This window comes from Peromyscus leucopus, chromosome 1 (genome assembly GCF_004664715.2).
Source record: "Peromyscus leucopus breed LL Stock chromosome 1, UCI_PerLeu_2.1, whole genome shotgun sequence".
Classification (NCBI taxonomy): Eukaryota; Metazoa; Chordata; class Mammalia; order Rodentia; family Cricetidae; genus Peromyscus; species Peromyscus leucopus.
The window spans coordinates 127,546,437-127,834,794 of NC_051063.1; the positions used below are offsets into that span (position 1 = coordinate 127,546,437).

Genomic DNA, 288,358 nt, shown 5'->3' on the forward strand with positions numbered 1-288,358 from the left:
AAGTCCACACTGCACACAAAATAGTTGCTATGTTTCTGCTACTGTGTGTGTCCATGGTATGATCTATAGAGAAACAGGGTTTCTCACCACTGGGGAAAATGACATTAGAAACAAATAGAAAATCCTGGCCCTCCTCGAGGCTATCCATCTTCCCCGACAAATTGCTGTCCTCCACCACTGGGCCACTGACCTTGCTGTCCAACAAATGGCCCTAAGACCAGGGGGGCCTATTGATGTTCTGATGACATACCCCAACCTAGTGCTGCCTGAGACTCCATGGTGGAGAAGAAATGGACTGTTCAAACCCAAAGGTTGATGGAGGACACCAGAGGGAAAGATCACTCTCCCAGAAACAACCAGCAGGAATCTGTAACTGACCTTCATCCAGCTACTTATCTGAGATTCACAAGACAGAGCTGCTCAGACCAAGGTTTGCCAACGCCTAGCTCAGGCTGTCTCAGCCAGATTCCAGTTTTGTGCCTAAGCAAATCCAGAGAGCCCTTACCCAAGAATGATTCTGGACGAGAGACCAACACCCTGGCGAACTCTGGGAAAACTGACTTCACAGAGATCTGACCTACCAAGGGAGGATAAAAATACTTGCTACTTTTTATAGAAACTAGCCATCTTTTCTGGGAGGGCAAATACGTTCTCTACCTGGACTGAAACTGCTCAAATAGTAGCCTTAAATTCCTCCAAGCACTGGTTCCCTGATTTGGCTTACTACTAGCCGATGGGATCTGACAGTGGCCTGGCTTTCAGAACCAAAACCTCTCTGTTAATAGCTAAAGCTTTAGAAATAAATTGAAAACTTCATTGTGCTTTAGAACTCAGAATCCTGGGAAAGTAGAAAAAATAAACGGGATGTTAAAAAATAAATAAAGATGATAACAAAATTCTCTTTCAAGCCCAGTGAAGGGTGGATAGACCTCCTTCCTCTGCTTTGCTTCAGGTCTGTGGCGTCCCAGACAGGGAAGGATTGACCTCCTGAGATTATATTTGGAAGGCCCCCACCCCTGCTTCCCAGGCTCAGAGACTAGCCTTTGGCAGATCCCTCTAACCTTTTTTCTCAAATCACAGCAGGCCTTCCGGTCCTCCAAAAAAGGATATTCCCTGGGCTATCCAAGAGACCCAGCTGACCTCTGAGTACCAGTTTCCCCTTGATGGAGTCCGCTGATACTCTCTGGTTCAAGCAGGTAGCCAAAGAGGCACTGGAACCAATTTGGAAATGACCCTACCGGGTGATCCTCCCCATTCCTATGGCTGTAAAGGTAGCTGGCATTACATGACAGATCCACCACACCCAGGTCAAGAAAGTGGAAGCCATGGATGATGATACCGAATGGACTGTCTCTGGACTATGGACCCATTAAAATTAAGGTTTCATTGGGCCCCTGACCCTTCCACTCCCTGCCCCTCTACCTCCTCCCAAGTCTTATACTTTGTTCTATGGGTATGAGTATAGGGTTATGGTCTGACCCCCACAGCCCTCAGGCCCACGGCCCTAGGAACTGAGAAAGACAGATACAGGAAAGGTATTAACTAGTTGACTACAGACCAGCAACTCATATTCATCTTGACCTTTGCTCACTGATGCCCACTTTAAGTATTTGGTTGTATTGAAAAAAAAAAAAAAAGATATGAAGGTTTATCTTTGGAGACAGAAATACAGAGTTTACTATTCCATGCATGCCCTGAGGCTGGGCCCCTAAGTTGCCAGGAACAAGGGAGTTTCCAATTCAAAAATTGCAGTTGTAAAACTGAGGCTTCCTGAAAAGTCCTTTGAAAAGATTCTGGCCTTTGGAAAACCTGGAGAATCACTCTATACCATAAGAAGGGATAAAGTTATTCATTCCCAGCCAGAAATCAGCCAGGATTGCTAGTTATGCTTAGATACTCAGCCCCCATACTACATAGGATAGGAACTAACCAGATTGTCAGCCAACTGAATGACAAAACTCACTGTGACTGGGGTGGTCCAAATTAACATTAGAAGACTTACAAGAGATGAAAACTTGTCTAATATCCTAAACCTTTAACCTAGGCACTTCCCCTTATTCTGATGCCTGCTATTCGGCCTTGTGGGTTAACTCATCTGGACAACAGCAACATAAGCAAGCCCCTGAGACTAGTTGGTAGGCGTGTACCAATGGTTTGACTAAGTGTGCCTCTTCTGATGCTCTCCAATCCAAGTAGACAGGTTGACCAGGACCTAGAGGTATTAAAAGTTTCTGTTTCTGGGTTAAAGCAACAGTTAGATTCCCTTGCAGAAATGATCCTACAGAGTTGGAGAGGCTTAGACTTACTGCTCATGAGATAAAGGGAACTATAAATGGCTTTGGAAGAAACCTGTTGTTTCTATGCTAATTAATCAGGAGTAATTAGAAAAAAAATCTTGTCATGGCTGGAAAAAACTCAAAAAGAGAAGAAACAAAGACAAAAACTGAATAATTAATACCAGTCTCTGTTCTGTTGGTCCCACTGGCTAGCTACTCTACTATCAGCACTGGCCTGGTCTTTAATTCTCATTCTGATTGGATAAACAGTAGGGCTCTGCATCTTAAACTAAAACAGGATGAGTCCATGATAAGGCCAGTGGGGAATGTAACAGGGCCCTAGACCTTGGTAGGCCCTCAGACCTTAGCACAATTGACTCCTTGATGAGAGTGCCCTTCAGGCCATAAAATTCAGCACATAGTATTTCCTACCAAAATGAAAAGAAACACCTAATCCACCAAAGTTCATAGCTCTGGGAAAGTCTCCAAAGGTACTAACCTTGCTTTTTGGCTTCTTTAGTTCTGGTTCTGGCTAACTGTTCTTGTTAACTGAAGTATGTCAAACCACAACAGTGTTTTTGTGCTTAAAAGCTCACCCCGAGAAAGGTCAGTTCTACACTGGGATCCCAAACACCCGGTGTAGTTTCGGACCAGCTAATAAAGATTTTCTATTGGCTTAAACCCATGTCTGACAGTCTTCTCTGGTGGACACACCACAATACCCCCACGTCTCCCTAGCATTGGCCCTGGGATGTACTTGCAGATGCAACCATCACCCTCTCCCTCCACAGTCCGAGCACTTTGTGTTCTTGTCATGGATAGAGACTGAAAAACAGGACAGCCTGCACTGGACTTCATGGTGTCTACACACTGAGCGCTCCCATCCTGCATGATGATTCTATCATGCTGCCTTCCCCGCTCTCCTGCACCAGAGACTATGCGTGTGCTGTTCCCACTCTTTAATACCCTTCCATCCCTCGCCCCCTATTTTATTGGGCCTGTCTTCATTCTAACCTTCCTCAGGCTCGGCCTGTGTGTCACTTTGGGTGATGAGTGCTTGTGATGCACACAGGACTGTGTGTAGGGATGACATCAGCCACTATGTGTGGACCATATTGGTGACTAATATTGATCTACCAGGGACTAGCATTTTTGTATGGCTGGAGATGCACCCCCATTTCTATCGGGAAGAACTAGTGATCATACCTGGAATGAACAACTAATTAGGACAAATCAAGGGATGATGTAAGTTCATAGAAATCATGCAGGAGAGGGGCGGGTAACTCTGAGGACAGTCTCTTGGTCTAAAGGCTCAGGGGTGATGTGAGGAGTAAGGAGGTCTGGTGCATTTCCTAGAGGGGAGCGTCCCATAGCGAGAGACAGTGCAATGGCTCAGAGGCAGAGACAGCAGGTCATGTGGGGACCTGTGCTTGGTGCATCACGTCACCCACAGAAAGAGGTGGGTGACGTGATGCACCAAACACAGGTACCAAACAAGAGGCCTTCAGGGTGAGGCAAGAATGCATAGCCCTTGAGGTGAACAAAGCTATGTGGATTTTCACTTTAACAGGATTCCATCGCTGCCCTGCTGAGAACAGGACAAGGCAGATGGAGAGCTGCCAAAGGAACGACTTTTCATCACTGTGACAAAAGACCCGAGGCAAACGATTCCAAGGGACCGAAGGTTTAGTCTGAGCCGTGGTTTGAGTCCACACCACTATTTGGCTCTGCTGCTATTGGCCAACAGTGACAGAGTACATCATGGGGCAAATGTGTGCTGAAGGAAGCCTGCCTGTTCACTTCACGGCAGCTGGGAGGCAAGGGAGAATGGGGCGAGGGAAGGTGCCAAGATCCCAATAACCACTTCAGACACACAGCTCCAATTTCCTGTCTGCTACCAGGCTCTGCCTCCTGCACGGTCCAGCACACCCCTGTAGCAGCTGATGATCTTAAACATGAGTCTGGGTAGAGGACATTCCACACTCAGACTGTACTTGAGGATGCTACTGTATCCTAGAGAAGGGGATGTCTGCTTGAATCAGGCAGGTCCTACAAGGATGAGTGTTAGATGCATGTGGAAGGTCAGGCTAAGGGCTTCTAGAGGATGTGGGTGTGGTGGGAGATTCTCTAGCTTTGCTGAGCAGTTTTGCATTTTGATCCAATCCCATTTATGTATTTTAGCTAATCCTGTTCTTGGGGTGGGAGTGAGTCATGTTCAAGTACGTATAGTTTCACAGATCCGCAGTCCAAGACCTGCCATTTATTCTCCAGTGGTATTTGTAGGAATTAAAAAAAAAAAAAGCAATGGTCTATTTTCAAAATGAAAATGCCTTAAGCCAGCTTAAGTCTAGCTACAGGTGAACAAAAAGACTGGTCCCCTGCTATTAGGTTAGTCTCCCCACCCCCACCCAAACGAAAGAGTAGAACAGAGAGTTACTAACAGCCAAGCTTGCCTATCGCCTGCAGATGTGACAAGGTCATGTACCCAATAAGCTTTCAAATAAATAGGATGGTCATGAATGGCCTGGCTTCACCACATTGTGTTGTTTTACCTACAGGCACAGTGGCTGTGCCTTAATTCACTGCTATTTCAGCCAACAATTGCGACTCCACAGTCACCAGCCTGCTTCTCTGGCAGAGACCCGGCTGCTCAGGCTGCAGCCTGGCAGGGATTCTGTTCCCACAGGCACTGACTCTGCCGGTGCCCCTAAAAGTAGTTGTAACTAAATCTCTATCATTCTACTTATAAATAAAACTCGAGACTCAAAGGCTGGGGTAAACCTTGCTAGCTCAGAGAGGTTGAGTAGCAACTAGCTAACCTTCTCTGACATCTCCCAAAGAGCCCTTCCTTCCACTCAGAAAAACAAAAAACCTGCACCACTCAAAAATCCCTCCGTACTACTTCTGGTGCATCTCTCTATCTCTTCCAGATGCCCTCTGATGCTCTATGATTACTTTCTGTCAACTACTTGCTAACTCAGCCTCCTGACCCAAGTTAATTTTATTCAATTAATGCAAATGCAAACTCGAGGTTCATAACGTGATTGAACATCCCCCAACACCTTTGATTTTCCTGTGCTTGCTATTATGAAGTGAGAGCCACAGTATTGACTCTCACATTTGATGCTTTTATCCATTCTTAGCTGCTCCTGTATAGGGCCCAAGACCACTCACAAGGAATGTTCTGATGGGGCCGTGGGAACCAGTGTGAGACTTAGTTGGAGAGAGGTCAGCAAAATTGGAAGAAGGTCTGTGGGTTGGGGGAGCACAGGCAGCCCTTTGGGAAGTGTAGTCAGATAAAGAATTAAGTGACGTCATTTTCGGGAAAATGAGTGGAACTGGAGATGGGTAGGCTAAGCAGAGTAAGTTGGACTAGAGACGTGCAAATGTTACGCTTTCTCACACACACACACACATACACACACACACACACACACACACACGGAATGGAGGTTTCTTTACATAAACACATACCACAGACACATACCACATGAAAGCCAGTCAGAGACAGAAAAGGAAAGGACAGAGAAGATGGGAGAGGATAATGGAGATGTTTGTGAGCAAAACTGTGTGGTGTGCTAAACTGAAAGGTTACTAACCGTTCCCTTTGCAGACTGAGCACACACTAATAAATACAATTCAAAATGGAAAAGGCAGTTGCAACGGTAAAGATCCTGTCTTCTTCCTTCTCTGTGGTCTGCCAGGGCTGCTTGGTGGGTGCCTCCCCATGAGCCTCTGACATCCCAACACTGTCACACACAGCAGGTGTCTCAAACACAGATGTTTCCTCTTTCAGTTCAGCAGACCAGGAACTGAGGTTGGAGTGCCTGCCATAAATTCACGGTCACATGGGTAGCTGTCCCTCTAGAGAGCCAGGAACTGTGTTTTACCTCTCACCTCTCCAGGTGGCGGAGGCCATTGACATGGGGCCTCCTGCCCTGTCACTCCTGCCTCTGCCTCTGAAGTCACATGAACTCTGCCTTGCATCTGCAACCAAGGGACACTTGGAACTGGAGGTGAGGAACAACGGTGCAATGCAGGATGGTCCCCATGGTGCAAGACCTTTCGTGGGATCACTTAGTGCTTGCCTGGCATGCACAGCACCCTGGGTTTTATCCTGAACACAGCAGAAACTGGGTGGGTGTGGTGTATCATGCCTGTCATCCTAGCATTTGGGAGGTGGAGGTAGGATGATCAGGACTTCAAGCTCATCCTTAGCTACAAAACTAGTTCAAGGTCAGCCAGAACTGCATGCAACCCTGTCCTAAAAAAAAACTCTGTAAACAAGTAAAAATAGCCTGCTTTGTTTCCTTTTTAAAGTGGTGGCTTCACAATAAAGGAACAATAATTGCATTTAAAAATTCATCCAGGGAGCCTGGCTACAGTGGTGCACGCCTTTAATACCAGCACTTTGGAGGCAGAGACAGGGGAATCTGAGTTCAAAGCCAGCCTGATCTACAGAGTGAGTTCCAAGACAGCCAAGGCTACACAGGGAAACCCTGTCTTGAAAACCAAAATAATAACAATTGTTTATTATTATATTATATTATTATTATTATATTATATTATTATTCGGGAATATAGACAGATATCTTTCCAAGTCCAGACATATACACAGTCAATACACACATGACAAAATGTTCAATATAACTAGTCATTTGAAATGCAAGTCAGAGCCTCAAACTGGAGACTGGGAATACAGCTCAGTCGGAAAAGTGCTGGTCCAGCATGCACAGAGCCCTCAGTTTGGTCCCCAGAAACACATCAAACCAGCATGGTGGCTGTGATGGTTTGAATGAGAATAGCCCCCATGCCTCATAGATTTGAATGTTTGGTTACCAGGGAGTGGTAGTATTTGAAAGGAGTAGGAGGTGTGGCCTTGTTGAAGGAAGTGTGTCACTGGCAGCAGGCTTTGAGGTTTTCAGAAGCCCAAGCCAGGCCCAGTGGCTCACTCTTCCTGCTGCCTGCAGATCCAGATGTAGAGATCTGGGCTCCTTCTCCATGTCTGCCTGCAAGCCACCATGCTTCCTGATGGACTAAAACTCTGATACTGTAAACAAGCCGAAATTAAATGCTTTCCTTCAAAGAGTTGCTGTGGTCATGGAGTCTCTTTACAGCAATATAATACTAACTAAGACAGTGGTCCATGCTTGTAATCCCAGCATGTGGAAGGTGGAGGCAGGAAGATCAGAAGCTCAAAGTAATGCATGACTACATAGTGAGTTCAAGGGCAGACTGAGGACCATCATGACAAGCATAAATATGTAAGTAAAAATCACCATTGTTATGTTGTTCCCAGGAAAGCAGATGGAATGGACATCATCATGTTAGGTGATGTAAGCCAGACTGAGAAGTACAAGTATGGAATGTTTTTCTGCTGTGTGCAAAATAGAAAAGGCACCGCTATGAAGTTTGTAACCCCTGAGAAAAGACCATAGACTCAATCCTACTATAATTAAAAGATTTATTAGTTACTGACAGCAGGATGACAGGGCAACAATCCCTGAGCCAAATTTGAGATTGCCATGAGAAGTGGGCTGAGGGAAGGATTTTTAAAGGCAAAAACAACAAACAAAAAGATCATCAAAATCTGTGCAAGCAATCAAAAACTGGTCTGTTCTGCCAAGTTAAACGGTTAGGGCAACTCAAAACAATCTTTGGGTGCCTTCATAAGCAGGTTACAGAAGCCAAAGAAGTATTTAGTCATATCATAACAAGAGATGGTCAAGGCTGTACGTTTTCGGGTGGGGGTCGCTGAGTCGGGGTTTCTGGGAACTTATCTCCCGGGGACTGGAGTCAGGAACAAAGGCTAGTGGGTACCAAGAAGGATGCCCAGCATAAAATGGGGTTTCTTTAGCCATCACAACACAAGGACTGAAAGTAGAAGAGACAACTAGGGATGTTGGGGGAAGGCACTGGTGGAGTGGGACTGAGATGTGAGAGAGAGCAGTAGAGGGGCAATGGTGGTCAAGTCGCACTCTGCACGTGCGCGAAAATGTCACCGTGGCCCTCAAAATGAACACATGCCAATAATAAAACCACAATCAAATACCACTTTATGCCTGTTTCAAGAATAACTATTAATGCTGGACGGTGGTGGTACATGCCTTTAATCCCAGCACTCGGGAGGCAGAGGCAGGCAGACCTCTGTGAGTTCGAGGCCAGCCTGGGCTACGGAGTGAGTTCCAGGAGAAGGCTCAAAGCTATACAGAGAAACCCTGTCTACAGAGGAGCTGGGACTCCGGGGAACTGCTGAGAATGCGACATGACGCAGGTGCTGCAGAAGGCTTCATAGCAGAACCAATGAGCATCTGATCCAGCAGCTCCACCTTCAACTGTGTGTCTTGAAGCCTGAGACCAGGTTCTTAAGGGAACTGCCATGATCTGTTACCACATCAGTGTTAATCACTGAAGCTCATAGCAAGGAGCAAACCGGGTCGCCACGACAGAGCAACATATGTCCGAGGCGCACACAATGGAACATTATTCATCACGTGCTATGACAAGACCTTGACTACACTGTTGAACAAAGCCAGCAGTCAAATGGGGCAGGAATGGCATGCGTTCATGCACGAGAGGTGATTGGCAGAGTCGAAGATAAGGGAGCTAGAAAGTAACTTTGGTTTCTTGTTAACATACTTTTAAATTTTAAAAATATGCAAAGGTCTAAGCCAGATGGGGTCCCCTGCACTGAGAAGGGAAGTGGACATAAGCCCCATCCCTAACCCAGAAGCTATCTCCAACTGATAACTGCTTGCAAAGGAAAAACTAGCTTTCTCCAACTGAATCTCACTGAGATACAAACACACTTAAAGTCGGGCAACGATGCCCAGCAGTAGATGGCCAACCCCAAACAAACTCAGTGGTATTTCTGGAGGGTTTTTTGTTTTGTTTTTGTGTGTATTTTTTGTTTGTTTTTGATTTGTTTTGTTTTTTAACCTTACAGGTCTTTCAGTTTTTGATTTTGTTTCTATGGGTTCTCTGTGTGAGAAACAATGTTTTGTCTCTGCATGTGTATGTGTTTCTTGTGCTTTTTCTTCAGCTCTATTTTTTCTGTTTGCTTAGTCCTATTCTGGTTAACTGGTATTTATTTTATCATGTTTTATTATTATTTTTTAGATGCCTGTTTGTTTTCTAATGAGAGAGAAAAAGAAAGAGTGTGGATTTGGGTGAGCAGGGCAGAGGAAAAAGAAAGAGTGTGGATCTGGGTGGAGTTGGGGGAGGAAAAACTGTAATCAGAATATACTGTATGAAAAAAATCTATTTCCAATTAAAAAATATTTTATATGTATAAATGTTTTGCCCGTATGTATGAATGTGTAGCACATGTGCACAATGCCTTCAGAAGCTAGAAGAGGGAGCTGAATCCTAGAACTGAAGATACAGATGTATGTGAGCCACCAAGTATGTTCTAGGATCGAAACCCAGATCCTCTGTAAGAGCAATACGTGTTCTTAAGTGCTGATCCATCTCTTAAGACCTTCAGATTTAAAAAAAGATTTATTTTATTTTAAATTATGTGTATATGTGTGCATGTATGTGTATGGGATGTATATGTGTGTGTATGTGTATGGGATGTATATGTGGGTATGTATATAGGATGTATATGTGAGTGTATGTGTATGGGATGGATATGTGTATATGTATATGGGATGGATATGTGTGCATATATGTGTATGGGAATGCACACATGTGAGCTCAGTGCCCATGTGCTACTACTACTCTAGAGATGGTGGGACCTGGGAGAATAGAAACGATAAATGAGGCAGACTAAAGTCTCATGCAATAGTCAATTTTATTCAGAGCTTCAGACAATTTATACTCTGAGGGTTAAGTAGAGTCACATAAGTAAAGTGTAAAATCACAAGGACAAGCCACACACAGCAGACAAGCCACACTCTGTAAAAACATGTTTTTCCATAGAGACATAAAATCAAATAACAATAGCCAGCTGTAATCAATAATCTGAAGTAAACTCACTCCTCTCTGCGACACCTGGGAGGGGCATGAAAAGCATAATCCAAGAACAATTCCATAGTCAAGACACTGAGTTCACAAGACTCTTGTTTTCTTGGCGTTTTCTCACAAGCGCTCATAAATCTCATCACATGACTTGTATTCTTAGACCTTATTTCAACATCCATTGAGTCCAGAAGAGGGCATTGAATCTCCTGAAGCTGGAGCTACAGGTGGTTGTGAGACACCCACCTTGGGTGCTGGGAACTGAACTCAGGTCCTCTGCAAGAGCAATAAGTGCTCTGAGTCATCTGAACCATCTCTCAAGCCCCAAGTCCTTGACTTTTTATTATTATTATTATTATTATTATTATTATTATTATTATTTGGTTTTTCAAGACAGGGTTTTTCTGTGTAGCTTTGGAGCCTGTCCTAGAACTCACTCTGTAGCCCAGGCTGGCCTCAAACTCACAGAGATCCACCTGCCTCTGCCTCCCAAGTGCTGGGATTAAAGGCATGTGGCACCACCGCCTGGCATTATTATCATTATTATTATTATTATTATTATTATTATTATTATTATTAATTTTACATCCCAACCCAAGCCTCCCCTCCCTCCTGCCCTCCCACTCCCTCCCCCATCTCCCTCTGTGTCCATACCCCCCACCTCTGCCAATCCACCCCTCCTCTGAATTCACTCAGAAAGGAGCAGGCCTCCCATGGGCATCAGCAAAGCATGGCTTATCAAGACCAAGCACCTCCCCGTGTGTTCATGCTGGGCAAGGCAATCCAGCATGAGGACTAGATTCCCAAGAGCCAGCCAAACCAGCCAAAGCACTGGGGACGGACCGCCCTGTTCCCATTGCCAGGAGTCCCACAAATAGACCAAGCTACACAACTGTCACATGTATGCAGAGGGCATGGGTCATGCAGGTTCCCTGGTTGTAGAAGCCGAATGCAAGGGAAAGTTCCAAGAGTCTACAAAGACGGCCCCAGCAAAGGCTCCTGGCAGCAGTGGATGCATTGCCTGAATTGGCCACCCCCTGTGATCAGAATGGCGACTACCCATCAGCAGAGAGCCTTCATCCAGTAACTGATGGAGGCAGATTCAGAGACCCATGGCCAAACACTGGGCAGAGCTTGGGAGTCCTGCTGAGGAGAGGGAGGAGGGCTTGTAGGAGGCAGGGGGGTTCAGGGACATTGGAGGAAAACCCACAGAAACAGCTAGCCCAGCTCATGGGAACTCACAGAGTCGGAGGTCCCTTTTTGAGACAAGTTCTCATTACATTACTTAGGCTGACCTTGGACTCACAATCCTCCTGCCTCAGCTTCCCAAGGGCCGGAATCTTAGGTATGTACCATCACACTTTGGAGACATCTCTCTATAAGCACAAAATTCCACCTTGGAGAGATGAAAGAAGTTATGGAGATGGCCGGTCATGAAGGCTATTTCATGTTGTACTGGCCGGTTGTGTGTGTCAACTTGACACACTACATAGACCAAGCTGGCCTTGAATTCACAGAGATCTGTCTGCCTCTGCCTCCTGAATGCTGGGATTAGAGGTGTGCATCACCATACCTGGCCCTTTAATCATAATTTTTAAAAAACTTTTTTTTCAATCAGACCCACCCTAGTTCATCTGTTTGGGAATTAGATGATGGGATGATCATCATATCCAAACATCACAGGGTCAACACCCAAACATCACAGGGTCAAGGCCGGAGAGACGGCTCAATGGTTAAGAGTGCTTGCTGTTCTAGAGAACTTGAGTTCAGTTCCCAGCACCCACATAGGGTGGCTCACAGCTGCCTCTAACTCCAGTTCCAGGGAATCTGATATCCTCCTCTGGCCTATGAGGACACACCCCAACACATATGACCTTCAATGACAGATACATGCATATACATAAATAAAAACCAAAAATCTTTAGGGGCAGGAAAAATGGCTCAGAGGTCTAGGTAGACACTTGCCACGTTAGCAGAAGTCCCAGGATTGGTTCCCAGCACCCACACAGCGGTACATAACCATCCATAAGTCTAGTTCCAGGGGGATCTGATGCCCTCTTCTGATTTCTGAGGGTACGGGGCACACATGTGGTACACAAACATACATGTAGGCAACATGCTCATAAACATAGAATTAAAGAAAATAAGCTAGGTGTGGTAGCACATCTAATCTAGGAATCCAAAACCTGAAACTGCTCAATGAGTTCTGGGTTTTAAAGCATTTTAGATTCTAATAAAGCATTTAGATTCTAAATAAATATTTAGATAAAGCATTTTAAACTTCTGGATTAAGGATATTCAAGCTGAGTAAGACAGATTGTTATCTGATTGTTCACATAACATCTGGAGGGAAATCATATAGGTGACAAAGACTTTACTGTGGGATAGTAATACTTCTCAACAAGTTGAGTGATGACTGGAGGATATGAAAGGATATGCATGCATTTATATATATATATCAGTGTGCATGTGTGTATATGACTATGTGGGTATACATTCATATTTGCTTTGGTCTTATATTTATTTGTGTGCATGGTCTATGTGTGTGCACTGGTGTGTATGTGGGAGAGGTGCTAACCTATGCATGTGGAGGCCAGAGGTAGACTTAAGATAGCTTCCTCTTTCACTTTGCACATTGTTTTTGAGGCAGAGTCTCTTATTGACTCTAGAGCTCCCCATTTGGGCTAGATTGGGAGGCCATGAAACCCTGGGTATCTGCTTGTTTCCACACCCCACACCCATAACCAAGTGCTAGAGTGGCAGGTACATGCTACCATGCTCAGCTTTTATATTCATATTTAATGTGAGTTCTGGGGAAGGTGCATGCCAGCATGCCCAGCTTTTATATGCATATTTAATGTGAGTTCTGAGGAAAGTGCATGCCACATGCCCAGCTTTTATATTCATATTTGATGTGAGTTCTGGGGATCTGAACTTGGGTCTTCTTGCTTTTGCAGCAGGCTCTTCCCTTACTCGTCCATCTCTCCTGACCTCAATCATGTATTTTCTGATGATGACAAGAAATAGAGAGTGAAATGGCAAGTAAAAAATATCACTATGGCCCTTTCAAATAATGAAGGATATTTGGGGAAAATACAGACAACTTTATGTGACTCCATTTTACTGTTAACGTCAAGAAAAAAATTATTGAAAAACTTTTTCCTTAAAAAAATTTCATATAAAATATTCTGATCATGATTTCCCCTCCCTCATCTCCTCCAGATCCTCTCCGCCTCCCGACCCATCCAATTCCATGCCTTCTTTCTCTTTCTCTTTAGAAAACAAGCAGGCAAATAAAACAAACGGCAATTTTTTAAAAAGAAAAAGTATGAGAAACACACACACACAAAAAAAATAAAAAAATAAAAACACAAAATTGGAATCATAATATACAAAGAAAAGACCATTAAAGTTAAAAATGCCCAAGCAAAGCAATACGAGACCAAAAAAGAAATCTCCAAAAATATCAGAGTTCATGTTGAGTTGGCTGTCTACTGTTGAGCATGGGTCCCACCCTTAAGTGTGTATTGTATACCCAATGAGAATCCATTGGAGAAAATTATTTTTTCCTTTATGAGTTTTCTTCAATTGGAGATAACGTCTTGATTAGGGTTGTGTCTCCTTTCCCCTCCCAGCACTAGGACTCCATCTGGCTTGGACCTGAGGGGCCCTGTACATGCTGCCACAGTCTCTGTGGGTTACATATGTGTGTCCGTCCCGCCTTGTTTCCTTGGTGTTATCCATCCCCTCTGGTTCTTACGATCTTTCTACTCTTCTGAAGAGATCCCTGGGGAGAGGGGTTTGATGACACACCTTTTTTTTTTTTTTTTTTTTTTTTTTTTTTTCGAGACAGGGTTTCTCTGCGTAGTTTTGCGCCTTTCCTGGGACTCATTTGGTAGTCCAGGCTGGCCTCGAACTCACAGAGATCCACCTGCCTCTGCCTCCCGAGTGCTGGGATTAAAGGCAGTGCGCCACCACCGCCTGGCTTGACTTTAATCCCAGCAGGTGGAGAGGCAGAGGTAGGTAGATCTCTGTGAGTGGTCTACAGAACAGGCTACACAGAGAAACCTTGTCTTAAAAAACAACAACAAAAACAAAAACCCAGCCTTATGCTCCTAGGATTTGTTGGAATGAAGGAATTCAAGGAAATCAAAATGTATTCTATTTAATATTATACATATGCATACCATGTCTATGAACTGAAAGAAATAACATAATCAAGGCACCAATTATCCAAAAACTGATCTATGAATTCACAGCAATTGTAGACAAAATTTCAATGAAAGATTTCAGACATGCTGATTCAGGCAGCTACAAATTGAGAAGTTAAATCTAATGCTTATGGAGCATAAAGTAGAAAAAAAACAAGTCAAGAGAATCTTGAGCGGCATGGAGAATTTGCAGCAAATCCATGGAAATGGAGCTGCTGACCCAACAGCAGCAGTCCACAGCCATTGCCTACACAGTTGGGAAATCTTTCCTCCAACAGCAGCAGGAGTCAACGGCTAGCTGTTAGCTGCCAGCATGGGACATTCCAGCCTGGCAGTCTCCACTCCAGGTCCCGAGAACAAAACACCAGAGGCGTTGGTTTCTGTTCCTATTGTCCACCATCCTGTCTACAGAGTCTTGGTCTCCCTCCACTGAGGCACTCCACCCCACTGTCTATCTGTCCCCACCCCGCTGTCTGTCCCCACCCCACTGTCTGTCTGTCCCCACCCCCTGTCTGTCTGTCCCCACCCCGCTGTCTGTCTGTCCCCACCCCGCTGTCTGTCTGTCCCCACCCCGCTGTCTGTCTGTCCCCACCCCGCTGTCTGTCCCCACCCGCTGTCTGTCTGTCCCCACCCCGCTGTCTGTCTGTCCCCACCCCGCTGTCTGTCTGTCCCCACCCCGCTGTCTGTCTGTCCCCACCCCGCTGTCTGTCTGTCCCCACCCCCGCTGTCTGTCTGTCCCCACCCCGCTGTCTCTGTCTGTCTGTCCCCACCCCACTGTCTGTCTGTCCCCACCCCATGTCTGTCTGTCCCCACCCGCTGTCTGTCCCCACCCCACTGTCTGTCTGTCCCCACCCCACTGTCTGTCTGTCCCCACCCCGCTGTCTGTCTGTCCCCACCCCGCTGTCTGTCCCCACCCCGCTGTCTGTCTGTCCCACCCCGCTGTCTGTCCCCACCCCGCTGTCTGTCCCACCCCGCTGTCTGTCTGTCCCCACCCCGCTGTCTGTCTGTCCCCACCCCTGTCTGTCTGTCCCCACCCCCTGTCTGTCCCCACCCCCGTCTGTCCACCCCACTGTCTGTCTGTCCCCACCCCACTGTCTGTCTGTCCCCACCCCACTGTCTCTGTCCCCACCCCGCTGTCTGTCTGTCCCCACCCCGCTGTCTGTCTGTCCCCACCCCAGTCTGTCCCCACCCCACTGTCTCCACCCCACTCTTTGTTGCCTCCCCCACCCACCTCCAACACCCACCATCTCAAGAAAAGCTCTTGGGTGTGGTCAAAAGGGACCATTTTTTTTTTTTTCACTGTGCAGAAAATGTCACCCAATGGGAAGGATGGTGGCAGGTGTGGGGGAGGGACAGCTGTAGTCACTTATGGGCCATGTTGGTCTTAGGGTTCCAGAGGTAGACCTTGGTGGTAGGTGGCTGATCTTCAAGGACCATGACAGTGCTGGTGTCTGAAGCTCCTCCTCCTGAGGCAGCCACTGTCCTGGCCTCATCCCTGCTTTTGGTGGGGCTTCCTCCAGGCCTTGCATCTCTTAGTTCCTCAGAGAAGAGCCCAGAGAGACAGACTTCTCCTTGCGGCCCTATAGCTTCAACTGGACATGCTGCTATTGCTGGGGGCTGAAGGGGATAGAGGGTGATATGGAGGCCAAAGAGAGCTACACCCTGGAGGTGAAAAGTGCTGGTAAAGCTGCCGGAGTCAGGTTTGAGAGTGAGGCTGCAGAATCTGGATGCAAGATGAAAAGACTAAACCTGGTCCAGAGCAGGAAATGGGTCGGGATCACGAAACTGCAGATTACGAAACTGCAGATTAGAGCCAGGACCAGACAGGTCAACAACAGGGCATTCAGGCAGTGAAGGCTACATCAACAGTGTGGGGCTTGGTCCTGGACGCACACAGCAGATAGGTTTGTATGAAGCCATACTATCACAGTAGTAGGCGTCTATCACTTTATGGGGTCCATGTGAGGGAGGTACAGGCTTTCCTCCATCTCGAGTGTCTGATAAGTCCTTGGGCCTGGTTTACATGATACAGTTGGAATATGTCCACTTGCCCTCACAGTTCTAATTCTCCCCCATTTTACTTACAGGGTGGCTCTCTTTCTATCCCCAGGGTAAGCTGGGTAAGTTAACAGTCTTTGCTTAATAGGGGTGCCTTCCAGTGGTGCTTTTTCTGGGCCTACCCAGCAGCAGAACAGGAGTAAAAAAAAGCCTCTTGTAAAACAGTCTCCTAGGGCAATGTACAGTCTGAGGAAAACTGTATTATACAATATGGAGTACCTTAGCCTGACCTCAGCAGCCTGAAAGTCCTTCCTCATCAGGAATTTATCTAATGAACAGAGAGCATAAGCAAGAACAGCTGCCATACACTGCTGGGGTGGCAGGTGCTGTGTAAATGCAAATGTTTATAAAGGTTCAAAGACCTCAGCTGGTGCTCTGGTGAGTTTACCTTCAGCTCACTAGTCCACTCCTATGCTCTGGAGTGCTTTCCATTTTTTATATTTTTTTAATTTCATTTTGTATGGGGTGGAAGTGCACATGTATGGAAATCATAAGACAGCTTATGGGACTCGGTTCTCTCCTTCTATCATAAGAGTCCAGAGGACAGGATCCAAGTGGCAGCAAGCAGCTTTATTCAGTGAGCCGTGTGTGGCCCACTTTCCCTTTCTTCTGAATCTGTTTGAGGGGTCTAGCCCAGCTACATGTACTGTACCCTTGACCAAGAACCCCAGTCCTCACTAGCGAGGGCCCACCTAACCCTAAGTTTTGGATGCACATGGAACAGTGAGGAGAAACAACCCTGGCCATCAAATGGGTGGCAGATGTCACATTCCCACTTTACCTTTTCAAAGAAACCAGAGGTTCTCAACATATGGGTCGCGAACCCCATCGGATTTTTACATTCCCAACTAGCAAAATCACAGTTACGAAGTAGCAACTAAGTAATTTTATGGTTGGGGGCCACCACAACATGAGGAGCTGAATTAATGGGTTGCAGCATTAGGAAGGCTGGGAACCACTGTAATAAACAGACTCTATTTCTGTTTTCAGCCTGTGACCCTGGTCTAATCACAACCGTGTATTTGGATGGCTGGCACTGAGAACCCAATTTGGATCATCTGGAGGAGAAACTGAAGCTCGGCGCATGAATATACAAGTCACGGCGCTCGACAACGATGGGAACCATACACCGAACTGGAAAACTGGTTTGCCCTCAAAATACATCAGAATTTAAAGCATTAATCAAGGCTATCCAAGAGACCCTTATTAAAATACAATGATTAATAACAAATAATGACAAAAGCTCTGAGGACACTCTAATTTCCCATCGTGCAAGCGGAAGGAGCACCTATGCTCACCACACAGGGACTAACTGCACCCAGCAACCCAGACCGCTGCAAGTCGGTGAGCACCTAGCCGCTACGCACCAGCCCTAGGCACGGCACCGCGGCTGCAGGAAGTCTCGCAGAAACAGTCTCCACTTCTCGGGTGCTCAGTGCCGCGCGAGCCGGAACTCTCGCGAGAACAGTCGCCCCTCCGCCAAGACTCCTGATAGGCAGCGGGTGGCTATGGCCCGGCCTAAGCCGTCCGGGAGCCGGATGGACAGACAGCTGGAGCGTGATGTGTGTGAGCTCGTGCGGCGGGTTACTGGCCTGCAGGACGAGGCGGATCCCAACTTCCAACTGGCCTTGGACTTCGCCTGGTCCAACTTCAGGTGTGGGATCGCGGCTGCGAGCTAAAGCCGGGCAACCGAGCGGCCGGGCAGGAAGGCGGGAGGGTCCCGGTCGGGGGTGCGGTCTCCTGGAAACCGCCCGCTGCTGCTGCTGTGCCTTGGTTTCCCCTAAGTGCCCTTGCAAGAAACATGCTGTTAAAACTGAGTTGTAAGTCCTTGAGCGTAGGCCTCATCTTAGCAGCGGCACATGCCAGCACTTCTGCCCCTAACGCAGTACTTTGCACATCAGAAGTGGTTTTTTGTTTGTTTTTGCAATTGCTGGGGAAATGAATTTTTAGAGCGAAATAGTCTCACCAACTCCCCTCTTCTTGTTCAGGCCACTTGCAGACTTCCCTGATTCTGTGTCCTCCTTTTGCATAATAAACAAACTCAGGTTCTACTACTGATCAACACATAGCATGCCTAGTAAATAGGTTTGTCAAAGTTTGTGATTAGCACAGACATGAATGAGTAGCTACCTAGTTTGTGAGGATACAGAACTCTCAGGTTCATGGAAAGCATGCCAAGAGTCCAAAATGACAAGTGCAATTCTAATTATAATCTATATATTAAAAAAAAAAGCAATGATTCAAATAAGTCATGTAACTCAAAAACTGATTGTGTCCTTAGTAATTTTTCTTGTAATATTTCTAGTGGCAGGAGGCAGGTGAAAATCGTTTTAGAGTTGGGAGAGACATAAGGTGTTGCATAGTATAGCAACAGTAGCAAAAGCATATCTATGACTTTGTCACCAGGAGAAACAGTGCTTTTCACATTGTATTACAGTCGCTCCAAGTTATTTCCAAATATTTGTTATTACATTGATCACAGTCTTTGGTCCCACGCTGAAGTTTAGGTTTTCTTGTTGTTTATGTGTATGAGTGATTGGGCTCCATATACATATGTGTGCCATGTGTGTGCTATGTATGTGTGCCATGTGTATGCTATGTATGTGTGCCATGCATGCCATGTGTGTGTGCCATGTGTGTGCTATGTATGTGTGCCGTGTGTGTGCTATGTATGTGTGCCATGTATGTGTGCTATATGTGTGCCATGTATGTGTGCCGTGTGTGCCATGTATGTGTGCCGTGTGTGCCATGTATGTGTGCCGTGTGTGCTGTGTATGTGTGCCGTGTGTGCTATGTATGTGTGCCATGTCTGTGTGCTATATGTGTGTGCTCTGTGTGTGTGCTATGTATGTGTGCCATGTATGTGCCTGGTGCCCGAGGAGACCAGAAGAAGGTAGCTGATCCCCTGGAACTGGAATAATAGACAGTTGTGGGTGCTGTGAATGGAACCCGGGTCTTGTGGAAGAATGGCAAGGGCTATTAACCTCTGAACCATCTCTCCAGACCCTTACTGAAGCTTTTTAAATAATTTAATAATTGTACTTGAATATGTTTGCTTGTTTTGTATTTCATGTTGTACATTTAGCAAAATTACTCAGAGGATGAGTATTAAGACTTCACTGGGTTGTGCAGTGGGAAGGAGCTTGGACCTGCCTAGGCTCAGTGTGCTGGGCTCTGCTGACTCCCCATGGGAGACCTCAATTTGGGGGATGTGGGGATGCGGGGTGGCTTGGGAAAGAGGGCTGGGGGTGGGGGAGCGAGGAGAGGGGAATCTGTGGATAGTATGTGGAGTGAGTAGAAAATTTCTTAATAAAGAAAAAATTCGAAGAAAAAAAAAACGACTTCACTGGGCTTCTCTCTTATATTAAAAAGACAAAGAAAAGCCAGGCATTATGATGCATGCCTGTAATTGCAGCACTTAGGTGGCACAGGCAGGACGATTGCTGTGAGTTGAAGGCTATCCTTAGCCTGGTAGTGAGTTCTGAGCCACATAGCAAGACCTATCAACAACCCTAGGAAAATACGTTATGTTGACTGTGGGAGCTGCAGGAGGGTTGTAAGGATATCAGCCACATACAAGGATATAGAGAGCTGTGGCTCAAGTATACTTAGCTATGTGACAGTACTGGCCTTAAAAACTGCATTTTATCTTCACTAGATTTCATCGTTTCTTGGATGTCAACAGTCACAAAATAGAAAAAACAATAGAAGGGTATGTATAGATTCTTTTTATCTATACATATTCATTACTGTGTTTTCATCAAGATCTTTTGCTATCTGTTGATTATTTTTTTTTTAATATTTTAGGATTTATGAAAAATTCACCATTCATTCTGATCTCAGCAAAGCGGCTAGTTGGAAGAGATTAACTAAGGAGTTTCTCAATGCACCATTTCCCAGCGCAGAGAAAGTAAAGGTAAGCCTACGGTTGTGAGCTCTTTACAGTGTAATTACTATCCATTTGTTATCTCCTGTGAACGTTCCCCTGGCGGGAACAGGACCTCCTTGAGAACAAGTTAACTGTTGTTGCCTGGGGTTTGCTATGACAGAAGCAGCGTGCTCTTGTTTGCTGCTGTGTCTCACTTGGAATTGACTATGGTTATAAAAATCAGCGGTTGGTATAAATTACAGCAGTGACTGGTTTACCTTAGACCATTCAAATAGCAACTGCTTTCTAGATCCCAAATGTCAGGGCCCCCAAGGCCACCCTGAGGGGCAATGATTGCTGCAAGAACTCCTAGAATGTAGAAGTCTCGTATTTTCATTCTTAATGTTTATTACCATTAACAAATACAGAGTACAGTCAGGAAAGAGGGTGGAGGGGAATAGAGCAGAAACTAGGCGCGTGTGGGATTGGCTGTACCCTTAAGTTTGTGAGTAAGTATGCTCTGTAAGGTTCACACAGGGACAGAACTAATGATGTACTTCCCACAATGTTAAGTGACTCTTGGGTGGTGAAATTGAGATTACGTCATTTCTTTGCTAGAATGAAGATTGTGTGCGCGAGCACATTTGTGCTCTCTGTTTTTGGTGGTGGCTGTGTTTAGTAGGTCTTTTGAGAATTTCATTCGGTGAGTTTTGACCATGTTCACCCCCACCCCAAACCCTCCCAGTTTTATCCCTCCTTCCCTACCCACCCAATTTTGTATCCTTTTTTATTCTAACCCATCAAGTCTGATTTGTGTTGCCTGTGTAGTCGTGGATGTGTGGCCTTCCACTGGAACGTGGTCCACCCACTAGTGGCTGCACCCTTAGAGAAAACAGCTCACCCTCCCAGAGCTGTCAGCTGCCAGTCGCTCTTTGGCGAGGGGTCCCCTCTCCTTGCTGAGATTTGGTCTGATTGGCACTTATACAGGGGTGGTGGATACTGTAAAATCCATTATGAGTTCATATGTGCTGCTGCTGCCCTGTTGTGGCCAGAGAACATTTTCTGCCTCAAAAACCACATGATCTAGTATACCATTCTTAGTCCTATGCCCAAAGGATTTATATCCTACTATGGAGGTTCCTGTTCAGCCATGTTCACTGTTGCTCTCACAATAGCCAGGAGATGAAAACAGCCTAGAAGTTCGTCAGCTGACAAGTGGCTGAGGCACATGTAGTGCATGTGTACCATGGAATATTATTCAGCTCTTAAGAAAAGTGGAATTAGGACTGGGAACAGTCATTCTTGGGGAGTTCACCAAGACCCAGCACGGGGAAGATGACATGCTTCCTCTCATTTGTGGGTGTTAGCTTTAGATCTTCACCTGTTGTGCTAGTGCACAGGAGGAGAGCACAGGGGGTTGCAGGTTCAAGGCCATCTATACACCAAGACCCTGCCTAAAACAGAACAAAACCACCCAGATCGATTACTCCATGTTCGATTTTGGTATATTGTGTCTTTAAAGAAATTGATCGTGGTAAGTAATTTTTGGACATAATGTTTTGAATTATGAACATAGTACTCCTTTATTTGGAGTATCTATGAGATCGGTACTCAGGACTCTTCTTTCATTTCTAACTTTTGTGTCTTTTTTTCTTGTAATTAGTATGATTAGACATTTATCTTTATTGCTAATCTTTTCAAAGAGCAATTTATTGATTTCTGTCTGTTCTGTTTCTTACTTTGGATTTAATTTCCTTTCTTATTAGTTTTCTTTGTGAAAGTTAATGATTTTGAGGCCCTTTTTTTTTTGGTTTTTCAAGACAGGGTTTCACTGTGTAGCTCTGGCTGTCCTGGAACTCGAATTGTAGACCAGGCTGGCCTCAAACTCACAGAGAATCGCCTGCCTCAGACTGCAGAGTGCTAGGATTAAAGGCATGCCCCACCACTGCCCGGCTTATTTTTCTAATTTAAGTTAGTATTTAGTAGTATAATTTCCATCTAAGCACTTGATTTTGTTACAACACACAAATTTCTTGAGTTATAGTTCATCTCATTTTATTGGTTTAAATTTCAAATTTTACCCATCTGTTTTTTAAAATTACATTGCTCCATTTCCAAATATTGTAGAATTGTCTCCCTGTCTTAGCGATAATTATGTCTAGTTTGTGTCTACTTCCAAGTGACTGTCACTTGCATGGGTAGTCTGAGTGCTTCAGAACACGATTCCCAGTCTTCATTCATCCTCAGTGCATCCCTGTCATTCTTGTCACTGAACATACTGCTGCTGTTACAGTTTTGAAGACAGGCTTATGACTGGATCAGCAGTGACTTTGGGAAATAGCAGAATGTCTGTTGCCTTTACTTTCCCTGTCTGGTGTTCTGTGTCCTATGCAAGTTCAAGCCCCTGGCCTGCATCACTTCCTTCTCTGTTCAGCACCATTCCCTGATGGGCTATCCTGCTCTCTCTGTCTTTTCCACATGCTGCATCTGGGACCCAGTACTGCGTACCTGTGGACCTGAGCTTAGGACTCCAGACTCTTTGGCAGGGCACTGGTCATCAGGTCCCTAGTGCCTGTGAGACTGACTGCATTTACTGAACTCCCAGATTCCTAAAGGAAAGCCCTTAATTGTTCACAGAAACCATATAGAAAAATAGGACATGATTCTAAACATGAACTTGCCTATTATTGACCAGACAAAGCATTCTAGGAACTGTCAACTAGAAGTTGGCTGCAAGCTGTCCGTGCAGACAAACCCTCTGGGGGGATGTTCAGAGCTTTAGCTACTTGGGTCTCCTTAGCTAACTGTTTCCTGCATGGCTAACATTGCAGTTTTGTCATCCGTGCTGTGAACAAGGAAAGACGCAGAAATTTGGGTCATAGAGAGGCTAACATACACCACCCTGACTTACCTTTAATCACACAAGGCAGAGGCAGGCAGATCTCTGTGAGTTCGAGGCCAGCCAGAGCTGTTACACAGAGAAACCCTGTTGTGGAAAACTGAAAAGAAATACAGAACCAGACTTCATATGACTTAGATTTCTTATATGTAAACATTTAAACCATGAAGAACGTTTAAAGTTAAGAATTGATGTTATGAGAACTCGTATAAGTCTTTCTTTACTTGGTCTATTTCAGAAGTACCCACCAACCAGTCTTCACTTTTTGTTTTAAAGACAGATGCACATTACTCCATACTCTCGCTCCTCCTGTGTCTGTCTGATTCTCCTTCCAACAGCAGCTATGTGGAAACACCAAGAGATAAAGAAGTGGGTATGTTATCAGATAAAAATTTATTAAGTGTCTCTTTTTTTTTTTTTAAGATTTATTTATTTATTATGTGTACAGTGTCGTCTGCATGTATGCTTGCAGGCCAGAAGAGGGCACCAGATCTCATTACAGATGGTTGTGAGCCACCATGTGGTTGCTGGGATTTGAACTCAGGACCTCTGGAAGAACAGCCAGTGCTCTTAACCACTGAACCATATCTCCAGCCCTTTTTTTTTTTTTTTAAAGACAGGGTTTCATGCACCCCAAGCTGGCTTCAAACTCACTGTGTAGGCCAGGATGACCTTGAATTTCCTTAAGTTCAAGGATTGCAGGTGTGTGCTGCTATGCCCAGCTAATGCAGTATTAAAGAGCCAGGCTGTGGCTTCCTGCATACTAGGCAAACTTCAGCTACCTCCCAGGCCCAAGTATCTCAGTGTTTTTTTAACTTAGTTCCTTGAAATCATGTGGATTTCTTTTCCTGTAGTTTTATGAGGCTTGGAATTTTGTTTTGTTTTGTTTTGTTTTTCTCCCAGATATTTATGATAAAGCTGATGAGGTTCCTTTGTTATATTTTAGAAAAGAAAGATGATTTTGACTGGGGGAAATACTTGATGGAAGGTGAAGAAATTGGCCTTGGTCCAAATATCGATACACCGGTAAGTGCCTGTGGTTTCGCCAAATAAGTACATGCCCACATGGCAGCAATAGTGTTAGTGTGTCCTTCTGCCACAGAACATGCTGTTTAGACAGGAATTCTCTTCACTAGGCCAGTGTGTCTGGCTTCTCAGGTAACGGGGCGTACTGCCAAACCTGAACACCGGAGTTAGAGGAAAAGAATCAACTCCTGTGAGTTGTCCTCTGACTGCACATGTGAGCCACGGGTAAGCCTGCTCACTCGTGTGTGTGTGTGTGTGTGTGTGTGTGTGTGTGAATACATGCTGTCTCTAAATAAAATGTAACAAAATAGTATTTTAAAGAAGTGAATTGTGGAAGATTTATTAAGATTCTGAGCCAAATCAATGTATGTCAATACAATTTACATATTAAATAATACTGTAGTAGAACTGTGTGGTGGTGTTTTAAGCAGAGGAAAAAGGCAAATTATTCAGGTTATAACACCCCTCCCATAGAATAAATTTTTTTAAATAGGTCAGTGCAATAAATGTACTCAGTGACTAATCGAGTCAAGGAAATTAAAAAATAAGACTTACTCTCATAGTTACTGTCTCAGAGAAATAATGCATGTTGGATTCTTTTGGAATTCAGAAATGTTTCTTGCTACTTTCATTAACAGAAAATTGGATTCACATATCCACCTCAGATTATTCTGTTCCCATTTTGGAAACTTTCAAAAGAGAAGGTTTCATTTGGCATTTGCTTCTCTATAGAAATGTTCTTTGTTTTTAAGCCTGAGTCACTCTAATTGTTACAGCCTCAAGAGTAAGGTCTTTTTTCTCCTTAAATCAGAACTGGTCTGAAGACAGTGATGATGAAGACGCACAGCAGCCCTTAAGCAGAGAGGATTCTGGGATACAGGTAGACAGGACCCCGCTAGAAGAACAAGACCACAACAGAACAGGGGGGCCTCAAGTCGGCTGGGAAGGTAGTATACATGGCTGAGTGCTGGTGTTTTCTCACAGGTCTCAAATGACAGGTTTAAGATTGATGGCATTGATGAGAGTATTGGTAAGCCCTGACATTCTTACCAAATCTTAAACTGTCTTAAGTGTGTGCCTAAGAAGCAACACTATAGCTTTATCCCTTATATCACATCAAATAAGAAAAGCAGCACTGTAAAACTTAAAATGTAGGGTTTTTTCTAATATTTTTATAATTATTTTATGTGGAGGCGGTGTGTTTGTATGTGTCACTGTTTATATTAGCTGTGTGCAATATGTGCCCACTGGTCTCTCAAGACAGCCTCTCACCACTGAGCATCTCCAGACAGTAGTTTTTTTAGTTCTATACTGTTATTTTTTTTTTTTTTTTTTTTTTTTTTTTTTTTTTTTGTAAAGAGGTATGGAGAGTTTTTTTTTTACTTGATTGCTTATCTTTTCATCAGTGAGCAACTATGAATTGGTAGAAATTTTAGGAAACTCTGGAAGATTATAAACTCTTTATCTACTTTTATTTCTGACTCCCAGTTTTATTTCCTCTTTCCTATCAGTGAGTTATAAACACTTGTTCCAATATATTTGCTATCTATATGTCTGTCATTATTTCTGCACTTTGAAACATTATGTTGGCTGGTGTGTTAAATTACATAACTAGAAATATGTGTAAATTGTTTCCTTATCTTTCCTTAGAACGCTCTCTCCTAAGACCTGCTCATATTGGTATGGGAATGTCTCTTCCTCTGTTCTTAAACTGTTACTGAAAGTGTAAAGTATTGAATTAGGTCTACTCTTCTGACTGGGAATTGTCTGCGTTGGCACTAATCTGACTCATGTACTTGTTGACTTTGTAGTGTATTTCTTGGTAATTGCCATCGTTTACTTGTTCCCCTGGAGTTTGGGTTGTTTCTAGACAGGGTCCCTTGGTAATAGGAGCCATCCTCCTCCCTCTGCCTCCTGAGTGCTGGATTATAGAAGAGTGCCATCATGCTCATTGGAGTTTCCTACCTGTTGCCCTCTCCCACAGTTCTTTGTTGATGTCAGTTCTTAGGCTTTAGACATTTTGCAAATAGCTTTTACTCTTCTGACTCAGAGAAAAAGGAATCTGTGTTCTTTATTATTATTATTATTATTATTATTATTATTTATTATTATTTCAATCAAACCTGTGAACTTGAGCCACTGAAGAAGTGGCTGAGCATTTAAAAGAGCTTGCAGCTCTTCCAGAGGACCTGAGTTCCAAGTACCCGGTGAGCTGCTCACAACCACCTGTAATTCAGCTCCACAGGATCCAGCACCCTCTTCTAGCTTCTCTAGGTATCGCACACACACACACATGCACATACACATTCACATATAGACACAAACATACACACCTATAAATAAAAATTTAAAACCTTAAAAAAATGTTTTCAGATGGTCAGTGTTTGGTCTTGAGATTTTTGCTTAAAACCAACTTTTCCCTGTATTTTTGTGTCTGTTTTATTATTGTTGCATTTGGGTTGGGTTTTTTTGGTTTTCTTTTATTTTTTGAGATTATAATATAATCACATAATTTCCCCCTTCCCTTTCCTCTCTCCAAACTCTCCCAAATTCCCCCTCCTTGTTCTCTTTTAAATTCATGGCTTTTGTTGTTGTTGTTACGTATATAAATATAACCTACTCAGTCTGTATAATGTGACTTGTACATCTGTTTTCAGGACTGACCATTTAGTGTTGATGACCAATTGGTTTGTTCTTGCTGGGGAAGACCACCCTCCCCAGCTCTCATCATTCCTTAATTGCTTATAGTTCTGTGTGTGCGGTTGAGGCCTCATGAGCTTTCTTGACTCTGCATTAGCATGTTTGTTGGTGTTGTCCTTGCTCAGGTCATGTTTAGGCAGACACGTTGGTGACACTTTATGAGTACATTTTCTGACATTCCTAAGAGACACAATCTCAAAGCAAACCCCATGTTTCTCTACGGTCTTCCTGCTTCCTCTTCTGCAATGATCTCTGAGCCTTAGGTACAGGAGTCTTGTAGATACGTCAGTTGGTATTGGACTCCACAAAGCTGCCCTTTGGTTGGCTACGGTTTTCTGTAGTGGTTTCCCTCTGTTGCAAAGAGAGGTTTCCTCGATGAGGTGAGGACCACACTCACCTGCCTCGACCCTGGAGAGGATCACATTTGAATCATTAGATGTCTCCAAGGTCTATATGACATGAAATTAAAGGATCCAGTCTGTTTTTCTACCATCTCATGAGACAGTTTTCCCAGCAGCATCATTGCTTGGTGATTTTTATCTTGATTGTCCATCAGGTTTTCTTTTGTACTTTATTACAGATCTTCTGTCTGTTATTTTAGTGTTCATCTACCCAGGGACAGACTTTCTGTTTTCGTGGCTTTGTGGTGTTCTGTCTTAATACATAGAATACATATCCCATCCTTTGCTGCTTTTCCAAATTGCCTTAGCTCTTTCTGAACCTATACTCTTTGTGGACATGTAGAGGCAGTGTGACAAATAAATCCAACAGGATTTTTTATTAGGGTTTTAGCTTAAATTTGTCAGTTTAACTTGAGGAGCTGACAGTACCTCCATTTTTTTCTAATTATATTATATTAGACTTCAGAAAATTTAACTATTTGTTTGGAAGTAAACAGAGAGCCTTGTGAATGCGAGGTAAATGCTCTACCATTGAGATATATCCTAGTCCTCTGAAGTTGTGTGGGGAGGTTTTGTTTGTTTGTTTATTGGTAATGTTCTTTTTTAAATTTTCAAGTATTCATCTAGTGTGTGCTACAGTTTTTATTGTCCTGAATCTTGAGCAGTTGATTTTGCTCTGTTCAGGTTGGGATAGGAGGACACTGATTTCTGCAGTTTGTCTATGTTGTGCATTCTTGGTGAATCTTCATCTTAAATACCATAGTCTGTTGATTTCTTTTTTTTTTTTTAATGTAAGTGATAAGTATTAATCTGCAGACATTCACAGTTTTATCCCCTCCTTCTAATTATTAAACCTTGTATCTTTGTGACAACTTGACTAAGTCTAGGTCAGCCTCTCATTTACAGGCCAGGCAGTGGCCAGGGGAGGGCCCTCATGGACAGGATTCATCCCAAGGGAGCTACTTTCAGTCATAAGGAGATGAAAGGACCGAGTACACTATGAATACTGATACACATTCCACTTCTAGCAGATGAGCCAGATAGCCGGAGTTGGCTGGAACAGCATGTAGTCCATCAGTACTGGACAACCAGGCGCTGCCGGATCCCACACAGTGTGCATTTGCACTCCAATTTAGCTGCTGTCTGGTAAGCTAAACTTTTCATTTAATATAATGATGCACTGGCTTTGATTTGTGATTTAAATCAAGTCCGGCCTTGAATTGTGAACTTGATAGTTTTAAACAATTGTAAACAAGCGTGCACATACATTGTGCTGAGGATTGGATCGATGGCCTTAAACACGACAGCACTGTTTCACTGAGCTAAGCCCTACCTCCCTATAGCAATTTCTAACTAATATCCAGTACCATGAAATTACTAACGGGACTGTTTTTATTTTCAGTGTAAGTGGACTGGTGTATACTAGCTTACATCTAATCTCCATTTTAGTGCACTTGCTATAAAAACACACAAATTTTGCCGGGCGATAGTGGCGCACGCCTTTAATCCAAGCACTCGGGAGGCAGAGCCAGGCGGATCTTTGTGAGTTCGATGGGCTACCAAGTAGTTCCAGGAAAGGCACAAAGCTACACAGAGAAACCCTGTCTCGAAAAAAAAAAAAAAAAAAAAAAAAAACACAAATTTTTAAAAAAGCATTGCATAGTTTTAAGTGCTTGATTGATAAACAATTGTAATTACTCTGAACATACTTCACTAAAAAGATTTCAGGGAATGTGGAAAATTAATATGGAGTACACGTAAGACATTTACTGTGTTTATTTGTTGATTGCTGAGTATAAAATTGCATATATTCATTAATGTTACTTTTGGTGTTTGCTCTTTAATAGGGACCAGCACCTGTACAGCAGTGATCCGCTGTATGTTCCAGATGACAGGGTGGTGGTTACTGAGACACAGGTTATTCGGGAAACCCTATGGTAAGATGCATTAGCCTGGGAGATTTTTATTATTGAGAAGTAAAATAATATTGTTTAATTTTTAAGAAACAACCAAGAATTTCCACTTGCAGGCTAGAAACAGGCCTTAAAGATGAAGTTCACTGTGAAGGATTGTGTGATTTTGATATATTCTTTCTTTTTTTTTTTTTTTAAGATTTATTTATTATGTGTACAGTGTTCTGTCTGCATATACACCTGCAGGTCAGAAAAGGGTACCAGATCTCTTTATGGATGGTTGTGAGCCACATGTGTTGCTGGAATTGAACTCAGGACTCTGAAGAACAGCCAGTGCTCTTAACCTCTGAGCCATCTCTCCAGCCCCGATATATTCTTTCTTATTATAAATCATTTGGGATTGAGTTAGACCATTTTTTTTGAATATCTGAATTCAAAACAAAGCTTGCTGCTGACTGCTTTCATTTGAAGTGTGTCTGTGAGGGTTGTCTGTGCTAGTACCCCAACACTGCAGGTCTAAAGCAGCCTATGATGAGCCCCTGGGCCCAGGTGATCCTACCATGAACTGTGCTACTAATATTCTGTCAGCATTCTGACAGTTATAGACATGCAGTGGTCTCTTTGTGTCTTCAGGATTGTAGCAGGGTGTGTGTGTGTGTGTGTGTGTGTGTGTGTGTGTGTGTGTGAGAGAGAGAGAGAGAGAGAGAGAGAGAGAGAGAGAGAGAGAGAGGGAGAGACAGTTGAACTCTGTTTGTTATTTGTTGAGACAGGGTTTCTCTGTGTTGTGGAACTCTGTAGACCAGTCTGGCCTCGAACTCACAGAAATCCTCCTGCCTCCACCTCCTGAGTGCTGAGATTAAAGGTGTACACTACCACTGCCCAACTAACTGTTGAACTTCTAGAATGATGCTGAAATATCTTGTCTTAACTTAATCCCATGAAGTTTGATAATCTTCCCATTTTCTTATCATCAGCCTATTTTGTTTCCCAGTTCTGGGTGTTCAAAATAAATTTCTCACCTGTACTTTAATGACTGTTTTAGTAAACTTCAAATATATTGATCTTTTTTTATTTCATTTTCAGGTTACTTTCAGGGGTAAAAAAGCTGTTTATATTTCAGTTGATAGATGGGAAGGTCACTGTGAGAAACAATATTATTGTAACTCATTTGACACAAGTAAGTATGTGTGTTTATTGTCACTTAAAAATTAAATTTAAAATTAAGCAGTAGTCTTTTAAATGTTGGTGATATAACTTTAGAACATTGTATAGTATCAGATTTATTGAATATAGTAAAAACTCTAAAAAGCAAAATTAAGTTGTACATCATTACAAAGCTTAGCCAGTTCTTAAGTATTATTTGTGACATTTAAGTTTCATTTTATTCTCTATTTTTCTTTTTTCTGTACTGAGAAAGCTTTATACTGTAATGATTTTTTCCAATACTTTATGTGTATTTTTAAAGGGTATAAGCTATAATTGACATTCACTGTATCTTTTGAATATGAACTAAAACTCATCATTATATTACTTTGTCATGTACCAGTTTAAAACAGTCATAGAAACAGTCTTTTACAATGAAGGAGAAATTAATTTGAACATTTGTGGAAGACAAACTATACATAATTACACTTCTGTTGTAGAGCTGTTTACGATCTGTGCTTGAACAAATAGCAGCATATGGCCAGGTTGTGTTTCGGCTCCAGGAGTTCATTGATGAAGTCATGGGGCACAGCTCTGAAAGCCTATCACCTGGAAATGGTTCTGTACCTAAGAAGCCACCTGAAGCCCCCTTTAGAACCTACCAGGCTTTCATGTGGGCCCTCTACAAGTATTTCATTAACTTCAAAGAGGAACTTACAGAGATTGAGAAGTGCATCATCAGTAGTGGTAGGTAACTTTTTTAATTCATAAGCTACCTAAGTTATTTTGAATAGTATTAAAATTATTCATTTTTGACAAAAGGTGTAAAATTTTTTTGTAAATAAGTAATTCTTATGGATATATCCATTTTAAAAGTGATTTTCAGGCTTGGGAGATAGCTCAGCAGATAAATGTGTTTGCTACCAAGCTTTATAACCTGACCTGAGTCCAATCTGTAGGACCTGCATGATAGAGGAGAAAACCAGTTCCTACATGCTATGCTCTACCTCCACGTTTGTCCTGTGGCACACACACGTCTACCTACTACCCCTACCACCACCCAAACCCGCATGCACACACACACAAATAAATGAGTGTAACAGAAAAGTTGAATAACTTTCAAGCTCCCTTAAATTTACATTTTTAAGCCATTTCTCTGTGAAAATTCAAGAACTACAGAACAACATCCAGTGAACACTTTATTGCTCCAGTTCCCTCCCACGACAGACAGCTTCTTGTACCTCCTTTAGAGGATGCTATGTATGCATGTGAGAGCCCCTTCATCTCCTTTACAAAAACTGTTGTTAATGCCATAGTCCGGTTCTCAACGGTGGACATTTGATTATTGCCACTCTGCTATTCCAGGATAGCTGCAATGATTCCCACTTACACATTGCAGTAGTTACACACATGCAGACTGGAATTCATAGACCAGAGAGTATATATATGATGACATAATGTGACTTTTGCTAGATTGTCCTGTATTCTCTACAATTATCTCTACAATTAAATATAGATAAATTTATGTTTTGTCAGCAGGATCTTGTTATATGTTACTAAATTTTTGTTCTTTACCAAATGAGAGGTATAAAATGGTCAACTAGTATGTGGTTTTTGTTTTTCCACCTTTAATTTTCTATTTGTGTGTGTGTGTGTGTGTGTGTGTGTGTGTGTGTGCGCGTGTGTGCGTGCGTGCATTTTTAAGCTAGGGACAGAGTTGCACAAAGAGCTCCTTCCTGTGTTCCCTTGTTTCTCTCAGTGGTGAATTTCCCATAATTATAGTGTAGAGTCAGCTCAGAAACTGACCTGTCACAGCAGCACATTAGCCAGGCTGCAGGCCCAGCCTTATGGGAGGCATAGTGTCTTTGTGATGGGCTGTTTTGCCACATGTGTAAGTACTGTACAACCACTTTCACGTTCACGGTAAGGAGCTGTGCCACTACCGTTCAGGAATGTGGTTGGTTGGGGAACTTGGCTGAGCCGCCCCTTTTCAGCTTCTGCCACTCACGGAACTGGTGGCTTGTGTAGGGGAGTTTGCTTTACACTGTGTAGCTTTAGCTTTAGTGTATGCTCTTTTAAGTGAAGTGGAGTACCTTTCTGTTACATTAAAGCCATTGTCTTTTCCTTTCTGGAATCTGTCAGTTCCCTTATATATGATTTTTGTCTGAATTTTCTTTTTCTCCTTGGCTTATGGGAGCTCCTTCCTTAAGGAAGATAGACGATTAAAGATAGAATATTAAAATTGATATTAAACCCACCACCTGCCATCTGGCTATGCGATTCCGCATGTCAAAGAAATAGCATTATTAGCATAAGTATTATGCTGGTTCTTCCCTGCTGTTCAGTTTGATTTGTTGGTACTCACAGATACCACAGATAACACTTGCAATAGTGGTGAACAAGTTGGCCCCTCGACTGGCTCAGCTCAAGGTCCTGCACAAAGTGTTCAGTACTGGAGTAGCAGAGGTCCCACCTGACACTCGGAATGTCGTCCGGGCATCTCACCTGCTTAACACCCTGTACAAGGCCATCCTTGAATATGACAACGTTGGAGAAGCCTCTGAGCAAACTGTATGTTGTATTTTTGCCTTATCTAAAGTGACGATGAAAGGGTAGTGGATAGCCTGTCACAATTCCTTGTTAAATGAGGTTTCAGTCATGGTATACCAGACGGTTCAAAGTTTCACGGTTATTTTCCAAATTCATGGCTGTCGTATTAGTTTTATTACCAAAAGAAGCAGAAGGGTGAAACAAGAAGTGAAAATACCTGCTTGGCTTATATAGATACTTATAATAAACCTTTTTACATAAAACACAGCCAGGAATGGTGGTGTACACCTTTAAGCCCAGCACTCAGGAGACAGGTGCAGGCAGATCTTTAGGTTGAAGGCCAGCCTGGTCTGCATAGCAAATTACAGGCCATCAAGAGCTACATAGCGAGACTCTTTCTAAAAAAAAGACAAGAAAGAGGTCACAAGTCTGTGACACGAAGTGTCTAAAGTAGTCATATAGTGTGAGGGACTTACAGGGGCTGGTGGGGGTTTTCAGTGTAAATGTATTTAACGTACTGACCTTATAGGGCTGGTGGGCTCAGTGTAAATGTATTTAACGTACTGACCTTACATAGTAACGTGGCTAAGATGGCGTTGCAGGCGGGAGGCTGAGCAAGAGGATTGAGTTTGAGGTGGTACTGGGCTGCATGGCCAGGCCCTGTCAAAAACTAGAAGCCGGGTGTGGTGCCACACACCTTTGACAGGTGGATCTCTGAGTTCGAGGCCAGCCTGGTCTACAAAGTGAGTTCTAGAACAGCCAGAGCTGTTAGACAGAGAAACCCTGTCTCAAAAGAATAAAAGTGTCGAGCCTCAGGCTCTCTCCATAGCCCTGTCAGTCCTGCAGTCCACACTGCAACTGAGGCTGTACCGTCACCTGTGGTCTCTCCTTGCTTCACGTGGTGCAGGCCTCTGCCACTCTCCATGACCTCTCCATGCCTTTAACCAGTACACATGAGAGACTCTGACACACTGCCAAGTCCGACTGTCACCATTCAACGCCACCTTGGCCCCTCTGGACCACAGCTTCTGTGTTCTCACCCTGAGGAAATGCTCCCTGAAGAGTTTGCCTCAAAGATGCTGGTCTCCGGTTAATTATAGCTGATTCTTCAGCACCAGCTGACCAGAAACCACACATTCTTAATTTGCATACATCATGTGAATGTTTTCAGTAGAGTCTTAGAGGGACTCTGCGACTTCCCACTGAATCTTCACAAGTCAAATCATCATCTGCATTCTCTCAGCATCTTTGTTTGTTTGTTTATTTGTTTGTTTCGAGACAGGGTTTCTTTATATAGCTGTGGGTGTCCTGGAACTCACACTGTAGACCAGGCAGCCTCGAACTCACAAAGATCCGCCTACCTCTCCCTCCCAAGTGCTGAGATTAAAGGTGTGTACCACTACCTCAGGCTTCTCTAGCATTCTTGTCTGCCAAGCTCCTACACATAACACTAAGCTCTAAGTACTCAGTGGCTTTTTCATTCCAAAGTTCCAAAGTCCTTTCACAGTCTTCCCCAAACAGCATAGTCAGGTCTCCCATACAAATAGCCTACTCTCTGGATCCAGTTTCTGTCCAAAATTGCTTTCTCTTGCTGTGATAAACACCCTGACAAAGGCCACTTGGGAAGGAAAGAGTGTATTTGGCTTATACATCCATGTTAAATATGGTGCGTTATCCAGGGCGGCCAGGGCAGAAACTCAAGGCAGGAGCAGCACAGGTAGGAGGCTTGGAGGAATGCTGCTCACTGGCTTGCTTCTCGTGGCTTGCTCAGCTTGTTTTTTTAATACAACACCAGGACCAGGGCCACCTGCCTAAGAATGGCACTGCCGTCAAGATCAAGATGTAGTTTATCAATCAAGATCAAGAAACTGCCCCACAGACTCGCCTACAGATCTGTCTAATGGAAGAGTTTCCTCAGTTGAGGTTCCCTCTTCCCAGATGACCCTAGCTTGTTTCAAGTTGACAAAAAAAATAAATCAGCACAGAGGGTTCTCCTATGAAAGAGCAACTTTATATTTATCCCATAGTTAAATGGACTTTTAAATAAGAATCTTAAAGTATATGTTTTGAGAATTTCAACTTCTCTGTTTCAAAAAGTATACAAATACAGTCACTTTAAAGTCATTTTGAAATGTTTAATCTTAGCCTAGTGCGAGGAGCTCTGAAGACTAACTAGGCAAGGTCTCACCCTTAGGTCTCCCTCCTGTTCTCTCTCTGGGTGGAAACAGTGCGGCCCTACCTCCAAACTGTAGATGAATGGATCGTGCATGGGCACCTGTGGGATGGTGCGAGGGAGTTCATCATACAGAGGTGAGGCTTTGCTTTGAGTCCAGGGGATGCTGGGTGATGGCATTTATTTGATCAAAACTGAATAAATACTTTGTTAGGTTCACAGGGAACTGAGAGGGTAGGTTGGTGATGGGCATTAATTACTGCTACCATAGCACCGGCATGTTCTACTGCATCTTTATAAAGGTGTCAGGTCCCAACCAATGGAAAGCATCTTTGAGTTTTATGGCAGTTCACATCTTTTCATAGCAGTTGATATTTTTGAATAGTTTTGAAATGTATACTGCTTCCTGTGAGATGAACTTAAATGATATCATGTTACAGACTATTTCCATTGTAAGTTATCAATAAGATATGACAATAATATAGGGTTTTAAGGTACATATTTGTTTGAGACATTTATCTCTTAAAATAAGCTATATATTGTCTTAACATAATAATTAATTAAATATTAAGTTTATTTACTTAAAGTAAATAAAGAAAAATCTTAATCCATTTATAACAATTTCCCTTTAGTCAATTTCTGAACTCATAAGCTACAATGAAAAATTACTTGTAATGTTTCTAAAAGGAACTAAATAGTCATACTCTGTTTAATTCCAATTAAGGAAAGTATTTCACTTAAATTTTAATTAAATTGAGAGTATTTATTTTTGTACATTAAACTGAATGAGGTTAGATGAAGACTACTCCATTTTGTCTGAAGATCATGATGTTACTGCTAGACTACCTAGACTAAGACAAAGTATGCTATTTTGTTAAAGGAACATAAATTAGCCTTAAAAGTCTTTGACTCTCCATAGGAACAAAAATGTTCCAGTAAATCACAGAGACTTCTGGTATGCAACCTACACTTTGTACAGCGTGTCGGAGAAGACAGAAAATGAAGACAAAATGAGTGACAATGCCAGTGCCAGTTCTGGCAGTGACCAGGGTCCCTCCAGCAGACAGCACACCATGGTGTCCTTCCTCAAGCCTGTCCTGAAGCAGATCATAATGGCCGGCAAGTCAATGCAGCTGCTGAAGAACCTGAACTGTGCAGAGGGCTCTGCGTGTCAGGCAGCAGCCAGAGGTAACCCCGTCCTTTCTGTGAATGTCAGCTTTGGCTTGGCTTAACTGTTTCATTCACCTTTGTCATTCCCAAACACAGTAGTGACCGAAGCTGTTCATGTCCGTGGAAATTATCGCCATGGTTTTTGGTTGGTTTATTTAGTTTTTTGAGACAGGGTCTCTCTGCATAGTCCTTGCTGTCCTAGGACTCACTCTACAGACCAGGCTAGTCTTGCACTCAAAGATCCTCTTGCCTCTGCTTCCCAAGTGCTGGGATTAAAGGTGTTTACTTTCACACTCAGTTATCACCCTGGTTCTTTAAGTAATATTTTTTCTTTTAAAATGTCATACATTTGTACAATATATTTTAATCATATTCACCTCTGACTCTTCCCTGTCCAACTCTTCCTAGGCTTCCCCCAACACATCTACCTCCCAGCTCTGTGTCCTGATAGTGTTATGTTTTTATAACCTACTAAATCCGATTAGCTCTGCTCATAGGCATATGGGTATGGGCGTCCTAACACTGGCCACCCCCCACCCAAAGAAGTTACTCTCCCTCAGTAGCCATTGGCCTACTGTAGCTCACTGACTTGGAGTGTGGCCTCAGGAGCCTCTCCCTCAGTTTTTCTGGCTTGGTTTTGTGCAGGTAACCACTGCTTCTGTGAGTTGATAGGTACAGTGGCCATGACCATGTCCATAAGGCAGCATTTCACATCATCCGCATCTTCTAGCTCTTACATTCTCTCTACCCACTCTTCTGGATGTTCTCTGAGCATGGGGCGGGAGGTGAGATTGATACAGATTCCCATCAGTGGCTGAGTACTCGTCACTTACTCTCATCACTTTGAATAGGTAAGAGTTCCAACTACAAGAAAAAGAATCTTATTTGAACAAGGTTGAGAGCAAGATACATCTATGGTGTTGTGGTTATTTTTTGTCAGCTTAACACAAGCTAGAGGCATTTGAGAAGTGGGGCTCTAAATTGAGAAAATGCGTTCATATGATTGCGTATAGATAAATCTGTGGAACTTTTATTATTATTATTAATGATTGATATGGGGGAGCACAGCCTATTGTGGATATGCCAACCCTAAGCAGATGATCCTGAGTTTTGGAACAAAGCAGACTGAGGAAGCCATGGGGAACAAGCCAGTAAGCAGCATTCCTCCATAGCTTCTGCTTCAGGTCCTACCTTGAGTTCCCTTCGTGATGGACTACAATTGTGAGCTAAATAAACCCTTTTGCTCCCAAGTTGCTTTTGGTCATGGTATTTAACACAGCAATAGACACCCTAACTGAGGCATATGAATATAACAAAAACATTTAGAAGGCAATTTGACAAAATGACTATTTATCAAAACAAACAGTAGGTTCTCCCATTGGGCCTGTAACCAACTGAGTGAGCCCTGAGTCTTTGACCAGTTTACAATACCAACCTGACTTACTTCCTTTGGAGCAGGCCTCAAATCCAACCCAAAATCAGTTGATTAACCACGTAAACTTTATGCCACTGTTGTATCACTGTGCATGTTTTTCCTGGCAGACTGGCTTTGCAGCATTCAGGGTCCAGTGATAGGTAAGACTGATGATAGCGTTTCTTCCCCAGCACCCTGCACAGTACCTTCTACTACCATAAAAGCTAGCCAGTGGGGAGAAAATTTTCCTTTCAGTTTGAGATTGGTTTCACTATGTCCACATGCAAAGTATGTGGTGTCTTCAGTAACAGGGTCTTGCCATCTAGTTGAGTAACCAAAAGCAATAGTATTCATTGGTGTCACCATGATTAAGTGAAATTATACTGTTCTTGATAGAAAAACCAACTCTCTGCTATTTCTTTTTATTTTTTGTTTTGTTTTTTGTTTGTTTGTTTTTCAAGACAGGATTTCTCTGTTTAGCTTTTGGAGCCTGTGCTGGAACTCACTTTGTAGACCAGGCTGGCTTCAAACTCACAGAGATTCACATGCTTCTGCCTTCTGAGTGCTGGGATTAAAGTCGTGGGCTGCCACCGCCACCACCTGCCCTCTGTATTCTTTTAAATATAATTTCCATTTGATTTTATTTGTCCCGTTCTGTCCTGTGACACCAGCTCTTTCCATGGACTTTGGCTGGAGGTCATGGGGCAGCACCAGCAAGTCTGAATCTTGATTGGAGTGTTTCAGTCCTTCAGGGCTTCATGAGACAGTTTCCTGACCACCTAGCTATGGGTGGCACAGCCCACACCGAAATCTAGCTTGACATGGAGTTTGGAAAGTACATGAGGGTCAGAGTCATTTTCGCTTTGGAACTGACCCTGGTGGCAGTGGCCTCTACTGTGTCCTTTATTTTATGTGTGTAAGTGTTCTGCTTGCTTATATGTCTGTCTGTGTACTCCGTACATGCCTGGTGCCCCAGAGGTCAGAAATGAGTGTCGGGTTCCCTGAAATTGTAAGATGCCATGAGGGTGTTAGGAATCAAGCCTGGGTCCTCTGTATGAACAACAAGTACTCTTAACCAATGAGCTATCTCTCCAGTGCCCCAATCTTCTTAATGGCCTTGTCCTTGTCCTCTGGCACGCACTGGCTGTGGTTCATGCAGTGAACTGGCCATGGTTCCTCTGCTTCTTTACTTTCTTAACTTTTCTCTTTTGGTCTAGGGTAGAGCCAGGATCTGACAGGATCCAGTGCCTCTGGCATGTTCAGGGTGGTACACTGTTTTGCTTTTGGATGGACCCTGGCAACTTTGAACTTGGTAATTCAGTTCAGGCAATGCTCAGACATTTTTAAGAAATCTTTGTAACTGTTTGGGAATATAATTTAAGTAAATTAAAGCTTTGTAAGCTGACTGAAAAGACTTGAGTGGGGTCCACATTGTTTGTTTGGGTTTTAAACTACCTTAATGCTCTCTTAATTATTTTGCCATATCTACCTTAGATTTTTGCTTTTTGGAGATTCCTTTTTAACTAACTAATAAACTATAATGAGTTTTTGCTGGACCAGTGCTGGTAGTGATTTCCGTGGAGTGACTGCAGTAAATCTTTCTGTAATCTTAAACAGTAAGTTAGTAACTGAAGTTTAACTCTTCTTCAAGTATTATTCTGTTCAGAGTAAAATTAGCTTATTTAGCATGATAGGTAATCAGAAATGCTGCAATTTAACTGAGAATAAAAAGTGATTTTTAACATTTATTTATATTTGTGTGTGGATCTGTATTTTGTACGTCATGTATGTATATGTCTGCCTATAGAGGCCAGAAGAAGGCATTGGATTTCTTAAAGCTGGAGTTACAGGCAGTTGTGAGCCACTTGAAGTAGGTGCTGGGAACCAAACTAGGGTCCTCTGCAGGAGCAGTATGCTTTCTTAGCTGCTGGGTCAACTCTCCATCTCCACCCCCAGTTTTATATGTCTGTCTGAGTAATGCCACCTGTAGTAAGGCTGATGATGGAGGACAGAGAGGGCGTCAGATCCTCTTCAGCTGCAGGTAACAGGCAGTGTGAGCTTTCTGATGTGGGTACTGGGATCCAGACTCGGGTCCTCTGGAAGAGCAGTGGGAGCACTTAACTGCACATACATCCCTCCAGCCTTGGAAACATACTGAGACTGCTTTTGAGAACAAAATTCATCCCATGTATTTGTATTTCAGATGCAGAAAGAAAAAGCTTATATACCCTCTTTCTGGAATCTATACAGTTGCGTCTTCAACATGGAGAAGATTCGACTCCACACATTCTTACTGAGCAGCAGGCAACCAAAGAGAACTTAATAAAGATGCAGTCCATTGCTGAAAGGCATCTTGAGCTAGATGATATTCATGACCCACTGCTGGCCATCAACTTTGCAAGGTGAAAACATATATACCATATTTTCAGTGACTGAGATATACTTTGAGTAATACAAAGTAAGTAATACTTTGTAATTGTTTCTGCCAGATAGGTCTTTCCCTCCTTAAACACAAAAACTTGTCCTTTCTAACAGAGGACAAGAAGATGTGTGTTCACCTATGTCAGATGATAATTTTGCCCCCTCATTTATGAAAGTATACAGATGTGACCCAGCTGACATCTCTGTACCCTACACCCCCTAGAATATTGTAGCTCACCTAGAATATGCTTCTGAAAATCTGGACAGGCTCTGCACTGTCTCCTTCTGTATTACACGTGTCTGGGGCTTAGAATGCTTTCAGGAACTTAACTCCAGTGGAATAAGACATCAATGCCCTTGTGATTTCCTACTGTCTGATAACCATTTACTGTATAACACTCACGGAAGGACTAATTCCAGCACTGACCCAATGGCAGCAATGTTCCAGAAAGGATGTTCTTGGGGGGAAGGTTTCTTTCTGTAGTGGTTGATAATCGGAAACTCAAGGTAAAATGGGACTCTAGGTTTTGGTTTATTAGAATTCTGTCAACAGCAGCTCTTAAAATGAAGACTCATTCACATTTTCATATTGAAGGTTGTATTTGGAGCAGAGTGACTTTCATGAGAAGTTTGCTGGTGGTGACATCTGTGTGGATAGATCATCAGAGTCTGTGACGTGCCAGACTTTTGAATTAACGCTGAGGTCTTGCCTCTATCCTCACATTGATAGACAGTACCTACATTGCTGTGGAAATCTCATGCAGACCTTAAAAAGAGATTTCAGGTAAAAAGGAGTAATTTAGCTCTGGAAAAAATCAATTGTTAATAACCAGTGGATTTTTTTCCCCTTCTTTTCTCCTTGTTTTCTCTTTTTTCTTTCTTTTTGGTTTTGTGAGTATCTATTTGTTTTTGGTACTGAAAGTCAAGTACTGGAGCCTTCTGTAGGATAATCTTTAAAGTCTGTATTTCAAGCAAACTTTAATTAAAGAATGGATATGTAGTTAACTATTTTCTTTTGAAAAAAATCAGTTAACCATTGAGATTTAAATATGTTGTAACTAACCTATTATATGAGAATCTGTGTCAAAAGACATACCAAAAGAAAAAAAGAAACCCTCAAAACATGTGCACAAAGTATGCTTTCAGAAGAAAAACATAAAATTACTTGCTAATAGATAACTAGTTCTGACTTATCTAGTTATCTGACAAGTTCTGAGTTATAATCTCCATAAAGTTCATAAAACTAAATGTCTTAGTTAGCTTTCTATTGCATGATGCAACAGTGACCCAAAGCAACTAAGGAGGAAAGGGTTTATGTGGCTTATACTTACAGTTCATCAGTGAGGGGGCTGGAGAGATGGCTCAGAGGTTAAGAACACTGGCTGCTCTTCCAGAGGTCCTGAATTCAATTCCCAGCAACCACATGGTGGCTCACAACCATCTATAATAGGATCTGATGCCCTCAGATGGACTGCATCTTTATTAAGTTCTCTTTGGTTGCCTGCTGTTCAGTAAGAATGTGTGGAGTCGAATCTTCTCCATGTTGAAGACGCAACTGTATAGATTCCAGAAAGAGGGTATATAAGCTTTTTCTTGTATACATATAGGGCACTCATACATAAAATAAAAATAAATAAAATTAACATCAACAACAACAAATAACAGTTCATCATTGAGGGAAGCCAAGGCAGAAACTTGAGTCAGGAGCTAAAGCAGACACCACAGACGAACACTTACTAATTGCTCCCCGTGGCTTAGCCTGCTTTTTTATATAACTCGGGACCACTAATCCAGACAGGTGGCATTGCTCACAGTGGGCTGGGCCCTCCTTATCAATTACGAATCAAGAAAATGCCCCCACAGACTTGCCTACAGGCCAATTTGATGGAGGGGTTTTCCTAATTGAGGTTTCCTATTCCAGGATGACCTGAGCTGTGTCAAGTTGATGAAAAACAAACCAGCATATTAGGTTAAATGCAGAGCATATAAGCAGATGTTTAATAAGATAGGATCTATGTTTTTCCCTTAATGCTCAGCAAAAAACTGAAATGAAATGTTCCAAATAGTAACTAAATACTTTGGATGATGGAATTTTAATTAATTATTTGTTTCATTTTTGTGATTTGCCAGAAGTTTTTTTAGAGGAATGACTTTCTAATTTTAGTGAATTTCTTAGGCATGCCTGTCTGACAAATGACTGTCAACACATAAACCTTGCATCATTGTTGAATTCTACAGTACAGACATAAAGTATGTTCTGTTCCATGTCTTCTCTCTTTTCAAGGTTGGTGGAGTACTTGCAAGCCATGAGGAATTTTTTCTTGATGGAAGGTGGAGACACCATGTATGATTTCTATACTTCAATTTTTGATAAAATAAGAGAAAAGGAAACCTGGCAGAATGTGTCTTTTCTTAATGTCCAGCTCCAAGAAGCAGTAGGACAACGCTATCCTGAAGATAGTTTACGGTAACAAATGGGGCACCTTTCACTTTAAGAAGTATAAAGTTAACCATATGCCAAGAAATCAGCTGAGTTTTTACGTACTGTTCTTAGTCACTTACGACCAAAATACCTAACAGAGGCCCCTTCAGGCAGCTTGATTGGCTCACAGATTGAGAGACTTGGGTATTTTGTGGCAAGGAGGATGCAGTTAAGTAGAGCAATTAATGTCTTGGCAAAGGGAATATAGTAATGCAGTAGAGACGTAGGATAGGAAACAGTGCCAGGGATAACATACTCCCTAGGACACCTCGGTGAACTACTTATTCCCACTAAGCCCACTTCCTAACTTTCCAGAACCTCCCGAAATAGCTCCACTTTCTGAAGATCAAGCATTCAAGTCATACATCTGTGGAGGATGTTACATACTCAGATCACATCACATACATTATTTTATCTTCACATTAACCCTACAACTTACTTTGCAAATTAGAAACTCAAAGCTGAACCAGGCAGTGATGGCATATGCCTTTAATCCCAGGACTCAGGAGCTAGATGCAGGCAGGTCTCTGAGTTCAATGCCAACCTGGTCTACCGCACAAGTTCCAGGATAGCCAGGGCTGCACAGAGAAACCCTGTCTCGGGAAAAAAAAAAAAAAAAGGAAAAGAAGGAAAGAAAATCAAAGCTGAGATATGATGGCATATTCCTGTGGTACCAGGTTCTTGAGGTCTGAAACAAGGAGATCATTTGAGCCTGGGAATTTGGGGCCAGCCTTTATCTCCAGACAGAACACAAAGAAAAGGCTAAGGGGATGGTTCAGTGGATAAAGGACTTGCCACACTAGCCTGAGGACCAGAGTCTGGACCCCAGCACCCACATAAAATAGCTATATGGGCATGATGGTCCAACTGTAATCCCAGCACTTGGGAGGTGTCAGGTGGTAGGGAGAGAATCTTGAGGGCAAGTAAGGTTCAGGTTCAGTGAGAACCCTGCCTCAGTGGAGTAAAAAGTGATTAACCTCTGACCTGTACACAGACACACACAAATACACAAAGACATTGCACACACGATACATATATGCACCTTCCACCCCCAAAAAAGAAGGGGAGGGGGTGAATTAAATTGGCAGCTGATATGGACTGCTAAGTGAGAGGCGAGCAGGTGGAGACCAACCGACTTGTTGGGGATGGTGGTTTCTATGGTGTTTCTGTTTGAAGTTCCTATGCATTGCTATTGCTAACTTTTATCAATCCTGCCTCCTTGAAGACATTCATAGCCTCTCTGGCAGGCCAAGTCCTCCTGAATGGCTTGGTCCTGCTCTCCTCCACCACAAGGAACTTGACCCTCAGAATGATAGCCATTATCATACTCAGGCCCCTCCTGTATGTCTCACACCAGACAGAAAAAGCTTTTCACTGTCAGGCTTCATCTTCTCAGCCTCCTGTCTTACACACTTACACACCATGTTCTCTCCTACTGCATTTCCCAGTGCAGGTACTTGCAGATGTTTGTGACTTCCCCAGGTGCTGTTCTTCCTCACTTCTAGGCCTTCTTCAGTGGTGTGCTCTCCCACTCATGGCTAAATAGTCAGTCTTGTCCACTGACTAGTGCACCTTGTGTTTGCTGTGCCATGAAAGCAGCTCTACTGACCGAAGTGGAGGCAGGACACTCAGGTTTCATCATCTGCATAGGAAGCTCTTAGTGACTGTTGATGTAACAAACTTAAAAATAGAGCCGGGTGGTGGTGGCGCACGCCTTTAATCCCAGCACTCGGGAGGCAGAGCCAGGCGGATCTCTGTGAGTTCAAGGCCAGCCTGGGCTACCAAGTGAGTTCTAAAAAAAAGGCGCAAAGCTACACAGAGAAACCCTGTCTCAAAAAACCCCCCAAAAAAAAAAACGAAAATAGTTCGATCAGGTCCATGTGCCATGAAGTAAGTTGGCTAGTTCATTTTATTCACACACTGCCCTTACCTCTTACTTTCCTGGAATCCTTTTTTTTAAATCTTACATAATGTGCATCCAGGTTATCATCTTCTAGTATCTCAGTAACTGTAGCGAGATCACTAACAGGACCTGTATGAGAAAAGGACACTTCCTTGAATAGTGCCTGGCACATGGATATTTCTCCTTTCCGTGTTCTTTCTTTCTTCAGAAAGTAATGTTCAGACCACCCAGAAGTGCATAGGTAGAGCAACACACAGCACCTGCAGCAAAAGCAAGCCCACTGGGCACAGTCTAGGACACTTACCAAGGAGCAGTTCTTCTAGTCCTTTCCTCAATACCTGCGCTTAAGGCTCAGTCCTTTTAGCCTGACTTTGACTAGAATTAAGCTCCTGGCCTATTCTCAAACTTTCTTTTTAATTCTAATTAACTTACTAACATTGTCAAGTATTTTTTATAACAAAACCTATTATTTTAAAACTTAATTGGATATTGGGGCACACACACCTATAATCCTGGCATGGCAAAGGTAGAGTCGTGGGGATCTCAAGTGTGAGGCCAGCCTACAATATATAGTCAGAGACTGTCTCAGAAACCAGACATGGTGGCAGATCATTTGGGAGCCTGAGGCACAGAGGTCACCTTGAGTTCAAGGTCATGTACATACCAGGACCTTGTCTCAAAAAACAAAATTGCAGGCTGTAGTAGCTCATTTCTGTAATTCTAACACTCAGGAGGCTGAGGCAGGAGGATTGCCATACATTTGAGGCAAACTTGGGCTTTACATTGAGACCTTGTCTCAAGAATTGGGGCAGAGATGAGGGGGACCAAATCAATACCATTCATTTCTAAAACCAAGTTCCAGATCTGAGGTATATGCTGGAAAATGTAAGTTCATCCACATATTTATATTGAATGGAATGTTGAAGTGGGGTTGGTGCTTGTGTGGTGCTCTTATTGTTGGGACCTCACTCACAGCCCCAAGTGTGATACCTCTGAGGGGTACTCCCTACGCATGAATCAATGAAAGATATTAGAACATTTTTATGTGCACGTAATAATATCACAAACTAAAACTGAAACTTCTTCATTTAGTTTATCTATATCTTTTGAAAATGTTGATACAACTAAGAAGAAATTACCTGTTCACATCTTAGATGGTCTTACCCTAAGCTACAAGGTAAGCACTAATCATTTTTTTATAAAAATTGTTTTTTATTAAAACTAGGATATGCATGTAAGATTATATTTTTGTTTTTGTAGGTCCCATGGCCTGTGGACATTGTCATAAGTGTAGAATGTCAAAAAATTTATAATCAGGTGTTCCTTCTCTTATTGCAAATAAAATGGGCAAAATACAGCCTAGATGTTCTACTGTTTGGTGGTAAGATTTGATTTCAATAAATTAACTCTAATTTGATTTTAGTCCTGGAAATATTTTTATAGGTTTTCCTTATTTTTTATATGTAAACAAATAGCAAACTGGCACAGGAGTGTGGCAGGCAGCAGTTTTACCAAGCCCCTACTACAAGACTGAAGTTTGGGGCTGGAGGGATAGCTCAGCAGTGAAGAGTGCCTGCTGCTCTTCCAACGGATCCATTTCAGACAGCTCACAACCACCTCTGGGCCAGGTCCAAGGTATCAGGCCCCATCTTCTGGCCTCTGCAATGTGCAGTGCATACACACACATACACATTCGACATTCCCTCACATGACATCCACTCCCACATACACAAAAATAATAACGTATCAGGAACTCATAGGGTTGATCTTAAATGTAATAATTTTATAAGGACTTGACATCCAAAAGGCTTAGTGAGGGTCTGGCAGAGATTGTACATCTCAACAGTGGTAACAAGTATTTATTTACCATTTATCTGTCCTCCATGTCTTCCCAGTGCTGGAATTAACAGATGTGTGCCATCATGTCTGGTTTATTCAGTACTGGGAAGCGAACCCAGGGCCTCAAGCATGCTAGGCAAGCACTCTACCAACTGAGCTACAGCTACATCCTCATGAAACTTGGCGGTTTACCTTCCCAAGGCACAAATAGACCCTTGTTAGGTTCCTAGTCTGCTGATGCCGCATCCCTTATCTCATGTAAGGGTATATACAGTGGCTTTCACTTAATTCCCTGTTTTCCTTTCAATCTTTGTAGAACTGGCTAATGCTGCTGAAAGATCCCAAGGAAAAGAAGACCTGCGCGAACAAGACACACTCTCCCAATTTGGACCACCCAAAGAATCATTAAGACAGCAGATTCATCGCATGTTTCTCTTAAGAGTGAAGCTCATGCACTTTGTGAATAGTTTACACAACTACATCATGACCAGGGTTGGTATTTCTCCATCTCCTCAGTTCTTTGTCTCATGGAGGTGGTAGTTCAGAGAGAACACTGATCATGTATTTGTAACTACAAAAGAGCCACAGAACACTTAGAGATCATGAAAAATGAAAGATATACATAATTTCATCATAAAATAACATGGCAGTGAGAGGTAATATGTTTTTAAATAAATATTTTTATTTTTTGAGAATTTTATACAACGTATTTTGATCATATTTACCTCAATCCCTCCCCTTGGCTCCTCCCAGATCTACTTCCCTACACACAATTTCATGTCCTGTTTGTTTATTTTTAATTAACCCATGTACTTCAGTTTGTGCTGTCCATATACTCCTGGGTGGAAGCTCCATGCATAGAAGTGTGATTGACCTAGTAGGAGCCATACTTCTGAAAAGAAACTGACGCTCCATCTCCTAAAAGCCATCAACTGTCATAGCTCCTCAGTTACAGGTGGGAGCTCCTGGACCCCCTCCCACTCTGTGCTGGAGTGTTGACTGCCTTGATCTTATGCGGGCACCCCCAGCTGCCGGGTGCTTCCTGGGCGCAGCAGTCCTGTGTGTCACAAGACACTGCTTGTGCTTTGTCCTCCCTGGTCGCCTGGCTCTTACAGTCTTTCCACTTCCTCTTGCACTAAGTGAGAGGGAGAAAAGGCAGGCAGGCAGGGGAGATAGCTCATTTGGTAAAGTGCTTGCCAAAAAAGCATTACTGACTGAGTTTGGATCCCCAATACCCACATAAAAATCTAGGAGTGGCCTGGCAGTGGTGGAACACACTTTTAACCCTAGCACTCAGGAGGCAGAGGCAGGCAGATCTTTGTGTTTGAGGCCAGCCTGGTCTACAGAGAGAGTCCCAGGACTATACAGAGAAATCCTGTCGGGGGGAAGGGGGGGGCCAGGTGTGGTCACACACATTAGGGAGGGAGGCAGAGACAGGAGAGTCTTGGCTTGCTAGCCATGCAATCTGGACAAATGAGTGCTAATTAAGCTTCTTGTCTTTCTCATTCAAGATTCTTCACAGTACAGGGCTGGAGTTTCAGCATCAAGTTGAGGAAGCCAAGGATTTAGATCAGTTGATTAAAATTCACTACAGGTATTTGTCAACCATCCATGACCGGTGTCTGCTGAGAGAAAAGGTGTGTAAGATTACATCTCAGGTATAGCAGTGGGGCCAAAGGGAATCTAGGCAAGTGGGGATGCCTTTCTGCTGTGGGGTTTTGAATTCCAAAGCTAGCGTCCTGTGCAGTCTTCTCTTAGGAAAGACGAGGTTAAATGGGGTTACACATGTGTGCCGCACTCCCACCAATTACATTTAAGAAGAACATACGTATGTAGAACTGAAAACTTTTAAGTCTACAGTTAGCCAGTGGAAGTGTACCAATTCATTATGAGTATGTAGAAGTGGATAGTTTTACAGCCATTGGGACTTCCGTCTCAGGTTCACTGATGAATCCAAATGGCATTCAGGAATGAAAGCTTGCCATCCTGGAGTGCAGGTTTACATCTGACTTGGGCTTGGTTCAGAGCCTTGCATCTTGCTTACACATAAAAGATGGTTATTATAATGATGTGCTTTTTCTGTGATGTAAATTAGGAGAAAATACTGGTGTCATTGTTCAAACATAGTTACAAAGCCCATGTTTTGTCTCCGACATTGATCTTCAGGTCAGCTTTGTGAAGGAAGCCATCATGAAAGTGTTGAACTTGGCGCTCATGTTTGCAGAAGGTTGGCAGGCAGGCCTTGGAGCGTGGCAGTAAGTATGTACTGTGTGACAACTCATACTGTGACCATTGCAGCTCCCTTCTAACAAGCATCGTTTGCAGAGTCTTCCCACTCCCAGTCTTGGTTCACATACCATTGTAACTAAGAATTTAAAATTTTAATTTGAAGGGTGGGAGTATAGTTCATTGTCTTAGCTACCATGCATAGGCCTGAAATTCAATCCTGTGTACTACCAATAATAGAATTTATTTAGTTACACTAGATAGCATCAGGAAAGTCACTTTACTTATAAGAGGCAAAACAGTAAAAAAGGGAAAAGGAAAGAAAAATCTGAGGTCTTTTAATTAAAATAAGTGAATATTCTCAGATTATAAAGCTTAATTTTTATTATAGATACCTTCAACACTTGGAGAAGTGTAAGGACAACAAAACAAACCTGTGTGACTCACCTCAGCACTTCCTGAGGATGACCAGCTCTGGGTCATGATCCCCCAACCCCTCACCTTTTAAAGTAAATTAGGGGCATCATGCTGGGTTACTGTCCAGTTCTCTGTGATTGTAAGCTCTAAAAGATAGTGTGTATTTTACTTACAGAGTGTTTTCACTTGTGTAATATAGAAAGGCAAATGACTTGAAGTCATTATACAGGAAAAGGCCCAGGAGCTCTTGCTTCCAGTCTATCAGGAGCATCTCCAGTTTGTTTTGTTTCTAGGCTAGGGATTGAACTCAGGACCTTTCATGTGCTGTGTCAGTGGTTTACCACTGAGCTACACTACTAGCCCAGCTATCATCTTAGGTTAATTTGAATATACATTCCAGTGCTTAGCCTCTGCCTCATGTGTGACTTATATGCAATAATAATTTACTTTGCTGAATAAAAGCTCATGGCTGGTGGATTGGAGGTTTTGTTTGTGTGCTTGTGCCTATATGAGGAATATTTGAGGATGCATGCACCTTTGCATGCACATCGAGGCCAGAAGAGTGTGTCTGGGTATCTTCCTCTATCATTCTCCACCAGTTCTTTGAGGCAGAGTCTCTCCCTGAATCCAGGACTCACATTTCCTTGGCCAGACTGAAAGCTAGTAAACCCAGCAACTGTCTTGTCTCCACCCTCTTCAAAACTATGGTTACAGGCATGCAAGGGGTTAATACATGGATGCGAGGATCCAAATTCTGGATCTCATGGCTGCACACACCCTTAACAGCTTGACTGGGTTTTGTTACAAAACCTACATTTAATCCATGTTCATAAAGAGGGGAAGAGTTCACCTCATTGCTTCTGTCATTCTAGAGGTGTTTGGAGGAAGAAATTAAGATAGTAAGGACACTCGTAGTTGTAGGTATGAAAACGTTAGTCTTGGGCTGGTGAGATGACTCCGCGGGTAAAGGCATTTGCCACACAAGCCTGACAGCCTGAATTCAACCCTCAAACGCACAAACAGGTAGAGAGAGAACTTGTTGCATAAAGTTGTCTCATGACATCATCACGCTTGCAGTGACACACATAGATACATCACTCACAGACATGTACAATAATAGTAAGCCCAAGCAGGGACTAGGAATGTAGCTTAGTGGTGAAGCACTTGCCTAGGATGGCCCATGCCCCGAGTTCTATTCTGAGCAATACGAAAGCCAAAGGAAACAGACGCCTTCCTGACTTGATATTGTCCTCTCGAAGGATACAAAACGACTTTTCTCTGTAACACTGAGCCAGATGGGAGAATCGCTACTCCATATGCTTTACTAAATTTCTACAACAAATGTCAGCAAAAAGTAGGAGTGGGGAGGGCTGAAGCGTTTCAGAGCCGGTGTGGGGACGTAAATCTTGGCCTGCTTGGAAAGTGGAGGCTGGAAGGTCGTGAGTTAAGGCTAGCCAGGGTGACATAGAGACTCCACACACCAGTATTTATGAAATGTTTGCATGTTTCAGTGTGGGGCTGGAGAGATGGCTCACTAGTTGGGGTCACTGGTTGCTCTTCCAGAGGACCCAGTTTCAGTTCCTAACAACCACATGGCAGTTTATAACCGTCTGTAACTCCAGTTTCAGGGGACCTGACACCCTCACACAGACATATATGCAGGCAAAACACCAATGCATATAATTTTTTAAGTGTTTCAATGTATCAGATTTGCTTCTAAGTAAGTACTGTAGTAAGGCTGAGGCGGGTTTGTTAGCTCTAGATAAATGACTGGCAAAGATGGGTGATAAGCTGTTACGTCTCTCTCTCTCTCACACACACACACACATACACACACACACATACACACACACACACACACACACACACACACACATATCTGCTCACCCCAGAAAGGGAACCCTTGACAGACCAATGTAATGAATGCACCGTAGTCCAGCTTGGTGAACCAGTGAGCACACCCTGGGGACATTAACAGGAGGATGAACGGTAGGTTACTTAGCAGAGCAAGGATGACAAAAAAAATGAGCTATGTCACAAAAGGCCCACCTGGATATGGGTGATGACTCACTCATCAAAACTTCATCGCAGGACTCTGCGGGGCCTGTAAGGCAGCTTGACAGAATCTCTGGGCAGAGTCGCCTCTCCCAGCAGTTATTTACCTTCTATAAACGTGGGAGGGCACATCAAGAAGCTTCCTAGTTTCCACTCTCCCAGTCATGTGACCTGTTATTTACTATTTATTTCATCAGTCTCCTAGCATGTCAATCCCTGTCTCCTGCGAGGTGGGGTGGGTGGGGTTGATTCCTGGAAATGAATCAGTTTAGAGGAAACCTCTGTACATTTATGTTACATACATATTATGCAGTGTTTTCCTGTGTGTGTTGCTTACTTCCTATTTAAAAAGACATAAAGTCATACCTACTGATGACTTGAAAGTAGAAGGTAAACTGTCAGAGGAACATAGTCACAGGAAAGTGGCCTTTTGTGACCCTGGGTAGTGAAAACTGTTTACAAAGGGTGGGGAGCTGGCTCGGCGGGTGTGCTTGTGTGCAAGCATAAGAACCTGAGTTCAGCCCCCAGCATCCCCATAAAAAGGGAGAGTATGGTTATGTGCTGATGGAAGGACAGAGACAGGCAGATCTAGGGCATGCTGGGCGGCCAGTCCAGGGAGAGGCCTCATCTCAAAAAACAAGATGGCATGTACGTTACTAATACCACTAAGTGGACTCAGTGGTTTAAAAATGAGCACATAAAGCTAGGAAAGCTAGGGTGGGAGAAATGGGAAGAGTTGGAGGGGAGGAAGTGACATGGGTTTGATCAAAACACATTATATGCATGCATGTAGGAAATTCTCAAATAGTTCTTTTTTAAAAAAAAAACATAGTCTGGGTAGTGGTGGTACATGTCTTTAGTCCCAGCAGTTGGGATGCAAAGGTTCCAGGACAGTGGGGGAACGAGACAGTGCTGTGCTGAGGAACAACACCAGCGGTTATCTTCGACTCCCACATACATGTGAACACATATGCCCATGTACCCACACACACAAATACAAACACACAGACCAAAAAGTTCTTGGAATAAATAATGATAATAGTTGCACAACTCTAAACATAATTACTGCCAGTGACTTTTACACTGAAAATAGTTAAAAGTGGTCAATCTTATGTGATATGTACTTCACCATTTTCTAAAAGCTCTCTTTTTGATAATTTCAAATTTTAGAGTTTTATATCTTTAGTGTATGCTTTATTTTATAAATAATGTTTGCTTGTAAAAGTAAATATATAGATCTAAACAAAGGAAAAGGGAATATCTCTAGTCATGGCTCTAGAATTAAGTACTAATTGGAAAATGGTTGATTTATATCTTAAATGAATTTTTTCTTAGCTTCTTTTTTGAGGCAGTGTCTCTTGTAGCCAAGGCTAGCGTCAGATTTGCTGTGTAGTTGAGAGTGATCTTGAACTTTTGAAGGTTTGTTTGTTTTGACTTTATGTCTACGGGTATTTGTGTGCACGTCTGAGCACCGTCTTCATGCAGTGCCTGTGGGGGGCCAGAAGAGAGTCAGGTCCTCTGAGCTGGAATTACATGTAGGTGCTGGGAACAGAGCATGAGTCCTCTGCAAGAACAGCTAGTGCTCTTAACCGCTGAGCCCTCTCTCCAGCCTGCTTCCGCCTCTCAAGAGCTTGGAACTACAGGGATGCACCACCACACCCAGTTTTATGTAGTACTCAGGTTGGAACCCAGGGCATCATCCATGTTAGGCAAGCACTACCAAACTGCACTGCACTGCACCACCAGCCCCTCAAGACTTTGCATCTTAAAGAAAGGCAGGATGTAGTTCCAGAAACTAGAGAGCTAAGGCATTGAGATTTTAAGTTCCTGTCAATCCTAGCCAATATAATGAGACACCCTGTCTATGAAAAATAATGCAAACTAATGTAAAATATGATGTTTCCTATTTTATAATCTTTAGCCTTAGGATTATAGAAATTACTTCAATGATAATATTATAGCCTGCCTACTACTAGTTCCTGTGCACTTAATATAAATTGAAATTTACCTTCTTTCTTAGAATGGAATCTATAGAGAAAATGGAATCTGATTTTAAAAACTGCCACATGTTTCTTGTAACCATTTTAAATAAAGCTGTCTGTAGAGGATCTTTTCCACATTGTGAGTACATCATCTTATGTTATCACTGCTTTCATAATTTTATTGTAACTAAATCTGTGTGTCAATATTTGTTACTAGTCACATGGAAAGTTTGAGTTTTTCCCACTTTCAAAACTGGAAAGTACTAGCCATGATTAGAATTGGTTTTGCTGAATTATGATGGAGTGGGTGATATCAGATGGCTGTCACTAAAACTGAAGGTCTTGTTTATTCATGTGCCTTTTATTCCAGTGAGTTCCTGAAATGGAAATGTAGGAGCTTGGAGAGTCAATTTCTCACTCTTGACTATCCTTTGAAACTATTCCTTTCTTAGAGATACAGACTTTTACAATTTCAGAACTTCCAAGACTAACTCTGATTACAAAGGAATGTGAATTTTACAGTTCAGAATATAGGGAGAAGGAGACAGGCGGTTTGTGAAGTGGAGGAATTTTAAGTCTGTGGAGACAGACTAAGTGGTGTCTGTGTCCACCATCACCCTCCCTTTTTTTAGTAAAGGCTGTACATACTGTTAATCTCTTCTCCGTTTATGCATACTCTTGACAGCACTACATTTACTAAACTCAGCCAGATGTGAACTGGGATCTGCCTGTTTAAGGGACAACATTGATACATTTGTCCATGTTTACATGGGCCAGGGTTATGAAAGCAAATGCCATCCATAGATTAGAATATATATAACACTGTATTACAAGCTAGCCCAGAATTTATGCCATATAGAACAAATGCTGTATTCAGTGAAATGCCTTTTTTATTTTCAAGATTAAAAGATCTGAAATAGAAATGTCATCAACTTTATCCATTTAATATTAACAAATGGTGGCTGTCCTCTTTTTATTATATGTTAAGAGTATTGATTTTTTTAATTAAAAATATAACAGATCTTTGGATACTTTGAAGTTTTGAATTCACTGCAGCCTTATTTAAACAAATTTAGAGCTAATTTTACCTTTCTTTTTCTTCCCACAGTGGAATCTCTAGCACTGTCGCTCATGGCTGGGATGGAGCAAAGTTAAAATCTCTGATGTAACAAGTACCTTAGACTTCATCATCATCCATGTACATTGTCATCATTTGCTGCTGAGAAATAAAAATCTTATTTTTACTTAATTTTATTTTAAACCGATCTAGACAAATGAATTGTAGGTATTTTCTCTGGAGATTGTTACCAAGTATGTAAAATTATGTATATAAGATTGTGTATCTAATTGTAAAATATATAAAAGTAGATTATTTGCTCATTTGTCTTTCTTCTAAAGATTGACTTTATTTTATGTAGATGAGTATTTTGCTTGCTTGTATATATGTGCACTATGTGCACACTCGGTGCCCAGAGGCAGTAAGAGGGCATCAGATAACCATGTAAGTTTGACATTTCCTCTTCCCTAAAACAGATAACCATGTAAGTTGGACATTTCCTCTTCCCTAAAACAGATAACCATGTAAGTTGGACATTTCCTCTCCCTAAAACATAACCATGTAAGTTTGACATTTCCTCTTCCCTAAAACAGATAACCATGTAAGTTTTACATTTCCTCTTCCTTAAAACAGATAACCATGTAAGTTTTACATTTCCTCTTCCCTAAAACAGATAACCATGTAAGTTTTACATTTCCTCTTCCCTAAAAGTTGTCTTAGATTTAACTATCCTTGAAGTATGTAAGTTTTTATGTGCATAGGAAATTCCAAAAGGAAAATAACAACTAATATCAGTGTATAATCCTAACTTTACTTATGGCCAGCTGTTATATACCAGTGTTTGACATTTATTAGCTAACCATATGTATAATATCTGAAATAAAATTACGTATATCATTCAGTTTTTCTACTTTTTTTTTTTTTTTTTTTTTTTTTTCGAGACATTTCTCTGTTACTTTGGCTTTCTACTCATTGATAGCCAGGTGGCTCGAACTCACAGAGATCGCTGGCTCTGCTCCGAGTGTGGATTAGGCGTGCGCCACAGTTTTTTTTTATGTTACTCAGTAAGCACTGTATAGGGACAGATGGATAATGTAGACAGATAAATTCAGTAAGGACATAGCAGAACTGAACTTTAGCCAGCTGGGTCAAACTGACAGCCCTCGTCCAATCATAATAGGATATATCTTCCTAAGCTTACATAATACATTCACCAAGGTAGAATGTATATCTTGTGCATGAAATATACCTAACCTTTTGTTTCGTTTTTTGGTTTGGTTTGGTTGGTTTTCTGAGACAGTTTCTTTGTTCCAGGAACTCACTGTTCTGTAACTCACTCTGTAGACCAGGCTAACCTCAAATTCAGAGATCCTTCTGTGTCTTTCTCCAGAGTGCTGGTTTGGGGGTTTTTTTGAATTTTTTGTTTAAGCTTCTTGAAACAGATTCTCACTCTTTAGCCAAGGCTTGCCTCAAACTCAGGATCCTCCTGCCTCAGTTTCCTAAGTGCTAAAATTACAAGCATACACAAACATACCTGACATACGCTTACTGTCCTAGTTAGGGTTAGCATAGCTGTGATGAAACACCATGACCAAAAGCAAATTAGGGAGGAAAGGGTTTATTCACCTTGCACTTACACATCTCTGTTCATCACTGAAGGAAGTCAGGACAGGAACTCAAGCTGGGCAGGAACCTGGAGGCAGGAACTGATGCAGAGGCCATGGGGGAGTGTGGCTTACTGGCTTATTCATCATGGCTTGCTTCAGCCTGGTTTCTTATAGAACCCAGGACCACCAGCCCAGGGATGGCACCACCCCCAATGGATTGGGTCCTCCCCCATCAATCACTAATTAAGGAAATACCCTACAATCTTGCCTACAGCTGCATCTTATGGAGGCATTTTCTCAACTGCGGTTTCCACTCAGATGACTAGCTTGTGTCAAGTTGATATAAAACTAGCCAACACACTTACTTTTTAGAAATAGAAATTACATAAAGTATATTCTCCAGTTACAGTGCAAATAAGATTAATAATAATAAACAAGGAGTCAGATTCTATAGACTGCTGAATCCAAGATCCCATAAAGAGACTCAGATCAGTCAGGATAATTCTGTGGCTCATCAGGAAGTAAAATCTGTTAGACTGAAGACCAGATGAAGTGCAGCTGATGGGCTCTTCAATAGGGAGACTAGCCGGGCGGGCCTGTGGCCACTGAGATGAGATTCTCAGAAAGGCGATATACAAGTCTCCTTGAGACTGAAGTGTCAAAGCACTCCAGGAACCGTGGGCTTTCAGGATTCTCCTGACTCAGCCCTCAGGCTCCAGCAGGAACTCCAGTCCAAGACTTGCTCTAGGTGCTGCACCTGTTACCCAAGTCATGGGGCCTGGTATCTTTGTCTCAACCAGATGGGGCCCAGCACCTCTGGGAGGGCAGCAGATGTTGAATTGACTGAATAAACCATTGTTTCAAGTTATAAAAAATACTTTAAAAGAAAAGAAAAAGTAAGCCAGATGGTGCTAGCGCATGCCTTTAATCCCAGCATTTGGGAGGCAGAAGCAGGCAGATGTCTGAGTTTGAGGCCAGCCTGGCCTACAGACTTGAGTTCTAGGACAGCCAAGGTTATACAGAGAAACTCCATACATGTTTCCTTTATGCTTTTCTGCATGTGAGACCATGTCATCAGCAAATATTTGTATGGGCTGGAGATGGCTCAGGCAGTAAGCATGAGAGGACCTGAGTTTGATCTCCAGCACCCACATAAAAAGGCAGACCTGGTGACATACACTGATGATTCCAGAACTGGGGCTCTCTGGACAGCCAGCTTAACATCATCTACAGGTTCAGGCTTCCAGTAAGAGATCCTGTCACCAAAAACCAGCGTAGCAGACCCACAAGATGGCTCAGTCAGTGAAGTGTTTGTCACATGAGCCTGGTGACCTAAGCTTGATTTCCAGAACCCATGTGAAGATAGAGAACTGATGCCACAAAGCTGTCTCTTGACCTTCCCACTCAGTTGTAGCATGTGTGTGCCCACACGTGCACACCACACACACTGTTGTTGTTGATGATGATGATGATGTTGTTGTTGCAAAAGTTGGAAGCTGAAAAGGTAGCTGAGCAGTTAAGAGCACTGGCTGCTCCTCCAGAGTACCTGTTAGATTCCCAGCACTCGCATGGCAGCTCACAACCCACTGTAGCTCCAGTTCCAGAGGGAGTTCAACCCTCTTCTGACTTCCACAGGCACCAGACACACAGTATTGCACAGATATACATGCAGGCAAAACACCCATACACACAAATAATAACAAAATATTATATTTTAAAAAGTGGTTGACTCCTTAGAAATAACACCCAAAGCTGACATATGCACACCTGTATACATACTCAGCCCTACATACACACACACACAGTATTCCTCCAATATGAATGAGTTACTTCATTTTCTTGACTAATTGTTCTAGCTAGAAACTGTAATATAGTCATAACTATAAAAAATGTCCCTGCATTTGTCCCAAGGGGAAAGTTTTCAGTCTTCCAACATTATGTTAGCTCTAGGTGTTGTTTTGTTTTTGGTATATATACCTTTTATTTGAGAAAGTTCCATTATAATTTCTATATTGTTGAGTATTTTTATCATAAAAGAGTTAAATTCTTAAGATGATTTTTCTGCATCTATTGATGACTCCAAGGTTGTTGGGTTTTGGGGTTTTTTTTTTTTTCCTCCATTGTTCTATATGGTCTATTGGTTTAATACATTGGTTTTTGTATGTTGAACAAACCTTTTGTGTTGTAAAATATTTTAAGCTGTGTTACTTTTGTTTATACTCTGCAACATTTGTTTAATGATGCAAAGATATGTTTGATTAAATAAAATTCACCTGCGGTCAGGAGGCTGCCTCAGCAACTAGCTGACAGGAAGTGGAAGGGAGGAGCCAGGTGGACAAAGGTTAGTGAGGGTGGAGGAGAAGCGTGAGGGTTTTTTGGAGGAGATGAGCAGGGAAAGGAGGTGAGCTACTTGCTAGTCTACCTCTCTGAGGAGCAGAATTCCACATTAACCTTTGAATCTTGAGTTCTTTAGAGGGACAGAGATTTAGTTAAGTTCCCTTGGTAGCTTTGAAAGAGTCGGTGCCTGAGGAAAACAGAAGTCCCTCAGGCTGTGGCTCCTGCCGGCTCTTGCAGCCTAACCACTGCTGCTAGCAGTGGAGTTGCAGTTGCTGATTCAGACAGTTGTGGCTTAAAAGACAGCAACAATTTAAAAAAGGATGACACTTTTGGTTGTAGGATAAACCTAACCAAACCATGATGTATACGCTGTTGGAATCAGTTTGCTAATGTTTTCTTGAAGATTTTTACATCTTTGAATATTTGGTAGAAATTCAGCAGTAAGGAGTACAGACCTTCAACTTTTCTTTGTGGTAAGTCTACTTCTGGGTTAAACTTAAATCCCAGGATGGTCCTGGGTCTGGACCTCTACAGTCAAGTACTCTGGTGTTCCATGAAATAATTCTGCCTTTGAACATTCCTGACTCTGTGGTAGATGAACCAGCCTCAGAGGATTCTAAGATAGCAAGCTGGAGGCTCAGCAGCTAAGAGCACTTGGAACTCTCCAGAGGACCCTAGTTTGGGCCCCTGCACCCACAAAAGACAGCTCACGGCCACCTGTAATTCCACATCCAGGTGAGCTGATAATTCTGACCTCCGTTTTTCTATATTAGTTTTGTTCTTGAGGATGAAGTTCAGTTGTACAGTGTTTACTTGGTGTGCCCAGGACCCTAGTTGCCATCCCCAGCAGTACGCAAAGGGAAAATACACAGCCTATAAAGGAATTTCCAAAACTTCAGCTTCCAAGGCTGAAAATTCAAGATCAGACAGCCCCAAATGTTTGGCCTCTGGTAAATAACAAAAGTATGCCAAGGAGAGAGTACATCTGAAAATAAGGTCAAAGACAATGAGTTGGGCACATTCTTGTAGAGCTCAAGGTTCCAGTGAGTGCCACCTTGAGGGCAGCTGCTCTGTGACCTAAGTACCTGCCACTAGGCCACCTATTCAACATCACCACATTGGGCATCAAGCTCCCAACACACAAATCCTTGGGGAATGCATTTCCAGACCATTGTAGACCCCTTAGTTATTGGGGTATTAAATTTATATGTAGCTATAAAAGCTATCAAAACATGAGACATCAGACAGTATTTCTTCAATCTAAAGGGCATTTTAAAATTTTTATTTAAATGTGAAAGACTGCTTTATTCCTAGAGTTGGGAACAAGACAAATGTCTATCTAATTCAACATTCCTATTCAGAATTACACTGGAAATTCTAAATGATGCATAACAAAAATACTCTGATTGGAAAATAAGTGAACTATTCATAAATTATATGGTTGTATATGTGTAATAGAATATGTCTTCCCAGTGAGAAGTCAATACACCACTTGGAAATTAATAAATGAAAAACTCCTTAATAGTGCATGGCAGGTTCTAGCTAATACACAAAAGGGAACTAGCCCTAAACAGCAATCAGTGTCAGCATTTTGAGCAATCAAACATGTTTCACAAAGACAGAAATTCTAAACTTTGGTTATTTGAACAAATGGGGGGTTTACAATGTGAAATATCTCCATAGCTGTTAACTAAGGTCATCCTGTCTGCCTGGCAGAATTACGCTCTTCCTCATAGGAGGACAAGAGTGCTCCTTTAAAGCAGGGTGGTGGTGGCACATACCTTTAACCCAGAGCTCCCGAGGCAGAGGCAGGCAGATCTCCAAGTTCAAGGCCAGCCTGGGCTATAGAACAAGTTCCAGTACAGTCAGAACTACACAGAGAAAGTCTTCCTTGAAAACAAAAGATCAGAAAACCAAAGAGGAAACAGAAATCAAGGAACAAAACATCCATCCAACTAAGACAAAGTCAGAAACCAGGACCTAGACCTATATTCATCCCAAACCCAGGTGCCTAGACACCAGCGTAAGAACAAAATCAACAATAGCCAGGGCACTATGTCACCACCAGAGCCTGGCTATTCTTCTACAACAATCCCTGAGTATTCCAACACAATGGAAGCACAAGAAAACGACCTTAAAACTAACTTTATAGAGATGATAGAGGACCTTAAGGAAAAAAATGAATAAATGCCTTAAAAAAATCCAGGATAACACAAACAAACAATTGGGAGAAATTAACAATCCCTTAAAGAAAGACAAGAAAAAAAACAGGTGAAGGAAATAAATAAAACTGTTCAAGGCCTGAAAATGGAAATAGAAGCAAAAAAGAAAACACAAACTGAGGGAATTGTGGAGATGGAAAAACTAGGTAAGTGAACAGTAACTACAGATTCAAGAATCACCAACAGAATACAGAGATGGAACAGATAATCTCAGGTGTAGAAGATATGATAGAAGAAATTGATACATTGGTCAAAGAAAATGTTAAATCTAAAAATTCCTGATACAAAACATCCAGGAAATCTGGGACATTAGGAAAAGATCAAACCTAAGAATAATAGGAATAGAGGGAGGAAAATCCAGCTCAAAGATTCAGAAAATACTTTTAACAAAATCATAGAAGAAAAATTTCTAGCCTTAAGAAGGACACACCTATAAATGTACAATTTGCTTACAGAACACTAGATTCCACCAAAAAAGAAAATCTGTCCCGTTGCCTTCTCCACCCCACCTTCACCCCCCCCACTGCCACATAATAAAAACACTAAACATACAGAACAAAGAAATAATATTAAAAGTTCCAAGGGGAAAAGGCCAAGTAACATATAAAGGCAGCCCTATTAAAAACACATCCAACTTTTCAATGGAGATCCTAAAAGCCAGGAATGCCTGGAAAAATGTCCCGCAGACTCTAAGGGACCACAGATGCCAAACCAGACTACTATACCCAGCAAAAGTTTCAATCACCATAGATGAAGAAAACAAGACATTCCGTGACAAAGTCAAATTTAAACAATATCCACAAATCTAGTCCTACAGAGGGTACTAGAAGGACAACTCAAACCCAAGGAGTTCACACCCGTGAAAACACAGCAAATAATCTCACACCAGCAAAACCAAAAGAAGAGAAACACACACACACCAACAACAGCAACAGCAACAAAATAACAGAAATTAACAATCATTGGTCATTAATATCTCTCAATATCAATGGATATCGACAACAGAAACAACAAAAAAGGGTAAAATCTCATGGCAACTGAACAGCTCTCTACTGAATTACCACTAGGTCAAGGAAAAAATAAAGAAATTAAAGACTTCCTGGAATTCAATGAAAATGAATGCACAACATACCCAAATGGATGGGACACTATGAAAGCAGTGCTAAGAGGAAAGTTCATAGCACTAAGTGCCTGCATAAAGAAAGTGGAGAAATCTCATACTAACAAGTTAACAGCACACCTGAAAACTCTAGAACAAAAAGAAGCAAACTCACTCAGGAAGAGCAGAAGATAGGAAATAATAAAACTGAAAGCTGAAATCAATAAGATAGAAACAAAGGGAACAATCAACGAATCAATGAAACAAAGAGTTTATTATTTGAGAAAAATCAACAAGACAGACAAATCCTTATCCAAACTAACTCAAAGAGAGAGAGAGAGAGAGCATCCAAATTAACAAAATCAGAAAGAAAAAGGAGGGCATAACAACAGACACCAAAGAAACCCAAAGAATCATTAGGTTTTATATTTAAAACCTGTACTCCACAAAATTGGAAAAATCTAAAAGAAATGAATATTTTTTTATAGATACCACTATCCAAAGTTAAACCAAGACCAGATAAACAATTTAAATAGACCTATAAACCCTAAGGAAATAGAAGCCGTTAAAATTCTCCCAACTACAAAAATCTCAGGACCAGATGGTTTCAGCACAAAATTCTACCAGACTTTCAAAGAAGAGCTAATACCATTACGCCTCAAATTATTTCACAAACAAAAACAGAAGGAACATTGCCAAATTCATTTTATGAGGCCACAGTCACCCTGATACCCAAACCACACAAAGATTCAACAAAGAGAATTACAGACCAATCTCTCTCATGAACATTGATGCAAAAATACTCAATAAGATATTTGCAAACTGAATCCAAGAACACATAAAAAAAAAAAAATTACCCACCATGATCAATTAGGCTTCATCCCAGAGATACAGGGATGGTTCAACATAAGATAACCTGTCAATGTAATCCACCATATACACAAACTGAAAAATAAACAACATGTGATCATCTCATTAGATGCTGAAAAAGCCTTTGACAAAAATCCAACTCTACTTCATGCTAAAAATCTTGGAGAGATCAGGCATACAAGGGACATACCTAAACATAATAAAAACAATTTATAGCAACCCTATATAGCTAATATCAAATTAAATGGAGATTTTTTTCCCACAAAAATCAGGAACAAGACAAGGCTGTCCACTCTCTCCATATCTATTCAATATTGTACTTGAAGTTTTAGTTAGAGCAAGGAGACAACTGAAGGAGATTAAGGGGATACAAATCAGAAAGGAAGAAGTCAAAATATTGCTACTTGCAGATGGCATAGTAGTATACATAAGCAACCCCAAAAATTCTACCAGGGAACTCCTACAACTGATAAATACTTTCAACAATGTGGTTGGATAAAATATTAGCTCAAAAATATTAATAGCCTTCCTACATACAAATGACAAACAGGCTAAGGAAGAAATCAGGGAAACAACACCCTTCACAATAGCCACAAATAATATAAAATATCTTGGGGTAACTAACCAAGCAAGTGAAAGACCTATATGACAATATCTTCAAGTCTTTGAAGAAGATATCAGAAAATAGAAAGATCTCTCATACTCATGGATCAGTAGGATTAACCTAGTAAAAACAGCCATCTTACCAAAAGCAATCTACAGATTCAATGTAATCCCCATTAAATTCCAACATAATTACTTATAGACATTGTAAGAATAATATCAACTCCATATGGAAAAACAAAAAAGTCAGGATAGCTGAAACAATTGTGTACAATAAAGAAATTTCTAGAGGTATCATAGTCGCTGATTACAAGATCTACTACCAAGCCATAGTAATAAAACCACATGATACTGGCATAAAAATAGACAGGTTGATCAATGGAATGGAATCAAAGACCCAAATGTAAATCCACATACCTCTGGACACCTGGTTTTTGATAAAGAAGCCAGAAATATACAATGGAAAAAAGAAAGCATCTTTAACAAATGGTGCTGGTTTAACTGGATGGCTCATGTAGAAGAATGCAAATAGACCCTTATCTAGCATTGTGCACAAAACTCAAGTCCAAGTAGATCAAAGACCTCAACATAAAACCAGATACACTGAAACTGATAGAAGAGAAAGTGGCAAATAGCCTTGCACGAATTGGCACAGGAGACAGCTTCCTGAACAGAACACCTATAGCACAGGCACTAAGATTGACAATTAATAAATGGGACCTTATGAGATTGAAAAGCTTCTGTAAGGCAAAGGACACCATCAGTAGGACAAAATGGCAGCCTACAAAATTGGACAAGATCTTCACCAACTCCACATCTGACAGAAGACTAAGATCCAAAATATATATAGAACTCAAGAAACTAGACATCAAAAATAAATAAATAAATAAAACACCACACAAGCCAATTAAAAAAATGGGATACCAATCTAAACAGAGAATTCTCAACAGAAGAATCTCAAATGGCTGAGAGACACTTAAAAAGAAATGGTCAACATCCTTAACCATCAGAGAAATGCAAAATCAGAATGACTCTGAGATTCCATCTTACACCTGTCAGAATGGCTAAGATCAAAAACACAAGTGATAGTTCATGTTGTTGAGGATGTGGAACAAGGGAACACTTCTCCACTGCTGGTGGGAGTGCAAACTTGTACAGTCATTCTGGAAATCAATTTGGCAGTTTCTCAGAAAAGTGGGAATCAATCTACTTCAAGACCCAGCTATACCACTCCTGTATACACCCAAAGGATGCTCCATCCTACCACAAGGACACTTGTTTAACTGTCTTCATAGCAGCTTTACTCATAAAAGCCAGAAACAGGTAACAACCTAGATGCCCCTCAAACAAAGACTGGATAAATAAATATCACATAATGGAATATTACTCAACTATTACAAAAACAAACATAATGCAGAATATGAAGTAAACTCACTCCTATCTGCTACACCTGGGAAGAACATAAAAAAAAAAAAAACAGTCCAAGAACAATTCCATGTTTTGAAGAAACTGAGATCACGAGACTCTTGTCTTGTTTTCATGGAGTGTTCTTACAAGCACTCAGAATTCTCTTCACATGACACCATCCCTGGACCATGTTCCAAAAGTCATGCTTTAGTTTTTTCAATTGCTTCATTAGCTTTTAAGATCTTTTTTAATATTTCAGTACCCACTCTATCATGTACACTATACTTTCCTTTCTATATGCACTCACACTCTTTCCCTCATTCCTGCCTCATTTCTCTCTCTCATCCCCATACCCTTCTCTTTTGCTTCTTCACCATAACCTTTCATAGCTGTAATAGTATTTAATATTATCCCAATCCCCCCTTCAATCTACTTTTCCCTCAATTTTTTTCTCCCACTGTATTAATAGCCCCATTGTTACTCAGCCCACTTCCCTTGTACTCCTAACCTTAATGACTACTGTTGTAGTACATACTCCTGATGGTTATTAAATTAAAGTGTTGACTTTTTATCAAGCATCAAAATATTTACATAGTGATCCTATGAAACAGTTGAGGTTCCTTCTGCAATTAATATTCTGTCTGCTCTGGGGTAGTGTAGGGAATTATACTCACTCACTGAACAGGTGCAATCAAGTTTTAGATACAGTGCTACTGCACAACAACTACAGACCAGTCACACTTGGACACTGCACATCCTTAAACTGAAAGAATGTAGCTGGTTAGAAAAATTCTAACTAAGGAACTCTGAGAAGACTTCCCAATATACAAATGTAGCAAACATGAAGAATCAAGGCAGTATGACCCATCTACAAAAAACTAAGTGAGTTGCATGAAATCAGACAGAAAATTCAAAAGTATAATTATAAAGAATGCTTAATGAAATTAAAAACAGTACAAACTCCAAAGTGACTTCAAAGATTAGAAAACTAAATAGCTGAATAAAACAAGAAAGACAGTGTGGAATATAAAAAAGAAACTTAATAAGGTCATAGAAATAATTAAAAAAACTGAAATTTTGGAAATAAAAACTTCATTAAGCCAAGTCCAAAAATCAGTGGAGCATCCAAGAAACACACCATTAAGGGCAGATATCACCTCCAGGTAAAGCATGGGAAGAGATATTCCAAGGAAATGGACCCAGAAGGCAAGCAGGTACAGTCATTTTAATATCTGACAAAACAGGCTTCAAAACAAGAGCAACAGAAGAGATAGGGAAGAACACCACACGCTCATTAAAGGAAAAATCCACCGAGAGGGTAGTTCAGTTCCAGTTACTTATGCACCAAACACAAGGGCATGCAAGCTCATAAAAGAAACACTATTATGTGCTGACCCTCACACAGTGACAGGCCATAGAGACAAAAACTGAACAGAGAAATGATGGAGTTAAATAACTTCACAAATGGACTCAGCATATATTTACACAATATTTCACTCAAACACAAATAAATATACCTTCTTCTCGGCAGCTCATGAAACATTTTCCAAAATTGATGACATATTTGAACACAAAACAGATATATGACAATTGAAATAATTCCCTACATCCTATCTGATCACCATGGATTAAAGCTGGGTTTCAATAACAACAGAAAGTATGTAGATTCACAGAAATGGAATAACTCAGAACTATAAATTGGGTCAAGACAGAAATTAAGAAGGTAAATAAAGCCGGGGGTGGTGGCACACACCTTTAGTTCCAGCACTTGGGAGGCAGAAGCAGGCAGATCTCTGTGAGTTCGAGGCCAGCCTGGTCTACAGAGTGAGTTCAAGGGCAGCCTAAAAACTTTTTTAGAATGAATAAAAATGAAAACTCAACATACCCAAACCTATGGCACACAATAAAGACAGTTCTAAGAGTGAGTTCATAGCACTAAGTGCCTACAATAAAAAACTGGAGTGATATCATATTAGTAACTCAGCAACACACCTGCAAGCTCTGGAACAACATGAGGTAATACCCAAAAGTAGTAGATGGCAAAAAAAAAAAATCAAACTCAGGGATGAAGTCAATGAAATAATGAAATAGAAATTTAAACAGCAATACAAAGAATCAGTGAAACAAAGAATTGGTTCTTTGAGAAAATCAACAAAATAGATAAACTTTTGGCCAAATCAATGAAAAGAGAGAGAGAAAATACAAATTAACAAAATTGGAGAAGAAAAGAGAGATGTTATCATAGAAACTGAGGAAATGCAGAGAATCATAAGGACATTAAAAGTCTGTAATCCACCAAACTGGAAAAGTTTGAAATGGATGGATTTCTTGTTATATGTAACATGCCAAAGTTAAATCAGGATCAAATAAGCAATTTAAACAGCCCCATAACCCCTAGTGATAAAGAAGCAGTAATAAAATGTCTCCCAACCAAAACAGACCTGGGACAGATGGAGTCAGCACAGAAGTCTACCAGACTTTCAAAGAAGAGTTAACACCAATACTCCTCAAATTATTCCACAAAATAGAAATTGAAGAAACATTTCCCAATTCTTTGTTTTTTGTTTTTGTTTTTGTTTTTTGTTTTTCGAGACAGGGTTTCTCTGTGTAGCTTTGCGCCTTTCCTGGGACTCACTTGGTAGCCCAGGCTGGCCTCGAACTCTCAGATATCCGCCTGCCTCTGCTCCGAGTGCTGGGATTAAAGGCGTGCGCCACCACCGCCCGGCCCCTTCCAATTCTTTTTATGAGAAAAAACCCTAACCACATGTTCAGCCGGCACACAGACATAAATACCCACTACAAAGAAGAGGCATTGGGGAAGCACAAGCCCAACTTCTTGGGGGCTGAGAGCTTTTAAAGGTTCTTGTTGATTGTTTTTCACTCTTTTGGCTCTTTGTTCTTTGGGGGCCCACCACCCAGCTCCCAAATAAATCACACACTAAGGCTTATTCTTACTTATAAATGCCCAGCCTTAACTTGGCTTGTTTCTAACCAGCTTTTCTTAACCTAAATTAGCCTGTCTACCTTTTGCCTCTGTGGTTTTACCTTTCTCTATTTCTGTGTATCTTTTATTTTCTTCTTCCATGTCTGGCTGTGAAGCCAGGTGGCTGGACACTTCTTTTCTTGCTCCTTGATCTCTCTTGCTTTTTTGATCCTTCTTTTCTCCTTTTTAGTCTCTCTGCCTGCCAGCCTCGCCAATCCTTTCTCCTGCCTTGCTATTGGCTATTCAGCTCTTTATTAGACCAATCAGTTGTTTTAGACAGGCACAGTAAGACAGCTTCACAGAGTTAAACAAATGCAACATAAAAGAATGCAACACATCTTTGCATCATAAAACAAATGTTCCAGGCTGGAGAGATAGATCAGAGGTTAAGAGCACTGACTGCTCTTCCAGAGGTCCTGAGTTCAATTCCCAGCAACCACATGGTGGCTCACAACCATCTGTAATGAGATCTGGTGCCCTCTTCTGGCCTGCTGAAAATAAAACAAATGTTCCACAGCATAAACAAATGTAACACACCTTAAAATAATATTCCATAACACTTCCTTCCCTAATTTAGGGTTGGTAAATTTGAAGAAAGACAAAATGGTTGATTGGCCCACAACTATTGTATAAGTATGTTCTGATCTGGCCTTGGACTTGTTGAGAGAATCCATCAGCAGCTGGCTCTACTGGTGGAAGAAAAAGCCAACAAAGCCTTTGTTTTAAGCTGCCAGGCTTTTGTCTTGGACCAGGAGGATGAGGAAGAGGGCAGCCATCCTGGAGTTTACCATCTTTTTTACCTAGCCATGGCCCCTCTTGCTAGCTGCCTCTCAGGGAATCTAACTCCTAATCTCTCAGGATTTCATCAGGACCTCTTCCTTCATTCTTCTCTCTCTGTCATACTCTCTTACCCTTCTCCAGTCTACCATAACACCATTATAGCAAGATTTTCTCCAGATGCCGTCCTCTCAACTTTAGACTCGCTGACCTACATAGCTATAAGAAATAAATCCCCATTCCATAGAATTTATCCATTCCTGCTATCCAGATGAAGCAGCACTGGATAGACGAATACATTATCCTGGATTAAGTGACTTAAGGGATGATATCACAAGGGTTCCTAAAGTCAGGGGGATAGAAAAAGAAAGTTCTGATGACAGAAACAGCATCAGGGAGAAACTGAGCCCTGGCTTAATGATCATGAGAAAGGAGGCAGGGGTTGGGGTAAGTGAGCTGCCTAGAGTAACCAGAAAAGGAAAAGTAGCATGTTTTCAGGATCGGTGCTCCTGACAGGCAAGCATTACCCTGGGAGACAGAATGTATAAAGGGATGATAGTTTGCTAGTTTTCCACAGCCGTTTTAACACATCATAATTTTAGTGGCTTAAAATAATTGTCTTTCAGCTGGGCAGTGGTGGGGCACACCTTTAGTACCAGCACCTGGGAGGCAGAAGCAGGCGAATCTCTGTGAGTTTGAGGCCAGCCTGGTCTACAGACTGAGTTCTAGGGCAACCAAAGCTACACAGAGAAACCTTGTCTCGGAAAACAACAACACAACAATAATAATAACAATAAAAAAGAACTCTAGAAGTTCTAAGCATTTATTTGTTTCTGTTGTTGAGTTTATCGTTTTTTAAATATCTCAAGCTTATCTTGTATGTATATACCCTAAACATTTTTTTTCTCAATGAATTGACTAATTTGCCTAGATCAAATGATGTTTCCCCCCTTCTGGTGGTATTCCTTGATTTGAAGTCTTCTTGGATACTGTGGATGAAAGAATAGCTCTCACAAAGAAATAAGTGGTTTACTCTGATGCTAAATGTGACTCTGGCCTAGGAACACAGGTTCTGACTTCTCCAAATACCACGTTCCAATGTGTTGACAGTCCCACTGAGTTTTACAACAGAACAAAGGAAATCATACATCAAGGCACTTTTCAAAATGCACTGGTGGAAACATCAGGTAGACGGGCTACAGAAACGTGGAGAAGCATTAGCCTCAGTTTGGGTCTGATGGCATTGTTAGTATCTTGCTTAGTGGAAACTAGGGGTCTATTTGTATATCCCAAAGGATTTACCTAGTGATGACAACGGTGGTAGGAGGGAAATAAATGGCTACTAAGGGAACTAAAGATGGCTCAAAATTCTGGACTTGTAAAGTCACTGAGGTTCTAATACGTATCTGCACATTATTGAGGTTCTAACCAGCCAGTCAGTCTTTGTAGTCACAGCTGCTTTCCAGGAATTTTCATATAAAACGTTACCATAGCCAGTCTGACTATCTGATGATTAATTTCTGCTTAATAGATCACTTTGCATCTTTTAAATTTCACCTACTTTGTGTCTTTATATTTTTAAGTTATAAGTTGTTTCTCTTAAACAACATATTCGGACATCTTTTTGATCTGTTAGTACTTTTAAATTATAGTATTTAACCCACTTTCACTTGATTACTAATATAGATGGATTTGAAGTCTAACAGCTTCCTTTGTTTCTACTCAGGCTCTGCACTTTTTGCTCATTTCCTGCCTTCTGGATTGATAATATTTTAGTCTTGTATTATTGTTTTCTTTGGCAATATGTCTTATTATAATAATTGCTATAGGACTTGAATTTTTTTCCAGATAGGGTCTCATATCTTTCAACTTTCTTTTAAAAAATTTCTTTAAAATCATTGTTGTATTATGTTCTGTGTATGGGTGTTTTGCCTGCATATATGTCTGTGTATGATGTTGCATTCCCAGTGCCTCCAAAGGTTGAAAGGTGGTGTTGGATCCCTTCAAATGGGAGTTACACACTATTGTGAGCCACCATGTGGATGCTTGGAGTTAAACCAGAGTCCTCTGACAGAGTAGCTAGTGCTCTTAACCACTGAGCCATCCCTTCAGCCCCTGGGTTCCAACTTTCTATGTAACTGAGGATGACCTTGAACTTCTGATCCTCCTACCTCCACTACCAAGTGATAGAATTACAGGCATGTGCCACCATAACTGGTTTATTTGCAATGTTTTTTAAATACTATTTATTTAATGTGCATTGGTGTTTTGCCTGTACATACATCTGTGTGAGGGTGCCAGACCTATAGAACTGAAGTTACAGACAGTTGTGAGCTGTCATGTGAGCACTGGGAATTGAACCTGGGTCCTCTGGAATAGCATTGCAGTGAATGCCTTTAACCCCTGATCCATCTCTCCAGTCCTACTTGCAATATTTTTAAATAATCAGTTTATGGTCTATTGACTCACCTACAGTATAAACAAACCAACTAACTAAACAAAATGCTTTGGAAAGTAAGCTTGAGGTTCAGCCCTGGGCAGGGAAAGCAGCAATCTGTGATTTGAAAATGTTTGTGCTCAGGAAGCAGCCTGACCGTGAAAGCCCTTATTTTTTAGGAGCACGAGGGACCTCTAGGAATTTCCAGTCTCTGAATATTATAGATCACAGTAATTCACTAGTCAGGATTCATTTGCCAGTACCTGTGTCTTGTCGAGATGACTACCAGTCAGTCCTTATGGTCTTCAAAACATGCCCTGTGCCCCACCTTCATTGTTCTTAAGAACTGGTGTGACCACTAAGTGCATCCCAGTGCCCAGCATTAAGCAGGTCACCAAGTTTGAACCCTAGGATTGTAAAATCAAAGCACCAGGAGCCACAAGAGACACATACATCAATGCATCTCATTTTTTTGTGTGTGTGGTAAAAAGCCCATTTTTATTACTACTAGACAGAAAGAAGATGTTGCTGTGGCCTAAAGAGAAATCCTCTCAGCTACAGAACACTTCTCCATGACTCCTAAATCTCAAAGCAAACATGGCCCTGCCCTAGGAGGGTTGCCGTAAAGCCCAAATTTGCTCAGTCTAACCATGGTCTAGGTCAGGTTCCCCTATGACATGTTAGGATCAGAGACTGGACTGAAAGGAACAATGATGAAGAGATTTCAGCAATAGACCTATACACACATAGTAACTGAGCAGAGATAAGGAGCTTGTCTTTGTAATGACAGGGATGCCTAGAAATGTTGATTAAGCCTAGGGGGGAAAAAAGAAATAACACTGGCTAGTTTTATGTCAATTTGATACAAGCTAGAGTTATCTGAGAGGAGAGAATCTCAGTTAAGAAAATGTTTCCATAAGACCCGGCTGTAGGCAAGCCTATAGTACCTTTTCTGAACTAGTGATTTACAGGGGAGGGCCCAGCCCACCATGGAGAGGTAGTGTCATCCCTGGGATGACGTTTCTGGGTGCTAGAAGAAAGCAGGTTGAGCAAGCCATGGAGAGCAAGCCAGTAAGCAGCACCCTTCTATGGCCTCTGCACCAGCTCCTGCCTCCAGGTTCCTGCCCTGCTTGAGTTTCTGTCCTGACCTCCTTCAATGTTGAACAGTGCTGTGGAAGTGTAAGCTGGATAAACCCTTTCCTCTCCAAGTTGCTTTGGTCATGGTGTTTCATCACAGCAATAGTAACTAACCCTAACTAAGACAGAAATACACGTAGGAAACTGTATAGAGCACAGTGGAGAAAATGATCTCCATACAGCAGTACTGGAGTAAGCTTTCAAGATGGCACTCTTGGCTCTGTGTGGCACTCCTCCAATCCAATTCCCCTTAGCCATGCAAGAATGATATCAGACTACTGAAAAAGACAGTTCAGTTCTCTGAGAAGTGGTTCCATCCATTAGTAAAGCAGCAGGCTGGCTCACTTTAGTTGAATAAGCCCATTTAGCATAGGAAACTTTGAGTTTGGAGATGCATTACCATCTGTAGGCTCAGGAAATCTTGCAGTTGGCTCTCCTGACATGGACCCTCTACCAACATCTGCTCAAATTATCTGGACTGAGTTTGAACCAGTTAACTCACTCTCTGGCTTTGAGAGTGATCCTTAGTAATACAAAGACTCAGTATAGAGGAAGCCAGCCATCAATTCCTCATCTGTCTTTTACATTTCCTGAGCACATAGAACATCCACTCGCTTGGAGGGTTAGGAACAACCCACCTAGTACAGGCAACCATGTTGGCCTTAGAATATACAGCTCTGCTTTTACCAATGATGGTTCACCACTAGCTCACCTCCAGAATCAAGAAGAAAGCACAACTGTGTGATTTGTTTTGAGTGGCCACAACCTCTGTTGCTTGGAATGTGCCAGAAAGATCTATGAAAAGAGAATGCCATTTTATCTAGTTTGCAGACAATTGTTATTCAGGCAGTCCAAAGTCAACACACACACACACACACTATATATATATATATAATATTATATGTATATATTCATAAAGGCATAGGTGTAATGGTATCTCCAGTAAACATTCTAATGAACTCTTGACTATTATTAGACTTTATAGTGTGTATGGGATATATATAAATATATAATATTATATCAGATATAGTACACATTATTTATTATATATTATATCAGAATGTATATATATATATATATATATATTTAAAATCTGGGATCAGAATAACTTACAGGCTGTGGTCCAGCTAATCCAACAATGGCTGCCTATAAACAGAAGTTCCAAGAGTCTAGTAGTTGTTCAGTCCTTGAACCTGGATGTCTCGACTAGTCTTCTGTATATGCTGGAATCTGGAATAAGTAAGCCCTAATGCCAGTGAAGAAATGGACTTTCTACCAAAAGCAAGAGCAAGCAGGCAAAAAGAGCTTCCTCATTCCAGGTCCTTTATACAGACTGCCAGCAGGTGTGGTCCAGACTAAAGGTGGCTCTTCCCACTTCAAAAGATCTGGATTAAAGTTTCATCTTCCCACCTCTAAGATGAGAAGAGGGTCTTCCCCCACGCACTCACCCTCCCTCGTCTGTCATGTGGTGGTATGGGGGAGGGAAAGATGCCCTCCCCTGCATCCCTTGCTACCTGTGGCAGATGAGAGAATAGGCCCCAGGATCGTGAGAGTGGGAGAACTAGCCCTGACCCTCACCAGGTGCAGCACACAGGAGAGCGGATCCTGCAGTCCACCAGGGCACCACCCTAGAGCTAACCCTGTCGTCAGGAGCACAGGTGAGCCAGCCCTGAGGGTGTAAGCACAGGAAATCTGACCCCCACAACACACACCTCATGTGCCCCCTACAGCAATTGGCAGAGACAGCCCTGCACCTGGCCTGGGCAATACAGTGGAGTTGGCCCCGGGGTGTGAGTGTGAGTGAGCGTGAGTGTGAGTGAGCTGAGCTGGCCCGAGGGCCTGAGAGGAGAACAGGCTGCATTGGAGGGGCTGGCAAGGTAGTGATGGAGAGCATGCGAGGCAGGGGGTGGGGGGTGACAATAGGGGATGTGGGCTGTGAGTTGGCCCAGCCCAACATCCACCTCATCTATGAACTGTTAGAGCATGAGAAGGTGACAGACCTACAGATCCAAAACTGCAGGATCTCCGTGACACAGGACAACGGTGGAGGGGGAAAACCCCTGTGAGAACCCGTTGCCTCAGACCAGACTGATGACTCATGGTAATGAGCACATGTGAATGCAGATGAAAGGACCAGATGGTGAAATGTGTGTGTGTGACTCACCGGGCCACACCACAGCTTCCACAACCAGATTCTTTTTCTTCCTTTTCTTCTTTCTTGTTCTGCTTTGTTTTGCTTTGGTCGGTTGGTTGGTTTGGTTTTTGGTTTTTCTTTTCAATTTTGTTTCGCTTTGAGAGGACAGGTTGCAAGGGTGGAGGGTGGATGTGGGGGCGGAGGTGTGTGTGTGAGATGGCCGCGATTGGGATGCATGATGTGAAAACCACAAAGAATCAATAAAAGTTAATAAAAATCTAAAAAAAGATAACAGATTTAAAAAAGTTTAAATCACATATCACACACACAAAAAGAGAGAAAGGAAGGAAGGAAGGAAGAAAGAAAGGAAGAAAGAAAGGTGTCATCTCACTTCAAATGATTTAAGAAAAAACTCCTCACAGATATGCCCAGCCATTTGGGTTTTAGTTAATTCCAGATATAATCAAGTTGACAACCAAGAGTAGTTACCACACCCCCATAGGCTTATTGGAGTGCTTGCTTCCCAGTTGGTACAACTGTTCGGGAAGGATTAGGAGGTGTGGCTTTGTTGGAAAGAGTTGTGTCACTGGGGATAAGCTTTTGAGTTTCAAAAATCCAAGCCAGGCTCTCTCTCTCTCTCTCTCTCTCTCCTCCCTCCTCTCCTCCCTCCCCCCCCCCCTCCCTCCCTCTCTCTCTCTCTCTCTCTCTCTCTCTCTCTCTCTCTCTCTCTCTGCTGTCTGTCTCTCTCTTGTATTGATAAGATATAAGCTTCTGCTCCAGTGCCATACCTACCTGCCTGCTGCCGTGCTCCCCACTGTGATGGGCACGGACCAACTCTTTGAAACTGAAATCAAGCCCCCCAATAAACTTTTTCTGTAAGTTGCCATGGTCACGGTGTCTCTTTACAGCAATAGAAAAACAGCTAAGATAGTAACACCAACTCTAAGTGCCTCTCAACTGATGCAACTTGGGTCTGGAACCCTGACTAGGGGTGGTGAGGGAGTGAAGGACAGACATCCAGATATATGTACAGAGAAGCTGGGGCCAGGTGGACTGTGCACGCTGATGGAACCATACCTACTACTTCAGTGTCTGGGAACCTTTGCCGGCACCAGGCACTCACGCGGTGCACAGACCTACATACAAGCAAGCAAAACATTCATACACATAAAATAAACTGAACGAATCTTTCTTTAAAAAATGTATATTTAGTGAAATTTCCCATTCTGCCTCTTCATAAACTGCCTAGTCCTGGAATTCTTTTCCTCATTCGGCCTGAGTTCCAACAAATCATGGAAAACTCTTGAGGCTGGTGAGCCTGGCAGAATGGACCTGGGTCTCCAGATCCTCTCCCAGGCAGCAGATCAACCCACCCGCTCGATGGGTGGAGCCCACCACGCACATCCCGGCTTCCTTTGCTGCGGTGACCTGAGCGCCGGGCAGCAGGCGGGGCTCCGACGCGGGAGTCTCGGGCACCGACAGGACCGAAAGGGCCGACCCGGAGGAGCCTGACCCAAGGCGGCCAGCGGGAGGAGGGAGGAGCGCCGGGAGGAAGAGGCCGAGCCGCGGAGCACCGCCCCGGAGGAAGGGGAGGAGGCCGGGTGTTTCCTGGTGCATTCCCGACCCGCCCAAGTGACTCACTGGGGTAGGAGAGCTCCGCCGGCCCGCCCTGGACAACCGAAGGCGGCGCACACCAGGTAAGGGCGCTCGCCGGGCCGCGGGGTCCCGCTTCCCTCGCAGCCCGGTGGGGCGAGCCTGCAGGAGGCCTCGGCGTAGCCTCCGGGACCTCTCGGTCTCCCGGGATTTCCTCCCGGGCTCTGGAGTCTCGGGGTCACTGCACGCCGGCTCCCGAGCTCAGGACTCCCGGCCCAGCTCGGCGGCTCCAGGGCGCTCTCCCCGGAGTCACATTCCAGAATCCCCGGACCACGGGCTCCCCAGCGCTGATGGCCCATTCCCTCGGCGGTGCGCACCCTGCACTCTCGTGGCCCAGCTCCTGAGTCCCGAACCGCCGAACCCCCGAACCCCCGCCCCGACTCACCCCTAGATCCTTGGATCCGGGAGGATCCCAGATCTCGCGCTTCCGGCACGCGGCTCAGCTCCAAAGAGGAAGAGACAACGTTAGTGTTTGGTATTTTACTGTTGAAAAGTAAGGAGCAGACGGATAGTGTGAATGTTGCACTCAAGTGGGAAAACAAACCCGAGTCCACCATGGTTCTGCCCTCAGAGGAAAGGAAGGAGATTGTAGTCCAGGGCAATCGTTCTCAGATTCTTGGAGAGGGAGGCATTTGGGGCTTTGTTAAGGAAACTGGCTTGTTCAGGAGCAGTGGTGCGCCGCCGCACATTCATACCGAATTTTATACTTTAAGCCTAATGCGTCTGCTTAATTTATAACATTTTGTGAGTATGAGAAAAGGAAGAGATTTGCCGTTGGGGTTGGGGTGCGGGGTGAGGCGGAGGGAAGCGTCAAGGCGATCCGTGTGCTACATGGGACAGTACAAGGTTGTCTGCGAAGATTGCTTAGATGATTCTTGTTGGAAGCAGCAGTGATACTCAGTACTGCTGCAGGTTCTGTGAGATCACTGCTTGCCAACTCGGGGATTTCGCTCCCAGACTCTGGCCAAGTTCATTGGTTGGAAGTTGAAGTACACCAAACTGGTGGTATGCGTGGATATCCGCATTCTCCTGGCCCCGAGGATGCTAGTGATTCTTAATAAAAAGCCTGGAGCTACCGGCACAGAAAGAATTGATCCAGTTTTTTAAATAAATGTAAGCCACTGCGGGCATGCATTGTAAGAATTCAGGAGGGATGTTGTGGGATTCTCTGTGACCCTCTTCCCCTAACAGTATCCTCAGTAACATTGGCAAAATGGTGCAGTTGAAAAGTCCCTCTAAGAAAATACATTCACTAGGGATTTGTGTATTTGCGGAAGGGTGTATTTAAGTTTTTTTTTTTTAAGCATTGTATGTGTGTATATGTGGTATGTGTGCTCTTGTATGTGGATGCACAGGTGTGTGAATGTGTTTGCATGAGCTCAAGACTGATTTGGAGTTTTCCTTTATTGTTTTTGACCTTACTCTTTGATACAAGGCCTCTCTGCTGAACCCCGAGTTCACTGACTGAACTAGTCCTGCTAGCCAGCTTGCTCTGGAGATCCCTTGTCTTCATCTTCTAAGCCCTGGGACTCCAGGGAGGTGGCCATGCCCATTGGCATTTACATGATTCTGGATTTCTGAACTCCTGTACACACATTTGTGTGGCAGGTGGTGGTTATCTACTGAGCATCTCCCTGGCGCCTAAGTGGATTTTTAACATTACGTGTAGTAAAATTCATGCTTTAGAGTGTCCACTGCCGCTGTAATTAAGATGTAAAACTAGTTTCTGTCACCTCAGAAATTTCCTTATTATGTTCCTTGTAGTTAGCCTTTTTCTACCATCAACTATTGGCAACCAGTGATCTTTTCATAGTACTGTTTTGCTTTCTCCAGAAAGCCCTCTGGCAGTCTTTGAGCCTGCATTTGAGATGTTACTACACTATCAGTAAAAAGTATGGGGGTGAGTGGGGAGGGGGGTTGCTACAATTAAGGCCGGCCATGCCATGGTCGTTTTTTGTTTGTTTTTTGTTTTTCGAGACAGTGTTTCCCTGTGTAGTTTTGGAGCCTATCCTGGAACTCAATCTGTGGACCAGGCTGGCCTCGAACTCACTGAAATTCGACTGGCTCTGCCTCCCGAGTGTTGGGATTAAAGGCGTGCACCACCGCTGCCTGGCTCCCACCGTGGTCTTTTATCCACTGAACATCATTAAGTGAAAATGTATGATAACATATGTAATATTGCGTTACAAAAAACCCTACCCAAATATGTCTGTAAGAAGTCAAGTCGGTGCTTTGAAAAGTAAGAGCCTTGGGAAGGTGAGATCGCTTAATGAGTAGAAACACTTGCTGCACAAAGTGTGACTGCCTGAGTTACAACCCACCGGGGAAGGAGAGGAGGAAATCCTGAAAGTTGCCTTTAGCCATAAGGACATGGTGATTCACCCCCAACACACAGATAATAAACAAGTACGTCTTTAAAAGGAAAAACTGTAGTTCTGGATACAGTCTGGAAGAAAGACTAAAATGCTGCACTCTCGACCCCCCACCCTTCTCTCCCTTTATTTTATCTTTTTAAAAAGCTTTGTTTATATATTTGACTTGTGTGTAGTGGTTGCCTGCATGAGTTTGTGTGCACCACATTCATGCAGGAGCCTGTGGAGGCCAAAAGAGGGCGTTGGATCTCTTGGAACAGGAGTTACAAGCTATTCGGAGCTGCACTGTGGGTGCTGGGAACTGAACCCAGCGCCTTTTGAAGAGCTCTTAACTGAGGAACCATTTCACTGACTTTCTTTAGTGTGGATGTGTTATAATGTCAGTCTTCTGTTAGTGGTGTTGTTTTTCAGAGTTATTTACTTTATATGCATGGGTATTTTGCCAATATGAATGTCTGTGCATCACGTGTGCGCCTGGTGCCAGAAGAGGGGATTGAGTCCCTGGGACAGGAGTTACCATGGGGATGACTGCCTTTTGAGACGGTTTCATTATGTGATACAGACAGCCTTGAACTCATGGTCCTTCGACATTAGCCTTTTGTGTGTAGGGAAGGGAAGGGGGGTTAGGCTGGGTCTCATGAAGCCTAGGTGGGGCTTGAACTGATTCTCCTGCCTCCACCTGCTGAGTGCTGAGATTGCAGGTGTGTGCACCACTGCTGAACTACCTCAGCCTCTCGAGGCTGAGATTACAGAAAATAGCCTGAAATAGTAAAGGTGAGAAAATTTACAAGCTCCACCTCAATAACATTTTCAAATAGGATCGAGCTATAGATGTGCTGAAAGTGGCATTCCATTATGACTTTTAGGCTCTTTTGTGTAAATGGGACTTTTTATAACACAGATTGTATTTCATCTGTTACACATTTTCACTTAATTATGCTCAGCTGGTTAACGGTCTTGGCAATCCTTAAATGTTGCTGTAGATGAAGAGTCCAACCATTCGTTATATTGATTGTATAATACAGTCATGTGTTGCTGAACTGTAGTGATCTGTTCTAATATGTATCTACGCAATGCAGTCACGACATCGGAGTGTGTGTAATTACATGAATGAAAGTAGGTGTGGATATTAATTATATGATGCAGTGCTAGGAGTGCCATGGTCAGTGACTTTTCTTTGGTGTGGATGTAGTACAGTGTATTTGATCAGTCTTCTGTTAGTGATGTTGTTTTTAAAAGTTATTTATTTTATATGTATGGGTATTTTGTCAACACCACATGTGCACCTAGTGCCTAAAGACAGAATTGGATCCCCTGGGACAGGAGTTACCATGATTATGAGCTACCATGTGGATGCTGGGAATTGAAACTGGGTCCTCTGGAAGAGTAGTCAATGCTCTTGATCACTGAGACATCTCTCCAGCTCCTGATACTGTGATTTTGTCGTTGTTTGTTTGTTTGTTTTTTCCAAACAGAGTTTTTCTGTGTAGCTTTGGATGTCCTGGAACTTACTCTGTAGACCAGGCTGGCCTCAAACTCATAGAGATCTGCCTGCCTCTGCCTTCCGAGTGCTGGGATTAAAAGTGTGTACCACCACCGGGTCTGACATTGTGTTTTAACGTTTATCTCCACTCCAGTTGACACTTGTGTCTATATTCTTGTGTACATGCTCACATTTATCATTCTGAAGGTGTCTTAGTCATTGTTGCATTGCTGTGAAGAGACACCATGACAAAGACAACTCTTAGGAAGCATGTAATTGGGGGCTTGCTTACAGTTTCGTAGGTTTAGTCCATTATTATCAAGACAGGAGCATGGCACTGGAGCGTAGCTGAGAGCTGCATCCTGATCCCCAGGCAGAGAGAGAGAGAAACTGGGTCTGGCATGGGCTTCTGAAATTTCAAAGCCCAACCCCAGTTATGCATTTCCTCCAAGGAGGCTACACCTCCTAATCCTTCTAATCCAGTGATTCTTAACCTCTGGGTCTCTACCCCTTTCGGGTTTGAATGACCCTTTTATAGGGGTTGCCTAAGACCATCAGAAATATCAGGTATTTACATTATGATTCATAACAGTAATAAAATTCCAGTTATGAAGTAGCAATGAAAATAATCCTATGGTTGGGGGTCACCACAACATGAGGAGCTGTGTTATAGGGTCTCAGTATTAGGAAGGTAGGAAGGTTGAGAACCACTGTTCTAATCCTCAAATGGTACCACTCCCAGATGACAGAGCATTCAAATAGATGAGGGGGGGGGCATTCTTTTATTTTTTTATTTTTTTATTTTATTTTATTTTATTTTATTTTACAATACCATTCAGTTCTACATATCAGCCACGGGTTCTCCTATTCTCCCCCCTCCCACCCCCTCTCCTTACTCCCAGCCCACCCCCCATTCCCACCTCCTCCAGGGCAAATCCTCCCCCGAGGACTGCGATCAACCTGGTAGACTCAGTCCAGGCAGGTCCAGTCCCCTCCTCCCAGACTGAGCTAAGCGTTCCTGCATAAGCTCCAGGTTTCAAACAGCCAACTCATGCAATGAGCACAGGACCTGGTCCCACTGCCTAGTTGCCTCCCAAACAGATCAAGCCAATCAACTGTCTCACCTCTTCAGAGGGCCTGATCCAGCTGTGGGGCGGGGGGGGGGGGGGTCATTCTTAATCAAACCACCACAGGAAGGAAATTATTTTGCTCACTTTCTTACTACTTCCTACGTTTGGGGCATTATTGCTTTTCCTGTAAAGGTGCAGATCATGAATAGTTACGGATCGTGTTTATATGCTGTAGCATCAGAGCAGCATGGACAGTGAGGGGGTGTGGCTGACTGCCAGTAAAATTATTTACATAAAAAGACAGCGCCCCGTAGTTTGCTGACTTCTCAGTAGTTCACATATTAAATATTCTCACAGTCCCCCAAAATAGATGCAGTTACTATTTACACTTCATGGATGAAGAGCTGACGGATGAAGTAGGTGTCCTGAGATTACAGGAAAAGCCAGGCTTTGAACTTAGCCATCAGATTCTTAAGCTTGCAAGTCTAAAAATTAGAAAGACGGCACAAAATATCGTCCTCTAGTGGTAGTCTCTCAGGCATCTGTGGAATCAGTGTCACAGCACGGTGCCTCCCTGACTTTCCAGCGGTCCTCTCTGTCCCTCCCATTGGGTGTCTAAGTCATGGTTTTTGATCTGGTTCACTTAGCAACTGCTAGAGAAGTGAATTAGGGGTCTGTTCTTCTAGAATATATATTCCTTAGTAAAAGAGGATTTATTGTATTTGCTTCCACATTAGGAGCCAGATAGTTCAGTAGTCACTGTCTGCATGCTATTTTTTTATCATGTTGTTTTACATCCTGAAACTTTGGTGAATTCTTTTTTTTTTTTTTAATTTATTTATTATGTATACAGTGTTCTGTCTGCATGTATGCCTGCAGACCAGAAGAGGTGCCAGGTCTTGTTACAGATGGTTGTGAGCCACCATGTGGTTGCTGGGAATTGAACTCAGGACCTCTGGAATAGCAGCCAGATGCTCTTAACCGCTGAGCCATCTCTCTAGCCCTTGAATTCTTTTAATAACTCTTAACAGTGTTTTTTTTATGCAACTAGGGATTTTCTCCTTGTCATCTGCATGTGTTGACAGTGTTGTTAGGTACCTGTGCTGTGGGATAATGCTTTTGTACACTGGTTTAATAAAATGCTGATTGGCCAGTAGCCAGGCAGGAAGTATAGGTGGGATAAGCAGACAAGGAGAATTCTGGGAAGAGGAAGGCTGAGTGAGGTGATGCCAGCCCGCCATTCAGGGAGCAGCATGTAATGGCACAGAGGTAAAGCCACGGAAAATATGGCGACATATAGATTAACAGAAATGGGCTAGTCAGTCGTAAGCCTGAGCTAATGGCCGAGCAGTTATAATTAATATTAAGCCTCTGTGTGATTATTTTATAAAAAGGACTGTGGGTGAGAGATTTGTCCTGACTGCCAGCCGGCCAGAGACACTGGAAAACTTAAGCTATATACCTGTATGTTAATAATTGTGGTGGCCTCAAACATGCCGTCATCCTCTTGCCTTGGCCTTCTGAATGATGGGATGACCAGCAAGTGCCACCATGTGTGGCTGTTCCTTTCAGTAATTATTTTATGTCTTCAAGTCCCTTTTTCTGTATATCAAGATAGTAGCCACCTCCATTTTTTTTGGGGGGGGTTTGCTTTGCTTGTTGTGTCTTTGCTATTTTTGTGACAGGGTCTCTGTAATGTAATCTTGGCAGACCTAGCACTTGCTGTGCCGACCAGGCTGGTCTTGAATTCTAGGGGTCCACCCACTTCTGCCTCCTGAGTCCTAGGGTTAAATGCTCATGCCACCATGCCTGTTTGGGGTGTCCTTTTCCATTCTTTTGTTTCATTTCCTTTGTGTCTTTACATTTAAAATGTTCTTCTCATGGACAGTAAATAGTTGGTGAGTGTGGATTTCGTTTTGTTTTTTAACCATTGTGTACATCTCTGCCTTTCAATTTGAGCATCTTGTCCATTTACATTTAATGCAAATTAGGTACATTCTATGATTCGTTTCAGCTGTTTTACTATTTGTTCTTTTGATCAGGAGAAATGGTTACAAGGAGCCTTGTAACACAGGTGTTGGCCTGGTTGCAGATTACCTAATATAAGGTTTCCAGAACACTTCAAACACAGCATTTGTATTTGTGAAATTTAAAAAAAAAAAATTTTTTTAAAGGCTTCTTTGTATGTGGTCCCAAAGAAACCAAAATGTGCTCTGCATCTGGGCGGGTGGCAGGGGTCAGTGGTAGTGAGCCTGGCAGAAACTCATTGTTCATCTCCCTAGTAGCTCCACAGCCAACTTTATTATGATTGCTTCTCCACGCCTGGCTGTGCAGGCAGAAATGGTGGATATTGAACTTGAGTTTCCAGTGTCTGTGATTTGTATTCACATCTCAGGTATTCTCCTGGCCAAACTTGTCAAACTCTGTACTTTGCATTTCCCAAGCTCATGGAGGGATTTTGTTCCACAGAGAAGAAAAACCGAGAGTCAGAAAGCAGTGAGTTCCATTTCTAAATGTGATTGCTTGTGAGACCTTATTCTGAGTAGGACACTTGGATATTCAGTACCAGAGTTAAGAGATGGAGGCATGCTTAATTGCCCTTGTAGCCATGTATAGGATTTTGGTGATATCAGAAGTTATTATCATTAAAAACTTACTAAGGGATTTAAATGACATCACAGTGAGGTTCCCAGTGTGCACCTGATATGATTATAATTGATTGGTAAAACTCCAGATTACAGAGATGTAGGGAGTTAGGATATCTGCACTGTGAATAAAGTTAATCGTCTTTTTTTGGGTGAGATTCTCAGAAAATATCCAGGACAGGAGTGACGTTCTATTGTGCTGGTTAGTGTGCCAACTTGACACACCTAGAATCACTTGAGAAGGGAGTCTCGGTGAGAGGTTGTCTGGGTCAAGCTGTGGACACGTCTGTGGAGGACTGTCGTGGTTGTTAATTGATATGGGAAGACTTAGCCTATTGTGGGTGGCACCATTCCCTAGGCAAGGGATCCTGCATAGTATAAAGACAGACAGCTGGCTGAGAGCAAGCAGGCAAGGGTCTGTGCATTTCTTCTGTCTCTGCTCTTGACCGTGGACATGATGCTTTCAGTTCTTGATTTGATTTCCCAGAAACAACAGTTGACTGTTGGCTGGAATTAGAAGCCAATGGGACCTTTCTTCCCTAAGTTTCTTTTTTGCCAGGTTATCTGTCCTAGCAACAGAAATGAATCTAGAACACCTGCCCAGGGTCATATACATTCAGGACTTAAGCCTGGCTCATTGCTATTTTAGCATTCTATCAATACAGGAAGTAGTGTTTCTATTTCAGTAACTTTCATAGCAAATGATGTTCATTGTGTGGGAAATCTTGAACTTTAGCTGGTGACTCTGGAGTGAGGGCTCCCTTCCTGTGTACCTGTGATTGAACCTCCCTTTCTGTCCAGGGCTTTACATGCTGCTCCTGCACCACTAAACTACACCTCAGCCTGGAGCTCTTCTATTTGAAAGCTTTTTTTATTTATTTATTTATTTTTTTTTGTTTGTTTGTTTGTTACCGGCAACAAATCATGAACTAGACTCTACAAAAGCAGGGAGCTGTAAAGTCATGTCTCCCCTTGGCTCACTGGGGGTCAACTACCTTCAGAGATTGTTGACTGTGAGCACATCTGTACACAGGAATCTCAGAGGCTGTCCTACACACCAGACTCAGAAGGATTCTGTCTTGTTTGCTTTGATCACAGGAGTAGAGGGTGTTTGAGCCAGGGTTCTCCAGAAAAATAGAACAAATAGGATATACACGGATATGTGTGTGGATGGGTGGGGGGCAGCCAGAAACAGTGAGATCTAGCTTCTGGAGTTGCTTCACATACCTGCAGAGACTAGCAAGTCCAAATTCTGCAGAGCAGGCCAATAGGGAAGAGTTGATACTGCAGTCTGAGACCAGAGACCATTTGGAAGCAAAATCCCCTCTTTTTTAGGGGGCAGGTGTCAGTGTTCTTTTCTCTTAAGACCTTTAAGTCATTGGATGAAACCTATGTAAATTAGGGTAGTCTGCTTTACTGACCTTAATATTTATCTTACTTAAAAGTATCATCATAGCTACGTCCAGACTAGAATTTGACTTTGTGAACTTCCTAGATAGTTGTTGCAGGGGTAATCCTCGGTATTTTAATAACGTGTGTTTTAGAGAACTGCCACCTCCTACAGAGATCGGGTCAGTGTTCCTTTTTTTGTGGGAGTATGCTGAGTCGCTGGTCTTCGGGAATCTAGCTGAGAAGAAAGGACACTAATAAGGTCCGTTCCCCAGAAACAGGAGCCATGCACACAAGCTGTGAGAAGTTGCAAACCCCCACTTCCCGTCCCACTTCTCTGGCTGTACCGTCCTCCCTGGTCACCCTCTCTTCCCCTTTCCTAGCTCTTGTGTTCTGTTGCTCTCAGCAGCCCCTCCTTCACTTTTTTGTTTTAGGGTTTCTCTGTAGAGCCCTGACTGTCCTGGAACTCACTCTGTAGACCAGGCTGGCCTCAGACTCACAGATCTGCCTGTCCCTGCCTCCTGAGTGACGGCATTAAAAGGTGCACCGCCACACCCGACTCCCCTTAACTTCTTTTGTCCTGTCTCATGGGCCCCTTTCTAGTCTTCTGGGTTCTCCCACACTTATTCTCATTTAAACACACGTACAACCTTTAGAAGCTAGGATATCTGTATGGGAGAGATCGTGTTGGGTTCGTGCTTCTGAGTCTGGGTTACCTAACTTACTATAAGGCTTTGCAATTGCTCACAGCAGCCTGGACGAGATCAAGCCAGTCAGCATTCTCACTTAGAGTGAGAGGGGTTCATAAGCCCCCACTCCTAACTGAGGAGCTATGGACAGGTGGTGGCTTCTAGGGGGAAAGTCATTTTGCTTTAAGGGCGTGGCTCCTGGTATGTGGCCCATGCTGCAGTAGATGGCCCCACACTCAGGAGTGTGGGGCAGCTCAAGTTGGAGTCAGTGGGTTGTTAAAACAAAGCAAAACAAGAAAGGAGGGGCAAGAAGGTGAGAGTGGAAATTGGGGAGAGGACTGGAGGTGAGTGTAATAAAAAACACATTGTATGAAATTCTCAAAGAACAAGAAAGGAATTTGCAGCTCCATTTTCCTGCAAATTTTACAATATTTATTTTTCTTTATGACTGAATAAAATGCCATTGGGTATCTCTACCACATTTTTATTATGTTTTACCTTGTAAATGGATGACATCTGGGTTAACTCCATGCCCTGGCTAGTGTGAAGAGTTGCAATAAACGTGGATGTGCAAGAATCTCTTGTAGGATATAGAGGTACTGGCTACTCCCACCAGCTGTAAGTAAGGGGTCTTTCCCCACATCCTCAGTGGCATTTGTTATCATATTTTCAAGTTTATCTTTAATTCTGGTGTGTGCACCTGAGTGTAGGTGCCTACAGAGGCCAGAAGAGTGTGCTGGATCCCCTGGAGCTAGAGTTATAGGTGGTTGTGGTTTGGCTGACACAGGTGTTGGGAACTGAACTGGGGTTTTGTGCAGGAGCTCAGTGCTCTTATCCAGAGTCATCTCGGGAACCCTCTTTTTTTTTTTCCTTGATGGTAGCCATTCTGACTGGAATGAGATGGCATTTCAAAGTAGCTTTAGTTTGCATTTTTCTGATGGCTAAAGATACTAAATTCTTTTAAAAATATTTGTTGATCATTTGTACTTTTTTGAGAACTGTCTTCATTTTATTCATCCATTTATTAACAGGCAGGATCTTTGTGTGGGTGTTTAATTTTAACAGTTGTGCTAGTTTTTGATCACTTGACCATCAAGCTTGAACATATGGAAAGAGGGAATCTTGGTTGAGGAATTGCCTCCATTCTTGGCCATGGGCATTTCTTTGATTGTTCACTCATGAGGAAGGCCCAGTCCACTGAGGGGCCATCTCTGGGCATTCCCGGCTATATAAGAAAACAGGCTGAGTAAGCCACAGAGAGCAAGCCAGTGAGCAGAATTACCTTTTGGTCTCTGCTTCAGTTCCTGTCTCCAGATTTCTGCCTTGCTTGAGTCCTGCCTTGACCTCTACCAGTGACTGATCAGTACCTGGAAGTGTGAGCTTATATAAACCTTCTCCTCCCCAAGTCGTTTTTAGTCATGGTGTTTATCACAGCAATAGAAAGCACCGATAAGACAACATATATATTCTAGATAATAATGACATGTAGCTATCAAAGACTTTCACCCACCCATTCTGTAGGTTGTCTGTTCATGCTTATTTCTTTTGTGCAAAATGCTTTTAATTTGTTATAAAACCACTTGTTAATTCTTACAGCTGTACTTTGATGCTGAAGCATTTTCCCTGATGTCTGTACGTAGTTCTGTTTTTATTTTGTTGTCTGTCCATCCTCCGTCCCCGCCCCAGACAGGGTTTCTCTGTCTGTTTACCCTGGCTGGCCTGGAACTTTGTAGACCAGGCTGGCTTTGAACTCACAGAGCTCCTCTTGCCTCTTCCTCTCAAGTGCTAGGATTAAAGGCATGTGCCACCATGCCTGGCTCACAATTCTAGTTTGAAATTAAGACCCTTGATTGAGTTTGAATTGCTTTTTGTACAGAGTGACGATAAGGACCTGATTTTCTTCTGCTGCAGGTGACTGTCCAGTTTTGCCAGCATCATTTATAGAAAAGCTGCCTAAAAAAATTCTCATCATCAATTTATTGAACTTTATGTAGACCCAAATGTTACTTTTAAGTTAATTCTCTGGGATTACTCATTGCCTTAACACTGTCTCACATAAGGGATTTTTTTTTTTTTTCTTCTGGTAGTGATATCAGCAGTTTGTTGAGCCCTGTATTATTAGAAACCACTTCCTTCCCAGGACTGGGGCTGGCACTCCTTGGTAAATTTAGAAATGAAAGAGGAAACTCGAGTGAAAGGCTGAAAAGTTTGGCATGGTAAAACTTTAAACCTTGCAGTAGCTCCTCACTTCAGTCTCCAGACACTCCCCCCTCCCCAAGGAAACGAAAGAAAAGTTAGGTTTCTAAAAAGTAAGTAAAAATGGAAAGGCAAATAGCTTGCCCTGGAAACAGGTTTGCACCAGTCCTGCCAAAGTTAGTGCTATTAGTCCGGTGAATGACTTCATGAGTGGGTGAAGAGGATTCAAAGCAGAGCAGCAGCCAGACCATGCCAGCCAGTCCTTAAAAAAGGGGGGCAAGCAAAAACTGGCTGCTGTATGGGAATGTGCTCCGTCATAGCGTACGAGAAATGCAAATTAAAGAGCAGTCATTGATAAAACTAAATAGAGGATTTTGGCTGCTTTTTCGACAAGGTGGTTTTAATTCCTTGTATAAATACCAAGTAGTGGAATTGATGAATCTTATGGTAGACCTATTTTTAATTTCTTGAGGAACTTCCATACTTTTCCATAGTGACTGTACCAGCTCACCACCATCTAAGGAGTCTCATGTCGATATCCTCACCAGCGTTTTTCTTTTTAATAGTGATCATTACCATTGGGAAGAGGGGATTCCCTCATTGTGGTTTCGATTTATATTTCTTTGGTGATTAGTAGTGTTATTAACTTCTTTTGAGAAATTGCCCATATGTCTTTTGTCTAAATGTCCTGTGTCCATTTAAATATGGGATTATTTGCTCTTCTGTTGTTAAATTGCTTGAGTATCTAATATTCTATATTAACCGCTTGTCAGGCACATAGTTTGCAGTGTTTTCTTTCATTAGATACTGTTCCTTTCACTAAAGCGTAGGTGTGACAGTGTTCTATGTCTATCTTGCCTGTTGGCCCATGTGAAAGTACACCTGGCCTGGATTCACCTTCCGCTTTAAAGGTAGTCATGTGACGTAAGAATCCTTCCTGTGCTGTGTCAAAAGAGACCTGAGAATACAGGACACAGCTGAGGTTTCCCCATGGGTGTTCTCTTTCTTAGGTGTTCTCCATGGGAATGGTGAGGATTTACATGAAATTTGTGAAGGAAGTGTTCTCTGCTTTTATCCTGATAGATGGCTAGATACCTGGATACAGTTATGGTGAAGGCCAGTAGGGAACCAGCTGGGTGATTAGGATTATGATTCACCTCAAAACCAACAACATCAAGACCCTCTTCCTCTGGGTCCCTTCCTTCCGGCTCATTGTTGAGGGTAGAGGTACACTGTGGCAGTTGTTGGTGTCTCTGGTGTCTCTGGTGACCCTTGTGAGCTTCCATTGACACCTAAGGATAAAGGCCTCTGTGCTCTGTGAGGTCTGTGGCATTCTCAGTGCCTATGAGATGAAGACACTGAGGCTGGTGGACATTTTCAACCCAAACAGTGTGAGGGCAAGGAACTTTGGTAGATATTTGGGAATAGGGTGTGGAATAGGTAGGGGTGCCAGGGCCTGTTACTGGACCACAGACAGGTTATTGATGACCTCAGGGAACCCTGGGTGGAAGCTGGCCCAGGACCATGGAGGGCTGAAGCTCCTTGTAGCCATGCCTACAGAAAAGAGGCTGGCTGAGGATGTGAAAGGCTGGACTGTCTAATAAGACTATGTGTGCCCTTTCTGGGTAAGAGGAAGGACAAGACAGAAAGGTCGTATACGGGTGGTGTCATTGCCCGAGGAAGATGAATTTTTTTCATTTGCTTTCGAGTACTGTGATAAACACCATAACCAAAAGCAACTGGGGGGGGGAGGGGTTTATTTGACTTTCATTTCCTATCACAGTCTGTCATTGGGGGCAATCAGTGCAAGAACTCACGGTAGGAATATGGAGGCAGGAACTGAAGCAAAGGCCAGAAAGGAATGCTATTTACAGCTTGCGCCCCATGGCTTGCTCAGGCTACTTTCTTTTATTTTAGTTTTGATACAGACATAGTCCTGGCTGTCCTGGAATTCACTCTGTAGTCTAGGCTAGCCTTGAACTCACAGAGATCCACTTGCTTTTTTATACCCAGGAGTGATACCACAATCAATGGGATGGACCCTTTAGCATCAGTCAGTAATTCAGAAAATGCCCAACAGATTTGCCTACAGGCTGTCGGAGGCATCGTCTCAATTAAGCTTCCTCTTTCCAGATGACTCTAGCTTGTGTCAAGTTGACAGAAAGTTAACCAGGACATGAGTCAAGTAGTGGTTGCTTGCTTTGTAGCAAGATCTGTATAGTTTTGCTTGCTGCTCTGGGGGAACTGTGAGGGTAGCGAGGGAGACGTGGGGACTGGGGAGTATTGATAGTAGGTAGGACGGAATCCTTAGCTGTGTACTCCAGGAGCTTGCATTGCAGGTACACAGCCGGTTGGTGGCAGGCAACAGGCAGTTGTTTTTTTTTTTTTTTTTTTTTGAGTAGCAGAAAACTGGAGAAGACATGCCTTGTAGCCGTAGTGATGAGCACTGGGGGTACTTTGTTATGCTCTCAGGGCGGCGCCTGGTGGTGAGTGTATGCCTGCTCTTCTGAGTTGAGCAGCTCCAACTGTAGCTGCGTCTGAGCATGCGCACTCAGGCTGACACAGGCTGTTTCCCGAGTCAAGGTTATGGAGATGGTCCATGGGTGAAAGGGAGCCCTGGGAACCCATGCTGGTGCTGGAGTTGCTCACTGGGTGGCTGTAGCAGGCTACTTGATGCCCCGAGGCTCAGCTTCTGCTTTTTGTAAATGGAGACTACGCCGCAGTCTATTCTGGACCCCGACAGCGCCCTGTCTGGTGTGACTGCCCTCCCAAACACCAGGGACTACCGCAGGAGGAACGGTTCTAGTGTTAGAATAAAATGAGTTGGATGTGTTTTCCTCTTTTCTCTCTTCAGTATGCTGTGTTCCGTGAAGGAGTGCCGCAGTCACTAGGAAACATCCTGTAGTTAGTAATTCATGCTCTCTGGATCCCACACTGAGGAGGAAGCCTGGACCCCCACAGGAAGACTTGCCAATCATCTAAGCATCTGCCAAATGGGTCAGCCCCTGGAGTTTTGCTGGTGTTTTCTTTCTGAGATCGACTGGGAGCATTGTGAACTGCAGGGACATAGCTTTAAAACCCTGGCCTGGTAGGACAAAAGCATACATACCACTGGGGGAGCCAGAGAAGACCCTGTTTGCTGCATGAGGGATTAACTCTGTCCTATGGAATACTGCTGTCCCCTCCCCTGCTTTGCCTTTTCGAGACAGGTTCTCGGTGTAGCCCTGGCTGTCCTAGAACTCACTCTGTAGACCAGGCTGGCCTTGAACTCATGGAGATCCACCTGCCTCTACCTCCTGAGCGCTGGGATTAAAGGTGTGAGCACCACTGCCTGGCTTTTTCCTTTTATTTTTTTCTTTTCTCTCTCTCTCTCTTTTCTTTTATAGCTTTTATTGACTCTTTGTGGATTTCACATCATACATTCTGATCCAGCTTTTTTCCCTGTCCCCTTGCGTCTGTCTGCCCTATGCCCTCTGCCCTCGTGACCTCCCCCAAGACAAAACCAAGTTTAAAAGAAAAACCCGAAATCAAACCAAATGACGGGGGAAAAAAAAGGATTTTGTCGTGGAAGCTCTAGTGCGTTGAGTCACACAGTTTACCCTTTAGTCCATTCATCTTTACTTGCAAGTGTCCATTGCCATGAATCTTTGGTCTGTCTCAAGGCCTCTGGTTTCTGCCACACCACCTATAGTAGGCTCTCACTGGGGCTCCTCCCAGACATCCCGGAGTTGTTCGGTGTTGTGGAGATCCTGCTGTTTTGAATCTGTAGGTTCATCCCCTTCACATGCATCCCAACAGTTCATAGATGGGGTGGATGTTGGGGTGAGCCAACTCGTAGCCCTGATTCTGGACCTGGGTGGTAGCTGGGCTGGTCAGCTCGGTAGCTTTCCCTCATCTTCATGACCCAGGCGAGCTCTCCAGCACTGCCTCGGCTAGCTCACCCAATGCAGCCTACAGCAAAGAGTGAGGCCAGTTCTCCTGCTCTGGGACCCTCAGCTCTGGGTTCCCCGCACTCATATTGTTTTGCCCGGGCAAGGTGCAAGGGCCTATCCTGATTGCTGTAGAGGCATAGGATTGGGGGAGGAGGTCAGCTCTCCTGCTTTCACACCCTCAGGGCTAGCTCACCTGGACCCTGACAACAGGTCAGCTCTAGTGTGCTGACCCGGTGGGATGCAAGGCCCACTTTCTTGTGTGCTGTAAGGGAGGACTAGTTCTCTCCCTCTCGTTATCCCGGGGCCAGCTTTCTCACCTACCACAAGTAGCTAGTTCGGAAGAGGGGGTATCTTTCTCTTTTCTTAACCAGTACTTTTTAAATGTAAATCCTTGGAATTAGTCCTAGCCTATAAAATAGACAAAGAGGGGCTCAGGAGATGGCTCAGTGGTTAAGAGTGCTTGCTGGGCAAGCCTGATGAGTTCCCTTGATCCATGTCAAAAGTCGGCTGTGGGGCAGGGTCGGGGGCTGTATGTAATCCAGTCATTCCTACTTGTGGATGGGCAACAAAATGGAGGTGGAGACAGGAAGATGAGCTGGAAACCTATGAGCCAGCCAATGCGGTGTTAGCAATGCGGAGCTAGAAATGGGAGACAGCCAATGCGGTGTTAGCCATGCAGAGATAGAAAAGGGAGACAGCCAATGCGGTGTTAGCAATGCGGAGATAGAAATGGGAGACAAGCCAATGCGGTGTTAGCAATGTGGAGATAGAAATGGGAGACAGCCAATGTGGTGTTAGCAATGCAGAGCTAGGAAGGAGAGATAGCCAATGCGGTTTTAGCAGTGTGGTGATAGAAATGGAAGACAGCTTCAACAAGTGGAGATGAGAGCTTACTCTGGAAAGTTGTTTTCTGATTTCCACATTTGTGTCTTTACCCCCCCCACACACTGAATTAATTAATTAATTAATTAATTAATTAGACAAAGGGAGATTTGTACTTGTTGCCATGGTGAGCATGCCTAAATTCCATGGAACATGGATTGGATAACACTTCTATGGGCAGAGAAAGCTACTGAAGAAGCAAGCTGGGGAGTGACATGGTCAGAATGATGCATTACAGAGTGGAAATAAAAGGAAAATTGGGGGTCTGGAGTGATGCAGACTGCTTAGTGACCAGGCTGTGCAGGGCAATGTCAAGAAGCCTAATGCAGGAGTGTCAGAGGGCAGAGACCACTGTGTCATGGGAGTGGCTGTGGTGACTGCCAGCTGAGGATGAGGGCCAACGTTGTGTGGTGTGGGGATGTGTACTCCAGAAGACTAAAATGTGCTGTGCACCCTCTGTTTCAAATTTTCACTGTCTCATTGTTGTAATATTTCAAGCCAAATTGATTTGTTGTTGTTGAAGCAGTTACCTCTGTGATAGAAGTGGCAGCCAGTGGCCCTTGCTTATTTTGACTTAGACGGATTTAACCATTTTAGCACACGGGAAAGGAACAATTCAGTAAGACATGTTGTAAAGGTGATTTCTTATGCCTGTGAACAGGCTATACACAAACACTGGAAGTTTCCGCTTTTCTGAGAAAGGCTATGATTTGCATGTAGAAGAGGAAGAAAATCAGCTGACACCTTGTGCATGTTAGCAGAAAGATGTCATCATTTATCTTTGCTTGTGTGCTCTAGTTAGGCAAGCAACCTAGTTCATTTGTTTTGTAAATTATCATAGGAAGTACTACGTTTCATCATGGCATTCAAACTTAATTTGTTTCTGTTGGTCTCCCTCTCCATTCCTTCCCCGACAACCTCTCCGCCTGGCTTCCAGTAGTTTCCTTTCTGCTTCCATGTCTCCTGTGTCCTGTTGGCTTCCCTACTTCCTCATCAACACCTCTTTCCTCTTCCTGGGGTCTCTTTCTAGTTTCATAGCCTGTCCCCATACTCAGGCCCACACCCATGCATAGCCTTTTTAAAAGATGTATTTTCACCTTATGTGTATGATTGTTTTGCTTGCACAAATGCAAGCACATCACACACGTACAGTGTCCTCAGTAGCCGGGGGACCTGACATTGATCTACAGTGCCTGTCTGGTCACCCTTTAAAAAGCGATCTCTTTGGCTGGTTTTCTGATGGGAGCCTGTGTCTCCTGGGGCTGCTGTGCGACAGGATATACCTAGTCTCACTGTTTTCTTTCTCCCCTCTTAGTCTCCTACCACTGCCCCAGCAAACAGGTTGAACCTCAGCCTGGCTGTTCTGGTTTTCACTCTTTTTGTGCAGGTTCAGCCCAGGAGTTTTGTTTTTGTTTTTGTTTTTTTTTTTTTCAATTTTTGAGATAATGTCTTGCTAAATTACCTGGGCTGGCTTTGAAATTACTCTGTAACCTAGACAGGGCTTGAACCTGGGATTTTCCTGCTGCAGGCTCTTCAGTAGCTTGGGCTACAGGCCTGTGTCACGAGGCTGGACCTCTGTAGTTTTTTGTTTTGTTTTGTTTTGTTTTGTTTTGTTTTGTTTTGTTTTGTTTTTGTAAGCCTGGAGTTGTCCAAGGACAGCTTGTCTGAACATGTGAGCATCTGTGTTCTCAGCTGTCTGTCTGCCCCAGGTTGCCCAGATACAGGGAAAATGATCAAGTCATAATCATTTGGTAAAAAAAGCAAAAAATGCCTTTAATTATTCACTGTTCTTTGTTTTACAATGAGGTTAACTGTTAAAGTTTGCAAAAGTAATTTCATTTTTCCCTTGGGTACTGACATTATGGATCACAGGGTGGCTCACAGGGCTGGTGAGTTTGAGAGCCGTAGAATGGTAAATGTTGGGCTTTGAGCATAGTGTGTAGCCTCAGGGTTGGATGGAACTTCCCAAAGCTGCATTTCATACATTGGTGCAAGCACTCTCGTGAGACAGCTTGTTTAGGGTGTGGGTGTGGCTTGTGTTTATCCACTAGGCCTGCCTTACTCACAGCCCTCCAGATCTACAGGAGGAGCCGGGGTGGAGGAGAACCGCAGGACTCTTCGTTTTGTGCTGCTGGCAACTCCTGTGGATTGGTCTGCTCTTCTAGCTTTGCCCTGCCTCTTTCCTGACCCACAGGCCTGGGCCAGTTCTGTCCACTAACTCTGGCCTTGACCCCACAAGTCCAGTTGCTCAGCCCTAAACAGACACACATTATCTAGCACAGATTGTGTGTGTGTCCGTGTGTGTGTGTGTCCGTGTGTGTGTGTGTGTATGTGTGTGTGTGTGTCTGTGTGTGTGACTGTGTTGCTCTATGCCCAGGGCTCTCCCTTGAGCTGTTGGCCTCTGAGCATCACTCTGCTTATCTTATCAGTATACTGGGATGACCCCACCGTGGGTGTGGCTATGAGAATGAGTTTTTGAGAACATGACTCTAAGGAGTGGTCCGTGGGGACAGGCAGAGGGAAGATGCTCAGCATCCACGACACCGCCAGCCTGTGAACACTCACGTCCCTTTCTGGGGGCACACTGAGAAACTCAGCCTCCTCTCTGCCCGTGATACCCTGCAGGGTGCCTGGTGCCTTCTGATGCTCACCTGTGGTCCCTTCATCAGTCAGTGAAGTGAAGTGGACACGTAGTGTACAGCTCCAGACTCAAAACTACTGTGGATCTCTCACAGAATGCTGATAGCTTGCTCTATGCAGGCAACCATCTTGCCTCCCAGAGCAAGGATCTCCTGAGCCATGAATACTTTAGTGATTAACTTGGAAAATCACTGAGAAGATACTTAGAACACTTTATAACATTTATGAAGTGATGACTTATTAAAACATAGGTCCAATATTATATTTAAATTCATTTCTGTAACTTAGGAAGTGTAGGATTTAGAAACACATGTGAGCATGGAACTGCTGCCTATAGGATGCAGTCAAAGCAGCAAAGCATCCTTAATACCTCTTAATCACGTAAACCACCAAAGGGCGTGCTGTTGGTGGGTCAGTCAGTTCAGGGCCCGAGGAGGCAAGAGCACCTATAGCTTGGACAGGTGGAGTGCCAGACTTCACATGTCATGCCCGAGCAGGTGGTTGCTTCCTATAGCAGCACGCCTTTTCTGGATCGAGCACGTGTTGTTTTCCTAACTAGCAAAATGCTATTGCATGTTCTTTTTACCTGACAGCCGAACTGGACCTGCCTGGGTGATTCTGTGTGTGTTTGTGAGGACTGTCATACAGAATACCAGAGATCAGTGGGAACTTACCTTCTCGCTGTTCTGGAGGCTGGAGGTCAGAGGTCAAGGCAGCCGGAAGGATTGTTTTGATTCAGGCCTTTAACGCTGGCTTGCAGGTGGCCGGCCACCTTCATGCACCGTCCTAACATGGACTTTCCGATTCTCTCTGTTCACACATGATGTGCTGCCTTGCCCAGACCCAAGGGGTAGACATTTATGTGTCTGCTTCTGTCATTAAACTGTCAGCTGCTTATTGGTAGAACCACCAGGAATAAGAGTTGTTCCAAATATGTGTAATTTTACTGTGGGACGTTCATATTGTGGCATCCGTGCTGGCTAGTTTTATGTCACGCATCTACGTCTAGAGGCATCTGAACTGCTGGGATATACTCTTATATACTGATGCATACGGCAAGATAGCGGACAAAAAAAAAAAACAAAAAAGAAACACCACCAAAGAACTGTAAAGAAGCACAGCACTGCAAAAATATAAAAAAAAAAAAAAACAGAGCAAACTACGATACAATAAGAAAGCGTCTGAGAAAAAGTGGAGGACCAAGATCTGAACTGAGAAACTGCAGAAACTGCCTCTGTAAGATGAAACTGTAAGCAAGCCTGTGGGGGCATTTTCTTCTTGGCCTGTTGGATTGTGGCCAAAGGGAATCTTGGCCTGTAAACAATTTCCAGATTTAAGCCAGTTTATAGACTCTCTAGAAAGAAGGGATGGCCAGGATCCTCTGAGAAAGGACCTTGATAAAATACTTAAAGATAGCCATGGTGACCCTAAACACTCAGAAGCAGGACAGGACCTATGATAGAAAAATAACAGCTTTACAAAGTTTTATTAGCCTTTCTCCAGTCCTTCCCCAGAGGGACCTATGACCTTTTGCAAGGATAACTGTACACTCGGGAAAGGGAACAGTCAAACTTTCCAGGGTCTATTAGATACTGGTTCAGAATTGATGCTGATTCCAAGAGATCCCAAGAGACATTGGGGCCCTCCAGTGAAAGTCAGAGCTTCTGGAAGCCAGGTGATTAATGGAGTTTTGGCCGAAGTCCAACTCACGGTAGATCCAGTAGGTCTCTGCACGCATCCTATGGTTATTCCCAGCCCCAGGATGTATAATTGGGATAGATATACTTGGAAATTGGCAGAATTATCACATTGGCTCCCTGGCCTGTGGAGTGAGGGCTATATGGTTGAAAAGGCTAAATGGAAGTCTTTAAGTTGCCTCTGCCAAGGAAAATGGTGAATCCAAAACAGCATCGCATCCCTGGAGAAACTGCAGAAATGAGTGCCAGCATCAGGACTTTTGGGAAGATGCAGGTGTGGTGGTTCCCATCACATCTCCTTTAACTCTCCTGTCTGGCCTGTGCGGAAGACAGATGGATCAAGGAGAATGACAGTTGACTATTGAAAACTCAATTAGGTAGTGACTCATTGTAGCTGCTGTGCCAGATGTGGTGTCCTTACATGAGCAGACTAACATATCTCCTGGTACATGGTATGCAGCTGTTGATCTAGCAAATGCCGTTTTCTCAGTACCTGTCCATAAGGACCACCAGAAGCAATTTGCTTTCAGTTAGCAAGGCCAGCAGTATACCTTCACAGTTTTACCTCTAGGATATATTCACTCTCCTCCCCTGTGTCATAACTTAGTAAGAGGGAATCTTGGTCATTGTAGCTAGAGTTTTTCTCTCCGGTCCAGCCAAACCCTGGCAGTCCCGTAGCCCACTTATAAAATAAACATACAGATGCTTATATTATTTAAACTGCTCGGCCATTAGCTCAGGCCTACCATTATCTAGCTCTTACTCTTAGACTCAGCCCATTTCTGTTAATCTATATGTTACCACGTGCTCCGTGGCTTTATCTGCTGCCTTTACATCATGCTCCCTGGACGGCAGGCTGGTGTCTCCTTCTCCCCGCCTTTCTGTTCTCCCCATTCTCCTGTCTGCTAGTCCTGCCTATACTTCCTGCCTGGCTACTGGCCAATCAGTGTTTTATTTGTCAATCAATCATCCACAGCAGGTCATCTTTCTCTTTCACAAGATATCACATTGGTGCACTATATTAAAGACATTATGCTGATTGGACCAAGTGAACAGGAGGTAACAACCACTTTGAACTTATTGGTAGCACATATGTATGTCAGAGGATGGGAAATAAATCCAACCAAAATTCAAGGACCTTCTGCCTCAGTGGAATTCTTAGGAGTCCAGTGGTGTGGGGCATGCAGAGATTTTCCTTCTAAGGTGAAGGAAAAGTTATTGCACCTGGCTCCTCCCACCACCAAGAAAGAAGCACAAAGTTTAGACAGAACATTTCTCATTTGGATGCGTTACTCTGGCTCATATATAGCATGGGACTACTAAAGCTGCTAGCTTTGAGTGGGGCCTGGAACAGGAGAAGGCTCTTCAACAGTCCCGGCTGCTGTGCAGGCTGCTCTGCCACTTGGACCATGTGATCCAGCAGACCCGATGGTACTTGAGGTGTCAGTGGCAGAGAGGGATGCTGTTTGGAGCCTGTAGCAGGCCCCTATAGGTGAGTCACAGAAGAGGCCTTTGGGATTTTGGAGCAAGGCTGTAGTTGGAATTTTCTTTGGGCCTCCAACCAGCTCCCAAATAAAGACAGGAAGACTTATTATTAATTATGAATGCTCGGCTTTAGCTTTGTCCCACTTTAATTTAACCTGTTTCTATTCATCTGTGTTTTGCCTCGGGGCTTTTACCTTTCTTTCATTCTCTATGTCCTACTTCCTTGCTTCCTCTGTGTCTGTCTGTCTGGCCCTTGGCGTCTGTCTGTCATCTCCTTTTCTTTCTTCTTCAGCCTATACCTCCTCCTATTTACTCTCCCTAAATTCCTCCTCCTACTTACTCTCCCTGCCTGAAGTCCCACCTATGTCTGTCTCCTCCCTTGTTATTGGCCATTCAGCTTTTTATTAGACCATTCGGGTGCCTTAGGCAGGCAAGGTGAAAGAGCAACACATCTTTACATAATTAAGCAAATGCAGCACATCTTTACATAGTTAAACAAGTATTCTGCAACATAAACAAATGCAACACATCTTTACATAGTTAAACATTCTGCAACACAAGGTTGTACCGTCATCTGCAGACAATTATTCTCCCTTTGAGAGACACCTCTTGGCCTGCTATTGGGCTTTAGTGGAAACTGAACATTTGACAGTGGGTTACCAAGTTACCATGCAACCTGAACTGGGTGTTACCTGACCCATGACATCATTGCACAACAGCAATCCATTATCAAATGGAAGTGATATATGTGTGTGTGTGTGTGTGTGTGTGTGTGTGTGTGTGTGTGTACACACTCAGGCTTGAACAGATCTTGATGTGAAGAAGTTTTGTTGAAGAATATTTGTACACTGAAAATGTGTTCTTGCCAAGATGCCTTCTGATTGGTTTAATTAAGAGCTGAATGACCAATAGCTAGACAAGATGTATAGGTAGGATTTTTAGGGAGAGAAAGGAGGAGGAATCTAGATGTGCAGGAGAAGTGAGGAGACATGAAGAGGAAACAGAAAGTGTAAGATGGAAGAGAGGTAACGCCATGTGATAGAACATAGACTAATATAAATGGATTAATTTAAGTTATAAGAGCTAGCTAGGAACAAGCCTAAGCTATAGGCTGAGCTTTCATAATTAAAGTCTCTGTGTCATTATTTGGGAGCTGGTTGGGATAGAAAAAGACTCATTACAAAGTTTCCCGATGCCTGTGGCTTCTACTCTTGTTACAATGCCATCTGCTGCCAAGAATGCACCTGTAGGCTCATGGGGTGTTCCCTATGATCAGTTGACTGAGGAAAAGAAGACTAGAACCTCGTTTACTGATGATTCTGCTTGTTAAGGAGGCACCACCCAGAAGTGGACAGCTGCAGCATTCTAGTCCCTTTCAGGGACAACCCCGAAAGATACTGACAAAGAGAAATCTTCACGGTGGGCAGAACTTCAGGCAGTACACATGATTATACATTTTTAGGGGAAGGAGAGATGGCCAGATACACAATTGTTCCCTAGTTCATGGGCTGTAACCAGTGGATTTTCTGGATGGTCAGAGAGTTGGAAAATTGGTGAGAAAGTCATCTGGGTAAGAAGTATGTGGATAGATCTTTCCATATGGGGGGGAAGGATGTGAAGATACTTGTGTCCCATGTAAATGCTCATCAAAAGGTGACTTCAGCTGAGGAGTAGTTCAGTAATCATGTAGATAGGATGACCCGTTTGGGGTCATCCTCTTTCCCCATCCATCCCTGTCATTGCCCAATGGGCTTATGCACAAAGTGGCCATGGTGGCAGAGATGGGGGTCTTGCCTGGGCTCGACAACATGACTGCCACTTACCAAGCCTGACCTGGCTGGCTACAGATGCTACTGAGTGCCCAATCTGCCAACAGCAGAGACCATCACTGAGCCCCAGATATGGCATCATTCCCTGGGGTGACCAGCCAGCAACCTGATAGTAGGTTGGCTACATTGGACCACTTACTCCATAGAAAGGACAATGCTTTGTCTTTACCGGACTAGATATTCTGGTTATGGATTTGCCTTTTCTGCGCATAATGCTTCTGCCAAAACTACCACCCATGAATTTACAGAGTGCTTTATCCACCATCATGGTATTCCACACAGTATGGCTTCTGATCAAGGAACTCACTTCACAACCAGAGACGTGTGACAGTGGGGCCCACAATCATGTAATGTGCTGGTCTTACCATGTCCCCCACCATTCTGAAGCCGCAGGCGTGACAGAAGGATGGAATGGCCTTTTGAAGACATAGTTACAGCACCAATTAGATGGCAACAGTCTGGAGAGCTGGAGTGGAGTTCTCGAGAAGTGTTACATGCTTTGAATCTGCGTCCAGTGCAGTTTTTCCCATAGCCAGGATCCATATGTCCAGGAATCAAGGATTAGAAAAGGGAATAGTTCCACTCACTATCATCCCTAGTGACCCAGTAGGAAAATTTTTGCTTCCTGTTTTGTGATCTCAACTTCTGCTGGCCTAGACATTTTGGTTCCAGAAGAGGGAGCACTGCCTGGAGCCACAATATTCCTTTGAACTGGAATGGTCTTCTGCCGTCCTTAGGCCAATGGGCTAAGAAAGAATAACAGTGTTAGGAGGAATGATTGATCCATAGCACCAAGGGGAAATTGAATTGCCTCTCCACCATGGCAATAAGAAGGATTCTGTCTGGAGTGAAGGAGATCATCTCTTGGTGCTGCCGTGTCCTGTGATTAATCAAAGGTAAACTACAAATTCCTAATCCAGACAGGATGACAATGGGCACAGACCCTTCAGGAATGAAGGTGTGGGTCACTCCTCCAGGAAAAGAGCCTAGACCTGCTACGATGCATGCAAAGAGGAGGAAATACAGAATGGGTAGTAGAGGAAGGTAGTTACAAATACCAGCTAAGACCACGTGACCAGTTACAGACCCAAGGATTATAATTGACATGTGTGTTGGTTTTGTTAAGGATGTGTTTGTACAGTTATTTGTGTTTCCTTTTCTTGATTTCTTTATCATGTAATGTACCATCAATTGAAAGACTATCAGTGGCTAACATATTTAAGTTTGAGATACCAAAAAAATATCCCTCAAGGGACATCGCTATCTATTCTAAATTTCTAAAATGTTTGTCATTGTACAAGGGATAGTTATATCATGTTAGGTATGATTATGACCTGGTTATTGTTTTCATTTGGAAATTAAGCCTGACATAAGGAAATATGATTGTTTGTCAGGTTGACAAGGGGTGGACTTGTGATGGCTGCTCTTCTTTGTCAACTTGACTACATCTGGAATTAACTAAAACCCAAGCAGCTGGGCACACCGATGAGGGGTTGTTCTTAATTAAATCATTTGAAGTGGGAAGACCCACTTCTAATCCAGATCTTTGAGGTGGGAAGATCCGCCTTTAATCTGGACCGCACCTTCTGCTGTATAAAGGACGTGGAAGAAGGAAGCTGGCTCTCTCGGAAGGACACAGAGACCCTGTGTAAGAGTTAGAGGAGAATAAACAGGACTAGCAAGGTGGAGCTCTCAGCAGCTGCTGGGAGGAGGGAGACTGAGAGCCAGAGAGGAAGCTATGCTTTTGGAATTAAAGTTCAAGAAAGCAGACAAACTCAGCGATGGAGACCGGAGATTGTGTACATGGTGGGGGCGGGGAGGGGGGCGGGCAGGGGCAGGGAGGATGGGTCATTCAGAGAGCGTGAGAATACCCAGAGTGCTCATGCAGACTGGCTTAAAATTTTGGCCAGTGTTCACAGAGGGGAAATTTCGAGACCAGAGAAAGTTCTGCTTCAGGCAGGCTTAGCAGTCAGGGTCTGTAAGCATTAAAGATTGGGCTTCTGGGGCTAATTGTATATGCCATAGACAGGATTTTCTTTAAAAATTATGTAAGAGTAGATTTTTTAAAAAAGAAAAAAAAATCGATGAAATATTCATGCTTTGCCAGGAGGAGACAGCTTTTCCTTGATGGGCCTCCGCCTTTTTGAACGGCACTTTCAGTTTTGAGGAAGGGTGCCTGTGATGCTCTTACACACTATTTCCAATTCTAAGGAGGTGGAGTTGTGATATTTACTCCTTCCTTGAAGTCAGTGTGTTGCCAGGGCGACAGGCTGCCTCCCAGGCTGCTGCTAGCAGACCTGCTGTCAATCTCCAGTTTGGAGTTGTTCATTTTCTTGGTTCTCTTCCCAATTCTGTCCATTTTTGCTGTGGAGTTTGAAGTGTTTGGACTCGATGCAGACAGAGTTAGGATTGTTCTGGCTTTGGGGTATTGCTCCTTCCTTTATAATGTAGGGTCACTGTCTAGCCACAGTAATGTCCTTTTCTGCAGGCTCCGGCCCAGAGCCACCCCAGCTGCCATTTGACTAGTTCTTACCGGTTTTCTTCTTCCTGTTCTCCTTTCACCCAGGAGATCCATCTAATTATCTTTGTCGTTTTTTTTTTTAAGAGTGTTTATAGTTAATGTAATTATTGATATGTTTAGATTTAGACCTAAATCTGATTTATTGTTGTTGCTGTGATTATTCTTATGATGATGATGCCAGGGTCTCACTTTGTAGCCCTCACTGGCTTGCTGCTTACTATGTAGACCAGGCTGACCTCAAACTCACAGAGACCCAGAGATCCACCTCCCTGTTACTCTGGAATGCTGGAATTAAAGGTGTGCACACAGCCTCTCTTAATTCTTCTTTGTTTCTTTACTCTCATTGTTGGCTGTGTGTTGTTGTTGGTTAGTTCATTTTGTTGCCCAGCATTTAGGTCAGGGCTTTGAGCGTACTAAGCGCTCTGGGTCACGGAGCTACACCGTCGGCCCTGTTTCTGCTGCCTTTTAGAATTTGAAGTTTGTAGTATTCCATTTTAATTTATCCCAAATTGTGTCTATTTAATAGTTATTTCCTCTCTCTCCCATCCCCACATTCTGTTTTGGGGTGGTGATGCTGGGTGTTAAACCCAGGACTTTGCATTGAAGGAAAACAGTCTTCCACCAACCTAAATCTTGAGTTACGTTGTTCACACTGTTCAGCCTTCTTTTAGTGGATGCTGTAGAAACTACCAAGTACATGCCTATTAGCTTGTTGTAGTCTGTTAGGACCGGTATTTCTCTACCCTGTCACAGAATGTGGAAATCTTACCACCGTATAGGCTTGCTTTCCCCCTGTTAATTAGGGTTTCCTTTGTGACTTCTTAATCTCAATAGAATAATTGAAAAACAGACTCAGAAGAACGATCTAACCATTTTCTTAGAGTTCACAAAAAAGCAACAGGGCAGACAAGTTGTAAATCTTGGCAGTTGGCAGGGAGAAGAGAGATGGAAAAAAATTCTTTTTGTGTTAGGGTCAGCAATGGATGTATATAAACAGCTGTTAAAGAAAACTTGCTTAGGATTTTGGCTGGTGTTCAAAGAAGAGATAGGAGAAAAGGAAATGTCACAACTCAGAAAGATGAGCAGCCGTAGCAGAGACGATCTGCAAGCAACTACCCTGAACGGGGGCGGGGAGCTTCTGGTTATGTAAGTACCTTAACCCATGAAGGGGATGATTATTCTTCCCGTGGCCTTATCATGTCTTTAGGTGAATCAGCAAATCTGGCCAGGTGATTGACATGTCCAATTGGATTAACATTTTTTAAGGGTTTGGGGGTGCTAGAGAGATAGCTCAGCAGTTAAAAGCACTGGCTCCTCTTCCACAGGACCCAGGTTCAATTCATAGCACCCACATGGCAGCTCACACTTGTCTGTAACTCCTGTTCTAGGGCTCTTACACACTCACACAGATATACATGGAGGCAAAACACCAATGAACATAAAAATAAAAAAACATCAGGGTCTCTCTACATAGTGCTCGCTATACTAGAACTCACTGTGGAGGTGAGGCTGACTTGGAAGTCACAGAGATCTGTGTGCCTCTGCCTCCTGAATGCTGGGATTAAAGGCATGTGCTACCATATGCTACCATGCCCAGCCATTAGAGTAACTCTTTTTTTTTTTTTAATTTTTCTTTTCTTTTTTTTTTTTTAAGTTTTATTATTTATTTATTATGTGTTCTGTTTGCATGTATTCCTGCAGGCCAGAAGAGGGCGCCAGATCTCATTACAGATGGTTGGGAGCCACCATGTGGTTGCTGGGGAATTGAACTCAGGACCTCTGCAAGTACAGCCAGTGCTCTTAACCGCTGAGCCATCTCTCCAGCCCCTAGAGTAACTCTTAAGGGATGAGTCTGACCCAGCAGTGGAGCAAGGGAAGGCTATTTAGTAGGCCTGAGTGCCTGAGATCAGTTGTAATTAAGCACTAGAGTTACAACAGCTCAACCTCTGCACATCATGGGAGGTCTCATCAGTCAGTCAGCCTTTGTAGACACAGCTTCTTTCCAGGAACTCTCATTCACAGGACATTGACCACAGAATTTGACTATCCTTTTTAGCCCATACAGCCTCATTGACTTTGGTTTCCAAGCATGGTTATTGAACAGCCAGAAGCTTAGTTTCCCCAGTATTGACAAATGAATCAAGAGATGGGGTCCAAAGCTTATCATGAGGGTCCATCTTTAGCTGTGTCAAGCCTGTGTGTTTAACTCTCTGACACTCTCTTAAGTTATAGTTATTTTATATAGCTTATATAATTGCATATAAATATTATTTGTGGTTACATTAATTGCATACTTACATGGGCTACACCTTAGTGATAAAGTATGACCTTAGCCTATGCAGACCCTAGGTTTGATCATTAACACCAATATAAATAAGTCAATGCTATGTATTTATATAATTGCCGTTTATATAGACCCTATATTATAGTAGACTGGGTGCTGGCTGTCAGTCCCTATAGTAACAGAAGAGATTGGCAGGCAGTGAATGAATTATCTTTCAGACAAAATTAGTAATCATAACACTGAGTACACTGGGCAATGGCAGCTGGCTGTGTTATAGCCAGAGTGTTGCCTATGGTGAAGGTCAGTGGGCTGGGAGGCTCTTCACCTGGGAGTAACACTTAATATGGTTATGCTGAGTTTCTTGGTGTGCTATTTCCTGTCATGTGATTTGTCCAGTGTGAAGGAATATATAGTCTAGTTTAGGCTGTGTACAGTCCTGAGGGATCAGGGTTGGCCACTGTGCATACAGTTCCCAGTTGTGCAGTCCCTGGTATACAGATGGGCTGTTCACATAAGAGCGGTCCTGGTTTGTCTAAGTTCAGTTCAGATCTAAGGCCTGGGTCACAGAGTATGGGCTGAAACTCTGGGGGGTCAGGTTATAGCAGTCTAAGGCTAGCCATTTGGGGTTCTGGGCTTTGCTCCATTTTGGCCTTCCCTCCACAAATGTCAGGTAATTTTGTAATTTTGTCTTTCAACCACCAAACATTTAATTTTTGTTTATTTATCTGTCTGTCTATCTATCTTGGTTTTTCAAGGCAGGGTTTCTCTGTGTAGCCCTGGCTGTCCTGGAAGTAACTCACTCTGTAGACCAGGCTGTCCTCAAACTCAGAGGGAGATCCACCTGTCTCTGCCTCCCTCCCTCCAAGTGCTGGGATTAAAAGCATGTACCACTACCTGACTTTTAATTTTTATTTTAAAAATTTATTGTTACTTTTAAGTGTATGAGTGTTTTGCTTATGTGTATGTCTACACACCCCTTGCGTGCCTGGAGCCTGTGGAGGCCAGAAGAGGGCATTGAATCCTCTGGAACTGGTGTCATAAATGGTTGTGAGGTGCCATACCCTTGGTGAGAGTCGAACCCTGGTCCTTTGGAAGAACAACTAATGCACTTAACTGCGGAGCCATCTCTTTAGCGCCACTAAACGAGTTTAAAAGAGTTGTAGAGAAATAACACTCCTGGTCACTCATTCCTTGCATTTATTTCATTCTCCGTGAGCCAACTTGTCATCTGTATCCTCTCTCTTCAGTCTGAGGAACTTCCGGTCACCTCTTGTATTCTTTAGTTCTCCTTCATTGAGTCACGGAATGATGGTTCTGACTGTAATGGAGGATTCGGATAGATACTGTTTATCTTTCCGACTTGAAAATCGTGCTGCTGGGTTGAAGGGTAAGGTGTAGAGAGAATAGAGTGTCTCCTTAGCAGTCGTGAGTCCCTGGGCTTGAAGTGCAGCAGCAAAGTGTCCTGTTCTCTCTGGCTGCCCGGGTGCTGTGTTGCAGAATTTTCAGGTTTTTAACATTGTGTCTTTCAGTTCTGAAGTTTCCATTGTGTTCTTTTTACTTTGGTTTGTTTGCTTGTTGTTCACCTTGAACTTTTTCATTTGGTTTGAGAGTGTTAAAATTATTGGATCTTTTCACGTTTGATGGTTTGAAGTCAGGTGGGAGTTCTGACTTGTTGGCCATATATATATATTACATCAACTTTCCCCTTTCCTCCCTCCAGCTCTCTCAAGTACCCCTTAACTCTTTCCATGTCCCCCATTACTCTCAAATTGATAACTTCTTTTTCTTGATTATCACTGTTACATATATATATATGTATATTTATGCATAAATATATGACTCTGACCTGATGAGTCTGTTTTTCTTTTCTGTGAGTCTGTGGTTTCAGGGCTGACCACTTGGTGCTTGATAACCAGTTAGAAGGCTTACCCCTAGGAGAGGCTAATTCTATCTCTCTTGGCAGTTCTTTATCTAGGGGTGGGGCCTGGAAAAGGGCACGAGGACCACATGCTCATGGACAGCACTGGGGAAACCAGGAGTGTTACACCCGAAGGCTTTTCTCTTCAACGGAAGGGATTTACACCTCTTCTCCACACAGGAGGCTGGAGTGGATGTTGTTAATAGCCTGGTGATCTTGGCTGTTCTGTAGAACCAGGCTTCACCTGAATCCTCCAGACTCCCGAGCATGGTTTCCTAGTCAGTGGAGCTCCTTCTTATGAAAGTGGTCCCATGTACTTTGCAGAGGAGTTTCACTGTAGCTGTACCTTAAGCTTTGTTGTATTCATTGCCAAAAGGAAACTGTTTTTCAAAGTTGTACTGTGCTTAAATATGTCAAAAATAAACTATTCGGGTCAGAGGCTAGGAGTCTTGTTGAACCCGATTTCCTCCTTAGCTCTTGTGTAGGCTGTAGCATTTGTGGGGACGCTGACAGGGACCCCCTTGAGATTTTACCCCCTTTTGCCTTAGCATGTTCATGGATATTGCCATTGTTCAAGTCTTGTGTATGCAGCCGTTTCAACAAGAGACTATTTTACAGCAGGCATCCTGTATTTTGACTCTCAGGATTTGAAGTCTTTCCTGAGCCATAGATCCAGGAGCTGTGATGTATCCATTGGGGCTGGCTCCCCATGATCTGTTGACCTCTGCTTTGTGTCTAGTTGTGGTTTCCTGTCCTGGTCTCCATTGGCTGTGAAGAGAGGCTTTTTTTGATGAGAGGTGATACCTACATTTGTCTTTGGATATAAGGATAAGATTTAGACATAGGAATTATGCTGGACTAGCAAAGGGACAGAAGTAGATTTTCTTCTAAGATCCATGACTTCAGTAGCCCCAGGAAGTTGACTAGGAGTTCTTTATGTGCCGAATAACTTGAATGGAAGCTGGACATTTTGGATATTGTGGTGTGAGACTTTGAGTCTTACTCTAGCCATCGGAGGATGTTGCTGGTTTCACTTTATTAGGCTCACAGCCCGTCATTTCCAGGTCATGGCTCCATGTCAGTCCCACTTCTCAGTTTGTGCTGTGGCATTTGACCTGTCCTCCGCTGTGTGTTACACATGACTATAGAAGACCTGACTTTGGTCTTCTAAGTGAGCAGAGTCTTAGCTCGATACTTGAGCTCTTTGAGGTTAAGTCTGGAATTTCAAGAGCAGCTTTGTGGACTCTGTTCTTCACCACAATAACTTGGGACTTACCGGGTCTCTGGAACTTCCTTTTTCAGTTTTTTATCTTGGGATGTAACTCTGACTCTTGAGAGGACATAGGGCAGCATGCTAACTTTAACTTCGACGCTGCCATTTTGTTCAGAGGCTTCTATTTAGTACTTCCTTTGCTTCCTTTGCTGTTACTTCCTTCTTAGACACAGCCTGTCCTGTGGCTCCATCTGGGGACAGAGCCCCAGGTCTTCATATCTCCTCTCTAGCAGAGTGGACTATCTTTCTACCCCACCACCCATCCTGCTGGGGTCAGAACACATTCAGTGGGAGTCATGGTGCGTGCACTGCCTCTGCCTTTTGTAGCTGGCATAGAAGAGTTATATGCCTGCGTTTCTCTGCCTGTCTGTACTAGCTTTGCTGTCTATACTTTTCTCTCCAACAGCCACCTCCTGAGTTCACCGTGCACACACCAGCCACTTCTCCAGTAGCAGTCCCTGTGATCCAGCCTGTCTGTGTGGCTACCCTGCTGGTGGCCCAGGGCAGTACTACTTGTCCTTACATATTTGGAATAACCCTGCAGGAGATGCTGCCCTCTTCCAGCCCTGTGAAGGGTTGGCACCGTTAGGGCTCTGTGGGGCCCTAAGCACCCCCAACTAGGACTGGAGCGCCAATGTAGAAAGGGTACAGGAAGTGATGGCAAATGTAAATAGAAACCTGTGTTTTCTGCCCATGGATACTCTGGAGGTCAGGAGAGCCTTCCCAAAAAGCCTGGAGGGAGGAAAGGCCTCTCAGGGACTGGCTGTCCCCATGCCTTCAAGCTCTGGTCATCTCCAGTGCCCTTGAAAGAAGGAGAAGGGAACTGGAAGCCATGTAACCCACGTCAGAAGGCCTGCTGTATATGCCGGACAGCATCTTTCCTCACAGGTGACTTTGTACTTTGTTGTGTTGCAGGATGGCTGCCCAGGTGACACTAGAGGATGCACTGTCCAATGTGGACCTCCTGGAGGAGCTGCCTCTGCCTGACCAGCAGCCCTGCATTGAGCCTCCGCCGTCCTCCCTGCTCTACCAGGTAGGTCTTTGAGCAGATGTGACACAGCCTGCTGCTCTGACCTCAGCGTGATGTTCTTGTCTTGTTTCCCTCTTCTTCAGCCAAACTTCAACACCAACTTTGAAGACAGAAATGCGTTTGTCACAGGCATTGCAAGATACATTGAACAAGCAACTGTCCACTCCAGCATGGTAATGTTGTCTATGCCTCTCTGTTTCTCTCTAGCGGGTGTCACATTTGAACAGCAGACAAACCACTTGCTTCGTGATAGACTAGGTAGAGAAAAAGAGACGGAAATGCCTCACAGTGTTAAGAGCGTCTTTGCTTTTATTATAAAAGCAGTGCATACTCTTTTAAAACATTTGATCTCTCTGGCCCAGGGAAAGTCTTTGCCAGCATTGCAAGGGCGCCCTTGGTTGGTGGTCTTTCCTTCACCATGCCTGTACTTACATAGGTCAGGTGTACACTCACAGGGGACTTGGGTCTTCTAAATGAACTCTGTAGTTGTAATTATGTATGTTAATGATTTTGTGCACATTTTCATATGAAGTGTTCCAGAGAAAGTACCTTGAATGTCTGTATAACCCGTTTTGTAAATGTCCACAGTTAACTATTTTTGTACATTTACTCAGTTTCCCCTTCTGTGTAGTAAAGAATGCTGTGATGAACATCTTTCTAAGCATTGGTAGGAGTGAAGTTATAAGGTGAAAGGCTGTGTGTGTTTGTTTTTTTGAGACAGGGTTTCCCTGTGTAGCCCTGGCTGCCCTGGAACTCGCTCTGCAGACCAGGCTGGGAAAGGCAGTACCTTTAATGCATCTTAAAACATTACCAGGTTTCCAGTCACATTTTAAAGACCACCCATGGGTTTTTACCCCTTTTTACAAAAGCAAATGATAAGGAAGGAATGGAATAGAACACCAAAACAGTTTTAAAAATGATGGTCCCCCTCTTCCCGTGGATACCGTCCCTGAATTTTTAGTGCTGTGTGAAGCATTCTGCCTTTTCCTCCTATATATCCTGGGCTAGCAGCTCGGCTTCTGGATCCTGTCTAAACCAGGAAGCTTGGTGTAACCCGGGAAAGAAACTGTGAGGATGCTGTTCTGTCCTCTTGCCCAGCCTTCATGCCCCTAGCTTCAGGTCTGCGTTTCAGGTAGTTATGGAGGGTTGGGTGGGGCCAAGATGCACCTCTGTGGTGGCTCTCCTCAGAAGAGACTTGTGTTGTCACCCAGAGTCCTTTGCAGCCTACTGAAGCTGTAGGGAGAGTTGGGGCTGTTGTTGTGCTCGTCTGTAGTGTACAGTGTCTCTTGTCAGGCTACAGTCTCTGAAGCGGTAGGTAGGGTGGTTTGTGGTACTGTCAGCGGTTTGCATCTCACTTTGTGTTTGTCCCCTACTTACACACGATTGGTCCTGCGGATTTTGCAGAACGAGATGCTGGAGGAAGGCCAAGAGTACGCTGTCATGCTGTATACCTGGAGGAGCTGCTCCCGTGCCATCCCTCAGGTGCCTTGTCCCTTCCTGCCATTCCCGTCCCCAGCCCTACCAGGCCGACCACACCCTCGTGTACCCCTTACGCAGTGATGAGCGTGCCTGTTTCGTTCAGCCTGATGAAAACCTCAGCTTGGCGTTTGTTTCTTTATGCGTAGGTGAAATGCAATGAGCAGCCTAACAGAGTTGAAATTTATGAGAAAACTGTGGAAGTCCTTGAGCCTGAGGTCACAAAACTGATGAATTTCATGTACTTTCAGGTAAGACATTAAAATAATTGGAGGGGTTTGATACTAGAGAGTAGGGACAGGAGATGACGGAGGACTGAAGCTTCACCGTTCTGAGTAAACAGTTCTTTTAGCGTGAATTTTATTCTGCACAAAAGCTTGTTTTCATCAGTTCCAAGTGCACTGTAGGTCTCATTGTTTAATCATTTTCTTGCCTTTCTGGTACTTCCTACCCTGAGCTTGACCTCTTTTGACCCTTCAATTAGGAAAAAAAAAAAAGGCTACATGGAAGAGACTTGCTAGCTCTTTAAGTGGTTGTTTGGAAATGTCTAAACAATTTTTTAACCGTATCTTTCCTTGAGTTTTAGTTTAATCTTAAAACTTACCAAAAAGAAAATCCCCTCAGCTTTTCCCCTGACAGCGTCAGTATTATAGATGCTTTATTGAAGCATTTTGCTCGGGCCTGTAGTTGGTTTCTGTTGCTATAACAACATACCCCTGGGAACCAACTTAAAGGAGAAGGGGTTTTATTTAGCCTGCAGTTCAGGAGTTCAATCCATCGTAGCAGGGAACTGGAGACAGTAGGAGCTTTGTAACACTTAATCATGCCACTGCCATAATTATGACACAGAGATAAGAATGCATACTGTGTCCAGCTGCTTTCTCCACTTCTACAGCCCAGGATCCCAGCCAGGGAATGGCATTGCCCACAGGGGTGTGTGTGGGCCTTTCTACCTCAGTTAGTATCATCAAGGTAATCCCCCACAGGCATTTGTGAAAACCTGTCTTTTAGGTGATTCTAGATTCTGTCACGTGGATGATCAGCAGTACCTGTCGCAGTAGTTTTCCTGGAATAATCAACAAAATTCTTTTACTTTAGTAAGAGCCATAGTTGCTAAACGGTGAAATAAATAATAGTTTTTACAGAGCAGAGGCATGGAAATTGCTCAGACAAGGGTCTCTATGTGAGGTGGAAGGTGATCCTAGAGCCTCAGTGAGAAACAGTGGATGAGGGACCATCCTTGAAGCTTGAACGAAGATCTGATAAGCTGCTGACGAGGGCCCTTCTGCCTTCCCATTTCTGTGCTCAGAGAAATGCCATCGAGCGTTTCTGTGGGGAAGTGAGACGCTTGTGTCATGCTGAGAGGAGAAAGGATTTCGTGTCTGAAGCCTACTTGATCACATTGGGCAAATTTATCAACATGTTTGCCGTGTTGGATGAGCTGAAGAACATGAAGTGCAGTGTGAAGAATGACCACTCAGCATATAAGAGGTGAGCTCGAACCTGCAGCATGCAGTAGGTCTGCCTAGAGAGGTCCTGTCTCAGCCTTGCGAGTAGCAGGTGCATATCTCCTGTGTGCTAAAATCATTGCTTCTGCTGATAGCAGCTGCTCATCAGTCTTGGGACTGTGAGTACTGCCTACTGAGAATAAGGTGCACGGGGTTGCTGACATTTTAAGGGTCTCTGGTTTTACACATCTTGGGGCTTTCTGGTGAGCCTCAAATGGTTATGGTGAAATCTGTGTGTTTAGTAACCTTGAGACGATAAATACACACATCCATCTCTGTTCACTGTGCATAGGTGGTTGGCCCAGGGAACATCTTCCTCTAGGGAAAGTGGGTTTTTCATCCAAGATGCTGAGCTACAGTCTTCAAGATTGTCATCACACTTGCCTGTCATTTGTGTGTTGAACGACCCTGGCACTTCATTGCAGACATAAGCTTGTACAAACTTGGCCCATGTACTATTGGGAGGTACCTTAGGGTCATATCAAGCATTTCAGGTCCTCTAGACAGCTCTTTCCTATAGTAACTTTCCTTTTCTGAGGGCAGAGGACCAGCCTAGAAAGAGGCCATCAGGGATGTATTAATCAGGCTTTGTTGTTGCTATGATGACATACCTCAATTCTAGATTTAGGGTAGGTCTTTTGACCTTACATGATCCAGGTTTAGACTGGGTCTTTGCACGGCAAATGATCAACAAGAAAATCCTTCGTAAGCATACCCAGCTGCTTGGGTTTTACTTGATTCCAGGTGTAGTCAAGTTGACAATAAGATTAGCAAGCACACACCCTTTATTCTCATAGTCCTTCTGTCTGTCTCTCTCTCATTGACACTCATTTCTTTTGTGCCCAGATGGTAGCTTTTCTATTCAGATTCTAAGTAAAATGCAAAAATAATCCACACACTTGACTGAAATTGAAAACAGTGTCCTTAATCCCTTCCTTTTGTGGTTGCCATGTCTTCTACCCTAGCATCTGTTGGAATCAAGAAGGTAAACACATTGAAAAGATAGTGTTACTGTATCAGTGATATGATTTTACTGTATACAAGTTTTCAAATTTTTTTTTAAGTTTTGTTTTGTTTTTCGAGACAGGGTTTCTCTGTGTTTAGCTCTGGCTGTGCTGGAACTCCCTTTGTAGACCAGGCTAGCCTCAGACTCAGAGATCTGCCTGGCTCTGTCTCCCAAGTGCTGGGATTAAAGGTGTGCACCACCACTGCCCGGCTCAAAATATTTTATTAATTTTTAAATTGTTTATATTCTAATTAGGGAGTTCTGCAGATATCACATGTTGCTCATAGTGCACCCACCATTTCCATTCTGGTCGACAGGGAGGGAAGAATTTAAAGCTGTACTCTTTTTTTTTTTTTTTTTAAGCAATAAACGTTCAAGTTCCTGACAGTCTTGCATTGTATCTTATGGCCTACCTCTTGGTTACATGGCCACAGCCTGAAACATTGTCGTTTCAAGCTGTTCATGAGGAAGAAAGGAAGTGAATTTAGTGTGGATATGATGCTTCCTTGTAGAAACTTGAATGTTTAAGAATCTGGGTTGCATAGATAGATCCAATGGCAGTTTCTATTACGTGTAAAGGTTCCTCACTCCACTCCGCATAGACTCAACGTGTGCCTTCAAGGACTTTACTGTATAAGGCCTTTTGTTTGCCTCCCCTTGTGCAGCTGAATAGGTGGCAGATCTAGGACTCTGGGAGGTTACGGTGCTAATAGTGGACCGAGGCAGCATAAATGGGAGAGGCACTCCTTGGAAATTGTGGTGGCCCGAGAGGGTTTTTGGAAAGATCCTTAACAGTGCATTTCAGGGCTTTGGGAGTCAGGATATGCAGAGGCTCTTCTCTGACAGGGAGACTAGGGGGCCTTTGACCCATAAATAAAAGTGGACATTTACCTGTGTATAGGAGAGACCAGAGTATAGACCCATAAATAAAAGTGGGCATTTACCTGTGTATAGGAGAGACCAGAGTATAGACCCATAAATAAAAGTGGACATTTACCTGTGTATAGGAGAGACCAGAGTATAGACACCTGTTGATGAAGTCAATGGCAGTAGAACACAGACGCTCTTTGGAGCTGTATAAGCTGCATCTAAGTTGTCAAACGGTTTCCCTAGAGCAGTGATTCTCAACCTTCTTCATGCTGATGACCCTAAATACAGTTCCTCATGCTGTGGTGACCCCCAACCATGAAGTTATTTTCATTGCTACTTCATAACTGCAATTTTGCTACTGTTATGCATTGTAATGTAAATATCTGATATACAGGATATCTGATATGCCACCCCTGTGAAAGGGTTTTTTGACCCCTAAAGGGGTCACGACCCACAGATTGAAAACCACCGCCCTTAAAGTCAAGGTCAGAGATGCTGCAAGAGGCTGAAACCATAACCAGCATCTACAATACACATTTGTGTAAATAACTTCAGGTAGAGGAGAGGAATCCTGATTCTCTCCCCACCCCGCTCCCCCACCAAGACTCCCTGTCCTTTAAATCAATTTGTAGATATGTTTTAGAATTGACTTTTCTTTCTAGGGCTGCTCAGTTTTTACGTAAGATGGCAGATCCACAGTCCATCCAGGAGTCACAGAATTTGTCCATGTTCCTGGCCAACCACAACAAGATCACACAAGTAAGGCCCGTGTTCTCCGCACACCATTGACGGCCTGTGTTGCTGGTGAGGCTGGAGCGGGCAGTATCTTATATCTTCCTCTTGTGTTTCAGTCTCTGCAGCAGCAGCTTGAGGTCATTTCTGGCTATGAAGAACTGTTGGCAGACATCGTGAATCTGTGTGTTGATTACTATGAAAACAGAATGTACTTGACGCCCAGTGAAAAACACATGCTACTCAAAGTATGTGTGTGTGTGTGTGTGTGTGTGTGTGTGTGTGTGTGTGTGTGTGTGTGTGTGTAAGGGATGACAACCTTTCTCAGGGATAACGCACAGCAGCACAAAAGGCTGTACTTAGTCTAGTCCTTTGCCAGCCTTTTCTTATTCTCAAGCTGTCCTGTGTGTGGATCGTGTCTCTTGACTGTGCACACAGCCTTTTCTCTTTGCTCTGTTCGCCACCTCTGCACAGTTGGTCTGAGGCACTGTCTGCTGAGTATGCCTGCTGTCCCAGCTTGTGACACATCCTTGTAAGAGAGTACCACAAGGTGATGGGAACGTCCATGACAGTAGAAATGTCATGACTATGACTGTGCTGACACAGGAGCCCTTGGTCATGTTCCCAGGGTACACTGGGGATGTGCACATGACTGTTGCCAGATTGAATTTGTGTTTTACGTAATCAAAGTGAAGTTTAGTGGTTATGCATGGTTGTATATTGGATAGTGCAGTGCTACTCAGGTTACGCTAGTCAATGCTCCTTTGTCTCTTAGTAAGTTAGCCTGGAAATCAAATTATCCTTTGTAACTGATTTCTGTGAAGAAGAAGAAGAAAAAATGCATCCAAAGCACCAGACTGGGAATAGCAGGTATTCAATCACAACAAAACCTTAAAAAAATATACAGCTTAACATACACGTATTCTTGATTGTACATTTGCCCACCCTTGTTCATGATGCTCTAGGGACTGCTTCAAGCACCTGGATTTAGTGTGCATGAAGTTGTTCTCCAAGAATGGACCTGATGACATTATTGAGGAGCCGTCTCCTGATTCTCTTGTGCAGTTGCCCACAGTTAGTGCTGCGCTGTACTCTGCTCAGCAGGCGTTGGCACTTGAGTGTCTAGGGAGAAAGCTGGCGTAGCCACGGAGATGACATATTCAAGGAAAGGGTTTTATTCAAAGGATAGCTCTTTATTTCATAGCACCATTAAAAGGGAGAGTGATTTGTGATTGCAAGTTCACCAGCTTGTCAGTGTGCACCTGTGTAAATTCAGAGTCCAAGTGTAATGTTGCACCATTTTGTGGCTTTTCAGGTCATGGGATTTGGTCTGTACCTGATGGATGGGAGTGTCAGTAACATCTACAAACTAGATGCCAAGAAAAGAATCAATTTATCCAAAATAGACAAATACTTTAAGGTGAGTTTTGATGTGTGTGTGTGTGTGTGTGTGTGTTTATATACGTTTGTATATGAAAACATATATACATGTGAATTTATACATATAAAAAAGTTGTTTGGCGAAGATTTTTGCTTAGATCTGGGCATTGATAATAAATGTATTTATTGATATACTCATTGAATTTCTGCCAAATGAACCTTAAGTGATTGTGATACATACCAGGATGTAAGAAGATAAGAGAGAGTTCTGAGACTGAAAAGGTGACTGCTTTCTCTCTTCTGCTCCTTGCCTTGGTTTTTGCCTGCATTGAAGAGTGTAGAAATGGCATCATATAATTTCTTCTCTTTCGCATCTGGCTGCATGAACCCAACCTTCTGTTTGTAAAAAGTGTCTCTCTGGAATCCAGGGGGAAGGGAGAGAAAGGCTTGCTTATTTTTATCTTATTTTGTGTTAGAACCATTTTAGTAGAATGAAATGTATCTTTCAGATCCAGGAATACAAAGGTTTACGCCTGTATGTTGTTCAGTAACACCTAGAAACACGAAGAACAATGGTCTAGCTCAGCTTCAACGTGCTCCTGTGCCTTTGCCCAGTGTCTCCTTACTGCCAGGCGTCGTAGTAACTGAATACAGATACATTAGTCCCTTTGCTTCTCCTCTCATTCTTGTCTAGAGGCCTTTTAGTAGGAAATTTCAGTGCAACTCAGTAGTCAGTTGCTCTGAATTTTCCATATAATTATTACCGGTTTAATTACAGAAGAGCTGGTACAGAGACGGAGTTCGAGGTTACACACAGTAACAGGAGGTCATGGTTTTGAAGTCTAGCACTAATAAAAAACTGTAGATGTGTAATGTATATTAGGCACACACAGATTTTCTTTTAAGCTATGCATTAACTTTAAAAGTTAATTTCCTTTTTAAGTTTTTATACAAGTATGTGGTGTATAAAAGGGACAGGGACTCCATTTTCTCACCATGAACCTTATTTTTTAAATAAAGTAGTGCATCTAGGACAATCAGTTACATGATTCATACATCTCTGAATAGTTTTTTCAGTGACAGCTGCCACTTAATTATGCAATATAAATAAGCTTGAGATATTGTCCATTCCTAAGATTCAACCAGAATTGGTTAAGACATTGGATCATTACTTGATTTTTTTTTTTTAAGTGGTGTGTGGTTGTATCTGGTTTAGAGAGTTTTGATTAATCACTTTGCAAACCAGAAAAGGCATAAAACAATAGCATCTTTTTTTTATGATTAGCAAATTTTTTAAATTTTATTTTATAATTAATTTAATTTTACATATCAGCCACGGATTCCCCTGTCCTCCCTCCTCCTACCCCCCAGCCTTCCCCCCAATCTACCCCCCATTCCCACCTCCTCCAAGACAAGGTCGACCCTGGGGAGTCAGCTCAGTCTGTTAGATTCAGTTGAGACAGGTCCAGTCCCCTCCTCCCTACACCAAGGCTGAGCAAAATGTCTCAGCATAGACCCTAGGTTCCAAAAAGCCAGCTCATGCACCAAGGACAGGCCCGGTCCCACTGTCTGGGGGCCTCCTAAATAATTCAAGCTAATCAACTGAAGCAGGTTGCTCTGGACACTTCTAGTTGGCTCTCTGGCCCCTCTGAGACCCTAGATACTTCCTTCTGAGGTTTGTGGAGCTTTGAGGAATCTGAGAGTCACCTCATCTTTTTTTTTTTTTTTTTTTTTTTTAGTCAATGCCTGGCTAAAACTAGATGTCTTGCCTGGCATGTTAAACCTGGATTTTCCACAAGAATGTCTGGTCTTTCTAATCCAGGCAATCAATATTGACAGTAGGCTTCCAGGAGGCAGTTTGGTACTTATAGTGCAAGCAGCATTGGTTAAGACCCAAGCTTGAAATTCCATATGCCTGGGTGGAGAGAGAATCTGAGGACTGACTGAGCTGCTTAGTAACTGCATTGGTACCCACCCCTGGTCTAGGAGGATACTGATGCAGAGGGCTCAATAAGATCCACGATGCAGGGCTGGGGAGATGGCTTAGCAAGTTAAAAAGCATCTTCTATATAAGCTCTGTGACCTGGGTTTGGTCCCCAAAACCCACATAAAAAGCCAGATGTGGTGGTGTGCATCTGTAATCCCACCACTCCTATATCTAGATGGGAAAGTGGAGATAGAATTACCTAGAAGCCCACAAGCCAGTTAACCTGGAGTATGCAGAACAGCGCTGTGGTTATTCGAATGAGAAAGATTCCTCAAAGCCTCAGTTATTGGCTTTTTATCATAGCAACAGAGAAGTAACTAAGACAAGGAGAAACAGAAAGAGGTCAGGATGCAACAAGGTAGAGGGAGAGAACTGACACCTGAGGGTTCTCCTTTGGCTTCTACATGATTGCTGTGGAGTAGGCAGCGCTCGCTCTCTCTCCAGTAATAATAATAATAATAATAATAATAATAATAATAATGTTATTTATAAGTTATTAATATAAGTAATTATATTACTTATATTAATCAATTATTATTAATAATAATGTTATTATTTAAATAATAATTGATTAATATAAGTAATATAATTAAATAATAAATCAAGTTATTATTGTTATAAAAATCCACAGTCCATGTCCCCACAAGCAGGAAGTTGAGTCAGTAGCTATTCGACTGGCATGAAGCTTGGATAGAGGTCATGGGGTAAGACCTTTGCATTTAGGGGAGTAGGTAGACAAGGGATCTGAAAAGAGCATTAAACATGAAATAGTATTAACAAAAAGGAACGCACAAATCAGTTTGTGGTTCTTCCCTAGGTCTCTGTCCTGTATTCTGGCTTTCTTCCTTGATGCAGGGACATACCTTCTGTTTTAGTTAGGGTTTCTGTTGCTGTGAAGGGACACCAAGACCACAGCAACTCTTTTTTTTTTTTTAATGATTTATTTATTTGTGTTTTATATGCATTGGTGTTTTGCCTGTGGGTAGATCTGTGTGAAGACATCAGAGCCCCTGGAACTGGAGTTACAGACATTGTGAGCTGCCATGTGGGTGCTGGGAATTAAACCTGGGTCCTCTGGAAGAGCAGCCAGTGCTCTTAACCTCTGAGCCACCTCTCTAGCCCCCACAGCAACTGTTACAAAGGAAAACATTCAATTAGGGATGGCTCACAGTTCAGAGTTTTAGTCCATTGTTGTCATGGTGGGAAGCGTGGCGGTGTGCAGGCAGACATGAGCCACGAGGCCTAGCTTAAGCTGCAAAGCCTACCCCCCAGTGACACAGTTCTGCAACAAGGCCACACCTATTCCAACAAGGCCACATCTCCAATAATGCCACTCCCTATGAATCTATGGGGCCATTTTCATTCAGACCACCACACTGACTTTCGAGCTACAGCTTTCTGCCAGGTGTGCTTACCCAGAAGAGGATCTCTTCCAGTTTTCTTCTTAAAGATAATCTTAGCCAGCATTCGCTTTTCAAGATAAGAGTTTAGAATTGGTATTCTGGTTTACAAACAAAAGCATCTTCCTACTGACATATTGATCTGGGTTCCATCAGTGCAGCTCTGGGCTGGAAGTGTAGCTTGGTAGTGGAGTGCTCGCTTGACACACACGTGATCCTGGATTTTGATCCCTAGCAACAATGACAAAGAATTAAACTTAATGAAAACTGTCAGGTCCAAAGGAAACTCCATTTCCCCAAACCCCAAAAGGCAGAAGGGACAGTTGGCTGTCTGTGGTGCCTGTCAGCAGACCAGCCTGTATCACAGGTACCTGTTACTCATGTCCAAGTCCAGGCTATAGCATCCTAGCTCCTCTCACCTCCCCACACTAAACTCCCTCTGGCTCTTGGGCTTCTCTTCCCCCTCATTCTGCTTGTAATACCCCTGTTTTTGATATGTTCAAGCTCACTCTCTCTTTTATTCTCCCTCTCTTCCTCCCTCTCTCTGTTCCTCTCTGCTCTGCTCCTGCATCACACTGTGTTTTCTCTATTCTCTATCTCCTGCTATTCTCCCTCTGTCTCACAGATAGCCCCTCTCGGCCCAGTCTGCTGGCCATGTTCAGTCTGCTTCTTTCTCTCTCAGCGCTGACTCTTCCAGATGCCTCTGACTGTTCTCTCTCTTGTGTCTACAGTGAAAAGCTTCCCCTTAACCATACCATGGAACAATCATATCAGTTCATACAAAAAGAATTAAAAAAAAAACAAAACTTTTGGGCCTTCTACTACATGAACATGATCTGTTGTTCCATCTACTGAGAGTCTTCTCTAGAATTTTAAGGATAGGATTTTTGCTTTGAGGTCTTAACACATCTTTTGTTCATGAGTATCTGGATCTATTCTAAACTGTTTTCTTATGAATTCTCATCTTCTAAGTGTTTGTTATTAGTATATAGAAATGCAGCTGTGGTTGTAGCAACAAGGGAGGTTAAGTCTTTAAACATACTTCTCTGTGTTGTTTCTAGATTGTATTTTGTTTCTTTTCCAAGAAGATATTTACATACTGAGTGATTTACAGCTGTGTTTAACCCACGCTAATAGTTAGCATTAGTCATTTTCCTTGTGGTTATTCATTTGGTGACTGGATATGCAATGTAATATTCTCTCTTTTCATTGTGTGAATGCAGCAGCTGCAGGTGGTTCCACTATTTGGAGACATGCAAATAGAACTGGCAAGATACATCAAGACCAGCGCTCACTACGAGGAGAACAAGTCCCGGTAGGAAGAGCATCAGCTGCCTGCTAGAGCTTCTTGCCAGCCCTCTGGGCACCTCCATAGTGTACATTTCCTCATCTACAGTAATACTTTGACATTCTCACACGGGTGGAAACCAGTGTCCCAGATGTGGCTGTTCGTGTTTAAATTCATTGATGAAAGCACTACACATTTTCGTTTCCTTAGTAAAGCAAACCACATTTTGAATGTTCAGTGGCCAGTGACTAGCATGTTGGACAGCATAGCCTTAAAGTGTTTTTATAATTCTAAAGATTTCTGCCACACAGTGTTGGTTGAGAATATAGAAATATGAAAATAGTTTTCCTCAACCCATTGGTGTGGTGAAACATGCCTGTCAGCCAACCCTGGAGAGGATCAGGGATATGCATGTATATTAGCAGAGGTGTCTGTCAGCCAACCCTGGAGAGGATCAGGGATATGCATGTATGTTAACAGAGGTGTTTGTCAGCCAACCCTGGAGAGGAGCAGGGATATGTATGTATATTAGCAGAGGTGTCTGTCAGCCAACCCTGGAGAGGAGCAGGGATATGCATGTATATTAGCAGAGTTTACAAAATTGTCACCTGAGGGCTAAACCAATCTAGGCCTATTTTTGTAAGGTCCCTAGAGCTGAAACTGGTCTTAAATGCTGTTTAATGGAAACAGTTTTTTTTTTTAAAAAAGATGACTGTAACAGCTATGGCAGAGGCACTGTGGCCTACAGATCCTGAAGAACTCTGTCTTTATGCAGAGTAATTTCAACTGTGAAGGTTCTGTAGCTTATCATTACAACCTACTATATGCATACAGTCATCCTTATTATACATTCTACATAGCCCATTGATTTGTTGAGTGCTCATACCCATAACCAACCTGCATTTACCACTCAGCTGTGAGGTAGACATTACATTTCTCCCTTAGGGGGTCAGCAGACCTCTCCTAGTAAAAGCTATGTAGTACATCCTTCAGGTCTTCTAGGCCTCAGATGGTGTCTGTCACATATTCCTTATTTTGTTTTTTTTTAAAACAATTCCTTTAAAAAGAATGTAAAATTCATTGAATGTTCCTAGCACCACAAATAGTGTCTTCCCATGCTGCAGTTAATACTGTACCTGGGCACTGTGCTGGTGCCTCGAGTCATCCAGGGCTTTCTCTCCATGCCCAGGTGGACCTGCACATCCTCAAGCAGCAGCCCGCAGTATAACATCTGTGAGCAGATGATCCAGATCCGTGAAGACCACATGCGTTTCATCTCTGAGCTGGCACGCTACAGCAACAGTGAGGTACCCAGCTGCTGCACCATCCAGGCCGCACCCAGAGCCATGCAGGCACTCGAGTGTTGCTCTTATTCATTTGCACTCCAATATTAACATTAATTGCTTTTTAAAATGTCAGATTTTTTTTCAAACTCATTTCTTTAAATTGACCAAAACCTGAATAGGGGAAGATCCTCAAACCCAAACCTAAACACTTAAACAAACAGAACCCTCATAATTGATGCATCAGTGCAGCTTAGCCTTGTCTGTATCTGCTAAGCCGTATAACATAGAACCTTGCATCAGGAAATTACTGATAGGGCCGGGCTGGTAGAACACTTGCCTAGTGTGTATGTGATTGGTGAGTGTCAGCCCCTGTGAAAAGGGGGATGGGGTGAGAGGGAGGGAGGGGAAAAGGGGCAGAGGCAGATGAGGGTGAAAAAGGAAAAAGAAACCATGGTAGGGATTCCAAAAGAAAAACTAAGGAGAGGGTGAAGCAGTAGAAACTGGATGGAGAGGGAGACTGTTCAGGGAAAGGAGAGGTTTTCTGATCTGCAGGCCTTGTCATGTCTAGAAGGGAAGTCAGTCCCAAGGCCTAAGGTAACTGGAGCCTCCAGGTCAGTACAGGGAATCCTCTGCGGGTCTGGATTGGGTTCACTTTCTCTGTCAGTTAAAGAATTAAAAGTCGGAGAAAAATCAAGCACAGCAGGCAGCATCAGGGGAAATCTCAGACATAATCAGTCAATGGAAAACACTTATTAAAGATAACACACACACACACACACACACACACACACACACACACACACACACCACAGCAAGGCACATGGAAAGATTCCCTGCAAAGCAGAGGAGGGACTCTGGAGTTGGTTTCACTTCAAGGGGTACAGATTTTAAGGGTTCTTGGTGTGCTAGATTGGGGGGAATCTTTTCCTCTATTTAGGGTTAGTCAGTTTAAACAAAGGAAGAGAAGCTGATAGACCCACAACTTTGGATAAATGTGTTCTGGTCTAGCCTTGGACTTGTTGACCTGGTCTGCCTGTAGGGGGCGCTCCTGGAGGAGAAAGCCTGTCAGACCCTTGTCTCCCTGCTGTCTTGGTCTCAAGTTAGGAAGGTGGGGACAAAGCAGGGTTTGTCACCTTTGTTATCTGTCTGTGGTACCTTTATCGGCCTCTCCAGGGGTCTGTTTAACTCCTAGTCCCTTAGCAGGGGCTGTCTGGGAATCATGGGCCTAGAGAGTTGAGTTAGGAAGAAGAGGTTTATGGAGATAACTCCACTTACAGTACAATTCAGTTATTGACATTCCACAACTGAAAGATACTCATGCATCTGATGAGCTGTGCAGCCCTCACGCAGTCCATTTTACCATTCTTATTATCCCAGGGGAATTCCATGCCCATCAGTAGTTCTCCCCTTTCTCCGACAATCTAATTTGTGTCTCTGGATTTGCATATTTGGAGCGTTTCATGTAAGTGAACCGTACAACATATAATGGTCTCTTACAGCTACCTTCTTTTTCACATACTGTTGCCAGTGGTTTTCTCTAGTGTAGTGTACATCAATTCTTTATTCTGTAACAAAATAATATTCTGTCAGATGGGCATGCCACGCTTTGTTTTATCACTAGTTGATGTTTGGGTTATAAGAATGCTCTAGAAAAGTGTATGTATGAGTTTTTGTGTAAGAAAACAGTTTTTCATTCCTTTCAGAGAAGAGACTTAGAGTGGAATTGTGAGTAATGACATTTGCTCCAAAGACCAACACTTAGGAACTGACAGATCGTGCCATTTTACATTACTGTCAGTAGTGTATATAATGGTTCTGATTTCTCTGCATGCTCATTACCTCTGATTAATGTCTGTTTGGGGGATTATTTCGAAGGTTTTTGGGTCTCACACATAGCCCAGGGTAGCCATTGAACCCTCAGCCTTTTGAGTGTTGGGATTACTGCATGCACCACCACACCTAGCTTTTTATTTTTGATCCTGACTGTTGTAGTGAATCTGAAGTGATTTCTGGTTGTGGTTTTGCCATGAGTGTGCTGTCAGGGGCATAGATGAACATGTTTGTGTCTTTCTTCAATATTAAAATTTATTGACTAATGATACATTCACAGATTGTTAATTTTATTGAAAGCGTTTTGCTGTGAAGTTGCAATGTCTTGATAGCTGAGGCAAAGGGAGATTCTTCTATTCTGATCTTAATTTGCTTATATTAACTCCCAGATCACACGTTACAAATCATGTGGTCACTATATCTCTATATATGTGTGTGCATAGGTTACAGAATGGCTACAAAGGGTCAAAGAGGCTGCAGCAGAGGTCAAGTAATTTTTTTTTTTCAAAACAGGATTTTTCTCTGTAGTTTTGGTGCCTTTCCTGGATCTCGCTCTGTAGACCAGGCTGGCCTTGAACTCACTGAGATCCACCTGGCTCTGCCTCTGGAGTGCTGGGATTAAAGGTGTGCGCCACAGCCGCCCAGTGAGTTCAAGTAATTTTAAGAAAGGAAGCCTAGGCTGATAGAAATGCAAAGGGCTCTCCTTTTGGGGTCAGAGGCTGAACCCTGTGTGAGGTCTGCTACAGGCACTTATGCTGCTGGGTCACAGGTTTGAGCTAAGCCCCAGGGTTGAGTCAAGCTGTAAAGGCAAGGTTCAGGACCAAGGAGGATGTAGCAGCAGAGGACAGGAAGGTCCAGATTCATGAAGAGGTTGCAGTTCATTCAGATGGCCAGATAAATGTATCAGTGGATGAATAGGCTGTGTCAACCATGGGGACCATGCTGAGCTGAAGCCCTGGGAAATTTGGGCTTTCTTGACACACAGACTGGGTGGTCAGGTGATGGTCTAGGTGGCTTGTTTCTATGGTGTCGTTTTGTATCCATGTTCATCTCTTTATGGGATCTAAGTGAGGGAATTAAACTCTTAACTTGGTCTGGTGTGGTCAGATACGTTCTCAGACCTGCTTTTCCTGTATGATTTTGATCTACCCACCTATTAAAATGATTTTCATTGACTTTGGTAAGTTTATGGGATGGCATCCTTTTTACTCTTAGGGATCAGTTATTTATCCGTGTGTTCCTTGTAGGCAGGGCTGTACAGACTTCTCTGCCTTCCAAGAGCCTGACTCAGCCTGTTACTGTGTTTGCACTCAGAGTAGCGTCAAATGCTGCTTGTAAAATGAAGTTCATGAGGGTAAGGCCCAGCCTGAGAAACCAGTTTCTAACAGTGTGAAGTAACTTAGACCAGAGTGCAGCCTCGTCTCAGCGGGCTTGCATGGCAGCTGTCCTCTGACTAATGCTGTGGAGCATCTTTTCGTGGATTGATTGGCAGTTGGACATGTCTTTTGCACATTCAGGGGACTGAGCTTATAGCTCAGCACTGGAGTGTTTGTCAGCCTGTGTGAGGTCCATCCCCGACACTATGCAATCAAAACAAGACAAATAACAACCAAAAAAACCCAAACAAGAACAAGACTTGAAAGTGGTGCAGACTTGTAACCCCGGTGCTGAAGAAGTAGATGAAGACTGGCAGTGACTTCAAGTCAGTCTGAGCTGTGGAGCAGACCCTGCTCGTTTTGCGTTTTTTTTGCATATGTGACTTTGAAATCGATCCCTCAAGTAGCATCTATTTCTGGATGCTACGTGAGCTTGTCCAGGGGAGAGGAACAAATGTCTATTCACCCCAGTTAGTGCACTAATGGCAGACCAAAGAAACCACTCTATCCAAGTCCAGTTCGTGACCTAATGAGTTTAACTGGGGTTACTTGCAGGAACGTGGATGGTTTACCGATAGTTACATACCACCGAACCTGCAACCATTAACTGCTTACACACCTGAGGGGAGAAGCAGGGCCTCCGGCGACCTCTTCACACAGCCCTCTTGAATGTTAATAGGTCCCCTGCGAGAGCTCTAGAGTCCAGGAGGGCTAGGGTGACGTCATACCCAGGGAGCTGTGTTCCACAGCAGTGAGTAAGGAGGGTTTTCTGTTCATGCCTTTGCCTGTGTGCCCTAGGTGGTCACCGGGTCTGGCCGGCAGGAGGCCCAGAAGACAGACGCTGAGTACCGGAAGCTCTTCGACCTGGCTCTGCAGGGCCTCCAGCTTCTGTCCCAGTGGAGCGCACACGTGATGGAAGTGGTAGGCACAGCGTTCCTCCCCCCCCCCCCCCCCTCCCCCGTATTTGGGAATTTGAGTCACTAAATGTGCAGCCACCCCTGATTGGTGAGAAGTGCTGTTCCTCCAGAACTCGTCCGTGTCACATAAAGGGCCTCATTTTTGCGGATATAAATCTGAAGTGTGGCGTTACGATCGTCATCAGGTTTATTTTTCTACACCTGTTTCTTTATTTGAGGCAGGGAGGAGAGCGTGCTAGGGCACACGGTGGGGGTTAGAGGACAACTTGCAGTGGCCAGACTCTTTACCAGTGGTCAAATTCGGGTCATCAGGCTGGACGGCAAGTGTCTTCACCCTCCCACCAGCCCTCATTCTTCCGTTTTGACTGCCGTTTTACTCTTCGGAGTTGTAGCCGTTAGTGTCTTTAAGGTTTAGTAGAAAGTTTCTGGTAGCATATACAGATTTAAATAACTGTAAATTGCATATATTTTTCCGCATTAAAAGTTTATTTTAGTCAGATAAAAAAGTACCTATTTGGAAGCCTACATGGTCATTTGAAAGGCAGATTTTCATTTTAAACACAAATAAGTTGCCTAAAGTTTTGCTTATCAGCATATAACATTTTGGATATTTTGCTTGAGTTCATTCTAAAGCCTGGCTTGTATGACTTGAGTGCTGTTTTTTGGAGATAATTGTGTGTGTGTGTGTGTGTGTGTGTGTGTGTGTGTGACAGAGAGACAGAGACAGAGACTTTGAGAAGGCAGTATATGTTTAAGGTCACCTCTCGGTGGCCTTAGCCATGGTCTTGTGAGTCCAAAATCAAGTATTTTGCTTTCAGTGTGGAATGTCTTTCCTCTTTTTGACTGCATCAGTATTCCTGGAAACTTGTCCATCCGACTGACAAGTACTCCAATAAGGACTGCCCCGACAATGCTGAGGAGTATGAACGTGCCACGCGATACAACTACACCACTGAGGAGAAGTTTGCCCTGGTGGAGGTGAGAATACCTGCTCCCTGTTCCTATCACTGCCTTTCAAAGGCAATGGGAAAACATGAAGAAACTGATGCTTCTGCTTGTATGGTAGGCAGCCTAGTGCCTCTGAGAGAGAGAGAGAGAGAGACAGAGAGACTGTTAGTTGCTTAGGTATGTGTTGCCAGCCCATCTGTGAGTGCCTGTGAGTAGAGAACAGTTTCTTGGAAGTGGAAAGACAGGTGATAAATTGGGATTTGGTTTCTGCCCCCTGAGAGGAGAGTCATATGGCAGGCTCTGGTTGTTTCCTACTCATAATGGCTACTAATTCTTGACCCTCACTTGTCTGTTACTCAACAATCTTGAGCTTCCTTCCTTCCTTCCTTTTTCCTTCTTCCTCCTTCCTTCCTTTTCCTTCCTTCCTTCCTTCTTCCTTCCTTCCTTCCTTCCTTCTTTTTAAGTTCTTTTTTTTCCTGGGCCTTTTAAATGGACAAAATTTCTTGATTCTAGTTTTATGATTGGTGTGTGTGTGCGTGCATGCCTACGTGTGTACGTGCGTGCGTGCATGTGTGCAGGTTTTATGTTTGCCACATTCTGGGATCGAGCTCAGGTCATCATTTAGAAGCTTACTAGCGTATACATTTAAAATAAGCCTTTTGTATCTCACAGTGAAAGACATTGCAATTTCCTGTCAGGATATATGTAAATCTCAAGATGATTTTAGAGTAATGTACCCCCCCCTCTCTAGTATGTCATATATCTATCTCTCCATTTGTTTTGATTTTTTTAATGTCTATCATATATCTCTGGAAATTCTAGATAATTTTTTTGTTTCATTTCTAGGTGTTGGCTCTTATTAGCTGGTGCAGTTTTAATGTTTCCAAACAACTATTTAAATTGTAAATTTTAAGTATTTTTCTTTCTGTCTACTGACATGTCTGAGCTCATTAATTGCAATAAAGTATTCATAGATTTTTTTTTTTTTTTGCAAAGGGGAGTTTTCTACTTACACCAGCCACAGAATCCACAGATGGTGTGTCAGCTTAGTTTCTAGCCTTCTCTTTGTTTTTGTTCTTATTGGCTGTTGGTATACATTCTTTGGAGAAATATCTTTATTCAGATTCTTTACCTATTTTTAAAATTTATTTATTGAGTTGCAAGAGTTTTTTATATATTCTAGATACTGATTCCCTTTTTAGGTATTACTGTTAAAACTACCCTTACTTTTTTTTATTTTTATTTCTGCGTACATGTCTGTATGAGTGAATGCCAAGTGTTTGTAGGGGGTTGTCTGTGTATCCTGAAGAAGTCTTTGGATCCCTTGACGCTGCAGTTACAGGTGGTTGTGAGCCACTCGACATGGGCGCTGGAAATGCAGCGTACTCTGCAAGGACCTCCATGTGCTTTTTACCTACTGAGCCGTCTCTCCAGCCACAGTCCTTAATATACGAGGGTGTGATCATACCAAGCCTGTTGATCTAGCTCTTACTGTAAAGGACCCCGACTTTTTTCTTTTGCATGAGAATATCCAGCTGTCCCAGTGTTTAATGAAAGGGTAATCTTTCCCCATTGGACAGTTTTGGCACCTTGTTGACTGCTGAAGATCAATTACTTGTCAGGATTTAAGATATTATGTTCCATTAATAGAGCTGCAGGGTAGAGGGCATATTCTTTTGTGTTTGAATGAAATGTTCTGTACATATCTGTGAAGTCCATTTAGTTTATAATGCCTGTTAGTTCAGCATTTCTCTGTTTAGTTTTTGCCTGGATGACCTGTCCCTAGATGAGAGTCGGGTATTGAAGTCTCCCACTATCAGTATGTGAGAGTCAATGTGTGATTTAAGCCGTAATAGTGTTCCTTTTACAAACTTGGGTGCTCTTGTGTTTGAAGCATTGAAATGTCATCTTGGTGGATCTTTCATCTGATGATTATATAGTGTCCTTCTCTCTTTTGATCAGTTTTTATTTGAAGTCTATTTTGTTAGATATTAAAATAACTACACCAGCTTGCTTCTTAAGTTTATTTGCTTAGAATATCTTTTTCCAACCTTTCCCTCTGAGGTAATGTCTGTCTTTGATATTGAGGTATGTTTCTCATATGCAGCAGAAGGATGGATCCTGTTTTCCCATCTATTCTGTTAGTTTATGTCTCATTATGGAATAGAGTACACAGATATCAAGAGTTATCAATGACCAATAATAGTTATTTCTTGTCGTTTTGTTGTTGGTGATGGTGGTGTGGTGTGCATGCACAGGTGTGCATGTGTGTGCTTCCCTTCTTTTGATTTTGCTGGTGTGAGATTATTTCCTGTGTTTTCATGTGTGTAGTTAACTTCCTTCCTTAGGTTGGAGTTTTCATTCTAGCACCTTCTGTAGGGCTGGATCTGTAGATTGTTTAAATTTGTATATTGTTTAAATTTGACTTTGTCATGGAATATCTTGTTTTCTCTATCTATGGTGATTGAAAGTTTTGCTGGGTATAGTAGTCTGGGCTGACATCTGTGGTCTCTTAGTGTCTGCAAAATGTCTGTCCAGGACCATTTGGCTTTTAGAGTCTCCATTGAGAAGTTGGGTGTTATTCTAATAGGTCCGCCTTCATATGTTACTTGATCTTTTTCATTCTTTGTTCTGTATGTTTAGTGTTTTGATTATTATGGGGGGGCACTTTTTTTTTCTGGTCTAATCTATTCGGTGTTCTGTAAGCTTCTTGTACCTTTATAGGCACCTCCTTCTTTAGGTTAAGAAAATTTTCTTCAATGATTTTGTTGAAAACATTTTTGGGCCTTTGAGCTGATATTTGTCTCCTCCTTCTATTCCTATTATTCTTGGGTTTGGTCTTAGTGTTCCAGATCTCCTGGATGTTTTGTGCCAGGAGTTTTTTAGATTTAACATTTTCATTGACCATTATATATATTTCCACTATCATATCTTCAATGCCTAAGATTCTGTTCTCTCTTCTATCTCTTGTATTTTGATAGTGATGCTTGCCTCTGTAGGACCTGTTTGCATTCCTGAATTTTTAATTTTCAGAATTCTCTTAGTTTGTGTTTTCTTTATTGCTTCTATTTCCATTTTCAGGTCTTTGAAGGAAACAGTTTTGTTTCCTTCAACTGTTTGTGTTTTCTTGGCTTTCTTTAAGGGATTTATTTATTTCCTCTTTAAGGACCTCTATCATCTTAATATAGTTGGTTTTAAGGTCTTTTTCTTATGCAACAGCTATGTTGGGATATTCATGCCTGCTGTGGTAGGATAGCTGGGCTCTGTTGGAGACACATTACCTTGACTGTTGTTGATTGTGTTTTTACTCTGGTGTCTCTGTATCTGGGCTTGGGATGATTAAAGTCTAGGTGCTGATTTCTGGATTTGTGTTTGTTGGGTGGGTGGTTTGTTCCTTGGTTTCTGTTTCCTCTCTGGCATTTTGGAAATTGTGGTGGTTGTGTATTGCCTGTTTTTCTGGCCTGTTCAGCTGATGTGTTCACAGGGAATGCCTGCTGGGGTTGAAAGCTGGGTAACTGGGATAAGTTGGGGAAATTGGGAAAGTTGGGCATGGGGTCAGAGAGGAAAGGGAGACCACAGCAGGTTTCCAGCTACAGAGCTGGGGATGAGACTGGGGGAGTGGATATCAGGAGCAGTAGGAGAGGTATGGGTCTGCCTTCAGTCTACTTGTTGCCCTGGGAGGAGTTACCCTCAGGGTTAGCAAGGGGTACCTTTGGGGTCTAGGACAAAGCAGCAGGTCAGGTGAGGGAGGTTAGGGAGGGAGGGAAGGCTGCAGCTGGGGTTCTGTGGCAGCTCTAGGGACAGACTGGGGGATTGGGTCTGGGGGGACAGAGCGGAGCAGGTCTGCAGGCAGCCTACCTGGTTTTTTGACAACTGTGGCCTATGATTTTCTCCTTCTGGTACTTGGAGAGCTAGTCCTTAGGAGGAGGTTTGAGCTCAGACTTGATTGTTCCAAGCCCTGTGTCCAAGTATGTAATGTCTTCAACAAGTATGTAATGCTTCAAATTAGGGAAGCAACCAAGAGCAATAGCAGTAGTCTATATTGGTTTTTTGTTTTGTTTTGTTTTGTTTTTTGAGGGGAGGGGTCTTGGAATCCCCTGGCCAACAACTCAAAAAGAGGTTTCTTGTGTATGACTCTTGCAGGGAGCATTATCCCCAAATTACATTACTTCATTTAAATGTGTGTTTGTGTGCGTGCGTGCGTGCGTGCGTGTGCGTGTGCGTGTGCGTGTGTGTGTGTGTGTGTGTGTGTGTGTGTGTTAGATGCATATACACCGTACAGTGTTCTGTTACATTTCACGTAAACAAAGTGACATGATTTTTCACACATCCTTACTGTTATTCATCTGTGCTTTTCACCTGTCCCTCTGCAGTGTTGTCCTTTCCCCGACCAAGTTACAGCACCTTCCACTCCCCACACCTCCCCTCTTCTCTCATTTCCTCTTCATAGGACCTGCTTTCCTCTCCCTGCGGCTCCTCCCTCTGCCTCTTGCTCCCTTTCACTGTCTTGGTTTCTGTGGTTGCTGCAGTTTCCTGATCCTACCTATGGTAATGTCTACCTTTTTATTCTCAATCTGATCATGTATATTTTATTGCTTTTTCCTTGGCCAATCCTGCTGGCCATTTGTTAGGTTTTTTTTTTTTTTTTTTTATTCATTTACTAAGCAACTATTGTCTTTGTTGATCACTAATTGAATTTCTTTTCTGTTTTATTATTTTTTTTCTGGTGTGTGTGTATTCATTCCCATATGCTTTTAGTGGCACACTTTGCTGGTTTTTTTTCTAAATTTGTGATAACCATTCCATAGCTATTACTTTCAGTCTTTGCATTTCTTGTTTGTTTTTCAAGACAGGGTTTCTCTGTGTAGTTTTGGAGCCTGTCCTGGAACTCACTCTGTAGACCAGGCTGGCCTTGAACTCACAGAGATCTGCCTGCCTCTGCCTCCCCCCCCCCCCAGTGCTGGGATTAAAGGTGTGTGCCACTACTGCCTGGCTGTCTTTGCATTTCTAATGTACATATTCAAAGCTTGGCCTCACTTTACTCAGTGCTTTCATTTTTATTCTGATGTCATTACCATGTGCTTTTTAGTTTATTTGGCTTATTTTATATGGATGGGTGTTTTGCCTGCCTGCATATCTGTGTACCACTTGTGTGCCTATTGCTCATGGAGGAAAGAAGAGGACATTGGACTTGGAACTGGAGTTACAGGCGATTGGGAGTCACTATGGGAAAAGAAGCTAGTGCTCTTAACTGCTGAGCCATCTCTCCAGCCCCTGCCCTATACACCTTTTTAAAGTAAAAGTTTCTCTTTTTTTTAAAAAATTTTTTCTGTTTTAATCAGAAAAACATAAAGTCCTCAAACAGTTCTCCAGCATGAACACATGGAAACCCTACATGTGATTTCAGGGAAATGTATAGCCCCTATGGAACTATCACAGAGTTAGAATTCAAGCAGTTGGCTTCATTTTTTTCTAGGCTCTTTCCACATATATTAAATCAATGTCCCATTGTTTAACAGATGGAACTTAATATACAAACTCTTGTAACTTCTTTTTCCTTCTGGTTATGTTCATATTTGCCTTTTGAATGTGTACGTCTACGTTTGAAGTCCATCAGGGATGGACATGATGGACAGGGTGTCCATCATATACTGCCATCCTCAGGATACTCATGGTGGGATGAGATGAAGTCAGTTCCAGGTAGGCACAGAACATACTCAGTCTCCTGCTGTGGGGAAGATGGTGATTGGACAGGTAGCCTTGTACTGGAAAGGAAGGAAGCCGAGGGAAGATCTGTGAGTGAGAGAGACTTCCCAGGCAGTGACAGACTGCCTCCTGTCCCCCTTCAGCCACTGAAAGCTGTGTCCTTACAGGTGATCGCCATGATCAAAGGCCTGCAGGTGCTGATGGGCAGGATGGAGAGTGTGTTCAATCATGCCATCAGGCACACTGTTTATGCCGCACTGCAAGACTTCTCCCAGGTGACCCTCCGAGAACCACTGCGCCAGGCCATCAAGAAGAAAAAGAACGTTATCCAAAGGTCAGCCTCCCACATTCCTCCTTCACAGCCCCAAAGCAATGGATGGAGCTTAGGTTCAGACAGATGGAGTGTCTACGTTCTTAAGAGGGCTCGGTGCATTCATCTTCAACTCCTACTCATATTTCTGATGAATTACATAGAATGTGGTGGGTCCAGTTAATAACCTGAGCAGCAGTAATTAGTTTCCTACTGAGTATTAAGGAGTTTAGAGACCCAGAGTCAAGAGCATATTCCAGTCACCAGGTATTCAGGGCTATAAGGTCCCACACTCTAGGTCATCTTTAGCAATTTTCTTTTAGACTATCCTCTAAGTCTGGCAAAAGTGACCTAGATATGGTAAATCTTGGAGATCTTGAGAGTTTTTAATGTAAGTTTTATATATAAGTTTACTATCAAAGAAACATGTGTAAATGAAACCTACCAAAGTTCAGGAATGTATAGTGTTGTTTTGCTTTACAGTTACCTAAGATAATATGTTTTTTAGCATTAACAAAATTCTATACTGTGTATACATTCTAATTATAAAGTCTAAAATCTAAGATGCCCCAAAAGTCTGAGAGAGAGAGAGAGAGAGAGAGAGAGAGAAAGAAACATGGGTCTTGAGCATAAGACGTACTCTACCACTGAATTCTAAAAATCTAAAACTTTTAAAATGACAGTAAAATGACGTAGTAGAAAATTGCCTCTTGAATTAGATCATTTTATATGCAAAATTATTTTAAAAATATATAAAATTGTCATCTGCTATGTGTGTAATTTGTATATAAAATTAGTATCCTATTTAGACTTGTATCTTATCCCCCAAGAAAATTTATGTGTATTCAGATATTCCCACCCCAGTCAGATGTGAAACCCAAAACCCTTACTGTTCCAGCCTTTCTGATAACAATTTTGTTGGAGGCACATTAGGTATAGAAGTACTTGTTGAAGGGATGGAGCGGCAGCGGTGCTCGCGGCTGGCCGCGGCTATCACAGCGGCCAAGGTTTGGTCGGTGCTGAATACCGCGGGTATGGTTACCTTTTTAGAGTTTTATTAGGAGGAAGGAGACAGAGAGACAGAGACACCGCGCAGAGGGGACATACGGAGAGAATACGGAGAGAGAGCACGTGGGAGGGCACGTCCGCTTTTTAGGCTAGGTCGCCATCGCAGCCTGATGATGTAATAAGGACAGAATCCTTATACTTGCCCTTGACAAAAACCAGACCTGTCCCTCCAGCCAGAGAGTCTATAGAATTATAGAATGCATACTGTACTTTGGGTTTTTGTTTTGTTTTGGTCTGGCTTTTGGTTTTTAAAGACAGGGTTTCTTTGTGTAGCCCTGGCTGTCCTGGAACTCACTCTGTAGACCAGGCTGGCCTTGAACTCAGAAATCTGCCTGCCTCTGCCTCCCGAGTATTAGGATCAAAGGCATGCACCACTCAGCTGTACTTTGAGTTTTATCCAGAGCTTTCCACATGAGGTTACCAGAATCAACATAAGATGTCTCTAGTCCTTCTACCCCACCCTAACAGTACAGCCTGTTGGTAGTGGGGTTACATTTCCAGTGAGTCAAGATGCATGTCCAATCTTCCTAGTCCTGTTGACCTGCAGGAATGATTGGCCACAGCCAGGTAGAGCTCTGCTGTCTGGGTGGGCTTTTGAGAGTCCTGTTCTCCTTGCCCTGACTTGGCTACCTGGCTTGTGTTCATGATGCTAAACCTTGTTTCTTGGCGCATTGGTGCAAACTCCCGTCTTTGGGGACTGGTAGCACTTTAAAGAATGCAGTTTTTGTGAGTTTCGTATGAACTAGACTCTTGCCGTGTTACTTCAGCCAGCGTAGTTTCTCTGTGCATTGGTTGTGAGGTGGAGAGATGCCGTGATTGCAGAGATCCCCATCTGATGCCTCGATGGGCTGTTCAGTGTTCTGCAGGCCATCAGGAAGACTGTGTGTGACTGGGAGACTGGGCACGAACCCTTCAACGACCCAGCTCTGCGGGGCGAGAAGGACCCTAAGAGTGGCTTTGACATCAAGGTGCCACGCCGAGCTGTGGGACCCTCCAGTACACAGGTTCTCATCATCTTTGTCCTAGAACTGTGCTAAGGGAGGTGGAGGAAGTGGGAGGCAGATGAGGCAGGACTGAAATAGTTGTGCCATGGTCTGCTCAAGCAAATCCTGTTCTGCCTGGGGTTCTTCTTCTCTTCTATACCTAGCCCAAGTGAATCTGAAACCTTAACTGAGACATTCCTGTGAGTATCTGGGTTGTTCATTTAACTGCAGACGTCATGTGATGCCATTTCTACTTCCGTCTGTGAAATAGATTCCTACATTTGCATATTTATACTGTGTTTCCTTTTTGCTTTTTGGAGACAGAGTCTCATGTAACCTAGGGTGGCCTCAAACTTCTGATCATACTGCCTCCACCTGAGTGCTGGGGTTACTCGATGCTCCTCCACACCCAGCACCGCTTTTATGTTTTAAAGAAGAGGGTCTTAATAGCCATGGCTGGCCTGGTGCTCGCTGCATATCTCAGGGTTAGCCTCAGACGCATAGGCAGTCTCCCTGTTTTGGCCTTGTAGAATTGCAGGCACCTGCCAGCAGCACGTCTATGTTTCTCTATCTGTGTTTAAATGTATGATTGTAATTTCCACATTAAATCTATATATTGAGTGTTCCTAAAAATGAAATGTTGCTCTCCTGTGTCATGGTCTAAAGCTGCTGTTGGTGCTTTCTCTTCCAATGTATGTAGGCCTTCCTTGAGGTGCTTGTCACTGGCTCACACTCCGTTTTATATGCTCCTCTGCTTTGGAACCTGTCCTTCTTACACGTTTCTCTTAGAGGCTTCATAATCTCTGTCACTCCTCTAGAAAGGTACCAGCAAAGCACATGGCTGGGTCTGTGTGTAACCTCTTGAGGATCAGGAGGAAGGCTCTTGGCCATTCTTGGGGTCTGTGTGAGGCACAGCGCTGCCCTCCGCTCTTCCATTCCATCCGCCTGTCCCTGTGTCCCCCCCTTCCCCAGACCTGTGCATCATGTGACTAACGGCTCTCTCCCGCTTCTCCTTCCCTGTCTGTCCGTGTCTAGCTCTACCTGGTGCGCACTATGGCTGAGTCCTTGAGCTCTGCCGAGCTGCTGCGGCAGCTCAAGTCTCTGGGCATGGAAAGGCTCTTGCATGTGGTAAACGCGTTTCTGAGGCAGTCGTACACCTATCCACCTCTTTTAACCTTTGGTGGTAAGACATCGTTTGTTTTTCTTGTTGATGCTTATGGCAAGGAGGTGAGCTGCTCCTCTACACAAGAAGCAGCATCTTGGCTATGTGGAGACCCCGGGCCCTCTGGACAGCCTGTCTGTGGCAGGCTGATTGCGGGCATGGGACTTAGCCAAGGTGTAGTGGAGCAGTTCTTCTTCTGCAGATTTTCCCATTTGATGTAACTAATGTACCGTTTATATTTTTTTCCCTACAAATATCTCCTTGGATAATACAGCTTTACATGGTGAGAACTATGCTAGAGTCCCTCATTGCAGACAAAAGTGGTTCCAAGAAAACCTTGAGAAGTAGCCTTGAGGGGCCCACCATATTGGACATAGAAAAATTTCATCGAGAGTCATTCTTCTACACCCACTTGATAAATTTCAGTGGTAAGAGACAGTGCTGACCAGAATCCGGCCTGGCATGCTCTAACCCTGCTAACACCACCTGGGACGCTTCTGCCTACCTGACCATTCTCCCGCTCATCTCTTCATGCACCCACATGGTGCCACGTCCTAACCTTTGTGGTGGTGGCCAGACATCCTGGAGATCCCCCAGGTCCCTTGCCATCCCTAGCCTCTGCCATGGCCTCTGTAGGACATGGCCCTTAGCAGGACAGGGACCCCAGGGCTTTGGCTGGCCCTGCCATGTGAACACAGAAGCAGGATCACAAAACAGGGAAATGTAACCCTCTTACCTGGATCAGGATCCAGACACTGATAAGAGAAGAAATGTCCCCTCGGGCCCCCCGCTGCCCAGGTAGCAAAAGTGCTCTGAGATAGTCAAGTCACCATTTTGGTGACACCCTGCCATCCTGACCTGGCACCGGTGGGTGCTTTCTACCCTCTGTGTCTGCCCGTGGCCTTATCAAGCTGTTCATGGGGTCTGCGTAGAGCCGGAGGCCTCTGTGTCCTGCCTGGGTGCTTCAGGCAGGGAAGTAAATAGTAATACTGTTGCTGTTAGCTCTGAGAACAGAAAACAACTCTGCATTGTTTTAAATCTGTTTCTAGTTTTGTATTGGTTTAAACCACTCCCAAACGTGCATGTAATGTGACATCCTAGACACTGGTGTTTGTCCTGCATAAAGGGAAATACAGGTTAAGTATCCTTCATCTGAAATGGTTGGGACCAGAAATGCTTCAGATTATGAGTCTTTTTTGGAGGGAAGGGGTATATGTATACACGCGCGCACGCACACACTGTGAGAAAGAGATTTGGGGAGTGGGATCCAAGTATAAATACAGTTTCTGATTTTTATATGCGTCATGCACACAGTCTGAAGATTAAGCAGCTGTATGTTGCATAACCACATCACAGTCAACTGCAGATGTTGCCTGTTGATGTTACAGCCGTTTTACTGTGTCAGCATCTGAGCACACTCTGATTGTCACACCGTCTCAGAGTGTGACCCTGTCACTAAACACAGCAATTCTATATCATATTCCTTGTGTGTCTGCATTTGGATTTCATCCTAATGTGTAAGATGGGAATGTGGAGTGTTTCACCCACAGCATCACATTGTACCTAAGGATTCTGAGATCTTGGAGCATTCAGGATTTCTGGCTTTCAGATTGGGGATGTTAAACCTGTGGTCCTGTTTTCACTCCTCCTTTTCAAAAGGACACCGTCCCCTGGTCTGCCAGGAAGGGTTCCTGAGGTCCCTGATGACAGGATGACCCTGGGTACTCAGAAGGTGTGGGGTCCTCACTGTACTTACACCACGCCCCTGTTAGTCTTGTCTCTCATGTGAAATGTCTGGTGACCCCCTCCTGCTTGCATCCATGCTGCATGGCTGGGAGCAGAGCACCGAGGAGCCACATCCCGTGTGTGACACGAAGTCATTGGCTGCTCCTGAGCGATAGATAACCTGCTGTCGTTTGACTCCTTCAAGAAACCCTGCAGCAGTGCTGTGACCTCTCACAGCTGTGGTTCCGAGAGTTCTTCCTGGAGCTGACCATGGGCAGGAGGATCCAGTTCCCCATTGAGATGTCCATGCCCTGGATTCTGACTGACCACATCCTAGAGACCAAGGAGGCATCCATGATGGAGTGAGTATCCTCTGAGCTTACCTCTGACGCCTTTGCACTTACTTGCATATAACTTCCAACATTCATCAAGGATGAAAATTGAGAAAAAAAATACTGAATACTGATATCAATAAAACACTTTAAACCACACCATGAAGAAGATAAAGTCATGGAGGCCTTAGGGTAGTCTTGGTGTATCCTTCCTATGGGAAAAGGTGTCTGGCTTTCTCTGACCTAGTTGGAGATGATGTAGTAGTAATCCCATGGGATTCAGCTTTGTACAGGAACACTGTTTACCATGGAAAGTAGGCAATTGGTTTCTTCATGTGACAGTTGAATTTCCAAGAGTAGGCAGCTGGGGAGGGTCACAGGTCTTCGGCTTAGGAGGCTGGGAGTGACCGGTGTCCATCCTTTACAGGTATGTCCTCTACTCCCTGGATCTGTACAATGACAGTGCACACTATGCACTCACCAGGTTCAACAAGCAGTTTCTCTATGATGAAATCGAGGCAGAGGTAAGGGACCGGCAGCTGAAGCTCCTCTCATTAGATACCTTTTCAGTTTTACTTTTCACCCTGAGTATTCAAAAAATGAAACTTTAAATGCAGAATGTTTTAAGAAGTGAAATTCACTTTTTGGTATGAGCCTTTCTGACGTCACCTTCCTTTGTATGTACATCAGAAAATGGTATAGTGTGCTTTTCCACCAAACAGTAAGCAATTTCTGCATCCCTATCTGTCTGTTTGGGGGTGCTCAATTCACTGAACCCTCCCCCCCTTTTCTTTAAAACTTTATTAGATTTTTTAAATTTACAGATAATCAAATAGTACTTTGCTGAACTTTCTGGTGCACACACTTTTGTTCATATTGGGCTAGTTTACTCCCCCCAACCCTGACACACACACACACACACACACACACACACACACACACACTCACTCTCTCTCTCTCTCTCTCTCTCTCTCTCTCTCTCTCTCTCTCTCTCTCTCTCTCTTTTTCTCTCTCTCTGTAGCCCAGGCTAAGCACAGACTCATGACAATCTTCCTGCCTCAGCTTTCTGAGAACTGGGATTACATGAGTAATTCATTAAACCTGACTGTGGGTTTTTCAGAACACATGCTCATAGGTAGAATTGTCAGGTTAGCGCACACATACAACTGAGGGGCTGTCTCTCATTCTTTACCTTAGAACATCATTTCCTATATCTGGGCAGCTCCACCTCCTCACAGACCACATCTCACAGTGTTTCTTCAGGGATGATGTCATGACACCCAGACAATGGAGGATGTGTAGACACAGACTCTTGGTCCTGTCTGCAGGTTCTGGGCCTCCCTGCCTCTGAGAGCACATATTTTCTTTTCTTTTTTTACATCAATTGTATTGATTTATTAGATTCATGATATTATGTCCTGATACTACTATCCATTTGTGGGACTTTTCCATCACACAAAACAGAGATTCTGTACTTAGAAAATCATTGCTCTATATTCCTTTCTTCTCCATCTTGAGATAATGTCTAATCTTTCTGTCTCTATAAATTTATATATCCTATAGTAATACAATTCTATAATATTTGTCCTTTTTTTTTTTAAACACATTTTCTTTATGGTTCTGAATGATGCTAACCCCATCTTTAAGTGAGACTATAGGTTCCAGGGTGTTTCTTTGACAGCCTAATGCCAAGTGCACCTATTTTGCTTCAGAAAGAACATGGGACATCCTCTCAGACAGTGGCTTCTGAAAAGCACAAGTGACTTAGGCGTGGTGTACATTACCTCCCCTTGGGCAGATGGTCCATATTCCTTTGGATTTGAGAGGATGCAGTGTTATGCTCCCTCAGTAAGAGTCTTCTTGTTTTGTTATTTGTTGTTTGGAGACATGGTCTTCCATAACTTACACTGCTCGAGATCCCTATATAGCCTAGGCTAGCAGTGAGTATTTTTATTCTTCCTGGAACTCTATAGACCAGGCTGGCCTCAAACTCAGAGATCTGCCTGCCTCTGCTTCCTGAGTGCTGTGATTAAAGGTGTTTGGTACCACTTGCCTGGTTATTCCTCCTCCTGCTCCTCCTTCACCTCCTCTTCCTCCTCCCCTTCTCTTATAATCAGTTTTATTGGCATATTCACTGCATGTTGTGCTGGGTTTCACAAGGGTAGTTTTCTCAAGTATGTCTTGTACTTTGAATATGCTCACCTCCACCTTGAACTTCTGATCCTCTTCCTTCAGCTTTGTAGGTGTTATGACAGAAATGTGCTAACCATGCCTGATTTTTCTCAATAGTGTTCTAATCCAACTTTTTATACTGGCATGGTGGTCACGCCTGGCACACTTTATGTGCCTTGTTGGAGAACAAGGTCATTGCTACTTTTTCTTTTCTAATAAGAGCCTCAACTTGGGCTGAAGCAAGGGTTTGGAGCTAGATATAGTGGCACATGTTGCTTATAATCCTAGGATCCAGGAAACTGAGCTTGAGTTCTGAGTTAGTTTAAGCTACATAATGAATCGACCCTTGCTTGAAACAACAACAAAATAAGCAAAGAAGAAACCAGAAACATTTGTTTTTGAGTTATTAATTGCTCTTGATTTCAGGAGTGGAAGTCTAACATGGTTTGCTTTTTGCCAGGTGAATCTATGTTTCGACCAATTTGTTTACAAACTGGCAGACCAGATATTTGCATATTACAAGGTTATGGCAGGAAGGTAAGTGTGCGATTTGCAATTCTCACGCAGAATCTTGATTTGATGGAATAGTTCTATTAAAATTCAATATGTGACAAATATCCTATCTCCTGCACCAGTTTGCTTCTTGACAAACGGTTACGATCAGAATGCAAAAATCAGGGAGCCACGATCCACCTGCCCCCGTCGAACCGCTACGAGACGCTGCTGAAGCAGAGGCACGTGCAGGTGAGCCGATGACGCTCCTCAAGTGTGTCTTGGAAACGACGGGCTTCTTTCAGAGCTCACTAGACTTCTGTAGGTGGCATGGCATATGACTGCCCCAGTGAAGCATTACGGTGTTCTGTTTCTCCTTCTCTACCCCGCCCCCCAGGGTCTCACTGTGCCGCCCAGGCCAGTCTTTCTAGTCTTTTTGTTGTTGTTGAGATTATGTCTTAATTGCTTTCCTGTTGCTATAAGAAGACACCAAGGCAACCTAGAGAAGACAGCATTTATTCAGGGCTTATGGTTTCAGAGGGTTGGAGCTTATGACCATCAGGGTGGGGGACACAGTGGTGGGCATGATACTGGAGTAAGAGCTGAGAGCCCACATCTGGAGACACAACCACAAGGCAGAGAGAGAATGGCACAAGTCTTTGGAAACCTCAGAGTCCTCCCCTAGTAACACACTTCTTCTAATACAGCCACACCCAATCCTTTCCAAACAGTTCCTCCAGGGATTAAGTATTCAAGCGCATGAACCCATGGGGACCATTATCAGTCAGAGTACCACAGATTATAATATAATTGCATCAATTCCCCCTTCCCTTTCCTCTTTCCAAAGCCTCTCTCAAATACCCCCTTCCCCTTGCTCTCTTTCAAATTCATTTCCTCTTTTTCTTGTCATTTTTTCACACACACACACACACACACACACACACACACACATCTAAATATACAAGTTCAAACTCCTCAGTTTCCGTATGTTACTCATGTGCATATTTTCAGAACTGCCCACTTGATACTGGATAACCAATTTGTATGCTCTTCCCTGGGACGACTGTTTCTTTCATTCTCAGCATTCCTCAGTTGTCTAGGGCTCAAGCCTCATGAGCATTCCCCCCATCCATGTTAGCTTGTCTGTTGGTGCCATCCTGTTCAGGTCCCATTTAGGCAGCCATATTGGCGAGACCTCATGGGCATATCTTCTCTGACATTTGTAGAAGACACAATCTCACAGCAAACTCCCAATTCCTCTGGCTCTTACAGTCATTATGACCCCTCTTCCACAATGATCCCTGGGCCTTGGTTACAGGAATTGCGTTAGAGACGTATCAGTTGGGACTAGGCTCCACAACTAGATTCTGGCTGGTTCTGTTTTTCTGTAACGGTCTCTGTCTGTTGCAAAGAGAGGTTTTTGGGATAAGGGATAAGAACTCCATTTAGCTGTGGGCATAAGGATAAATATTAAGAATTTAGTTAGAAGTTATGCTAGTTTAGGAAAGTAGCAGTTCTAGTTTCTCCAAGATCCATGACTTCACTAGCCCTGGGTAGTTGGTCAGGTGTCTAGTACCAGGCATGGAGAACTCTTGGTTACCACCACTGTGTGTGTACTACTGCTGCACCCATAGGTTATTGTGTCATGGTTTTGGTTGTTGTGGCTCTTAGGTATTAAAGGTAGGTTATTACGACTGTTAGTTGCTTCCCTCCTTTGGAAATTTGCATGGAATCTTCTGGTAGCATGAAAATTAGTTCTTAGAGAGGAGGATTTCAGGTCAAGTCCATCTCAGGTCCTCTGGGCCTTGTGTCTGAAGTGCAAGGTGTCTTCAGCCATAGGGACTTACCTTCCACCTCTGGGGGGCATAAAGGCAATAGTAATTTGCTTATGATGTTTTGGGAGTTGCTTGGACAACCCTGACAAACAGCTCAAAAGCAGGCTTCTTATGTGCCCAGGCTAGTCTGAACACCACTGGGCTTAAATAACTCTTTCGCCTTAGCCTGAGAATTTAGGTTTATACTTATGCCATGTATATTGAACAGCCTTACCTACAGGGGTGAAATTGCAGCTCTCTGAACCCTGACTGGCTTCTAGGAAATAGGTCCAGTCTAGAAGAGTTGCTCCAAGAGCTCCAAATCTAGACCTTTAAATGAAGAAAGATAAAGCTAGGAATCTTAAGTGAGCATGCCACAGAGATACTTGTACATCTGTGTTTATTGCAGCACTGGTTAAATAGCCAAGATAGAGAATCAGCCTATCAACTGAAGGATGGATAAAATATTGTATAAAATATCATGTACAATAAGAATATATTGAGCTGAGACTAAGGATGAAATCCTGTCATTTACAGAGAAATGGATAGAAGTGAAAATCATCGTATAAGCTAAATAAGGCACACTCAAAAAGATGAGCATTGCATGTTTCTCCCATATACAGAATCTACATTTCATATATGTGTATATGAATGACAGGAAAGCAAAACAGGAACCCCCATGAAAGAGGCTAAGAGCAGATCATGGGGGCAGGTGACTGTGAGCAAAGTTCAAATCATGTAGCCAAGGCTACATAAAAATCCTATCTTTAAAAAAAAAAAAAAAAACTTGCTTGAGTTTCTTTGTTTGGTTTGGTTTTTTTGTTTGTTTGGAGTGTGTATGTGTGTGTGTGTGTGTGTGTGTGTGGTTTTTAGAGACAGGGTTTCTTTGTGTATAACAGTCCTGTCTGTCCTGCAACTCACATTGAAGACTAGTCTGACATAAAACACAGAGAGATCCACCTGCCTCTGCCTCCTGAGTGCTGGGATTGAAAGTGCATGCTACCATGCCTGGCTGGTTTTGTTGTATTTTTAAAAGCAATAAATAGTAGTGTACTAAATAATGTCGTACTCCATGGCAGACTTCATATTACAATAGTAGTCCTGATATCACTTGGCTTGAGGATCTACTTCAATGGTAGAGTCCATGCCTGGCATCTAATTGGGTCCCATCTTCAGTATTGCTTATGTGTATGCTTGTGAGCATACACATGTGCCCATGTGCGCACACACACATGCGCACACACACACTCACACACTCACACACACACAATTTTTTTAATATCTTGTCTTGGGTGTTTTATGTTGCTGCTTGTTCGTTTTTTTTTGTTGTTTATGAGATCTTTGTGTTTTCTTTCTTTTTCTTATATTTCTTTCTTTGTATTTGGAGAGGGCATCATGGTGTGTGTGTGGAGGTCAGAGGACAATTTACATGAGTCTCTTACTTCTTTTTATTACTTGGGTCCCCAGGGTTGAACAAGATGTCAGGCATGGCCATAGGTGCCTTTACCACTGACCCATCCCGCCAGGCTGAGTTTATTCTTTACCTTGATATCTCTCACCATCTCTCTTCCTCTAGCTGCTCGGGAGATCCATCGATCTCAATCGTCTGATTACGCAGCGTGTTTCAGCAGCCATGTACAAATCTCTAGAACTGGCAATTGGGCGATTTGAAAGTGAAGATTTGACATCAGTAGTCGTAAGTACTAGAACTAACTTGTTTTCCTCTCTGTTGATGAGTTGAACTAATAGTAGGTCAATTCTTGTATAGATAACAAAAGATGGGAACTAATTGATCTTTGACTATGTCAAGGGTTATTTTATTACCTACTCTTAGTATTTTTAATTCACATTAACATAAAAGAGAAAATAATTCTGGTCTTGAATAAATCATACCTACTGAGGACCAGGATAAAAATCTGTAAACTCCTGAATAGATTAAAAGGAAGTGTTTGTATATATTTTATTATAAAACGTTGTATTCGATGATTTTGTCCAACTCTAGGCTAATGTAAGTGTTTTGGCATATGGAAGGTACATTGGCCTAAGCAATGATAATGTTCAAAAGGTTAGGTATTGTAAATTCACTCATCACCTCCTGGTATTTCTGCTTGCAATTGCTTTATCAGGATGCATCTCCATTGTCAGTCAAGGAGTATCTATACAGAGTATATTACTTGGGAAAACTGGCCCCAAGTGGCCAGTACCGGCTGGATTGTGTGCAGGTGGTAGAGACAGGGCTTCGGGCTTAGATGGTACATTGACAGTTAGTAGTGTTAGGTAGTGATTTGTCCAAATTCCCTTTTGACCAAGGGAGGTGGTGCCTTGAGGGTTGTAGTGAATACAGTTGAAGTGACCATAGAAGAGGAAAGACCAGGGCACATGGGTATAACTGTAGAAGGGGCAGAGCTCAAGTTGAGGAACAGATTCTGGTAACCTAACCAAAGCCCTATTTCATGTGGTTTTGGCTCACATCTTGGTTGCCACCTCAGTGCAATCTTTCCCTGTCTGTATCTCCCCATATCTTAGACCTCCCAGGTGGGGATTACAGACTGCAGGTAAATGTCTCCTTCCTGTGTGGCCCGTCTCTCTTCTCACACCCTTGTTTCTGTGGTCTGTAGGAGTTAGATGGCCTCTTAGAAATCAATCGTATGACACACAAGCTGATGAGCAAGTACCTTACACTAGACAGCTTTGATGCCATGTTCCGTGAAGCCAACCACAATGTGTCTGCACCTTATGGAAGAATTACCCTCCATGTTTTCTGGGAGCTGAACTACGACTTCTTGCCCAACTACTGCTATAATGGCTCCACCAACCGGTAAGTAAGTCATTAGCCTCACAGACATGTGTAGTTAGCCCTGTCCAGATGCCTCTATAATGGCTGATCATAGGCACTGACTTCCATAGACTTCCCCTTTTACTCTCTGCCTCCTCTTTCCCCTGTGATTTCTCATGTTCTGGACTCTCAGACCCTGTCTGTTTCTTTTATTTACAGCCTTGGACCAGCACTTAGGCAGGTAGTCATGGCTTTGCATATGGAAATAGAATGACTGGTCAAAGGCTGGAGCCTGAGGCAGGAGAGCCAGGGTTCTACCAGCAGTTAGTTGTGACTGTAGACACAGTCTCATTGTTATCTGTTAGAAATGGCTGCTGGAACTGTACTATCTACTTCTAAGTCTCCCTAGTGTCAGAATGTGGCAGGTGATTGTGCTTCTTGTGTTTGCATCTGAATGTTGTGGGCTGTGAGAGTGTGGGTCAGTTAGGTGCCTTCCTTCCCACTTCATCTTGTGTTGTGTCAATGAGAATGAAGTAGCCAGTTTGGCGGTAGAGTAGTTGATAACAGCAGTACCATAAGGTCCACACTGGACAGCAGAGTGGAATTTCCTTAGGACCAGTGTGGTCTCTTTGCCAGAAGACTCCCAGCAGCAGGGTATGCCCTTAAGATAGTAAGTCCCACTGTTGGTCCAGTTGACTTCTGTGACTGATTAAGGTGGTCACTCCCAACTTTCTTCACTGCCCAGTTACCACTTTTCTGTTTTAATTTTGTAAGTAACTTGGACATCAATAAGTCAGACCTTGTTGGGATCTGACCCACTAGTTTCATTGTCTGTGACAAATGCCTAACTTAATCTCAGTTGTCCCTGGGTAGTTGGAGGCCAGTAAGTTTCTAATCCCTCTGCAAATATTCATTGGCATTCTGTGTGTTAACATTCTTTTCTCCGTTGATGATTGTAAGTATAATCAGGGATTCCGTCTTAGAGTTATTATCTTCAGTTGAGTTTTATAATCAGCTTTAGGCAGTGAGCACCCTTTACAACGGCGTCTGTGTGCTGTTGTGTTCCTACTGTTTCATAAGTACCACTTTACCTTCTGTACCACAGGATGGGTGTCTGTGTATTAGGGGTGCTCACTGACACTAGGATGTCACTGTTTTCTAGACCCTTTGAGTGGTCACAGTAGGGAGTACTCGTATGCTCCCTGTTTTAGGTTTCTGTGGCTGCTGCTAAGTAGTCCAAATCCATGTGTCCGCAAGCCACACTGGGTGGAATCCCTGCTTGCTTCTTGCTAGCTTGTCGTAGCGGCTGTCAGTTACTGGTCCTCCATGGCTTGTATCATTCCAGGCTTTGCATGTGTAAGGACTTGATGTTGTTCTTCTGAATCTCTTTCCCTGACCCTTGTATTCTTCTTGTACGGACAATAGCTATATGGGTCAGGGGCCTCACACTGATCTTATCACCAAGTCCATCTGTAATGACCAGATTTCTGCCTTCCTTGCTATGGAGAAGGAATTTGAAAATATCTTTTAGATGGCCACATTTTAACTCATAGTATTCATGTATGCTTGTATTTTATTTCTATACAGTTATCTGTATATTAAAACTGAGTACATTCTGACATCCCTAGTTCCAATTCAGTACCACAATATTCATTTGAATCTTCATTCTGTATTGTTTGAACTTCCTTAAACATGGAGACAAACCCTTCTTCCATTATGTCTGCTTGTCCAGTACACAAAACACAGAGTACTTTAAGGATTGCTGGTTCTGACTGCTGTGAAACACAAACCTTCCCACTGCAGTTCAGCATTTGTTTTCAGTATTTTGTCTTTAGATGAAAGTACACAGGCAATACTGTGTTAAAGTTATTTTGCATGATGGAGTGACAGGGTCTATATTCATTCCTTTCTTTTAATAAGAGGACAACTGGACAAACCACACAGGTCACCTATTTTTCTACTACTAATCATTTCCTCTTTGTAAAGGAAACATGAGATGTGTCTCCTGGTGGTCCTAGCTTTCTGTCTGGAAGCACATTCTGAACCAAGTATAGAGAGGGTCAGTCAGAGGAGAGCTTAGGAATCCTGCTTGCAGGAGGAAACAGAGTAGAACTTGGAGCAGAGCAGACAGCTGAAATTTGTAGAGGCCAAATATGGAAGAGGTGACACTTTCACAAAGGAAGAGCTCTGGGAACCAACATGGCTCCATGGTGTTGGGAGCTATAGTCTGAGCAATTCACAGAGCTTGCAGGATTATGGATCATCTGCTGTCCTTGTCAACAAGAGTGTAGACACTTACTGAGCACCCAGACACTACATAGACTCAGTAGAGGTCTTAGGAACTACTGCCTGCTTTGCTTTCCCATAGAAACACCATAAACAAATCATTATGAGTCTGCCTGACATGCAGATAGCATAGCAGCTTGCTGCCCTCTCAAAAATCAACACTCTAAAAGATAACAAAACCCATTAAGAAGATATCACGCTGTTCAGCATTCATTCTGGAATTAAGTATGTCCAGTATCAAAAATGTGACCTACAATGAAGGATAAAGTCAGTTCATAAAACACAAGTGGTCAGAAGACAAGAGTGTTAATCATTGTAGGTATTTGCAGAGATTTAAAGAAGGTCAAACATAATAGAGGTGATAGTTTTATATAAGAGAATGAAATGTATTACAACTGTAAATACAGTATCAGAAGTGAAAACTCCATTTGCATAGCTGAATGTTATATTCTGTTTTGCAGAAAGCCAGTGAATTTAAAATCATTACAGTGGGAAATATCTGAACCAAAGCTAGGAGAGGAAAAAAATTGATGGTCGAAATGAGAATAGACTCGATAATCTGTAGCATGATGTCACATGTTCTTATAGTTGTAATACATAAGAGGTTATGGTTGGAATGGAAAGAATATTTGAGTTAATAGCCCCAAATTTCCAACTTTAGTGAGAACTGTATACATACTATATATTAGAATTATAGAATAAATGGGGCAGTGGTGGCACACACCTTTAATCCCAGCATTCCAGAGACAAAGGCAGGCAGATCTCTGTGAGTTAGAAGCCAGCCTGGTCTACAAAGCAAGTTCCAAATCAGCCAGGACTGTTACACAGAGAAACCCTGTCTTGATAAAAAAAGGAAAAAGAGAAAAGAAAAATAGATACATGTGTTATGTGTCATATTTAATGTTTTACTAATTACATATATTAGTGACATTACTTTGAACATTTTAATTTTTGACTGTCTATATACATTCATGTATTTATCTGTGGTGTATGTTTAAGCACATGTGTGCCCTGACATGATTCAGGAGGTCAGAGAACAATTTCCCAGAGTGTGTTCTCCCCCCACCATGTTGGTCCTGTGGATCAGGCATGGCAGTAAGCACTTCTACCCTCTGGTCCATCCCATGTTTATGGCCGATCTTCACACTAGACGAGATCGGTAAGGGCCTGCTCTAGAACTCTGACCAGGCTTCTATTTTTTGGGGAAGCACGCCAGAATGTAAGTAGACACAGGAGAAAAACCTTTTGTAACGAACGGCATGCATCTTATGTTGATGGCTTGTCCTCCTTCCGTGACTGGGGCTTAGATTGGTCTGTCTTCTGCCCTCTCCTGCCCGGGCTTCAGTACAGATAGATGGAGGTTGATGGGTAGGGGACAGTTCTCTAGGTGGGATCTATCACTGCAGTGTGAACAACCCTGCACTCTTCTGAGCAGCATCCTGATAGAATGGTCTTCCTAGAACAAATGTATGACCTCCGGTGCATGCCTGTGCTCCCTGTATCCACACATGTGCCCATAGAAACAAATACAGAGGCAGCTGAAGGTAAGTGAACATCCAGAGATACCGGCCAGTTGAGTGTTGTGTACGCCAGCTGCATTAGTTACTCTTCTCTTGCTGTGATTGAGCACCATGACCAAGGCAGCTTAGAAAAAAGGTTTTCTCTGGGCTTGGAGTTGCAGAGGGTTGAGAGCCCATCACCTTCATAGTGGGAAAGCATGCAGCAGGCAGACATGGCAGCTGGAACAGCAAGCTCAGGACTCACATCTTGAAAAGTGAACTAGAGCACACTGGCGATTGTGAGAGACTTTGAAACATCAAAGCCCCACCCACCCCCAGTAACGTACTTCCTCAATCCTGGCCACTCCCTTAAGCCTATCCTAAAAGTGCCATTGACTGGGGACCAAGTGTTCAAATGCCTGAGAGTATGTGGGACTTTTCTGATACCAACATGCATCAGCACAGTAATACACCATCCTTTTGAAAGATTCACACAGAAAGTATTTTTCTGCCGGGCTGTGGTGGTACACACCTTTAATCCCAACACTCAGGAGGTAGAGGCAGGTGGATCTCTGTGAGTTTGAGGACAGCCAGGGATACACAGAGTAACCCTGCTTTGAAAAATCAAAAAATAAAAATAAATAAATTAAAGAGTATTTTTCTCCTAAATACTAATTGAGAAGATTTTGCAGCCCACAGTTTACTAGGGTCTGACAGCAGTAGGTGAGAATCTGGCCCCCAACTGCATTCTGCCTGTGAGACACTTGGCCTTTTAGGTTCCTGGCCTCTCTGGTGCACATGCTTTATGTGCTAAGTATGGAACAGTACTTCCTTTTTAATTTACTATGGTATAATGTGAGCTCACCAAGTTCATAGACTTAATTAGCAAACCTATGTGTATATATTTTTTTTATGTGTTTGAGGATTTGCCTGTATGTATGTATGTGTTGGGGCCACATGTGTGCCTAGTTCATTCATGTAAGATCAGAAGCAGGCATTGGGTCCCTTGGAACTGAAATTACAGACAATTGTAAATCACCATATGGTTCTGGGAACTGAGCCCAACTTTCTGTAAGAGAAGCCAATGCTCTTAACTGCTGAGCTATCTCTCCAGCCCCACGTTTCAACTTTAATTTGAAAGTTTCTGCTTGAAATTTAATCTAGTTTTAAATACATTAGATACATCATCAAGATGCAGACTCTTGACTGAGTTGTGTAAAAAATGTTATAGTTGGCTTCTTAGCCCAGAACTAGTACTAGTGCTCTAAGTACCTGGGATGTCATAGCTCATGTTGTAGACTACTGTCTTCATTCCATTTCTGGGATGCAGCAAAGCCAAGGATGTGCTCATTACCAGTTATTAAGGATTGCATTAGACTCAAGATGCTAGTAGGCCAGAATCTCCACAGGCCAGGAGACTGTGTTTATAGTGGGAGGATGTTCCTGTTCTGACTCATGAGCTTGGATTTACTATTATTTATCTATGGTATTTGTGTGTGTGTGTGTGTGTGTGTGTGTGTGTGTGTGTGTGTGTGTGTGTGTAATTTTATTCTGTGGGTTTAATTTACTAGGATTTTCCTATTTGATATTATCATTTAACTGGGAAAAAGATTTAAGATATAGAGTAAGAGACTTTTGAAGCTAAATTAAATTTGGTTTTCTTTATTTTCTCTTGTGTTCTTCTTGTTTAGGTTTGTTCGGACAGTATTACCATTTTCTCAGGAATTTCAAAGAGACAAACAGCCTAATGCACAACCCCAGTATTTGCATGGATCCAAGGTAGGTTATTTTCTGTTTGTGTTCCGATAGGTTTCTGTTGCTTTGGTAAGCTCCTGACTAAAATCATAAAGGAAGGCGTTTATTCAGCTTATGATTGTAGTCCATCAGGAAGAGAAGGCAGAACAGGAACCTGGAGAGGCAGAGACTGATGGAGAGGCCCTGCAGAAACACTGCTCAGCTGCTTTCTTAAGCACCAGGACCACCCCCCAGGAGTGGTACTATCCCACATCAATCATTAGTCATGAAAATGCCCCACAAAGTCGCTGCTTAGTCGAGCTTCCTCTTTCCAGATGACTCTAGCTTGTGTCAAGTTGACAAGAAATTAACTGAGACAGAAAGTTATTTTATTTTACTCTTGACTAAATGAGAAGATTACAAGGGAAAAGAAAGAAAACCAAATTTAATAGCAATCCTTTAGCTTCAAAAGTCTCTTATTCCCACATCATGACATAGACACAGAGAGAGAGGGGAGAGAAGGAGAGATAAAACCTTTACTGTGGGATCCGTGTACAAGAAAAATATAGTAATTGTGATTTTGAATTAGTTTTACATTGCTTAATATAATGGTTTCCAATTCTATCCATTTTCCTTTAAATTCTTTTTGTGTGCGTCTACCACATTCTCTATCCATTCATCTATTGAATGCTACAAGAATAGCTCCATCTCTTGACTCATGAATAATGCAGAGGTAAACATGAATGCACAAATGTCTCTGTGATCTGTAGACTTAGAGCCCTTTGGGTTTTTAGTTAGGAGCACTATAGGTGGATCATAGGGTTGTGGTGTATTTAGTGTTCTCGAATTTTCACAGTAGCTGGCACCAGTTTATAGCGAGAGCAGCAGTGAGTAAGGGTTCTTCTTTCCTAACTACTCACCAGCATTTGTGTCATTTTTGACAGCTGTCCATTCAATTTATTACCCTATTTATTAACTAGACTTAAATTTAATTTCTTCAGTTCTTTGTGTATGAGGCATACTTGGCAAAAGTACTGGAGCCTGCCTCTTCAGACTGATTATTTTCTTTGCTGTGCAGATACTTTTTATGTAATCCTATTTGTTTCACGTGTTTCATGTGTCTGTGAAGTCCTTTTCAAAAATGATTGCCTATGTCTGTATTTTAAAGTGTTTTACTTGTTTCCCTCAAGGACTTTCAGAACTTCAGATATTAAATTGAGATTTCAGATCCAGTTCCAATTGAGTTTGTATAGAGACATATGGATCCAGTTTCATTCTTCTCCATGTGGATATACAGTTTTACATGAATGTTTTTGATAGCTTTCTCAAAAATTATATGGTTGGAGCTATGTGGGTTTTTTTTCCTGGGTCCACTATTCTGTTCTGTTCTGTCCTGTTCTTTCTTTTGTTCTGTTCTCTTTTCTGTCCTGTTCTATTCTGCGGGTGCCAATACCATGCTGTCCTTGTTAATATGACTCCATAATATAGTTTGAAATCAGGGATCGTGATAGTGCCAGCATTGCTTTTTCTGTTAAGAATTGCTTTGGCTAGTTGGGTTTTGTTTTGTTGTTTGTTTTCTTCCATGTAAATTTCATGATGTTTTGAATTTTTTGTTTGTTGTTGTTACTAGTTCTCTGAAGCCTGTCATTGTAGTTTTGAAGGGAATTAATTGCACTGCATCAGTTGAGACTATCGCTGTAATTTCTGTCTTTAGATCGATTTCCGCCCTGTATTACAGTTACTGGTTTGTCTGTGTTGAACTAAATTGGCATCCCTGGAATGAAATCATCTCGGTCATGATGTGTGATATTTCATAATGTGCTCTAAAATTTGGTTTGTAAGAATTTTATTGAGAATATTTAACGTTTCTATTCACCGAAGAAACTGGTCTTTAGTTTTTGTTATTGTGCCCAGTGGCATTCGTGTGCATCGCAGAATGAGTTTGGGCCCCTTTCTCTTTTATTTTACGAAGCAGTGAAGAGGTTTTCATTTCTTCTTCAGGTTTGGTCGCATTCAGCAGTGAAGCCGTCTGTCCTGGGCTTTTCCGTGTTGGGAGCTTTTCTTGCTCTGTCTCTCATTGTTAATCATCTGTCTTCGTTGTGTATATGCTGTTAGCTTAATTTTCATAGACTGTACATGTCGAAGAGTTTTTGGTTCCGTCTAGATTTTTCAGTTTTGTGTAATACAGATTTTCAGATAATTCACTCACAGTCCTCTGGATCTCACCGGGACCTATTGTAACCTCCCTTTTCAGCTCTGATCTTAGTAATTTGTGAGGTCAATTTCTTTTAGTTTGGCTAGGGCTTAACTAATCTTTTCATTTTTTTTTTTTTCCAAAGAACCAACTGATTGGTTCTGTGTATTTTTCCTTCAACCTCTATTTAATACCTAATTTTTATTATTTTTTGCCTTCTGCTGATTTGGGGATTTATCACTTTTTCCTCAGTTCTTGGATTTGAGATCTTCCTGATTTTACTGAAAAGATCACTTTATTTTATGTGCATGAGTGTTTTGCCTGTATGTATCTATGTATACCATATAGGTGCCTGGTGCCTGTTTAGGACAGAAGAGAGCATCAGTTCCCCTGGAGTTACAGATCGTTGTGAGCTTCCATGGAGGAGCCAAGAACTAAACCTGGGTCCTCTGCAAGAGCCGTACTAGCTCTTAACCATTGAACTCAAGCCCTGGGGGTTTTACAACTGTTATATCTAGTTTATTAATTGTTCCTTTTACTAATATGTAAATGGCCTTTGTTATCTCTTCTGGCTAATTTTGCTTTGAAGTCTACATTAATAAAATAACTGTCCCAGCTTGTTTTAGGTTTACATTTGAAGGATTGTTTTCCATCTTTTGACTCTGTATCTTTACCAGTGAGGTGTGCTTCTTAAGACCAAAGCTAGTCAGATGTATCTTTCTTAATCCATTTAACCAGTGTATGTTTTTTAATTGGTAAATTGAAACCATTTACATTTAAGATATTTGGAAGATGTTTCCTAGTCGCTATGATTTTGTTGGCTGGTTTTCCTGTTGGTTATTTTCTTCCCTGTATGTGTTAGAGGTTTGCACTTTACTGTGTTAGATGTGACAGATTAGTTTCTAGCTCCAGGTCTGTTTTCTTAAGAAATGTGTTCTTTCCTGCGCTTCTGTGATTGAGATCGTCTCTTTCTACCCTCTGTGTATAGTATTCCTTTCAGTGTCGTCTGCAGTGCCGGCTTGGTAACAGATCACCTTATAAGATGATTGTCTTAAAAGACAGCTTTGCTGGACATAGCCATCTTAGGTGGCAGTTATTTTCAGGGCTTGGAATATATCATTCCATGTTTTTCTTACTTGATGGTTGCTGATGAGAAATTCTGATGGGTTCACCTGTGTGAGTTGTCTATTTTATAGCCTTTATTGTTGTTTCTTTATTTTTGCAATACATCAAGGAAAGTTTCTTCTCTAGTCATGTGTTTGTAGTGTTCTAAATACCTCTTGTGTTTAAATGTCTGGTTCTTTTGATTTGGTAAAAATCCCATCTATTATTTAATTGAATAGATTCTCTATGCCTTTAGTGCTTTTCTCAGTGTTCTGTCTGCTACATTCTTAGTTGTGGTCTTTTTAATCACATTTCAGATTCTTAGATGTTGTGGTCGTGTTTATTACACTTTCTTTCTTTCTATGTTAATGTTTGAATAGTTTTGTTAACCTTGTGTTCATCCCTGTATTCTTTCTGCTTGATTATCTGTTGCTGATGCTGACCTGAGGGGTTTTTGTTTGTTTGTTTTTATAATAATTCATTGAGTTTTTAGTTTCCAACATTCCTGTTTTCTTCCCAAAATCTGTTTCCTTGCAGAATTTCCCTTCCTTGTTACTACTGACATTTTCACTACATCACAGGTTTTCTCAACTATTTTCATTACATTTTCCTCTATGTTGTTGTCTTTTCACAACCTAGATTAAATTAATCATCATAGTCTTTTTTTCTTGTAACTTATATTTGTTAATATTCTGATCTGCCCCCTTGAAATCCCACCCCTTGGTGCCACCCTGCATCCTGACATAAAAGCCTCTTTTTAAGGAAGAACTCTGCCCCTTCCTCTCTCTCTCTCCCATCTTTTCCTCCACGAAGAAAAGGGCACCTCTTGGCCCCCATCCCTCTCTCTGTCTCTGCCTCTCTCTCTTTCTCTCTCCTCTCTTTCTCCCCCTTTCCTATCTTTCTCTTCATCTCTCTATTATAAGAAACTCTCCATGTGGATGCAGCATGTGAGTTGTGAATTACTGGCCGCTATCACCATGCCTGCATGCCATGTATCTGCCCAGCATGCCAGCAAGTTTTCCCTCACTCATGGGATATCCCAGCCTGGCCAGCTGGGGGTTCCCCAGGTATGCATAATTCATAACTATTTGTATTTAAGATTGTTTTTTACATGTATAACTGTTTTGCCTGAATGCATTCAAATGTACTACATGCAAGCCTGCTGCCTCTGGAGATCAGAAGGTGTCAGATCTCCTAGAACTGGAGTTACAGGCAGTGTTTACCCCTTTCATTTCAAACATCTTTTTACAGTAACCTTTTGGAATCTTTATCTGGAATCTTACCTGTTTCTGTATCTTTGAATTCAGTAGTTGGCGAACTATGATCTTTTGAGTCATATTGTCTTGATCTGTTCACGTTTCTTATGTTTATGTGTTGTGATTTGTATATCTCTTGGTTTGGGTGTATCTTCTGGTTGTATCTGAGGATCTTTCAGTTTAGCAGCCTGCTCTTGAAGGTTCAACACCACATATTGCCAGCAGGAAGAAAACACCAACATCAACAAACCATAAAGGACAGAAATTCACTTAAAGTCACTTACAGCCCATTGATGCCATGCCTGTAAAACAGAACAGGTAGAAGTGTAGCGTGTGCTGTGAAGTTTAGTGAGATAGAGGAGGCAGGAAAAGGAGAATAAATAGAGGGGAAGCAGGTTAAATAAAAGGAAAATGAAGAGGAACAGAAAACAGTGTCATAGATGAGAAGGGAAAAGAGTAATGGATTTTTAAAAGAAGGAAAAAAGAACAAAAAAAGGGTTTCCCAATAATGAAAAATTTAAAAGATAAAATTAGTTGTATATAAGAGGAGGAATAAAAATATGAAACCATAAGAATATTTCTTTAAAACTAGTGATGTAAAGTCTAATGTTATTAATGTAGAGGGAGGTTTTAAAAAAAGGAAACTCTTGACTAAAGAGAAACCAAAGGCGGAAAATATTGGCTAGTTATATATACATACATATGTATGTATATATTTATATAAACAAAATTCACTGATAATATGAATAATAAATAAAAACGCATCAACATTAAAAATATTACAAAGTAAAAATATTAAAGGGTAATGTTATAGTCACTGTTGCTGTGAAGAGACACCGTGACCAAGGCAACACTTTCAAAAAGCATTTAATTTGAGACTTGCTTACAGTTTCAGAGGCTTAGTTCATTATCGTGATGCAAGGAGCATGGCAGCAGACAGGCATGGTTTTGGAGCAGTAGCTGAGAGCTACACCCTGCTCCATAGGCCCAGAGAGGCACTAGGCCTGGCATGGGCTTTAGAAACCTCAAAGGCCACCCCCATTGACACATTTCCTCCAAGGAGACCACATCTGCTCCAGCAAGGACACAGCTCCTAATCCTTCTCAAATAGTGCCACTCCCTCACGACTAAGATATATGAACCTGCCGGGCAGTGGTGGCGCACGCCTTTAATCCCAGCCCCCAAGAGACAGAGGCAAGCGGATCTCTGTGAGTTCGAGGACAGCCTGGTCTACAAAACGAGTTCCAGGACAGACTCCAAAGGTACACAGAGAAACCCTGTCTCAAAAAACAACAACAACATAAAAGGCTTTGTCGGGTTGCCATCTGTTGTCTTCTGATTGTCTGACTTGGGCAACTGAATCTTGAATGGATCTATGAGTTTGGACATCCTCAGAATCTAAATATTTTTAAGTACAGCGTTTACAACCTTGCCTGCTCAAAAACAGAGCAGCCTTCCCATCCCTCTTCGGGATTAACCTAATCCACAGAGTAACTAGACACTCACTTGGGTGGAGAAGCCGGGGACCGAGTATTCACTGAGCACTGTCATAGGCCCCAGCCAGGGCTGCTCTGGGAGTGCACATTATCAACTGTAACATGAAGTCACTATGTTTCACTAATAGTTTTCATTTTGTTGTTTGTCAAGTAGTGAATCTCTTAATAATAAGCAAAACTCTTACCCAGAATCCCAGCCTTTGGAGCACACCGGTGGTCGGAAGACTCGGAGGGAGGGTTAATCTGGTCTGATCTGGTTATGCTTCCATCACGTGTGATGTGATGTGATGTGATGTGATGTGATGTGATGAGGTTGTAGGGGTTGGCACTGCACGGGCAGGGTCTTTGCTGTAGGAGTGGTCCAAATAACCAGTCTTTGATGAGCACCATAGGCTCCAACTCTTGTTTCAGGGGTCCGTGACAAACCCCACCTCTGTGATTAACCAGAGCTCCTCCTAGGGCTGCAGTATAATACAGTGAGGGCAAAGCAGGGACCACACAGACAAAAGATGTATCAATGGAGGTGAGTCTTCCTTCCGTGGCTCAGCAGATGTATCAAGTGTTGTGCCCAGGGAGAAGAAGCCATCCAGATCCTCAGGTCTCAGCTTCTCTGGAGCTGGGAGGCAGGCACACACTAGCTGTGTGACCGGCTCTAACTGTTGAAACCTGCCAAAGAAAAGCAGTTATTATAATAAATAAGTTTATATAAGTGACCTAAACAAGCTTACACACTATGCTGGTCATGGGTTCCAGATGTAGAAAACCTTATCATCCAGGAACACAATGAATGTTTGAAGGAGTAAAGTCCTAGGAGATGTAAACAGGCCTTCCTCAGATGTGCTGAGCCCTTTCTTGCACACTGAAATCCTTGTAGCCATGATGAGGTTCTCATTGTATGCTCAGGACATGCTTAACAGTAATAAAGGGAAGGAGGACAGAGGGACCAAAAGTTCAAATCAGCAAATGTTGGCAACAGTAGACTTAGCAAATTATCTAGAGCAGTGGTTCTCAACCTTCCTAATACCGTGACCCTTTAAGACAGTTCCTCATGTTGGAGTGACCCTCCAACCATAAAGTTATTTTCATTGCTACTTCATAGCTGTAATTTTGCTACTGTTAGGAATCCTGATATAAATATCTGTGTATTTTGATGGTCTTATGTGACCCCTGTGAAAGGGTCATTCAACATTCCCCCAAAGCGGTTGAGAACCACTGATCTATATGAAAACATATACTCAAAAAAACTACTGGTGAATCAAAATGGAGTTCTAAAAATCTTTAATTAATAATGCAGAAAGAAAGAAACAGAAGAATGGGAAACAAAGACCAAACAGAAAATAAAGAGAACAATAGGCTTATGCCCCATGAGACCAGTGTGCAAATGTGATAATTGTAAGCAGCCTAAATACATTTAAAAGATAGTGATTGGCAGATGGGTTAAAAGATAATTGGACCAGTGTGTATGTGTATCTTGTAGTAGATGTGTGCTTAGTGTGTATGAGGTCCTGGGTTTGACTCTCAGGATAGAAACAAACAAAAATCCTTAGCTCAGCCATATGCTCAACTTGGCTCAGTTTCTATTAATGATATCAGAAGGTAAAGGTAAGAATGTAAAAGGCTCTATGATACAAGTATTAATCAGAACAAAGCAGGAGTGGCTATATTAATATAAGATAAGCTAGACTTCAGAGCAAAGGACATTAAGTAGGGGAAATATGTAAGATATACCAATCCTGCTGTTTATATGCCAGTGTGAACTTCTGTACAGAAACAAAAACTGATTTTTAAAAGAAAGGATTCACTCCACAGGTTATACACTAGAACTTCAACTCTTCAACAACTTTTACTCAGTAACTGGTAGATCTGTTGAAACAAAATCAGCAGCAGTGAAGAGCTGGACCACAACACCACACAGCAGCAGGATTCGCTTTTCAGATGGTTATGCAAATTTACCAGGAGAGACCATATCCTGAGCCACAAAATCAAGTTTAAATCTGGAATGGAAATTATACACACAGCAAATGCATATTATATGTTAATTTAAAAAAGTTAAGACAGGGCTGGAGAGATGGCTCAGTGGTTAAGAGCGGTAGCTGCTCTTCCAGAGGACCCAGGTTCAATTCCCAGCACCCACATGGCAGCTCACAACTGTCTGTAATCCAGCTGAAAGTGATTTGACACCCTTATCCAGACATAAATGCAGGCAGAACACCAATGCACAAAATTAAAAAAAAAAAAAGGGCTGGAGAGATGGATGGCTCAGAGGTTAAGAACACTGGCTGTTCTTCCAGAGGTCCTGAGTTCAATTCCCAGCACCCACATGGTGACTCACAACCATCTACAATGAGATCTGTTGCCCTCTTCTGGTCTGCAGGCAGAACACTCACTGTATACATAACAAATAAATAAATCTTTCTTTTAAAAAAAAAAAAGTTAAGACAGACTGGGAAGTGGCTTAGGTAAGAGTAGTTCCTGTGCATATATGAGGATCGGAGTTCAAATCCCCAGCACCCATGTCATAACGCAGGGATAGAGGGGCTGTTACCCCAATGTTGTGTGAAGAAAGAGACCAACAGATCAAAGAAGGGAAGTTTAAAAGATACATGGAAGGAAATGAAATCTTTTCATTTGGGATCTCCCTACTCTTCATACCTGGTCCTTGTACAAGTTTAGAGGCCCTTCCTGCATGAAAACCTTTCATCACCTATCCCAGGGGACTGCTCATATCAGCTCTGGAATACCTTCTGCCTCCCTAAGAGGCTAGCCTCCACTGTCCCATTAGGTTCTCTGCTTACAGTTTGCTTCCAAAAAGGATGAAAACCTCCACACAAAGTCGCTGGTTCCCTTCATTTAAGATGGGATGTGTAGTTAACACATCTCCAAATGCCATCTGCATGAATACATGAGAATTGTATCGAAAACTCTGTCCTCTTTTTACCAGGCTTTGAACCTAGCCTACTCCAGTATTTATGGCAGCTACCGGAACTTTGTGGGGCCTCCTCACTTCCAAGTCATCTGCCGGCTGCTTGGCTACCAGGGCATTGCAGTGGTCATGGAAGAGCTGCTGAAGGTTGTCAAGAGCCTGGTGAGTTTCTCTGGAAGGAGTTTTCCCTGCAGCATGGATTCCGTGGGGTAGACAAAGCCAGCCATGGGACGGGGGTCTTTCTGTCTGGGCTGAGTCTCTAACAAACATGTAAGATATACCAATCCTGCTGTGTTTATATGCCAGTGTGAACTTCTATACAGAAACAAAAACTGATTTTTGCTTCCAGTGTAGTTTCAGACACTTCTAGAAAATGCCCTATAGACTTGCCTGCAGGCCAGTCTTAATGGAAACATTGTCTTGGTTGAGTTCATCTTCCTAAATGACTCTAGCTCTTTTTAAGTTGACATCAAACTATCCTGTACAGCCTATAAAAGAAAGTGTTTGAATTTGTGGCCACCTGAGTATAGCCTGAAAGACATGGACAAAGTATGTCCATCAAAGACAGGACATTGTCTTGAACTTAACACGTAGCCAAGGTTAACAGAACTGTGAGAAGTTGTAGACCTATAGCGCATAGGTTGTATTAAAGATGCATGTCTTTTTTTTTTTTTTTTTTTTTTTTTTTTTTTTAGTATTTAGGCTGTCAATAAGAGTCTGTCTGCTAATGCTGATTAAGCGTGTGCACCGCCCTGATGCATGTCTTAATTACTGTTCTGTTGCTGTAAAGAGACACCATGACCAAGGCAACTCTTATAAAAGAAAGCAGTTAATTGGCAGCTTGCTTACTTACAGTTTTAGAGGGTCAGTCCATTGTCATCATGGCGGGATATGAAACAGCACATGGGCAGGCGTGGTGCTGGAGAACAAGCTGAGAGTTTACATCCTGATCCGCAGGCAGCAGGCAGAGGGAGCAACATTGGGCTTGGCGAGGGCTTTTGAAACTCAAAGTCCACCCAGCAACACATTTCCGCCAACAAGGCTGTCCCTGCCCCAGCAAGGCCCAACCTCCTAATCCTTCCAGTCTTTTTCACATAATCCAACTCCTCGGTGATTAAACATTCAAATAGATGAGCCTCTAGGGGCCATTCTCATCCAAACTACCACACTTAACTACAATGTAGGACAGTGGGCATTTGCACAGCTATGACCCTAGGAACCACTCACACTTTATGGACTGATCTGCTCCAACATACTTGAAAGTTGGAAAACAAAAAACAAAACAAAACAAAAAAATACATAGGAATACTAACTTCCTATGGCTGAAAACAAAGGTGTCATGGTCTAGCCTGGAAACCATCCTAAGCCTGTCAGAGGACATAGAAACTGTCCTGTAAGGGCTATCACTTCTGGAGCTCCTGGCACTCTTGGTCCACTTGGGAGCTACATGGAATGTGAACTCTTCTGCTGTATTTCCTGGCCACTTGTGTCGTAGAAGGGAAGTTGTATTTATGAGTATGAATACAGTCATCTCTGTAGATACCCTGGTGGAGGGTTCTATACTTCCACGGGTGGGATTTCAATCCTTAGCCAAACTGAGTCTACAGTCTTGGTCATAACTGTGTATTCTGCTAATGGACTAATTTTCAGGGCACACACTTGCCACAGCCTTCCATGAGAATGGATGCTGGTAGCTAACACAGCCTTTGTGTCTTGTAGCTGCAAGGCACAATCCTGCAGTATGTGAAAACTCTGATGGAAGTGATGCCCAAGATCTGCCGCCTTCCCCGACATGAATACGGCTCCCCTGGTGAGCAAGGGTGTTTGGAGTAGCCCCCATGAGTACATCCCTGAAGAGGAGGGAATCGAGTTGGAAGCTATTGAGAAGAATCAGATTTGTCTTTCCCAGCAGATAGGGGGAGATCAAGAAGCCCAAACCATAATTTGCCTGTTTGTCGAAGAAACAAATACACTTTACCAGTAGGCAGCAGGCAAGTGTGCAGGATGTTATTTTGAGATTACTGTTTACAGTTAAGGAAGCTGAGGGATCCAGCTTGTCAGCCAGTAAGGATTTTGATATTGTGCTATTGAACTGTTATTCCAGATCCTGAAAATAATTGCCTACCAAGAAAGGCAGAGGGCACTTAACTACCTGGTCTATTGTCCTTTTGGCCTTAATGGGGAAAAGCATTCAGAGCAGCCACAGCGCCCTGCTCCTTATTCCCTCCCCTGGCCTCATTTCATAGTCTAGTTGGTCTGGAAAACATTCTGCTCTGGCTCACAGGCTGCAAGAACTTCACTAAAAGTCCTTAAATGTGTACTTCTGGGTCAACCTACATGCCTTGCTGCAGGCCATCCAAATAAATATCCATAATGATGTCAGTGTTGCTTTAGGATTAAGCTGGACCTTAATCTTGAGTAACTCTGTCACTCAAGAGTGCCTTTTATAAACACTTACCTGATAGCATTTTCTCCAAAGGTGGCATCAGTTACTTTGGTATCGCTGTGATCAAATACCTCTGAAAAGTAACTCAGGGGAAGAGAGATTTATTTTCACTCAGGTTTAGAAGGTTCTGTTCATGAACACTTGGCTCCATGTTTTGAGGCAGAACATCACAGTGGCAGGATCATATTGAAGAAGAGGCTCTTTGCCATTTGGCAAACAAAGCAAACAAAGGGAATATGGAAGAGTCCAAAGCAAAATATAGCCCCCAAAGACATGCTCCCAGTGACCCCTTCTTCCAACCAGGCCCCATCTTACCTCACCTCGTAGTAATGCCGTGATCAAGAGATGAATCTGTTCATTAGATCACGACAATCTAGTCGTCTGAAAACACCAGTGCCAGTAGAGGTATGCTTCACTACTGTCCCCGGTGTGCTTCTCATCTAGTCTTGTTAATGGACTTGAGCCTACACATGATGCCATCCTGATGAGCAGCCAGCTGATGTGGCTGTGCTCCCAGATACAGTTGGCATTTGAGGGAACTACTCTGCCATCGGAAAAGAAAATAACCACCAGAGTGGTCCTGGCTTAGAAGAGTCCTATTTCATCAGTTCATTGATAGAGAGCAGATAAATAATGTTAAGGCAATAAAACTACAGATAGAAATTTAAATGCTGAAGAGAAAGCCATTAGATCAGATGAGTCTTGGTAGAACACAGATCAGTAGTTGACATCATTAAATTTTGCTCATGCTTGTTGAGGGATGACCCAGGTGGAAGGGTGTCCACTACACTGGATAGCTAGATAGTATCGCTGCCATGTGGGAGATGGCAGGGACAAGACTCTGAGGTGAGCAGGAGGGTAGATTCTTGAGAAGACATTGAGGGCTCACCTGTGGCTTAAGTGGTTTGAAGTATGTTAAACCCAACTTTGTTCTCAGGGTAGTTTGGGCTCTTACTAGGATGTTGTAGTACCCTGCCTACCCATTTTTGACCAGGTTGGCATTGGCTGTATGGCTCAAGTTAGCTATATTGGCTTGTGTATTCTTGTGCCGTGTTACATTTTCCAGGCATTGGCAAAGATGACTAAAATGCTGTGGGAATTCAGAGAAAACGTATGCCAATTTTCCCTCCAATAGAAATTAGCTGCAGGGTTTTCAGATATTCTTTATCAAATTAGACACACTACTTTCTGTGCCTGTAGAGATACAGAGCTCGTCAAACGCCTTATCTGAATCCTCTAGAGATGATGCTCTGGACTCTCCTTTATTATTCTAGTATGGTGGCAGCCTCTGTCATCATAGCCTTCTCTGAACATACTGAGTTGACTGAGAATGGTGTCAGAGACTAGCCCCTGTGGTCTCAAGGATGTGCCAAGTGATATAAACCATTGTTGCCAGAAGGAATTGGCGATCTCCACAACCAGGCAGTGTCAGAATGGCAGGTGCTGGTGCTACCCCTGAAACCTCCCCCAACATTCACTTCTCTACCACAGGCATCCTAGAGTTCTTCCACCACCAGCTGAAGGACATTGTGGAGTATGCAGAGTTGAAAACTGTATGCTTCCAGAACCTGCGGGAGGTGGGCAATGCTGTCCTCTTCTGCCTGCTCATCGAGCAAAGTCTGGTGAGTTCTCAGTTCAGCCCACCCCAGGTGGTCAAGGTTCTTCACTGCTGGTGACAAAGGATTTTTTTTTTTCTTTTGGGAGTTCTTTAGTAGGATATGGGACAGGCAGTGTTGCAAAATATCATTTTTTTTTTCTCTTTCCAGTTTTTCAAGAAAGGGTTTCTCTGTAGCCTTGACTATCCTGGAACTCACTCTGTAGACCAGGCTGGCCTCGAACTCACACAGATCCACCTGCCTCTGCTTTCTAAGTTCTGGGATTAAAGGTGCACCACCACCACCCAGCCATATTACTTTTTCATGGCTGCTTATTGATTCCTTACATTTGGGAAGCAAGAACATAATGTGTTTGTTTCAAGCCCGGGCATGCCACCTTCCTGTAATCTCAGCACTCAGAGGCAGACGAATCTCTGAGTTTGAGGGCAGCCTAACTACAGAGTGTGTTCCAGGATAGCCAGGACTACACAGAAACCCTGTTTCCCACGCCCCAATAAAAAAGTGTTTTTCCTGTGGGCCAGAGAAGTAGCTCAGTGGAACATTACCACTATTCCAGGGAATTCTGTGGACAGACTACGTAATGTTTATTTTATACTAATGAGAAAAGTATAACTTTTCTGCACCAGACATTTGTAATCTTTTTCACTGAGATACCCTTCCTGGGATAACTTTCTCTACTCCGCTTTAGTCTTTAGAAGAAGTCTGTGACCTGTTGCATGCAGCTCCTTTCCAGAATATCTTGCCTCGAGTCCATGTGAAAGGTGAGTGTGCATTATGAACCAGAGTTCACATTACACTGTGCAGCCAAAGCAAAAGGCCAGTCAGTGTTCACAATTATGCTGGTACCTGTTCAGTCATAGCTAGGGAGGCCCTGTGGGGAGTGTCTAACATGGTTAGTATTCATTAACTGAAGTATTTATGACCATAATGACGTCTATGATTTGTTTCAAAATAGCACAGAAACAGGGAAGTGGAGATAATAAAAAAAAGAATGACCACTAAGTTAATAGTTGTCACAGGGAGTCATGAGTAAAGAGGATCATTGTACTGTTTTGCTTTAGATCACATTTAGAATTTTCAATGAGTTTTGAAAACTGCACGTTAAATATTTCTTTCATGCTTCCTCATTCTATTGGCTGATAATTGCATGAAAAAATTACACTAGTCCAGCAGATTCCAAATGAACTAGTACATTCTACAAGTAAATAAATCTATCAGCTTGAATTGAAGTTGTAAATGAGCTAGTTATATTTTAATATAATATAATATAATATACTCTGTCCAAAGAGAAATTTGCATCCATGGAGTTACCTTTTAAAAAATTAAAACTTTTGCAGTTGCTTAATCTTGCATAAGGACAAAGCGTCATAGATTGTTTTCCCACACAGAGGGGGAGAGAGTTGATGCCAAGATGAAAAGACTAGAATCCAAGTATGCCCCACTGCATCTTGTCCCACTGATTGAAAGGCTGGGAACCCCACAGGTAAGAGGAGCTGTGGTTGCTAGGGATTTCACACCGGGTGGAAATCCACATCAGACCGATGGAGGAGTTGGAAGCAGTGAGAATTTATTAGGAAGTCAAAAAGACTGCTCAGATCTCCAGCTCCAGGAGTATCCATCCAGAAGGTTGGGAGGATTAGAGATGTTATGTAGAAAGAGTTTAAACATCTATCTCAGGAGCAAAGATAGATGTACTCCAAAGATGTTACCTGTTGTCATAGGTCACCCTTTCATGAACAAAGCTTTTTTTTTCCGAGACAGTGTTTCTGTATAGCTCTGGCTGTCCTGAACTTGCTCTGTAGACCAGGTTAGCCTTAAATTCAGAGATCTACCTGCCTCCTGAGTGCAGGGATTAATGGTGTGCACCACCACTGTCCTACTGTACAGAGCTTTTTAATTGGGGTTTCTTCTTAAAAGAGATTGCAACAAAAGGCAAGGTATCACAATAAAGTTTACCCTAGAGCTGGCATACTTAATTGTTGGTACCACTGCTATTTTGAACCATGTTTGTTTTTTTGTGGACTCTATGTTTAGTGGCATTGCCGGCTTCTACCCAATAGAAGCCAGTATATTTTTTGTGATTACCAAAAATATCTTTGGAAATTGCCATATGACCTGGAGTCAGAGTTGCTTGCAGTTAAGGATAGCTTTACTTTATTCTTGACTCGACTAGACCATTTTAATCTTTAGGACATACTTAATTGCTGATTTAACTTATTGATATGATGTCCACAAACCTTCTTCTGCCAGCTTAGCATTTTCTATCTAGTATGTCATAAGCAGACCTGGGGGTAGTTTGTTTTTAGCCCTCCAATACTGTAGCATGACTTGTAATTATTCCATGTAATCTTTGCAGCAAATTGCAATTGCAAGAGAGGGGGACTTACTGACCAAGGAACGGCTTTGCTGTGGTCTATCCATGTTTGAAGTCATCCTGACACGGATCCGGACCTTTCTGGATGATCCCATCTGGCGTGGGCCTCTGCCCAGCAATGGGGTCATGCATGTGGATGAGTGTGTGGAGTTTCACAGACTATGGAGTGCCATGCAGTTTGTGTACTGCATTCCTGTAGGGACACACGAGTTTACAGTGGAGTAAGTGTGTGTTCTCTGACTCTCTGGAAGAGGACAGGTCCAGGGAAGGTGGGAGAAGGGAACTGGTTGTGGTGGTTGATGAAAGAACAAAAGTGAGGTCAGCACTAATGACACAGCTTTTAGAAAGATGACACAGCTCTTTTAGGAAGTGTACAAACCCTGCACTGGTTAAATGCCAGTGAGGTGGGTTCCTTCCTTGATGCCAAAGAAAGGACTCAGGATAAGTATAGTAGAGTTACCTGAATCCAAAGCAGCTGAAGGCAAAATTTGAGCATTCCTGTTTCTGGGTAGCAGTTCGCTAAAGTCATTCTTCATAGGTCTGTAACCTACCAAACTGGCATTAATCAAAAATTGGGAAATTGCTTGTGCTCATCATTTTCCTGTCTGGGAGTCTGTGTAGACAAAGAAATGAATGTGGCCTGATCATTGTTCTCTCCCACTTATTCATTCTGTTTGTTGCTTGGTGTTCATAGGCAGTGTTTTGGAGATGGGCTCCACTGGGCTGGCTGCATGATCATTGTACTTCTTGGACAGCAGCGGCGCTTTGCTGTGTTGGATTTCTGCTACCATCTTCTCAAAGTTCAGAAACATGATGGCAAAGATGAGATTATCAAAAATGTGGTATGTAGACAAAATCTTTTATACATTTGTCTTGGGGAGGAATTTTTTTTATCCTAACATAAATTTCAAGTTTAAACATAATGCAATCTAAACTAAAAGAAATCCAGAAATTTTTTTATTTTTTAAAATCAGTTCTATTTTTTAAGGTAATTTCATCCTATCATAGAGACTATTTTTGTAGATTGTTGTCTTCCAAATCATAATGTGCTTTTGAAACTGCTTTTATTATCTTTTCATCATCTTATGAAGTTCCCCACAATTGAATTGTAGAAAATAGTCAGCCATTATGTTCTCAAATACTTTCTCTTTCATATCTCCTTTTAGAACATTGTTAGACTTTTTTCTGCTTTCCATGTGATTTACTTTGTTGTATTAGTTATTGGTTGCTCCCTGAACTAATCACAATAGGTTTAAGAACAGAAATACCACCATTGATTATCTCACTTGTAAATGTCTCCAGGGTTCAGCTGATTGCCCTGTTTAGCCTTACAAAGCCAAAAGGAATGTTTTCCCAGGCAGCCCTGAAGGATGAATGTGCTTTCAGGCTCCTCAGGTCACTGGCCAAATTAAATTTCTTTTAACTGTAGGAATGAGGTCTGTTTCCTGCTGCCAGCTCATATCCTCACATGCTTTCCACATGGCACCTTCAAGCCACAAGGGATCACCCGCTTTTGCTACATCTTTCTTGTCTCCAACTTACACAACTTTTCTGCTCAGATAATTACATTGGGTCTGCCTGGACAAATCCAGGAGCTCTTTTGACGTGCTCTTTTGACGTCCCTAATGTCAGTCACACCTGAAAAGTGCTTTTTATAAAGAGAACAGCCACAGGTGGAAATGAACTCAGTGTGAGCATTTCTGAAGGGTTGTGCTAGCTCCCAAACCTCCATTTCCTTGGCTCTTTGGAATAAAGTCAGAGTATTTTCTTCCTCTGTGTCTTTGAAGTAACTAACTCATTTCAGGTTAAGTTGGCTGAGATTTTTACTTTCAAATCATTTTCCTCCATTTTAATCTGGTTAAAATCTTGGCAGGAGCCCGGTGGTGGCACACGCCTTTAATTCCAGCACTCAGGAGACAGAGGCAGGCGGATCTGAGTTCAAGGTCAGCCTGATCTACAGAGTGAGATCCAGGACAGGCTCCAAAGCTACACAGAGAAACCCTGTCTCAAAACAAAAAAAATCTTGGCAGGAATATTTAAACTGGAATGTCCCCTTGTTTTATATTCGAATTCTGGTATTTGAAGGCTTTGGAGTCTCTGAAGGTCATGTAAAATGTCATATGCTTGTATTACATGACTATTTGCAGGTTTCTGTTTCGTTTAACCTGATTGAAATGTCTTCTTCAAAGATTTGCTGTTGTTCATTGCCAGTTGTTACCACCCTCTGTTATTAGAGCTTCTCGTGAAGTCTCCAGATGTAGACCAGACACCTCTTCAACCCAGTCTACCCTTCTCATCTTTACCTCCTTGTGGGCAGAACCAGCAGTGCTTTCAAGTTCTGTGTCTGTGACCTTTACCCAAATTTAGAGATTTGGCCAAAGCACCTTCTCCATAGTACTGTTAAACTGGAAATACACAACTTACATTTTATTACTTCACAGGTCTTTGCATACTAAACATACTGTGTTCATGTTAATGTTCTTTTTCTGGGTTTGCTTTTGGGCTTTGGAGAAAATGGGGTCACCCAGCATGACCTAGAACTCACCATGTACCCCCGGGCTGGTCTTGAACTCACAGTAAACCTTCTTCATCCTAAATAGCAGTGCTGACATGAGCTACCACTCCTGGCCAATAGACAACTGATAACTGAATGAACATGCCTTTAAGTTTTACAGGTCTACACTTAACAGTATCAGAATTACAAAGAAGCAAATTTAAATTGGAAATGTATTCGTTAGTCCAATGGTGATATTTAAAAGATGGTAGGGGTCAATATAATTTTTTGTAGTAGAACCCTTGCATTTTAAAGCATAATAAATATAAGTCTGATCTAATTGTAGCCATTGAAGAAGATGGTGGAGAGGATTCGCAAGTTCCAGATTCTCAATGATGAGATCATCACTATCCTGGACAAGTACTTGAAATCTGGTGATGGGGAGAGCACACCTGTGGAACATGTACGCTGCTTCCAGCCACCCATCCACCAGTCCCTAGCCAGCAGCTGAGGGCTAAGTTCACAACATCCAGTTACTGATGATGGCACGTTTGTCTTTATGTATATTGAAATTTTTAGGGGCTATTTTGTCTGAACCTACTTAAGGGATGCTTTTTGATCTGAAAGCTTAACTTTATAAAACTTATTTTTCTAGACTAAAATTGTATATGCCTTTGTAATTGGAAGTATGAGAATACTGGTTGCCAGTTGTTGCCATTACTTGATCTTACCAGGTATTTTTTATGTTGAATGTTCTGGTAGCTAGCTATGAAATACTGAATTCATTCATTATACTGTAAGAAGCATAATACCAACTAATTGTATTTAAAAAATTCATTACCAATTTTGGTTAAACTTAGTGATTAGCTTTGTTTATAGAGATTTTTCTGATGGTCTTTTAGGAAATCTTTTCTAAGTCATTGCTCCCTTTTATGCCAAAATAGTGAAACTGTTTCCTCTGCTTCCACTAAAATCAGTAATTTGTGAGATATGACTTAAAAGATTAGAGAAATAAAAATTAATGCAATCTGTTTGTGTTCATTCATTGGCATGTCAGGACAGTCCCTGTACATGCCCATATTCCAGAGAGTGGGTTTAGCTCCATCAGTGTCATTCGGACAAGATCAGGACATATTTCAAAAACAACTTAGCACACATTTAACTTTACATTCAGGTTTAAGCAGGGTGACATGAAACTCTGAGAGATGTAAGACAACAGCTGTGTTGTCCAGAAAGGACAAGAAAGAAGAACACCAGGACTTCTAAGGTATGTGCTTCCACTGGGGACATGGGACAGTGAACACTGCAAAAAAGGGACTGAGGAGAATTTGAGCCCTGTCCCCAACAGCCCTCAGCATTCCTTCTCAGTTGCTGGGGGAATTGTCTCATTTGGCTTGAGTTGGTCCACGTGACCAAGTGAAAAAACAAGAACCCCTTTTGGCTCTACTATTGGAAGTATGAAAGTAGACAGAAATTGAGAATTGGATACAGTGATATGCAACTGATATCCCAGCCACTTGGGAGGCTAAGGAAGGAGGATCACTGGAGCCGAGGAGTTCAAGGACAACTTAAGGAACATAGCAAGATCCCTGTCTTAAAAACTCTTATACAAAGAGAAACATCATGGGGCTGGGAAACACCAAAGTCCAAAAGCTTTGAGCTTTATTTTACACAGAAAATAAAACATAGGTACTATTCTGCTGTACTGTAAACCTGAGTTACATCTTTAACAAGCCTATTATCAAAAAGTTACCTAAAATATTTTTGTTGATATGAAGTCGTAATGGCATCTGTACTCACCCTATGAAGTGTAGATTTTAAAAATTAATGACTATATTATCAAGTGATAGCCCAAATAAAATCCTTGTGTACAAGATTATGTACAACACACTCATTCTCAATGAGGAAACTTTTCATCCCCAAGGGAATAAACATTGGCTTTTTTACATGTGCAAAATAAGACATAGATACAGTACATAAACAGACATACAGCGTATCTGTGGGGAAAAAACTATTATCTCTGGTATTGGAGTTACACAGGAAGGCTGGAAATGGAGCTCAGTGTCAGAACATTTGTACAGAATATACTAGGTCCTGTGACTGACACCCAGTATGGCCAAAAAGGAGTTACATAGAGGGTGGCAGCAGAGAAAAAAAGGCAAGAGCTCCTCAGAGTGCCAAGAATAAAACAAAGCTATCCCACCCCCTCTACCCCACCCTGGGGAAAAAAAAAAAAAAAGATTTCACAAAAACAGTACTAAGCCACTACTCAATCATGGGGAGGAACAGAAAACAAGCATAGGCCCAAACTTGAGTGTCAGTGGGGGAAGGCTGGAGAGGGAAGGTGATTTTGTTTGTTTGGCCAATGCATGACTAAGAAGGAGGCAGGTCTGAAGCTGGAGCGAGCTCCTTACACCGGCCTACATTTTTTGTACTTGTTCTCATTTTTCTATGAACATTCTTAACAGTTTCAAACCAAAATGTGTAAGGTTTAAACTCTTAAGCAAAATTAAAAAAAGACAATTTTTACAAACATTTTAAATCTAAGCATTTGGAATCAGAATAAGGACTTTGTTCCAATTTGTCATTTTATCCAAGCATGAGTTTCAATATTTAAGAAACCACGTGAGTCTTCTTTGACATCCCAGAGTTGTTAAAAGGGCTGACAGACAATACAGTCCATTGTGAACAGATACTGAAAGGTCTAAGAGCTCACATAAGATGACACAGAGCTCTAGTCACTATGGACACAGGAAGTACTGAGGCCATCAAATTCGCATGGGAAACCAGATGTCTAGGTGACAAATCACCACCTGAGAATTATTTTCTTGGAATCACACACACATATATTTATAATCCAAAAGTCTTAGTATGGTGAGGGATTGATGGGATGGGGATCACAAATGTACATTTTAATGTTCATCATGAATGAAAAAAATAAAACATTTTTATAGGCTTAAAATTGTCATTAGTGCATTTAGATTTCTGGAGAATGAATAAAAATGTAAAATACTTTTACAATAATACAATGTTATTAGAAATTATCCATATACTGAGGTCATTTTAGTGAGCTACCATTGTTTAAATATAAGAAAAGTAATTTCCTGATCCAAATTAGTGAAAACTTAAAAAAGATTGTCTTCAGAGGACATTATTCGAGGACATTTTTTTTTTTCAGATACATTCTGATACTCAAAAATCACTATAACAGAATTATAGGTTAAGTTTTCAATCAGATCCTTAAAAAGATGTCAGATTTCCATTTCTACGGGAGATATTTTCACCAGTGTGTTCAATTCCACAGGGTAAACCTTCTTCGTTATTATTAAGAACTTCATACATATTAGAAAGATTGCCATTCACTGCTTTTTCGTCTTTCCGGAAAGATACAGGCAGACTTGCTAGACTAAAACTGACATCTTTAAAGGCATGCAATAAAAATATCCCCACAATGATTGTGAAGAAGCCACTCAGAGTCCCAATGACATCATCAACAGGCATATCTTGCCATTCTTTAAAAAGAATAGCTGAACAAGTTAAAACTGAAGTTGTGAAGAACACATAATATATTGGAGTCACAATGGAAGTGTTGAAAATGTCCAGAGCCCGGTTTAGGTAATTGATTTGTGTGCTCACACAGACCACAAGGCTGAGCAGCAAAATCCAGGCAAGGGGATGCTGCAGAACAGGCTTTCCAGCCAACAATTCTTTGATGGTGATGCCCAAACCCTTCACACAGGAGACTGAAAATGCTCCAATCACAGAGCAGATTGTTATATACACAAGAATGTTTGTCTGTCCGTGTCGAGGTCCCACCACAAAGATGAATATCAAGGCCACAATGACCACAAATGTTGCAAAGACCACAAAACCTAGAGGAAGCAAAGAAAAGCTAGATTGAATCAGAATGCACATATAAAACAAACTCAATAGGAAAGGTATATGTTATCTCCCAATACTGTATCCTCAGATTTATCTTACCTATAAAATTGACTCCTAGTTGATGAATTAATTTTGAAATTTACTTTATGAAATTAGCAAGTTACTAATTGAAGGTAACAACAAAGAAAGGTAACATGTAACTCCAAGAAAATAATTCTCAGGTGGTGACTTGTCACCCAGAACAAAAATTAGCTTTCTCTTGCTCCTCCAGCACAATCACACCTATACAAATACAACCAAAGTACACACTGGAGGGCTGGGGCAGAATGCTTGCCTAGCAGTGCAAAGCCCTGAGTTTAATATTTTACCACTTTAAAATACATGGTGTAAAATTAAAATATGCTTCAGAGCTTAAAAAACTTATACCACTAACATTTTTAAAGTAGTCTCTTAGGCCTACTTAGGTATTCTAAATCACAAAGCAAGGGGAAAAGATAATCAGGACAGGGAAGGAAAAGCCGGTGGAGATTAAGTTCAGGAAGTACCATGGAATAGTCAACATTTACATCTACAAAAATCACGAGTTATGAGTTGTTTTCCATCAAAGGGACACATGTGAAAGCAGGGCAAGTATTAGAATAAGTAGCAAGCCTTAAATTAAGAGAACCTAGAAACTGCTGGGGTCCTGGATGAGTACGGAGAAGAGGTATGCAGCATGTCTGCCAACAGTATAACCAAGTGGGCCAGGAAGATTCTCAGTGATCCGTACGCCACCGCAGAGAGCACACAAATGACCTTCTGCATTTGAAGATGAAAAGGGGGAAAGGGGTGGGGTTATATCAGTAACCCTAGCAGTCTGGAAGTGGAGGCAGAACCATGAGGAATTCATGATTAGCTATAGCATAAGCTGAAGCTGGCCTATGCTACATGAGACCTTGTGTCAAAAAGAGAGAAAGAAAAAAAAGGTAGAAATAAACCAAGGCTAAGGAAAGCTACTCTGCTTCAAACTCCATAAATAAAGGATATTTAAAGCAGACGGAAGGAAAAAACGAGAAAGACAGCAATAGAAATATTTTATCAGAAATACTGAGTGTGACAGAAAGTGTAACTAAAATAATACAGCAAATCTGAGAAAACTGAATCCTGAGTGTAGTAGCACATGCCTTTAACCCCAGCACTTGGGAGGTAGAGGCAGGTATTGAGGCCATCTTAGTTGTATACACTAAGTTCCAGGCAAACCAGAGTTGAGACCCTGTCCTCCCCACCCCACCCCCAAAAGAAAAGGTTGGCTTAGACATGTTGCACTAGAACGTGACTTAGTAGCACAGAACACTCACACCCACTGTGGAGCATTATAAAGGTGAGAGAGAACAGGACAGCTGGTTCAAAGTCTACCCAGGCTGCCTAATGTGCTTGAGTAGAACCAGACAATAAGAATTCTAAGAGGAACTGAGGAGTTCACATGAATAACTAAGCAAGTAGGATAACTATCAGTTGAGGCAAATTTCAAGATATACAACAAAACTGGGTACAGTGAGTCACATCTAAAATCCCAGGATTTGAGCCAAGAGCAGGGACCATGAGTTGGTGTCCAGCATGGGCTATAAAGTGAGACACTGTAGAAATAAAAGGAAGTAATCATAATGTTTAAGAAAAGTTTTATTGTGAGGACAGTATGACTAAATGTACGATGACTACAGTCAAGGACACCGGATAAAATGTCAAGTATAGTAACACTGATGAAGCTTTTCTTACCTGGATCACCTAACTTCTGTGACATTTCAGTTAAGGTCTCAATCTCCTCTTCCTTTGGAGCATGAATGACCATAACTGTAGACCCTAGAATACTTAGCAAACACCCAATTTTCCCATGAAGATTAAGTCTTTCATTTAGGAAGTATGATGACAGAATGGCACTAAAAGGAAGAATAAAAGGTTGAACATTTAAATTAGCTTTTTTTCTCGCTTTTAAAAAAAATCAACAGACTTGTAATGCAGATAACTGAGCTCAAACAAAAATACTTCTTTTCAACAAAGAAAATGTACATTCAATCAGAAAACTGTAACAAGGACTTCAAGGTTGCTCTGTTAGAAAGCTCTGACTCTCACCTGGACTTATGAGCATCCAACTAGTAGTAAAAGTGTGGGCTCTGCCCCCATTTTGCACTTGTCTCCTTTGCTCAGTAAGTATATCCTGCAATCATCTTAGATTGAAGGAGCAAGTCTGATCAATAACCATAGTTATATCTGAACTGCCTCCAAGCAAAAGCAATCCCTTACAGTAACAAGGACCCTCCTAATCACTTAGCCTGACCAGACTGATTGAGACTGCTTGACTGAATATTCTGGCTCCCTCTGTATCAACTGGGAGCTCATGTCAGTACCCCAGAAGACAGTAATAAAGATACTGCCCCCTTGTCTTTCCAGCATAGTAAGCTGATTACAGTTCCTGTCCTGCCATCTCTATGGCTTCTCTCGCAGACTGACATTTTGGTATGAGCCACAGAATCTCATCTAGGACCATCAGAACCTTTGTCCTAAAACTCCTAGAATAAAATCAATCACCTGCTTCACATACATTCAAACTGTGTATTTACCATCTTTTTACTGTAAAACACCACATGAAATATGCACTATAGAGCTATAATTTATATATTAAAAATCTATTTCTAAACCAATGCTTCAAGTTTACCAAACTTAAATCTACTAACGTTTGCCATCATTTTAAAATTACATTTATTTATGCCCTCTGCCCCTGGCTCGCTCTCTGTCTCTCTCGTGTGGAACTGAGAAGACACCTGCACAAGTAGGCTCTTTCTTTTGCACAATGTGGGTCCTGGGGATCAAACTAATCATCAAACTTGCAGCCAGTGCCTTTTACCTGCTGAGCCATCTTGCTAGCCTTTATGTGTTGATTTAATTGTGTACGATTTGCCTATAATCATCCTAAGTTACCTGGAAATACAGAGTCAGGAAACTATGGACTGGGAACATTTAATTATTAGTTTGCCTATAAATTACAAGTTTTTATAACTTAGCTTTACCCAAACCTAAAAAGGAAGCACAGAATAAACAAGATCATAGTATAATACAAGGAAAGCTAATAATAAAAACATAAAATAATCTTATTTAACATATAATTTATCAGCAAGGGTGGTAAAAGTTCTCAACTTCCAAAATAGTAATAAAAACCCAGACTTCAAACAGGCTTAGCTATTTGGACTAATCACTACAATAACAAAACAGGACAGGCTTTAGAAGCCTTGCAAAACAATACCTTTGCCCAGTCTTTAGAGGCATATCGCCTCCCCCGAGACTTGATGTTCTATAGTAAACGAAGCCTATCTATCACAGTGTGTGTATATTGAATGGTAAATGTTAGGCAAGTGCAACTTGGAATTTTCTAAAGTGGAAATCACTAACATGCTGGTCCTGAATACAAGCCGAAGCATAAAGTGATTTCTGTCCCACAAATCACTAACTATGCAAAGTGGTAACTTTGAGAAAACATTACAACAGAGTATTAAAAAGTTCTCAAGATTGTTCAAGTGTACTGACATAGAATCAGATAGCACTTTAGTATTTTACAGACTAAAATACCATTTCTGCATGTCAAATGTAGACTCTTACCTTACAAGGACGCTGAGAGCGCCTAGTGGAGTCACCAGTGTGGCCGGAGCAAATGCATATGCAGCAAAGTTGGCCACTTCACCAGCTCCCACTGAAGAGATGAACAAAGACACCTCTGAGACAGGAATGTAGTCAATCTGAATATGCCTGCATTTTATGCAATACCTATATATTTCAACTATGTTGTTTAATAACTTCCTTATCTTCTCTCATATATGTATTAGTGCTGTATTTTGCCAATTTCTGGTACCCAAATCAAGAAACAAATCTATAGTTTTAATTTTAAAAAATATAAATTATGCTTAAAGGTAAGAAAGATATTTATAAACTAGGGTAACATAATTAAAAGAAGTGGATACTGATATAAAGGTAAATTTCACAAGTCTTTACTGGATCCTTTTAAAAAATCCAACCCATTAAGGGCCTGAGGATCTATTTTCAACAGAGAATTTTTGCTTTCTGCCAGGTGCACAGGCACTAGCAATTCAGGACAAAGCAAGAAGTTATCCAATGATGGGCTAGTCTACAGTCTACCTCACTCTAAGACAGAGCCTTTCAGAGTTCAGCCCAGAACATGCTATAGTTCCCATTTCTATCAACCAAAGGCTAATCCTTGTTAGTCCAATTCAGCGGTCCACTATCTCTTACCTACTTCCTCTAGAGCACCAGTTCTCAACCTGTGGGTTATGACCCCTTTGGGGTCACATATCAAATATTTACACAAGATTCATAACAGTAGCAAAATTACAGTTATAAAGTAGCAATGACAATAATTTTATGGTTGGGGTCACTACAACATGAGGAATGTATTAAAGGGTCATAGCGTTAGGAAGGCTGAGAACCACTGCTCTAGGGTGCCACCTCTAGAGCTTTTATCATTCCTGCAACAAAGGCTAGTCTTCACTATCACATTAGCTCTTCAGTTCTTTTTTTTTTTTTTTTTTTTTTTTTCGAGACAGGGTTTCTCTGTGTAGCTTTGCGCCTCTCCTGGAACTCACTTGTAGCCAGGCTGCCTCGAACTCACAGAGATCCACCTGGCTCTGCCTTCCAAGTGCTGGGATTAAAGGCGTGCGCCACCACCGCCCGGCGCTCTTCAGTTCTTTTAAAGGAGGTTTATTTTCCTCCAACTTTGTAACATTTCCTCCAAAGGTAATGTTGATCCATTCATTTATCCAGTACACTTTTACTATATGCTTTAATACTGCTTTGTGTTTGGCTGCTTTTTGCTAGTAGTAGTGGGGAAGTACTTTGTTGTTGTGTTGTCGTTGCTGTTTTATTTTAATTGCTTTTTTGAGACCAGTTCTCAACCAGAGAAATGATCTCACACCTTTTGCTCAGGACCTCCAATGGTTTTCCACTTAGCAAAGTAAAACTCCTTTCTGTGACCCAAGACGCCCAACATGACTTAAGGAAGGCCCTCGTTTCTCTGAACCTATCTCCTACTGCCTCTGTTGCTCTCACTCCCTTACTACTGACCTTTCTTTTTTCTTTTTTTTTTTAAAGATTTATTTATTTATTATGTACACAGAAGAGGAAACAGATCTCATTACAGATGTTTGACCACCATGTGGTGCTGGAATTGAACTCAGGACCTCTGGGAGAGCAGTCAGTGCTCTTAACCTCTGAGCCATCTCTCCAGCCCCCTGACCCTTCTTTAATGCCTCCTGAGGTTTTAATACTCTAGTGCTAGAGAAAAGCACTAATTCTGCCAGTGTAAAAGTAATAGTTACTGATATGGCTGGTTGGCCCAGACTTTACAACATGGTCAGGATCTTTTAAGAACTTGTGTCAGGTGTAAACCAAGGCTTACAGTCTCTGAAGGCTAGAGCCATATTCCAAGGTAGCACACTGATAGGACTGGCTGTTGTTCAGTGATCTCTCTAAAGATAGTTTGCATATCTTCACAACATAGCAACTGGCTTCCCCAAAAACAAGTAATCCAAGAAAAAAGAGAAAAGCTGCAATTCCATTTATGATGTAGTCTTGGAAGTCATACATCATGACTTCCCTGGATTCTGTGACCATACTGGGCCAGCACTAATTCCATGTAAGAGAGGATTCCCCAAAAGTGTGAATACCAGGAGGCAAGAACAACTGGGGGCATCATAGAGAAGGCTATCACATTCACAAGGTAGTCACAGTCCTCAGCAAAGTCTGTAGTTACTATTTCCTGCATTTCAAATGCCCTTTCCTCATATGGCCAGATCCCTCACACTCTCAATTGTCTATTACTCAAATACTATCTTTTCAGTAAGGTTTGTCCTTCGTGGTCTATCTACTCTCCAGTTCATATCCCCCTTCTAGCTTTGCACCTTCCCTACACACACACACACACACACACACACACACACACACACACACACACACACACACCCTCTTTTAACCTACTATTCCTGCTTACTGTCTGCCTCACTTAAAATGTAAGCTGCTTGTAAATAGGGGTTTTTTTGGGGGGAGGGGAGAGTGTTCCCCTCTTACTAGTATGTCTTCGGCACCAAGAACAATGCCTGGCACACAAGAGATGATCAAAAGATAAGCACCTGTTGAATATTCAAGTCTCAGGTGTCTTAAGGCCAATTTATTTCACATTTTTAAAAGATTAATTTTGTGACTGAGAGTTTTACCTGAATGTATGTCTGTGCACTGTGAGTGTTGTTGGTACCCATGGAGGTCAGAAAAGTGTGTTGGATACTGTGGAACTGGAGTTATGGATGACTGTGAACAACCATATGGATGCTGGGACTTGAACTCAGGTCCCCTACAAGAACAAGTGCTCTTAACTACTGAGCCATCTTTCCATCCTCTTCACCAAAATAAACATGAGCAGTCGTATTAAATAGATACCTCCTTTCTAATTTAGACTGAGAGCTAATAAAGGAAAAGAACTAAAAATCAGATTTTTTTGTTCCTATTAACTTCCACTTACCAATTTTTTTTTCTTTTCTGCAGCACTAGGGAATCAAATCTTAGGTGTTTTACGTATTAGGCAAGTATTCTGTTCCTCCCTACCCCCAACAAACACACTTTTTAACCTACTTATCCTGGAAATGTTTTTAAAGGCAAAGATATATCAAAAATGTTTTAATCAGATTAGTTTTTTTAAGATCTTATTCAAAATAAACAAGCAATTAACTGAGTTATTTTTTACAGGCCTAAATCTATTTTGAATTTAACTTATAAAAGATGTAAGTTTTAAAATTTACTAATATGAGCTATAACAACATATGTAATATTTTAACATGTAGCTATAATGTTTACTTGAAATGTTCTCTATACATACTTGACAGCAGTCCAGCCCACCACAACCATTCTTTAAGATATGCATGGCCACCTTGACCTGTGAATGAAGAAATATTTCATTTCTTTGGAAGATTATCATTCTCTTGTAAAACCTGTAACAACTATTAAGTAATCACAGATTTTAAAATGTCTGTAAGATTTCTTGACATTTCATGATTGCCTTAGAAAAGATATGAGGATCATGAGAAATCTTCAAAATGTTTACATTGGTACTATACTCTTGAGTTAAAGAACAAACCTAATCTTTGTAGTTTAAATGGCGGCTTTAATAAATAAGGAAAATGAACCAACAAAAAGTAACACAGCTAGGCATAGTAGTGCACACCTGCAACCCCAGCACTTAGAATTCTGTCTCAAGCAAGACAACTACAAGTTTGTAGCCAGCCCGTGTTATAGAGTAAGTTCCAGAAGAGTGTGAACTAGAATAAGATGCTTTCTGGAGGGAAGGGGTTACAGAAGTCGCTCAACGTCAAAGGCGTTAGTCTGTGAAGAGGAACACTAGTTAGATGGGTGCAGCCCCACTTGAGAGAGCACTACAGTCATGCAAAGACTGAGAACTGCTCATAATCTAGACTGCCAATCTACTTTTTCCTTAGTTTTCCACTTGACCAAACAAAATCAAAACAACTGGTATTTCATCATTGTTCATAAAAAACAAAGTGAATGAATTTTACAAGTCTATACTTTAGGAATAAGAACAGGAGATGCCTTAAGACCAAGGTTGAAGGACTATAGAAAAAAGCTGAGATGCTAATGTTTTTTTCCTTTGTCCATTAAGTCCTAAGAGACTTCTGTTTTATGTTTTAACATTGCTGAATTAGATCTGAGATGGCACAGGAAGAAAAGTGGTCCCTGTGGCTGACAATGATGGTCTAGTCTACTCACGAGGTCCAATAAGGTCTAAAATGAAGCACAGCCAAGAAGGAATGTAAGCATTACTAGCATTATTATCTTATAATTCTGGGAACTGTAGTAGATATCCATGGATTGAACTGAAGTTCACTTACACTGAGTATCCTGCAAGGTCTTGTAACATATCAGCAATTTGAGGGGAAACAACCTACATCATTCAGGTCAATTAGTCAAGTACTCAAGCCAGGCAGGGCCATTCTTTTCTTCATGCAATTTGAAATCATCAAGAAAACCATCTAAGGCAGAAGTCATAAATTCTACTATCATGTACAAAATATCCCAGTCTTCAACAAAAGCCTGGTTCTATTCATAGATCCTATTTCCTCCTGTGCAGACATAATAAAATTTAAACTCTAATTTGGCACTGGTCCTGTTCCTATTTTGACAGTAACTGTAGAAGTGAACAGTTAATTACTTTTGACAACTTATTTTTCTCATTACAAAACTGGTATCTGATTATCTAATAAACATTCAGAAATCTCAAACAGTTCAAATGTCCCAATACATTCACAAAGCATGAAGACAGTGCTTCTATACACAAAGCAGCTGAGTGTGTGAGTATTTATGTACTTCTCATACCTATCTGACATAACTTACCTGCTCTCATGGAGCCTTTTCTGGCAAGTCGCAGAAGGCCTTTTTTTTTCAAAATGAAACTCCCTCCAATGAAAATGCTGGAGGTCATAGCCAATCCCAGACCAATATAAAAGTCATATTTTCCACGCCCCAGGCTCATTTCGTTTGTTACTTAAGTTCCTGTGAGTGACATTGATCACAGAACAGAGAAACTGCTTGTACTGGAGGCAGGATGATTTAGTCTTCAAATCTAAAATAAAGTGAGATTGTCATAAAATGATTAAGACAGCTCACATAAAATTCAAATATTTACTTCATTTCTGTCCTCATAAAGGAAAAATCTTTATTTACTGCTATTGATTAGAAACACATATATTAATCTAAACTTAGCACTAACCTATTATGTTTCTTCTTACTATGGCAAGAGATTGGACTGTCATACAAAGTCAAGCCTAGATTAATTTTATAAACTCTAGCTTTAAACTATTTTAACTATTTCCAACCTTAGTTGATATTCCGTAATATAATTTTGCTGTTAAGAAAAGAAAAAAAAAATAAATATAACCATACATAAATCTAGGTTATCAACATACTTATCCACTTCCCAAGCATATTTATTGAGAAATTAAAATTTTTCTCATGCATATATCCCTGGGGCTAGGTGTGGTAATACATGCCTATAATCCTAGCACTCAGGAGGCAGACACAGGAGGAACTGGAGTTCAAGGCCAGCTTAGACAACGTAGGGAGACTCTAGAGGGGCGAGGGGAAGGAAGCTGTATGGATACAGTAGGTTTACGCTAATCTATTTAGCCTATCTGGAAACAGGCTGAGAAGAGGCAGTGTTCACACTATTTTGATAGCTAAGAATGACAATCTTAACAAAGATACCGACTGAGATACGGAGTGTAATACTGTTGGTCTTTAGAGAACATCAGGACCATGGCACCAGAAGGCTCACTCCACAGCTCTAACAATAAGCACAGGTTTACAATAGATGGTACATTTATTTTCCAAATGAGCCAACTCATGAACTTCACTAATGTAAAAACTAAAGTTTACAAAGCAGAAGTGAGAAAAACATACTTTCTTCCACCTTTTGGCATCCCAGACTAATGTAGCCCAGGTTGGGCTTGAAGTAAAAATACTCTTGCTTCAGAGGACAAGTTTACAGATCAATGCCACCATACTTGACCCCATAACATCTCTGTTCAAACAGTATTTATTAGATGTATGCTACATAAAATGGTAACAGCTTTTTTTTGGCTACGTAGCCAATGGTAAAGCACATGCCTAACATGCACAAAGCTTTAGGTTTGATTCCCCAGCAACAGACATACCCATGCAAACATACATACAAAACAAAAACGGTAACCTTTAGTCTTCAACAGGGAGGCAGACATGAGAGACAGCACTATAGCAACAATGAACATTACCACACTGAGTTAGTAGCACTCCAAACAAAGGGAAAGACCAGTGGAGGTTCATTATGACTCCTATACACTTCAATGAGATACTTCTCATCTTCACGGATTTGAGACTTGGCTACCAGGCCTGCTCTGGAGAGAAAATTATGTGGCAGGTTGCTAGTTTTACATATGGACCTCAAGTTCCACACACTTTACTTGTTCTTTGTACCCTGCCGTCACCACATGCGATAGCTAATATTGGTTGTCAACCTTACTGCATCTAGAATCAAGGAAATGCAAGCTTCCAGGCTCTCCTGTAAGAGATTTTTTATGTCCTTGATCAGACTATTTGAAGCAGGACGACCCACCCTAAATGTGGGTGACATCATAAGGTGCAGCCTAGATAAAAGAATATGGAAGAAAAAAAGTGGTTTGGGCTGCTTGCCTTCACTCTTGGCATGTTCAAGTATGTGGGTGCTGGCATTCCTTTACTGGTATTAGAACCAGCTGTGTTGGGGGTTTTTTCTCTTAATATATATTTTTTAACTAAAATATAACTGTATCACTTCTCTGAACTTCCTTTTTCCCTCCAGTCCCTTCCATGCCACTCTCCCTCTCAAATTGAGAGGTCCTCTTGCAGAGGACCCAGGATCAGTTCCAAGCACTCATGGTGGGTCACAATCACCAGTAACTCTAGTTCTAGGAGATCAGACACTCTCTTCTGACTTCCATGGATACAGAGGCACATGCAGTACACATACATTCAGGCAAAATACTCACCCCCACAAAAAATAATAAATCTAAAAAAAAAAATTTAATCCCTTTTATGTACATATATTCTTTTTATCAGTTCTGTTCTTTTAGAGAATCCTGACTAATAAACCTTGTGAAGAGCATATCTCACTGAGCCCACTGATCACAACACAAGGAAACATACAGAATTATCACAGCTGACTCAACTTGTGAGCATAATCATGTTTACTCCTATATGCCCCTAAGACAACTAAATTAAACACTTCAACAGATTCTGGACAATAAATAAAATTTCCAATATGGGAGCTAAGGATATGGCTTAGTGGTAAAGCCCTAGATTTGATCCTCAGTTCTGCACAAAATCAAATAAAATCTACCAACATGATTTTTATTTACTTATTCTATTTTTTCAAAACTTTAATTTTTTGTTATTTTTTGAAGCTCTTATTCTGTAGCCCAGGCTGTCCTCAAACTTGCATTAAAGCTCCTGTCTTAGGATTTCAAATATTGGGATCACAAGGTAAGAGTGAGCCACCATACCCAGTTCTCATCTAACTTCTGAAAAACAAAGATTTACATGTAGAAACTTAGACCAGGATGGCCTAGAACTCACAGAGATCCATCTGCCTCTGCTTCCCGAGTACTGGAATTATAGGCATGCAACAGCACCACCTGGCCACATGAAAGGTTTTAAAACACACCTTCAATAATGAAAAGTTGCAGGAATCTCAGGGCAGAAATCACTACCAAGTCCCAGAAGCAAAGCTGCCCCAATAGTCTAAGGTAATGTCAGTCATGTGAAGGAGAAAGAGGTCAGACAGCAGCATCAGTATAACATTCATGAGAGCAGCCATCTATACAAAACATTTCCAGGACGGCTCTTTCAAGGGATTTCTAGTTGTCCCTCTGCAGCTCCTGAATGAACAGTTGGAGACTGTCAGGCTCTAATTACAACAGGTACACGTAAGAAAAGAAATAAGCTAGACAACCTGAGGTACTGCTCTCTTCATATGCCCAAACACTCGTCACCTTAAGTTTAAATGTAACTTCCTCACGCTCTATCTGACTCTAACCACCAGTTACAGAGACGGAAATACATGCAGGGAGGGAAGAAGTAGGGCTTGTGGACAAGATGGACAGAAATTTCTATACACTATCAGAATTGTTTAAATGGACTTCTGCTGACACTGTTCCTTTCACAGCCTACATGCTTGGTTTACTTGTTTATGAGCAAGTCACCTAAGATCCTAGGCAAATTATTGGCCTTTGAAGTCCACAGCTTTCTGGCAGCTACAAAGTATGCTTCATTTTTTTTAGATCAATACAGATGAATAGAATGAATGTTAACTGACCCTAAAAAAAATAAAGCTGCCTATTCTGAAGTGGCCATTAATAGCTAATAAATAGCTTCATCATCTCGATCAGCATTGTAATATGGAACCAAACTGTGAGAGGCTATAAGCTTGAGAACTGAAAAATATCAAAGTAAGCTAGAAGTACTAACACTGGATATGAGTCTGGGAAAAAGGTAAGTAAAACCTAACTATCAAACACTCCTGTCTCATAACAAGGTGGAACGTGAAGACTCACAACTGAGGTTGTCCTCTAATTTCCATATATGCACCAAAGAATACATTCACACACCCCCAAATACACAACACACACACACACACACACACACACACACACACACACACACACACTTTTAAGTACAAGTGACCAATAGACAAAAAAAATGTTTAACATCCTTAGCCATCAGGAAAACACCAATCAAAACTGCACTGAGATTCCATCTGAACCCAGTCAGAATGGCCACCAAGAAAACAACAAACGTGGGGGGAGGGTGCAGGCAATAAGGAAAACATATTCATGGAAATGTAAACTACTACAGCCTGTTTGTATCTGTATGAAAGTACTTCCAAAAGCTAAAAAGAGCATATAAAATCTAACTACACTATTTGTGGGCCTTTCCCTGAAAAAACTGCCAGAATGCCACAAAATTATCTTTACATACTTTTTTATTACAGCACTGTTCACAAGTCAAAAAATACCAACAGCCAATGCCTATCAAATGGATGAACATAGAAAATGTGTCCTATACATATGAGCTTTTATTCAGACAGAGAGAACAAAATCACATCATTTGCAGGGAAATGGATGAAGCTGGAAATCACTGTTAAGCAAAAAAAAAAAACCAGGCTCCTAATGACAAATATTTAATTTTTCTTATGTGCAATATAGATCGATCACACACACACACACACACACACACACACACACACACATACACACACGACAATTTTTTTTAAAGAGTACTACTTGGAGAAAAGAAGGGAATAGGGAGCAAAAGAGGGTAATAAGAGAAAAAAGATATATGTCATATTTTCTTTTATATGTGGAATCTGTATTTGTGGGTGTGTGATGAAGACAGAAGAATAATTGGGGGAGGGAGGGATCAAAAGGGGTGACTACAGACAATAATAGAGTAAGAATATGAGTAAAGTATATGTACTTGTATGAAAATGTGGTAATAATGAAGCCTATTAACGCATATACTAACAAAGTTAGTGATAATAAGAACATGACATGAAAGGAGAAGGGATTATTTGACAAGAACATTGGGAAGGGTGAGAGACAAGAAGGGGAATAGAGGTATAAAATAAAGTATATTTCTGCATAGAAAAGTTCTAATTAAGTCCATTCTATAAAATTAATATGTACTTAAAAGATCAATATCATTGCAAGTTTGAGATGAGCCTGGGATAGTGAGATCTTGTCTCAAAAATAAAAGACATTCTTTTGTGACTCACCGCTTACTCGCAGAAGAGCTGCCCCAACAACTGCGCAGCTGTTACACTTAGCTAGCACCTAGGCTCAGGAGAGGAGGCACAAAAATTTTTAAGAGGCATTCGTGATGGACAACTCCAAGGAAATAGCATCTTTAGACATTACAAGGCTAATACTAACACGAACTCACAGAGACTGTGACAGCACACACAGACTTCAAGTTCAAACCAGACAAAATCCCAGCACTGAGAAGGGGAAGTAGACACCAAGCTCCATTCCCCTGCCAAGAGCAATTTATATCTGGTACCTATTAAGAAAGGGAAATCAGTTTTCTCCAATGGAGTGACACTGGGTATATCAACCACACTCCAGAAGTCAGCCAATGCAAAACAGACTCCATGCTTTCTGTGTGCTTTTTATTTTTTTTTCTTACTAATTTTCTTTTTGTTTTGTTTTTTATTGTTTTTAAGAGGGAGAGAGAAAATGAAAACATGAAGTTGGAGGATCTAAGAGGAGTGGAAGGAGGGGAAAGAAATGATCAAAATATAAGGTGTGTGTTGTGTGTGTGTGTGTGTGTGTGTGTGTGTATAAAATCTTATTTAGGGTTTCTCATGCTGTGATAAAACACTATAGTCAAAAGGATCTTGGGAAGGAAACAGTTTATTTTGCTTACAGTTCCACATCATAGTCCATCATCAAACAAAGTCAGGGCAGGAACGCAAGGCAGAGCAAGGACTCAGAGGCCTGGAGGAGTGCTGCTAACTAGCTTACTCAGCCTGCTTTCTCACATGACCACCAGCCCCAGGGTGCATGGCCCACAGTGAGCCAGGCACTCCCACATCAGTCACTGATCAGGAATACTCACTAGCAGCTGGCACACTGACCAATCTAGTAAGGGCATTTTCTCATGTGAGGTACCCGCTTCCAAAATGACTCTAGCTTGTACCAAGATGACATAAAACTCCCCCACATGGTGTGAAACAAACAAAAAACAACACTAATATTATGTGCTGCCTTGACATCTGATATAATGGAGAACTTTGAATTGTCTCACCACAAACTCCCCTCCATACAACAAAGCTAAACTGTCTTCATCACAGTAGCCAGGCAGTTTTGTTTATGCCATGTAGTGGGCTTCACTACTCTGCCAGCCTAAGAAATTATCAACTCAAGCAGTCACATCTCCCTCAGGAACTACAAGGTACTTCTCTAATTAAAAAGCCTGCCTCCCACAGTTCTTTATTATGACTATCACACCCATGAGGCCCTGCATGTTGTGTGCAGTGTGCTCTTTCTCTGGTTTGAGTACAGGAAACTAAGAAACTACTTTATATGCCTAGTGCCAGGGTCAACCCTGCAACTAATAAGGTAAAGAGGTGATTAAAATAATGCATTTTTAATTTTATGCATTTTAAGGCCAAATGAGATCATTCATTTTGATAGTTTAGTGGCTGGTGGCGGCTGCCTTAGAATCTAAATACAAGCCTCCCACTCCTCTCCCAACTGGTATATTTCCCGAAGTAAACAAACTGAAAAGGCAACCTTAATTCTAGAAAGTCATTCATTTTATCCTAAGATCAACAAAAGTTAATTGCTCCTATTTTTATTATGCCTTACATATGAATTTCCTTCACAAGTTTCATGAGACTGTTTAAAATCTGTTTTCCCTTTTCTTTTTCTTTTTCCCTATATACTAACCAAACACAAAGTCAAGAGGGCTTTGGGGGCAAGTTGACTCAATCATGTACACGTGGTTTTAAAAAATTCTCAATTACTGTTCTGTCTTTGAAGACAAACTTTAAAAAATTATTTAAAAAATTATTTTATGTTTAAGTGTTTTGCCTACATGTATGTATGTATGCATGTGAGTTGCTGGTGCTCCTGAAGAGGGTGTCAGGTCTCCTGAGACAGGAGCTGCGAATGTCTGTGAGTGCTGGTCCTCTGCAAGAGCAACAAGTGCTCTGAACCACTGAGCCAAGCCTTCGAACCCCAGAAGATAAACTCTTCATCTTCAAACTCACTAAGTTCCTTAAAGGCAATTACTTTGGTTATCTGTGGTGGTTATCCACAAAAGCACTGATTTGTGATAGCAAATTTGATGTGAATGACTTTCTAGAATTAAGGTTGCTTTTTCAGTTTGTTTACTTCTGGAAATATACCAGTTGGGAGAGGAGTGGGAGGCTTGTCTTCAGATTCTAAGGCAGCCACCAGCCACTAAACTATGAAAATGAATGATCTCATTTGGCCTTACAGTTTAATAATGGGACAAATGTGTGGATGCCCCAGAAGAAATGAGTTGCTTTGCTAGACTCTGGTCTGGTACTAAGTACTCTGTTCCTACTCTCTGTAACTGAAGGTCAATCACAGTGACAGCACATGCCATAGACATATGTAAGACAGGGCCCAGCTTACAGAGAGCTGAACAAGAAAACATAGAGGGTATGAAAGATGGTTCAGCAAATAAGAGAACCCAAGTTCAACCCCCAGCACTCATGTTTCAAAAAGCTGGGTATGTCCTTATCAGTACCTATAACGCCAGTCCTGGGAATAGGAGGGAGAAGCCAGAGAAATAGGATTGCTCAGGCTTGCTTGTTGTCAGCACAGCTACAGGTTGAGTGAGATAGCAATTAACAGAGCAGGACACCCAACACCTTCCTCAAGCTTCCACATGTGTACCCACCTACACAGAGCATATTTGGTACATTTCAGGGCTGGGAGTAAGGCTCATCAGCCTGTGTGCAGCCTGGGAAGAAAGGGAAAAGCAAACGCTAAATTTAACTTCAACTAGATTTCCAAGCAAAAGATGATGGGGAACCTACCCTGTCTATTTCTCAGGAGGCCTCAGACAGAATGGTCCCCAACTGTTACTACCATGTACATATGAGATTGTTTAGTAAATATACTGAGCAGTTATTTATGTACTAGGCCAGGGAGCCCTCAATCAAAGGTTCCCATGTTCAAGCATCACACAGTAGAAAATGAAAAATAATGAAAACAATAAATTCAATTTTTGTTTATTGACACAGGGCTTCAATGTATGGCCCTGGCTGGCCTAGAACTAAATTTGTAAACCAGGCTGGCCTTAGACTCACAGAAATCTACCTGCCTCCACCTCCCAGTGCTGGGATTAAAGCAGTACACCACCATACCTAGTCCAATAAATTCCAATCTTGTTTTGTTGAGACAAAATCTCTCTATGTAGCTGTGATTGTCCTGAAACTTGCTATATAGACTAGGCTCATCTCAAACCAGGCTGGCCTTAGACTCACAGAAATCTACCTGCCTCCACCTCCCAAGTGCTGGGATTAAAGGCATGCACCACCATGCCTAGCTAGATTCAATTCTTAAGCACATTTTAGAACTTCCATTAAATACAAACTTTTAAACTTCCATTAAGTACAAATATGTGCAAAGGAAAACACATCTCGAAAATCTAATAAACTTGATCTGCTTTCACTTATACTACAGAGAACAAGTATTTTAAGGAATAGGAGGTGGGTATGGTAATATTCTATATATGGTATATATATATATAAAGCCTACATTGAGACTTTCTTTTCTTTTTCTTTCTTTCTTTTTTTTTTTTTTCTTTTTTTTTTTTTTTTTTTTTTTGTGTTTTTTGAGACAGGGTTTCTCTGTGTAGCTTTGCGCCTTTCTGAACTCACTTGTACCCAGCTGCTCGAATTCACAAGATCTGCCTGCTCTGCTCCGAGTCTGGATTAAAGCGTGCGCCACCCCCCCTTTTTTCTGGTTTTTCAAGACAGGGTTTCTCTATAGCTTTAGAGCCTGTCCTGGAACATGCTCTGTAGACCAGGCTGGCCTTGAACTCACAGAGATCCACTTGCCTCTGCCTCCCGAGTGCTGAGATTAAAGGCATGCACCAATACCATCCGGCTCATTGCGACTTACTTTACAAAATGACAAACAAGAAACTTCATCACCAAAATTAGCAAACTTAAAAATTACACCAACTCAAGTATATCTACAGTTTTAAACTTGGCAATTTTTCCTGTTTCTTTTCCGTAAGGGCTTGGGAAGATAAGTGGAAGAGGCCAGGAATGAGAAAACAGACAGACATTAAATAACTTGTCATGCACCAGCAGGTAGCAGACCCAGGGCTCAATCCAGGTTTCATCCTTAGTTCTCTCCTTTTCCCATTGGATGTCTCCTAGTCACAACAGATTGACACCTAAAACCAGAGTTCCAGTGTAGTTACTTTCTCTACCCCATGTATTCCTCCTACCACTCTGACAATGCTGTCACTACCCTTAGCACCCAAAGTGGGCAAAATAGGTATTCCACCTGTAGGGCAGGTCTGGTATCAGCTCTGCTTAATCAGATCTGCACCCCCATGTCCTCTGGCCCTAATCCAATTTAAACCATACAATGCTGTCAACTGGGGTAGAAAACATCTTTGCCAATCTTACTCTCCTGCTTAAAAATTTAGGAGTTAGGGTGTAGGACATAGATAACATAGGCAATAAAATAAAATAAAAAAACACCTCAGAATGATTACCCACTATTTACCAGTCTTAATTTCCTAACCCAATAACTAAAACCCTTCATTTTTCAACATCTAATTCTTAAATCTCATTTCCTAAACTATGTTCCACATACCTTGTGCTCTTTCCCAGGTCAGGGTACTGCCATCTAACCTGTTCCTGCTTCTGTTTATTCACTCTGCCTCCGCTGCAAAGGACCCAATCAAAAAGTGCTCCTATACACAAGCGCTGCTTCAACTCCAGAAGCCAAATCAATTACCGTGTTTTATGAATTCCCTGTCTTCAGACTGTACCATTCTGGATTTTCTAACCTATATTAATATTACCTTCATAGATCCTAACCTTCTTCACTGTGACTCAGAAAGAACTGACTTGCCTAACACATTTACTTAAACAAAGATGTTCTGAGTACATAATGTATTTATGAACAGGGAAAAAACTGACCAAAACTCATTTTCATGACAGTTACATCTCAGGAGGAGGTGAGGTAAAACAACAAATAAAAGGACATTGCAAAGTGGTAAATGATGTGGTGGAAAAAAGCACATTATGAGGGCTAAGAGCTAAGGGAAGAGGTCTTGATGAGGTAACACTGAGCAGACTTGAAAGGGATGGGAAAAGAACAAATCAGCAATACAAATGCAAGCTCTGACATAAGAGCAGGTATGCTGTTCTCTGGGAAAGGAGAGACTATTATGGTTGATCCTAAGTGAGCAAGTTAGGTGGACACCATAGCAGAATAACATTCTGTGTCAGACCATGTGGGCGCCCCTAGAAGCAAGACACAAAGCCAAAAGACAGAAAACACACCTGCAATCCATTTATTTTGCCAGACCACAAGTTACTTTTACCTACAGTCATCAGAGAACTTTATACAAGTGTTAACTTTATAAATTTATTTACACAAAATTAATACAATTAGGTATATTCAAAATGTTATAGCTGGGCATGTTTTAATCTAAAATATATGCTTAGATCTACAATACAGAAGCACTCTTTTTAGTTTGTCAAGTAGGGACTTTTAAAAATCTAATACAATTTTTATTAACTATAATTTTCATGTTATACATTAAATTTCACAACTTACTCTCCATACCTGTGACCTAATGACCTAATTCTCCATGACCTAATTCTCTCATTTACCCCACCATCATCACCATGTCCCTACAGAGAAGTTCTTGTGTATATCACAACATACATGGATAAAATAAGTCAGAAGCTTATTTTATATTTTCTATACAAAAAAAGGGGTACTATTTAGTCATGTGTAGATCATTTTCTATCTTCAGAAACAAGCGGAACTGTTTTTTCTTATGGCTAATAACACTTTACACAATAGCAGAAGACAGCACTACTACTTTACAGCCGCAGAAAACATCCCTCACAACGCAGGCACTCAGGAGAGTGTCACTCGGGAAACTGACTCTGCTACTCCTGACTGCTACATCTTGTCTTCAAATTTTAGAGTTTGTTGTTGTTTTTAAAACAAGACAAAGGGGTCTCCTCATGTAGTCCAGGCTGGCTTTGATCTTGAAATAAATCCCCCTGTACCAGCCTCCTGCATGCTGGAATTACAGACTTGTGCCACTATATCTGGCTCTAAAAGTTCAGTTCTTAAGTCTTTACTTCTACATGGTTTTTGTCGCTATCTAAAGCTTTTAGTAGCCTTAACTTCACATTTAGCTAATTTTTCTTGTGTGTGCATGCCAGCACGTGGCAGGGAGATTCCCATGTGAGACCACATCTGTGGAAAACATCGTGTCCTTGGTCAATCTCCACCTTATTTTTCCAGACGGGGTCTCTCAATGAACCTGGAGCTTACTGATTCAGCAAGGCTAGCTGGACAGGTGTGTTCTGCTAGATGTCAGGCTTTTTAGGAGGGTGATCAGAGAGAGGTAAGCACTTGACCAACTGAGCCATCTCCCCAGTTTCTTGGCTAATAATTTAAAAACCATATTTATAAATACTACAGAACCCAATCTCCAACCTAACTTAGCAACACTGTTAGAAATTAAAGTTTTAACTTACATGTAAGTTTAATGTGGTCTTTCTTTTTAAAAGCAGAGATGACTTATTCATTTTCATTTTCTTGGAAATGCTATCCTTTATTCCCATGTAAAGTATTCAACCATGGCAGAGTATTTCCACCCTGGAAAGGAGATATGAAAGTAGGTGAAAGGACTGAAAATTACTAAATATTTTTAAAAATACAGATACTGGCCTCCATGTTCTTTTCATTTATCAAGTACTATAAAAACCACAGCTGACTGGAATGAAAAGACCTCTGCTCTTCGACTTCCTCTTCTAACTTTAAAGTACCAAATGGGCACATGATACAGAATCTCAAGAAACAGAACTTAAGACGTAGTCCTAAACTAAATGTCTTGACATTATAGCAAAGGCATGAAAGAGGCATGAACCCAAAACATTGCGTTTTGTGTAACTGCACAAAAACTAAGATATCATCGACCCTATTAAGTCCTAGGGAATTAAAACAAGCATGATCAAAACGTTATAGCAGGCTGAAACCATCTTCTAAAAACTCCTGAAGGCAAATAAAACTGATACACAGAACTTATCGAGCACGCGACCAGACAGGGCCAACCAGCCAGACTTCCGCCGGATTGAATGGCAATCCGACTCACCATGGACTTCCTCACTGCGGATCACTAGGGTAGCTGCGTCCACATCCGAACACGCGAAAAAAGAAGTCGCCCCGGGGCCTCTCTCCGCCCTCTGACGGCGGAGACTGGCCTCAGCTCAGCCCGGGAGCTTGCTTACAGGAAGTAGCTACCTTAGGGCAGTGGCAGGCCGGCGGGCGACGCGGCTCCCTCCGGGACCCGACCCAGGTGCCCGCTCACACCCCCACGCAGGCGGCTCGCTTCTGCGCGCACACGGCCACCGCCTCCGGCGACGTCCCGCGGGAAGTTCGTGCATCCGGGACTGCAGTGAGCGCCGCCTCCTCCATGGGAGAGCCAAGAGGAGCCTACCTCGGACAGCCTTCGGCGGCACCGCCGCCAGCACCAGAGCAGCCGCCGAGAACCTGGACGCAGCTTAGTGACGTAAACGCGCGCGCGGGGCGGGGCGGGGGCGGGGCTGGCCTGGCGAGGTTCGTCGCTCTGCCCGGACAGCGATCTGGAGGAGACTGGCGTCTTTGGGAGGTGGCTTTTGACCACCGACTTATCTCAAAGCAAGCCCTATGTGCCTCGTATTTAAAATATGATTTCCTGGGAGCGTTCACTTGGGACCTTTGGGGCTGAGGGTGTCGGTTTGACCTCAAAGGGCAGAAGTGGGAGGGACAAGGAGGCAAATTTCCAGGGAAAGGGCAAGTGGTTGATTTGGTAAGGTTTGTGGTTTGGTAAAGCTTGTGGAGGAGCTTGTGATTTGCTAAGAGCTGGTCTTGCTCCACTTGGGCGTTCTTTTTCACGAGATGCACAGGAAACCCAGTACTAAGCTTTCCTCGGCTGCTTCTGGATTGAAAAAGTCATTGAGGCCTGCTGAAAACCCTTGCCTACAGGTGTGAAGGTCTCTTGAATATGCTACTCCGGGTTGTGACTAACCTCAAGAACACTTATTGGAGTGTGTTGCGGGGACGGAGGGAATCCTTCTAAAATGGATTATATGTTAATTAAAACAGAAAAACAGCAAATGTAGTTTTCCTGTTTTCTATTCAAATGCTTTGGGAGTGGTGTCCTAAGACACAGCTGGAGTGGCTGAGCAGCTAACTTAAAAACTTTTACTCCGCTGTGAACTTCACAGCCATTCACCCGAATGTCTTAGAACTCACTTCGAGGACTTATTTTGCCTAGTTCTTTGACCAGATAATTTCTAGATGAAGTATAAGGTAGGGAATCATGATTGGCAAGCTGGACGTTGATGGTTTGACAGATTAATGAAGAGTGGCCCTTACCTTCACCTTTCCTTGGGTACATACGTTTTACAGTGACTGCATCCCTACTCTCCCTGTGTCTGCATTGGCCCGGGACTGGTGTTGACTGAAGAAAAAATGCCAGTTATTAGAATGAACCTTGATAAGAAGCCTGGGCAGTGGGCAGAAGGCACAATGTAGAACAAGATTAGAAACAAAGCTACTCTCCTGACTTCCTGGCTAACTCATAATTGCAGGTGAGGGTCAGGTTGGTCCACATCAGCAGAACTGCCCCACTGATCTATAGACAGATGAGAAAGAACAAATGGTTGCCATCTCATTTTGGTTTGAATTGATAGGCAACAATAGCTAACTGATAAAGATGCCAACAGACTCCTCCAAAAGGTAAGTTTTTATCATGAAAATACTGGTTGGTTCATTTGAACAGAGTGTGTAGGATCAGCATTGTAATTTAACCAAAGTAAAGAGTTGACTTGTGCGATCTTTTTTTGTCACTGTCCTAATCATCCCAGATACAGCTCTGTCTCTGCTATCTGCTATCATCATTATAATCCTTAAGCTTCTCTCAAATTCATTATCTGGCCCACCAAATGAACACTCGCATCCCACAGTGGAGTGTGTATTTGTCTATGTGTGCATGTGTGCACACACACTCCTTAAATGCCCAAGTCATTTTTCCAGTGCATAATGTTCCATATATTTTGTGAATGTTCATGCAGGGATCATGGGCCCTTAAAAGACAAAGACAACAAGATTGGCACAAGTTCAAGACTAGCCTGACCTATATACATAGTTTCAGAGCAGCCTGAGCTACAGTGTGAGACCTTGTGTCAAAAAGAAAAACAAAAACAAAAACAAAAAATTATAATTCTTTTTCATATGTTATTGATGGAATTTAAAATAGCACAACCTTGGAAAATAGGTTGACAGCTTCTACAAAAGTTAAATATACTAGCTGGGCACCCTTTTAATCCCAGCATTCAGGAGGCAGAGGTAGGCATATCTCTTAAGTTCCAGGACAGCCAAGGCTACAGAGTAAGTTCCAGAACAGTTACACAGAGAAAACCTCTCCTGAGTCCTGGAATTAAAGACATGCGCCACCACCGCCCAGTCCAGTAGATGCCTTTAATTCCAGCACTCAGAAGGCAGAAGCAGAGGGATCTCTGAGTTCAACCCAGCCTGGTCTATACAACAAATTCCAGGATGGTCAGAGCTACATAGAGAGACTGTCTCAAAAATTAAAAAGAAAAAAAATCCAACCATATGACCCAGCAATTTGGGGTATTTATCAAAGAGAAATGAAAACATAAGCATGAGAAAAAAATATAAATGAACATTCTACAGCAGTTATACTTACAATAACAGCATACCTGGTTATATCTCAAATGGCCAAATGTGAACAAATCAATAAACAGTACCATATCTATATGATGGGAAACTAACAATAATAAAATGGAATGAATAACATGACTGAGTCTCCACTAAATGAGAGCCCGTCACTTCTTGCACATAAAGTATCTGACTAAGAGATCAGACTTGCATAAAAGTCTGGGGAATGGTAACTAGCACATAGTGGCGGAAAGTGGTTGTTTGGGAGTGGAGGGGCAAGAAAAGCAGAAGGTTTCAAGATATCAAAAGGAAACTGGCATGATGGCTGTTTTCAGTTTTACTTATGATACTTTCATCATATGTACCATATTATATGTTCTATGATTATAACTTATGTGCTAATCGTACCCCAATAAAGCAATTAGATCTTGTGATTGCTACAAAAACATTCAAGACTTGTTAAAGTGGTTTTTTGTTCATGTTTGTTTTTTTTTTTTTTTTTGAAATAGCTTCTCACTAGGTAGCTCTGACTGGCCCTGAACTCATAGAGATCCACCTGCCTCTGCCTCCAGAGCGCCTAGGATTAAAGGTGTGTGCCACCATGACTGGACCCTAAAGTAGTATTTTTTTTAAGTGTGGCTAATACATATTTTTCCTGTGTATGTTTTGGTTATATTACCACAGAAGTGTGAACAAATCATCTTCCACAAGCAATATCTATTGCTAGAGTTGCCCTTTCTAAGAGCCTCGTTTGGTAAAACGGTAGACAGAATCTTGCCCACTCAGCGATGTCCCTATTACAGCTTTCACAACCCATAAATGGAACACTATGCCACATATTATGCAGATACGGTTAAGCATCTTGAAATGGAAAATTGATACGGAATTTTTCTAGTAGATCCAACATCAAAAAGGCCTAAGATGAGGGTAAGAGTGACAAGAGTTGAGTAATGTGTTACAACAGTGGAAGAATGGTCACAAATGGTCACAGATAAAGGAAATCGGAAAAACAAATGCAGGCACACTCTAAAATCTGAAAGGGGCAAGGAATGGGTACTCTCGGAGCCTTCAAAAGGATGTAATCTTTCCATACCCAGAGTGAAACCAGAATTGAACTTTGAGTTCCAGAGCACAGTAACAACCTGTGTTACTAGAAACCCCCAAATCTGTGGTAGTTTGAGAGAAGTCTTACTACTGCAACATCGACAACAAAAGAAGAGGAAGAAGGAGGAGGAGGAGGAAGAAGAAGAAGAAGAAGAAGACCCATAAATCTTAACTAAATATAAAAAAAGTACAATTTTGTATATAGGCAACTTAGATCTTTCCTCTACCTCTGGTCCATCATGCCAGTTATTTTACTTAGATTGGTTATATTTTGTTACCTGCTTGCCTTGTCACCCATTAACATAGTCCAGTTCCACTCTGAACCTTTTTTCATGTCCTTGGTTGAAACCCTCTCTGTTGTGGAATATTATTTTAACTAGGTAAAGATTGTTACATTATGCTACTGAATATTACTTTAAATGTATAAAGGTTAGCCGGGCGGTGGCGCACGCCTTTAATCCCAGCACTCGGGAGGCAGAGCCAGGCGGATCTCTGTGAGTTCGAGGCCACCCTGGGCTACAAAGTGAGTCCCAGGAAAAGCGCAAAGCTACACAGAGAAACCCTGTCTCGAAAAATCAAAAAAAAAAAAAATGTATAAAGGTGTGTTACAGTCTATGCTGTATTTGTTTAATGATGTAAGGATGTGTGTTTAATTATGAAAAGATATGTTGCATCTGTTTCACCTTTCCTGCCTAAGGCACCCTATTGATCTAATAAAGAGCTAAATGGCTAATAGCTAAGCAGAGAAAGGATAGACAGGGCAGGCAGGCAGGGAGAATAAATAGGAGAAATACAGGTATAAAGGGACTGTCCTGACTCCCTGATCCCAATAACCAACTCAGAGGCTGACTATGAATTGTAAATGCTCAGTCAATAGCTCCAGCTTGTTACTAGCTAACTCCTACATTTAAATTAACCCATTTCTATTTATGTATTGCCATGTAGCTCATGGCTTTACTGGTCCTCTAGCATGTGTTACTTCCTGGACGACTGGCTGGCATCTCTCCTGACTCCACCTTCCTTCTTCCCAGCATTCTCAATTTGGCTTTCCCACCTAACTTCCTGACCAACTACCAGCCTGTCAGCTTTTTATTAACCGATGAGAGTAATAAATATTCATAGTGTAGAAAAGGATTGTTCCACAGCATCTAGGCTCAACAAGAAGAACAAAAGGAAGGAGAGAAGAGAAAAGAGATTAGAGAAAAAGGAGAGAATGAGAGACACACCCAGGGCAAAAAGCCAGGCAGCCATCAGACAGACAGACATGGAGAAGTGGCGAAAGTAAGATGTACAGAAAAAAGAATGGTAATAAGCCCCTATGTTATCCATAGGTAGATAAAGAGAAACAGGTTCATATAAGTTAAAGAGCTAGCCAGAAAAGAGGTAAGCCAAGGTTGAGCATTAAAAGTCTCTGTGTCATGATTTGGGAGCTGGTTGGTGGCCCAAAAGAAAAAGCTGGGTACATGTCTCTCTTGTCAGAAATACTAACAAAGTTTTTTTTAAAGATTTATTTATTTATGTATACAGTGTTCTGCATGCATATATGCCTGCAGGCCAAAAGAGGGCACCAGATCTCATTACAGATGGTTGTGAGCCACCATGTGGTTGCTGGGAATTGAACTCAGGACCTCTGGAAGAGCAGTCAGTGTTTTTAACCTCTGAGCCATCTCTCCAGCCCCAAGATTTTTTTATTTTATTTTTTTTTAATGACTGACCCAGACTCTCTATTCTAGGCTGGTCTCAAACTCGGTGTGTAACTGAAAGTAACTTTGAACTCCTGATCCTTCTGTTTGCACTTTTTGAGTTCTGTGATTACAGGAATTCACCCAGTCTCAAAGAGTTTCTTAACTATTCCCTCCACCTTTCCAACTAAAAGGCCCTTTCTGAAACTAGCAAGCAAGGTTCAAAGCAATAGGCTGAGTGTGTAGCTCAATAGTAGATTGCTTGCCCACCATGCCTGTGTTCAATACCAGGCACCACCATCCTGGCCAGGCTAACTCCATCTTAAAGCTATCCTATGTGCCACACTGCATCAAAACAAACCGTTCTTCCCAAAGTTGGACAGTGCTTTCCAAGAGCAACAGAATCCCTGATCAGAGCAATGTCTGGTTCTGTTTATGCATTAAGTTGTCTGAATGTGCGGTCATCTCTACTGCTTTTATACTGGGTAGTGCTTTGAACACAGATTTGGATTAATTCAGCTGTGGACTTACAACCATATAAAATAGCTTTGTGTAGGGGAGACTGTGACTTTTGGGTTGTGGAAATGCCCATGTTATCCTTAGTCCTACAAGTAACCCTAATCCATGTTTATTTACCAAGAAAAGCTTGCTGGACTCTTCCTTTGGTCTGTCTGCACCCTCTTTATTTGAGGTGAATAGATGTTTCTTTTCCTCATTAACTAAAATATCAGGCTGGAGGTGAAACACATGGGTAAAAGAAATGCTGTGTATATAAAAGACTTGGTTCTATCTGCAGCACCAAATATGTATGTATGTATGTATGTATGTATGTATGTATATGTGTGTATATATATATATGAATGACAGTAAGAAAGAGTTTAATGGCAAAATTCCTAGTGATTCTTAGAGAACTAAAATGTGCTATGGTTCTGTAATTTTCTGAGTTTAAAATATACAACTCAAAATGTGAAAAAAAGTATTAGCATAATAGAGCTAGATTTCTGTCAAGTGTTCATTTCTGTGGCCAGGAGATGAATTCACAGGATGAATTCCTTCACTTATAACTGTGCCTCCTGCTGTGTTTTGAATGAGAAATGTCCTCTACCAATTCATGGATTTGAGCACTTGGCTGGAGTTGGTGGCAATGCTTGGTTGGATAGGCTATGGAGCCTTTAGAAGGTGGAGGAAAGGCTTTACTGGTGGCCAGATCACTTCCTGCTTCCACTCTGCTTCATGTGCATAGGTAACAAACGTGATCAGCCACAGCTTTCTCTTGTGCCATGCCTTCCCCTCCATCCTTCAGAAACCAGAAGCCACAGCACTCTCCCTCCCGTAAGCTGCCTTTGCTCATGGTATTTTCTCACAGCAACAGAAAAGGAACCAAGACAGAAAGTTAGATGAGGAAAGTGGGGTTAATGCTGCGAAGGACTTGTGTTATCTTTTGGAGCAATGTGGGAGACTTTGGAGCTTTGGACTAGAAAACAGGTGAACTGCTTATGTAAGCAAAACTTTTTCTTTTTTTTTAAGATTTATTTATTTATTTAAGACTTATTTATTTATTATATATACAGTATTCTGCCTGCATGCATGCCTACACACCAGAAGAAGTCACCAGATCCCATTATAGATGGTTGTGAGAATTGAACTGGGAATTGAACTCAGGGCCTCTGGAGGAGCAGTCAGTGCTCTTAACCTCTGAGCCATCTCTCCAGCCCTGTAAGCAGAACTTAATGGACCATTGTAATTAGAAACTGGAATGCAACAATGTGAGAGTCAAAGTTACATTTTAAGTTTGAATTACTGTGCCTAAGAGATCCATGAAACAAAAAATGCCTCTGATCTGCAAGCCCCTTGCCCAAAGATAGATAGTTCCTGAAATGCTGGAGGCTGTTGTTAATGGGAGATAACAAGCCAAGTCTTCACTCCCCTAAAAAAGTTAGTTTGACCCTTCACCAGATGTGCTTGATCACATGTGGGCGGGAGGTTCACAGGCAGGAAATAAGTCAGGATGTACACTTGCCTGATTGATTGGAGGTGTGTAGGCAGAAAATGTCAGGATGTATGCTTGCCTTCGATTGGACTTGATGGGAAATACTTTAAACCCTTGTAAACTGTGACTCTAGGCCATTTCCTGGTGACCTGGGTATGGACCTGGCCAGAGGCTATCCACCTGACCAAAATTTGAAGCTTGCTTCAAATTTTACCTTAAACTGTGGTAGTGTCTTATTCTCGACTGGTGTGATTAATATCATTTCTGAGAAAATGCAGAATGTGGAAGAGAGAGAGAGAGGCAGATATGAACAGGTGAGGGTGGTGAGGAACAGGCTGATTTGAAGGACATGCTATTCACCCAAGTTCAGTGTGATGTCTGGGCCTGGGCTATGGCCGAGGGTCAGGGCTTGATTTGAGACCCTGAAGCAACCGAGGGGGCCTGTGTTGGTGTTTGTGGTTGCCACTGGGGGCCTTGCAGAGGTCCATTAGTCTGGACCGGCGCCTGGCGACTATGGTGGTATCCCAGAGCCACGCTGATCTGAGTGGCCTGCACTGCCACCTGGAGCCATGGTGCGGTCCGGACCCAGGCTGCTGCCAAGTGTTCTGGGGGAAGCTCCACTCAGCCCCCAGCATCCATATACTCAGAGTCTGGAATGTTCTGGGGGAAGCTCCACTCAGCCCCTGACACCCATATACTCAGTCTAATGTTCTAACTCACTCACACCCATATACCCAAAGAGTCTGCAATGTTCTAGTGGAAGCTCCACCTCAACTTCCCCGCTCCCAAACCCCCTCAAAGCCCACTAAACAACAGCCCCACCCCTAGAGCTGCCCTCCTTTTCCAGACTCCTGCCCACGAAGAGCCAGCCCCTCCCTGGGGCTGCTCAAGACCATGCCTACAGGTTACTCTAAGGCCTGGTAGCCATATTTGCCATATGACTCTTTCCAGCCTTTCCAAGAGTCACCCAGGATTGCTTTGCCCTGTTCATTAAATCTGGATTTATTAATTTGGCTTGATTGGCTTATTACATCAGTGGCAGGAACCCAGCAACTGGGGATTTAAAACTTATCACCAAGGGCCATGTCTGGGGTCTGTGTTGATGTCCTTGGCCCACATTACCACCGAAGGCTACACAGATGCTTACTCAGGGTTTGCACCACAACCCGTGACCATGTTGGCATCCAAGGGTTGTGTGACCATCAGAGTCAAGCTGATTTGGGTGGCCAGTACTGTCACCTGGGGCTATGGTATCACTGGGCCAGGGCTGCTGCCAGAGGCCACGTCTGGGTCCGTGGCCCTATAGCAACCATGGTCTGAGTTGATGCCCATGGCTCCTGTTACCACTGAGGGTTCTGCAGACGCCCAGGGTCTAGTCAGCCACTTGTATTTGGTTGTTTTTCTTTTTAACCCTTTACTCTTTTGAGGGGCCTGCCATGTAGCTCCCAAATACTCATTCGGAGACTTATTCTTAATTATGAATGCCTGGCCTTAGCTTAGTTTGTTTCTTGTCAGCTTTTCTTAATTTAAATTATCCCATCTGCCTTTGGCCTCTGGGCTTTTACCTTTCTCTATTTCTGTACATCTCTTCTTTCCTTCTTACTCTGACTGGGTGGCCCCTGGCATCCTCCTCTCCTCCTTTTGCCACTCTTCTTTCTTCTCTTTTTCTCCTTCTATTTATCCTCTCTGCCTGGCTGCCCCACCTATCCCTCTCCTGCCTAGCTATTGGCTGTTCAGCTCTTTATTAGACCAATCAGGTGTTTTAGGCAGGCAAAGTAACACAGCTTCAGAGTTAAACAAATGCGACATAAAAGATGCAACACACCTTTGTACTATTAAACAAATATTCCACAGCATAAACAAATATAACACATCTTCAACTAGTATTCCATACCACCACCTGAGAACATGCTGGTGTCTGAGGGCCATGCTGCTGCCAGGGCCACACACTGATCTGGGTGGCCGGTGTTGTCACTGGGCCATGGTGACATTTGGGTCCAAGCTGTTGCCAAAGTCCATGGTCCTGCTGCGACTGAGGTCTGTGATGATGTCTATGGCCCATGCCCTACCCTTCACTGGCCTTAGGATAGCTGGCCCTGCCCCTCACTGGATATTGCAGCAGGAAAGCTGGACCTTTAGGGGAGAACTGCCCCCTCCCAGAGGGATGGCCTCACCCCTCACCTCAGGCATGCATCTCACCTGAGCAGCACACTGGAGCTGACCCTGTGGTGGGGGAATGCAAGTGAATTGATCATGAAGGCGTGAGGGCAGGAGAGCTGGTCCCTGCTGTGTCTGCCATGTGTTTTTTTTTTTTTTTTTTTTTTTTTTTACAATAGCAATATTTTTTTATTTTATTAGAGTCACAGTTAAGAGGTTGCCTTGAGTCTCAGTAGGGACTTTGGACTTTTGAACGGTGTTTAAACTGTTTAAAGATTATGAGGACTTTTGAAGTTGGACTACATACATTTTGCATCATGAGATGGCCATGAGCTTATGGGGTCCAGAGGCCAAATGTGGTGGTTTGACTGAGAAACGTACCTTGTAGGCTCATGTAGCTGAACACTTGCTCCGCAGATGGTGGTTCTGTTTAGGGAAGGTATAAAACTCTTAGGAAGAGCCTGGCTGGAGGGGAAGTATGTCACAGGGGCAAGGTTTGGAAGTTTATAGCCTTGCTTACTTCCTGAACACTCTCCCTGCTTCCAAAGTACAGATTTAAAAACGAGCAGCCAGCTCCTGGCCCCTACTTACATGCCATACACTGCCCATGATCATTGTCTCGCTGCCGCACGCACTCTCTGGAACTGTAAGCCTAAATAAATTATTCCATTAAAACAAAATAAACTTATTTTTTCTTAAGGAAATGGTATTTTATCACAGTAACAGTAAAGTAACAAATCCACCCCCAGCCCTCACCCCCCTACCCCCCCCAACATACACAAGTGAACTAATAAATGTCAGGTACAAAGGATATTCTTGTTCCCCACATTCTAGCAGTTAGACAAAAGCCATCATTCCTCAAGAATTTGTGAAGCTGGTTCCCCTCTACCAAAGGAGCCACTTCCCTTACTTCTGGCAGAAGGGACATATGGCTACCTGTTGTGTCTATTAGCACACCAAAGCGCAGGAAGGCCTCCAGGCTCCCTCAGTATCACAAGTGCTCAGCTCTCCCCCGCCCCCCAAACTTCCTCCAGCTCGGGAGCTCCCCTCCCCCAGCCACTCCTTTCTCCTTATAACCCTGCTGTTTTAGCTCAGCACTCTTTTGGCCCTCTTTCTGGGTCTCCTCTTGGTCCTCTGTCTTCATCTCCCGCTGTCTCCCCCCCACACCCCCCCCTCTCTCTGGCCAGGTCCAGTCTTGCTGGCCATGTTCAGTCGACTTCTTTCTCTCTCTGCTCTGGACTCTTTCAGATGCCTCTGGCTGTTCTCCCACTCATATCTAAACAGAAACCTTCCTCTTTATCACACCTTGGAACAGTCATGTCACTTTACACAGGAAACATGTGATGCATTGTGCGATGGAATGATAGCCAGGGTTTGATTCTCAGCAACCACATTGGACAGTTCACGGCTGCCTAAAACTTCAGTTTTAGGAGATCCAATGCCACCTTTGAGTCTCCTTTGGCACTGCATGCATATAGTATACATAAATATACATGGGCACACACACATAATTATTATTATTATTTTTTGAGACAAGTTCTCTTTATGTAGCCATGGCTGTCCTGGGACTCAGTGTGGAGACCAGGCTGGCCTTGAACTCAGAGATCTGCCTCCTGAAAGCTGGAACTAAAGGCAGGCACCACCATGCCCAGCTTGCACATGAATAAAACAATAAAATGTGACACATTGGGATGATTTTGAACCTGAAAGTACTTAAGAATTCTAAGCAATGGGAAAAGTCAACACATACTCAGCTAGAAATGTTACTTTATTTTAAAACATATACAGAATAATAAATATTATTGGAAAACTTAATAGCCTTTTTATCTACATAAGGCAATTTTAACATGCTATGACTACTTCTAGGAAGCAAAATATACGCAAGTCTTAGACACTGATTATTATGTATGTGTATTAACTGGAAACATTTTCCCCTACTACATTTATGTGAAAAAAAAAAAACTTTTCTGCAGTCAACATTTGGCATTCTTTTTTATCTATGTTCTTTCTCCCATTATATTCATTTCACAAGGAAATAATAATTATCCTTTTAAAAAGCAAAAAAAAAAAAAAGAAAGAAAAAGAAAAAAAGGAATACAACTGAAAAGCCACACCTTTAAATTTTTATAAAGTTCAAAAACACTGATTAGTGAAATGTAAGGTATTATAACAAATAAAAGAAATCTTCTGAATTTTTCAAGGTGACTCTTTGGCATTAGTGCTTTGGGAGCTCCTGACATTCTCCTGGCATCATATAATTCAGTATCAGGGCTAAGGTGCTTAGAAGCAGGAAGTTCAGCATTTCTCATGACAAAGTCAATGCAACGGAACTGATGGGTCACACATGCAGCACAAAACCCAAGGAGAACATAAAAGGAACTATCACACCATCATAATTTGATCTCTCAATGGTTTTTTTTTTTAAGTCAGTGTTTTATTTCCTCATCGTACAACAAAATGTGTAAACCCTTAAACAAAATGAAGTCTTATGGAATCATGCAAACTCCATACCCAGTGTTCCCTTTAGTTGTTTGGTGTTCAAGGCTACATGCTCTTCCGTAGTCTCGATCAGGCTCCCAAGTCTGCAAGCTGAGTTTCATCACACCTCATCCAGAGCAGTTCTCAGCATGGTGCTCTAACCTATGGTTTCCAGAATGCTAAACATACTCTCAGTTTAGAATTCATCAATCTGAAGAACCTTCGCACAACTTTCGAGGTAGAAAAACTGAGGCACAGGAAGGTTAAAAAACTCACATATATTTTCACAAATCAGGAGAAAATTGAGAAAAGAAAAAATAAGTCCTCTGGAGCTGGAGAGATGGCTTGGTGCTTAAAACCGTTTGCTACTTTTGCAGAGGGCTTAGGTTGGGTTCCTGGGGCCCACGAGGTGGTGCACAGCCTGCTGTAGCCGTGGGATCCCATGCCCTCTGCTGGCCTCAGCAGGTACTGCATGCAGGTGATGCACATACATATATGCAGGAAAATGCCCATACAACCGTGAAATAAAAATTAATCTTTAAAAAGGAATAAATAAATAAATAAATCCTCCCTGAATCCATGGGCCTATGACTATACTTTTAAATTGCTTTGGGTACATTTGAAATAAATGTTTATTTACATGGTCATTTTTTTCTACAGAGTATCAACTTTTTAATAGATATCTTTTGATGCAACAGCTATTACTTTTAAAAAATATTCTTTTGTTGCATTTAATAACATGAAAAATGTGTATGACAAAAATGAGTAGTGATATTGGGATAAATGCTCATTACTATTCCTATAATACTTAATCTCCTTGAATGTATAATACAGTATACGAATCTTGCCAGATGTGAAAAAAACACTTAAGAGCTAAATAACAGATCCTTAAAATTCACCAGTAACAACTGTCATGTGTAAATGAGAAATATAAAAAGCTTAGGCCTTCTACACGGTGAACTAGCTTGTAATGTGATTGGTGTAACAAGTGACCTTTTGCCAACTCAACAGAATCTAGCAATGAACATAGGTAAAACAAAGGAAAAATGTGGCTATGTCCTTAAAAAGTCTGTGCTAAGGAGCTAATAATACAGTTTTGGTCCCTGAGAAGGCTTAACACCAAGATTCTATCCAGTCCTGCTTAACAGATCAACAAGCTCCCTGGTGTCAGACGCATGAAGAATACTTCCTTGGACCTTATTCATATAGTCATGAGGTCTTCCTAAAGGTCACAGGAATACTGACCAAGACCAAATAGGCATCAGAGAGGAACTCTGCTCTGCTAGATCAGTGTGGAATAAAAATACCACTGCTAACAAAAATTATAATACTCAGGAGGCCCAGTGTAAAGGCATATGCATGTAATTCCAGGACTGGGGAGGTTGAGGGAATATGACTGGGAGTCCAAGGCCAGCCTGGGATACATGATATGACCCTTTTTAAGGGGTTAAAGAGAAAACAAATTATGCTGCAGGACAGTAGTCTATGCTCATCAATATTTGTTCCCACAGATCATCTGTTTTTTTCACATCTAAAAAACACTGCATCTGAGTACTTTACAGAAGCTTAGAGACCAGCTTCTAAAAGTTCAGCACAGTGTTTACCAGCAATTGAGCCATGAGAGACAAAGGACGAGACTCTGTTACTGCACGTTTGAATATGGGTCTAGCAAAAGTGGACATGAGCAGACCAGGGATGAAGCTCCAAGGTAAAACTCCTGCCTATCACACATAATGCCTATGTTTCAATTTCCTAGTACCAAAAAAAAAAGAAATAAGAAAACAGATGTGGTGGGGCTGGAGAGATGGCTTAGTAGTTAAGAGCACTGGCTGCTCTTCTAAAGGTTCTGAGTTCAATTCCCAGCAACCACATGGTGGCTCACAACCATCTATAGTGGGACCTGATGCCCTCTTCTGGCTTTGAGTCAACAAAGCACTCATATACATAAAATAAGTAAATAAATCTAAAAAACAAACAAACAAAACATGTGACACCTAATGAAGGAAAAAGATTAATATATTATTTCTGTGATGAACTGGAAATAAAATTAAGCAGAACAAAATCGTTTGAACGTAGAAATAGAATCTTATTGTTGAACAAACAGCAGCAAAATATATTTTACTGATATTCTAATAGAAACAACTGTAGTGATAGTCTTAGCGATCAGCTAGGGCACTGGAAACAGTTCCTCTCCAAAGGCCCCAAAGTGGGCAGTCATGCCTGCTTCCTCGAGAACCTCCACAGATACAGCCGTTGTGCAGCCCAGAAAAAAACGCTCCCGATGGTATCCTGCATCTGGGTTCCAGAAGGAATGTCTAATTGATCCTACACTTGATCAGTACTTAAAACAGAAAACAACCTTTTCAAATGCAAAGATATTTATGAGCAAAGGCATTGTCCAAGTAGAAGAGGAGAGAAATTGCCTAAATGTCTTCCAACAGTAATTCTCTAAATTGTTACCAACATTTTTTATTTTGATAATTTTAAAGACTTGAAAAAAAATGTACGTAGTAGGCATTGTTTTCTTAAGTTTTATCAGAAATAAAACCCCCAAAATATATCATAATGAAAGTGTTTCCTGTTGGGGAGACTAGTAAGAGATTCATTTGCATTCTAGACTTTCCCACCAAGCTTTTACTTGGTAATCTTTATTTTCTTTTGCATTTCCAAGTGAATTATGAAAACTGAATTTGTAAAATAGTAGTTAGTATACATCTATGTGCATTATATTGAATTTGAAAATTAGATTCTATTCCTGATGGTTACTGGGACATTATTATCAGACTTGAAAAGCAATGAGTTCCTCTAGAACAAAAGCATGCATCCTACTGAAGCAATCTGCTGAACAGATGGAAACCTGAGTGGTCTCACTGTTCCAGAACTTAGGAGAACTATTAATACTATGAAATTTTGCTTCACACACAATATATTAACACCTTTGGATATTCACGGTGTAATTGTGGACTAAAACTTCAGGTACATCAGCAGATGCATTTAACTAAGCTCCACAGTAAGTAGCAAAATGAACAAAGCAATTTCCACATTATAAATTTCTTCCTTGCACAGTATAGCTATATTCTTACCTCAGAAACCTTAATGTTAAAATTATATTGATCCTGCTACATAACACTTTCCAATTATGTTCTGTTCAAACATTTAAGTTAAGGTTTCTATCCCTAATGATACTGATGATTAAAAAAAAATTTTGAAGAGCTGATACAAAAAAAGAATGAACTTGAACATTTACTAACTACTGCTTTATGCAAGGTTTTCAACTGTTTAAATCTTTTTTTTTTTTTTTTGCTGTTCACAAATCACTGACTGATACACCGAGGTCATCATTCATACTTTCAATTCACTGAATGTGACAAATGAGCCAGATAACCAGATCCCCTTATGTTAAACTAGTATTTTATTTACCCTTTTTATTCTACAGTTCAGTGAACTAGTCTTTGGGTCTTTACTTTAGAAATGTTCTTTTTATCTGGAAAAGTACATTTTTGCCTTAGTGAAAAGTTTAATTGGGTATTATTAAAGTTCATGTTCTACCTCACCTAATTTACTTTATCCAACCCCATTTTTAAACTGGCACATTCCATTTAGATAAAACAAATCATATGGAATATACAACATCATAATACGGTGTATAATATGTTATATTGTATCCCTTTGTACCTTGCTCCAGTTTAATGCACAGGGAAGGCTCCTATGGCCTTCATTTGAGATATAAAACGCAGCATGATTAATAGCTATTTTCCTTCTAAGAAGGTTGTTTGCTTTGTTGTTTGTTTTTGATGCTGGGTATCAAACCCAGGGTCTTGCATACAGTCAGAAGGTTAAGTAAGATGTTTGGTAAGAACTTTAGAAGGTTTTAACCATTTCAAACAAGGAGGTTAAATTGTTTTCATCTTTGCTAGAAACTCCCTTAGAAAGTACACATTACCCCTTGTAGAAACAGTCCTAAGCTGTGTCCTTGACCTGTTCCTATATTGAGGTGCTTTTACTAAACTCCTGTGATATGTACTTAATAGACACTCTTTAATTTAATTTAACAACCTTATCGTCAAGTTTAATAGTTTATTTCTTCTTAATGGATACAATGCCTCCTGAAACAGAAAGCAGGTATTTTTCATAATGGATCCAAGTGACATAGGTTAAGTGAAAATAAAGTATCTCTTCAGAATTAATCAGTTATCCTTAATTGGATGATACAGAAATGGGCCACTTTTAGATTTTTTTTCTGTATCTTTAGTTTTCACTATCTTCCACTGAACACAGTATTTTTCTAAGTGCTTTACATATCTATAATTAGAACATTTCACATATACACGCAATAGTTAAATTAAGTGAACAATTCAAATGATAAAGGCACTAAAATCAATTTGAGCTACTGGAAAGTCACCCTGTCAATGAACTCCGCACCACCATCAACTCTCCTCTCTCTGCTCACTACTGTTTGGGGGTACACGTAGGAGAGTCAGGTTGTTAAAGGACTAACAACAACTCAATTCACACACCTCTTATTTGAGTAAACTACCTGAATGCTATACATGCTTAACACAGACAAAGTCAGTCACGTGTACTGTACAGAGCCAGACTTCACAACAGTTTCTTCCTTTCCCAAGGTACTTAGGTAAGAACAGCTGCTCCCCTACAAAGACTAACTAGAAAGACCTCACCCTTATTATCTGGTTAAATCATGTTCAACTGTTTTAAACAAGTAATTATGAAAGTGTCTAGGTTAATGGAAATGAAAACAGGACTTATCTCATCAGAGAGAGTTTACACCCAGACAACCATTGGGAGCTTTGTACTGCAGAGGTCTGGACCCCACCCTGGTGCAAAGCAAGGCTCCCTATTGTCCACTAGATCATTAGTTAGTACACGGGCAACTCTCCCTGAGAGTCTTTTCCACTTGACAACTAGTCAAAACCACAGACCCCTCCCAATGCCTGTTCCTCAAGCCCCCAACCATCAGCTGCATCTTAGTCTGTTTTCATGTTGGATTTGTTCATCTCCCCAAGGTTGAAATTGAATTCTTTGAACACTTGAATAAGGACAATTCCCACGGAGACAGTTGTAAATCCACAGGCCATGCCCAAGAAGTCCACCAGGCCCACATTGCTCCACTCCCGGAAGAGGATGGCTGAAGCCAGTAGGACCAGCGTGGTAAACACGACGTAGTAGATGGCCCCAAACACAGAGGAGTCGAAGCACTCCAGGGCCTTGTTGATGTACCTGAATTGGACAATGATGCTGCAGCCCAGGACAGCCAGGAGCACAATGCACAGGCAGAGGGCTCTCTGACTAGATGGATTGTTGTGCAAGATGTCTTGGGCTGCCAGCCCAATGCCCTTGGTGGAAGGCACAGTGAAACTCCCCAGCAAAGAGCAGATGCTGATGTAGACCATGATGTTGGTGGGCCCATGGGCTGGTGCAATCCAGAAGATCAGCAGCAGCAGCATAAGCAGCACAATGCACAGGTAGCCCACAAACACTGCAAGACAGATGGCACACAGTGACCGGGGAAGCCACCCCACCAGACACCACCCAGAGAGCAGAGCTGAGCCAGCTCCTGATCCCCCACCAGCCACCCCTTCTATCAGGGGACAGAGACATAAGGGGCACAGGCAAGCACCAAACAGCTTTAACCTGTTTACTATATCCACGGGGTCCATTCCACAAAAACTATTCCCATCATTACTCATCCTTCATACAGTCATAGGAACAAGGAATGGAGCTCTGTGGCTGAGCACTTGCCCAGCATACTCAAGGCCCTGGGTTTGATCCTCAGCATAGTAAAGTAAAATGTGTAACTCTAAGCCACTTCAGCCACAAGGATAACAGCAGGCCAGAAGAACGGTTACCTTCTTCAGGAATGCCTGTGCTAAGGAGTCTTTGCCTTGTGTCCTCACCATTAAAGGCCTCATTATAATTCTGTCTCTGCATAACCCTATCCAACCAGGCCACAACTACCCCTCCAAATGGATGGAGGCTATTCTAATGGAAAAAGCTATTCCCAGGACTCCCAGAGCTAAGCCTGGAGTAGCTGAAGAAATTATGATCACCTCCATTGACAGGAAGCCCCCCCTCCATGGCTCCCAATAAAAAAGTGAAATCCTGCTCCAAAGTGTCTTAACTACTAATGTTTACATGACCTACTCTATCAGTATCATTAACAACAACAACAACAGTTAAAAACTGAGGTAAGCGGCGGTGGCGCACGCCTTAATCCAGCATCGGAGCAGAGCAGGCGATCTCTGAAAGCAGCCTACAAGAGTCAGAAAGCGCAAAAACGCAGAGAAATGTCTGAAAAAAAAAAAAAAAAAAAAAAAAAAAAAAAAAAAAAAAAAAAAAAAAAAGCTAGGGCTAAAGATGCCAAGGTTAAGAGCACGACTGCTCTTCAGAGTCTGATCAACATACCACATATCACAACATCTTAATGAATCTGGATTCTATAAATAAATAAATCTTAAAAACAAAAACAAAAACAAAGCTAGTCACATGATGGACTTTATGTTTTCTTAAAGAGCAGGTCTTGTTTTGTCATTCTGACTGTCTGGAACACCTAAGTTCAAAGGATCCTCCCAACTCAGCACTCATAGTAGCTGAGACTGTAGGTACATGCCACCACTGCACCCAGCTGCAGGATGAGCTCTTACCTCAGAGTCAATCACAGAATACCTACCAGACAGATGATACTGAGGGTGTGACAGGGTATAAACTAAAGTGAAAATAAACTGTGGCAGTGTCTAAGCCCATATAACCTTTAGAGCAGTGGTTCTCAACCTGTGGTTCTTGATCCCTTTGAAAGGGTCAAACCCTTTTACAAGGGTTGCTTAAGACCATCGGAAAACACAGAGATTTACATTACAGTTCATAACTAGCAAAATTGGAGTTATGAGGTAGCAACGGAAATAATTTCATGGTTGGGGGTCACCATGACATGAGGAACTGTATTGAAGGGTTGCAGCATTAGGAAGGTTGAGAACCACTGCTTTAGGGGATGACTACAATGGATGTGGGTGGGTTACAAAGAGCACACACAACCATGTTGTACTATATTCTTCACAACCTCTGAATGTCTCCTTGCACTTGTTAAGAAAAAACTCTGGTTACAACTATCAGAGCTAGAAATTATATAATGAAGTATCCTTGTGCACGTTTCCTACACATTAAAATTTTTACAAATACAACTTCCATGTAGGCTGAAAGATGAGTGTTCTCTGATTGGGACTTCAAGAATGATCCTCCATTTCAGAGGGTCATAACGCTGATAGATGCTCAGTGTAAGTCACGAACATGACAGCTCTATCGGTTCATATCTACTTCTACCACATTTTGGGTGGTATGCCAACTTCATTATGCCTTTTCCTATAGTTGTACTTGAGCACTAACATTAGAAGGTAGAATCCTGTTACGGCTCCTTTAAACAGTTAGCTGTTATATTGAATGCTCTGAAATCCCACATACAAGGTTGCATTTCACATGCTGGACTTCACAGATCTAGAAACCGGCTGGAAATGCAAATCAGTCAGTGTAGGCATGCACAGCAACAAGTGTAGACATGCAAACAAGCAAGCAGGCAGTGGGAGCTCAGGCCCCCAGAAGTGAGAAAAGAGAACTATTTAGCACTGTACTGGAGGCAGACTCAGGAAAGAGTCAATGGAAGGACAGCTAAGCTGTCTGAGAGCCTCATCTACACACTGGCAACGTGGCAATGGAGGGCAGAGACTGGTATGTGTAAGCACAAAATACTACCTAATTGTGGGGCAGGCTGGGGGGGATGGGTAGAACATCAGAAGCAGCCTGAGTGCAAGTAAGCAGGCACAGTATCAGCAGCAGAGTGTACATGTGGATCTGTCTGGGCTTGCTCTCACGGGGAAGGTGGCTACAAAGAGCCTTGAAGCTGGAAGGGACAAAATCAGATGACATTTCAGAAGGGTCTCTGGAATCAAGAAGGTTGAGGTAGCAGGGACTGGACGTAAGGGGAGTGGAGGTTAGCAAAATCAGGTCTCACCAAAGGCAGCGAGGAGGAGGACAGTAGAAGCAGGGGCATGGCAAACTGGACGGAGAAGGGACAAGGACACCAGCCACAGTGGATACTTGGACAGTAGCCTCAGTGACTGTGTGTTAGAAGGAAGGGTTCACATGCAGGAAACCCTCTTTTTCCTTTGCTCTTTTCTCATTTCTCAGATGCCTATGGACTTGTGACTTTTCAATCTGTGTGTCAAGCATGTTTTTCATCACTGTTCTCTTTAAAGGGACCAGTTTACACTTTTTCTATTCTGTAACTCTCAGCCTCATGAAGCTTATGTCATGGATACACTATCTATTGGTATCTCTAAACCTGTCTCTTGTACATTAAAAACGTATACATGTTTTCTCTCCCAAGCATAGGCTTTGGCTTTCTGGAGTGATGCTGCCAACACTGAGAATGTGCACATCTCAGCACTCTCTAGTAACCAACCCCTTGTCCTCCCGTGGTGCTGCCCATCTCCCCCAGGGCCTTGTCATTCCAACACTGAAACACACACCCCAGTCCACTAAATATCTTCACAGAACATTTTGTTTGACTTCATTTTTGAATATTAGGCATCCTATATAAGGGAGTTTGGAAATATAATTAAGTGCTGGTTTAAATTTCCTTTGGAGCAAAAATTAATTGTGTTGTTTGTACCATTAGAAAAAAAGGAGAGAGATAGTGAAAGCTGTGTCATGTATATACTAGCAGCACTGAGTGGATTCAGTGGGTTAAAAAAGGACACACAGTTGAGAGGGTGAAGTGGAGGTATAGGAAGAGCTGGAGGGAAGGGAATGAGGGAAGATTTTATCAAAGTACATTGCTTTGTTTTAGATTTTTTTTTATATGTATGAGTATTTTATCTGCATGTATGTCTGTGTACTACTTACATGCCTGGTGCATGAGGAGTTCAGAAGAGGGAACTAGAGTTACAGATGATTGTAAACTACTATGTAGGTGCTGGGAATCAAACCTCACTCTATTAGAAGAACAGCAAGTGCTCTTAACCTCTGAGCCATCTCTCCAGCCCATCAAATTACATTGTGTATAGATATATGAAATTCTCAATAAATAAATATGTCTAAAAACATCTTAAAATAAAAAGCTGGACATGGTGTCCTATGCCTGCAATCTGAACAGTTAAAGGAGGAGTTCTGCTCCAAGTCTGGGACTACCTTGGACTAACAAGCATCAGGCCAGACAAGGCTCCGTATTGTGTCCCTGACCAAGAAGAAGAGAAACAGGAGGAGGCAAAGAGGAGAAAGAAACCAAACAACGAAGAAAAAAGATGGGGAAAAAGAAAATCTATTACCTAAGAAAGTAGACAGATTTTTTATATTTTACCTTTTTATATATTTTACATTTTCTTAATATTTTCATGATATCTAATTATACATAGGGCTGGAGAGATGGATCAGCAGGTAAAAGCTCATATTGCTTTTGCTGAGGACCCAAGTTTGTCTCAGAACCCAAATGGAGCAGCAAACAACTGAGTGTAGCTGCAGTCCTAGGAGGGTCTGACACCTCCGGCTTCCAAGGACACCTGTTCTCATGTGTACGTGGCCATACACAAAAAATAAAAATGATAACGCATAATTATACATATATAAATTATAAATGTATAAGTTGGGATCTGAACATAACAGAATCATTCACACTCATCAAAAGTAAGTGGACTGGGAATATGGCTCAGAGGTACAATGCTTATTTACCCTACATAGGCCTTCAAGGTTCAACTCCCAGCATAGGTAGAGGGGAGCAGCCTATGAATATCCTCCTCTGGAAATCATATGAACCCTTCAGGGCATTCTTGTCTAGTCCAAAGAGTGGTCTATTTTTTAACGCCTTTATACTCTTCATACTCATACTCAGAAAATACTTTGGATTTTATAAGAATAAGTAAAAATTAAAATGTGAAATGTTTGCAGATGTGGCGGCTTGAATGAGAATGACCCCCATAGCTTGCATGTTTCAATACTTGATCCCCAGTTGGTGGGATTGTTTGGGAAGGACTAGGAGGTGTGGCCTTGTTAGAGGAGGTGTGTCACTGAGGGCAGGCCTTGAAGTTTTGAAAGACTCATGCCATTCCCAGTCAGCTTTCTCTGCCTCTTGCTTGTGAATCAAGATGTGAGCTCTCAGCTGTTCTGGCCAGCATGCCTTTGCTCCCCCATCATGGACTCTTAACCCTCTGAAACCATAAGCACAATTAAACGTTTTGTTTTATAAGTTGCATTGATCATGGTGTTTTCCCACAGCAATACAAAAGTAACTAAGGCAACAGGCGTAAGTACCAAAGGGAAATAAAGCCTTAGCTAACTAATGTCATTATGAACTCTCCAGGGAGTCCTGCCAAATTTAGAGTACCTCTGAAAATTGGGGTAGGCGTTTACTCACAGTCAGCTGATGCACACACAAAATGGACAGCCAATCAAGATCTGTGGTGACAAACCAGACCTTGTACACCTGCCTTGCCAGAAAGTGGTATTATGAGTTGTCTGGCTTCCTGGGGACACAGACTTGGCCACCATGCTAGAAAGGAGTTACCTGGGTTGGTCAGCTTCTCCTCCAACTCAGCCTGAGTTGTCACACTCTCAGACTTCGGGGAATGGATAATCAGCACAACAGAACCTGCACAGCTTAGCAGACACCCCAACTTGCCCAAGATGTTGAGTTTTTCCTTCAGAAGATAAGAAGCTAAAATGGACCTTCAATTAAATAAAAGAAATCATTGCAGTTTAAATCAAACTATATGACTTGTTTCTGCTAATTAAAGATACTTTATCTAGAAAACTCATACTTTATTTCTAGATGTATTTTATTTTCATTGAGGTTTATTTTTAATGTTTTTATTTTTATTTTGGCACTAAGAATCAAATCCAGGGCCCTGCACATGTTTTAACACTGAGCAACATGTACACCCAGCCCATCATTTAGTTTTTACAAATAGAAAAATAAATTTTCCCATTAGAACTTTATTGAAGTTATATTTCAACACAGTTGGGTTTTCATATCATTTTCATGCATAGTTAATATACAGTTTATAATATCTTAACTCATATATTGTAGAATATCTTAATTATCTCATAGATATGAAATACATGAGTAGAAGAGAAGTTTAATGATTGACCAAAAAATAAAAATATTCCCTCCTTATTCATAAAAGCAAACATACATACATACTATATATGAAACACACTATATATTTATACACACTATAAAGAAAAATGCAAAAATGACAACAGTAACTAAAGTATGAAAGAAGGAATCTGGATGGTTATTTTTTTAATAGCACTCAAAACTTTAAAAATATGGCACTGGCTGAGCGGTGGTGGTACATGCCTTTAATCCCAGCACTCGGGAGACAGAGCTAGGCGGATCTCTGTGAGTTCGAGGCCAGCCTGGTCTACAGAGCAAGATCCAGGACAGGAACCAAAACTACACAGAGAAACCCTGTCTCAAAAAACAATATATATATATTTGGTACTGTTTTTTTAGATAAAAATAATGTACAAATTCATAAAACACTAATGTGTTTCATCTCTTATTTCCCTTTATGTCAGTATACAACCTGAATTGGAAAAACTGGTAATTCCTATATTGTTGCTATCTATGCTGAAGACATTCAGAAGACATGAACATCCAGGAACAGGGTGCAATAGGTTCATGGATATACTGGATTATGTTCTTTGAAATATAAGACCCCAGACATGATCACCACTGAAGCTAAGACTACAAAGTTAACGAAGAGGCAGGAGAAATGTCCCTTACTCTTGCTGAAACAAAATGACAATGGACAATTAACAGGAAAAAATGTACCTAAAATTATTTAGTGTACATCATCATTTGTATTTTTTAGGGGAAAGGAGACAATGAGATAGAATCTCACTGTGCATCCCAGGTTGGCCTGGAACTCATAGCACTCCTCCTGCCTTAGGCTGCCAAGTACTGAGGCACGAACTCCTACACTTGGGTAGTTCAGATCATACATGTCTGTCCATGGCTAGGCATTAGAGCACGTTCCAGCCTGTGGTATTACTGGGAAATTAGGTCATCAGAAAGGGAAAGAAGAGGCCTAATGTGAATGAGAGGAGGACTAGGAGAAAGTAAGGGGATAAATATAACACAACACAGAAGGGAAGGCTATCCTGGAGGAACAGAACCAGCAAGGGGAGGGTGGCCTAGAGGGGGTAGAGGGGGCAGACAAAGAACAAAGTCCAGTGACAGGTATGTGTGAAAGGATCATTACTCTGGGTCCCAACTAAACACATAATTTAAAATATTTAAGAACAAAACCCAGAAAAAAAATTCAAAGAAAAATGAAGGCCAGGTGGTTAGAACTTGAATACTGTCTTCACAGGAGAATGTGGCTGCAGGTGACAAGAAACTAAGTGGTTGAAACAGGGCTCCTCTGAGCTCTGGGAGGAGGTAGGTAACAAGTCACAGGTAAGTGAAAGACAAAAAAAAAAAGTTTTTTGCAGATCAGCAGTTCACCTTTTCAGCTGCCCTTAGAAAAGCGGATGAACAGGGTGTCTGGGCAAGGTAATGACCTTGGACTCATTAGACTCTCCTTCCACGGCCATTCTTCCCTAGTTATTAAAAAAAATACTTGTAAAATCTGGTTATTGATGAGTTATGAGTTTCATATACCAAAGTACAAATTTCTTACCATATACATAATTAGAAACTTTTCTCCTATTATGAATTTTGTTTCTTGATGGCAACCTGTGAAACATGGTTTTTAAACATTGTGTGTGTATGTGTGTGTGTGTATACACGTGTCCAGGCATGTATTCTATAGTGTGCATCTGGAGGTCAGAGGACAATTTATAGGACTGTGTTTTCTCCCCGTACCATGTGGACCCCAGGATTAGACTTAGGTCATCTATCGGGTGTGGCCGCAAACCTGATGGCAGTCAAGATCAGGTTTGTCTTACCTGCTCAGCCATCTCATGGGCTGCTTGTTTTAAACGCATTCTTCATCAATTTCATACAAGACACAGTGGTATCTTGATTATGTCTACCCCATCTCCATCCTGCCACTCATTCTGGAAATCCCAAACGCATCTCCCTCCTACCTTTATGTCTCTGAAGCACAGAGGTTTTAATTTTGGTATCTGGTTTATTTTTCTTCATGCGATTTTGGAATCATACTTAAATAACCTATTGCCTGATTTTAAAAAGTATAGTGATTTAAACTGCTGTCTCCCAGGAGTTTGCCAGTCTTAGCTCTCTGGCGTATTTTGGGTTACTTTTTGTGTGGTGAGGTAGAGACAACAACCTTAAATGTTTGCATGCCTGTGTCCTGTTTGGTGGCACCATCTGTTATGTTTCTTCATTCTGGCGGGTCTGGGGGTCAGATTTAGGGCCTTCCGTGTGCTTAGAACAACGCTGAGGAACGGAGGTGGCAGTGGACACACAGGCGCTCCAGCCCCGGCCCTGGAGCGCCACCTTTTGAAAAGTCCATCCTTTCTTACACTGTTAGTTCAGTGTTTCTGGCAAGGAGTTAAGTGACGATGAGTGTATCTTTGAAATCCCAATTCCATTTCATTGATTTGCATGCCTGTCCTTAACCCGGCATTAAGTTTTGATTACTGTAGTGTTTATTCTATTTGAGACAAAGGCTCACTGTGAAGTCCGGTCTCATCTCAATCTGGAAATCCCATGTGTCAGCCTCTCAAGAGCTGGGCTTACAGGCATATATCACAACATCCACCTTGATTACTGGATTTTGAAAGAAGCTTTGAAATTCCTCCAGCTTTCTTTATATGTTCACGGTTGTTCATCTACTTAATAGTTTTTTTTTCCATCTGCATATAAATTTTAGGGACAGTGTATCAATTTCTATGAAGAATTCAGATAGACTTTGATAGAATTGTGCTGAACCTACAGATTAATCTTAGAGTACAGCCATGGTAATATTATATTTTCTAGTCTGTAAATATGGGCCATTTACTACTACACCTTTAAATTTACTCAGAATAACTTTTGGTACTGGCACCTGCTTGATGACTGCAAAAGACTTCCATAGTTTTCAGAGTATGACTGCCCTTCTTCTGTGAAATTTATTCCTATTTCATTTACTTTGGTGTTACTGGATATGAAAATTTTACTTTTATTAAATATTTTAATATCCATACATGCAATATAATATGTTTGGATCCAATATACTCCCTATATTCTCTCCTCTCTAATTCCTTCCCATCCCCCCAAGTTTTCTCTCCCAATGTCATACTCTCATTCTTCCTCCCCACACACCCCATCTCTCCCTTTAATTTAATACCAATTGAGTACATTTAGCACTGCTTGTATGAGCATGTGTATGGGACCTTCACATGGACAGTCTCTCAGGGCCACACTTTTCTGAAGAAAAGTGATTCCACCTCTCCAACAGCCATCAGACCTGGAAGGTGCTATGCATTCTATAGGGAAAGAAAAATAATAAATCGTCTTACCCAGATGTGAAACCCTGTGAACTATAATAATGACTGACCTGGCAGCCCACTAGGGTAATAGTGGTAAAGATAATGTCGGAGTAACCAACCACTTTCTGGACCACAAGATGAAACTCAAGCCTAGAATAGTTAACTGAGCCAAAAACAAAACAAACAAACAAAACAAACAAAAACTGTGTGTGGCTGAAACTATACCCCAAAGGGAGTGGCACTGTTAGAGGTGTGGCCTTGTTAGAGAAAATACGTCACTGTGGAGGTGGGCTTTGAGGTCTCATATATGCTCAAGCCACACCCAGTGAGACAGAACACTTCTTGTTGTCTGCAGGATCAAGATGTAGCAGTTCCTTCTCCAGCACTATGTCTGCCTGCAGGCTGCCATGTTCTCCATCATGATGATAATGGACTAAACCTCTGAACTGTAAGCTGCCACCCCAATTAAATGTTTTCCTTTGTAAGAGTTGCATGGTCATGGTATCTCTTCACAGCAATAGAAACCCTAACAAGACAAGTGCATCTCCCAATCCTTGGAGGAGAAGCTTTTTACACTGGATGGTGATTAATACAGAGATCCACACTGATTAATTGATCATCTGTGGAATACTCATCTCTAAATGGGACATGTGTACCATATCCCCTCCCTCATTAATCAGTGCAGAAGGGGAAGGGGCAGAAAGATTTTAAGAGCCAGAGGGGTTGGGTGTCTATACAGAAACAGGTTTTACCCGACAAAACAGTGCTATTAACAGCACACATGAACTCTAGTGGTTCTGAATGCCTGCACAAGACCTGCACAAAGTCAAGTCAGCCACAATCTCAGCATGGATGGAAGAGGGGCTGGTGAAGTCTCACCCAGAAATAAGAGTCAGTTTTCTTCAGGGATTCTGCTGCCCATGCTCCAGGAGATGGCCCTACACCCAAGCACACACAGGCAGCACTCAGTGGACTGGGTGGGTGTTTTAATTTCTTTCTAAAGATTATATGTAGTTAGGAGGAAAAACACTGAGGGTCCAGGAGAGGTATAGGAGGGAAAGTGAGGTAGATTTGATCAAAATGCATTATATGCATATATAAAATTCCCAAACAATAGAAATTTTCTTTGCCTTTTCTTTATTGGAGCTTGTTTTTTCTGTTTGTTTGTTTTTGTTTTTTTTGCTTTGTTTTGTTTTTGTTGTTGTTTTGTTTGTTTTTTGTAAACTGGGAATTAAAAATTCATGTTTTTTTCTTGAAACAGTTTTGGTAGGCTCTCTAGGAATGTGTCCATTTCTCCTAACAATCTGATGTAGAAATGTCCCTACTTATTTCAGGTTTTAGTAATTACACTCTTATCTGAGTCCTTTTTCTGTTGCTATAAGTAAGTATACCAACTAGGTAATTTACAGAAAACAGGTTTATTTAGGTCAATTCTGTAGGCTGAGGGTCCAAGGGCATAGCACTGGGATGTGCTTAGCATCTTCCTCAGAGAGTACAGTGGAGGAAGTCACAGCAGGATGGAGCTCAAGCTCAGGTCTTTCCCTCTTACAAAGCCACTGATGCAGTCATGGGAACCGCCCTCCTGACCCTGTCTATACAATGTGCTTTCATCTCATTCACATCCTCTGCTGTTGTCATGGGCATTCAGTATTTTACCTGTTTGTTTTTCTGCATATGGGTGTTATACCCGCATGTATATCTGTGAATCATGTGCATGCCTGGTGGCAGTGGAGGCCAGAAGATGGTGTCAGATGCCTTGGGACTAGAGTTATGGACAGCTGTGAGGCACCATGTGGGAGCTGGGAACCAAACTGCGTCCTTTGGAAGAGCAGCCAGTGCTCTCAACTGTAATCTCTCACTTCTCTCCCATTGAGTTTGGCTATGCGTATTCTGAAGTTCTCTTATATGTTTAACTGTTATGTCTTCCAGATGAACTGGCCATTTTATTATAAAAAGTCCTTCAGCAACATTTTTTGTTGTTGTTGTACAATCTGCTTTGTCTGGTAGATAGCTCTTACTATACCTTCCTTTTAAAATTGTTTTAAACATTTTCTGGAGGAGGCATGCATGTCAAATGTGGGTTCCAGGGATTCAACTTGGGTCATGTGGCTTTGTGGTGGGTACCTTCACCAGCCCGTGTCCTCTTATATCAACCTGTTTGTATTGCTGAACATAGCAGTTGATTTGTTTATGTCTAGAGAAACTTTGAGGTGGGGTTGATGCTAACGGCATGTGGTGGACAGTGGCCAGGGATGCTGTTAAACAAACTACAGTATACAGGCAGCTTCCCTCAGCCACCAACAAAGAAATGTCTGGCCTCATGTGGCAACAGCGCCATGGTTAAGAAGCCCTGATAACAGAAAGTCAAGCATAGAGGAAGTAAGGCAAAACAGCCACAAGAGCTGTGTCTGGCTGAAGAAGGCCTTTGGCATTAGTTAAGAAGATTTTCTGTAATTTGGAAATTATTTCCAAATAAGTTTGTTAAAACCTCTATTTGAAGTATATTGCAATGATTACTTTATCATGTATTAAACTGTTGCATCAAACTGGACCTATGGGGGGGGGCTCTCTGCTCTATTCAGAAATATAAACTGATTTTCTTTCCTATATCATATTCTTTTCTGTTTTTTGTAAATCCAGCCATTCACCCATTATCAACAGAATTTTTCATAAACCATGCACATATATACTTTGCCATCTTTGCTTTCTTCCAGTCTAATTTTTTTTTAAGATTTATTTATTATGTATACAGCATATATGACTGCAGGCCATAAGAGGGCGCCAGATCTCCTTACAGATGGCTGTGAGCCACCATGTGGTTGCTGGGAACCGAACTCAGGACCTTTGGAAGAACAGTCAGTGCTCTTAACCTCTGAGCCATCTCTCCAGCCCCCTTCCAATCTAATTTGATTTATCTATTTAAAAAAAAAAAAGCCCACTAGTATATTGCTTGAAGTGTGTGCATAGTCCCTACACTTCATTGGGTGAATAATACCTCTTGCAGAATTATTGAAGCAGTGGGTTACCTAACTATGAAAGGGCATGAGGATTGATGTACACATCAAATGTGCCATGTTCAAAACTCATAGAATCAGCTTATCTTCCATAGAAACATACTGGGAAAGCTGAGGATTGATTCAGGCATAAGCACAGTTCCTGTGCTCCCAGACTTTCTGGGACACCCAAAATACAAAGTGACATCAAGCGACATTAATAGCAAGCATATGTATGGATAAGAACAATGTGGTAAAAAGCTATTTTCAAAGTTATATGTGAAAAAAACAGTTGAGGTTTTTAGGCCATGAATCTTTTTTTTTTTTTTTTTTTGAGATTTTTATTTTTATTGTATGTGTGTGAATGTTTGCCTGAATGTAAGCCTATGCACCATGTGAGTGCAGTGTCATCAGACGGCAGAACATTGCTAAAGATGCCCCGAAACTGGACTTACAGGTGGTTCTGAGCAGCCATGTAGGTGCCCAGAACTGAACTCTGAAAGGGCAGCAAATGCTCTTAACTGCTGAGCCATCTCTCCATCCCCTAGACCACAGAATCTTAAAATGAATTTAAGGTAAATAAATACATTTATTTCAGAGACTCTTCTCTGCAAGGATTGAGGTCTGGCTGGCTGAAGCCAACATACTCATGAGATGAAACAGCTCTTATTTCTCTTCTATACTGCTTATTAATCTATATCCTTTTTGTTGCTGTTTTTTGAGACAGGATTTCTCTGTATAGCCCTGGCTGTCCTGAAACTAGCTCTGTAGACCAGGCTGGCCTCGACTCAGAGATTCACCTGCCTCTGCCTCCCGAGTGCTGGGATTAAAGCCTGAGCCACCACCACTATTACCCTGTTTCCCACTAACAGCATCTTCAAAGGTACAACAGAACATCAGTATCTTAGTAACAGCTTATGCTGATACAGTCAGTAAAGGTCTCATAAAAACATTTTTTCTAGTAAGTCAGGTATTTGGATGTGGTTTGGTTTGGATGTGGATGCTGAAATTTGATTTGCCCCTTTAAAAGGTGATTGCATAACTAAAAGGAATTAATGCAGCTCTCACAGGACTGGACTAGCTGCCGCTGAATCAACTGTTATAACGTGGATCTGCTCTGGGGGGGGGGCGGCACTGGCTTTCTGCCAAGGGAAGAAGTAGTTTGTAGGCCTCACAAATGGGGTTGCTTGGAGCTGGAGAGACACAGCTCAGCGGGCAAGAGCACGTGCTGCTCTTCCAGAGAATGTGAGCTCAGTTCCCAGCACTGGCAGGCAGCTCATGACAGGAGATCCAGTGTCCTCTTCTGGACTTCCAGAGCACTTGCGCTCACATGTGCACATACCCACACACAGACTACACATATACACATAATTAAAAATAAGAAATAAATCTTTATCCAGCTATATAACTTTAATCTTAACACCGGAGAAAGACAGATCTCTACACATTCAAGGACACCCTGGTCTATATAATGAGTTCCAGGACAGTCAGGGCTACATACGCAAAAGAAAAAAAGAAAAGAAAGAAAAAGGGGGTGGGCTGCCCAATCTTGTACTTGTAGCTTCTAGAACTGTGAATCAAAATTAAAACCTTGTTTCTTTAAAAAAAAAAAAAATCCATTCTCAGCCATTTTGTTACAGCACAAGAAAATGGCCTAGGTCACTAGTTAATAAAGAGGGTGCTTTTGACAGCTGGCACTCTTTACATTTTTACTCCTCTCCACAACTGGGTAACTGGGGAGTAAGACTGCTCTTATTCCTAGTCCCTGGAGCCCTGACTTCTTGTCACAAGCAGGTATTTCAAACCACGAAACTCTAAGTTGAGTGTGCAAGATCCCATTTGATTACCCCTAACCACAGTGATACCCAAAGTCATCACTCATCACACAGAGCAGCCATGTGCTGGACTGTGATGACAAACCCTCTTCCACATGCATTGATGCCCGCATGTCATGCCTCCCACCTTCTGTAGCTTATTGGAATGAAGTGGGAGAATGCCTGTCCAGCAAGGGATGCTAAGCACCCAAATAAAACACAAACTGACATTTTATACCAAGATTTCTCAGAATAACGTGAATGTTATTAGGAAGACTCTAGGTTCTAAGACGTTTTCCAGAGCAAAGCCCAGGACAGTAAACATCAGCAGATTCACTGATAACCATGAATAAACTAGAATTCGAAATACAATAAAGTGAGCTCTTTACATAGAAAGACATTTAAAGAATGCTGGGTGTGGTGTTCCATGACTTTAATCCTTGGAAGTCAGAGGCAGGTGGATCTCTGTGAGGTTGAGGCCAGCCTGGTCTACAGAGCCAGTTCCCGGACAACCAGAGCTACACAGAGAAACCCTGTCTCAAAAAAACAAAACAAAACAAAAAACAAAAAAAGGAAATACATTTAAAGAGTTAAAATGGAAATATGAACTCTTAAGTACAAAAGACCTAACTTCATCAACAATTTTTTTTTAACAGAACATTTATAACAAGAGTTTTTTTCCTATGTAAGTTGAATATTAACTATCAAAACAGAATGTCAGTTCTCACCCAAATGGTACTCCAAGGGCACCCAAGGGAGTCACCAGGACTGTAGGGACCGCAGTGTAAGCTAGGAAGTTTCCAATCTGGCCAACAGCCACTGTCGAGAGAATCATAAAGACACCACTTACTATTACCAAGCTCCCTTATCAGTGATCAAGAGTTTGTACAAGCCAGGCGGTGGTAGCACATGCCTTTAATCCCAGCACCTGGGAGGCAAAAGCAGGCGGATCTCTGTGAGTTCAAGGCCAGCCTGTTCTACAGAGCGAGTTCCAGGAAAGGCACAAAAACTACACAGAAAAACCCTGTCTCGAAAAAAAAAAACAAAAACAAAAACAAAATTAAAAGAGTTTGCACGATTCTGTTCTAAAAGGGTTTCTTTTGCACCCTTTCTGAGGAAGCGAATCCACATGTTCACACATCCCAAGGGCAAAACTTCACTGATCTGGGAATACTCTCAACTCTCTATGGAAATGCTCAGCATTCCCACAGTAACAAGTACAATACTGAATATATTTCCATTCTTTAAATTCTATCTCAAACTATTTTTACTTTTACATTCTTATTTATTTATTTGCCAAAATTTAACACCAAAGTACTACATGGAGTACCATGTAATGCTTGGGCACATAACATGTGTTGTATACTATTTCAGTCATGTTAAAGATAACTACTTACTCAAACATTTTTCATTGTTTTATGGTGCCAACACTCAAAAATGCTTTCTCCTATCTTTACGATATACATAGTAGTTTCTGTACCTACAGACACTATGCAGTAGCACATCAAGGAACCTTAATGCTTTTACCTGCAACTTAACACCCAGGGATCAATCGGTCCTCAACAAGTTGGGCAGAGCTTCCCAACTGCCTTCAAGCGACCTCAGACCTGCTCCAGTGTGAGAAGCTGGCCAGGGCTGGGTTATACAGGACTCCGGGTCTCCACTTAAACAGAGCTTAAAAAGGGGTTCCCCAATGAGCGGTCTCAGCCTCAGCTATGAAGCATTGGCTTAAAAGACAGTATATGAAAAAGCACATGGTTCTAAAGAAATTATAGTTTTTTATTTATTTTAAATTATAGCACATGATCTCTGATCTGCCCTTTGAGTTGAGAAACTTCTTAGTTAAATCATCTGTGCTTACAAAGCAAGACAGCCTGAACATGGTGTTGCACCAAATGCATCAGCTCTACTATCGAGGATGGAGAAACTGCTTTCATTTCTCCACAGCCAGGGCACTGACCTGGTGGGCAGCCAGAGCCTCTGCTGCCTTCTCCCAGGTCAGCATCCACACTTTCTCATCTACTCTCTCCCAACAGTGAAAGGACAGCCGGTAAAGAGAGTGAGTCTGAAGTGCAGAGACTGGGAAGCAGGGTAGGGCCTGCAAAGCCACACTCCTCTTGGCCCTTCCAGCCCTGCCCAGATGCATGACTGACTTTGGAAATAAATGAAAAAGACCAGAATCTTTACTATACAAACCACTTACTTGCAATTGTGCCGGCCCACCACACGATGTCTGTTAAGTAGGAAGTACCTATAAGAAAATGAGAAGAACATCAGAAAAGCAGGTTTATTAGTAGGTTGGGTTTTTTGTTTGTTTGTTTGTTTTGGTTTTGTGTGTGTGTGTGTGTGTGTGTGTGTGTGTGTGTGTGTGTGGTGTCTCCACACGTCTGTAGGGGTGTGCACACCTGTGCACCTGTTTAGACCAGAGAAGGGAATCAAGTATCCTGCTCTATGGTTCTTATTTGTCTTATTTCCTTGAAAGAGGGTCTCTTCCAAAACCTAGAATTCAATTTTTTGCTAGGCTGGTAGCCAGCAAACCCCAGCAATTCACCTGTGCCTGCTCTGGGGTTATAGATACTCATGAAGCTATTCCCAGATTTCTACATGGGTGCTACGATGTGTACTCAGGAGCCTCAGTGATTGCACCTCAAACAGTTTTACCTACCAAGGCATCTCTCCCGCCTTTGGAAGCAGATTTATAAACTATATATGGGAGCTGGAGAGATGGCTCAGAAACTAAAGGCACTTACTGCTCTTGCAGAGAACCCAAGTTCAGTTTGTAGCCCCTGCATCAGGCAGCTCACAACTGTCTGTAACTCCAGCTTCAGGAGATTTAACACTGCTCCAGTCTCTGGAGACACCTGTACATGCCATATCCTTATACACACACACACACATACACATACACATACACATACACACATACACATACACATACACACACACACACACACACACACACACACACACGTAATTAAAATGTTTTAATCTTTTTTAAAAAGCTATAGATGTCATCAAGTAAGAGATTTACAAAGACACGTAAGAGAGACATCTTCATATGAAAACTAAATAATAATAATAATAATAATAATAATAATAATAAAGTGTTATCTTGCTTATTCACTTCCTAAGTATCTTTATCAATGGGTGAGAAGCCACTAAAAGTAATAGAGTTGTGTTTGGGTGTTTTGTTTCGTTTTCTTAACCAATACAGGCTGATCCCAAAGATAAACAAATTGCTCATACACTGATTTTCTTTGGCTAAATAAGTCACTACCTAAAACACAAATATTCTTGGGACTTACTACCCTATTCTCCTGCCTCATGGGGACTTTTAATTTTAAAATTGTATTTATTATTGCTGTGTATAGGGTTATTTTTTTTTTCCTCAGACCCTAACCCTAGGAAGATTGTCAGGTACAGAGGAAACTCCATTTCCCCAAATTGTGGCTGTCAGACTAAAGTCAGCATTCCTCAGGAACTTTGAAGCTGGCTCCCCTCAACCAAAAGAAGCTATTTCCCTTATCCCTGGCAGAAGGGACATATGGCTACCTGTGGTGTCTATCATCATACCAAAGCGCACGGTGGCCTCCAGGCTCCCTCAGTATCTCAAGTACCTGTTACACACTTCAGAGTCCAGGAGCCTAGCCCTGCTCACCTCCTCCCCTACCCTGAACTTTTCCAGCTCAAAGGCTTCCCTCCCCTCAGCTACTCCTTCTCACCCTGCTATTTTGACTATGCTCCCTCTTTTGCCCAAGTTCTCTTTGCCTCCCTCTCTCAGTCTCCCTTGCTCCACTCTGTCTGCTGGCCATGTTGAGTTTCCTACTTTATCTCTGTGCTCTGGACTCTTCCAAAGGTCCCTGGCTGTCCTTTCCCTCATAGCTACAATAAAAACCTCACTCTTAACCAAATCATGGAGCAGTCATGCTGTCAGTTTATACAGTGATGTCTTATTGCCTGGGAAATTATCTCCATATCCTTAGGTTAGTGTGCTGCCTACACTAAATGGTCAGGAAAATTGGAGAAAGGTAGCCTACGACACAGCAAAAGGAAGGAAGACCTAATGGTAGGGAAGTGGGGAGCAAAGTTAGTTTGGCGTCACCAGGTGGTGTCAGCAGGCAGATGTTGGGAATATTAATAAAAACAAGCCCAGGGGCAGGTACTGGGGTGAACGCTGAAAGATCAGAGAAACAGAACAAGCCACAGCCAACCTCGCCTCACCAACTCCTCAGCTGATCTTGTTTCCTCAAACTGGAAACCTCTGTGTCCTCATCTGAATGATTTCAGCTGAACTGCTGATCAAAAGCCTAAAGGCTTAAAAAGGCTATAGTTCCTGGTCCTCACACCTTATATACCTTTCTGCTTCCTGTCATCACTTCCTGGGATTAAAGGCGTGTGTCACCATGCCTGGTTGTTTCCAGTGTAGCTTTGAACTCACAGAGATACAGATGGATCTCTGCCTCCAGAATGCAAGGATTAAAGGCGTGTGCTACCACTGCCTAAATGTATGTTTAATATAGTGGCTGTTCTTTCACTGACCCCCAGATAAGTTTATTGGGTGCACAATATATCAACCACATCTCTCTCTCTCTCTCTCTCTCTCTCTCTCTCTCTCTCTCTCTGTCTGTGTGTGTGTGTGTGTGTGTGTGTGTACACAGAGAGAGAGGTCAGTAGAAACCTTCTGAAGTCCATTATTTTCTCTCTCCGTAAATTCCATGGATTAAACTCAGGTCTTGTGGCTTGCAATGCATGTGCATTAAGCCAATGAATCATCAGGAGCTCTCATGGGGACTTCTGCAGTAGGAGCAAATGAATCTTCCATTATGAGATGGCCAAGGATGGGATGCTGTGGTTTGAATATGAAATGTCCCCCAAAAGATCCTGTGTTTGGACACCTGGTCCCCGGCTTCTGGTGCCGTTGGAGAAGTTGAGCCTTGCTAGCACAAGTATATCACTAGGAGTGGGTCTGAAAGTTGAACAGCCTGGCTCTCTGCTCCCTGACTGCTGCCACATGCTGCCTCAGGCACCTGCAGCCACGTCTCTTGTGACATGATGGACTGGATTCCTTCTTAAACTGTAAGGCTTATGAAATAAACTCTCCATTAAGTTGTTTCTGGAAAGGAATTTGGTGACATCAAGTAGCAGAGCAGCTAACAGCAAGGATCACCCACAATGCCACTGTTGCCCACAGCAGGAATCCTGTGAATTAACGAGATGCATGACTGAGGGTAGAGGGACAGATCCCAGAGGTACCAGGACAAACGTGTGAAAGAAGTATTATTGAGGGGAAATGGGAAACTTTCTTGAACACTGGGTACATATGGAATAAAACTACATCATCACAAAGAAAGCACAATATGGCCGGGTGGTGGCACACATCTTCAATCCCAGCACTCAGGAAGCAGAGGCAGGTGGATCTCTGTGAGTTCCAGGACACAGAGAAACCCTGTCTCAAAAAGAAAGAAAGAAAGAAAGGGGGAGGGGAAGGAAGGAAGGAAGGAAGGAAGGAAGGAAGGAAGGAAGGAAGGAAGGAAGGAAGGAAAGAAGGAAGGAAGGAAGGAAGGACAATACATAAATGACCCATAATGGTAACAGGGGCCCAATCTTGGTCTCTTCTGGAACCTGGACCTGGGCCTAGCTCTGCCTCATTTCCAAGTTCGTTTGTTTCTCTCATCTAAGGAACTACCTCTTTTCCCATTCCATGTGGCTTTGTCCAAATCACCGTTTGCAGACACAAAACCCTGGCAGTTTCAGCAGACGTACTCTGAACCCAGCTCTGCACCTGAAACCTCAATCAGGCAGCTGGGAGAGAAGCAGGAAAGGCTACAAATGCTCTCATCCTCCACAGGAGTATCTACCATAGCACTGTTCTCTCCTTCCTCACACACTTGGAAATGATGGGAAAGTTCCCACGGAATGCCTGATCAAAGTCAACGGAGTCCATATGCAAACACTCTTTTCTCATCTTTCCCTTCCATGATGCCCAGGTTTGGTTCCTACTGCTATGATAAAGACCACCACTAGAACCAACATGCAGAGGAAAGCTTACTTGGTTTACATTTCCCAATCACCATTCATCACAGAGATATGTCAGAGCAGGAACTCAAGGAGGAACCTGAAAAGCAGGTTCTGAAGCAGAAGCCAAGGAGGAACACTGCTTCCTGATTTCCTCTTCAAGGCATAGTCAGCCTGCTTTCTTTTACAACTAAGGACCACTTGCCCAGGGATGGCACCCAGCAGTGGGCTGGGCCATTCCACATCAATCATTAATCAAGAAATGTTATACAGACTTGCTTACAGGCCAATCCGATGGAAGAAGCATTTTCTCTGATTAAACTGATACGTGGATTGGAAAAGTACACCTTGGAACCTGTAAATTCACAGGAGTCCACATGGACCCCAGCCAACCTATAAAACACCCTCCCAAGGATTTATGCACACATGGAGCTGTCTATCATCCATAGGCATCTAGCTGGTCACATGGCCAACAAAGAGGGTGATGGTCACATGCCAGCCAAGGTGGCAGCCCTTATGTGAGTGCAGCATAGTGTTGTTGAAAGGCAGCCACATGGCTGCTTATGGTCCCCCAATGCTACAGCATCCTCTGAGTAACACCACAGCCCCGAACTTTCTCTTACACCACTAGTATTCCCTTGTTCACCCTCCGCTCGTTCTTCCTTCCAGCTTCCAGGAGGCACAATGGGAATGACAGGGAATGGCAGACTACTGCAGAACTCTGGGCCAGCAGTTCTCACCTGCACCCTCCACTTGAGATAATTCTCCAGGATGCACTCCTGGCCCAACATTGGAGAGGGGGGCTTCAACCTTGGCACCTGCAGCTTCCCAGCACCTGCCTGCTTCCCATGCTGACACTACCTGGTGACTCCTAAATGACTTTGTTCCCCATACCTTTAGGCTTTATTTACTTCTGTTCTGCCATAGGCTACATTCCTCAAAATCTCCTGTTCACTTACTGTAGGCAATGCTAACATAAGGATATGAAGAAAATTTCCCAGGAAATAAGACATCATCTTAAGGGTGAGGTCTAAGGAAAACATCCTGCTCATGTGCATTAAATGGCCATCTAAAAGCAAAAGCCTTAGTTATGCATTCAAGCAAGCTTCTCTGAATCTAGCATCTACTAACCAAAGAGTGGGTGAGTATTCCATCCAGGTGGAAGAGTCTTGGCACAGAGACATCCCAAAAGAGAGAACAATTTAAGCAACTGCTTCAACCCTTTACCAAGGCAAAAAGTAAACCCAGAAGAACTGGAGATTAAAATTTCTAACTCACTGCAACTATGGTCACACTCACCCAGAGATGCCAGGGGTTCAAATGAAAAGAAAGAGGACACTTTAACCATCAGATCTCCTTGAGGACTCTAAACAGTAAACAAAAGGAGCATTGTTTTCCCATTTTAGAAGCTCTGGTACTTGTCTCTCCCTCCTCAGGATCTTTATGGGAAATCTGCCTTCATTTCCCTTGGACATTACAACACATCTTCAGTAAGTGAAGTAAGTTTGATCCTGAGAACATAAAGCAAAAGGAGCTAACATTTTACTGTGACCTCAAAATAAGCTCGGTGATTGGGAAATTCAGCCAAAGGATGTAAGTTTAAACTACAGCAATATTCTGCAGCAAAACCTAGTGTGTAGGAATCAAGGGAAATGGTCTAAACTGTCATATGTTCAGGCCCTCATGGCTCTCTACCAGGAAAGGGGGCTATGTAATACAAAAGTAAAAGATGATCCCTGTTGCAGCCAAACCCTATTTTTCAAAAAGAACACCAGAGGATACATAGAGACCCTGTCTCAAAACAAACAAACAATGGGCAACAGGACTCAAGGTGAAACATCTCCCATTCCATACAGGGCTCACCCCTACCTCCATATTCTCCTATTTATTCCAAGTTACCAGCAAAAGGGAACAAGTCCTACAGGCCATACAAAGAGTGGAGCTTCCTATCAGCCATCCTCTTCTGTGCCTATGGCACTCCTGTTGTGGAATATTAGTTGAAGATGTGTTAATTTGTTTATGCTGTGGAATATTTGTTTAATGATGCAAAGATGCACTGCATCCTTTTATGTTGCATTTGTTTAACTCTGTGAAGTTGTGTTACTGTGCCCATCTAAAACACCTGATTTGTCTAATAAAAAGCTGAATGGCCAATAGCAAGGCAGGAGAAACAATAGGCGGGGCTGGCAGGCAGAATAAATAGAAAAAGAAATCTGGAAAAGGAGATCAAGGAGTGAAAAAAGGAGTAAGAGGCTGGGCTGTGGTGGCACATGCCTTTAAGCCCAGCACTCAGAGGCAGGCAGATCTCTGTGAGTTCAAGACCAGCCTAGTCTACAGAGCAAGTTCCAAGATAGGCTCCAAAGCTACACAGAGAAACCCTGTCTCAAAACAAAACAAAACAAACAAACAAACAAAAAAGGAGTAAGAGAGAGGACACCAGGGGCCAGCCACCCAGCAGCAAGCCATGGAGTAAGAAGTAATAAAAGGTATATAGAATAGAGAAAGATAAAAGCCCAGAGGCAAAAGATAGACAGGACAATTTAAGAAAAGCTGGCTAGAAACAAGCTAAGCTATAGGCCAGGCATTCATAAGAAAGAATAAGACTCCGTGTATTTGGGCTGGGTGTCAGGCCCCCAAAGAGCCAAAAGAATAAGAAACCACTAGACACTCCCTTTAAGAGAAGTGCCTAGCCCAGTGGTGAAAGTTTAAGTCCCTTCTCAACCACAAATCTCCAATACAAGAAGCTAGAGATCATTTCTGAGGAGGATCCCAATTTTTTAGTTATTTCTAAACCCTAATTTTAGCTTATAATCTTACATGGAGAAACCTACACTTACATCTGCTTACTTGGATATCCCTGAGGGAAAACAGAGAATCTTAAGAGGAAACTTTAAATGTATGCAAACAATTTATTTGGTCAAGTTCTAACTTCCACCTCCCAGACCAGGAAACCACTAGCTGGGATTCTAATTCCTCATCAGGGAATCATAGGTATAGACAGATGATAGAAAAACCTTGTTGCAGGAATGAAAAGTTAAATAACTATGACAACATCAGTGAAGATACTTACAGAAAGGAAGAAAACCCTGGCCTATTTCCCAACGGGCTAACTGAGGCTTTCAGGAATTCACCAACATGGACCCTACACTCTCCACAGTATAAGCTCTTCTGGGTCAACATTTGATTATGCACCAGCACCAGACATTAAAGAACGCCTCAGAAACTGAAGATAAGAGCACAGAACCCTCACACTTAGCTGCTGGACATTGCTCTCTTCGTGTTTAACAGCCAAGATCTAGAGGAAGACCAAAAGGAACAGATGATTACACTTGTCCTTGAGGGCATTGGCTAGATCTATCCAAAAGACCCACATAAGCCTCGGAGATTTCTGGGGGGAGAGGGAGAGTCACATGTCAGATATTTACATTACATTTACATTATAGTAGCAACATTACGGTTATGAAGCAGCAACAAAATAATTTGTGGTTGGGGGTCACCACAACATGAAGAGCTATACTAAAGGGTCAAAGCATTAGGAGAACCACTGGTTTACCATGAACCTAGGTTTGTCTGTTTATTTTGCTTTTGAATAAAAAGACCAAATAACTGGAGATTTCCAGCAGTATATGAAGACAATCTTCCACCAAGAGTTCAGAAACAGGCCCCATATTTTGCTAGATCATTAGAAATAAACCTTAGAGCCTAGTTTTGACAAAAGGAACCATTCTACAATATGCAGATGATGTTTTAATTTGTACTAGAGAAAGCTCAGACCAAGTTACCACCAAATACCATCAAAATTCTAAACCTTTTGACCCTTCAAATCCACCAGATATTGAATAAGAAGAAGGGGCTGGAGAGATGGCTCAGAGGTTAAGAGCACTGACTGCTCTTCCAGAGGTCCTGAGTTCAATTCCCAGCAACCACATAGTGGCTCACAACCATCTGTAATGAGATCTGGTGCCCTCTTCTGGCCTGCAGTCATACATGCTTTATACATAATAAATAAATGGAGGAGGAGGAGGAGGAGGAGGATGTTCAATTCAAGCAATCCTTTAATCAGATAAAGTGTGCCCTCACAGAAGCACAGTGCTAGGCATACTCAATCTCCAAAAGCACTCTCTGTTATTTGTGTCAGAAAAGCAATCTTTTGGTATTGATTGAATATAAGACAGGACCGAGACATGTGGCCTAATTTTCAAAGAAACTACACATCCAAACATCAGAATGCCCACCCTATCTAAAAGCTATGACCACTGCAACACTGTTAGTTGAAGAAGCTTCTACAGTGTAGTACCTACACTGTCTTTGTGGCTACCGTTAGAAGTCCTCATACCCCAAGAGGTAAAGGATATATTAGAACGAAAGGAGCACGAATAGTTGACCAGAAGTAGACTTAAAATAATATCAAGCAATTGTCCTTGACAACCTAGAGGTAACTATTAAAATGGTGACAGTCTGAAACCCCTTCTAATCTGGCATACCTGTGTATTGAAATGATCTCACTTGTATCAACTAGATTTATTTGAATGACCAGCTGCTGAATAATGCAGAAGAGATATAGTTGTGTTTTAAATGGAGAATGTAAGACAGCATATGCAGTGGTCAGCTAGAGAGGAGTAATTGATACCTCCCTATTACCACCTTCCACCCAAGCCCCAAAGGCAGAACTAATAGCCCTAACAAGGAAACTAATTCTAAAGAAAGGGAAGGGGCCAGGCGGTGGTGGTGCATGCCTTTAATCCCAGCACTTGGGAGGCAGAGCCAGGCGGATCTCTGTGAGTTTGAGGCCAGCCTGGGCTACCAAGTGACTTCCAGGAAAGGCGCAAAGCTACACAGAGAAACCCTGTCTCGAAAAAACAAAACAAAAACAAAAACAAAAAAACAAAGAAAGGGAAGGGGAAATAACATCTACACTGATTCAAAGTATGCCTTCATGACCTTACATGTGAATTCTGCATTTGGAGAGAGTGTAGATGGTTAACAACTAACAATCTGTCCATACTACATGAACAATAAATACTAAATCTATTGAAAATATTCAACTCCTAAATAAGTGGTATTCGTCCAACTGCAAGAGCTATCAAAAGGACAAGTTTAATGATGCCCAAGGAAATAGGCTGACCAAAAGAGAGGCAAAAAAGGTAGCCTTACAAATCCCCCAAGAATTGACATTGTCCCTTCCAAACACATATGTGCAGCCAGAGTGTATACCCCAGGAGTTAGAATGGGCTGTCAAAGAGAACAACCACAGGGAATCATGAGTCTCTGTGGGGAATAAAATACTATTACTCCAGACCCTACAGTAGAAAATAATCAAGGGAATACATGAGTCAGGAGAGATGCCACTTTGGGCATGGTAATTTAACTGTTCCAGAGATGAAGACTGACTGTCACGGTGTCTGAAGCCCATGCTGTCTGCATACAGAACTGTCCTCTGGACTCCTTGAGCCAATTCCCATGTGACGCACTTATACAACAAGGAAGGACTAGAAAACAAAAGTGCCCTCTGGAGCCAGCTTCAGGAATCTGTTGATGTTGGTAGGCACGGTCACTGACAGGACCCACACTTTCCCCACTAGGACTGCAAAGGCTGCAAAAGGGGCAAAAGGCCTTCTACAAGAAAGTACCAAAGGCTTTGCCTTCATACTCATTACAGAGCACAATGGACTGTCTTTTATATCAGAGAAGACCTGGTCTATATTGAATTCCTGTTAACTAAAAACTATCTATACTCCATGAAGGCCACAGCTCTCTGGCAAATTTCAAAGACCAAAATATTAAACTGATCCTAACAAAACTTTGTCAAGAAACCTCTTTTTAAAAAAAAATGACTAAAGCTGTTGTCCATTGCCCTCATGAGACCTGGAATAGCTCCAAACTCTTAACGCCAGCCTCAGTCCCTGTGAGTGACAGGGAAGGCCTTTTAGTCTTATATCCTGAGGCCAATCACAATATGTAACATTTAATAATACATAATTACATATGTTATATTTAAACCTAGGGCCTACAGGAAAGTAGAAACAAAATTATACCCAGTTCCAAAGACTTGGCCACAAAAATTGTAGTGCCCGAGGACCAGATCCTCCATAAAACCTGGAAAGAAGAACCAATGAAATTATTGGTCCTCTATAGAAAGGACCTTGCCATCTATGTACTCTCATGGCTGTCCTAAGTACTCTCAAGGCTGTCAAAATTCTAGAAATCATCAATTGGGATCTGTCTCCAGGATAAAATTAGTAACCTCAACCAAGAAGTCCCATACGAAGACTTGGAGACAATCAACTATCTCCACCTTTCTTCAATGAACATAGGTAAGTAACACCCTGATGACCACTCACTCAGGCATTCTGAAATGCTCCCAGTCTGTCTATAGGAATCATAACCCTGAACCAATGCATAAGAGCTCGTGTGCTCTAAGACAGATAATTGTGGTGATATTGTGTATCAAATAAAGCTTGCCTGAAAATCAGAGGACAGAGTCAGCCACTAGATTAAACATAGAGGCCAGGCAGTGGCCGCACATACTTTTAATCCTAGCACTCGGGAGGCAGAGATCCATCTGGATCTCTGTGAGTTCAATGCCACCCTGGACACCATGAGATTGATTCAGTCTAGGAGAGAAACAGAGCCAGGCAGTGGTGGCACACACCTTTAATCCTAGTACTTGGGAATTACACATCTTTAATCCCAGCACTTGGGATCTCATGCCTTTGCTACCTCTGTTTGGGAAGCACACATGCCATTAATCCAGCACTAGAAAGAGAGTGAAATGGCTAGGCAGAGAAAGGCATATAAGGCATGAGGAGACAGGAAAGGGCCCTCTTTTGGCTGAGGACTCAGAGGCTTTCAGTTAGAGGATTTGTGGAGGTAGGATCTCGCCTTCCATTCGGCCTGAGGATTCGGTAGTGTTGAGAAGTTTCTCTAGTGTCTTGTTCCTTTGTCTCTCTGAACTTTCAGCACTTACCCAATATCTGGCTCCAGGTTTTTATTATAAGACCATTTAGGATTCATGCAACATAGAATAATTTCTCCTGCTCCTTTTTCTATGGGAATAAGCCACCCTAGTTAGCATTTTAAATAAGGTGGCCAACCTCACCAACTCCTCTCATTTCTGGCTTTGTCCTACCAGAAACAACTACCCTTTAGAAGCCCACCACCAATTGGTACAGAGGAAGTGGCCCTATATACATACTTTGTATATACTATATTCTGTTAAACAACCATTAACAGAAGGGCAGAAGTAGCCAAAGTATCCAGCCCTCCTCAAAGATTCAGGAACAGCTTCCATGTTTCCACTATAGCACTAGAAAAAGATCATAGGGACCTAATTTGGTCACAAGAAGCCAACTGTACAATATGTAGGTAATATTTAATATGTAGTCCTACCAGAGAAAGCACAAACCAAATACCATTGGGATCCTAAACTTTCTGAACATTTGAGACTCCCAGGTCTCCTCCTAAAAGGGTCCAAATCAGCCCTGAGTACAGGCTCGCCATCCAAGCACCTTTGCTTATTATCCTGGTGCAGAACACCAGGCTTGTCTTTAATGCTGCTAAACTCTAAGAACTCCAGATGCTTAAGAATGGACTTTAAACTCATACCCCTTTCCTAGCCAAACTGTTCATACTTTTCTGCTCCACTCTTTTGCTCACTATAGACCTGGAAAAGAACACTAACCAGTAACCATACAGCCTAAACACTTATAATTTCCTCTACCAAGCAAATTATTCCATTACTTTTGAATTCAGCTGCACTTAAATTCTTAGGTCATGGGCAGAACATAGCCAGCTGCTTTGACCAAATGTAACACAAATTATTTCTAGCTCAGTTCCCAGGAGAGTCTATATCCCCCTTTGAAAGTTCATGAGCTAGGTCTCAACTGTATATTTGTCTTTCAGCATCCTGGGCTTCTGACCCATCACAAAAACAACCTATTGAGCTCAACCAATAGCATTCCAGAGCTTCACTGGCCTGAAGTCTCACACTCTTTCACATACTTCATGGAAATCAGGTCTAAAGGCTGAAGAACCACATGGTCATGTTTATCACAGAAACAGACACAAACTGAGCAAAGGTTTATTCTGGGTCTTGTTTTAAGAGGGGACACAGTCCACACAGATAGGAGAGCATGGCAGCAGCAGTGTGAGCTAGCTGGTCACACTGTGTCTGCAGTCAGAAAGCAGGGAGTGGACGGAAGTGGGGCCAGACTAAAAACCCACGAGACCTGTGTGCCGGTTTCAATATAACTGGTCCCCATAAGCTCATAGGGAGTGGCACTATTAGGAGGTGTGGCTTTGCTGGAGTAGGTGTGGCCTTGTTGGAGGAAGTGTGTCACTGTGGGCTTTGAGGTTTCCTACACTCAGTGTAGACTCAGTTCATTTCCTGTTCCCTACAGATCAGGATGTAGAACTCCCAGCTCCTTCTCCAGCACTACCATGTCTGCTTGCATGCTGCCATATCCTGCCATGATGATAATGGACTAAACTTCTGACACTGTAACCCCAATTAAATGTTTTCCTTTATAAGAGCTGCTGTGGCCATGGTGTCTCTTCATGGCAATAGAAAGAAACCCTAAGGCAACCTGCTCATAGTGGCCTTTGCCAGCAAGGGTCCACTTCCTAAAGGTCTCACAATATTCAAAACAGCATCAAAAGCTGGTGACCAAGTATACAAACACCTGATATGTGACATTTCACATTCAAACCCCAATAACCTTTTATAATGAGAACTGGCCCAATGTTGTCAGTGACAAGGGCAATGGTTTCCTGGGCTCTTCACTGTCTCTACCCTGGCATTCTCAAAATCAATGACCTTCAGAGGATAAATGTTATTAATGATTCAAAATGGTACTACTACCAAAGTCAGGGGAAAACTGGGATACTAGGTACCTAGAAATAAGGATGTGACAGGTTTTGGCAGTCCTTTTCACAAAGAGTTCTACTAAATTCCCAGCTTCCATGTCTTATTATTCTCCATCTGAGCTTCCATTGGTATTTAGGTCACTCTCACCTTTTAAGCCAATATCATATTTACAGGTTGTTTTTTTTTTCTTTCTACACATGAGCATTATGGCAGACCTTCCCCAACCATGAAGCTCCTATGCATCTGATCCATGTCCCAAACTCACAGTTGGTAAAGCCCCTGAACATATCCCAGAGACACTCAGTCTAAGAGTAAAATGTGTACACAGCTGTGTACATGCACCCATCTGTGCCAGGTCCCCTACCCAGGTCACTACCCAGATTCCTTTCTCCTCCTTCATCAAGGGGCTACATGGAGCCTATGTTCCCTATCTTGTTTTAAAACTTACACTGGATTTCTTCAATTTCATCCTCAAAGGAAACTTTCACTAAAACTCCTAGTCACAGACGTGACACCATCAGGGTACCTGTTCAAGCCTTACCCACATTTCTCTTCCCAGTCGATTCTTGTCCTCTATCACTTACAGATTCTCTGGCCTGGACAAGAATAGGAAGCCACAAAAATGAATGTTTGAGATTTTTCTGTTTGTTCCAGCTTAGTCAGTGTTATAGTTCATTTTTGTTTGGTTATTTTTTTTAATTTTTATTTATTTTTGTCAACTGTACACATGATAGAGACATCTGGGAAGAGGCATCTCAATAGAGACAAATACCTCCATCAGATTGCCTGTAGCCAAGTCTGTAGGGCACTTTTTTGATTAATGATTGATATGGGAGGGTCCAGTCCATTGTGGATGGTGCCACCTCTGGGCAGGCAGTCCTGGGTTATGTAAGAAAACAAGCTGAGCAGGCCAGTAAGCAGCACTTGTCAATGGCGTCTGCTTCAGTTCCTGTCTCCAGTTTCTTGTTGTGACAGTCCTATGACCATGTTGGTTTTGGAAGGACTGGGAATAGAGTTTGGAGCATTGGGCTGAGAGAGGAATGGGCTGATGTGGGAGTGAGACAGGAATGATAAGAGAGAAGCACATGATGGAAGCCCAGCTTTCGAAGTTTCAGAAGGAAGCAATGACGATCAAGGCCAGTCATGTGATATTCTGAATTAAGAATCTTTGGTTCTATTCATCTTATACTGAAGAATCAGCTGTAGTTAAGAAGAGACCAGAACCACTGAAGTGAAAGTTTTGCTTCACTGGGACAATGGATGCTGTTCAGCTGGAACTGAGAAATTAAGAAGACCCCAGCACCAATGAGGATATTTAAGTCTGGGGGTATTTCCTGGTTATGAAGGCATGAAAGGGTCATGGAGAGCAGCTGAGGCTTGGCACTGTGCACCAGGCCTGAAGTCCCTCGAGAACAGCCAGTGAAGGCGAAGCAGTAGAAGGTCCAGGACTGAAGTGGTCACAGAGAGAAAATCAGGACTGGCACCATGTGGCCGGGTCAGAGTCCCCCAAGAGAGCCCAGGAGAAGCTATTGGTGAAAGTTTAGTCCAGCTGCAGCAGGAGACTCCAGCTTTTCAAACATGATAGTACCAGGGCTGGAGAGATTGCTCAGTGGTTAAGAGCACTGGTTGTTCTTCCAGAGGACCTGGGTTCAATTCCCAGCACCTACTTGGCAGCTCACAGCTGTCTCTAACTCTAGTTCCAGGGGATCTGACACCCTCACAGAGGCATACAACAAGCAAAACATCAATCAATATCAATAAAATAAACAAATCATTAAGAAATAAACTTAAAAAAAAAAAGACTGTGTATGCTGTCCTTCATGTCTGACCATGAAGGACAGCAGCAGCTGTGGGTGGAGCATGCATGAACCAGGAGACAAGCTGCCTGTGCTGCAGAGGATGGAGAGGGAGAAGTGGTCCAGTACAGGAGTCCAGAATGAACAGTTCTGAATGAAGCCCAGACATGGAACAGTGAACTAGTGACACTGTTGGAGTTTAGTTTAGCAAGGTTTGATTGTGACTATGCCCCCGTTAGTCCCTCTTAGAGTAGAAGGCATTTGTCCGTCTGTCTGTCTGTTTTTACAAGTCTGCAGTTAAGGGATTTCAGAATTTTACAGAGACTTTGGATATTCTGGAGAAACTCTGGCTATTCTGGAGTGGTTTTGAACGTTGAAGGTGACTTTGCTTTAAAGAGGCTGAACTTTAAAGACTGGAACTTTTAAAATTTGGAGTATGTCTTATATTGTGATGCTGATATCAATACAACATCTTGGGAACAAGAAAAGGTTATGTTTTAACAGTGATGAGTTTGTTTGCATTATGTCAACAAGGGGTCATTGTGCTGGCTAGTTTTGTGTCAACTCAAAACAAACTAGAGTAATTGTGGAAGGGGGAACCTCAATTAATAAAATGCCCCACCAGATTGGTCTGTGGGCAAGCCTGTGGTACATTTTCTCAATTGCTCAGCTACCCTGCAAGAACTCTGAGAGGTTACTGCACAAAGGTGGGAAGTTACAATGAAGACCCCAGAATGCTGGAAATGCCATGACTATGGAATATCTGCCAACGCAAGCAGCAGGCACTAAGTGGAACCTGCAGGAGAGAAGTCACACGTGCTGTTGGGGGCAGAGCTGGAGGGGCGGTCTTGCTAACGTCGTCACTGGGGCCTAGGTGATCCTAGCATGAGACTCAGCAGTTCATGGAGGAGCAGAATTTGTTATTGTCCCATCTGGGATGAATCTTGCTCTGTGTCCAGCCTTCTCTTGCTATGTCCCTACACCTTCCTTTTGGAGATGAAGTTATTTATTCTGTGTTATTGTGTAAGTATGTGCCTTGGTTTTTATTGTATTGTATTGTATTGTATTGTATTGTATTGTATTGTATGTGTATGTGTACATGTATGTGTGTATGTGATGGGGGGGGGGAGCACATGACGCAACCTGAATGTGGATGTCAGAGCACAACTATGTGGAGCTGGATCGCTCATTCCGTCTCTGCAGAGATTCCAGGGATCAAACTCAGGCCAACAGACTTGTGAAGCAAGCACCTTTACCTAATGAGCCATCTCAAGGGCCCATTTTCTTTCTTTCTTTTTTTAAAAAATGTTTTTATATGAACTCGAAGTTTTAAAAATTGCCTTGAGTTTCAGAAGACAGTGTAAGGACTGTTGACTATGGAGTAAACCTGCTGTGAGGGCACTGGGTACGTAGAAGTAGGAGAATCAGAAGTTCAAAGTCACCCTTAACTTCATATTGAGTTTGAGGCAAACCCAAGATATATATATGAGACCTTGACTGTCTCCAAAAAAAATTTAAAAAAAAAAAAATACCACTACAGGAATGTTTATGGGATGCATTTTGCACAGTGTCAATAGCTCCACTCCAGTATTAATTTCATTAGTTCCTTCTCTAATTACTGTGATAAAACACCCCGATAAACGCAACTTAAGGAAAGGGTTTCTTGTGCCTCCCAACTTGAGGGTACAGTTCATCACAGCTTAGTTTCTTTCCTCATGACTGTGACCACACACGTAGCAAGAAGCACCGTAAGGAAGGGAACATTTATTTTGGCTTCCAGTTACAGTTAGACGGATACAGTCCATCATCACAGGGAAGACCCCAAGAGCAGGAAGCCAGCTGGTCACATCTCATCCAAAATCATGAAGCAGAGAATGAACAGGAAATAGGCTGTACTGAAAAAAATCTCAAGGCAGCCAGGCAATGGTGGTACACGCCTTTAATCCCAGCACTGGGGAGACAGAGGCAGAGGCAGGAGGATCTCTGTGAGTTCGAGGTCAGCTTGGTCTACAGAAAGTAAGTTCCAGGATAGCCAAGACTCTGCCCAGGCCCTCCCTAGGACAACAGACTGGAGCTCCTTCAACTGTGAACTGAAACTGCCCTCCCTTAGGATGCTTCCTGTCAGGCAGATGTTCACAGGAACAAGAAAAGTAACTAATATATCACCTTAACTAGTTTCTAGTGTACAGTTCAGTAGGGTAAAGAACAATAGTGCTGCTGGTCAACAGTAACTCATCTCGGCGAGCAGTGGTGGTGCACACCTTTAATCCCAGCACTCAGGCGGCAGAGGCAGGCAGATCTTGAGTTGAGGCCAGCCTGGTCTACAGCATGAGTTTCCAGGACAGCCAGAGCTACACAGAGAAACCTGTCTCAAAAAACCAAAACAGTAATAATAATAATAGTAGCAATAACTCATCTCTAAAATGCTGCTAACCTGGAAATCTGGTGTTGTGGAATATTCCTTTACACTGTGTGAAGATATGTCACTGTGACTGGTTTAATAAAAAGCTAAGCAGCCAATAGCTAGGCAGGAGTTTCAGGGCAGAGAGAATGCGAGGAAGAAAGCAGAATCACCAGTTAGACACGGAGGAAGCAGGAAAGCAGCATGGGCAGTACAGAGTAAAGGTAACAAGCCACGAAGCAGAAAGTAAATTAATAGAAATGGATTAATTTAAGTTATAAGAGCTACTTAGAAACAAGCCTGAGCTATGGGTCAAGCTTTCATAATTAATAAGAAGTCTCCATGTGGTTATTTGGGAGCTGGCTAGTGGGACAGAAAAATCCATCTATATCCTGGGCCTACTCCCCATTCTTCTCTTATGCCACTCTAGGGGGTAACCATTAGTATGCTTTCCATCTGCCCATAAATTTGAACTGCTCTGAGGACCTCATATAAATAGAATCATACAATAGTGTCCTTTTAAGACAGGTTTATTTCACTTAGCAGAATGTCCTCAAGATTCATCTATGCTATAATGTGTCAAAATGTCCTTTTTAAAGGCTGAAGGATACTCAACTACATTTTGTCATCTCAAGTGTGGGTCTATAGTATCCTTCAAAGGGTCACGTGTTCAAGGCTTAGTCCGCAGCTTGTAGCATGGTTGGAAGGTAGCAGAGCCAGTAACACACAGGGCTAGTGAGTGGTCTTAAGTCATTCAGGTCATGCCCTTGAAGGAGACTGCAGAACTCTGGTCCTTCCTTTTTCCATCTTTCATCTTCTCTTCAGGCTCCTGCTTGAGGTAAGTGAAATGAAACTTCCAAAATTATGAGTCAAAGCAAACTTTTTCTTATTAAATCATCACAGGTACTTCGCATGGTAACAGAAAACCCACTAGCACACTACTATCAGTTAATGGGCTGAGTCACTCCCATCTGTGGGCTCTGAGAATACTACTTTTACAAACAAAAGTACAAAACTCCTTTGAGTTCCTGCTTCCACTTCCTCTAGGCATGGCCAGAGTATCCGAGGTCTTTGCACAATCCAAGAAGCAGAACTGCTGGATCAAATGGCAATTCTATATTTAACACTTTGAGGAACAAACGTGCTATGTTCCAAAGCAGCAGCATCGTTTTACATCCCCACCAGCAATACACAAGAGTTTTAAATTCTCTAATTCCTGGCCAATACTTGTTTTGCATTTCCTCACTGGCAGCTATTCTTGTGAGTATAAGGTAGAATTCGATTGCGGTCTTGATTTTAAAAGAGCAACCAGCTGTTGCTGGTCTACAGCATCCTGTAGAGATTTCGGTGACTAATTATGAAGCACCCTCAGTGAGTTTTGAGTAGTCGCCTTTTCTGAGTTTGGTCTCCAGGCAGCCTTGGTCTCTCTTTATCACCATCCCTCGTGTACAGTCCCTCAGTGACAACCAGCCTCTGTCCCTCCTCTAACTGGCTATCACTCTGAAAGCTATGGATACCAAGAATTTGTTCTTATCAGACTCAAACAGAACTGGAGCTGGCTCATGTCTACCTGCTTGAGGTAAGTGCCTTCTCAAGGATTTTCTAAAGTCCCACCAGAGATTCCTCGTCACAAACCTGGGCAATACAGCTTCTCTTCTTTTCCTAATCACTTATGTATTTGGCTTTATGAGACAGGTCTCGATACACACACAGCCCAGTCTAGCCTGGAACTATGTAGCCCAGGTCAGCTTCAAATAATCCCACTGGTTCAACTTCCTAAGTAGTAGGATTACAAGCATGCACCACCACACTTAGTCAATACATTTATTTTCAACATTAAGACCACCTCAATTCAGAGACGCTTTCTCCAGACAGAATACTACCAGCAAGAGCTCCTCTATCAATGAGCTGACATTAACACTTGCCAAAATTCCCAAGACCAATGAACCCTATACTATGTGGAAATTTCTCCCTTTCTGCCTTACCATGCCCCACTCCCTCCACACTCCCGTGCCTCAAATCTGCTTGAATATACTCAGAGTTTACTATGGAATACCTAGTCCCATTACAGTGCTCTTTTTCTTTCTTTCCTTTTTTGTTTTTTTTTTTTTTTTTTTTTTTTTCGAGACAGGGTTTCTCTGTGTAGCTCTGGCACCTTTCCTGGAACTTGCTCTGTAGCCCAGGCTGGCCTCAAACTCACAGAGATCCACCTGCCTTTGCCTTCCGAGTGCTGGGATTAAAGGTGTGCACCACCACCGTCCAGCTCAATACAGTACTCTTTAACATTCTGAAATGAATATTATTTTTGGAGAATGTCTAGTTGCTGTTTAGATAGTCTTATGGTTTGGACCTTAAATGTCCATCAAAGGACCAGGCGCTGAAAGTTTGGTTACTAGCTCATGGTACAAATGGGAGAAAAATAAAACCTTTAGAAGGGGCTCAGTGAAAGGAAGTTGGATTATCTGGCACATACTTCAGAGAGGCTGTCAGACTCTTCTTCCTCTCTGTTTGCCGGCTGCCTACAGTGAACAGGCTTCAGTCAGCACACTCCAACACCCATAATATGCTATGCTGCTGCAGGCCTAAAACGACAAACCAAAACCTCGAAGACTGTGAGTTCAAATAAACCTCTCCTCTTTTTAATTTGTTTATCTCAGCTATTTCCACAGCAGCAAAAGGCTACCAAAGGTTGGTACCACACCTGCCTTCCCACCTGCAGGTTACCTAGTCCTCTGCAGGCAACCACACTTCCATGGGGCTCTAATTCTGGACACTCAGGGCAGCTAGCTCTCTACATACAATGATTCAAACAAGTCTTTTAAAGAATACATCTGCAGAGTTTGGGATGTAGCTCAGCTGATAAGAGAGCTTGCCTAGCAAGCATGAAATCTCAAGTTTGATTCCCCAACACTGCATAAACAGGGCATAGTAATCCATAATTATAATCCTAGCATTTGGGAAACGGAGGCAGGAGGATCAGAAGTTCAAGGTCATCCTCAGCAACCAGGTAAAGACCAGCCTGGAATGCACGACAACCTGTCTCAAAAACAAACAAAAAGTCCATACTGAACACATATGAACTTTTTCCTTGTCATTATTCCCTTAAATGACATAAAGTGTAACAACTATTTAAGTAACATTTACTTTGATTTATGTTTTATAAGTCATTAACAGATTATTGGAAGTATAAATATAAATTAAGTATAAAATATAAATAGAAGATGTCATAAGTTATATGCAAATACCATACCATATAAAGCAAGGAATTTGAGAATATGCATTTGGGCCTTTTATGAGGTCCTGAACAAATGCTCTGTGAAATATATTATGAGTGAGAGCTCTTGGCTCAGATCCCACTCACATGTCATTCGAAGGCATTGAATCGAAGGGAGTTGAATCCTGAACCTGTGCTTCAGAGGGCACTCTCCAGTTCTAGGAGCTACAGTGGGCCATTCATGGAGAAGGTCCTTTAAAGGTGAACTTCAAAGCCAGTAGGTCCCTAACCCTCTCCGCTGAAGAACTACAATTAGCATTTAGCCTCCCTGAAGCTGGGACTTTCTGGAAGTGCTACCACCTGTCAATTATAAAGGTATGATCTTCTAAGGAAGCATAGTTGATTACGATATAAGAAACCATAAGGTTTAGTCTCCCTGAACCTAAGAACTTGGCCTTCTAGTTCTTATGTACCAACTTTTCCTCTCCTCTTCCAAGTCAGTTATCTGATGGTTATCAGCTCTGTTGGTCATTAAGTAGATATGGTAAAAGATTATAGGGAGTTGGTTTTTACTTTATTTTATAGGGGCTCGGAGGCTCGATATGTTACTCAGGCTGGGATTCTAGGCACATGCCATTGTAGCTGCCGAGAATAGATCTTAAAACGGTTGTAGCTTCAGTATATATAATAGTATATAACACAAGAGTTTCAAAAATATCTGTTAAACAAAGTAGATGGACTAAAGCCTTCTACTACCAAGAGCGGTTGGCAGAAAGTGAGGAGATGCGAAACTAGTGAATATTACACTTCTACCTTATTACTAATTTAAAGGCATAGTATGGACCCGTGTGTGGAGGGCACAGCTGTGATCCCAGATACTCAGGATGTTGAAGCAGGAAGATCATGAGTTTGAGACCAGCCGGGCTACACTGTGAGAGACTATTTTCTAAAGTACATACATACAAAAAATACATAGTATGTAGGTATAAATAAAAACATCCATGTTCTTGGCTTTTAAAAATATCGTGCTTAGGATTAGGCCCAGGACCTCAAAAACAATTTTAGTTTCTTGTTTCATTTTGTTTTTTAATTCAGCAGTTCCTGCAACACAAAAACTGAGCTGAAACAACACATTTATTCTTGCTAACCAATTAGTTTACCTTATTAATGTATCAATGTATTTTTCTAACTAAAGTCTGCACTCAGATTTCTTTTGTTTTCCTCTAATGTCTTACATTTGATGGTATGTCTTCTGATTCCTTCTGGCTATGAGAGCTCCTCAGATTTCACAGCCTTGATTAGACCAGCCAGGTATTTTTGTATGATGTTTCTCAGCTGAGTTTTGTGTGGTTTGTGTCATGTTTCTCTCAGGCTTATCCTGGAGTTGTGGGATTTGCAAGAAGACCACACAGGTAAAGTACTCTTTCTCACACAGTCCCATCAAAGGCACGTGTTTTTTTTTTTACTTTTTCGTCACGACAAACACCTTTGCTCAATCTTGATGCCTGTGCAAATGGACAGAGTCCCTAAGTGTAGTTGCCAAGTGTATCAGATGTGTGTACATGAGAGATGCATCTGCATGCTTGGGAAATCATACTTGGTTTGATTTAGGTTTTAGAATTGCAATTTTTTTCATTTTGAAATTAATTTCTTTAAAGATTGCTAGTTTTGAGCTTTCACTCAAGACTGTCAGTTCTTTGTCTCTTTTCTGAAGGTCCTTGGCTCCCTAGCCAGGTCAGTCAAAGTTTCAAATGTGTTCTGGAATCGGAACTATTAAGTGTATTTACTTCCCATACGCTGGCAGCCAGGTCCTTACCCCTAGAGCTCTTGAGGTTGTGGCTCCAACCACAAGCCTTTCTCAGTCTCTCTGAAAGCTATGTTTACTTTCCCCTTCAAAGCATTCTGCCTCTTGCATTCAGTGCCTGTCACAGGCCTCTCAACACAAATGACATGACAGGGACAAAGAAGGGCTCTGTGCCTCATCCCACTTCTGGATCACAAAGGAGTGGTATCTGGTGACACGTAGACCCAGGCTATGCTCGCAGGCCCATTTGCACGCCTGTTTTACGTTTCTTCACGCTTCAGACGGTTGAAATGTCAACCAGGGGTAAGTCAACTAAGGACCCCGGGGCAAAAGCCGCTGGGAAGAACAGTCCTTGCAGTGAAGGTGAGAGTGGGCACCTCAGTGGCGCCTGCCCATCCTGCGGGCCCACCACACATCCTTACTTCTTCACACTACCAAGTGCTCGCCCAAAAGCACCCCAGGCCCAGGCTACAGCAAGGCAGGCCTGGCTCCACCCACCTCTAGATGTTATGAATAGAAATCTCTGCCTGACAGTGTGCCGGCCACTGGGCAGCAGGGCTCCAAAGCCTAGCACCAGTCCCGATGCTCCGCTGCGGGGTGGGGGTGGAGGACTGGACCGGTATAGGAATGGGGCAAGAAGTCCTGGGAAGGGCTCCTCAAAGACTGAAGAAGGCCTCTCCGGCCACTAAGAAGGGAGAGAGACCACGCGGGACGCAGCGAGGATGCCTGCGGGGCAGCCTGCAGAGCCCGCCCGTGCGCCGCTCCCAGGCTCCCGCAGCAGCGTAGCGCGGACCCCGGCCCGGCCTCGGCCCGCCCTACCTCGCCTTTTAGCGCGCACAATGCCCTTCTTCTGCAGCACGAACGTGGACCCGTTCACTAGGCTCGACACCACGGCCACGCCCAGGCCGAGCGACACGGCGGCGGGGCTCGGGCCGCGCGCCCCCTCCCCGGCCGCCGCAGCCGCCGCCGCAGTCCCCATGCCGCCCGCACCGCCCTCCGCTGCGCGTGCGCGCCGCGCCCCATGGGCTGGGAAGCGAGCGGCGCGGGGCGGGGCGGGAGCCGGAGCCAAGGGGTCGGGCGGCGAAGTAAGGCGGGGTGGGGAGGGACTGGGGGTGGTTGGGGTGTACGCTGTCGGGACTGAGGGCGGAAGGGCTTCTGAGGTCTGTGTGGAAGCTGAGAGATTATTCCGTAGAGCGCGCTGGTGCAGTGTCTGGAGCAGAAAGAGCTCTGCAGTCCTCAGAGCCCAGGGCCTCGGGCGGACATCCTCGGACTGTCCCCTACCTGCACTGGTCCCTCTGGAACGCCGATCCTTGCTACCAAAGAGATGCATTCTACACACTGCTCGGCCCTCTGGGAGGTCCGCTGCCTTAGCTCTGGATCGGTGACCTTGTGCTCATACTGTATTATTTAATTTTAATTCTTAATAAAGTACATCAAGATTATAGGAGCAAGTTATTTTGACTCCGCCAACTCTCACCTAAGTGTTGTGGGCGTTTCCCACGTTTTCAAAGGCAATGCTCAATTTTTCTCTTTTATTGAATGTTACAGAGTAATCTATTTCCACGTTCTCACACAATTATTTTTTTAATAGCAGTGTAATGTTCATGAAAAGATGTAGCAAACCATTCAGCTGTTGTTGGTTGTTAGGTTGCTCCAAGGGTTTTGTTTTGTTTTTTATTTTAAATCATGCTGTAATGAAATTTTAATTTTAAATCCTTTATTAGCAGGGCTGTGGGGGCGTACGCCTTTATTCTTAGCACCTGGGAGGCAGAGGCAGGTGGATCCCTGAGTTCAAGGCCAGCATGATCAACAGAGTGAGTTCCAGGACAGTCAGGGCTACACAGAGAAACCCTGGCTCGGAAAAAAAAAAAAAAAAAAAAAAAAAAAAAAAAAAAAAAAAAATAATAATAATAATAATAATAATAATAAAATAAAATAAAGCTACTGAATGAGTCTATCCCATAGAAGTCGCTATTCTTGTAAGCAAGGCACAATGAAACCATTGAACTAGGGTGGAAAAATAATTATTTGGGGACAAACTGCCAGGCTGACTCAGAGACTAGAGAACACCACCCTGCGGAATAAGCCTTGTCAGTTTTATTGGGATAGAATCATTCATCAGCGCTGCTGCACTTTGTCACCTGCTTTGTGACCTATCTATTTTAACCATTTTAAAGGTGCAGTTGAGTGGCGTTAGCTATGTGCACAGTGCCTACGCCATCATCTCCATTCTCCCTGAAAACGTTTCCATCACTCTCCTTTCCACCTCACTCCAAGCCAAGGTAGCCTCTAATTAGCATTAATGTCTGTGAATTTGCCTGATCTGGATATTTCATGTAAGTGGAATCCTGTAATAAATGTCCCTTGTGACTAGTTTATTTCTTGTAGTATATATTCAAGGTTGAAACACATTGTACCACTTTAAGGACTTTGTTCCTTTTTATGGCTGAGTAGTGTTCGGTCATATTCATATGCAGCATTTTGTTAATTTGTTTCATCTGCTAAAAGACATGGGTTGTTTGCATGTCTCTTTAAAATGTTTTATGTGTATGTTTGCCTGTATTTACGTATGTGCACCACTTGTGTTCCTGATATGTGTGGAAGCCAAAAGAGGGCTTTGGTTCCCCCAGAACTAGAGTTACAGATAGTTATGAGCCACATGAGTGCTGAAAACTAAACCCAGGTCCTCTGCAAAAGTAGCAAGTGCTCTTCACTGCCAAGCCATCTCTCAGCTCCTGTTTGTATCTTGTAGCCACTGTGGATTAAGCTACAATGAACATGGGTGTGAAAGTTTATATGAAGGGTCTGCTTTTTAAAAAAATAATATTTTATATATGTATGTGTGGATCATGTGCACTTGAGTGCAGGTGCCTGCAGAGGCTGCTGGATCCTCTGGAGCTGGAGTTACAGGCTGTTGTGAGCTACCATGGGTGCTGGGTACTGAACTCAGGTCTTCTGCAAGACCAATGCACACTCTTAACTATTGAGGGATCTCTCCAGCCCATCATCATCATTATTATTTGTTGTTGTTTGTTTTTCAAGACAGGGTTTCTTTATGAGACATGTGCCACCATGCCCTGTTGTTGGCTTTTTTTTTTTTTTTTTTTTTACTCTTTACTCTTTTGGCGGCCTACCACCCAGCTCCCAAATAAATCACACATGGAGGCTTATACTTAATTATGAATGCCTGGCCTTAGCTTGGCTTGTTTCTTGCCAGCTTTTCTTAACTTTAAATTATCCCATCTACCTTTTGCCTATGGGCTTTTTCCTTTTCTTACTTCTGTATATCTTACTTTCATTCTTATTCCATGGCTGACTGTGTGGCTGGCCCCTAGCATCCTCCTCTCCTTGTTCTCTTGCTATTTCTTCCTCCTCCTCTCTGGTTTCTCCTTCTATTTATTCTCTCTTCCTACCAGCCCCACCTATCCTTTTTCCTGCCTCAATATTGGTCATTTAGCTCTTTATTAGACCATCAGGTGTTTTAGACAGGCACAGTAACACAGCTTCATAGAGTTAAACAAATGCAACATAAAAGAATGCAACACATCTTTGCATCATTAAACAAATGTTCCACAGCATAAACAAATGTAACACATCTTAAAATAATGTTCTACAACAATGTCCAGCTTCAAAAAAAATAAAAAATAAATAAAAAATAAAAAAAATTTAAAAAATGTCCAGCTTCATTATCTTTGTTGTTGTTGTTTTTGTTTTTCAAGACAGGGTTTCTCTGTGTAGCTTTGGAGCCTGTCCTGGAACTCACTCTGTAGTCCAGGCTGGCCTCAAACTCACAGAGATCCACCTGCCTCTGCCTCCTGAGTGCTGGGATTAAAGGTGTGCACCATTGCCGCCCAGCCATTATCATTTTTAATATTCTTATTAAGCTTATTTTTTGACCACTCAAGTGCACATGATCCCCACAGACACATTATGTAATTAAAAGTAAAAATAAATGTTTTTTTAAGCAGACATTTCATATAAACTTTCACACCAGTATTCATTGCAGCTTAATTCACAATGGTCAAAAGATACCATTATTTTAGCTTATTATTTTTTAAAGTACTTTAAGCCAGGGGTAGTAGAATAATCCCAGGACTCAGGAGACAAAGACAAGACTATTGCAAAATTGAGGCCAGTGACACTAAAGTGTCTCAAAAAAGCAAAACAAGATCTGGGGGTGTAGCTCAGTATCAGGGTGATTTTCTAGTCTCTAGGTTCTACTCCTAGCACAGGAAAAAAAAACCCCAAAAGATGCACAAATAATAGTTCTTGAAATAAGCAAATGCTTTCATGGTTAATTCCAACAAACGAAGGAGCAGAACTGCAGGAAGTGAAATGGGGTGGGTTGAATGAGAATGGCTTCCACAGGGTCATATATTCAAACATTTGGTCCCAGTTGGTAAAAATGTTCGGGATTAGGAGGTATGGCCATGTTGAAGGAGGTGTGTCACTGGAGGCAGGCTTTCGGGTTTCAAAAGGCTCGAGCCATTCCCTGTTATCTCTCTCTGCCTCCTACCTGTGTATCAAGATGTGATCTCTCAGCTGTTCCTGCCACCGTGCCTTGTTCTGAAACCAAGGACCCTCTGAACCCGTAAGCCCAATTAAATATTTTTCTATGTTGTCTTGGTCATCATCGTGTTTTGTCACAGCAATAAAAAAGTAACTAAGACATCTTTTAAAAAATTTGTTGAAACTTTGATGTTATTTGTTACTCTAGCAACTTGTCCTACTTACTGTAGTTGTTACTTAAAATTTTCACACAACACTCATTCAACACCCTGTGCAGTTCCTGTCAATCAATGTGATTGCAATAGCTTATTTCCTGTGATCTCCTTGCCGTTTCCTTATTGTTTAGTGCTTGTTTTTTATCTATAAGCCAGACCTCTTAGAGGCCATTTTGGAACCTTTTTCTTATATAATGCATGAAAGGTAGGTAGTTTTTCCCTATCAAAGGTGGTTAGTGATACAGTGTCTTGGTTGTGAAAACAGGAATCCTATGAGATTATAGATGACCTTTGATCAGCTGTTGTCCATCAGCACAGAAAAGAATGTCTGTAGAGAAAGTCCATCTCCCAAGGTAGTCTGTCTCACCTTGAGCAAACAGTTCCAGGAAGAAGACCCTGCAGGAGAGAAACACCAGCTATGGCTGCAACAATTTACCCATTCACAAGCCCCTCAGCCTACCCTTTATAAACGGTCGTAATTAGCTTTTTCCCTTAGCAGACCTCTTGATTACAGGAAAGAGGCTGCCCTGTAGTGAAAGATTCAAGAGATCCATTGTATCTGGCTTGAATTCTGAAGTTATTTGAAGCAATTCTCAGCCATATGTAACTTCTTTCTTATTTGGTATTTTCCCAAGTAAATTGGACAAATTTAATACTTTCAAGCCATACTTTTTCCTGTAGCATTTCAGACATTTTCCCATTGTGTTTTAGCATTAAATCTTATTCTTAAGTATGTGGGTATAATCATAGATAATCAAACACAATGTATAAAAAAATGCTAATTTTGTTGACTGATAATAAAAATTTGGCTATAATAATATCCTTATGTATTACATATAACTTTTAAAGTATTTATGAGTGTAATTATAATGTTAATGTGCTATTAAAATTTTGTAAGAGGGCTGAGACAGGAGCTCAGTGATAGAACACATACTTAGCTTGTGTGAGGCCATGGTTCAATCCCCAACACCACAAATACAAAAAAAAAAAAAAAAAAAAGGAAAATATTACAATTGTGTGATATTTTGATTGTGTTCTGACAAATAAAGCTTGCTTAGAGTCAGAGGACACAGCTAGCTACTAGCTGACCAAAATTAACCATAGAGGTTTGGAGGACTATAGACAGATAGGAGACAGGAAGTAGTAAGGCAGGGCTGAGAGACGTTCTCTGCCCTTTTGGAGGAAGGAACGAATGAGGTAGAAAGTCACTGGTGGCTGCTCCCCTGCTTCTCTGATCTTTCAGGTTCTTACTCCGATATCTGACTCCTGATTTTTTTATTGATAAAGAATGATTAGTGAAGGCTTCACGCAATAAAAAGGGAAGTAAGTTTGTAGGCAAGTATGAAAATTGATTCCCCAATCTATCACAAGACCCAGCCTCAGAACTCTTGAGCATATACCCAAAGGATACTCAATCATACAACAAGGACACTTGCTCAACTATGTTCATAGCAGCTTTATTCATAACAACCAGAACCTGGAAACAAGCTAGATGTCCCTCAACCAAGGAATGGATAAAGAAAATGTGGTACATTTACATAATAGAGAATTACTCAGCTGTTAAAAATAAGGACATCAGGAAATTTGAAGGCAAATGGATGGAACTACAAAAAAATTCATCCTGAGTTAAGTAAACCAGACCCAGAAAGACAATTTTGGTATGTACTCACTTATAAGTGGATAGTAGATGTAAAATAAAGGATAGCTATGCTACAATCCATAGATCCAGAGAGACTAGGTAACAAGGAGGGTTCAAGGTTGGATATCCAGATCTCCCTGGGAAGGGGAAATAGAAGAGATTTTTGTGAATAGACTGTTGTGAGGTGAGGATGGGAATATGAGCAATTATGTTGAGGGGCAGAGAGAGAGAGAGTACTGAAAGGGACTACTGGAAAGAGGGTGGGGAGCACATTTCAGGATCAGGTGAAAATCTGGCACGAGGGAATTTCCCAGGAGTCTACAAGGATGACCCCAGGTAAAACTCCTAGCAACAGTGGACACATTGCCTGAACTTGCCATCTCCTGTGACCAGGCAAGACTTCAAGTGGAGGGAGTGGGAAACCAACCCAGCCACATGACCTTTGACCTACAATCTGTCTTGCCTATGGGATATGCTGGGGTATGGTGTAGGTGGATTTTCCTGTCCTGCCTGCCAACTCCTAAATAACCACACCAAGACTTATCATTAATTATAACAGATCAGCCAATAGCTTAGGCTTGTTACTAACTAGCTCTTACAACTTAAATTAACCCATTTTTATCAATCTACTTTGGCTCATGGCTTTATTACTGTCTGGTGACTTTATTACCTTTACTACCCATGCTGCTCCCACCCCGACCGACTGGTGACTCTCTGCATCTCCACCCTTTCTTCTTCACAGCGTCCTCTCTGCCCTGAAAATCCTGCCTAGCTATTGGCCATTCAGCTTTTTATTAAACCAATCTGAGTGACCAAACTTCACAGTGTACAAAAAGGTTATTCCACATTTCTCCCTTTTTGTCTAAATAAAAAGAAAAGTTTTTAACTCTAACATAATAAAATTATAAACAATCAAAACAATTATCAGGTAAGAATTACATTTACAATGTTCAGTTCATTTGTATTTGGCATATTTGGAGAAAATACTCCATTATTTATTTATCTTGATGAGTTTAAAGCTCTGTACCTAATTTACCTTCTATCACAACTAAGGAAAACTATAACTATGAATGCCTAATCTTCAACTCCACCAAAGACCCCAGAAGGATATTAAATTACCTTTGTAAACAGGAAGTGCAGAGCAAGCAACTTCAAAAACTAAAAGAAATGACAGAAACAGGCTGGGCAGTGGTGGCGCACACCTTTAATCCTAGCACTTGGGAGGCAGAAGCAGGCAGATCTTTGTAAGTTCAAGGCCAGCCTGGTCTACAGAACGAGATCCAGGAGAGGCACAAAACTACACAGAAAAACCCTGTCTTGAAAAACCAAAAAAAAAAAAAAAAAAAAAGAAAAGAAAAGAAAAGAAATGACAGAAACAGCTGACTGTCTGGACAGTCACCAAGTTTACTCTGTAATATTGGGGCATCTATCTTTGGCCTACAGGCCTAGAATTTTTGAAAGACTGTCCTACCCTGTCTCAGCAAAGTTTGGTAATCACTTTTCTTTGTGTCCTCCTGGTCTAGTTTGGACAAGATACTGTCAACAGTCAAGGCAAGGGCAGTTTCTTGCCCAAATGGCTAGCTTTTGCCATAAAGAAAGCAAACTCCATGTGGAGTTTCTTCAATGCCCATTATCTTAGTATAACAAAAATAACTTTAAATTTGTATCAATATAGCAAAATCAATACCAGTGTAAAATATTTGAGGTTAATAGTTGTCTTTTTATCCTATCTTATATTTTTATATCCCCCTTACACAATGTGAAACATCCATAACCCATTGAATAACCCAAAACCATCCACCATGTCTCCTGGGAATGTGGGTGTTGTTTTCTCCATACTGCTTCCTGTTGTCTGGGGGTGCTGGTATCTTTAAGGGAGCCAGAAAAAATTAGTATAATGGTCAAGTCCTGGCTGGAATAGTCTGTGAGGCTGGACCATCTCAGCCAACAGCCTTGAAGCTGTTTTGGATGCAGAACTCGGAGGAAGCTGCAACAGAGGCACTCTGAGAGGCTGGATCACCTGGGCCACCCATTTTCATGGGTTTCTGGTCCCTTTGCTCTGAAAACACACAAATTTTCAAAGGTAACATACATACCTGCATTTACACAAGTATGGACTGTGAATTGTACACAAGCCAGCCAAAGATGATTTTTTGTTTTATGTTTGAGTAGGTAAAATATATGTCACCTGTCTTGTAGTTTTTCTGGGTTTTTTTCTTTATATTTGCAGCCAGGATTTTCAGGGGGGTCTTCCCCATCAAACCTGACCCTCTTTAACCTTGAACAGATCCACAGCCTTTTGTTTTCTGTGGAAACAAAAGCATATCCTCTTCTTCACCACAACATATTGTTTACTTCCATTTTGAAGTTAAGACATTTAAAAAATATGTAGGTTAGTTTAATTTAGTAGTTTCTATAATCCAGTGTCTATCAGCAACTATTGTTTGTTCATCAGCAATAAAAAAAGTTCAAAGACAATACAATAACATACAGGATCCAGACTTCCTGTGTATTTCCCATTTCTATGTGGCTTCTTATTTTAACTTTACTTTCTCTTTAAAGACCTTACTTTATCATTTTTAAACTATTCTTTCTATGACTGTCTATACCCATTTTTTTTTCTTAAGCCTACACACTTTGTTAAAGACACTGTAACTTGTTAGAGTTTTTTTTCCATCTGAACCTACTGTACTGAACCTGCTTTGTAACCTTTTCTGTCTGCATGAGCAAAACCTTAAACCACCATATGGCTTAGCTCATGTAGCACAGATGGCTCAAGCATGTAGGCAGCTGCCAGGAGATGGGTCTCTGTTCTGCGGCCAACATGAGAGACATGAGACTAGGAAGCTGTGTTTGGCTCAGCTTTTGTGTGTTTAGAACCTTTTAAAAAGCTTTCTAAGGTCTAATGTGGATCTACATGGCCCCAAGTTGGGTGCCATTTATAGGCAGATTTTTTTGTCCTGCCTGCCAGCTCCCAAGTAAGCATGCTAAGACTTATTATTAATTATAAATGATCAGCCAATAGCCTAGGCTTGAACTAACCAAATCTTAGCTTAAATTAACCCTTTCTTATCAATCTACTTTTTGTCTTGTGGCTTTATTACCTTTACTTTGTACTGCCCATGCTGCTTCCTCTCCGTCTGGCTGATGATTCTCAATGTCTCCACCCTTCATCTTCTCAGCATCCTTTCTGCCCTGAAAACCCTGCCTAGCTATTGGCTGTTCAGCTTTTTATTAAACCAATCTGAGTGACAAATCTTCACAGTGTACAAAAAGATTATTCCACAACAGTAAGGTTAGCCTAGAGATTAAGGGAGTGGCCAACCAATGATTGATCCAGCCTTAAACCCATGCCAGGAGAGTAAGCTCACCCCAACACTGCCTGGAGCACCAGAACCTACAGATTGGATGACCCAGGGACCTAGGTTAGAACCAAATATGATAATAATATTCTGCTATATGCATAGATTAATGCCTATCCCAATTGTCATCAGAGAGGCTTCGTCCAGCAACTGATGGAAACAAATACAGACCCACAGCCAAACATTAGGCAGAACTTGAGTAATCCTGCAGAAGAGGGGGAGAAAAGATTATAGGAGCTGGAGGGGTCAAGGACACCACAAGAAAATGTATAGAATCAATTAACCTGGGCTCATAGGGGCTCACAGAGACCAAACTGACAACCAAGGAGCCTGCATGGGACTGACTTAGGCACTCCGCATGTAGGTTATTGTTGTGTAGTTTGATCCTCTTATGGGACTCCTAACTGTGGGAGCAGGGGCTGTCTCTGACTCTTTTACTAACTTTTGGGTCCCTACTTCTCATACTGGGTCATCTTGCCACCACGTATGGTATGGGAAGGTGCTTAGTCTTACTGCAACTTGATATGCCAAGTTTTGTTGATATTCATGGGATACCTGCTCTTTCCTTAACAGAAACAATTGAGGAGGAGTGGATTGGGGGTGGGGTAGAAACAGAAGGGTAGGGAGTGGGAGGAGAGAAGGGAGGGGAAACTGCAGCCAGAATGTAAAATAAATAAGTCTGGTGGTGGTGGTGCAGGCCTTTTATCCCAGCACTTGCGAGGCAGAGGCAGGCAGATCTTTGTGAGTTCAAGGCCAGCCTGGTCTACAGAGTGAGTTCCAGGACAGCCAAAGATACACAGAGAAATCCTGTATTGAAACAAACGAGAGAGAGAGAGAGAGAGAGAGAGAGAGAGAGAGAGAGAGAGAGAGAGAGAGAGAGAGAGAGAGAGAACTTGTTTTGAGTCCTAATGAATGATCAGTTTCATAGAAAGTTCTATCGGTTGCTGAGAAAAATGTTCATTCTGTAGTATTTGGATGAAATATTAATTCAACCTATGATGTCAATTAGGCAGTTTTATTGTTTTGCCCAGAAAACCTGTCAATTGGTGAGAGCCATGTGTTGAAGTTACTCCACAGGACTGAGCTGCAGGTAATCTGTGTCTTTGCCTCTAGTAGTGTTTCTTCTATGAAAATGGATGCACTTATACTTAAAGAATATATATTTTGTATAGTAGTAGCCTCTTTATTTTTTCTCACCAATTTTTGTTTGAAGTCTATTTTGTCAGGTATTAGATTGGTGATGCCTACTTGTTTCCTAGATTCAGCTGCTTTTCACCCTAAATTAAGGTCTGTCTTTTGTGGTGAGGAGCATTTCTTGGAGACAGCAAATAGATTCTACTTTTTTCATCCAATCTATGGGTCTGTGTCTTTTCACAGGGAAATCAAGACCATTGATAGTCAGTTGTTGAAAATTTTATATTGATTCCTATTATTTTGTTGATTTTTTAAAATAATGTTTGCATTTTTCCCCTCTTCATCTCTTACTTAAATATTCTAGTATGTTTTATTTGCTCCTGTGGCTTTATGTATCTTTTGTAGAGCTGGTTTAGTGGCCATAAATTCCATTAGTTTAGTTTCATCACGGAAAACTTGTATTTTTCCTTAAGTTTTGACAGAGAGCTTTGCTCTTCTGGGTTGGCAGTTGCTATCTCTTTGAACCTGAACTAAACTTTCCTACTTCCTTCTGGCTTTTCAGGTTTTACTTGAATAATTTGCTGTTATGCTGATAGGCATGCCTTCATTTGTGACTTGATGTTTCTTTTTTGCTGCTTTCTTTGTTCTGTATATTTAGTGTTTTCATTATGATAGAGGAGGTTCTTTTTTGGTCTTTTATGTTAGGGGTCCTAAATTTCTTTTGTATCTGGATAGGCATCTCTTTTCCTAACTCTCAGAATTTTTGTTACAATCCTTTTGACAGTATTTTCTAGGACTTTCAAATGAGAGTCTTTTATGCCTACAACCCATAAATTTGATCTTTTCAAGGTCTTTTATGTATCTTGAAATTCTCACTGATATCTTACTACTTTATCTTTTTGGATTATTTTTGTTCCTCCATCTTGTCTTCAATCTCAGATATTCTTTTCTCCCTTTGGTCCATTCTATTGCTGACATTGTCCCCAGATTTTTAAAATTTGAGTTACTGCCTGTTTTTAAATTTTATTTTTGATACTTCAGGTTGGTCTTTCTATAGCATTTTATCTTTTGCTAAATTCTCTTTCGTATCACTATCCTTATTTCATTCAGCCATTCCTTTGTGTCTTCAAATGTTGCTGGATCCTAACAGCTCCCTTGGGGAGGGGGTGAGAAGGCATGATGTCAATGACATAGACACCAGGAGTCAGTTGAAGGCAAACAGCAGACTCCTTATATACCCTTCTCCAAGTACCCAGGCTGTGTCCCAATCTGGTGGCATTGTGTAGTCATCACTCATTGGCTGTGCACAATCAAGAATTCTGACAGCGCCTGTTGCTAGAACCTCAGGCAGACTCCAGGCTGGTTCATAAGGAAATAATGTTATGTGCATGCCTTGACAACTGGTTTGAGCCAATTTCCTTGACCATATGGACCTGTCCTACTACATTCAAACACACTTGAAATCATTAGTTTGCATTCTCTTGGATTTCATCTATCTCTGTCTCATTATTTGCCAATTTTGTAGGATTAATAATTAATTTTTGCTTTTGCTTTTTTAAATGGTTTATTTTTATTTTATGTGAATTGGTGTTCTGCCTATATGTATGTCTGTGTGAGGGTGCCAGATCCCCAGGAACTGGAGATACAAATACTTGTGAACTACTGTGTGGTTGCTGAGAATTGAACCCAGGTCCTCTGGAATAGCAGTCAGTGCTCTTAACCACTGAGCCATCTCTCCAGCCCCACTGAGGTACTATTTTCAAAAGATATTATAGAGAGTAATCAGATTGTAGTTAATAAAATTAGAAGTGGAACAGATAAAGTTAAAGTAGATAAAGATAAAGATTAAATATTAGACTGACTTTTTGCCAGGAGGTGGTGGCACATGCCTTTAATCCTAGCACTCAGGGTACAGAGGCAGGTGGATCTCAGTGAGTTCTAGGCCAGCCTAATCTACAAAGGGAGTTCCAGGATCACCAGGACTGTTACACAGAGAAAGTCTGTCTCTAAAAACACTGAGAGAATGAGAGAGGGGAGAGAGGGGGAGAGAGAGAGAGAGAGAGAGAGAGAGAGAGAGAGAGAGAGAGAGAGAGAGAGAATATTTTGATATGGCTGAAGCATAAAGTACAGAATGCCTTCTAGTAAATTGATTGGAGAAAAGAAAGTCCTAAAACCTTACTGAGCACTATATAAACAAAAGCAAAAGAACATCATGAGACATCTACTCAAGAGTTCAGATAAAATAACAGAAAATAGATTAAAAGAACACTTACAGCACACATTTCTGGAAGAGCTGTGCAGAGATGAAAGGTGACATTCTCTAGTCCTCGGTTCAGTCTTGTGTAGGCCCTATGCAGACAGTCACAGCTGTTGTGAGTTCCTGAGTCCTGGAGCCGTGTCAAGCATATAAGATAGGCTTCCATAGCATTCTGTCTTCCACAAGGTTTCCCAAGCCGTGTCTGTATGTGTGTGTGTGTGTGTGTGTGTGTGTGTGTGTGTGTGTGTGTGTGTGTAGAATGGACATCTTTAAGGCTTAATGCTCAGCACTCTCTTGTTCTCAGCACTTTGAAAAGCATGAGTCTTTGCCACAGAAGAATGCTCCTTATTATTGGCTTGCTCATTATGGCTTGCTCACCCTGCTTTCTTATATAACCCAGTCAGAATGGCTATTATTAAGTGGAAATAATAATGCTGGTGGCTAGGATGTGGGAAAAGGGAACTGCTTATCCCTTTGGTGGGATTTTATATCAGTTCTGTCACTATGGAATTGTGAAGGTTTCTCAAAAAACTAAAATGAGAACTTCCATATGCTCCAGGTATACCATAACCCACCTGGCTGGGGTGGCCTTATGCTCCATGTTTAACATAACCCACCTGGCCAGGGGTGGCACAGCCCTTAGCGAGCTGAACCTTCCACATCAATCATCAATCAAGAAAGTCTCTGTACACGCAGATTCTCCCTTCTTCCCCTCCTCACCATGTTCCCTCAGAGACCTTGAATGACTTTTGATCAGACTTGGGAAAAGGGAGAACAGTGGCTTGGTATGATAAGTGATGCGTATGACATCGTTTATGTCCTTCAGTCACCGGGCAGTTGCTTTTCTAAGCACTAAGTAAGACTGCTAAGGTTTTCAATCAGGACAATTTTTTTTGTTTGTTTGTTTGTTTGTTTTTCGAGACAGGGTTTCTCTGTGTAGCTTTGTGTCTTTCCTGGAACTCGCTTTGGAGACCAGGCTGGCCTCGAACTCACAGAGATCTGCCTGCCTCTGTCTCCCGAGTGCTGGGATTAAAGGCGTGCGCCACCACTGCCCGGCAAGGACTGACTATTTTTAACATGCCAATTTCTAGTTTTAAATTCCAGTCAACGCAGAGGGTCACAGATCTGTCTAGTCTTAGCCTATTTGGTTCTCAGATGTGACAAGATGGCACCAAGGTTCCTTTCACCTCAGTTTCTCCGTGTGCTCCCAGAGCAACAGCACCACCTATGGGCCTAGGGCACACCGGCCCATTACTTCTGCTTTCTTCATGGATTCTCTCTTAGCAACATTTGGTGTCTGTCTCGGAACTGAGGGGAGGTAAAAAGGCGATCCCGATGACATTACTCGATACCCACAGTTACAACTTGTGTGGTGAGACTTATGGGCTCTCCTTTCTTGGTTTGAGACCATGAATTCCTTCCTCTATTTCTTTGCTTTGCTATTTTGGACCTACACACCTGAGGGTAATTCCCCCTCCTATATCCATGCTAACCTAACTCAAATGTTTACTTAGTGACATTACCAAGATGGCAACAGCCATGTGACTTGACTTCTTCTGTCTTGGAGAGTGACATCATTAAGATGCTGACAGCATGTTACTTCATTGCCACCTTGGTTAATGGAGCTGCACATATCCCAGTCCTCTTCTCACATTCCCTCACCTTCTTTTGCCTTTTACCATCCTGGATGTCTAATGAGATCATGGAAATAGGAAGTCCACAGACTGCAATGTGCCCTCTATTGCCAAGTGATAAAGCCAAAGTGTTTTTATATCAGAGTAGGGAGGTATATCAGACCTCTCTCTCTCTCTCTCTCTCTCTCTCTCTATATATATATATATATATATATATATATATATATATATATATATATGTGTGTGTGTGTGTGTGTGTGTGTGTATACACACATATATAATATATTTATTTTTAAATAAAATTCTTTTGACACATATATTTACTGGTTTCTAGAGGAGACTCATGAGTTTTTCTTGCCCTGTGCCCTCAGCACAAGCTGGTTACCAAAGGGAGCTGACACTTGGAAATGACCGACTTGGAAGGCTGGTGTGAATTTGCAGCCGCCCAGGGGAAAGCTTGGGAGAGCATATATCTCAGCTGAAACAGCAGGTAGTTAAGGAGTGGGAAGCAAGCCAGGCAGTGGTGGTGCGCACCTTTAATCCCAGCACTCGGGAGGCAGGGTCAGGCAGATCTCTGTGAGTTCGAGGCCAGCCTGGTCTACAGAGCGAGATCCAGGAAAGGCACCAAAAATACACAGAGAAACCCTGTCTTGAACCCCCCCCCCCAAAAAAAAGTGCCTACTTCTCTTCCAGAGGACTGAGTTCAGGTCACATGGCCTACCACTGCCTGTAACTCCAGTTCCCTTTTCTGGCCTTTGAGGGCACTGCACTCATATGCACATACAGACAGACATATAATCAAAGATAAAAATAGAATCTTTTAATTTAAAAAAAAAAGTATCAGATTGGGGGCTGGAGAGATGGCTCAGCAGTTATGAGCATGCAGCACTCTTCCAGGGGACCCAGGTTCAATTCCTAGCACCTAAACCAGGCAACTCCCAACTGCTTGTGGCTCCAGCTCTGGAGAGATCTAATACCTCTGGCTGCTTTACAAATCTGCACACACACACACACACACACACACACACACACACAGAGAGAGAGAGAGAGAGAGAGAGAGAGAGAGAGAGAGAGAGAGAGAGAGAGAGAGAGAGAGAGAGAGAGAGAAAATTAAAATAAAAACAAATCTTAAAAAAAGTACCTGACTGGTATAACTGACTTTCTGGGTGTTCAATAACCATGCTTGGAGTCTTATACTGATGTCATCAGAGAGATTGAAAAGGGAGAACGTTTTCTCCTTGCTCTACAAAGTCAACTAGGTTTCAGGGAACTGTGGAGTATCTCTCAAAATGTCCTGTAACTGTGGGGGGAAATCACCCATTTTCTTGCTCATGGAGGGCATGAGGACCTACCAGTGAATTCCAGCTAGCATCCAGTCTACAACAAAGAGGGACAACACAGAGGGAAAAATACCTGGATGCTTCCAAGTGCAGCTACAGCCAGGTGAAGCAGGGTCTTTGACTTTCCTCACATAGATGGAACAATTGGGAAAAGAAAGGCTAGAGGAGCCAGAGATTCATTGCAAACCCAAGTGATTCCCAAGGACCAGATCCTCAACTGGACTTAACAGTTAAAAAAATGTTTTGGCAACTTTAATGGTTTTAAACAGGAATTTTTAAAAAACAGGAATGCTTTTGGGCGGGAGAGATGGCTCAGAGGTTAAGAGCACTGGCTGCTCTTCCAAAGGTTCTGAGTTCAATTCTCAGCAACCACATGGTGGCTCAAAACCATCTGTAATGAGATCTGGTGCCCTCTTCTGACCTGCAGGCATACATGCAGACAGAATACTGTATACATAATAAATAAATAAATCTTAAAAAAACAAAACAAAACAGGAATGCTTTTAAACAGGAAAATGTGATCAAAGACTAAAATGATTGATATGTTTCCTCAGCAGTCCAAGGGATCTATCTATTTTAGTTTGTTTTCTATCGTTGTGATAAATTCTATGACCAAAAGCAACTTAGAGAGGAAGCTTACCTTATAGCTTACAGTCCATTGTGTAGAGAAGTCAGGGCAGGGAATCAAGGCTGGAACCTGGAGGCAGGAATTGAAGCAAAGCTGACAGAGGAATGCTGCTTATTGGCTTGCTCCCCATGGCATGCTCAGCCTGCTTTTTTATGCAACCCCCAAGGATGGGATCAGCCCCAGTGGGCTGAGTTCTCTCACATCAATCAGGAAGCAAGAAATGCTCCATAGATAGTCTAACAGGGGCATTTTCCTAATTGAGGTGCCCTTTCCCCAGGCTTGTATCAAGTTGACAAATAAACCAGATTGCACAGGATTATACTCCACGGACAGTCTTCAACTTACATGAGATGTTGTTTGTATAGCTATTACTCACTAATGCTTTTCTTTTTGATAAGAAAAGTGCTGCTCAGATATAATATATCAGACCGCAGCTCACTGCTGTACCTATCTACAGCCACTATTGTTTTAACCTAAAAATTAAATGATGGCTAAGTTTCTTTCCTCCCTCTATTTAGAAGCCACTGGGGGTGGGATCTCTTGCTGATTCTAGCTACTCCAAAAGCCATCAAAGGCCTGAAAGCAGATCCTGAGTTCACCACTCTGGAGACCAGCCTTATAGACCAAAGTCAAAAACCAAGAGGAGGACCCAATCCATGGATGTTCTTGTGATCCCATCAAGAGCCTCTAGTGGATTTTGACTGAAACATTTAAAAGATATCCTTTCTTCTTACTTCTGGTCCCCAGCTTAGGACTAATGCTAACAACTTTTGCCTTTACTTCTCCCTCACATTAGTTTCCAGGCATCAGGGAAGGACTTCCTTGTTTGTACACCTTGAAGATGTATTGCTGTAATTGGTGTAATACAAAGCTGAACGGCCAATAGCTAGGCAGGAGAGATAGGTGGGGCTTCTGGGCAGAGAGAGAATGCTAGGAGGAAGAAAGACAAAGTCACAACCCAGCACAGAGAGGAAATAGGAGGTGCAAGATGGAAGAGAAGCAACACCACATGGCAGAACGTAGATTACTATGAATGGGTTAATTTAAGTTATAAGAGATATTTGAGAACAAGTCTAAGCTAAGGTCAAGCTTTCATAATTAATAATAAGTCTCCATGTCATTATTTGTGAGCTGGTGGCCCAAAGAAGAGTACTGCTATACTTCCTTTCCTCCATACACCTGGCTGTCATACAAATGAAATTGCCAACATACTTTTGGTCTTTTAGATAGGCCCCCAGCAGGTGTTCCTTGACTGCCATGCTTGATGGCCTCATTCTGCTTGAAGCAGTCAGATTGATCATTACCCCAATTTAATCATGGCAGGGTTACTTCTTCAGAGGGATGATGGGTGATTAAAACAAAAGATAATAAATATTGGCTAGGCAGTTCAGGGTAAAAAGAATTAAAAAAACAAAAAACCCAACAAACAAACAACAATAATGACAAACCCAAACAAAACCAAAAACAATTCTGTGCAGTCGGGCACACGCCTTTGATCCCAATACTCAGGAGGCAGAGGCAGGCAGATCTCTGTGAGTTCCAGGGATGCCTGGTCTACGGAGCTTGTTCTAGGACAGCTAGGGCTATATAAAGAAACCCGGTCCCCCAAAAAACAAAAACAACAACAACAACAAAAAAAAACCCAAACAAACCCAAACCAACAAAACCACGATCATCACCAAAAACAAAAACAAAACAAAAAGCAAACCAGTTTCTCTCTTGGCAGAAAACACAAACTGTCCTTGAATCTCTTGGCAGCTTGATTCTGGCCAGAAGCCAGAGATGTCAAAAGTGTTTGAGAGACCTGATCTCTAACCTGATGCCTAAATAATTCTACCTCTTTATAGGGAGAATAGTAAGATAGCAGTAAAGCCTTATTAAGAGAAATCTCCTGGTCAAGAGAATAGAATCTCTGACCAGGGTAAAAATATTACATTCCAGTTGGGACAGGTCAACCACTCAGTCTTTAGGAGCCCTCCTAGGAAAGAGGGTGTAGATAAATTTTTCTTTGGGCTGCCAGCTCACAACAAACAACACAGGGGCTTATTATTAATTATGAAAGCTCAGCTGATAGCTTAGGCTTGTTTCGAACTACCTCCTAAAACTTAAGTTAACCCATTCCTATTAATTTACATGCTGTCACATGGCTTATTGCTTGTTTCCTCTCCTGCATGTACTGCTTTCTCTGCATCTGCTGGTGACTCCTGCCACCCCCACCCTTCTTCTTCCCAGAATTCTCTCTGACCCCAAAATCCTGCCTAGTTATCGACAGTTGAGCTTTTTACTAACCGAATCACAGTGTAAACAAATATTCCACAACATCTCTCCCTTTTTGTCCAAATAAAAAAGAAAGGTTTTAACACTAACATAATAAAATTATTAACAATAAGAACAATTATCAGGTAAGAATTACATTTACAATGTCAGGTCCATTTGTATTTGGCTTATTTGGAGAAAACACTCCATTATTTATTTTCTCTTGATGAGTCCAAAGATCTGTACCTTGTTTACCTTCTATCATAACTAAGGAAAACTATAACTTCCTAATCTTCAACTCCATCAAAGACCCCAGAAGGACTTCATATTATTTGAGTAAATAGAAAGTGCAGAGTAAACATATTTGCATTAACACAAGTATAGACTGTGCATTGTATACAAGCCAGTCAAAAATGATTTTTTTAATTTTATGTTTGAGTAGGTAAAAATATGAGTCACCTGTCTTGTATTTTTTTATAGGTTTATTTCTTTATATCTGGAGCCAGGGTTTTCAAGGGGTCTCCCCTGATCAAACCTGATCCTCTTTAACCTTGAACAGATCCACAGCCTTTCATTTTCTATGGAAATAAAAGCATAACTTTTCCCCAATGTAATATATTTTTTGAATTCCATTTTGAAGTTAAGACATTTTAAAAATATATAATTTGGTATAACTTAGCAGTTTCCATAATCTAATGTCTCTCAGCAGTTATTGTTTGTTCATCAGCAATCAAAAACTTTAAAGTCAATACAACACCATACAGGACCCAGAGTCCCTGCATATTTCCCATCTCTATGTGGCTTACTATTTTTTATATTACTTTAATTCTCTCTTTAAAGACTTCACATTACTATTATTATTATTATTATTATTATTATTATTATTATTGGTTTTTTGAGACAGGGTTTCTCTGTGTAGCTTTGCACCTTTCCTGGATCTCGCTCTGTGGACCAGGCTGGCCTCAAACTCACAGAGATCTGCCTGGATCTGCCTCCCGAGTGCTGGGATTAAAGGTGTGTGCCATCACCTCCCAGCACTTTATTATTTTTAAACTATCCATTTTTTCTATGACTGTCTATACTCTTATTTCTTTCTTAATTCTATGCACATTTTTAAACACACTGTAACCTATTTAGATTTTTTCATCTGAACCTGCTTTACTGTGCATCTGTAAACTTTTATGTCTGCTTGAGCAAAACCTTAAACCACAGCTTAGCTTAGCTCATGGTGCTTTGGCAGGACTCATGTTGGTGTCTGAAGACAGTGGCCAGAATATGCCTTTCTATACCAGGGCCTGCATGAGAGACTATGGGACTAGGAAACTGTGTTTGGGTTTTTTTAAATCAAGTCTTATGTGAAAACCTGCGCCTGGACAGATTGTAGATATTTTGTAGATATTTTTCTTTGGGCTGCCAGCTCACACACAAAAAAATCAATGTAGAGACTTATTATTAATTATGACAGCTCAGCCAATAGCTTAGGCTTGTTTCTAACTACCTCCTATAACTTAACCAACCTATTTCTATTAATTCACATGCTGCCATGTTGATCATGGCTTGTTACTTCTTCTGCATGTCCTGCTTCCTCTGAGTCTGCTGGTGACTCCTGGCACCTCTGCCCTTCTTCCTAGCATTCTCCCTTCCCTGAAAATCCTGCCTAGCTATTGGTCGTTTAGATTTTACTAAACTAATCACAGTGACATATACTCACACGGTATAAAGGGATAGTCCACAGCAGGTGGACTCACCGTAAGCCATGCTCGAGCATCACTTATCATAACAATAATTCACTGTTAATAAAGGCGTCACAAAGTCAACATATGCTGGCTAGCTTTGAACAAAGTACAATATAGTGGGAGATTGTGACATATATAGAGATATTTTAAGTCAAAGATCGTTGGCCTGATGAGGACCCATATTCCCTGAATCTCCTCCCCCTTTGTGCCGATTTGCCAATCATCTCAGATTGTGAAGTCAAGCTCCAGCCAATTGGATGAGATACAGTCTTCACCTGCATTTAGGGATAACAACAGAGAACATCTTGGACATGCATGCTCACTAGCCTAGCTTGAGTTTTCGAGAATCCTTTCTGGAAAAAAAACCTTCTGAGCTACTCTTGTTTTGTTTATGTGTTCCTTTGTGTCACACAAAGATTATTCTTTTCTCACAAACCAAAACCAGGTCCTCTGTAAGAGTAGCAAGTTTTCTTAACATCCAAGCTTTCTCTTCAGCCCTGTATGTTAAATTACTAATGAATAGTTATCTCATCAGTCTTAAACACAAAATCCTAAGGATGATCGGGACCAACTTGGGAAGAATTTGGCAAGGTCAGTGCTACTGAGGAACTGGAAGGTAGACAGTTCTCTGGCAGGTGGACACAGGGAAAGAGGCTCTAGGAATATTAATTTACTTTTCATTTAAGCATTTGAGATCACTGACTTTCTGTTTCTTTTCCCTCTCTAAGACAGAGACTGAGTGGACTTTTTCCTACCAGAGGGAACTATTTAGTGAGATTTTCAAATCTCTCACCAAGGAGGGTGTCTTCTATGGAGAACCAGTCAGCTTCTCTTTCTTTGTCTGGATTATCCAGTCTCCTGCAATAGCACAAACCAGCTAGTTTTGAGGGACAGAGGACCACCAATTGCCAAACATAAAAAATTTGCCTCTGACAGATACTACCTTTGAATCCTTTCTCTAATAGGTTACACTCTCTTGTGTATTTTTTTTTTTTTTTAAAGATTTATTTATTATGTATACAGCAAGTATGACTGCAGGCCAGAAGAGGGCACCAGATCTCATTACAGATGGTTGTGAGACCTCATGTGGTTGCTGGGAATTGAACTCAGGACCTCTGGTAGAGCAATCAATGCTCTTAACCTCTGAGCCATCTCTCTAGTCCCTCTTATGTATTTTTTGGCCTCTCTCCCTCCCTTCTTCCCTCCCTCCCTCTCTCTCCTCTGTTTTCAAGAAATCTTGGCCGAGTGCTGAGACTTTTCTTTTCTTGTTGTCTTAGTCTTTAAATTGGCAAAGATAATCCACCCTGACCACTCTAGACAACTTCATGACGATGGCATCGCTATGCTTTGAATGTCCCTTCAAACCTCCTGTTGAAATGCTTTTGTAACAGTATTAAGATGTAGACCCTTTAAGGGTCTACATGTCAAGTAGGCCATGCCTCATTGATGAATTAAATTAATGCTATTATGCAGATAGAGTTCTTGACCAAAATGCTGTATTTGCTTGGCTTATGCATGGTTCTCCTGCCCCTCTACCATGTTATACTACATCAGAAATGCCATTGCTAGATGCGAGTGTCCTGTTTTTGGACTTAGCTTCCAGAAGTGTGAGATACAAATTTCTGTATTGATTATTCAGTTATTCTGTTACAGCAACACCAAATGGACTACAAACATCTAACATTTTTAGAGTTAAGGGACACAGGAAGGACAAGGGACCAAGGATGTCTTGCATGAGGAGGGAGCCTGAAGACCAGAGAAGCCTCCACACGTGTTACCTTTCACTGGTAACGGGACAGTCTTGCAATCAGGTTCATAACCCTGTCCAACTTTTCTGTATTTTGGATGTAGTTGAATTTGAAACCTTGTCCACAGTCTTTTGAAACAAAGGAGAACTGTAAGTTAGTGATAGTCTTAGGGAAATGTGATAAAAGATGGTAGCCCTTTTATGCTGTTTTCTGCCGTCTGAAACGATGTCTAGAGCTAAGGCAAATCCCTTGACCATGGGGGTGACTTTGAAGCTACATACCAAGGATGATAATAGTCAATTTTAACGTTGCAACTGAGCTTCGATACCACTGGTGGTGGCTTCCCTTTCTCTCAATGCTGCCTTTTTACCCATGGGTAAAATGAACTATCGTAGCGACCTAACACCCCCAGCTCTTATCAGAAATGCTCTACGTCCTTTGGCTTCTTCTCTACTCATGGAAAAGTTTAATTTCTAATTGTTTGGAGATTGTGTTATGTTTTTATTTATTTATAGTTTAATTCCATGATGATCAGAGAACATACTTTGTGTGATTTCAATTGCTTTCTTCCTTTTTTTTCTCCCCCGAGACTGGGTTTCTGAACCGCGCTCCACCTGCTCCTGTCTCCCTGCACCACCAGGGCCGGGTCAATTGCCTTTTCTTAAATTTTTTCTTATGCCCAGTGTCCCAGAGGCCAGGAAGACGCTGTAGTGCAGCCCATGGAGCCTCGTGAGTCTCGACGCGCTGTTGATGCCCCAACTCTGGAAACTCTCGGGTCTCTGGAAACACAGCGGCCCGAGAACAGGGAGGGAGCAAGCAAGCGTGCGTGCACAGAAGTCCCGCCTTCCGGCGTCTGCGGTTGGCTCTCGCCAAGCGGGTGAGTCTCTAGAAGGAAGATGAGTCGTGCTGCAGGAAGCGGAAGTGGGGCGGGCCGCGCGACGTCGCTTGTCCATTGGCTGAAGCCGTCGCTAGCCTCGCGCTATTGGGCGGACGCAGTCATGCGTCAGCCTGCGCTTCAGGCCGCAGACTGGGTCGCTAGCGCCGGCCGGCTCCTGCAGGGAGTGTTCCCGCAGCCGGCTGGCGGAGCGGGCGGCGCCAGGTCTGGCCGAGCGGGGCCGAAGGAGGGCGGAGGGGCCGACGACAGGCGGCGCCAGGTCCGGGAGAGCGGGGCCCGGAGAGCGGCGGGCGGAAGGCGGGCGTTGGCGCGGAGGAACTAGGGCCTGTGCGCTTTGGAGGCCGCGCAGTCTCGGCTGTCTCTTTAGTATTCAGGCGATTATTGTAGCTCTCTCTGCAGACATGACTTTTGTTTATTTCCCGCACTCCGGACTGCTGTAGGTAAAGCGGCTGATGCACACCGGTGTCATTCGTCGTTGCGATAGTGAGTTTTTCTGTCTCGTGTGTGTGTGTGTGTGTGTGTGTGCGTGTGCGTGTGCGCGCGCGCCCCTTTTGGATTTAAGGGAGAGGGATGACATTGTGCAGTGGTCGCCTCTGACCACTTTAGGTCTGGCCAGCGTATTGGGAGATCCCAGCGACTCTGCCTCTATTGGAAGTGGTATTTCCCTTCCTCCTCCCGTTCTTGGTCCAGCTTTCCCTCCCATCTCTCATCCTCTGGTCCCCTCCCCCCAACTCTCCTCCTCCCCTCTTTTTACCTCCCTGTCTCTGCAGAACGGTGTAAATAACAGTTTAAAAAGCTTTAGGTCTCAAACATTTCTGTTTGACTTGCAGGCTTGACCGCCCGGAGAAAACATGCCTTCTGAGTCTTTCTGTTTGGCTGCCCAGTCTCGACTTGATTCCAAATGGTTGAAAACAGATATCCAGGTGGGGTTGACTTTTTTTCTTTTTCTTTGTGTTTTCTTGTCTCTATAAAATTTTTAGTCAAGTAGAATATGTGAGTGGATAGCAACTAGATCTTGTCTTAGAAGGGTTATTTCTTATAACTTACAATGTAACATTTATCATGACTGTTGAGGTAGATGCTGTGTGATTATGTTTTAATTAAAGTTATTTGTAAGTGCAAGAAACTCGAGATCTAGTGATGCAATTTTTCAAATTTTATTCAGGAGTCTTTTTTTAAAAACAGGGTTTCATATTCCCAGGCTGGCCTTGAACTCCTCCATGTAGGTGAGGATGACCTGAAATCTGATGCTTTTACTTCCACCTCTGGAGTGCTAGCATTGCGGGCCTGTGCCACCTTGCTGGGTTTATGTGGTACAGTTAGGCAAGTGCTTTTCCAGCTGAACTCCATTCCAGCTCCTGCCAACACTCTTAAGACTGGACTGTTGTTAGTTTCTTTTTTCTTCTCTTATTTTGAGACAGGGTCTCACTATGCATATGACGGTGGCTGGCTGGCCTCTGTCTGCCTCCTGAGTATTGGGATTAAGGCATGTGCCACCTTGCCTGCTGGTGTTTGTTTCTTACTGATACTTTTGGAGATGATCGTTAACTATGAGGGAAGCAGTGAAGTGATATGTAGTAAGTTATCATTTTCTGCAATTTTGTGTTTGTGTTTCAGGAGAGATGAAAGTTTAGTTGAGCTATTGGTTTTATACATATTACAGCTGTAACTAAAAGAAATGTTCAGATTTTTGCACCAGGAACATGCATGAGAAACAGAATGTTAGCCTATGACTGTAATGTTTAATAAAGTAATTACGCCAGTCGGTGTTGGCACACACCTTTAATCCCAGCACTTGGGAGGCAGAGCCAGGCAGATCTCTGTGAGTTTGAGGCCAGCCTGGTCTACAGAGCGAGATCTAGGGCAGGAACCAAAACTACATGGAGAAACCCTGTCTCAAATAACCAAAAAAAAAGTCATTACAAATGTTTCAGGAAATTATAAAGTAAATGATAACAAAATTTTTGTAGATGATTCCTTATAGCTGCTTGTTGTTTATGAATTGTTTAGAAGAGTACTTTTGGATCTCCATATCACTAGCATGAAAAAGTGTCTGAAATGTTTCTTTATTGTCTGTGTGTTTTTTCCTCCTTTTTGGGGCTGACCACATTAAATTTTTGTCAAATAATTGACTTTTTAGAACAGTCTTACTTAGAGCTCATTATGTAGCATTCCTGACTGTAAGGCAGTGTAAGACACATTTGATCATGGAGTTTTATAATCAAGTGTTATTGCTTCTTTCTGATTTCCTTTTCCCTTTAAACACTGAGTGCCGGTAGATAAGAGACCAAGTGCTGAGGACTGTTGCAAATGACTGTTGGGGATGACATGGGTTTGTTTTTCATGGTGCGATGCTAGATAGGACTGAGCTAAGGAGGCTTGAGTGGTTTGTTGTTACTTCTTATCCTTTGGCTTTGTTTGTTGTTCAAATACCTCTTTTTGTTTAGCTGTTCCTGTCTGCTTTCTTTTGTCTTTTATAAGCAGGTTAGAGAGGTGAGAAATAAGTAGCTTATTGTTTCTGAAACACTGAGAGTCAGATAAACTTTAAAATCATTTAAATTTTATTTGTTTGTGTGTGTATATGATACATGTCAGTGTGCTCATGTGTAAGCATAGACATGTGCCACCCACATGTGTAGAGGTTGGAGGACAACCTCAGTGTCGATCCTGAACTTCCACATGGTCTGCAGCAGGGTCTCTCTCATTTGCTGCTCTGTGTAGGCCAGGCCAGCTGGCCTGTGTGCTTCTGGGGAAATTCTCTCTCTGCCTCCTTTCTTCCTGTAGGAATACTGAGATTACAGACATGCGCTGCAAAGTTGGCTTTTATATGAGTTCCAAGTACCTAAACTCAGGTTGTCAGGGTTCTCAGCAATGGCTTTTACTTTGCTCTGTCAACTCCCAAGACAAATGTTTTAAGATTTGCTTTTTGTGGTTTACATACAAAGAAACTATCCTAAGGACTGGTAGAGTAGATTCCTAGTGTGTTCAAGGCCTTGGTTTAGATTGGCACCAATACCAAGAAACCAAACCTAAAACTATACCCCCAAAAACCTCATCAAACAAAAACAGAATCAGCTCTCTTTACCTAGAGGAGTTGTTTTTTCCCCCATAGTAATCACCACTGAATAACTGCCTAATACGACTTGTAGTATTTTCATCTAAAACCAGCTTAATAATATACTGATTGTCTCTGAAGAGTCAGATATATAGAAAATGAAGCTCCATTCATGTCAGAGTACATATTACCTTATGTATTTATTCAGTGTGATACTAGTTGGCCATTTTTAGACACTAAAAAAAATTTTTTTTTTTTTTTTTGTAAGTCTTCCCACTGTCTCCCAACAACAAATGAATAGGTTTTGGTTGTACATCAGAGGAAAATGTGTTTGGTAATATAGATATATAAATAGCATGGAAAAATGATTTTGCAGTTTCTGTGCCATTGCTCATTAAATATGAGGAATGCAGGCTGGGCAGTGGTGGCGCACACCTTTAATCCTAGTACTTGGGAGGCAGAGGCAGGTGGATCTCTGTGAGTTCTAGGCCAGCCTGGTCTACAAAGCTAGTTCCAGGACAGCCAGAACTACACAAAGAAACCCCTTCTTGAAGAAGAAAATATGAGGAATGCATGTTGTTCTTCCCTAAGGCTTAGACATAGCGTCACTTTTTGGGATCCTGGCAGACCCGCATTGCACATATTCATCTTATGCTGGCAGACTTTATCTTTTGTGTGGGAGGTGGAGGGTGGTGGTGGAAGTAGAATGTGTGCTGCTCTCCTTGATTGAGAATTTCCTTATTGCCTACCTAGGCTTTTGCATTCACATATAGTTAGTAAATAGTATGTGGGAAAGACATATATATGTGGGTATATATGTACATTTTAGGAAGTTTATTTTTATAAGCTTATTTTGTTGGAAATATCTAGAAAAATTAGTAACTTTAGAAAGGTAATATTTTTGAAGTATGAAGAATTTTAATATGTATATAATAAACATTGATCCTTGGCTACTTTACTGTGGATATTAACATGTTAGGCCTAGTTCTTTGCAACCAGCAGTTTTTAATTTAGTGCCCATTGTAGGCCAAGTACCCATCTGGCGCGCGCTCTCTCTCTCGCGCTCTCTCTCTCTCTCTCTCTCTCTCTCTCTCTCTCTCTCTCTCTCTCTCTCTCACACACACACACACACACACACACACACACACACACACACACACAGCATTGTGGGCTGGGGAAGTGGCTCAGAAAAGAGCTTGCTGTGCATGTGTGATTTCCATCACACACCTGGTGGCTGTAGTGGCCTTCTTGTCATCTCAGTGCTGAAAGGCAAAGACAGAGATTTCAGAATGACGGTGCTGGGTTCAAGTGAGAGTTCTGTGTCAGGAAATAAGGATCAATGATCTCAGTTTCTGGCCTCCAGACACATTTGTATGTGCATTTGCACACATTAATTTACCCATACACATTCAAGCACATGTATGCATGCTAAAAAACCTCTCCATACTTTAGTGTTTAGCATTCCAAATTTTTATGTAGATTTATTGAGGCACCTACCTTTCTTCATTACTCTTGAAAAGACAATATAATAAAGGGCTGAAATGTGTGGCCATATTACTGTTTATCTGATGTGATTGTAGTTTTTCAGTAAACTAAAAAGAAAATTACATAAAGGACATAGTACATTATACTTTCAAAGTTTTTTTCTTAAAACTTTTTTTTTCTTTTGGTTAATCTTGATGAAAGGCTAAGGGTATGTCTTTGAGCATGAGTCCAGAATAGAAGTTTGTTGCTCTTTCTTGCATAAGCTGCACTCAGGAATTTTCTATTTAAGGATTCTTTGAAATGGCACATGGAATTAGATATGCATGAAGCATTTTTTTAACTTTTTAATTTTGAAAATAGTGATAGACTCAGAAAGTTGCCAACAAAATAGTAAGATCAGTGTGTTCCATTTAGCCAGATGCTCCCAATAGTTACACTTTATTTAACTGTGGTATAATTCAGAATCAGTAGATTTGCATGTTACAGTTTCTGTGCACAGTTCTGTGCCATTCTGTCCTAATGTCAGTTCATGCAACCATCACCACCAGAGTGAGCCACTCGGTGCTACCTCTTGAATCACTTTTATCACAATCTGTAGTCTCTGGCACTGAGAACCGGTCTGTTCTATAGAGTTGTTATTTTGGGATTATCATATGGTGTACGGTTCTTCAGAGAGCAGCTTTGTTCACTTAGCATAATGCCTTCACAGTTTTTTTGTTATATCAGTAGTTAAATTCTGGATCATTTAATTGTCTGATGTGGCACATTGTCATTAATTTAAAATAATTAAGCTTAAAATTTATATTCAATTAAATATTGAATATAAATATTGTCATGTTATGCCTAGACATATCAGTAGATCAAAAGGTGTGTAAGCATGGACAACTAATGAATGCTATTCTTAGATTTTGGCTAATTATCCAGCTGGTTGCTGATATGCTGAAATAAAAGAATGTGGTAAATGTAGGTAACTTGATGTTTTTGTGATTATCTTTCCCCATCATCTAAATATAATTGCCTGAGTAGAATAGTATTGTTAATAGAATTCCATAATGAAAGTGAGGGTTTGCTATTTTTGTAGATGACATTTTGTTGGGTTGATTCGAAGCATTATGCACAGTTATTAACTTGGGTGATCCTATGCTGTTACTAAAAAAATCTTCAAATAGAAACTTGACTCTACTGTTCCAGTTTAAGAACATACCCAAAAGACAGTGCCTCACTATATGTTTCCATTAAATGGTAATCTCACTCTTCAACAGACCAAACCTTGTTCTGCTAAAGAAATAGAATAGGAATGGAAAGAAAAGCAATATGTATTTTTGTGTAACTTTCAGCATATGGTTAATTAGAATACTTAACTGATTTTAAAGTTACATGTTGTCTTCCAGTTTAGAATTTATAACTTTAGTATTCATGCATCCCCTTACAATAATTATGTTAATGTGCAGATAATCTCTGTGTATTTTACTTTCCCTTTCTGGCCTGTCATCTTTGTTCTTTAGATCATTTTAAATGTTTTTGAGAGATTACATGTTCTTATGCTCTATTTTCATTATTATTATTATTATTATTATTATTATTTTTTTTTTTTTTTCAAGATAGGGTTTCTCTGTTTAATATCCCTAGCTGTCCTGGAATTTGCTTTGTAGACCAGGCTGGCCTTGAACTCACAGAGATCCGCCTGGCTCTGCCTCCCGAGTGCTGGGATTAAAGGCGTGCGCCACCACCGCCTGGCTTTTTTTTTTTTTCATATAACTAACTAATTAATTTTATTGGTGTTTTGTTTACATATATGTCAGTGTGAGAGTGTTAGATCCCCTGGAACTGGAGTTACTGACAATTATGAGCTACCATATGAGTGCTGGGAATTGAACCTAGGTTCTCTGGAAGAACAGCCAATGCTCTTAACCACTGAGCCATCTCTCCAGCCCCCAATATCTGTCTTAGTTAGGGTTTCTGTTGTAATAAGACGCCATGACTGAAATCAATTTGGGGTTGGAAAGGATTACAGTTTGTAGTTCATCATCCAGGGAAATCAGGGTAGGAGTCTGGAGGAAGGATTGAAGCAGAGACCATTGATGAATTCTGTGTACTGGCTTGTTTCCTGTGGCTTGCTCAGCCTACTTTCTTATATAACCCAGGACCACCTGCCTAGGGATGGCATCACCCATCATGGGCTGGGCCCTCCCACATCAATTACTATTAAGAAAATGCCCAACAGGCTTTCCTCTTCTCAGATGAATCTCTGTGTTAGGTTATTAAAAACCAACTAGCACAATGGTCTGTCATTTTTTTTATGGTTGCGGGGTCAGAGCTATTTGAACATTATACTTAGGTAGGAAGGTAACATAACACATGGGTTAAGATATTTTTTGAAAAACATTGAAAAATTGACTTTCTATTCTGTAAATATTTCTTGAAAATGTTCCCTATCGATATGTTAAATATTATGGAGGAAGGATGAAAAACAGCTCCTGCCCAGAAGGTACCAATAGTTAAGTTGGATTGATAGCAAAGCAGAGATCATGTGATATGTAATGTGAGGCAGTACTTGAAAAAAATAAAAGAGCTAGTCAGTCATTGTTTAGTGTGAACCATTGAATTGTAAAAGGTTGGATCCTATATCTAATCACGTTTGCTAGAAAACAACAACAACAACAACAACAAAAACCAAATAAAAGGCCAGGCATGGTGGTGCATGCTTTTAATCTAAGCACTTGGGAGGCCAAGGTAGTCAGATCTTCAAAACCAACTAACCAACCAACCAACCAACCAACCAACAACAACAACAAAAAAAAAACCAATGTCAGGCCCAGAATCCAGTCAAGGTGGGATGTTAATGAACTGCAAAGATAACAGAAAGCAGATTTTCCTTTTGGGAGTTCATGGATTCATGGAGCACAAGTATGATTCTAGGTCATCTAGTGAGGTAGGATGTATTCCTTTGTGGAGGTGTATGCAGAGTGTGGAGAAGTAAGAGGAAATTGCAGTTGTTTTCTCCTGAGTTCTTTGTGTTTTCATTTTTGTTGTAAATATTTTGAGACTTGATTAAAAAATCCCTATCTATTAACTACTCAAATTCTTCAGTTTTATGCAATGTAAAATAGTTGATAGTGATTTGCTATAATAGTTTTTGTTGATAGTGTGGCTTTTTAATTGATGCTTTTGATTATTTGGGCTTTGTAAATGTTCTTAGTCTTTTTTAATTAAAAAGTAATCGGTTTATTTGTTGTTGTTGTTTTGTTTTGTTTTTTGTTTTTTGGTTTTCTCCATGTAGTTTTGGTGCCTGACCTGGATCTCACTCTGTAGACCAGGCTGGCCTCGAACTCACAGAGATCTGCCTGGCTCTGCCTCCTGAGTGCTGGGATTAAAGGTGTGTGCCACCGCTGGCCAGCAGTTATTCTTATTTTTATGTATGTGTCTGAGTTAGTGTATGGCAGGAGTGTAGGGGTTCTCAGAGTGCATTTGATCCCCAGGCTGGAGTTAAAGGCAGTTGTGTACTACTTGACATAGGTGTAGGGAACCAAACTCAGGTAAAAAGGACACAAATTGGTGAGACAGGCTTATAACTCTGGCTTTTTGGGAAGCTGGGGCAGCAGGGTTGTAAGTTCAAGTTCTTCCTGGTGCAAGAGAAAGAGTTTGAGGTCAGCCTGGGTACCTCAGTAGGGTACTACCTCAAAAATTTCAGAGTGGGTGGGAGGGTGGGGAAGAAAGGAAAGGCTGGGAATACTAGAGATACAGAGCTCAGTAGTAGTGGTAGAGTGCTTGTCTGTCATATATGAGATCAGCTTGGACTTTAAAGAATACCTCAGGAAGATTTCTCCTGGCTCCTGACAAATGAGTAGAAAGAGGAAGTTTTCTGATATCACATGACTGTAGATTCACACATAACTAGTGGCCTGGTGTAGTCATGGGAGAGTCTGCCTGGACTGCTATGTGTTTAGGGGATAGGAGCAAAGACTGGGATAGCATTGTACAATTGAAATTCTTACTGTAATATTTTGCATCACTCCATTTGGGTTCTTATAGAGCTTTTAATGCTTTTTTTTTTTTTCTGAGTCAATCACTCATACCAATCTCTTGAATGATTCTGTCATTTGCATTGATTAGTTACTCTAGCTGTAGGTTGATGTGTGTTTGCTAAAATGTGATTAAATGTTGAAAATTATAAATATACTATTTTATGCCGAATTTTGTTTTACATCTTTATTTTTGAGATGGAGTAACACTGTGTTTCCCAGGTTGACTTTATAATTTTTTTGATACAACTACTTCAGCCTTCTGAATGTCTGGGAGAACAGACATGCATTGTAGTACCTGGCTGTGGATTTAGTTTTAGTTTAGTTTTTTTTTTTTTTTTTTTAGAAGAGAAACAAAGGTTGGAAAGTGTGAGGGTATGGTTAGTGTACAGTCTATGTGTATATGAAAATAAAAAAGTGAGAATGAGATTTGCTTTGGCATACATGTAAATTGCTTGAGATCAGTTTGCTTTTAAAACTATATCTTATTGCTTAGTTACGTTGATCTATATAGTCTTTACTCTTAGAAAATTTGTCTTAATCACTGAAGCAGTCTTCTTAAGACTCTACCTGATGCTTGGTTGGTGGATGCTCTCACTGTTGCAGTTGGGTTCTGTTGCTTGAGCCCATGCTTCATGTCCTGTAACCCTTCACATTGTGTTCCTCAAGATGTCCAGTCTGTGCCTTCCAACAGAAGATTACTTGCCATGTACACAGCTTCTGTCTCTTGCTCTTCCTGGGGAGATGCCAAAACACACGTCTTTAGCCCACATAGGGAACTGATGATAGAACAAAGTAACTTTCCTACCAAAATCCAACACAGTGAACTCTGGGTTTATAGACTGTAGGTGACTCAAAGGCTGCTGCATTACTACAGGCCTACGTCTGCCTGAGTGGGGACTCATGGAACTAACTCTGGAGCGAGCTCTGTGGATGGTTTGCAGGTAGCTTGATAGATTTGACAGTCTTCTCTCTAGGCATCTGTTTACTACTTCTATAATCTCAAAGAGGGTTCTTGTAAATCTTGTTAGTTTCAAGGACTTTCTGAGACGTGTAAGTTGTTTACTTATCAGTCTTAGGAGCTTCCTCCTCTTCCTTTCTGGATGGAAAGTTTCAGTTCTGAAAAATTGCTGCAGAATTGTGGTGGTGGTTTGAATGAGAAATGTCCTTCATAGGCTTACATATTTGGACATTTGGTCCCTAGTTGGTTGGTACAGTTTGAAGAGAATATGGAACCTTGGGGGCTTAGAGAGATGGCTCAGAGGCTAAGAGTATTAGCTGCTCTTCCAGAGGTCCTGAGTTCAATCCCCAGCAACCACATGGTGGCTCACAACCATCTATAATGGGATCTGGTTTACTCTTCTGGCGTGCAAGCATACATGCAGGCAGAACACTGTATATATAATAAAATTAAAAAAAAAAAAAAGAGAATATGGAACCTTTAGGTGAAGCCTTGCTGGAGAAGTACTTTCCATAGGGGTGGGCTTTGTGAGTTTATAGCCTCATCCTACTTCCAGTTCTTTCTTTCTGTTTGTGGCTTACTCAGTTGTGTCACTGTATCCAGTGGTGACATTATTTTGATATAGAGCCAGAATAAAGAGTTTTGCTACAGTATAATTTATAGTATCAAACAACTAGAAATTATGCAAATGCTTCTTAATAGAATAGTTATTAAATAAAATATGATTGCTCAGCCTCCTGCTCCCACTGCCTGCTCTCATGCTCCACCTCATTACAGACTTTCTTTCCCAAGGCAAAATAGAACTCTTCTGTAAGTCACTTTTGGTCATGGTGTTTCGTCACAGCAACAGAAAAGTAATGTAACTGTCCTACACAACCCAGGTGATTAAAGAATGGACTGAGTTATTTATTCCCTCCTTCTTTTCCTTCCTTTCTTGTAAATGTAGCATCTCCCTTGGCTTAGTGCCCCCTCCCCCCACAGGGTTTCTTTGGAGCCTGTCCTGGAATTTGCTTAGTAGACCAGGCTGGCCTCGAACTCACAGAGATCTACCTGCCTCTTCCTCCCCAGTGCTCAGAGTAAAGATGTGCGCTACTGCCGCCTGGCTGGCTTAGTCTCTAAATGTTTAAATGTTTCATCTTTTTTTGCTGTTTTGTTTTTTGAAGCTATCCTCCAACTTGCTGTGTAGCTGAGGATGACCTTGAACTTTGGATATCCTGTTTGTACCTTCTGAGTGCTGGAATTGCAGGCATACATCACCATACCTGATTTATGCAGTATTGGGGATTGAACCTAGGGCTTCATAAATACTAAGCAAGTGTCCTGACAGTTTAGCTCCATTCCCAGCCCACATTTTTAAAATTTCACTTTTGAACACCAGTGTCTCTGAATCTAGGCTGTGTTCCAAAACACTAATATGTGGATACCAGCCAATCTGTGGCATACTTAAAGTGCAGTTGGGGCCTAGCATGGTGGCCCATCATCTCTCTTGGGATGTTGGCATTTCTTGTAATCCATCATATATAACTCACTTGCTGTGAATTCTTCTCTCCTGGAATCTCTGCTAAGATCTAGGTTTATATTTGTGACATATTAGTAGGGAGAGTTGTTGATGGTAAGTAATTTACTCATTGAGAAAAAGTTTATTTAGGCTAATAGCTTTGAAGATTCTAGTTCATGACTGATTGATCCTTTTTTCTGCACATCACAATGGTAGCATGTAGTATAACAAAATTGATCATCATATTAGCTAAGAAGCAGAAGGGAAGACACATAGCTTGGGGTTCCACAGTTCCCTTTGAGGGGACTTAGATGACCTAAGTAAGGATCACTGTCCTAGTTAGGGTTTCTTTTTCTGTGATAAAACACCATGACCAAAAAGCAAGTTGGAGAGAAAAGGGTTTATTTGGATACTTACTTATTTATTACACTTTCACATCACTGTTCGTTATTGAAGGAAGTCAGGTCAAGTACTCAAGCAGGGCAGGAACCTGGAGGCAGGAGCTGTAAGCTTGCTCAGCCTGCTTTCTTACAGAACCCAGGACCACCAGTCCAGGGATGTCACCACTTACAATGGGCTGGGCCCTCCCCCATCAATTACTAATTAAGGAAATACTCTACAGGCTTGCCTGCCTACATCCCCATCTTACGAAGGCATTTTCTCCCTCTCAGATGACTGTAGCCTGGGTCAAGTTGAGCCAGAACAATCACTCTAGTTCCTTTCTCTAGTAGTAGCCCTCTGAGGACCAAGCTGCAACTGTGAACCCTGAGGGACACTTACCTAAACCATAGTATTAGTATAAATCTTCACAGTTAAAACTGAACTAATTCTCATTCATGTTTTTATTCTCTGCCTTTCTTCACTTTTTGTACCCGATCTGACCACTGATCTGAAAGAATCATAATATATTCCTTGTCTTGATTGATTGGCTCTTGACTCTGACTCTTTTACTTTATGTTTTTGTAGTTTCTTCTTTTTTCCCCCTCCTTTATAATTTTAATTACGTGGAGACTTGAAAGGCTCCTGGGTTCCCTTGAGATATGAGCATGAAAGTTGAATGTAACTCCTGTAACATAGCACACCTGAGCCTTAAGGCCTGGCCTCTTTGTCTGTAGCCATTTGCACTGTGGTGCAGACTGGTTTCCATTGGTCGGTCTTTTTTTTTTTTTTTTTTTAATATATTTTTATTTTATGCATGTATACCTGCTTGCCAGAAGAGGGCATCAAATCCTGTTATAGATGGTTGTGAGCTACCTTGTGGTTGCTGGGAATTGAACTTAGGACCTTTAGAAGAGCAGCCAGTGCTCTTAACCCCTGAGTTATCTCTCCAGCCCCATGACTAACCCCTGAGCTATCTCTCCAGCCCCATGACACACCATCGTATTTATGGGTCTTGTGTGTAGTTTGCCAGAAGACAACACAAGTTGAATGTATAGCCCAGAGGACCAGAATTTTGGGGACCATTTTATCTCCTTTCTTTGCTTATTGTGAATAATTTTATAAAAGTGATATCTGAATATTTACTTGCATAGATTAGGTGGGAAAGAACTCTGAAGAACTGGAGAGAAAGTATAGAAGATTTCAGGGCTGGAGATGGCTCAGCAGTTAAAAGCATTCACTGCTTCTGCAGGAGACCTGGGTTTGGTTCCCAGCACCACCTAGTGGCCCAAAACTGTCTGCAACTCCAGATCCGGGGGATACTATGCCTTCTTCTGCCTCTGTGGGTTCCAGCACATGTGATGTAGACATAAACTTATGTAAGTTCATGCCTGTACACATAAAAAAGTGTAGAAGAATGCAGTAATGAGGGGTATACATGATATTCTTTTGTGCTTAATTTATTTTAAAGAAACTGCTATTGAAGGTAGTGGGTGCTTTATGAGGATGGTGCCTGCCAAGGAGTGAGATAGTAGAATTGTGTTTTAAAAAAGCCCTGACTATTAGATGGGTTAGAGAGATGGCTCAGTGGTTGAGAGCACTTGCTGCTTTTGTGGAGGACATGTGGGTTTAGTTCCTAGCACCTATATGTCCACTCACAACTATCTCTAGCTCTGGTTCCAGAGGGTTCAAGACTTTCTTCTGGACTCTGTAGGCATTGTATGCACACGGTGCAGATACATACAAGCAGGCAAAGCATTCATACACACATGATAAAATGAATAAATTTTTTTAAAAAAGAAAATGGACAAATAGAGGTCTGTCCTTCTCTCCCCTCCTCCATCTCCCTTCTACTTTTCTCCTCTTCCTTCTTCCCTCCCTCCCTCCTGCTCTTTCTTTCTTTTTTTCTGTGGTTTTTTTTTTTTTTTTTTTTTTTTTTTTTTTTGTAAGTCAGTGTTTCGTTATGTAGTCGTGGCTGGCATGGGACTCACTAAGTAGTGATGGCCTCAAACTTGCAGTGATCCTTATGCCTCTGCCTCCCGAGTCCTGGGATTACAGGATTACACCTGGGTTGAAGTAAGTCTTTTAAAGTGCATCTATAGAAGAAAAGATGGCTTCTCTCATACTCCAGTTTTCAGAGTGCATACCTCTTCAGGGTGTTTCCAATGTCTCCTTTTCCTGTTTTATGCTGGCTGTTAACTCTGGGAATCCTTTTTCTTCAACAGATGTGGACAAACTAGGGTGTTTTTAATTTTTCGTTTTTTTCCCTTGAATGTCATTATTTACTCATGCAATTGAATTTACTGTTGTCTATTACATTGGTTATGTATTGGTGATACCCAGAATTGTTCTTAGCTTTGACAGGAATCTTTTCTTCATTAGTTTTTGTGCAAATTCATTCATTCATTCATTCTTTTTTTTTTTTTGAGACAGGGTTTCTCTAGTCTGGCTTTCTTGGGACCCACTTTGTAGACCAGGTTAGCTTCGAACTCAGAGATCTGCCTCCCTCTTCTTCTGAGTGCTGGGATTAAAGGTGTGCACCTCCACACCTGGTCTCCTCCCCACCACTCCTTTTTTTTTTTTTTTTTTTTTGAGAAAGTAGAGCATGGCATTCTCATATTGTAACTCATGTTGTATTGCTTACATTGATTCCAGAATTAGCCTTTCTCTCTAAGATCCTTGGTTCCTTTTAGTGGGAAATGGTGCTTTGGGGCCAATATCATGGTACTCAGTGCAGGAAGATTGTTGCTTTTCAAGTTAAAATCTTTTCATACACAAAACAAATATATTTTAAAGATAAATTTTTGGTGAGATTCTTATCCAGATTGCTTAAAAAATATTCTTTACTTTTGTTTTTTTACATTTAACACTTTAGTTTCTGGTAACATTAATATACTTAATCATAAACAGGTTTTTATCATGTGAACATTACTTTATCAAATAACACACATGGAATTGCTTTTAAATGATAGTATCTGTGTTAATTAAGGTTATAAAAATGATCAGTACACAAGGTTTGAGAATTTTTTCTTTCCAGGTGTAGTGGCTCAGGCTTTAATTCCAGAAGAGGCAGATGCAGGAGAATCTCTGACTTTGAGGCCAGCCTGGTCTGCAAAGCGAGTTCCAGGACAACCAAGCTGTTACACAGAGAAACCCTGTCTTGAACAAAACCACACACATGTACACACACACATACACACACAGATTTTTTTCTTCCTAGACTATATTCTTAGACTGTATTCTAATCATATGAAGCTTAAACAGTCCTTTGCAAAACATTTTTTAATTTTATTTTTGTGATTATAATATAATTGTATCATCTTATTCCTCCTCCAAACCTGTTTGCTGTCTTTCAAATTCATGGCCTGTTTTTCATTAACTGGTGTGACATACATATATTATGCGTATATATACTCACACACATTCCTAGTCTTATGTAACCTGCTTAGTCTATATAATGATACTTGCATGTGTGTTTTCAGGGCTGACCATTTGGTATTGGATAACCGGGTTGGTGTGCTCTGCCCTAGAAAGAGTGTTTCTCCCACTCTCAGCATTTCTTAGTTGCCTGTAGTTCTTTGTATAGGGTTGAGGCCTTGTGGGCTTTTTCTATCCATATTAACATGTTTGTAGTTTTTGTTCAGCTCAAAAGCATTAAAAAAAAAAACCTGGTTTTTTTTGCTTGTTTCCAGTTATAGGTTTTGCTTTTTTATACTATAACTTGAATTAAAAATAAGTGTTTATTTTATGTGTATGGGTGTTTTGTCTGCATGTATATCTGTGCATCACATGCAAGCCTATGAGGTGCCATGTGGGTGTTGGGAATCCAACCTGGGTCCTCAGGAAGAGCAACCAGTGTTCTTAAGTGCTGAGCCAGTTCTCCAGCCCCAAAGCTTGAATTTTTGAGGATGGAAGCAATTTATATTTTACACATAAGAAATACTCACATATTGCTTTTTTCTATTCCCTGCTTCCTCCATGTTCTATCTGTGTTTCCTCATACATAATCACTATTACTTATTTTTGGTTTATCATTTCAGAGCATATGCATGCACGTATGCCCCTACCCCTCTTTTGCATATTACATGAAATTTAGTATAGTGAATATCCAAAGCTATCTTGAAGGAAAAGAACAATTCTGGAAGTACCAATATTTAATTCAAGTTATACTATATAGTGATAGTATGATAAATACCACAAAGCTAGACAATTAGAATACAACAGAGGAGCCAGATATGTAGACACATATCTGATTTTCCAGGAAGATGCTGAAAATATACATCAGAGAAAAGATATTCTGTTTGACTTGTGGTGTGGGAAGATTGTGTATCTATGGGGAGAAGACTGAAACTCATTCTCTACCTTTTATCCTGCATCAAAATCAACAAAATGGACCAAAGGCCCTAACTGTAAACCCCAGAAACTTTGAAACTACTAATGGACAACATATGGAAATACTTGAAAACACAGACATAGAAATTGTTTTTTAAAATAGTACCTCAGTGGGGCTGGAAAGGTGATTTAGTGGTTAAGAGCACTGGCTGCTCTTCCAGAAGACTTGGATTCAATTCCCAGCACCCACATGGCAGCTCACAACTGTTTGTAACTCCAGTTGCAGGGGCTCCTACACCCACATATGGTCATACATGCAATCAAAACACCAGTGTACATAAAAATAAAATTAATTAATTAAAAAAGTAGTACCTCAGTAGTGCAGAAAATAAGAAATTGACAGATGGTATTGCAGGAAAATAAGAACTTCATAGTGAAGGAAATAATCACCTGAGTGAAGAGGCAGCCTGCAGAATGGGACATAACTTTTACCAGTTATGCATCTGACAGGATTTTAATATTCAGAATATATAAAAAACTTAAAAAGTTAAACATCTCAAGCACTAATAATGTAGTCGTGCTTAGGCCAATAACCAGAATACTTTCATATGAAAAAATAGGAATAAATACTTGAGAAAAGTGGCCAACATTTTTAGATATGAGCAAATATAAATCAAAACTACACTGAGATTACTTCTCACCCCATTCAGGATGGTTGTCATCAGTACAGAACCAAATGGTGATGTGACTGGTGGGAAAAAGGAACCCTCATGACAGGGAATGTCCTCAAAGGAATCAAAGGCTACATATGGTAGATACCTACTACATACCCA

General features: G+C 42.1%; 5 protein-coding genes, 1 long non-coding RNA gene and 1 pseudogene across 9 annotated transcripts in view; 5 read left to right on the plus strand and 2 right to left on the minus strand.

Annotated features, from left to right (window-relative positions):
- LOC119086480 overlaps positions 1 to 1,622 on the plus strand; it is a 4,342-nt gene extending 2,720 nt beyond the window's left edge. Inside the window, exon 2 of the long non-coding RNA XR_005089771.1 lies at positions 1 to 1,622. This exon is cut by the window's left edge and continues 1,429 nt beyond it. This is a non-coding gene — a long non-coding RNA (uncharacterized LOC119086480).
- A 16,348-nt stretch (positions 1,623 to 17,970) lies between these two features.
- Tubgcp5 (tubulin gamma complex associated protein 5) lies at positions 17,971 to 55,047 on the plus strand. 2 transcript variants are annotated; one of them, XM_028892592.2, is made up of 24 exons: positions 17,971 to 18,161; positions 20,166 to 20,219; positions 20,315 to 20,423; positions 23,551 to 23,647; positions 24,221 to 24,300; positions 25,112 to 25,247; positions 28,430 to 28,547; positions 29,249 to 29,338; positions 30,398 to 30,491; positions 30,958 to 31,208; positions 32,354 to 32,357; positions 32,834 to 33,028; positions 35,202 to 35,317; positions 36,100 to 36,368; positions 39,968 to 40,166; positions 40,781 to 40,969; positions 42,470 to 42,652; positions 45,663 to 45,747; positions 45,831 to 45,951; positions 46,726 to 46,901; positions 47,921 to 48,046; positions 48,576 to 48,664; positions 53,128 to 53,228; positions 54,198 to 55,047. In XM_028892592.2, the coding sequence occupies exons 1-24, from the start codon at positions 18,016 to 18,018 to the stop codon at positions 54,242 to 54,244; spliced, it is 3,075 nt and encodes a 1,024-aa protein (XP_028748425.1). In that variant the 5' UTR covers positions 17,971 to 18,015; the 3' UTR covers positions 54,245 to 55,047. The 2 variants fall into 2 exon arrangements, with proteins under 2 accessions (XP_028748425.1, XP_028748426.1); XM_028892593.2 differs by having other exon boundaries at positions 28,433 to 28,547.
- Positions 55,048 to 70,766: 15,719 nt separating this feature from the next.
- LOC114708975 lies at positions 70,767 to 72,370 on the plus strand (annotated as a pseudogene).
- Positions 72,371 to 75,378: 3,008 nt separating this feature from the next.
- Cyfip1 (cytoplasmic FMR1 interacting protein 1) lies at positions 75,379 to 169,742 on the plus strand. Its single transcript, XM_028892598.2, is given in 32 exon segments — positions 75,379 to 75,456; positions 108,633 to 108,750; positions 108,831 to 108,920; positions 110,152 to 110,229; positions 110,373 to 110,474; positions 111,533 to 111,714; positions 114,270 to 114,366; positions 114,459 to 114,587; positions 115,655 to 115,759; positions 120,330 to 120,421; positions 121,584 to 121,701; positions 125,685 to 125,807; positions 126,656 to 126,781; positions 132,625 to 132,791; positions 134,692 to 134,839; positions 135,854 to 136,175; positions 136,178 to 136,408; positions 137,911 to 138,067; positions 138,465 to 138,561; positions 140,670 to 140,746; positions 140,845 to 140,953; positions 144,092 to 144,211; positions 145,134 to 145,333; positions 150,768 to 150,855; positions 159,802 to 159,945; positions 161,503 to 161,593; positions 163,721 to 163,851; positions 164,534 to 164,606; positions 165,234 to 165,328; positions 166,202 to 166,440; positions 166,914 to 167,061; positions 169,060 to 169,742. Coding segments are annotated over 31 exon segments (4,161 nt in total). The 5' UTR covers positions 75,379 to 75,456; position 108,633; the 3' UTR covers positions 169,225 to 169,742.
- Positions 169,743 to 170,341: 599 nt separating this feature from the next.
- Nipa2 (NIPA magnesium transporter 2) lies at positions 170,342 to 193,541 on the minus strand. Of its 3 annotated transcripts, none has more exons than XM_037198187.1 (7): positions 193,455 to 193,541; positions 192,493 to 192,613; positions 181,035 to 181,263; positions 179,506 to 179,562; positions 176,226 to 176,316; positions 174,351 to 174,511; positions 170,342 to 172,585 (listed from the first exon to the last, which is right to left on the minus strand). In XM_037198187.1, exons 3-7 carry the CDS (start codon positions 181,171 to 181,173, stop codon positions 171,954 to 171,956), a joined length of 1,080 nt encoding a protein of 359 aa, XP_037054082.1. In that variant the 5' UTR covers positions 181,174 to 181,263; positions 192,493 to 192,613; positions 193,455 to 193,541; the 3' UTR covers positions 170,342 to 171,953. The 3 variants fall into 3 exon arrangements, with proteins under 3 accessions (XP_037054082.1, XP_037054078.1, XP_028748433.1); XM_037198183.1 differs by having other exon boundaries at positions 193,259 to 193,521; XM_028892600.2 differs by having other exon boundaries at positions 193,110 to 193,521.
- A 13,550-nt stretch (positions 193,542 to 207,091) lies between these two features.
- On the minus strand, positions 207,092 to 249,446 carry Nipa1 (NIPA magnesium transporter 1). The gene is made up of 5 exons (XM_028892605.2): positions 249,261 to 249,446; positions 226,549 to 226,596; positions 225,074 to 225,164; positions 215,661 to 215,821; positions 207,092 to 210,590 (listed from the first exon to the last, which is right to left on the minus strand). Exons 1-5 carry the CDS (start codon positions 249,418 to 249,420, stop codon positions 210,079 to 210,081), a joined length of 972 nt encoding a protein of 323 aa, XP_028748438.1. The 5' UTR covers positions 249,421 to 249,446; the 3' UTR covers positions 207,092 to 210,078.
- A 22,613-nt stretch (positions 249,447 to 272,059) lies between these two features.
- The window catches only part of Herc2 (HECT and RLD domain containing E3 ubiquitin protein ligase 2), a 191,645-nt gene continuing 175,346 nt past the window's right edge, over positions 272,060 to 288,358 (plus strand). Inside the window, exons 1-2 of the mRNA XM_037198198.1 lie at positions 272,060 to 272,277; positions 272,625 to 272,717. Of these exons, the coding sequence (XP_037054093.1) occupies positions 272,646 to 272,717 (72 nt within the window). The 5' untranslated portion in view covers positions 272,060 to 272,277; positions 272,625 to 272,645. The remainder of the gene's footprint in view (positions 272,278 to 272,624; positions 272,718 to 288,358) is intronic.

Bases quoted from the DNA above. Each gene is read 5' to 3' on its own strand.
- Tubgcp5 (XM_028892592.2), top strand. From the start codon at position 18,016: ATGGCCCGGCCTAAGCCGTCCGGGAGCCGGATGGACAGACAGCTGGAG. The intron at 25,248-28,429 runs GTAGTATACATG...TTCCACTTCTAG, and splicing joins GCCTCAAGTCGGCTGGGAAG to CAGATGAGCCAGATAGCCGG. The intron at 53,229-54,197 runs GTGAGTACATCA...TTCTTCCCACAG, and splicing joins TAGAGGATCTTTTCCACATT to TGGAATCTCTAGCACTGTCG.
- Nipa2 (XM_037198187.1), bottom strand. From the start codon at position 181,173: ATGAGCCTGGGGCGTGGAAAATATGACTTTTATATTGGTCTGGGATTG. The intron at 179,563-181,034 runs GTAAGTTATGTC...CTTCATTCACAG, and splicing joins AAAAGGCTCCATGAGAGCAG to GTCAAGGTGGCCATGCATAT. The intron at 176,317-179,505 runs GTATGTATAGAG...TCATCTCTTCAG, and splicing joins GTGGGCTGGACTGCTGTCAA to TGGGAGCTGGTGAAGTGGCC.
- Nipa1 (XM_028892605.2), bottom strand. From the start codon at position 249,420: ATGGGGACTGCGGCGGCGGCTGCGGCGGCCGGGGAGGGGGCGCGCGGC. The intron at 215,822-225,073 runs GTGAGAACTGAC...ATTTAATTGAAG, and splicing joins GCCCTTGGAGTACCATTTGG to GTCCATTTTAGCTTCTTATC. The intron at 210,591-215,660 runs GTAACTCCTTTC...TCTGTCTTGCAG, and splicing joins GGAGAAGCTGACCAACCCAG to TGTTTGTGGGCTACCTGTGC.